The sequence below is a fragment of the Cryptomeria japonica genome, chromosome 6, assembly GCF_030272615.1.
Source record: "Cryptomeria japonica chromosome 6, Sugi_1.0, whole genome shotgun sequence".
NCBI lineage: Eukaryota > Viridiplantae > Streptophyta > Pinopsida > Cupressales > Cupressaceae > Cryptomeria > Cryptomeria japonica.
In genome coordinates, this window is record NC_081410.1 from 484,726,303 (window position 1) to 485,014,660 (window position 288,358).

Here is a 288,358-nt window from a genome sequence, read left to right on the forward strand (position 1 = left end):
CACATCGTCGTAGGATCTGGTCATGTCCCATTTTGTAGAGAAGGCCATTTATAAGTTGGAATGTTCGGCTTCTTAATACAAGTTTCCGTCTTTTGCCTACTGACATTTCCTTAGGAAATTTTGATGTTGACAGGTATTCACCCACACTAGTGTACCAATGAGGAAGGATGGCAATGCGAAAAAGATGGGCGTCTGGAAAATCCTCGCTAACGCCTTCGGCCGGCTCTCCAGACTTGATCCGTGATAGCTGGTCGGCTATGACATGGCTCCTGCCAGGTCTGACAATGATGTTGAACGTAAATTCTTGTAACAGTAACAGCCATCGACTAATCCGCCCCTAGATGATTGGCTTGTTCACCAAATACATCAACGCCTGGTGATCCACATAAAATGTGAATGGTGTCGCCAATAGGTAATGTCAGAATTTTTGGACGGAGTATACCATGCCGAGGGCTTCTCTCTCCGTCGTGCTGTAGTTCCTCTCTGTGTTTGACAAGAGTCGACTTGCAAAATACACTGGGTGGTCCAGCCCGTGGCTGCCAACCTGTGCCAGGGTGGCCCCTATGGCGAAGTTGGATGCGTCGACATGTACATGGAACTCCTTGTCCCAGTCCGGGTATGTCAAGATTGGCGCACCCACCAACCGTGACTTTAACTCTTGAAAAGCCTCTTCTTGGGCCGTCCCCCAGACATACGGCTCCCCCCTTCGTGTCAGCCTATCAAGTGGGTATGATACTTGGGCAAAGTTCTTAATAAACCGCCTATAATACCCGATGTGTCCAAGAAATGACTTGACGCCAGTGACATTGTCGGGCGCCTCCATCTCCACAATGACCCGTATTTTGTCAGGGTCCGTCTTCAGTCCAGCCTTGCAGACGATGTGCCCTAGTAACTTGCCCTGAGGCACCATGAATCTGCATTTCTTGGGATTTAGGGCGAGGCGGGCTCGTCGGCATCTCTCCATGCATTCGCCAAGTGCGGCCAGATGTGCCTCCTCCGTGCTGTAAATGGACCAATCATCCAAGAATGCTTTGAAGTTTCCCACGGACATTTTATCGAAGATATGGAGGATTATCCATTGAAAGGTAGCTGGCGCGTTGCACAACCCGAATGGCATCCGGTTGTATGCATAGACGCCATCTTCTACGATAAAGGTGGTCTTCAATTTGTCCTCCTCTGCAATGGAAATTTGATTATATCCGGAGAATCCATCCATAAATGAATAAATTTCGTGACCCGCGACTTCCTCGAGGATGGTGTCTGTGAATGGTATGGGAAATGGATCTTTAACTGTGACAGCATTCAAACACCTAAAGTCTACATAGATTCTTATCTGATCGGCCTCCTTTTTCAAGGATATCACAATGGGTGATACCCATTCACTCGTCTGGACCTTGAAGATAATCCCTGCTTCAAGCATGCGGTCAATTTCGTTATTTACCCTGGCCGCATAATTTTTGTTCATCCTGTATGGCCTCTTCCGTACGGGCATGGCTCCGGGAACCAGAGGGATCCGATGTACACAAAGTTCTTGTGGTACCCCCTTGAGGTCCTTATACGTCCAAGCGAACACATCTTTGTATTCTGTGAAGATTTTGAACGCCACCGTCTTTAAGACCGGATTCCAGTCGTCGCCGACCAGAATATTTTTTTGTTCTGAAGTTTCTCCAAGGTTTGTAACTTGAAGTGCAGATTCCTGGTACCTTATGGGCTTACTTTTGTCAAACTGGTGTGCTGGTGCATCATCCATAGGGGCATCCCCTTCCTTGTATTGTCCGTATTTTGGCGGAAACTCGTTCATGTCAGGTCCTTCAATCCCCAACATATTGTACCCGTACAATAATTCATAGTCTTCCATTTGCCAATGGAAGAGCCCTCTCAAAGAATCCGTCTCATCCTCAGAACAAGCTTGAATTCCTAAGATGCCTTCATCATCTGGTTCCCTGCCATCTTTTCCTTCGTCGGTATCGTTGTCTCCGTCGGACTCTGACTCTGACGCCAACTCTTCACTAACCAGTTGAGTTTTGAGGTCAATGGTATACCTTCTGCCAGCCTTTTCCATGGACAAGGTGTTCTTCTTCCAATTGTGGTTTGCTTTGGCCGCCACCAACCAGCCTCTGCCGAGGATGGCATCATACCCCTTCTTCTTCAATGGGATGACCACAAAATTCAAGACGAACGGCTGTGTTCCGATCGTCACTGGTTGCACCATGAGTGTGCCAAGCGGCTTGATGCCGTGTTGGTCTGCTCCCAATAAATTAAAGGTGGACGGCCAGAGAGTAGGTTTACCCAATTTTTTCCATGTTTCCTCTGGCAAGACATTTACTCCCGACCCGCCGTCGACAATTGTGTCGGTCAAGACGGTGCCCAATATACCCATTTCCACCACTGCTGGGTGTCTACCATTATTGATCGTCAGGGTTAATGGGTCTGCCGCTGTCTCGCCAAGGTTGTCCTTGCCATGTATTGGTTGGCCTACTGGGGTTATTATTGCGGATTGCAACAATGTCGCTCACAAGTGCGGCATACTTTCCAGGAGGTCCTTCATTTTGACGGGTATTTCGACCTGTAACAGTTGGTTTATAATGTTTGTTTCTCCTTTAGAGTGAGAAGTACCCGCAAGCCCCTGTGCATCCTTGCTCGTTGACATCTCCTTCTCCAATTCCGCTCGTGCCTCCAGTGCCTTTCGTTTTTCCGTGCGGGGATCTGGATAAGTGGCTGCTTTCGTCTTGGACCTTGTTATGGCGAGTGCATCTTCCGTTTCCACATTCAACAGGTTCACGCCAGATTTGGGACAATTGCCATCATCATGGTCCCCCGGACCGCACCACTTGCAAAGTTTTTGTGGTGCTTCCTCCACTGTACAGTCTCTGGCGAAATGCCCCCAGTGATTGCAAGCTCGGCATTATATCATCGGCCGCCCTTTAGCGTCGTATTGGATTCGGCTTCTATTATTTGTATTGTTATTATTACCTCTTCCTCGCCTATTGTTTCGATAGCCTCCAGATGAGGCGTTGTTGCTCGCAGGTTGGGACATGCCGGCTGACGCAGATGGTTCTGTAAAGAGAACCTGTTGGTTACGTGTCCTCATATTGTACGGACACTCCTTGGTAAGGTGCCCGGCAATCTGGCAAATATCGCAAAATGCTTTTTTCAGACAAGACCCCTTGGTGTGTCCGTCGGTACGGCAGTCCGTGCACCATAACTCCCCTTCGTCGCCCTTGCTTGTGCTTCCTTTGGTTGCCTTTATCTCTCTCATCATTCGCTCCATATCTTTCTGGAGAGCTCGTACCTTCCGATTAGAGTCGTCATCACTGCTATCACTTTTGTCAGAAGAGGAATCATCCTCCGACGAGGATTTATTTTTCTTCTTCTTGGACGTCTTCTGTTCACTTTCTAAATCCATTGCCCTGTTATAGGCGTCGGAATATGAAGAGGGAGGTACTATCTTCATTTTTCGTGTAAGGGATTTCTTGAGACCTTCCACGAACCACCGTTTTTTCAGTCCATCTGCTGGCTAGTTCTCCATCTTTCCTAGCAGCTCTTTGAGCCGCCGACTGTAGGTTCGAACAGTCTCATCCTTTCTCTGTTTTGTGTCGTAGATTTCGGCTACGATCTCATTATCGTCTCTTAGGAGACGAAACTCTGCTTGAAATTCCTTCTTCAAGTCTGCCCATGTGCCAATTTTAGCCTTATCCGTATCCGAAAACCAGTCGATGGCTACGCCCCTCAGGGTTGCAGGAAACTGTGTTACCCACTCGTCCTCATCGGTAACACCATTCGCTCCCCAAATTGTTTCACAAGTGCGACAGTGGCGGACAGGGTCTTCTTTCCCATCCCCATGGAACTTTGGAAGTTTTTGTTTTTGTGCCATACCTTGCCTTTTTACTACTGGTGGCTGTTGTCCTACTCCGGATGGGTCAGATCCTATAAGGGGTGCTTGACCGCCGTGCCCTGGTGTCCCTCCGACACTCCTGGCAGCCCCGGTGTCTTCTCCCTCTTCTGCCTCCTCCCCACTCCTTGGAGTTTTCCTAGCCTCTGGTGTGTGTGGCAAGTCCCTCAAATCCTTCAACTGAGTTTTGGTACACTCTATCCTACGGCGGGTTTCCGCAAGTAACTCCTCCCGACTCCGTGGGTGGCCGCTGGCCTCACCGTCCCCTTCAGAGCGTTCCTCCTCTCTTCGCTTATACCTCTGTCGCCTTTCCGCTTGCTGTTCAAGGATCAAGGCACGTTGGGCTACTGCACGTTCATCTATATATTGTTGCTTATTTTTGTCTTTATTCAGTGTATTGGGCATTAATTCCCAGACCGCTTTCTATATACTTAATGACATAAAAAATAGAACACTTTTATTCACTCATAATGTGGAAGACAAGTTTATGCCAACAATATGACATAATTATTACAATAAGTGTTCTTTATTCCGCCCCGTATGGCTCACGGTTCAAATGCCCCTGACCTGGCGCCATCTCATTCTACTTCCCGTTCCTCGTACTGCTGCAAAATTTGTTGGCGTCGCTCTTCCCGGGCAATCTCCTCCAGGCGAGCTTGTTGTGCCAACGATGCTTGTGCTAGCAGTCGGGGGAGATGGTTCATCAACCGATTTACCTCCGGACTCACTTCCAACGCTGTCCACACGGCACTTAGTGGGACTTCTGCCTCCGCCGCCTCTCGTCGCACGTAGGTCTGAATGGCTACTTGGAGTAGAATTGAAAATTCTCTCGTCGCGGTGTCTTCTCCTACGTAAAGTTCTGTTTGGGCATCGTCGATCTCCGGGTTCACCTCACCAACGGGTAGGCCCATTGTGTCTGTGCGCCATCCGTGTCTTCCGTTCCCGAGTTCGTGTCGGCAGCGGCGCCAAATGTTTACCTCACTGGGTAAACAGGAAGAATACAGAAACTGAACAGTAATGCACAATGCAAATACAAGAGAAGTACCAGAATAAGCTTGCCATTAATGTCAAAGGATGTTCATATTATAATCTGTCGTCCATATTACATGTCCCAACACCCGGAGGTGGTACAATATATGACAGCCGAAGGGGTACGACACAACCGTCGCGACTCCAACTACCTACCCGTCGGCTAACTAACTATTGATAATTAACATTACTAACTATACACTTTTTCCCGATAACAGTAAAGACTTCACTCTTCAAAGTCTCCTCCAAGGGCAACAATGTTTGCTTCATCCCATTGGCCACAATAGTGTATGTATACTTTCTCCCATCATGTATTTCCTGTCTATCAAACTGCCAAGGTCTACCCAACAAAATGTGACAAATATCCATAGGCATAATATCACACAAGACTTCATCATGATAATTTCCAATTTTCAATTTCACCAAACACACTTACCAACAACTTATGTTCATCCTGAATCTGATAAGGCTTAGGGTGTTCGATCTTTCCAAATTCAACTTATTCAGCATCTCTTCTGAAACAAGATTATTTGAACTACCACTATCAATAACAACTTTACAACACTTACCGAATACCTTACATCTGGCCTTGAACAAATTCTTCCTCTACAAGGGCTCTTCATCTCCTCTGAATTGACACAAAGCTCTCCTCATCATCAACAGTTCTCCATCTTCTGGTTTATTAGCTGATCCGGTGGGCTTTTCTTCCACCACTGTTCTTCTTCCGGTATTATGTCTTCATACATTCGAAAGCACGATGTCCTTCTCCTCCACATTTATAGAAAGTTCCTTTAAACACTCTCTTTTCTTGTCTTTTGTCATCTTTTCCAAAATTCTCATTTCGGTAGCCATCCGGTTCTCTCCTCCGATAGAAATTTCTATCATCCTTCCGGTATGAATTACCTTCTTTGCTCACTTCCTTGTCCTTGTTCTGATCCGTACATGTTCCTCTACCTCTGGTTTATCCTCTTCCTCCTTGAAATCTTCCTCTGCAAACCTTCCACCTCCACCTCTCTGTCTCTACTCATGTCTTTTGTTCAACTTCTCTTATGCTTTCAGGGCATACTGGTAAGCTTCTTCAACACTCTACAATTTGATCAAACTGAGTTCATCTTGTATAGACATTTGCAATCCATTCAAATATCTTGCAACGTGTTCAACTTCATCATCAACATGTCCAGATCTAACATTCAACTTGTAAAATGCTTCGGTGTACTCCTTCACACTAGATTCCTTCTACCTCAAATTCTGCAACTTTTGGAACAAATTCACTTGATAATCAGCTGACATAAATTTTGATTTCAATTTAGCAACCATTTGATCCCATGTCTTGATTTTCTCTTTACCTATTCTCTGTCTATCAACCTGCAAATGCTCCCACTAAAGAGATGCATGACCTTTCAACCAGGTACATGCATATTTAACCTTTCTTTCCTCTGCAGTGTTCTCACAATCAAAATATTTCTCCATCTCTGAGATCCAATCCATCAATTCATCTGAATCCAACTTTCCATCATATTCTAGTGGGGTAAAATTAGGTTTAGTATTTTCCCTACTCAAAACCCTCAAAAACCTCTCTTCATTCGGATCAATTGCCGATGGGTTTACTTGTTCTACCAGGGCTTCTTCTCCTTCATCTTCACTCACATCTTCAATGTGTCGACCTCTCTGGGCTATCTCAATGGCTTCAAACCGAGTTGTAATTCCTCGCAACATTTCCATCACTACAGGGTCTGCATTCCCACATGCTCCATCATTCCTATTTCCTCTTCACGCCATCTTCACGCCAATCCTCTGCAACTACAGGTCGGATCCACAGTCTGCCACACTACAACAAAATTCCTCAGGACAATGCAATATCTGGAACAAAAGCTCACTCTAATACCACTTGGTGCAGTCACCAGTTGGGAGGGACCTCAAAGTGATCAATCCAGACTGGCCAACAAAAGTAAACACATATGATGGAGGTAATGCAAAACCAAATTAATTATATCATGAAAACTATTTACAATCAACCGATAAGAACCAGGTTATAGAAACCAATTCATTGGCCTACTAAAACATGCTTAATTACAGAATAGGTCACAACCATGACCTCAAATCTTAAGATCTATCTTCTATGTTCTATATCTTAACTTATCTCTACTTATTTGCATTCTAATGCTTAATTACAATGATTTATACGATCCAAGGGGATCCATTCGGTCCAAAAAGGGATCAAATACCAAAGAACAAGACCTAACGTGTAAAAACAACAAGGTCAACCTCCACCAAATAAATTCCTCCAGAAAATCCAAAAGATGAAGTGTAGATCAAAGGGAAGGTCGGCCACACGCCAAAGAACATCGAAATCAATGCTCGGGGCTCCACAAGCTATGGAAGGGATCTGGTAGATCCCGATAGATTACACCAGGCAACCGGTACTAGAAAACTATCTTGGAAACCGATAGCAATAACTTGTCGAAAAATGATCCAAAAGCTCCATGGTTTAGGAATAAGGTAGATGATCAAGTCCTCAAGAAACTTTCAACTCCTCAAGATCTGGTGAGCCAATGCCAGAAAATGCATAATGAAATGTTGAAACTAAAAAACAAAAAGCAAAGCAAAAGGGAAATATTTTTGGTTGATGCATGATTGTCAAGAACTGGGGATGCTCCTGCATCACCAACCTATAGAGGTTGTGCTCTATAGGGCTTATGGGGATACATGGTGTTGGTATGAACTAATTAGCACTCGTTGTTTGTAACTTTCGTTACAAACATGATTTATTTATAGTGGATCGGAAGAGCTTGGCGTTATCCCGTTTCCACTTGGATCATCCCCTCTCACCGAGCCTTAAGGGGTACTCGGGAGGTAGACCCTCTAAAGATTAAACATTCTAGAAAGTGGGTTTGGTTTTCTAATCACCTAATTAAGGTGAGAGCATAGTAACCTACCACTTTGTTCAAATACAGTAAACAAAGGATTGATTTTCCTCTTGATTAAATCTATGTGTGACTATTTTAAAGAAGACACAAAGATGCAAGTTGCATGTTGTTAATTGACATTGTTAGTTAAACTAGGTGAAGCAAATGATGGTAAATTATAAAACCCCTAGTTAAAATAAATGTGATAAATGCATGAAAAATAACCTGCACAAGCACAAGTTAGTAGTTTTGAAAATTTTGGTCTTCAATGGTCGAATCTGCAAAAAGTGTTAGTCAAAAAACTTGTTTTTAATTTTTTTGCAAACTGTCAGAACAAAAGCACTAAAACTACAAATGTGCTATCTAAATTAACAAATGTGCTACCCTAGGATGCAAATATGCTAGAGTGCATTACATATGTGCTAAAATGTAATAGATGCATTATTAAATCTAGCAAATGCGCTATTAAACTTGACAAATGCGCTACCAGATATTTTAAATGCACTACAAAAAGCAACAAATGCTCTAAAAGGTGTTACAAATGAGTTAAAAAGTTAGACAAATGCACGACTCTGCTATTTACTCCTACGAGAATGAAAGAAAGAAGATAGAAAATGAGGCCTCGGGCCCCACGATGGGTGCCAAAAATGTATCAACTTGGAATTTCACTTGAGAATAAGCCTGCAACTAGTTAGTTTTTCAACAAATATTGATAATGGAAGCTATAGGAAAACTCCAAATATCAACCAATGACAACCATCCTATATTATCTCAAGTCTTCATCCTCAATCAAGGTGAGCCTTCTAACACTTGGCTTTTCTTTCCAACTTCTCCTCCATCCTACAGGTGTAGGAGGAACATCTTCCTCTTTTATCTCTCACATCTCAACCAATATTCTCATAGCCATCCAATCTACATGATTCAATATCAATCTTTCACATGGGATTTTGCACATAAAAAATCTATAAAAAGAGAGTTTCTCCATCATTTTGGGACTAATAGCCATTTAATAGTTATCTTGTAGTAGTCATTTTACGTCCACGAGTTTTATCATTTTGAGTATCTAAGCATTTTAGGGGTCTTTTTATTATCTTTCATCATAGCATAAATCATTTTAGCTTGCATAATCCAACTATCAGTTATTTGTCCATTCCACATTTGCCCTCTTGGAGGCCACACAGTGCATGTCTGAGAGCAATCATTTGCAACCAAGAACAATGGGGATAGGACACAATGAGATAGGAGGGTAAAGGTATAATATTTATATTTTCATGTTTTATTCCTTTACGTTGTTCCATTGGTTGATATTTGAAGTTTTCTTGTAGCTTTCATTATCAATATTTGTTGAAAAACTAACAAGTTGCGGGCTTATTCTCAAGTGAAATTCCAAGTTGATATAGAAACTGAGGTGGAGACCTCTAGAACCACTTACCGTGTAGACTCACATTCTAATGTGATCAATGGCTCCAAAGCATCTTCCTCTTGATATTCTTCTTCTTGTTAACCTTGTTCTTCTATTTGTTCTTCAACTTGCTTATAAGGCTCCTCTTGTCTTTTTCCTTTGTCCTTACCCAAAGTGAATTTGTACTTTGGAGATTTCTTTGGGGTAGGAGCATCCTCTAAATATTCTTGATTCTCAATTCTGATCTTTTACCAATAGGTCTTGTGATGTCCTCCTCTAAACCTATTTTAAAAGGTTTCAATTAGATTCATTTCTTCTATAGCCAAACAATGGTACTAGAAAGGATTGGCTAGAATATTTCTCTTAAGGATTTTGACTCCTTCATAGACCATTAAATAGGTGGAAGAGAAGTGTTGATGATTTTCCTTTGTTCATATACTGGATCCAAGATGTATCCATCATCCTCCATGTCATCAGGGAGGTCTAAAAGATTGAGATTTTCAATTTGCTCCAAGTTGAGCAACCTATAGTCCAAATTCCTTACATCCTCCTCTATCCTATAGTTAGCTCAAATATCCTCAACCCGATGCACATGTGTGTAGCTCTTCTTAAGCTTGTCTTTCATCCCTCTGTAATCAAAGTATTCTCTTCTTTTGAACCTTTTCATTGTAACCCATTTCATTTTTATCTCCATGGACTTAGCTTTATATGATGTGGTTACTGTGTATTGACCAATTGACAGGAGAAATTTGAAACCAACCTTGTGTGACTTAGATTGTTGAGTATGAACAATCATAATTTGCCGACACAGCTCCATAAGCATGATCTTGTCACTTTGATATCTTGGGAGCAAAAAAGGAGTACCCTCATAGAAACCTATTCTAATATATGTAAATGTAAGAAATTGAAGGAACACGCAACCTCACTTTTTGACAATTTCTCAGGCTTCCTCTCATACTTTTCTCTTACTCAACTTCTTATCAAACATGCACATTTATCGAGAAAAGAAAGCAACATTAACTCTTTTGAAGTGATAATTTTTTTTTTTAGAGTTAATTAAGAATAATGTACAAGAACCTGCGTCCTATTACCCTCTATAGTCAAACTTGAAAATTGCCTCATTGAAGCCACAACATAGACAAGGTAGGAGGTCATGCAAACTTGTGGGATGTTGTGACCTTTGAAAGATAATTACATATAGCATGGTTGATCTACTTCTCCAAAAATATCTTCAGTTTACCCTGCCTGATAATATGGATGTATTGGTATATCCATTCTTGAAAGGCATTTGATATAGGAAACCCCTTAACCCTATTGAGAAGTGTTATTAGATCACTAACATCCTCCTTGAAATCACTGTGATAGAGTGCTTTTGGCAATCTCGTGATAGTTGGCAAAGATGTTTAAAGTCGATTTTTACTTATGTTCCTCTTACATTTATTATAAGCTTGATCATATTAAATTTGAGTTGACTCCTTTTTGAGATCTACATATTTACCTACATCAGGACACTTGAAAATATTGTCAACGAATTCCTCATCAAGCTTGACGACTATGTTTCCATTTGCATCTTTCATGCTTTTTCTCTACTTGTCGAAGTGAGAGACTATCACTAAGGGAATTTAGGATCATGGGTCACCACAAGGAATGAGGCCACAAGATGAATATCATTGGTATCAACTACATATCTAGTGACACTAGGTACTTTTTCAATCTATTAAGGAACTCTATCATATTAACATGCCCAATTTCTATATCTTTGATGTCATTGATATTGGATGACACCAAGACTTATAGGAACACACTCTGATATCTGTACTTCATTTTCTTGCTCGCTGAGGGCTCTAACATTTCTAAAGAATCAAATAGCCCATTTTGAAAATCTCCTAGAGTTAGAAAAATCATACTTTTGATGAAAGTTGCAAATCGGGTTTCAAAATCCAATTTGCACATACGATAGATCAAATGTGTAAAACATGCAAATCAAGTTTCAAAACTCCATTTGCAACTAATATTGGCTTATACATGCAAATTAGGCTTCAAAACTCGATTTGCAACTAAATTTGGCTTATACATGCTAATAGGGTTTTGAAACCTGATATGCATATTTGGGAGAGTCAAAGAGCAAGACATGTTCACCAAGTTTAAAAACTAGATGAACAATTAGGAGAACCTTGATATATTCACCAGGTTTTGAAACCTAATGACAATGCGTTCAGAGGAAAAATGATTAAGTGTTGGTCGAAGCTTCAAACCTAACCAACACAAGATATGTGTTGGTTGGGTTTCAAACCCCAATCAACACATAAATATGTTTTTTCAAGTAAATGAGGGTGTTGACTGGTATTTAGAATTCGACCAACACAAAATTCGTGTTGGTTGGCTTCTAAATAACAACCAATATGGTTTGGTATTGAAAATGATAACATGGGCATGTTGGTCAGGACTTGACTCTCGACGAACACACAACTATGTTGGTCGAGTTCCAAGGCTCAAACAACACGAGTTCGTGTTGTGCAGTGAAGTTAGCGATTGGGTGAAGTTTGGGTTTTGAAATAGGGTGTAGTTTGGATTTCTCAACCTAGACTTCACCCCCATAAGGTTTTAGCATTGATAAAAAGGTAGGGCTGGAGAAGAACTCTGCCCTCCCCAAAGAAAGTAAAATGAGAAATAAACCTATATATATCAAATTTGAACTCTCAATATTGTATATTCTAACAAGATTCAACTATATAAACCCTAGATCTACAATGAAATCCAACAAAACATCAATGAAGAACCATAATAAATGAAAAATCATGAAAAAAATTAAAATATACCATTCATACATTCAATGGGTTTGGTCTTCATTGTTCTCCTAGCTCCATTGATCTTGCTTTTGATATGTTGCTCCTAGATTTGTATGCTTGCACAAGAGCTCAATTAAAGAAAGGATAGTGGTTGTGATGATGTATGCTTGATGTGGGATAAAGTCAATTCGGTATAATCTCCAAGTATTTTATATGAAAAATGGGAGGAGGAAGCCTCTTATAAAGAGAAAATCCTAAAAACGAAGGGCTAAGATTAAGAGGTGGGATAAAAGATGGCTGGCTAAGATTGAAGGGTAGATAGAGGAAATAATAAAATAAAGGGAGTGGTTAAGATAAATGAAGGGAAAAAGCTAAATGGATTGATTAAATAAAATTTAAAAACTTAATTAATTAACAAAGAAAGGGGCCATATAAATAAAATATTCATTTAATTTGAGAAAAGGGAATTAAATAAATAAAAATATTTATTTCAATTAGAATAGAAAAAAGGCTAGAAAAGGATAAGTGAATTAATTAAATAAATAAATAATTATATAATTAATTGAAGAAAAGGGGATAATTAAATAATTAAAAAAATTATTTAATTAGGCTAGGACAATTTTAGGTGTCTACATTTTGCCCTTCTTTGAGACAATATAGTTTATCAAATTGTTTCAAAAAATATAGAGTAACTAATACATGCCCTAGTTTGGAAAGTGGTATGCCCCCTCGAGAGATTGGATGAAAAAATGGTGACAAGGTTTAGGCAATATCTCAACAAAAAGAAAGGATAGGGTAGACAAAACATTAAAAGATGCAGGGTGAAGCGAAAAAGAACAAACCAAGATTAGGTCACTAGGGCATGAAAGGGTACCACAAATAATTGGGCTTTTAGCACCTATAAATAGGAGCTTGGGGGAAGGATCTCCTTATAAAATGTGTGTTGGATTGCTAAAAATGTGTGCTAGTAAAGCTAATAAAGAAAGGGATAAGTCTGCAAATGTGGCTGAAAAAATTAAAGCGATAAATGTGATAGACAAATGCGACTGATAAAGCTGATAGAGCTAATAAATTTGATGTAGTGATTACTATGATTGTAGGTTAATTTGGCGCCAAGTATTTTGAGATGACTTAGAGATCCATGAAGGATACATCAACTCAGATGAGATGGTCTAGTCAAGAGAGGCACTACAAGATGACGCATGGGTTGTTGTATGGTTGGGGGAGAGTGATGGATGAAATAGAGGCAAAGGGGCATGGTCATCAGGAGCAATAGGATCGATAGGGGTAGATGGAGGGAAACCACAACCATCACTAGGAACAAGGATAATAGGGTTGGACAATAATTAGGGGCCTAGAAACCTTCGAGACTAGCTAGTTCCAAGGGTGGGAGTTCATCATAACCCTTGTTTAGTCATAATTTTGTATCATGATGTGTAGAAACCTTGATTGATTTTGGGACCAACAATAGCCATACATGCATACATGCATACATACATGTGTGTGTATGTATATATACATACATATACATACACACACATGTATGTATCCATATATACATATACATACATATATGTATATACACGTACATATATATACATATACTTATACATATATACATATACATACATACATATATGTATGCATATGTATGTATGTGTATATATGTATAACACACACACATATATATACAATATATAGATACATACATATATGTATATGTACATATATGTATGTATCTATATATTGTATATATATGTATATGTATATGTATATGTATATACATATTTATGTATATGTATATACATATTTATATATATGTATATGTACATATACATATATATACATGTGTGTGTGTGTATATACATACATACATAGATACATACGTATCTACATATATATATATATATGTATGTATGTATGTATGTATATATATATATATATATATATATGTATGTATGTATGTATGTATGTATGTATGTATGTATGTATGTATGTATGTATATGCACACACACATACATATTTATATATGTATGTATGTATATATATACATATGTACATATACATATATATACAATATATAGATACATACATATATGCATATGTATATATATGTATATGTATATGTATATGTACATATATGTACATAAATGTACATATACATATGTACATGTTGTACATATATGTACACACACACACACACACACATGTATACACATGTATATATACACACATGTATATATATACACACATACACACACACATATATATATACACATCATGTATATATGTATACGTGTGTGTATATACATATACATATACATATACATATACATGTATATAAATTGTTGAATTGGTTGAATGGACCAAAATACTGGGGGGTTGAATCAACACTCCCACAATTATTTAAACTTTCCACAATTTCTAAACCTTTTACTGATATATCAATTTCATTACTTAAGCTCATCAACATGAAATAGCAAATGCAAAATAAACAAATAACACAACCATAAATGGAACACCCAGTTATATATGTGGAAACCCAAATGGAAAAAATCATGGAGAGTGTTAGCTCTCAAGATAATATAACTAGTTATATGGTGTTTACAAAATGGGGTGGCTCACTACCAGATTACAAAAGCGGCTCACTGTTGGAATGGTCACTGCAATATAAAGAAATTGAACTAAGTAAAAACTACATCTCCTAATGCACGAGCTCAGTTCTAGATTAAGATAGATAACAACTCACAAAACTCACAAAAAATCCGGTAAGGAATCATTATTCCACTATCCACAATCGCCTGCAGCAAATTCGGTAAGGGATTACTGCACTAATCTGCTGAACCAATCACTTGCAGCAGATCCAGTAAAGGATTACTGCAACGCTATTTGCACTGTGACTATTCTATATGTATTCTTTCTTTGTTTCACTGTCCGCAACTCACACTTCTCTAACTCTGCTAAATCATACACGTGTTGCCCTCACATCCACCATACCACACCTTACATCTACTAAATGCATATATATATATATACCAGAAAGTTCATACACCGAGATAATATGTCAGACAAGCACAAATGAATTACACAATAATATGTTGCTCAGATCAAGATGTTATTGAATAAAACCTTAACCAAGAAAGAACATGATAACAAAGTTGGCCTTCACTTGATCTTCTACATGCTTCCTTCAATTATTTCATTTACTGATGCATACGACTTAATTACCAGAATAGAACAAGGGTCTACCAGACCCATAGAAACGAACCCATAAGCACAAAACTTCAACTCCTAACTCCAAGATACAGATACCACAAATGCCAAAACATGAATTATGATAGATACAATTGGATACAACGAATATAACTAATACCAAAACACACACAACTAATACTAGAATAGGATACAAACCAAAGTAAGCAAAACTCGAGATTTTAAAGATGAGGATCTTCTGGAAATAACTCCAGTAGATCAACTATGCCTTATTGCTACATATCACATTGATGATCAACCAACAATACCAATAATACAAAACCGAAATTGCTTCAACAACATACACCATACGGTCCTAACTAGATAACCAAGTTTGACATCAATGACAACAATGAAAATTTTCACACGTATAACAATCTCCTCCTTTGTCATTGATGGCAAAACATCTCAAGAAAATAATAATGCATGAAAACTCCAACTCCCCCTTACTCATATGATTGATATCTCTGATACTCTATTTATCTCTCCATCTCTATTCCTCTTCCCCTTTGACAACAATGACAAAGGGTACCAACAAAAAGAAAAAGTAAAAAATGTAAGCAAAAAAAAAAAGTTACTTAACTGCTCTTCTTTTGAAATATCTGCTTGTACTTTTCCTTCAGTTCCAAAAAAAGAACCTCCCAAGAATGCATAGCCAATTTAATACTAACAGATAAACTCCTACACTCCACCAATAAGTCAACAACATGAGAAAAGTTGTTAGGAGTAGATGGATTCTTCTCATACTCAACCACACTATTAAGCAATGCTGAGAAATATTCCAATTTTGCTTCAACAATCTCCTTCGGCTTCCATAAAATACTCGCATAATCTTCTCGCTACCTTTGCAACAATAACAATTCAGCCTGAAGAGAATTTACCTTTTTCCTTAACTCTCCATCCTTGTCACTCAGAAAATCAAATGACTTATCCAAGGAACATATTTCTTCTTCAACAACATCAATCTTAGCTTTATGCTTCACTGCAACAGTAAGCCATGAAAGACAATACCTGTAAACTCTGCTAGCATTGCCGATACAATTTCATTTCATTTATGCATATAGATAAAGCCCTCTGTGCATCATTTCACTTCTCCATAATACTCTGCATATCATCATCATCTTCTAAATCTTCTATATTAATAGGTTACTCAATCAATTTCTCATTAACTATCTCAAATAGGGATTCTGGAAGCACACCACTAACATCTTCAATCTTGATATTATTCTAGAGCAAATGAATTATCAGAACATTCTCAATTTTGTCCACCTCAACAGAAGTAAGCCACAAATTTACTATCCTCCTTATTCCATCTACACTACCAATGATTTATAGCAAATTAGACTCATCATCAAATTTGGATACCTTTGCTTTTTGTTTTGCAACAACCACTTCTCCCATAACCACGGGAGATTCCAAATCCTCATTTACAACAATGTATTTCTCCTTTTGATCCTTCTTTCGCTTCTTAGATTTTAGGGCATTTGTAGGCACAAACTTTTTCCTTTTCTTCTTATTGGAGAAAGAACCTTCTCTAGCTGAACCGATAACAGGGGATAATAGACCGATGCTCCACATATCTAGGAATGATTTGAAATAAGCATTGCATGCATCCTCTCTCTTATCCAATTCATTCAAATATTGAAAAATTTGCCTAGCAACTACGACTAGTCAAGATTCCCATATCACGTTCTCCTTAGCCGGAAGGGATCCCAAACAATACATAGCCAAATAAACAATCAATGATCCAAACCGAAAGGGGTAACCTTTCTCTTTTGTCATCTTGATTTGTGTGTGTGTGTGTGTGTATACATACACGCGCATGTGTGTGTGTGTATAAATACACACACACACACACATATATACATGTATATATGTATATATACATATATATGCACACACACACATAGACACACATATATGAGATGAGAATTATTTCCAATGGTGACTATATGCATTTGTTTATGATTCTATTATGGTCTTGCCCATAATTTGGAGGTTCATCCTCACAATGAGCAACCCACAGGCTCAAAGATGTTCCCATGTCTCACAGGATTGTTGAGCATCACACATAGCTCTCGGGTGTAAATCCTTGTGACAACAATCATAGCACATAATTTTTATCTAGATATAACTTAAGACTTTGGATATTACAATCCCCCTCTTTATTTCATGATTATTCATAACCACTTCAAAAGCTAACAAATCTTTATAATGCCACAAAATGATTATATTGTGAGAAAATTTATTATCTTAATCTTTTCAAGAACATGAGGTTGAAGATTATGAATTTGTTCATTGTGATATGACTAAGTCTGCAATACATATTACCTAAACATGAAAATTATATGTCAATCATTTCACTATTTGTCAATTTAATTTGAAAAAAAAACAAAACAACATCCACCCTTATAGGGAAAAAGCCAAAATTTCAATGCAAGTGAAATTAACTTGTGCAAAGACAAAACAATTAGCTAAATTGATTCGACTTCGATGTTTTGAGAATAATCAACTAAATCGATTCAACTCACAGATAGAACGCACATAGGGTTTTCGCGGACAAAGACAGAGGGTGAATGCACAAAGGCAGAGGGTGATCCATAGGCAACACAAACACAGAGGAATGATTTTTGTCCGCTACAGTCATCAAGGGTTTTGTTAACTAGGAAAGTGGACATTCTTTTTTTCAAAGTGGTGTGAGAGGGCCCTACATTTCAATGTAGGAAAACATAGTGGCTCCCACAAAGGTCTATCTGGTGCCTTTTATTTGTCTTTATCTATTTTCTTTATTTACATTCCTTGCATCCCTTTTGTCTGCTTTTGCAAATGGGAACAAAAACAATTGATACAGCATAAACTATAAAACCATACATTTATTAACTCATGGAAGTTAAATAAGGTTTAATGAAAGTAAAATCAGACTTAACAGATTAGGGTTTCAAGGCAGAATGGTCACAAATGGTAGATACGATGGTCAGAGTTTCATTATACAAGGATTACAAATGTCAAAAATAGACATACCTCCAAAAAATTTGGGAGTAATGGATTACATATCAAACAACAAAATAACAAATGAACCCCACATACAATTGAAAGACCTGATAAAATTTCTAAGTCAATAGGGTTTAGCAGGATTTTGGGACTCTTTGTTAAAAAGATTCATTCAAGCAAATGCACTGAGGCACACAAACACAGAGGAAATGTTGATTTTTCATAAATGCAAAACAATACAAGGGGATTTTAAGGCACAAACAATCCTGAAAACTGAGGCGAAATCGAAAGAAAATATTTACTATGATTTTGCCAAAGTTAAACATTAGTAATACATAGATATCTAATAAGGTATTGCAAAAAGGTGAACAAACTAATCGAGTTGAGTATAAAGGAAAGGGAAAACTTATAGGAGAATTAGATGATCTCGAGTCAAATATGGGCAAGATGGAAGGGATTGTGGGCAAAATAGAAGAGCTTATAGCAAGCAAGAAGGACACCAAAAAAGTGCATCAGAAAATTTATAGCCCTACATCCACACCACTTATATGGTCATTTGAGTTGTATGTAGAAAAGCTCATAAGATTGAAAAACACACTTCAAGTTCTAGAAGTAAAGGGGTTGTATGAATACAACATGATAAAAATAGTTATAGAGACCAACAATAATATTGAAAAAGAAAAGAAAATACTGAAAGAACATATTTTAAATCTTCAAACTAACATGGCAAGAGGTCAACAAGATTCAATTACTATAAATCAAGAGATAGATCGACTAAACTTGACTTGAAACAAGGAGCCAACAATGGAGGAAGGAGAAAACTTAATGCAAATAAAGGAGATTCAATCAACATTATCAGATATGGAGTCAAAAGAAAATCAGTTAAGAGAATGGATATAAGAGGCCAAATCATGGACACAAGTGTTAAGTGGACCATCTAGTGAGCATAAAGGAATTATTGAAAGACAAGTCAAAAGACACCCAAGTGAATAAAAAGATAAACAAAGCAAGGCTGCAAACATTATAATTAAAGGCTTAAGGGACTTCAATGAGAAGGAGAGAACTGGCGTCCTAACAAGGGATTTCCTTAAAGAAAAGTTGAAGTGGATAGGGTTTATCCAGCAAGCCAACAAGATTGGAAATAAGATAGATGGAAGAAGAGATAGGCATGTAAGAGTCACCTTGAGAAGCTTAGAGGATAAGAATATGATTCTAAAAAACAAAGGGTTACTTAGAGGCACACACATTTACTTAGATGAAGATTTGACCTTTGATCAACAAGAAGAACAAAGGAAAACCTTTGATCAACAAGAAGAACAAAGGAAAGAATGGGAGAAAGTGAAGACAACAAGAAATGAGGGAAAGTGGGCATGGTTAAAGAATGGGAAAGCCCAAATCAATGATCATTTTTCAAACAAGAAATAGGGAATAGGGCCCCCACATGAATACTTGCAAATCGTAAGTTGGAATTGTAGAGGATATCCTTGGAGGAGAGGGCCTGGTTTGGGGCCCATAGGAAATGGAAAAGACATTATCATTCTTACAGAAACGCACGAACATGATTGCTGTAAAGTTCCAGATTTAGAGGGATATAAGAAAGTTTTAGTTTGGAAAAAAGGGATTGAAACGGGCAAAGGTCATGGGGGAGTTACAATGCTAATAGATGAGAAATGGCAGGGAATTGTTAAAGTTGAAAAAGAAGACACTAATAAACAATACATATGGATGCAAATAACAGAGAATGGAGTAAGTTTTAGATTGGCCACTTGCTACTTTGCTCCAAAAAATTATAAGATAAGAAATTTAGACAACAAAGACCCTTATGCCTCGTTAAAAAAAGATATCTCTATTTTCAACATACTTGGAGACATAGTGCTAATAGGCGACTTTAATGCAAGGACAACTAATAATGAATCCCTTCAGTTGAGCAATGAGGAAAGAGGGGAAAACAATCCTTTATGGTTGGAGGAAGGTGGAAGTTAGTACTGGGAAATAACTTCTAAAGATGGTAATGATAACGTGACACGATTCGAGGCAAAACTACTTGGTCTTTGTAGTTTGTTTGGCATGATCATTTGCAATGGCATGAGAGATTGACCAAGATTGGGATGTATCACATGCAATACTTATAATGGTAAAAGTGTGGTGGACTACGTGATTTGTTTACAAAATTTTATTTCTAGATTGTTGGAGTTTGATATTGGGGAATGTTTTATAGAGATGAAATCAGATCACTCACCTCTCCTCATCAAGATAGGCATTTCTCCAAGCAGCCAATGCATTGGGCAAGTTCATCACATGCAAAAGAAAATTCCTCCTACGGGCAAAATCCTCATAAATCAAGAGAATAAAGAAATCTTTAGTGCTAAACTTAAGCAACACTTTCAAGATCTAAAGAAGAACAGAGAGGATAATGCATCCAGCAAGATAGGGGCCCACAGTCATTGACAGTTTGTTGATTCCACTTATTCACAAGGCTTTGAATGCATGCAAAAGGTCTCATCCCAAGTTGGGGGGCAACGAACACTTTTCCGACAAATCCATGTACGACAAGGAATGTAAGGCAACCAAGAGATCACTAAAAGAGAAAGGTATAGACAAAGAATATAAGAAACAATATGAAAAATTGGTGAAATAAATAAAAGCAAAATATGTAATAGAAAGAAGGAATGAATTAATCTCTCTTGGAAAGCATAATCCCAAAGGTTTTTTGAAGGAACTGGAACAAAATAAAAATAAGACCGAAAACTGTATTATAGATGCACAATGGTTGGAATATGCTAGGCTACTTTATGAGCGGATTCACGAGAAAGACTACCCACTTGTTGTTAACACATCACTAAAACTCTTCACAATGGATGATATTAAACAAAGAATAAAGAATTTAGCAAGTGGTAAAGCACATGACATAGATTGGTTATAGGCTAAATTCTTAAAATGGGGGGTTGAGACTCTTACCCCTCACATAATGTTTCAATAACGTCAATTGGAAAGGTTTTCTAGTGGAGTGGACAACTAGTGTGGTCATCCCTCTCTTTAAAAATGGAGATATCAATAATCCATCTAACTATCACATGATTATGGTGAATCCTCTCTTTGGGAAGCTCTTTGGGAGCATGGTAGAATGAAGGATCAATAGTTGGGTAGAAAAGGAAGGTAAGAGGGCAAAAGGGCAAGCAGACTTTAGATCAAAGCATTCTACCATTGATCATTGCATCATTCTTAGACACTTGATTGAAAAAAAATGGAATACTCAAGGTGAGGAAGCTTATTGCTGTTTTGTGGACTTCAAGAAGGTTTTTGACACAGTTCCTAGAGACAAACTATGGCACAAAATGGAGAAACTAGGCATACCAGATGTGTATAGAGCTGTTGTTCATAAACTGTATGAGAAGGTTAGAGATAAAATCAGAACAAGTGAAGGTATGTCAGAATGTTTTGGTAGCGATATTCGAGTTAAGAAGGGCTGCCCTCTATCTCCCACACTTTTTGGTCTATACATTGATAAATTAGAAGCATGGTTAAGCAAGATAGAGGGAGATGGTGTTCAATTGGTTGGGTATGTGGTGAAACTACTTTTATATACTGATGATCTTATCCTAATTTCAAAATCAGCCCATGGGTTAAGGGAACATCTCAAAGCCTTAGAAGATTTTTGTCAAGAGGTTGGGATGCAAGTGAACATTACAAAGACCAAAATAATGATTTTCTCATTAAAGAGAAAAGATAATCAAATCACCTTCCTTTTTGAAGGCAGTTTATTGGAAATAGTGAAAAATACAAATATCTTGGGATTGACTTTCACTGTAAGCTCAGTTGGGAGGCTTGCAGAACAAAACAAATGCATGGTGGTTGGAAAGCTTCATACTTACTTCAAAATATATGCAAAAAAACATAACTCTAGGATTGGAAAACTAGGAAAACCCTCTTTGGTTTATTGGTCACATTGGTTGTCCTTTATGGGTGTGAAGTGTGGGGAAACAACATGCCAAATTGCAGGTGGAGACAACTAGAAAGGATCCAAAAACATCTTATAACAGGCAACCTCAAAGTTAAAACCATAGTTCCATGTGAAATTCTGTTAGTTGAAACATGTACTTTCCCATTGGAAGCATCGACATTAATCCGATTGATATACTATTTAAAGAAGGTCGATAACATGGATAAATATCATTGGCCTAAAATGGTTGTGGGAGAGATGCTAGACAGGAGGAAGAAAACTTGGATCAAGTAGAATAACAATTGGATGAACAAGTGGGACATCAAGTTGCATGAGTGTCCTAGCACTGATAGTGAAATAAAAAGTTATGTTATTGAAAGATTTCAAAATGCCATGTGGTCAAAACAAATTGGGCCGAAAAAAGCTTACCACATCAAAGAGTTTAACTCAACAAAGGACCATGGTGAAAAAACGTATTTAGGGGCTATTAAAGAGAAAGTGAGGATGCTAGTTGCGCAATTGAAAACGGGATTGCATCACCTTAGATGTGAGACTGGTAGGTGGAAGATACCCAAGGAAACATGGGAAGAAAGAACTTGCATATGTTGTAACAAGGGGGCAGTGGAAACAAAATGACACTTATTACAAGCTAGGGTTGTTGTTGCACCAAAAGATCGACTTGTTAATGCCCGATACAACCACTAGACTTATAGAATCAAGGATGCTGACCCACTACCAACAATCCCCCTCCTAGTGTCACTTGCCGCGGCCTGCGTGATTCAAATCTGTGACCAAGCTCTGATACCACTTGTTACAAGCTAGGGTTGTCGTTGCACCAAAAGATCGACTTGTCAATGTCCGATATAACCACTAGACTTATAGAATCCACAGGAGGCTGGTAAACCATGTCGCGAATCCCCACGAAGGATGTTGGCCCACTGCCAACAACTTCATCATGGAGTTCACAACGTATGAGGTATCTGCAAACAATACAAAATGGTTTAAAGGTCGACAACAAGCACCACTTATTTGAGAAAAATAGAATTAACCAAACTGCCATCCTCTTGATCAAAATTCACAGTAGGAAATCCGCCATCGAAAAGATTTTGAAGTCAAATTAAGAATACTATCTTTGATCCTATAAAATGTTTAGTCTCATGGACATTATTAAAATCTTTCATTTCATAAATCTCAATGCAAAATGTCCAGTTGGGCAACAAAATGTGTTTTGAAGGTAGCGGGTTTATTGTTCTCGACGCAACTGTACTTTTGGGTTGCTTTTAAACCATCTGGAAAACATAAATCCGTGAATTCAAGAAAAGGGTCTCCTATATTTGGGCACGGAAGCTATGGAATATAAAGACACCGAAGAAGAGCCCATTGATGCTGCACAAATACAAGAAGTGCCCATGATCGTCAAGGAGGTAAATGAAGAAGAAGATGATGTCGACGACGATCGACCATGCCTGAGTTCGCATGCTCTTGCAGCTCTGCAGGAGTTTTTGCTTCAAAACAATCAGCCCCAACATGATGATGACAATAATGCAAATGAGAGCTTGCAAGTGCAATTGTTAACAGAGGATTGGAGGCTGAGTCAGTTTTGGTATGACTCTTCCACTGCCCAAACAGTTGCAGATGAGCTAAAGCACCTCAGTAGTGTAAGTGGGTCCCCTGTTGCCTGCATTGCTTGCCCAACTCTATATGTACAACTCAAGGTTAGTCCTTAACTCCTACATCAAAATTTCTCTTGTTTTTGGGTTTTTCTGTCTGAGAAAATGTCGCTAATACGAGGACATTCACGACATAATTCGTAAGGATTTAATTTACGTCAATCGAACAAAGCCATTAGAATTCATTCTAAAACTGGATACCGGTAGAAACATCAATTGCAAATAATAAATATACTTGATAGGCCAGAAAGGCAATTTTGGCTTAAACGATGTCAAAATTCATTTATCTTGGGTTTAAAGTTATCTTGGACTATATTCTTAAGATTTGCTAAAAATGGGTCAAGCTAAAATGTATCCTATTATCTTTACACCACAACCTGATAAACTTACCATTTGTGGACTATTATTGTTTGAAATTGGATTTGAAGTCAGCGTGGACTATATTTTCAAGATTTGTAAATACTAAATATAAGTCATGCTGAAATGTAACCAATTATCATTACACCACAATATCACGACCTTACCGCATTTCGGTAATTGTTGTTGGAGATTTGAACCTGGTTCATCCTCGTAGGGTAACTATGGTTCCCATTACACCATAACTCCTTGGACGAAGATGATATTTCGGTAAATTTTATTGCAGTATTCTTAATCTTGGGAAACATTTAAATACTCAAAGTAGAGTACAATAAAAATCTGCAGGGAATGATAGCAGAGTCCATACCTTAGGGTTTGCATCCGCATTCCCCTATTCATGTAACCAAGAGCATTAATGGCTCAAACATCAGAAGTGCCAAAGAATCTAATTAAAAAACACAAAGATGAAAATCAACAGAAACAAATGGCACAACTGCATTTGTATGTTTGTAGCTACAATAACTGCATCGAACATATTTTAATATTGATAATTGGTCTAGATCCTCTTGAGTGACAGCAGTGCCCCATTCCCTGAGATTACCACCTTATTTCATTAGTTTGAGATAACAATCTAAGACATTGCTTATAATATCTATGGTTCGTCTCCAAGCTTTATATATTGATGTTCATCATTTTTGCTGTCTTTCACAAGCGATGAGGGAGTTCATCAGTTCTAACTTAATATATGCCAACAATGGTTGTGAGAGCAACAAGTGATGGGAGAGTTTCAGTTACATCTGAACTTATAATGAATTATTAATTAATAGTTCTGCAATGAATTGTGTGATGTGTTAATGGCGGACCCTGAGGGGGGTGCAAAAATACTTGAAATAACATCTATTGGGCCTCAGCCCATTTCAGACATGATTTATCAGGATTTATGTTTTTTATAGCTTGCTATTGATATAAGTTCCATTTCTCATCTCTTGTATTTCCAATTTTGGAGGCCCTACTCTGTAGAATTCATACCGCACAAAAGTGTTGGACTACAAAACAAATCAGCCACAATAATGATGTAGGTGTGATATGAGAGCTTAAAAGAATACTCGAACACATTGCTCCAGGGTTTTGATGCAAGGAAGTATGTGCGGACAGGCTATCATCTGTTTCAGGAAAATTGAAGCAGTCCATTTCATCTCCCCACTGTATTACTTGGCGCTGCAATGGTCACCTGTATTTTTTCTTTGTGCTTATGTAATGTCCCCTTTTTGAAATAGGATTTAATGATAAATAAAAATACAGAAAATATTAATAAAAATAAAATGTAATATAATTATTAAATATTAAACTAAAATTTAATTAAGTTTAATGAATGGTCAAAGGACATGAAATAAAGAGTTATGACTCTTGGAGGTTTACAGGCATAAAAGGAATGAATCAATCCATCAATCAGCAATGTAAAATGAAGGAAACAATCAATCAATTTGGAAATAAACGATTATTCTCAAAAGGCAGCAACGGAGGGTGGTGACTCCTTCAAGAAATGGATATAAAGGGCAAATCATTTCATGGAGAGAATGATTGAATAGATCATCTATTCATAAAGGAATCAAGCATTCAATCAATCAATTAGGAATAGAACATTATGTGATTTTGCAAGTAGATTAATTTATGTTTTCAAGAGTAGTGATGGTGTGACTCTTCCATAAGGAAGATATATACATGTGGAGATCATTCCAAGCAAACATCAAATCATCATCACTCATCAATTTATCCATCGAGCAAATGAATTCAATAAACCAGTCATTCAAGCATTCACTCATCGACCATCAAGAAATCAAGCAATCCATCAAATCAACAAATCAATTCAAGAATCAATCATCCAAGAAACTCAATCTTTTCATTAAATCAATTCAAGTATTAATCATTTATAAAAGCATTCAAGCATTAATCATTTATAAAAGCATTCAAGCATTATTAAATGCTTGACTTGTCAATCCATTAAGAAATATTAATCAGTAAAGGCAATCAGAAATAATCTAACAAATACATCAAGCAATCAGTTTTGAATTTGAGGAAGTGTCTCGCAAAGAGGAAGGACAAAATCCCTTCCAAGCTCACGAGAATTGGAAGGACAGAAACCGTTTCACGCTCTGATTAAGTTTGGACTAAAACCCAAATCTTGGTCTAGGAGGACGAAATCCCTCCAAGGTGGGCTAAGAGTTGGAAGGACGAAAACCCTTTCATGCTCTTTGGAAAACTAAGGACAAAAACCCTTGGTATTGTCACTGTTGGGTTATGGACAAAAACATCTAATTCAGCAGATTTGTAAGTATTTCTGAAGAATTCATGATAAGATTGATTTTGAGTATTGTGCTCTGATTTGTTGATCTGAATATAATCAAATCTTTGATAAACTATTGTCAATTTTGAGTAAATATTATTGTTTTAAGGCAAAAATCAGGAATCTCCCAAAAAGGGAAATTACAGCTTGTCTGGGGTGCAAAATTTTCTCCGCCAGTCTTGGTTCAAGTGTGCTAGATTTCAATCTTTCAGCCATTCTTGCGTATATGATGTAGTGCATCTAATAGGTTGGGAAGTCAGAGTTTAGACTGTTGTCTCTGATGACAAGATAGGTAAGCAGGACCTTGCTGCATGGTTGGGGCCCTCAGTATGAAACTGGAACAATAAATGCTATCAGACACATTCTTTTATTATTGGATTGTTGTTTTTTTGTCTTTACTAAAAGAAATGCACGATTGTCTAAACCCTGCAACTTGGTGCTTTGCTTAAGCTTTTCACACAGCAACTACCATACAATCTATAAGGTGTGGTGGACTCTTTAATTTTTTTTGTGTATAAGTGCCTGTATATGTGTTATTGTATTTGTTAGACCAGCCACTTTGCATTATTTAATCCAGAAATGTATGGCTGTTAAAACAAGAAAACATTGGAAAAAGACAATATAGCATTTATTTTCTCCTTGTTTTACTTCTACTGTACAAATATGCCATTTTTTGTTTCTGTTGATGGTCAGAGTTAAAATATTGTACAATTTGCAGATGCTTAGTATGCTCTCACAATGGCAAACAGCACTGCCCCTTCAGTAGGATAAAACTCTGAAGATATGGATCTCTTGCCACCAACTAGTCGATGTTATCTAAGTTAGGCTTATCATTATGCATCATGGGCTTAATCCTCTAGTTTTAGCATCTCTTCTTAGTATCGGTTTGAAATTTTAGTACAATTCCTATGCTCCTCTTTGACCTATTGAAGGTTTATATACATCCCAATCCGATAAATCATAAATGTGACCAGCTTTGGGAAAATTTCACTCACTGATTTTATATATGTAATTGTTTTTCAGTTTTAAAAAAAAAATATACAGATGCTTAAAGGCATTGTTTAAAAAACATGAAGATAGTTTGAGTTAGGACTAATTTAATTTTTAATCAACTTTCAAGTCATCAAACTAGAGTACTTTATGTTGAAATAGTAGCTAGCTCAGATACCTATCTATTGTATTTTAATGTTGTCAATGACAATTAAAATACACATATATTATCTATTATGTAAATCGAATTTTGGGCTGGATCCAATCATGTAGCGTGGAGAAAATTAATTGTAACTTGTAATGTGGTGACACTAAATTGTTGCTTTGGGCTGGACCCAAACTTGTAACATTAAAGGCAATAAATAAAATAAATCAATGCAAGCCGACTTGAGGGTGCAATAAATCAATGTAAGCCGACTTGAGGATTGGCGCTAAGATGGATATAAATATAAGAACAAATGAAGCCATTAGTCAATCATCATGTCACCAAATGTTATCTGCTCTCCTAGCAGCGATCCTTCCTCATGCGAACTTGTATAAGGCGATTGTGCAAACTCTTCAAGGTTGATTGTGTGTGGCGAAGTTGTAAAAGATCTTCATGTGAATTCAATAAGGTCTCTTGTGTGAATCTGATCTAGACATCTGCTGCTCCTCCTAACCATCTGCTGTTAATGAAGGGCTGCATTCTTCACTGATATCTTGAATAGCAATCTGAGATAAGTCATTGCCTTGTAAATTGTCTATATTTGAGATAATACATATTGCATTTGAGGCTGGGTTTTTAACCTCCAAGAGGGAGGTTTTCTCAAGGTATTTGTGTCTTTTGTGTTGTGCTTTATTGCTGTTACTGGTTATTCATTGTCTAACTATAATCTAATTGCTTAAATTAACATCTGATTGCCTAAAATTAACATGGTATCGGAGCTTTAGGTTCATTCAAAATAATCAGATTATTAGTTGTCCTTCACTTTCAGTTTGCTATTTTAGTTTTGCAAGATGGTTACACGTCTGAAAGTAGAGGATAGACTTGAAGGTGCCCTCAATTTTACATCATGGAAGGTTCGTGTCCTCCTTGCTCTTGAAGAATTAGAGCTGTTACAGTTTGTGGAAGACATGGATCTGACTGAACCTTCAGATTCGGAAGAGCTAAAGCAATTCAAGAAGAATGCTCTCAAAGCAAAGAAGTTCCTTATTGATTCCGTGAAGGATCATCTTGTTCCAGTCATCTCCAATTGAAGACAGCCTGAGAGATGTTTAAACATCTAGAAGGCATATATGAGATCAACAACATCGGCCAGACACTTATATTGAGGCAGCAACTTCTTCAAGTCAAAATGTGCAAAGGAGATTCAGTCATGTCCTTCTTCATGAAGATTTCAGAATTGAAGGACCAACTCAGTGCCATTGGAAGCGAGGTCGTGGACAAGGATATTGTCATGATTGCTTTGAATGGTCTTCCTGACTCTTGGGATCCTTTCATTCAAAGCATAAGTGGAAGAGCTGAATTCCCTTCCTTCGATCGCCTCCGGTCAGATTGCATTCAAGAGGAGTCACGCCTTGCTGGCAGAGAAATGCATAAAGACTCTCATGGTGGAGATCAACATGTGCTTGCATCTCAACATGTTAGAAGAAAGGGAGGCCATTGGAAGAAGAACAACTTCAAAAGAGATAGAGACTTCAGACCTCTTGCTTTTGATTCAAGGAAGAATCCAAGGGATCTTTCACGTGTCCGTTGCTTCAGATGTGACAAGTTTAGACATTATGCCAAAGAATGTTAGAATCCACCTATGCAAGGAGAGGCCAACCTGAATGAAGTTGCAAACTCAGAGGATAATGAAGACTATCTCTTCATTTCTGCTTTGTCCAGCAATGTGCCAACCGATAGTAACACCTGGTTGATAGACAGTGGTGCATCTAGACACATCACGGGATATCGAGAGCATATCTCAGACTTGATGGAGAAAGATTCCAACCTTCATGTGGTAATTGGTGATGATGCTCAGTATTCGGTAAGACGTTTTGGTAGCACTTCTTTAAATTTAGAATCTGGCATGTCCTTGCATCTTAGTGGTATTTAATTTGTCCCTGGAATTAAGAGGAATTTAATTTCTATTTCTGCCCTAGAAGATAAAGGTTATCAAATAGCATTTTCTGAGGGTAAAGTATTTGCATGGCCTAAGAAATCTAGTATTAAATCTGCTTGTGTTATTGGAAATAGATATGATAGTTTGTATAAGCTTTCAGCTAACCCCATTCGAGCACTCATTCATGAAGCCTCTGAATCTTGCGAACTATGGCATAGAAGGCTCGACCATCTTCACTATCAGACACTTCCTTCACTTGAAAAGATGGTTAAAGGTATGCCTAAACTTAATCAATCTCATGATGATACTTGTAAAGGTTGTGCATTCGGTAAGAACACTAAAAGTCCATTTCATAAAAGTGAAAGTAGAGCTAAGGAAAAATTAGCACTTGTTCATTCCGATCTATGTGGACCCATGTCTGTTCCTTCACCTAGCGGATTTCTATACTATGTTGTAATGTCCCCTTCTCCACAGTGATTAGTTCTGTTGGCCGTTAGCCTAGTTCGGAGGCCTGTAGGCTAGTCGGGGGCAAAAATTAGGGTTTCCTATTTTCTAGGAGGATTCTTTGGTGTTTTCAGGGGCTATATGTGGGAGTTTGACAGTTTGGATTCTGGATTCCTTCTGGGTTTTTAGAGAGCTTCAAGATGGTTCGACATGCATTTGCATCGGGTGACTTTTTCTGGACTTACTATTTTTAGTAAGTGCGACAACTACTTAGAATGTGGTTAAAATCACTTACTATTTTTAGCAGTATGCTATTCATAGTAAGTACTATTTTTAGCAGTTCTATTTTTAGCAGGATGTTAGCAGGCTTGTTCAGATGGCTATTTCCGGCAGGTTAGTTTGAGTAGTTGGTCTTCCCTCATTTTTTTGGTGCTATTCTTGGAAAGGGTTCCTTAGCTCAGTTCAGTGACTATTTCTGGCAGGACAATTATCTCAGCTTGTTTCCCCATATCCTTGGAGCTTGTTTTGGCAGGTTCAGTATTTGATGAAAAATGGTGTTTAAAATTAAATTATAACTTGAGGCAAAGGTTGGATGATTTATTTAAAAGGGATTGCTTAAGTTATATTCATATATAAGTCATTTCCTTAATTATATATTGGGTGATTTATTGTTGAGGAAAAATACTTTATAAAGTGAAATATTAATAAGGCAAGATGGACGCCTTATGGAGAAATAAGTTAATTTTATAATATATTTCACTTATCTATCTTGGATGTCACATTATGATTTTATTGTCATTTTTATAAAGAATATTTGCTCCTATGAGAAGGTCGATTTGGAGAAAGGAGAAATGAAATGTAATTTCAAAATAATGTGAAGTGAATGTGCATTTGAGTTTGGCGTTCATTTGGAGGGAATGTGAATTTGAATTTGAATTTGAGCCCTCGAAATCTATAAATGAGAGTGTTGGGCTTCTCATTTGGCATCTCAGACAATTTACACCGTTATGCTGTCGGATTAACTCCAGACAATCTTCGAGGGTGAATACCTCCTAGGGCTCTTGACAGACTTCGAGTGTGAGACATCACTCCTAGCTGTGATTGGATTTTTGAATGTGTGGTTCGATTTTAGTGTGCATTTTCAGATTCTCAGTGTGGTGTGGATTTTAGTGTTGCTGGTTTTTGGTGTGGCTGAAGCGAAGATTCGATCGTATCTCCTTGCTTGTGCAATCGATTATTCTGGGTAATAGCTCGTTGGAAGCGTATTTGGAGGGCGATCATTCTTCTACCTTGGCATTTCATTTGGTGTTCTTTTTATTTTTGGCAGCAAATCGAACTTTCCAGCTGGGTCGTACCATCTCTTGGCTGCCTTGGGTTGCGTGTTGGTTGTTTTTGGTGTTTGCGGTGCAGGTTTGAGTCTCTAGTTGCATCGCCTTAGTCATAACTTTCATTTGCTTCTGTTTTTGTGTCATTCGGAGTTGATTTGAAGAAGTTATGAGCATTTTGGGGTGTCCGTAGCTTGCTGGTCTGCGTGTTTTCTGTGCGTGTTATTGATTTTCAGAATTTCATAGTTGTGTGTTAGAAGAGCTTTTTGGTGTGAGTAGTCTAAATTGGTTTGGGAGTGATTATCTATTATTGTTGCAGTTGTTGGACTTGTTATCAACACTTGATTCTTCATTCTATATGATTGTAATGCTGGTTAGTAGTACTAACAGCAAAGTTATGTTATTTCTTGGTCCCACTACATAAGTGGAAGAGGATGGCTATGCCGCCTATCTTTGGGATAGTGATATTTCATGTATTGATAATCTATAATGTGCATTGTAAAGCTAGTTAGTAGTACTAACAGCTATCTTTTGGATTATTGCTTGTAGTCCCACTGCGTAAGTGGAAGAGGCTGGCTTAACGGCCTATTTTGAATATTTTGTAATAGTGTCCTCTCGCTGCATAAGCGGTTGAGTTGATTGTAATGTTGTCCTCCCGCTGAATAAGTGGTGGAGTTGATAGTAAATTTCATTTCTAGTCCTCCCGCTGCATAAGCGGTAGAGTGATTGTTCTTTAGTTTCTTGTATTATCCTTGGCTGGTTTACCGCCAATTGATCTTCAATATTCTCCATATCCCGTTGAAAAGTGGAAGGGGTCGGCTTGCCGCCCGCGCATTGTATTATTTCCATTTATTTGAAGCTAACGATCCCCTCAACACCGTATGCTCTCACCTTCCCATATTGGGCACTTGGTGATCAGAAAGTGGAAGGGTTACAACTTCAGCATTATTGTATCTTGATTTCCTAACCTTAACGGGTTCTTGTTGTGATTGTAACTGGAAACAAATTGAAAAAAATGTTGGGGATATTACATATGTTACATTTATAGATGATTTCTTTAGAAAGACTTGGATTTAATTTCTAAAATCTAAAGAATTCGATGAAGTGTTAAGTAGGTTCAAAAAATTTAAAGCTCTACCTGAAAATATGTCTGGTAAAAGGATTAAAGTGTTAGGATCTGACGATGGAGGTGAATACACCTCAAGTGGCTTCAATGACTTTTGTGTAGAAATAGGAATTAAGAGGGAGTTCTGCATTCCCTACAATCCTCAGCAAAATGGTGTAGCTGAATGAAAGAATAGAGCCATTGTTGAAGCTACCAAAGCTATGATTCATGATTGGGACTTGCAGACCTCCTTATGGGTTGAAGCATCCAAGACTGCAGTGTACATTCATAATAGATGCCCTCATCGTGTCCTGAAGAACATAACTCCCGAGGAAGCTTTCACTGGAGTCAAACCAGATATCAACCACCTAAGGATCTTTGGAAGTCCTGTCTATGTTCATGTGCCAAAGGAAAAGAGGACTAAGTTAGAGCCTTCCGGGAAGAAGGGTATCCTTGTTGGATATAGTGAATCTTCCAAGGCATTTCGCATCTACATTCCGGGTCAAAGGTATATTGAGGTAAGTAGGGATGTCACCTTTGAAGAAAATATTGCTTTCAAGAAATCTAAAGGTTCTCTTATTGATAATGATAAAGAAGTTAATGATAATCAAGATATGGATATTGATACTAACCCTGAGATTCAGAGGGAGCCTATTGAGCCTCCTGAACCTATTGAGCATGATGATCCTCCTGAGCCTCTGGTTCCAACTGATGGACCTAGAGATATTGCAGTTAGCAAGAAAAGACCACTTTGGGTTAGAAGCACAATTCAAGATGCAGAAAAGTTTGCAGCTCCTAGTGGCACTTTCAGAGAAAGCAAGAGACCTCAGAAGCTCTCCAACTATGTTGCAATGATGTGCAACATCATTGAGGCTGAACCATCCAGCATAGAAGAAGCTATGAACTAGCAAACATGGAAGTTAGCTATGGACGAAGAGTATCAATCCGTCATCAAGAATGATGTCTGGGATGTTGTGCCTAGACCTAAAGGTAAGTCTGTTGTTTCTTCCAAATGGTTGTTTAAAATTAAACATGCTGCTGATGGTAGTATAGAGAAATATAAAGCTAGATTTGTAGCTCGTGGTTTTTCTCAAAAAGAAGGCATAGGTTATGAAGAAACATTTGCTCCTGTTGCTAGATATACTTCCATTAGAACTATTATAGCTATTGTTGCAGCCAAAGGTTAGAAATTACATCAGATGGATGTAAAGACTGCCTTTCTTAATGGTGTTATTGAGGAAGAAGTCTATATTGAACAACCTGAAGGTTATGAAATTCATAATAAAGAAACTCATGTGTGCAGATTGAAGAAAGTTCTCTACGGCCTAAAGCAAGCTCGTAGAGCTTGGTATGAAAGAATTGATAAGTACTTAGTTAGTTTAGGATTTTATAAGAATGATGTTGATCTTAACATTTACTTTAAAGTATTTAATGGTGAAATGCTAATTTTGGTTCTCTATGTGGATGATTTATTTCTAACTGGTGAAGATAGTCTCATCATTAGGTGTAAGAAAGAATTAGCTACTGAATTTGAAATGAAGGATCTAGGTCTAATGCATTACTTTCTAGGGTTAGAAGTGTGGCAAAGACCTAATGAAATTATTATAAGATTTGGTATGATGGATTGTAAACCTATGTCTACTTCTATGGAAACTAACTTGAAGAAGGTGAGTATTTCTGTAGCTAACTTTGATTTTGTAGATCCTTTAGAGTACAGGCAGTTGATTGGATCCTTGATGTATCTAGTCAACACTAGACCAGATATTTGCTATGCAGTTTGTGCACTTAGCCAATTCATGAACCAGCCAAAGCATGTTCACTTGGTGATAGCCAAGCACATCTCGAGATACTTGCGTGGAACAATTGGCTATGGGCTGAAGTATCCAATCAACACAGTAATCAATTTGGAAGGTTACTCTGATTCTGATTGGGCTGGAAGTGTTACTGATAGGAAAAGCACTTCAGGAATCTGTATTAGCTTGGGTTCCACTATGATTTCTTGGGCCAGTAGGAAATAGTCCTGTTGATGTGTTTTTTATGCACATGCGAACACAGAATAAAATACCAAGGTATCTTATCCTCTCTTGAACAAAGTCTCTCATATGCTATGCTTTGCGATCAAATGAGACAACTCCAAGGTTACGAAATGTCAGGTCTCGACGTGTGGATAAGTTCAATGGTTTGATGTGATAATGCTGGAATCACAAGGGGACTTACGTTGTACATGAATGCTCAATCTTATCATGGATCAGGATAAGGATGCCGATAACTTAGGATTTATCAATATGGCTCTGGATTTACTTCTTACTAAAAAAGGGGGAAAAAGAATAGGGTTCAGGAAATCTATTCTAAACCTAGGAATGTAGGAAATGATGAATGGATTTAATGGAGTCAAACCAGGCAAGGTCTCACGATCAGGTATTGACACAAGCTTAGTGCAATCATCTAAGGTATACTTAATGATTTTCAGACTATTACCATCAAACGTAGACACCATCCAAGTTGATGCTTGTCAACGGACGAGTAATAGTTGAAGTTATGTTTACTCAAATTCCAGTTGACCACACAAGGCGCACTTACTAGCGGCAAGAGGCTAGTGGTATGGATTAAGGATTCCACACAAATAAATTCAACAAATCTTCCACTCAATCTAACATACATGAAAATAAATTCTAATCTAAATTCTAATCTAACTTGGAGGAATTGAGAACCATGAATGCAAATACAACATTTGAAGAGCAAAATCACGAACAATTGAACAATGATTAGGATTCAAATAGCTGTAGCATATACCAACAATTCTACAAAAACTCTCTCTTACAAATGAGAGACAAAGGGGCATATATAGAGTCTCTTACAAAAATGGATGGCCTAGATTGATCTAAGATCAACGGTTGAGATCATGCCAACAAAACCCTAGAATTGCCCTAATTAGGGTTGCATCAAAAATGGCGCCACCAACATATGGCCCAATAGAAAAGATACCTAGTCATCATATAGGGAATCTTCTAGAAGATTCCTCCCTGCATCTCTCTCTCTCCTAGCATACTCCAATAATCTAACCAATACTGAATCTAACTCCTCCATGGAAATGCTAGGCAAGGTATCCTGTTGTAAATCAATCACATCCAGTGAATCCGAGCAAGCATTCAAAGTGTTATCCCATTCTGGCATAAGCTTCTGCGAATTATGAACATGAATCAACAAAGAGACCAAGTCATCTATTTGACTCTTCTTCAAAGAGTCTAGCTGACAAAAATACATGAATTTCATCTTGTCTCTTAATTCGGCTAAGTGTAAACCACTAGCATCACTAACATCAACACCCAATAATTCCTCAATCGAGGCAAGGATTTTCATCTGAATGTCTTGAATTAATCCTTCCATCTCCATACAACTTGATTGGGCGTTCTCATAAGCTGATTTTTTCAAGGCTAATGCACAATACCAGCCATGGAAATTATATATGTCTCCACTGTGCACAATGTTCTTGCTGACCAAGGTGGAATTAGGAGCCTTCTTCAATGCCAGGAGGCGTGGAATAGTCTTCTCTTGGATAGGCTGGAATTCTTCCCAAACTCCCTCCAAATACTGGATTCTGAATACAAGCGTTGTTGTCTTATCATATGCTTGGACAAACTGAGTAAGGAAATCATCTGCCTGCTTTCTTGTGCTTTCAATCCACTTTTCCACTTCTGAGTGTGTACCTCTCGCTACCTCGCAGTGTGAATGTATTCCATGGTCAACTGCAATAGGGGAAATAAGGGTGGGATCTCCACGCCTAGTCCTTGCAATATACTCTTTGAGTCTAATATTTTCTTCTTTGTACCTTTCATTCTCTGCAATCGCTGTGTCCAACTTTGCATTGATTGCTTGGAGGTTGTCACCAATCTCCTGGAATTCCTGCCCTGCGGATGGACGACCAAGGGCGACTGAAGTGATCTGGAAATCCATGGGAGTAGCAGTGTCCACTGTCACGCCGGCTCTAGGAACAACAATCTACGCAATCCGCATTCCTGTCTCATCTCTAGCTATGTGCGACAAAATCTCCGCTCTTCTGGGCTCTTTCTTCTTAGCACTCCTAGCTAGGTAGTCATCAATATCATCAATACGCTGTACTTCTATCATTTGTTTACTTTTTTCCATACTCTTCTTCAACCATTCAGGAATAGCGGTCATCTCCATACCATCATCGAGACATATTTCTCGATCAAGGTCCTTCAGTGCCGAGATAACTTCATCATTATCATCAGGATTATTCCTGGTCCAATCATATACATCATTTCCCAAACTAACTTCCAAAAGGACAGTAGGGGATCTCGGCTGGTCATCATTCTCATCAGGAGGTGCAGATGTTGCTGTGGCATGAAATTCCTGAGTATTCTCTGGTAGTATCACTGTGTTGGAACACTGTTGAGTCTCCTTATTCTGTTCTGTTACTTCAATCACTTCGATTGATGAGACACTGGGAGGGGGTGAAGGAATGATAAGTGGAGGAATTATAGTCTTCTGTTTCTTCTTCACATCCTCAATCTTCTTCCCTCTAGCCTTGACTTCTCCAGGCATGTTCTTCCTTCTCTTGGGAGCTTGATTCTCTTCGTTTGCATGAATCCTGACATCACTGATAGTCCTTTGATCATCCTCGGAAGTAGACTCTTCCGGCTTCATCCTTTCATAAGTGAAGGGAACACCCATGTCAACTAATCTGTTCATCTGCATATCTACCCATGTGCGGGAGAAATTCAAGACTTCTCTCATCAATACATTCAGGTCAATCTCTTCTGACTCTGACCAATTTGGCAATAGGATTGCCTTCTTCATTTCATTCTCATAATGTGGGTGTGTATGATCTCTATCATCTAATACCTGATTGGGGATGAGGAAAAGTCCACACCTCCTCATGAAATCCACTGACATTCTGGACCACATTCTTCTCTTCACTGTTTGTTCGTCCATTAAGTTAGCCCAATAATCCTCTATGTCAACCTTATGAGTGAACTTCTCTCCTCTAATCCTTCCGACCTTCTTGTCTGGATCGAACCTTTCTCTTTTCTTGTAGGTAGCAAACTTGTAGAATGCAATCTCCTCACTTGCAGTGCTGGCAGCTATGGCGGATTGGCAGACCTCTGACGTCTTCCCAACTAAAATAGGGAATGTCATTCCTGTCCTGTGCTTCTTTCTAGATAACATCAAACTCTAAAAGCTGTCTTACCACTTCCAATAATATCATTCTGTCGGTTGGATACCTAGGAAGTCTGTAGGGTTCAGATTGAAACCCATGAATCTTGAGGTATGTGAAAGTGGGAAATTGTATATACCACAATCCATATTTTTCTATTAACTTTGTTGCCTCTTTGGACAATCTTCTGTGGATTCCGCCTTGCAGCATCCGTGTGATGTACATAGTGAATGCATCATTCACTCTTTTGTAGTCTTCAATTCTGTGCATACTCAACTGGGGGTAGCATTCATAACTCTTAAATTGTCCTTGCCCATTCCCGACTTCACCTTTGCATATTAATCCTCTGTATGAAACAAATCGTGCAAGCAGGTACACCAGGTAGGAAGTCATGGCGAATGACTTGGACCGCTCTACATTCTTCAACTGGAAATCCAGGTTGTCACTTATGATCTTGGACCAATTCACCAGTGTTCCTCTAAGACAATCCTGGATGAAGTAGAACATCCATCCATGAAATATTGCTCCGTGCGGCATTCCCATCACTCTATTGAGTAGGAATATCAAATCACTGTATTCCTCCTTAAAATCTACGCACATAAGTGTCTTGGGAGCCTTGGAATGATGATTCCTAGGTTCAATCATCCACTCTTTATTAATTAAATTCTTGCATACACCCATCTTCTTCGTGTATCTGTCTGCATAATCTTCCTTAGTCACATCCTTCATGTCTGTACTGCGTGGAATTCCGAATACCTCAGCAATGGCATCCTCAGCAAGGTAGGCGATGACAACACCCTTGGGACTCTTGATCATTCTTGTGAGCGGATCGTAACATTGTGCACATTCCAGGATCAACTCTCTGCACTGTATGGATTGTGGGAACCCAGCGGCATGGAAAATGCCACTCTTCATAATATTCGCATATGCTGGAGAAGGAACCTGATCTCTGGATCCGAACATTCGACGCTGCATCTGGTCGAAGTCCAGGAAATGCATGTTGGTATCAGTGATCTCCTTCCATCTGGATGAAATCTTAAACTCTGGATAAAATCCAATCTCCAACGTCTTCAGCAGCTCTTTCCTTTCCTTGTATCCTGATTTTGACATCGCACCTGTATGAAGCTGGAAGTTAGTCCTAGGATAAAAATAAATACTTGTAATAAAATTCCTGACTTTCTAAAGATTTAGTTGATTTAAAGCATGGAGTCAGGAAAATAATCCATACACTGGGTAAATTTTAACAATTACGTTCAAAGTGTGACAACACTAAGGCACGGAAGCCTTCCATAAAATTCATTTATACCTCCTTATGCTTAGAAAATATGCAAGCAAAAATGCAAAGGAGTATACGGGATAAGTGATGACTAAGGAGAGGTGTGAAAGGTTGTGTTTTCACACAATAAATGTCTGAAGACACCTTCCGCAGTCAACAATGGAGGTCAAAATTCTGAAGACAACCTGAAAATTCAGACTTTCAAAACATGTTGTAATCTTCAAAATGTGCATAAAATCAATAAAAATCAGTTTTATTGATGAAAACAATCATTTTTTGGAATGTAAGTATGGCTGGTAAAAATTTAGTTTTCTGAGGACAAGTCTGAAAATCGAACACTTCAGACTTACCAGCACCTTGCAAAGTGGTTTAAATCCCTGAAAATGATGAAAAAATTGCTAAAGAAACAGCTTTAAGCAAATTCGCCAAAATTGGTTAGGTGGCTGGAAATGAAAATTTCTGAGGACAACCGCCTAACAATGGAGTTTCAGACCTGCAACAGCGATAAAATGGTCTAAAAAATGCACAGAAAACTCCATAAAATGCCTCCAAATGTTTAATGTTTAAGTTGAAATTGGCTGGGTAATAAAAACTTAAGTCTGAAAATTAATGGCAGCCATTAATGGAGGTCAAAATTTGAAGCGAACCTCAGATTTGAAGCGAATCAGTAGGCTGGAAGTGATGGCAGCCAACAAACATGCATGAAAATCATCAAAATATGGCACCAAAACACCTTCCAAGCAAAATCGAATTTTCCCAAGTTTAGCGCCAAAAATGGAAATCTGAAAATTTGATGTCAATGGCAGCCTTGATTTGCAACAATGAACGATGGCAGCAATATGGAAAAATCGACCAAGTTGGGGTTGGATACCCCAAACACAAAAAAATTTGCCTTCCTTAGCAAAAATCGAAATTTTCAAAATTCTGAAAATTGTTGTTAATGGCAGCAATCTGCAGCAATGAAGGTCTGAACAACAGCAAAAATGGTGGAGGAAAAATTGCCCAAGTCTTCAATCATGAATTTGCAAAAATTGCTAAATTTGGAAAAAATCGCCAAACTTAGCAAAATCGAAAATCTGAAAACTGGTGTTTAATGGCAGCCAAGGAGGATAGATCAGCAAGCTGGAAAAAATGGAGGAAAATAAATCCTCAATCCCACGCCTCACAAAATGCCTTGCTAAAAAAATCGCCCAACTTGGAGAAAAATCGCTTTCATGGAGACACTTGGCATAAATAATAATAAAATAATGCTGAAGTTCTTCTCATATACTTGCTTTCACCTCCAACTTTCACCACACAAGCAATGTGGGATAAAAAACACTTGTATAAATACTTGCTTGGTGAAACCCTAACTTGCTTCTAGAAGGTTCAAACATTTAATAATTTTTGCAAGTTATTAAATTTGTTTTTAAATTTTAAATAATCATTTAATAATTATTTAAAAGCAATCAAAATGGGGCTTTTTATTAAAATATTGCAATTTAAATTCAAAATAAAGCCTCCAGGGGAAAATAGCTATAGGTTGGGATTAAAAAAATCCCTTCAAAAATCACTTAAGTGTCAAAATTTGCCCCATAGGGGAAATTCGATCCATGCTTGGACAAAAATCCATACTCAAAATCACCAAAATGCACATAAAACCATCCTAGGGGAAAATCGATATGAGTTTGGACAAAAATCCAGACAAAATGCACTCATTTTGCAAAAATCACCCCCCAGGGGAAATTCGATGGGTGCCTAGACAGAAATCCACACTCAAAACTCACTTAACTTGGAAAAAATACCTCCCTGGTGGAAATTCGACCTCAGTCTGGATAAAAATCCGGACTCAAAACTCTTCATAATGTTCCCAGTGGAAAATCAATCCCCGTCTAGATAAAAATCGGGACAAAAAATCCTTACAAAATGCTCAGGGGAAAATCGATCCCTGTCTGGATAAAAATCCGGACAAAAATCCTCACTTAGTTGTCACAAAAATCCTGGTGGAAAATCGACCTCAGTCTGGAATTATCTTTGCACTCCAGTCCGCACTCCCAGGGGAAATTCGATGGCAGTCTAGATAAATCCTGACACTTAGCCAAATTTTAGCATTTCCAAGGGAAAATCGCTCCAGGTGTGGATAAACAGTGGGGGAAATTAGTGGCCAGTATGGATTCCAGGGGAAACCCATGTGTAGTATGGATTTTGAGTGGGGGAATGGGTTGGGTAGTCTGGAATGTGAGGGGAAAAACACCTCTAGCATGGATTTTGACCCTTTAACTCTTGGAATATGAATTTCCCTTAGGATTTTATCATTTTAACCACTCGAAATCACTCAGCGACTTTAAATTTAACTGGACTTATACTAATTTTCCAAAAATATGAGCGAAATGCTAGGAAAATATTGGAATAAAGTGCGAAACCAACTCAAATATTACCTTAGGAGCGAGAAAACAACTCCAAAAGGTCTGTGAATATCTTGACACTTTAAAATCACTTGATGCGCATGTTTAAAAACACGTTAACGTTCAATAGGTCTAACACTTAGCAAAACTTAGGATCATTAAAATATCATCTTTTGCAACTTGATCCTAACACTTCAAAAACCCTAGACGGCACTAGGCATGATCAAAACTCCGAGACTCGGGTACGGGAAACGCAAGAATTGCCCACTAAGTAGCCAAAACCCTAACCTAACAATGTAGGAAGCTGGGAAAGAGGGGGTCCCCGTTAGCAATGGGGCGATGTGTGAAAAGGTCACAACAAGTCCTCAGTTGCATTAAGTACTGCAAAAGCTGAATACATTGCTTCAAGTGTGGCAACTAGAGAAGCAGGTTGGCTTTGCAAGCTTCTTGCTAGGTTGTTTGGACAACCTTGGGAATCCACTGTTATTTATTGTGATAATCAGAGTTTTATTAAAATGTCTAATAATCCCGTGTTTCATGATAGGTCAAAACACATGGAATCTCAGTATCACTATATTCGTGATATGGCACAAGGAGGTGCCATCCAGCTGAAATATATCAGCACTGATGAACAGGTTTCTGATGTTCTCACCAAGCCTCTAGCTCGGGTGAAGTTTGAGTACTTCAGAGAGAAGCTTGGAATGGTAGAGAACACAACATTGATTGAGAGGGAGTCTCAATCTTAGTGATGCAATTCAGTTTGCATCTTCCACCCTTTGCGGGCAATGCAAGGTGGAGTCACCCTCTGCGGGCAATGCGAGGTGGATCCATCCTCTGAGGGCAATGCAAGATGGACATCATGAAATGAGTTCATGATATTTATGTATTTTATTGCAGGTATACTCTATGAAGCTTATACATTCATTCTTGCGGGCAATGCAAGATGAAATTCATGAATGGATCATGACAAGTGGCAGATATCCTCCCTAGCTAAGAGGGAGTGTTGAAATAGTAGCTAGCTCGGATACCTATCTATTGTATTTTAATGTTGTCAATGACAATTAAAATACACATGTATTATCTATTATGTAAATGGAATTTTGGGCTGGACCCAATCATGTAGCGTGGAGAAAATTAATTGTAACTTGTAACATGGTGACACTAAATTGTTGCTTTGCGCTGGACCCAAACTTGTAACGTTAAAGGCAATAAATAAAATAAATCAATGCAAGCCGACTTGAGGGTGCAATAAATCAATGTAGGATTGGCGCTAAGATGGATATAAATATAACAACAAATGAAGCTATTAGTCAATCATCATATCACCAAATGCTATCTGCTCTCCTAGCAGCGATCCTTCCTCATGCGAACTTGTATAAGGCAATTGTGCAAACTCTTCAAGGTTGATTGTGTGTGGCGAAGTTGTAAAAGCTCTTCGTGTGAATTCAATAAGGTCTCTTGTGCGAATCTGATCTAGACATCTGCTGCTCCTCCTAACCATCTGCTGTTAATGAAGGGCTGCATTCTTCACTGATATCTTGAACAACAATCTGAGATAAGTGATTGCCTTGTAAATTGTCTACATTTGAGATAATACATTTGAGGCTGGGTTTTTCACCTCCAAGAGGGAGGTTTTCTCAGGGTATTGGTGTCTTTTGTGCTGTGCTTTATTGCTGTTACTGGTTATTCTTTGTCTAACTATAATCTAATTGCTTAAATTAACATCTGATTGCCTAAAATTAACACTTTATTCACAAAAGTATGCAATGGTGATTTGACTGCAAAAACTTACATCCAAGTGATTTTTTAGTGAAAATTCAGATCAAGCACAAGAATAGTATCATTTTTGAGTTTTTCAGGTATCAGTTTAATGAATTGTGATTGCAGTGCATGCATGTTATCATAGTTTGTATTTATTTGCATTTGATGATAAGTACATGAAATAGGGGAACACAAACCTGTATTTAACTGATCTGACAGACATTGATCCGTAAACTATGATGGTTATACTTAACAATAGTCACCAACATAGAGGTCTAAGTGAAGGAAATGAGTACCATACACTTCAGGTAAACATATAAATCTGAACATGAAAAGAAAACGAGAACAACCAACGAGACAATTGAAGACACAAGGATTTTTTACTGTAAGGCACCTGCATTTTATGAGATGGCTCCAGCAAAACTGAGGCAACTGGTCTCCTTATCCACTATCTACAATGCTAAATAAAAATGTAGGTCTCTTCAGCACACAACCAGCCTAAAACAACAATGTTCATTCCCTAAGATCTTTCACAAGCTCTCCACTTTCAGTTTTGTTCATCTATTATAATCTACTTGTTCACTTCAAACACATGAATCCTCATGGAATTTACTTCAGTTCCTTCCATAGGTCTATAAAAATGTATATACAATGCCTATTTATGCTTTCACAAGTATTGAAATGGTAGAGCATATAAAATGCTATTATAACTAAATCATGGTAACACCTAAAAACTCAAAATAATTGTTTGATTGAATTCATTGGAATAATATCTCATTCCATTCTATATAGGCTTATATAGCCATTGATTTTCCTATGCAAACTATCGAAACAACCTACGGGAATGATTTTTCAAAAACTAACTATTGATTTATTTATTTACTAATCTAAAACTAAGCTTTATTTATTTGTTATCTATTAACATTCTAATTTATTTATTATTTATCTATTCTTTAATCTAACTATGGATATAATATTCCAGCATTCCCCCCTTATTAAATCAATTTGAACAAAGGATAGAACACTGCAAGGATTGAACACAAAAGCCCTTCTAGAGATTTTGATGAAGTGCCTTCACCAATTCTCCTTTCTCACCTAGGAAACACCAAAATGACTCCATTAATGTATCTCCTAATTGTCAAACTTGTAAAACCTCTGTATAACATGAGAGAACATAAGCTATTCCCATCCATGCACAATGAGGGAATAGCTCTCTTCCAAGAGTTCACTTCTCCTTCGAGTGTGCTAGAATCCCTCCTCTAGTGCTGCACAATGAAAGAATAACTATCCTATGGGAGTTCACATCTCCTCTTCTCTGTTAATATCTCTCCTATAGCGCTGTTGGAACCAATCCCTCCTTTGCTGTACAAAAGAATTTGGACCAATGTAGATACATTAATTGCACCCATGAGAAAGAAATGTCAAGAAAAGCTAATCTCCTCTTGCTTCATGAAGGGAAACATATTGAAATGGTGTGTCTCATGCAATATATCATCTCTAAGTGAGAAGCTAGCTTGAGATGATACACAAATCTTCGACCTTTGATGCTTGTTAGAATTGGCAGTTGTGTGACCACTTGTTGTTGGAATTGGCGGTTTCATACTGTTACCCAAAATTTTCAAAATTTTGATCCCCTAGTTGGAACAAGTTCTGGTCCAAACCCTGTCCTTAGTATTTACCCAATTTCTTTTTGTCACTAAGTCATGTTTCCTAGTTGCCCCTTTGTCCAAGTTCCTAGTCAGCAAACTTTTAAGTTTCTAAACCCAATGTTCATGGTGCAAAAGTTTATAGAATCGTTGACCGCCCGACCATTCTATACATTTAAGTCCTTATTGTTGGTCATGTGTGCTGAAGAAGTCTTTATGTCTGTCAATCGGGTGAGTTTTGAACCTTCGTACCCCCTTTGTTTGTTTGGTTCATGAGTTCCTAAATTTGTCGATTATCCGACTACTCTTTGGTGTGTCTAGTCATCGGTCGCTCGTGTTGGTGTTGTCTTTGTAGTCGACCAGTCAGGATATTTCCAAACCTCGATACCCCTTGATCGTTATGGTTCAAGAGTTCAAAAAGTTACTAATGTCCCAACTTAAGAAATTTCTCATTCTTTTAGGAGAGGTCATTCCAAGGTACTATCAAGTATGATGCATTAGTGATTGGTAAGTAGTGAAAGATATGCAAGTATGTTGGCATGGTTTATGAAAGAGAATTAGGGTACTCATGCTGTCAAAATTAAATGAAATTTAATGCTCCTTAAAACGGGTGATATCACTTCGAAAAACTCATTCGTCTTGAGGAGCTAACAAAGAGTAGTTTCAAGTTTTCGTGGCGAAGGAAAATTAGCAGGCATGCACATGGACAAGTTAGGCTAAAGATTTCTTTCCTTTTCCTCTCTCCTTTAATTTATAAGTGAAGCTTTTTCAGAATGCTAGCCAGTGTGGTTAATTGGTAGTTTCCTCATGAGTCTGCTTGGTTCTAGCATATAGCTATCCCTTGCCAACCAGAATTACAGAGTCCTTAATAAATTGCTTTTTTTACCACCAATTTCAAACCTTAGCTTCCTCAATGTCACCTATTATAGAGAATGGTCTAGACGATGTGTCGGACATAGAATTAGGTGATGCGAGTCTTCATGGTATTCTTAGAAGAATGAGGGAAGAATCTACCTCTCCCATTGCAAAGAAAGCTGTAGAGAGTGGCCTTCTTGAAGTCAATGGTTTTCCACATGCCGTTCCCTGTCTTGAATTAATTGTTTCTTGTGCCAACCATTATCACCCTAAGTCCCATGAAATTCGAACTTCCAGTGGTTCAGTATTTGCCAAAATTGATCTTGAAGTTGTGTCCCAAGTGCTCAAGCTTCTTGAATGAGAGCAATTCGTGAATATATTTGTAAAGTCTAGGTGGGATTATTTTTCTGACAAAAGAGAATGGTGTTTGAGTCAAATTGCAACTAGTTGGCTGAAAGTTAAGAGGAAGGGCAAGTCTAGACTCCCTTCACTTCTCAAAAGGGGCCATTTCAAAGATGAAATTTCTGATGCAATTGCTCTTTTGCACCGTGTTGTGGGAAGTGTCGAATCAAAAGAGTTTCCTTTTTGGATGTGCCAATTTATGATAGTTGTCTGTAGTGATAATCGGTACATTGACTGGGCGAGGTTGATAAGCCATCATTTGCACGAACAACTAGCTAGTTACAGCCGGAGGGAGTCTTTCCATATGTGCTTGTTATTGATATATATCCTTACTAGTAGAGAAATGGCTTGGCCTGGCTTACAAACCCTAGAGTCGCCAATGGTAGATAGGCCAGTGTATGAGTATTTCCCCCAATTATAGAAGAGGGCAAGGATGAAGAATTATCTTTGTGTCAATGACACCTTTTTGTGGGTAGTAATTGAGAGGATCGAAGGGTCGTTGGAAAAGAGGTTTTCTTCAGAAGCTGCAGCCCTGGTGACTTAGTATGGCAGCTATTTCATTCAGTTTGACAGTTTCTCCTACTTGAGAATTGGGGTTTTTGAAAATGCCCCGTGCAAATTGCCTAAATATGTTTCTAATTGTTTTGTGTTCCTGTAAGTGTGCCGCCAGATGGCGAGGGTAGATGTCAAATATGTAGATCACATGAAGAAAAAGGGATACTCATTTCCGATTTCCTCGACAGATTTTGCTTGCAAGAGCAATGAGGCTGCCAAAACAACGGAGAATTTTTTATTGAAATTCAATTTTTAGTTTCAATCACAAAGTCCTTACTATGGCATCAAGGGCTATATACAAGCTCATTTTCATGGAGGGAAGACATACCTGCATCATCCACGTTTGGAAGACTGTTGGGAAGATTGCCTAGATGCTAGGGAATTATAGAAAAGAGATTACATGAGGTTGACCCTAGGTCAAGTTAGGGCCTTTAAGTTACCTCTTTCTATTCCTAAAAATCTGGTTGATGATGGTTTGAAAATGGTTGATGAAACCTATCAGAAAATTGCTCTTGGACCCCTCCCACAACTCTCTTGGTTAGATAAGGAGACAATGGATATGGAGAACAGAACCTCACATGAGGTGGAAAGAACAAGGAGGTAGTTTGAGAAGAAAACAAAGGAAGGCGCTGGTTCCTTTGCATTAAAGGGGACACCAAGCTCAGAATAGAGTGCATCTCAGAATCCTACCGCCTCTAAGGCTCCAACCGTCTCAACTCCCACTCCCCAAAGAAGTAATTCCTAGTCTGGAGGAGATGAAGAGCAACTAGGGGATAGTGTGAAGCTGAAATTTATATTTGAGGAAGATGTACCAACATCCTCCAAAGGAAAAGTTGACAAGGAAGCTTTTGTTCCTGTTTTTCCTACACCTGACAATTTGTCAACTATTGTGGGCACTACCCAAGAGAATGATTCTTTTATCTTCCACCAAATTGGTGGAGATACTATTTCCAACATATTCTTTGATAGCTTAGATTTCTCCATGCTTGGTGATTCTGCTCCTACTAATTCTACACCTCCACCACCCACTAATGCAATAGCCAATGTTCCCAGTTCATCCGTTGTTACCTCTCTCCCATGGCTAAAGAACGTTGTATAGAAGAAGAAGAGGTATACTTCCATGCTAGATACATAAGTGGACACAATGGCTAAGCTGTTATAGGATAGTCCCAAGCCTAAGAAGGCCAGAGGAATGTCTAGAATGATTGCTGACCCTATCTTTGGTCACAGATTCTTGGAAATCACAGACTCTATTGGAGATACGAATGAATGTGAAGTTACATAGCTGGACTTTAGCTTAAGTAGAGTGGATATGGGTCTGGCTACTGTTGAAGGGGACATCTATCACACGTAATTCTCTGTGGGTGCATTGCAAAAAGAGTCAAACTCGAGGTGCAAAAGAACTTAGTGCTACAAAAATAGGTGAGCCTTTAACTTCCTTTATTTAGTCCATTTTGCAAATGAATGGCCACTTAATGGATCAAACTGTAAGTATTCCCATTGAGGGGGTGGACCCCAATAAACCGAAACAAATCAAAAGGAGTCAATCTGTTACCTTGGCAGTGGATAACTGGGTCAGTAAGATTAGGTTTGATGGAATAGTATGTATTGAGGAATCTATGAGAGTATAAGCTCTAATTGTTGTCACAAAACTTTGCACCCTTGCTGAGCTATCAACTCAACAACCTTGTGAAACATGGAAACAACCCCGAAGTGTGGGAACTTGAATCTCCGGAGAAGGCCTACTTCCTTCTTAATCCAAGTGCAAGTGTTGAACCAACTCAACACTCTAAATTCTACTTCTAGGCCTATCCTAGTAGCTTGTAGAGGAAAGGGGAATAAGGAAATGCGAAAATGAAAGGAGGTGACGCACCAAGATAAGAGATGTTTCTCTCCCCACCTAGAAATGACACAAAGAATCAATCAAAATACCCAAGAGATGCACAAACATCAGTTGCATGAATGATCCCGAATACATGTATGGAGGTTAGAATTTGCTAAATGTCAAAAGGGGAGGAGGTTTCCCACAAGTCACACCCAAAAACAAGTTAACATAGCATATACGTGAGAGAAATCCACAAAACATACACTTACAATGAAGATAAGAACTCATACACAACATGCATAAGTTGAAGGAAGGCAAGAATGATAATTTCAATTCATTATAAGGCCAATGGCCACATTTACAGTTGCAGAAATGCAAGAAATATACAAGTCTTTAAAAGAAGTGAAAGAGTAGAGAGTAGCTCAAGCCAGCAGGGACAAAACTCTTTACAATGAGGCTTAACAACCTTTATATAGCAAATTGGTTGCAGAGGAGAGACCAATGGTCAAGGAGAGGAAACCTTGACCTTGGCGTGCACAGAGGAATGTCAGTTAGGGAAGGCAGGGAAGTGCACAAACCTACCATAGTGTACATGCAAGCAACTCAGCTATACCTTGACAAGGCAATCCCAAGAAGAAAAGTACTTCTAGAAGGTGAATTGCGTCACATTCCAAAGTTAGAGCATGCAGGCCGAACATGAGGGCCATCAAGTAACCATAAATAAGCATGGCTCTGTACTCCACTTGATGGCCATCCTGCAAAACATTAAATGCGCCTCTATAGCTCTATGAATGAAAATCTACAAGTCGCAAGAGTTGGCGGAGCATTAAGAGCTTTGAGTGTTGATCACGACATCTGGAAGTGTTGCAAGTCGTCGGAAGTCAAAAACCTGGGATATCGGGTTTCTGGGTTCAGGAAGGGAAGAATTGGGGTTCATGAAGAGAAGAATTGGGAAACCTGGGATTCCAAGTTGCCGGGTTCATGAAGGGAAGAATTGGGAAACTTGGGATTCCAGGTTTCCGGGTTTGCCTCCCGACAAGACAACACTTAACACTTCATGGCCATTGGCCTTGTCCTTGATCAATTGGGTCAGTGCTGGTCCATGGAACATTTCTCTGATTGGTTCTCACTGATGGACCAAGGATTTCATAAAAATGACAACACTAATATCAGAGAAGATGAAAACCTAGAACAATGATTTGCAAAATGTGGAAAGGGAGAAAAGTAATTAGTCAACGATCCTTCATGAATTACAAGAAGTTTCGAAGTTACCCCCAGGCCTTTTAATTAATGAAGGAATAATCAGCGATCAGAATGAGAATGAATCTTCCATGTGGGTAGATATGCTGGAGTGGAAACTCTCCATAATCGATGAGCTGGACCTTCAAATAAGGTCAACCGTGGCATAGTCTTGGGAGGACATCAAGGATTTAAAGCATCACTTGTCTACTCTGGAGATAAACATATTTGAAGAAGATGGAGATAAGCTACGTAAGAGCACCAATGTAGCCCAAAGTTTCAAGACAAGGATGGATGGGGAACTGTCTGTTGAAAGGGTGAATGAAAAGACAATAGAAGACCCTAAAGAACCTGGCATCTTATCTCCCAACCTTTAAAAATGAAGAAGATGATATATGCCCGAAAATAATAGAAGTGGATATGAAGTTTAAGTAAATACAAGTTGAGGGTTAATATCATAGGAAATTCCAATTCTAAATCAGTAACACCAATCGTCTCCAAGTATACTGCATATAGAGCAAAGATACTTGCACGAGTAGCACAAGAAGCACTTGTGAATGATGTTGCGGAGGAGGCACCATGTGGAGAAGGAGTTGGAGATGGAGGGGCCATCATCATTAATTAAATCTTGTTTTATTGATGTTTTTTATATTTTTTTCCTAATTGGGCACCAAAAACTATTGGCTCTGGAGGGCTGTTATCTTATTTTATATTATATTAGGACTTTTAAATTGCTTTAGAAATGGTCATCTTTAAGAGGCCATTAGTTTCAAGACAATTACTATGATGGATATCTATATATTTTAGATGGATGACAATGAATAGGATCTTTTTTTGGCTGATCTCCGAATACTTGGCTGTTTTAAATAGATATTAACGAAAGAAATCTGAATGCAGTTTCATGGATCGTACACTTTTAGTTATGGTTGATGGATTGTTTATTCTTCCTATGCTGAATACTCTGCTATTTGGATTATCTTTTCTTGGTATCTGTTATTAGAATATTTAATTCTATGTTAGTCACCTATTTTTAGTTCCTTGGTTAATGGTCATTTACATTTTTTATGTAATTAGCTTTTAAGCTTAATATAGCTTTCACACTTAATTTAGCGTTTAGCTCTTTAGTCTTTTACTTTAACGTTATGTTCTAATTATAGAACATCGTCTTGTAACCTCTATATATACGTGTGTATATCGTTAAATGTAATTATCCGATTATTGAATCATTCATTCAATTTATTTTTCATAGTATCAGAGCGGGTCGATGGGATTCTTCAAAGTTTGGTGAATTGTTTAATAAAAATTCATGGCCTTCTTTCTGGAATATTTTCCAGATTTTTTTATTTTTCTTTTTTGAAGGCTTTTTGAGGGTTTCTGCTTCGTGGGCAAATTTCTTTGTGCTTGGGCTGTAGTTCATGTTTTTTTTGAGGGTTTTGGAGATTTTCAAGCTTGCAACCTAGAGGTTGTTTTTGCAAATTGAAAATTTTCCTAGGGTTTTAACCCTTTAGTTCAAGTCAAAATTTCATTCTGGTTGCAGATTCTTGGTGGGTTTTTCGAGACCTAAATTGGGTCGTCGTCAGATTTTTCTGGGTGCATCGTTTTTTGTGCCTTGATTTTTGAGCCGTCGGATTTGCTTTTTGATTTTAGATTCTTGGTGGGTTTTTCGAGAGCTTTTCTGGGTCCTACAGAAGATCAGACTGTAGATATCCTCACCAAGTCCTTGAGCCCAGCAAAGTTTCTCAAATTTAGAGGGCAGCTTGGTGTGATAGATAATATGACCATTAAGGGAGGGTATTAGAATATTTAATTCTATGTTAGTCACCTATTTTTAGTTCCTTGGTTAATGGTCATTTACTTTTTTTATGTAATTAGCTTTTAAGCTTAATTTAGCGTTTAGCTCTTTAGTCTTTTACTTTAACGTTATGTTCTAATTATAGAACATCGTCTTGTAACCTCTATATATACGTGTGTATATCGTTCAATGTAATTATCCGATTATTGAATCATTCATTCAATCTGTTTTTCATTTGTTGGATGGTTTATGAAAATTGTATATGCACATTGCTGTGAATGTTTTGTCTTTGGACAAATGGAACAGTGATGTTTTGAATGTTATAAATCTTAGTTTTTGGGGTAGAGTCTTTGTATTCTATTCAATTATAATTCTGTTGTGATTTTTTTTTTAACCTTTTAAAGCTTTCTGGTTTAAAACATACATGGAGTTTATTATTTGTATATTATTAGAAGGTAGTTGCGCCTTGTAAAATAAGCAAAGAGTAGGTGTAAAATATCATTACACCTGGCTCAATTGTTAGTTTCAGTTGTCTCCTTTGTAGGCCTGAGAATATAGAGTTAGGTGACAAATCTGTTAACCAACACATACACCAAAAAATTCTTTATTATTTTCCCAAAACACCAACTCGCTTGATCAAAAGAGTTCTTCAAGTTGTGTTTTGCTTTATCATGGATACATAGTTCGATTAACTCATTTTAAATCCATTTTCAGATCACAACACCCTAGTACGAAGGCTTTTGGTCCCTAAATTCTATGAACTTAGATGTAGAAGAATTACAATTTTGAATTTTCAAATGAAAATTTGGCAAATTAGTAAAATAGTAAATACTAAAATACTTGAATGCTATTAAAATTTGACGTGAACATTCAACATTAGCAATTTTTAACATTGAAGTTTTAACAATGAAAATGTCAAATTCAAAATTTATATCATATTCAAGATTCAATAAAGATGATTACAATGAGTATGATATCAAAATAACAAAATGTCGTGAAGTGAGGCCTCTAATCATCCCCAAACTCCTCAGCACTAGAACTATTGGACTCCAAATGGTCAAGCTCCACCAAACAAATACTAACCAACCTTTGCAAACCACCTCCCTTGCCCACGAACTGATTCACACGTCCATGGGACCATCTTGAAACCCTAGCCGACCTCTCATTCTCAGTCCTCGGATTCTTGAGATTATTAAAGAATGAGAAAACCACATGTATGGCCAGAAATTATTAACATATCACAATATACAATAGTAGGCCAGCATGAAAATATTGACCATCATTCACATAACTAAGGTTTTTTTTAAGTTGCCGATTCAGGTATAGGAACTGGAACCTGGTACAGCAGTATGACAATTTTTATTTCCATACAGTATGGGCATGGGAATATATATATTATGTTCAAAAATATAAATTATAAGAACAATGATACTTATAATTGCCAAAAAGTAGAATATTTAAAAATCTGATATTCATTGCAAAATGAAAATACTCAAGTCTCAAAATGTCATTAAACAATGAAACTTCATATTACAATTGATATTTAATATTCACATTCTTCTTCATCAGAAGAACCAAGGTCAACATTGACATTTGGTTTAATTTCATTTGAACCACAATCAATTGGATTGCCACTCCCACTAGCTGTTCAGAAGCTGGTTTGATTTCATTTTGCAAACATTTGATAAAATGCTAAATCATTAACAATACAAGGAAAGTGATTTCACAAAACATAATCAAACAGCTGCTACACATGCATAATGTAATCAACTGAAATCAATGTCATTAATGCTAATATAAAGTTTACTAACCCCGTGTTCAGCTTACAAATGCAACTGAAATATTATTTAATTGTTTGCTTGCTGGCATATTCTGATATAAAATGCTTTTACAAAGTTATGAATCTATGATACAATTGGGAATGGATGGATAAAGGAAATAGCATACCCAAAATGATGGAGAGTGAAATTGAGGTTATAATGTAACAAACTACACTTGGGTATGGCACTGTGTACCGCCTGGATGCCTGGTTTATCCAGGTAGTACCTATTGATGTGTTTTTTATGCACATGCGAACATAGAATAAAATACCAAGGTATCGTATCCTCTCTTGAACAAAGTTTCCCTGAATGCTGAAGATTTCGCCTAAGGATCAATCGAGGCAACTCCAATGTTCTGGTATGTAGGTTCTCTACGTGTGGATAAGCTCTGTTGGTGTGATGTGATTTTGCTGGAATCACAATGGAACTTACATTCAAATGCCTGAGCGTCTGATTTGCTGGAACTCAAGTCCTATTTACTAGTTTGTAATGTCCCTACTAGTTAGAGATCACTATCCTGTTCGTAGTCCACAACCCGTAGTTGCAGTGTGTAGTCCGCAGTTGCAGTTTGCAGTCCGCAGTTGCAGTTTGCAGTTCGCAGTCCTCCTGCCTTCGTCCCTTCCCTCCCATTCCCTTGCCGTGGTCGCCTACCTTATACCCCGTGGAGGGGAAGGGTTGCGTCCCTCCATGGGTCCCTTCCGCGGGAAGGGGTGTGACGGTGGTCGCAACCCAAGCTGCGACTACCGTCCCACCACTTCCCGCAAGGGGGTGTAACCGGGATGTATCCGCAGTCCCTTATAACATCTTAATTGCATTTACTTAACAATACATTTCTTCATTATTAAATATATTAAATACATTAACATGGTTTAATCAATTATTTATAATCTTATTTAATATATTAACAATATTTAATGATTTATTTCTTTTTGCAATATATTAACATTATTTTAATAATTGCTCCTTCATATTATATATTTCTACTGGACCCCATAATATATGCTATTATTATTATTGGTGTGTTTAATAAAATGTACATTAGGTGATACAGTAGGGGTTATCACAGTCCCTCTGTCTCAATTTTGCTTGTCCTCAAGCATATTTAGATCTTCCGCTTTCTCCCAAGTAGCATCCTCATTTGGGAGATACCTCCATTTAATCAGGTATTCGGTAACGGTTCGGTTCCTAAGCTCCTTTTTCCGCGTATCCAGAATGATCTCAGGGTACAAAGCGAGTTTCCCTTCATCATCTAGGGAAGGTAGTTTACTGCATGGAACCAAGTGTTGCCCGAGAACCTTTTTAAGTCGGGAGACATGGAACACATTATGTATTTTACTATCTTTGGGGAGTTCTATTTCATAAGCTACTTCCCCAATCCTTCGAATTACCTTGTAGGATCCATAGAACTGGGGTTTCAACTTTTCAGCCCCATTCTTCTTGAGGGAAGATTGTTTATATGGTTGTAGCCTTAAAAACACCAGATCTCCGGCCTCGAACGACCTTTCCGTACGCTTCTTGTCTGCATAGATCTTTTGTTGATTTTGGGCTTGTTGTAAATTCTCTTTCAAGGTCTTCATGATGTCCCTACTCTGTTGAACAAAATCTTGTGCTCTTGGTACTTTGCTTTCTTGGGTTATTAACTCCCCAAAGCTTGTGGCCTCATAGCCATACAAGGCTTGGAAAGGACTCATCCCTATTGACATGTGGTGTGTCGTGTTGTAACAATGTTCTTCTAGGTGTAGCCACTTAACCCAAGTAGTTTGTTGCCCTTTAACATAATTTCTTAGGTAGCCCTCTATCCATTTGTTCACTATTTCAGTTTGCCCATCGGTTTGAGGATGGTAACTGGTACTAGGGGTCAAGTCTGTTCCTGCCAGAATTGGCTAATAAACTTGCTATCTCTGTCACTGACAATATTCTGAGGGAGTCCGTGGAGTCTGAAAATTTCCCTGAAGAATAGATCGGCTATTTGGTAGGCTTTGTATTCTGTGGAGACTGCCAAGAAATGGGCATACTTCATGAGTCTGTCTACCACCACAAAAATGCTATCCTTTCCTTGTGTCCTTGGCAAACCTGTTATGAAATCCATAGAAATGCTCTCCCATTTTTGATTGGGAATAGATAATGGTTGAAGCAAACCAGCTGGGTGGATGAGTTCAGTTTTATTGCGTTGACAGGTTAGGCACTCTTGTACATTTCTTTGGACATCTCCTTTTTGGTCTTTCCATGCATACTTTTCCCTAATGTGTTTATAAGTTTTATAGTATCCTTGATGTCCTGCTAGGGGGTTATCATGGAATTCTTGTAGGATCTTGCTTTTGAATCTGGTTTGAGGGGTCAAGTATACCCTTCCCTTGTACAAGATGAGATCGTCCCTAACTTTAAAATCTTCATTGGGAGGGTTTCCCTTCAAAATTTCCTTTGCTTGTGGATCTAGGTCATATTCATTACGGATTTCTTCCTTCCAGTCCTTTGAAATGCTAGTAAGGGTATTGAGGTGGGCTCTTCGGGATAACGCATCTGCTGCCCCATTATTTACCCCTTTTACATATTCTATATCAAAGTCGTAGGCTTGTATTTTACTCACCCATTTTTGTTGCTTATCATTAAGATCCTTTTGGCTCAAGAAGAAGCGTAGGCTGTTATGGTCGGTTTTCACACTAAACTTCCCACATACAAGGTATTGGCGAAATTTGGCCAAGGCGTGCATTATGGCTAGCATTTCTTTGTCATAAATAGAGTAGTGTCTTTCTGCTTCGGTAAGTTTACGGCTCTCAAAGGCTAGGGGGTGTTTCTTTTGCATGAGGACTGCCCCAATTCCCTCCTCGGATGCATCACATTGTAGTTCAAAAGGTACAGAGAAGTCGGGAATGGTCAATACTGGACATGAGCTCATGGTTATTTTAAGTTGTTCAAAAGCCTTTTGGGCTTGGTCATTCCATGTGAAAGCCCCTTTCTTAGTTAGGTCAGTAAGGGGTGTTGCAATCTTGGAGAACCCTTTTACAAAACGTCTATAGTAGTTGCATAGTCCCACAAATCCCCTTAATTGTGTTAAGGTTCTAGGGGTGGGCCATTCCTTGATGGCCTTGATCTTTTCTTCATCAACACTTACTCCGGCCTCACTAATTTTGTGTCCTAGGTAGATGATTTCTTTCATCCCAAATTCACACTTGGAGACTTTGGCATAGAATGATTCAGACTCAAGGATATTTAATACCTCCTCAATGTGCCGGAGATGTTCCTCCCATGTCTTGCTCTAAATAAGTATATCATTAAAGAATATTAGAAGAAATTTCCTCAATTGTTGCTTGAACGTATGATTCATGCATGATTGGCAAGTGGCCGGGGCGTTCGTGAGACCAAATGGTAGGACCAAAAACTCGAAATGCTCATAGTGACATCTGAATGCTGTTTTGGGAATATCCTCTTCCCTCATTCTAATCTGATGGTATCTTGACCTTGTTGGTGTCTGTTTTATCATCTACCAAACATTAGAATAGGATACCCGAAGGTATTCTATCCTCTCCTGAAAAATCACTATTGATTCCAAGGTCTATATGTGCGAACAAGCGACTTTAGTGAAATAGCTTCTTGGGTAGTGTATGCTGAAAATCTCAAGGGGGACTTACGTTTAACAAATGTCTTTTGAACTGCTGGACTTAGATGGATTTAGCAATTTTAGGCTCTTCTGTTTTTTTTTTGATTTTCGGGGTTTAGACTTTCAAAAAGGAGAAAAGAGATAGGGTTCAGGAAGGCTAATCTAATCCTACAAACTCTGGAGACGGTATCGATTGGGTGCTCTCGAGAAACCAAACCTTGCTTCGCCACACTAGGGACAACTACACAAAGCCGGTGCAATCTTCGATGGATTGTGCTTATGATTAAGATGTTGGGATGCACAAAGGATGGGCTCAAGCTAACTTTGCATAGTAAAATGGAAATCATCCATTTACCAAAATAATGAGCGAAGATACACCATCAATTGACACTTATCAAATCCTTCATTCAAATTAACAACAATGAAAGCAATCTAAATTAATTTTAACTAAGTGTTGAGGAAATTGAAACCATGCAAATCATTCAAACAATAGGGATTACAAAGCCTTAAGAGAAAGCACACATGCAATATATTATCTGGAAATGACCTTACGCAACAATACATCAAAAACCTCACACTCTCCAAATGAGAGGAGGTAACCTTATATAGTTTTTCAGAAATAAATGAACGACCGAGATCAAATAGTGATCAAGGGCCTAGATTGAAAGTTATAAACCCTAATTAGGGTTTCCCAAAACATTATCAGCATGCATGAATAAGAAAGTGACATGTGGCATAGCTGCTAATCTCACTGAGGTGAGCGTCCACTTTCCTCCTTCGCAGATTCGATGTACCTGGACACAATAAGCTTGACCTCCTCCATGGTGACACTTGGCAAACTGCTAATTTGGAAGTCAACGATGTCCACCTCATCGGTACATGTGGCGAGGATGCTTTCCCACTCAACAGCTTGGGCAAGAAAATTTTCATCGATGAAAAGAAAGTTTGCAATCGTCGAGAGATCGCCTTTGTCAATCATCCCTGAATCCTTGAAGAAGCTTGACCGAATCCTGGCTCTCAGGTTTTCTGCCTGCAAATGCTTCTCCCTTATACTTTCTCTCTTCCAGATCTCAGATGCTACATGAAATACCTTGCTCAGGATCTCCCTGACACTTTCCTCTGTCTCAAAGCACTTGGTCTCGGATTTCTTCAAAACTTCAATCTGGGTGACCAAGGTATAATACCATTTGCTGAAGTCGTACCTATCTCTGGCCTGTATGATACTTGCATCCACTAGGCTTCTTTTCGACAAGCCTCAGATAACCTTCAAATGTGGAAGTATCTCATCCTGAATTTCCTCCACATCCTCCCAATTGGTAGCTAGATCCTGGATACGATTGATCAGCGAAGAGGCTGACTCATGTGTTGATACTAAATTTTCTACCAGTATATCAGCCCATGCTGAAGCGTCTGAAATCCACTCCTTGGCCTGTGTGGACGAGCCCTTCATATCCTCATAATCCTTCATTGATTCCTGCTGAAGAGGCTGTGGAGGGGTAACCGGGATCTCATGGTTAACTGGTCTGGTAAGATGGAGAACATACTTTCTCCACTGCTGATTTTCTTCTTCAACCTTATTTCTCTTTTCTTTCTCCTAAGCTAAACTTGTCTTCAGAGCGTTACAAGAGTCATCGAAATATTGGACCTCTTGGTCTTGGGTGGGCTTACCCAGCTCTATGGTGGTGATCTTGTAATCATCTGCGGCGACATTGTCCCTGGTTTTTCCTTCTTTAGGCACCGCTATCTGGACTGTCCTGAATACTGCACTCTCTCTGAATCAGAGAAAACTTTCTGGCGGGCTTGGGTGGTTTAGCTATAACTGGCTCATTCACCTTCTCCAGAAATGCTGCTGTGATTTCTTCAAAACATGCCTCCTTGGGTACCTTAGCCTTTATTCTTTCCCTTAGCCAATCCGGGATAGTTGATTGCTCTATAGTATTCAGGTCAAATCCATCATCTGTCCCTCCTGGGTTTGCAGCTATGCCATCTAAGAAGACTATGGGAGATGTAGGCATCTTAGTTTGCTCTCGGTCCGGACTTTGGACAACTTCCTTCATTATTTCCCCAACCAAAGGAGAAGGCACTCTTACTTCATCATTAACCATGCATATGTTCATCTCCTGTTCCTCAAATGCATTCTGATCAGGCACGATAGAAGCGACACTTAGGATGGACTGGCCTTCGCTGGACTCCCTTCTTTCTTTTACAATCTTCTTTCCTGTGACCTTTACGGAGCTTCCAACTAACTCCTTCCTTTTCCGAGACCCAACACTTTCTAGATTCCGGGCATTACCTGCAGAGATACAAGGATTGGAGGACAAAGAGTCATCCACTCCCATCAATTCGTAGGTCAAGGTCATACGTTTGGACTTTAATTGCCTTGTCCTTTCAGATGTCCACCACCTATAATACTCAACCACCGTCCTCGTGAGGTCGGCTAGATCTGACTTTTCTCCCTCTGCCCAATCTATCAAAACTAGTGGTTCATTCTTCATTTTTTCGAAGCCCGACTGTTGAAGCTCAAGGCTATCCTCTACTTGGTCAGCAACTCTGAATACCTCTGTTGCTCTTACCATGCTCAAAGGAATTCTTGACCAAAATCTCTTCCTGATCTCGAAACTATCGGTTGCGTTAGCCCAATAATCTTCTAGATTAGGCCTGTGCTCAAATGTCATTCCTTCGACCTTCTTTATTTTGTGGAATGGATCGAAATTCCTTTTTGCCTTGTACTGATAAAAGGGATACCAGGCCAGCTCCTTCTCAGCAGTCGCAGCAACTTGTGACGATAGACATGTCTCTAGCCCATTACCAATTGTAAGAGAGGAAGTTCCTGGCTTCTTTTGTTTATCCCTCTGAATCGCCATATACCCCTCCAATTGCCTCACAACCTCGAGCAACACAACTCGGTTGGTAGGGTAAGCTGGAAGCTTGTAGGGAGGCTTAGAGAATCCTTGAATTCTAAGGTAAGTGAACTTTGGATATTGGATATACCAATATCCGAATTGACTGATGAAGTCCATAGACTCTTGAGAGAGCCTCTAGTGCAATCCACTTTGTAACGTCCGCGTGATGTGCATGAGGAAGGTATCATTTACCCTTTTAAAATGGAACCTTTCTTCCATGTGGAGCTGGGGATAGCAATCATAGACTGGAAACTGGTTCTCTTTGTTCCCTACTTCTCCTCTGCAAGTGAGGCCTCTGTATCTGTAGGTTCTGGCCAAAGAATAAAACAGGTACGAACTCATGAAGAAGGTCCTATTCGCTTCTAGGTTCCTTAGCTGGCTGTCTAGGTTGTCGCTAATCATCCGGGCCCAGTCGATCATCTTTACTCCATTCATTATTTCATTAATGAAATAATACATCCAAGGTTCGAATGGAGCACCTTGAGGATTTCCCATTATTTTGTTGAGCAGGACGATCATGTCTCCAATGTCTTCCTTGAAATATGCTCTTACCAGGCTCTTCCTTTGAAGTTTGGAGGCACCCTTCCTTGGCTTGTCCAGCTAGGAATGGTTGACTATGGCGTCACACTCCTCTAAGTGGTCCTGATACATGCTATCAGCTTCATCCTTTGTCACATACATCGTGTTGTGGTACTCTGGGATCCGGAAGGCCTCTCTGATGGCCTCATCACTGATGTTCGCCAACACCCTTCCATCAGGTGCAACAATGTCTTTACTGGTGGGGTTGTAATGTTTAGCGCATTCAACTACTAATTCATTGCATTGCATGGTGGGGAGGAAGCCAACAGCATGCACGATGCCACTCTTCATCATCTTTCGTGCGGTTGTGGTAGGCACAAGGTTGTCCAGACTGAACATCCGCTTCTTAAATTCGCTCAGATTGATGTGTTCGAGGTTGGTGTTGCTAACGTTTTTTCACTTCAAAGTCATCCTTGATTTTGGAGGAGCGTCTTTGTCCACTTGAAATTTCATCATGCCTAGGATCTGCAAACAGACAATGAAACTTAAAGTTATAAATTAATTCGTAAATTGACAAAGGGGGCTGCGAAATGGCTAAGTGTTTGAAAATTCCATTTAATTCTCATACTTAGCCATAAAAACTGAGTTTTCATCTGTAAACCCTTCAATCTCAAGGATGTTTGTGATTGTAAATCAACACCAAGTGTTATAACTTGAAAAAATTTCTTATACTTAGTCAAAAAATGATTTTCCTCCACTAGAAATTCGAATAAATCCACTAAAAATCATTTTTCATAACTCTGAAAAAAACTCAGAAAATACACAAATCTGCATCATGAAATCAATTTCACCTTCGAATAGATGGAAGTAAGGCTGGAAATTTCTCAAAAATATTCAGAAAATTCTGGAAGGATTCAACAATTCTTCGTTATACTGGCTGGCTTTTCCTAAAAATATGTGAAACTTTTGCCAAAAAAAGCTTGCCCAACTGTAAGCAATGTCGAAATTTCTTTAGATGAACTCCAATCTGAAAATACTTTACTATGCTCTCCTTAATAACTTCGAACTTCTTAGTGTAGAAATGAAGTTACAACGAAGTATTTGTAAACAAAGTTGAATCTTCAATTAGAAACACTAAAATAATCGTCCAACTCATGTTTTCAATTTTAACTCCACTCTTTAGGAAAGTGTTGTCATTTCTCCAAGTTCGAAAAAAATCTTCCAAAAGTTTCTAATTTGGCTATAAGTTTGAAATCTTTGGCAATCTTCCAATATTCCCTTTCTGAAAACTTTCTATTTTGGTTTTTAAGTTCGAATTGCTTCATGGATTTTGATGACATCACTCCAAACTTGTTTACTTTGTTTGACTCCAAGGCATAGGGCGGAGTTTTGATGGCTCTCTTCATAGGCGGACTTCCTTCATGCTTGGCGGACTTCTTTCCTCTCCAAGGCATATGGCGGGGTTTGAAGGCTTCATGGAGGGCAGACTTTGGAGCTCCTTTAAGACATGGCGGACTTTTGAAGGCTCTCCCTTGGGCGGACTTTGGTGCCCCTTCCATCTTGGGCGGACTTTTGGTCTACCTCCTCAAGCATGGCGGACTTTTGGGCATTCCTCATGATAGGGCGGACTTTTGGACTTACTATCCAAGGCGGAGTTTAGGAATTGCCCCTACATGGCGGAGTTTTAGAGGTTTCCATCATAGGGCGGAGTTTGAAGGCATCAAGGAGGCTTATACACCATCATGAGCGGACTTTGGAAGCATGACTACCAAGGCGGTGTTTGGAGATAGCTCAACCAAGGCGGAGTTTTAACTATCTTCTCCAAGGGCGGAGCTTTAGAGGTGGCACCAAGGAGGGCAGAGTTTTGAGCTCCCTCTTCTTGGTCTCTTTAACATATGGCGGACTTTAGGAGGGCGGAGTTTAGTGTTACCTCAAGCAAGGCCTAGGGCGGAGTTTTATGCTCCCTTCATAGCCTCTTTAACACATATGGTGGACTTTGACCTCTTGTTACCATGGGCGGAGTTTGAAGGTATCTCCTTCAACATGGAGGGCGGACTTTAGAAGGCCTCCTCCATCCCTCTTCAAGGCGGACTTTCATGAGACATCAAGGCGGACTTTAGGCCTCTCTCAACATAGGGTGGAGGTTAGATTCATCTCCTATGGCGGACTTCAAACATCTCTCTATATGGTGGACTTTGGACATTCCATAGGGTGGACCTTTTGAAGGTCTTCAACGTCAAGGCGAACCTCTCCATTGCTAGCATCTTGATCATCTTCCAACATGGCGGACTTTTGAACACCTGCCATAACACTCAACATCATCCATTATCCAAACTTGGAAAAATTTTGGAAAATTTCAAAATTTCACATTTTAACCAAATTTAACCAGATTAACCTGAAATTTGAAATCCATACTCAGGGAAACCATCTGAAGCAACACAACCCCTAAAATGTAGGGAACCGACTTTTTAGGTCAAAACTTGGAAATTTTGGGTCCCGGTCGAAGTAGGTCGGTGGTATCAGTGCAAACCCTAGATTCCCATTCTGAAAAAGCAAAAAGCAGACATCCCTAAAAAATAGGAAAAACTTTCTAAAAATAGCCATATTGGGGATCGGGCTAAAAACACCAAAAACGAAACTTCCTAAAAAATAGGAAAAAGCAAAAAAGCAAACTTTCTAAAAATAGAAAGTTGTCCAAATTTGTCCAAATCAATTGCGATCTTCGTCCTTTGGCCTTTCTAAGCACTTTGGCAGTGTTCATACGCTGGAATCACATGGTTTGCAAAAACTAACTTTCAATCCTTAGGACTTGAGTTGCTCAAAACTAGGCAAGGCTTGGCAAAACTGAAGCGGAAGGCCATAGGACACTAACAAAAACCCTAGAAAGCAGGAAAACAGAGGGCCCCCATTTGCAATGGGGCGATGTGTGAAAAAGGTCACAACAGACCTTAGATCAATTTTTGAGAAATATCTTGCTCCGTGTAGTTCATCCATTAATTCGTCAATTCTCGGAATGGGGTATCGGTTTTTTATAGTCTTTTTATTAAGGACCTTGTAATCTATGCACATTCTCATCGTCCCGTCTTTCTTCTTGATCAATACCACTGATGAAGCAAAGGGGCTGCTGCTTGGTTGGATGTGCCCCATTTCTAATAATTCTTTTATGGTTTTTTCAATCTCTTTGAATTTGTGGGGGTGGCGGTAAGGAGTGGTAATGACGGGTTTTGCTCCTTCTTCTAATTCAATGGAGTGTTCAAATCCCCTTTTTGGGGGTAAGCCCGGGGGAATGTCTTCGAAGACTTTTTTGTGTCTCCTAAGGATGGGTTGTATATCACTATGAACGGTTTGACCTTCGGTCGGAGATTTATTCAAGACCATACATTGGGTGACCCACTCTCCTTGATCGTGCCTAAGGATTTTCTCCATTTTGTTACATGATACTATCTTTGGAGAGCCATTGGGAATTCCTTTTAATGTTATCTCTTTCCCTTCATGTTGGAAGCATATCTCCCGATTTGGACTGTCCATGGTGAACTGGCCCAATGAGTTTATCCATGGCATCCCCAAAATGATGTCGTTCTCTAAGTTCACCACAAAGAAGTTCCTCTTAATTGTATGTTCCCCCAGGGCGACTTCCAATTGAGGTATAATTTTAGTGCACCTGTCTGTGACTCTGTTGCCTATGATCACTTCAAATCCTCCAAACTCTTGAGTTTTTAACCTTCTCTTTGCTGCTAAGTGTTTGCTAATGAAATCATGTGAGGCTCCTGTGTCTACCAAGGCGATTACTTTCTGTCCTTTGATTATCCCTTTCAGTTTGAACCATCTATTCTCACTTCCTTGAGTGATGACTGCCAAGGTACCCGACTCATTGCTTTCAAACCTGGCCCTTTTATAGGGTCTTTCCTCATCCCGTATTTCTTCTGTGTTATTTAACTGTCCTCTTTTACATTCATGGCCTTTCCCCCATGGGGCCTTGCATTTGAAACATAACCCTTTCTCCATGAGTTCCTCTCTCTCTCCTTACATCGGTGATTCAAACTCCAAGGTTTTTTGCAAAAGCGGCAGGGCCTCTCCCGGTGGTCTCTCTGGGGTCCCTCATTCCTATGCGGTGTTTTGGCTGAGATGTTCTTGGGGGCACTAAATTGGACCATCCTAGTTTTCTTAATGGCCTCTACTAAATTCTGTGGTTCCAAGGGTTTTACAAATTTTTTAATAGTCTTTCAAGCCTTCTAAAAAGATGTAAGTAAGCCTTCTCTGGGATAGGTCGGGGACCATTATTGATAGGTTTTGGAATTGGTCGATATAGTCTTCAATGGTTCCTGATTGTTTAAGGTGGGTTAACTCTTGGAAGTACCATTCTGAGTCTTTCTGGTCAAACTGGTTGATGAGTTTTTGGGTAAACTCATTATAGGTGGAGATATTTTTGTGGCCTAGGGTAATGAGACCGTTATGCCACCAATTATGGGCTGCTTCGGTTAAATGGAGTATGGCAAATTTTATAGCATCTCCTTCTGTCATGGGGCTGTATGAAAGGTATGTATCTAGCTTTTGGACCCAAGCTTGGGCGATATCCTTTCCTGACCCATCAAAGCAGGGTAGGGACATTTTGTTAACTTTAGCTTTGAGGTCTTTACCCATAGGCTTCCTCCTTCTACCTTCATTAGTCTTGGACTCACAGAAGTCTCTGAAGGAAACCACCCTCTGAAATTCGGGCTCTAATCTAGCATAAATTTGGGTGATTTCTTCCACCCCAAGTGTGGCTTGCTCCTCTTCATCTCCCACATGTTCTTCTCCAAGAAGAAATTTGGGAATTGTTTGTCTAGAACTTTGAGGAGATTGTTCGTTATCGGCGTGATTAGAGTGTGTCTCTCTTCTAGGGTTTGGAATATCTCTATTATTGCTGTTTGTACTTTGGCGGATTAATTGGCTCATTCTTTCGAATTTCTCATTGGTTTGCTCCATGAAAGTCTGAAGTTGTTTGGCTAATTGATTGGCCATTGCTTTCGTGCCTTTCTTTCTCTGATATGTTATCATAAACTAAGACTCCTTTCCACAGGTTGGCAGGATTATGCTTTGATACCATTGTAATGTCCCTACTAGTTAGAGATCACTGTCCTGTTCGCAGTCCGCAGCCCGCGGTTGCAATTCGCAGTCCACAGTTGCAATTCGCAGTTCGCAGTCCTCCTGTCTTCGTCCCTTCCCTCCCACTCTCTTGCCGTGGTCGCCTACCTTATACCCCGTGGAGGGGAAGGGTTGCGTCCCTTTACAGGTCCCTTCCGCGGGAAGGGGTGTGATGGTGATCGCAGCCCAGGGTTGCGTCCCTTTACAGGTCCCTTCCGCGGGAAGGGGTGTGACGGTGATCGCAGCCCAGGCTGCGACTACCGTCCCACCACTTCCCGCGGGGGGGGTGTAACCGGGATGTATTCGCAGTCCCTTATAACATCTTAATTGGCTGGGACTACCGTCCCACCACTTCCCGTGAGGGGGTGTAACCGGGATGTATTCGTAGTCCCTTATAACATCTTAATTGCTTTTACTTAACATTATTTACTTAACAATACATTTCTTCATTATTAAATATATTAAATACATTAACATGGTTTAATCAATTATTTATAATAACCTTCTTTAATATATCAACAATATTTAATGATTTATTTCTTTTTGCAATATATTAACATTATTTAATCTATTAACATTATTTTAATAATTGCTCCTTCATATTATATATTTCTACTGGACCCCATAATATATGCTATTATTATTATTGGTGTGTTTAATAAAATGTACATTAGGTGATACAGTAGGGGTTATCACATAGTTGGAAGATAAAGAAATATCAAAAGATACAGGGCTCAGAAAGTCTACTCTAAGACCTAGAATGCGAGAAGATGGATGAATGACTAGTTGGAGTCCTACTGGGATAGGTCTTACCATCAAACTGAACAATTCGACACCAGCTCAGTGCGATCTTCTAGGGTAGTTTTGAAGATGTTCAAATCATCACTGTCAAACACTGATCACCATTCAAGTTAATGCATAAACAATAGATGCGTAACGACGGGAAATTAAGCTCATTCGATGCCAGTTGACCACGCAGGGCGCACTTACAATCAGCAAGAGGCTAGTGGTTTGGATTAGGCGGATTTCATGCAAGTGCATTCAGTAACTTCTTTCATTCAATCTAATTATTTACCATCTAAGAATGAAGATGCAACAAGAGACCATGCATATTGCAAAGAAACAACACACTTCACCATAACTTAAATGAAAAATGGAGTTCATTTACAATCAAGGCAACAATTTCTTGCCCTCTCTTCCCAATCTACTCTATTGCTATTCTATTTGCTATTCTATTTTACTAACTATTCACTAACTCTTATTAGCTAACTCTTAACTATTAACCCTTACAAATGAAGAGCCAGAGCTTTATATAGGGAGCTCTTTACAATTCAATGGCTCTGATTGATTTACAATCAATGGCTAGGATTACAAGATGAAAACCCTAATTAGGGTTTGTTACAACAAACTCTCTTAGCCAATGAGAAAATTACATTCAATACTTGAGAACCAATAGGAAGCAGGGGTAGGTGCCTCGAAGTTTGTGCCATCACTGGTGAGTTAGGTACATTGAATCTGGACATGCTGACGTGGACCTATCTGACTGGAGGAATAGTGATTGGGATGCCACCTTGTCTGGCGTTTGTCCTTGGTTGATCCTCCTCTGTCTTTGATGTGATGAATGATGTACCTCCTTGACTCCCATGTGTTTGATGAGGCCTCCTCACTGTCAAGTTACTCCTCCTTGGGTAGCATACTTCGCCTTGAAGTGCTTGTAAGATCCTTCATCTCTGTCATCCTGTGATTTTTCCATGTGGTAAAATGAAGATCTTGAGGATAGCTTGCAACTCCTTGAACACTTGAAGTCTTCCAATGCTTTAGAAGCACCTTGAGTCCTGTTGGTGTCTGTTTTATCATCTACCAAACATTAGGATAGGTTACCCGAAGGTATTCTATCCTCTCTTGAAAAATCACTACTGATTCCAAGGTCTATATGTGCGAACAAGCGACTTTAGTGGAATAGCTTCTTGGGCAGTGTATGCTGAAATTTTCAAGGGGGACTTACGTTTGACAAGTATCTTGAACTGCTGGACTTAGATGGATTTCGCAATTTTAGGCTCTTCTTTTTTTTTTGGGGAATTTTTTGGGATTTAGACTTTCAAAAGAAAGGGAAAAAGAGATAGGGTTTAGGAAGGCTAATCTAATCCTACGAATTCTGGAGACGGTATCAACTGGGTGCTCTCGAGAAACCAAACCTTGCTTCGCCACACTAGGGACAACTACAGAAGGCCGGTGCAATCTTCAGTGGGTTGTGCTTATGATCGAGATGTTGGGATGCACAGGGGATGGGCTCAGACTAACTTTGCATGGTAGAATGGAAATCATCCATTTACCAAAAGTATGAGCGGAAATACACCATCAATTGATACTTATCAAATCCTTCATTCAAATTAACAACAATGAAAGCAAATCTAAATTATTTCTAAGTGTTGAGGCAATTGAAACCATGCAAATCATTCAAATAATAGAGATTACAAAGCAGCGCACATGCAATATATTATCTGGAAATGACCTTAAGCAACAATACATCAAAAACCTCACCCTTTTCAAATGAGAGGAGGCAACCTTATATAGTTTCTCAAAAATAAATGAATGGCCGAGATCAAACAGTGATCAAGGGCCAAGATTGAAAGTCCTAAACCCTAATTAGGGTTTCCCGAAATACTATCAGTTCAAGCAAACGAAAGAGTGACAAGTGGCACAGCTGCTAATTTTACTGAGGTGAGTGGCTACTTTCCTCTTTCAGAGATTCAACGTATCTGGACACTACGAGCTTGACCTCCTCCATGGTGACACTTGGCAAACCGCCAATCTGGAAGTCGATGAGATCCACATCGTTGGCGCATGTGGCAAGGATGCCTTCCCACTCCACTGCTTGGGTGAGGAAGTTGTCATCGATGGAGAGGAAGTTTGCAATCTTCGAAAGATCACCTTTGTTAATCATCCCTGAATCTCGGAAGAAGCTTGCCTGAATCCTGGCTCTCAGGTTCTCTACTTGTAAATGCTTCTCTCTTAGGCTTTCCTTCTACCAGATCTCTGACACCACACGGAATACCTTGCCCAGGATTTCTCTAACCCTTGCCTCTGTCTCAAAACACTTGGTCTCGGATTTCTTCAGAACCTCAATCCGAGTGACCAGAGCATAGTACCACGTGCCGAAGTCGTACCTGTCTCCTGTTTGTATGATGCCTGCATCCACTAAGCTCTTCTTTGACATGCCTCGGATAACCTTCAGGTGAGGGAGTATTTCATTCTGAATTTCATCCACTTCTTCCCAATTGGATGCTAGATCCTGGATATGATCAACCAACAAAGAAGTTGCCTCATGTGCTGATACTAAGTTTTCTACCAGGGTGTCAGCACGTATCACAGCGTCTGAAATCCACTCCTTTTCTTGAGTGTATGATCCCTTCATATCATCATAGTCCTTCATTGATCCCTGCTGAAGAGGCTGTGGTGGAGTAGTCGGGACTTCATGGTTGAGCGGGCTGGTAAGATGGAGAACATACTTCCATTGTTGGTTCTCTTCTTCCACTTTCTTCCTCTTTTCTTTTTCATGAGCCAGCCTCGTCTTTAGAACGTTGTAGGAGTCATCAAAATATTGGATCTCCTGGTCCTGGGTAGGCTTATCCATCTCTATGGTGGTAATCTTGTAGTCATCTGCGGTGACATTGTCCCTAGTCTTCCCTTCTTTGGGCACTGCTATCTGGACTGTTCTGAATCCGGCACTGTCTCTCTGAATCAGGGAAAACTTCCTGGCCGGTTTGGGCGGTTTAGCTATAGCGGGTTCATTCATCTTCTCCAGGAATGCTGCGGGAACCTCCTCGGTTGAGTGGGCATCCTTGGGAACCTTGGCCTTTATCCTTGCTCTTAGCCAATCAGGAATGGTTGATTGTTCTACAGTGTTCCGATCAAACTCATCGTTTGCTTCTCTTGGGTTCGCTGGTATGCCATCCAAGAAGATTGTAGGGGCTTCAATCTGCCCCCTGTCTGGAGTTCGGAAGACCTTCTCCACCACTTCCTCAACTGGCTGGGAAAGCACTCTTACTTCATCATCAATCACATAGATGTTCATCTCTTGCTCCCCAATTGTACTCTGATCAGGCACAATGGAAGCAACACTTAGGATGGAGTGACTTTCGTTGGATTCTCTTCTGTCACCTACAACCCTTTTCCCCGTGCACTTTGTGGAGCTTCCACCCAACTCCTTTCTCTTTCGAGATCCAACACTTTCTAGATTCCGAGCATCACCGACAGAGGTACAAGGATGGACGGACAAAGTATCATCTACTCCCATTAATTCATAAGTTAGAACCACACCTTTGACCTTCAACTGTTTTGTCTTTTCAGACGCCCACCACCTTGAGTACTCAACCACCGACCTCATGAGGTCTACTAGATCTGAGTTTTCTCCCTCTGTCCAATCTATCAAGACTAAAGGTTTATTCTTCATCTTCTCAAAACCCGGCTGCTGAAGTTCTAGGCTTTCTTCTACCTGATCGACAACTTTGAATACTTTCGTTGCTCTCACCATACTTAAAGGAATTCTTGACCAGAACCTCTTCCGAATCTCGAAACTATCGGCTGCATTAGCCCAGTAGTCTTCCAGATCCAGTCTGTGCTCAAACGTTGTCCCTTCGATCTTCTTTATCCTATGGAATGGATCGAAATCTTTTCTTGCCTTGTATTGGTAGAAGGGATACCAGGCTAGTTCTTTCTCAGCGGTAGCTGCAGCCTGTGATGATGGACATGTTTCCAGCGCATTACCAATTGTAAGTGAGGATGTCCCTGCCTTCTTCTGCTTATCCCTTTGAATCACTATATACTCCTCCAATTGTCTCACAACCTCGAGCAACACCACTCGGTTGGTAGGGTAAGCTGGAAGCTTGTATGGGGGCCCAGAGAATCCCTGAATTCGGAGGTAAGTGAAGTTCGGATATTGGATGTACCAACACCTGAACCGACTGATGAAGTCCATAGACTCTTGAGAGAGCCTCTGGTGCAGGCCACCTTGAAGGGTCCGGGTAATGTGCATCAGAAAGGTATCATTCACCCTTTTGAAATGGAACTTCTCCTCCATATGGAGCTGGGGATAGCAATCATATACCGGAAATTGGTTCTCCTTGTTCCCAACTTCTCCTCTACAAGTGAGACCTCTGTACCTGTAGGTCGTGGCTAAAGAATAGAACAAGTAAGAACTCATGAAGAAAGTCCTATTCGCCTCCAGATTCCTTAGCTGGCTGTCTAGGTTGTCGTTGATCATACGGGCCCAGCCTATCATTTTTACTCCATTGATTATTTCATTAATGAAATAATACATCTAGGGTTCGAATGGAGCTCCCTGAGGATTTCCTATTATTCTATTGAGCAAGACAATCATGTCCCCAATGTCCTCCTTGAAGTATGCTCGCACGAGGCTCTTTCTCTGGAGTTTGGAGACGCCCTTCCTTGGCTTGTCTAGCTAGGAATGATTAACTATGGCATCATATTCTTCCAGGTGATTGTGGTACAGACTGTCAGCTTCGTCCTTGGTCATATATACTGCGTTGTGGTACTCAGGGATCCTGAAGGCCTCTCTGATGGCCTCATCGCTGAAATTCGCCAACACTCTTCCATTAGGTGCAACAATATCCTTATTGATGGGGTTGTAGTGTTTGGCACATTCAACTACTAGTTCATTGCATTGCATGGTGGGGAGGAAGCCGACAGCGTGCACGATACCACTCTTCATCATTTTTCGCGCAATGGTGGTAGGCACAAGGTTGTCCAGACCAAACATTCACTTCTTAAATTCCCTCAGATTGATGTGTCCGAGGTTGGTGTCGTTGATGTTCTTCCACTTGAAAGTCATCCTCGACTCTGGAGGAGCATCTTTGTCTACCTGGAATTTCATAATGCATGGGGCTTGCAGGCAAACGATGGAAATTTTAAAGTTAGAAAATGATTTGCAAAGTTTTGAAAATAACGGGGCTGCGAAATGGCTAAGTGTTGGAAAATTTTCCATTTTATTTTTTTTATTTTTTATTTTTTATATTCTCATACTTAGCCATAAAAATCGAATTTTCACCTTAAAACCCTCAGTCTTAAAGTTGGTTGTGGTTACCACCAAGTGTCAAAACTTCCAAAAAAATTTCATACTTAGCTAAAAAAAAAAATGATTTTCTTTCTCCAAAATTTTCGAAAAAATCATTCATTAAATTCTGGAAAATATTCAGAAAATTCACAATTTTAATTTCACCTCTGACTTGGATAGGAGTAAGGCTAGACTTTTCTCCAAAATATTGAGAAAATTCAGAAAAGATGCCTTTCTCCAGAAATCTGTAAGCCTTCTGCCAAAAATATTATCCCACTTCCAGCAATATCTAGAATTTTCTCCAGATGATCTTCAAACTGACATACTTTACTAAGCTCTCCTTAGTAATTTTGAACTTCTTGGTGTAATAATGAATTTGATAATGAAGTATTTGTAGACAAGGTTTTAGCAAAACCCCAAAAATCATCCAACTCATACTTCTAATTCTAAAAAAAACTTTCCATTTTAATTTAAGTTTGAAGATATTCATCAATCCTCCAATATTCCCTTTCAAAAAAACTTTCCATTTTGAATCAATATCTCAATAATTTTTTAATATTCTCTCAATATTCTCAAAAAAAACTTTCCATTTTGGATTTATTTTGAGGATTTTTTTTTATTTAGATATTTCTTCATTTTGGATTTAATTTTAAAATCTCAGTGGATTTAATGACATCACTGGCATCTTTGTTTGATTTTTCAATGAGTAGGTTGATTTTTTCGAATTTTATCTCCATCTTCAAATTTTGGCGGACTTTGGATACCTCTCCAAGGTATGGCGAACTTTGGTCACCTCTCTCCCACCTTGGGCGGACTTTGGTGACCTCTCCTCAGGACTCTCCCAAGGCATGGCGGACTTTGGGCATCTCTCCTAGGTATGGCGGACTTTGGTCACCTCTCTCCCACCTTGGGCGGACTTTGGTGACCTCTCCTCAGGACTCTCCCAAGGCATGGCGGACTTTGGGCATCTCTCCTAGCCTATGGCGGACTTTGGAGGTTGCTCCCAACACTTGGCAAGCTTGGGCGGACTTTGTGGTTAGCTCCCACATGACCTCTCTAGGGTGTGGCGGACTTTGGAGTAGGCACCTTCAAGGTCTCCATCATCCTGGCAGACTTTGGCTATGACACCCATGGTTGGGCGGACTTTGGGCATCCCTCTTCTTGCTTGGGTGGACTTTGGAAGGCTCTCCATATTGGGCGGACTTTGGAAGGCTCCCCTCATAGCTCTCTTCAAGGCAAAATTTTGGCTAAGGCATGGGGCGGACTTTGAAGGTCCCCTCTCATGACTCTCCCAAGGCATGGCGGACTTTGGCCTTAGCTCCTCTTGCTTGGGCGGACTTTGGTGACCTCTCCTCAGGACTCTCCCAAGGCATGGTGGACTTTGGGCATCTCTCCTAGCCTATGGCGGACTTTGGAGGTTGCTCCCAACACTTGGCAAGCTTGGGCGGACTTTGTCGTTAGCTCTCACATGACCTCTCTAGGGTGTGGCGGACTTTGGAGTTGGCTCCTTCATGGTCTCCGTCATCCTGGCAGACTTTGGCTATGACACCCATGGTTGGGCGGACTTTGGGCATCCCTCTTCTTGCTTGGGTGGACTTTGGAAGGCTGTCCACATTGGGCGGACTTTGGAAGGCTCCCCTCATGACTCCCTAACCTATGGCAAACTTTGGTGGAGGCTCCTTCACCTTGACCCTCTTAACCTTGGCGGACTTGGCTCTTCTATCTCTCCACATGCTTTGGTGGACTTTGAAGGTGTCTCCCACATGACCTACAAGACAGTGGCGGACTTTGGAGAGGACTCCTACATGGTTGGGCGGACTTTGGTGGTGCCTCCTACATGACCTCCAATGCATATATGGCGGACTTTGATGGTTGCTCCATGCAAGGCGGTCTTCAACACATCCCCTCATGGGCGGACTTTAGCGTGCTGGCCATCATGGCCTCTTCAACACATGGCGGACTTCTAGATAGCCTCATTTGTACCTGCAAAACCTTTCGTTAGCCAGACTTAGAAGATTTTCAGAGGAACTTCAAAATTTCACAGCTTAATCTAATTTAACCGGATTAACTTGAAATTTGAAATCCATGCTCAGGTGGATCATCTGAAGCAGCAAAAAGCCTAAAATCTAGGGATTCAACTTTTTAGGTCAAAACTTGGAATTTTCGAGTTCCGGTCGAAGCTGGTCAGTGGTACAAGTGTAAACCCTAGGTTTGTATCCCGAAAAAGCAAAAAGCCTAAAATCTAGGGATTTAGCTTTTTTAGGTCAAAACTTGGAATTTTCGAGTTCCGGTCGAAGCTGGTCAGTAGTACAAGTGTAAACCCTAGGTTTGCATCCCGAAAAAGCAAAAAGCAGACATCCCTAAAAAAATAGGAAAAACTTTCTAAAAATAGCCATATCGGGGATTGGGCTAAAAAGGCCAAAAACGAAACTTCCTAAAAAATAGGAAAAAGCAAAAAAGCAAACTTTCTAAAAATAGAAAGTTGTCCAAATTCGTCCAAATCAATTGCGATCTTCGTCCTTTGGTCTCTCTAAGCACTCTGGTGGTGTTCATACTTCGGAATCACATAACTTGCAAAAACTAACTTTCAATCGTCAAGGCCTGGAATGCTCTAAACTGGACAAGGCTTGGTGAAACTGCAGCAAAAGGTCACAGGATGCTAGCAAAACCCTAGAAAGTAGGAAAATCAGAGGGTCCCCAGTAGCAATGGGGCGATGTGTGAAAAAAGGTCACAACAAGTCCTCCTCCATGCATTTGAAGTGTCCTTGATGATGATGGAACTTGAATAGGTCCTCCTTGTCCTGGCCTGATCCTCCTCCATCTTGATTTTATTAATCTGCAAAACAAACAAAGGATGATTAAGTATACATGATATATTTGTTCTAACATGATATTTCTCACCTTAATTCATCAACAAGAAGGCATTAGAATGAAATTCGCTCAAGATCCCCTCCAGGGATAGGCCCTATAGTGAAATTCGCTCTAGACCCTTTGGAAGGGTCAGGAGCAAAATTTGCCATTTAGTATTAATTTCATCATTTCCTTTGCTCCAATCCACCTTGCAAGGCAAATATGCATCAATCTTCCCTCAACTATGTCGTAGGGATAAGGTTCTTGGTCTCAAACAAGGAGCAAATAGAGCTTTTAGGAAATTTCGCTCTGGACCCTTTGGAAGGGTCAGGAGCGAAATTCTTCCTTAGGCTCAATTCACACTTCTTTTCTCCTTTCTTTGCCTTGTATTTAACTTGTCAAACCTCCTTCTATCATCATCAAGTCAACTTGCCATCAATTTAGCTTAAAATAAGGTTCTTTTAGTGCATTAGGCGAAATTGGGGAGGCCTTCTAGGAATTTCGCTCTGGACCCTTTGGAAGGGTCAGGAGCGAAAATTGCATTTTTAGGCTTAATTCTCATTCAAGTTGCCTAGGACTTGTTCATTTCCCCCTTTATCTTGTCATATTTAAGCCAACTTGCTATCAAAGTGGTGAGGAAAAAAGGTTTTCTAAGAATTTCGCTCTGGACCCTTTGGAAGGGTTAGGAGCGAAACTCATGTTTTACTTGATTTTTCTTCACAAAACTCCATTTCTCATCCCTTAATCATCAACAACATGTCTTTTGCCTTCAAGAAATTCCTGAGAATGAGTTAGTTTGTAGGTTGGAGCAAGGTATAATGCTTCATGGAGAAATTCGCTCTGGACCCTTTGGAAGGGTCAAAAGCTTGAAAACATTTCACTCTGGACCCCTTTGGAAGGGTCAGGAGCGAAATTTGCATTTTTGCACAAATTCCTCACTTTTCCTCATTTCACTCTGTTTCACACATCAATTCTCTCTTCACTACGCCATAAGGACAAGGTTTATAAGGCAAATTAGGACCTAGAAGAGAGATCCAAGGAAATTCGCTCTGGACCCTTGGAAGGGTCAAGAGCGAAATTCATGTTTTAGCCTTAAATATCACTCAAACACCCAAACTTTACCCTTACTCACATTGTTCTCACCTCAAGACATGCTAACAAACCACTTTAAGGAAGTTCCCGACTCAAAAAATTGGATTACAAGGACATCTTAGCCATTTCACCTAGGTACCTTTGGAAGGACAGGACCTATCCAAGAATTTTGTTGTGGGCCCTTTGGAAGGGTCACGAGTGAAATTCATGTTTTAGACTAAATTTCTTCATTTTTCCCTCAACTTTGTTCTTAGACTTGGTTTTTAGATCCTTCCTTCATCTTAATCAAGTCCATTTGCCTTCAAGGTGATGTCAATTCAATGCTTTTGATGACAAATTAGGTCTTTCTAAGGATTTCGCTCTGGACCCTTTGGAAGGGTCAGGAGCGAAATTTGTCTTTTAGGCTCAAATCTTGACCTTTTCATCAAATTTCCATATCCAAGTTTATCCAAGGCGTCTCCAAAGGTGAACTCAAGCTTATTTTTCCCAAATCCATGCCTTAAAGTCAAAGAAACGAGACTCGGACTCGGCTCGGACTCGGCAAGGCCGACTTGGACTCGGACTTGGGACTCGGACTTGGGACTCGGACTTGGGACTCGGCGTCAGACTCGGTTCCAGACTCGGCTGGACTCGGGAAAGTGAAAAACTCAAGAAATTTAGAGATTTTTAAAGATTTAAAACTTGTTTCAGACACCCTTTATTGAATACACCTTAAAGACACAAAAACATCATTAAACTTGGCTCATTTGATTACATACACAAGTATACATCAATCACATAAGCATAAACGCAAATTGTAGTTGAAGAAAATAAGAAACATAGATATATAAATATTGTCAAATGTATACAATATTACAAAACTCATGGAATAAAAAATCCATGTCATCATATGATCATCATCAAATGTTTCATACAAATACCAAAGGTAAATAGTAAATACTAAATACAACTACAAGTGTACAAGCCTATGGCTGAGAGGGCCGTGCACCCTCTCGCCCTGGCCCCCTGCGAAGGCGTTTAAAGTAGGTCCTAGATGATTCAGCAGCCATAGTCGCTCCCCGTGACACCATGCCATGCTCACCAACATCAGGAACGGCTGTGTCATGCTCACCAACATCAGGAACAGGTGTGTCACTCTGAGTCTCAGTATTTCCTGTCTCTGTTCGTGCTCTCTGCTCCTCCTCTGCCATGGCTACAGCCTCAGCCTCTATATCTACCTGGTCGATCCAATCAATGTCATCATCACTAAATATAGCTGTAGGAGTCCCAGGAGCTGTCTGATTCTCATTGGCCCACTCTGCTTCAAGATCAGCCTCATCTAGAATGATAGGAGACATGTCAACTGTTGCATTCTTTCTCATTCTCAGGTGGAGGTTGTAGTGAACAAAGACGAGATCATTCATCTTCTCCACAGATAATCTATTGCGCCTCTTGGGGTGTATGTGCTCAAACATACTCCAATTGCACTCACAACTTGATGCGCTGCATGGTTGGCTCAAGATACGAATGGCCAACTTTTGAACATTTGGTGTCTCTGGGCCAAAAAAGTTCCACCAATGATCTGAGTTTGAAATGAGAAAAATAAATAAAATCAGTCTCACTCATGAACTCATTTAACAAGTTACAATATAGTATTGAATAAAACTAAAATTAAGCCTAACAATTTATTTTTACCTGGCATCATAGTTGTCCTACCATCTTTGGCGACAGGACGAGAGAAGGTCTCCCCTTGTGCATCTGAGAACATCTGTAGCTCTCGAAAAAGGTCTATCTGAGAAGTACCAGCAGGTCCCATCTTCTCCATGATTGCATATAGCCCATTAAGGACCTCCGCATCAGCCTTGAAAGAAGGGATAAAACGGAATGCCGGATTCAGATAATAGGCTGCCGCATGGATGGGCCTATGTAGCTGATGATGCCATCTCCTATCAATGATCTCCCAAATGGGACCATACTTGCTCTCATCTGCTCCATAGACGAATTTGATGGCCTCCTTCGCCCTATCCATGCCCTCATATATATAGCCCATTGCAGGGTTATCTCCATCCGCAACTCGCAACAAAACCACCAAGGGCTTAACAAACGGCAAAATTGAAAATATTGTATAATTTAGAAAAATGAGCAAATAAGAGAATACATATAATAAGTTATAAAACATGAAGCTAAATTGTAGAATTTATAAAAAAATTACCTTCACTATCTCATCACAAGGGACCCAAAAGCCTTGCTCATCAAAAATGCAGTCTGCCATCTCTATCCCTGTAGGGGTGGTAGCATAGGATGAGGAAGACCACTCCTCACCAACAATCATACGTCTCAAGGCAGGCTTAGACCTAAGCATGGACTGCAATGTGAGGAAGTTTGTGGCAAATCTTGTGATTCCTGGACGATGCAACTCCTTCTGCTCTGTGTATTGTCTCATAAGAGTGAACACCCATGAATGATTATATACAAATTTGCAGACATTTCTTGCCCTTTCTACACATCTCTTGACCCATGGGATTTTTCCAATATCCTCCAACATGAGGTCAATGCAATGAGCAGCACATGGAGTCCAAACTATAGATGGGTGCCTCTCCATCAATAGTCTACCTGCAGCAACATAATTTGTTGCATTGTAAATTGTAATTAATGGAGGTACAAACTACAAGATAGTAATTAATTTGCAAACAAAATTAGTTTGTAATCAAAAGTTTACCCGCAACAACATAATTTGCTGCATTGTCGGTCACCACCTGTACCACGTTCTCCTCACCCACATCTTCAATCACCTCCTCTATCTGCTCACATAGGTAGGTGGCATTCTTGCAATGGGCGGAGGCATCAATGGACTTGATGAAAACGGTGCCCCCTGAAATAAAAAAATAAAGCTAGGTCAATGATCATTCAATAAACCATTAGATAAAAAATAAAAAATTAAAGACTATATGAAACTAAAATTAATCAATCACCTGCGGAAGAAACAAGAAAATTAAGGAGAGTTCTATTTCTCCTATCCGTCCAACCATCAGTCATGATGGTGCAACCTTTAGTGCTCCATATGTGGCGTTGTTCATCTAAATCCTTTTTCACATCATCCACCATTTGAGACAAAATGGGTCCCCTCAAATCACCCTCACTAGGGGCTTTGAACCCCGCCCCGCATATGGTAATGGCATCAACCATTTGTTGCCAATAAGGAGACCTGTCGCAAAGAAACTCAATGAGATAAGTTAAGTATAAAAATTCAATGAGATAAGTTAAGTATAAAAATTAAAACAATCAAAGTTATCAAACATAAAAGTTAGTAAAACATTCACCTGGCTACAAAGAATGGAATACAGCTGTAGCTCCAAAACCTACCAATTGCCATTTTAGCAGCATCATGGACCTCCTTGTTCCAACCCATGCCCTCAAGCGACGGTTGGGACCTAGGAATAGTGCGAGGCACAAAGAAGGAATCCAACCTAGATTTATGAATCCTAGGTCCAATGGTAACATTCCCACTACAACTACTAGTGGTAGGAGCATGAGAAGTGGCGGTGGCACTGCCACTTATAGAAGCAGAAGCAGAAACGGAAGCACCAGCAGTAGCAAACTGAGTGGGACGATATGGAGGTAAGGAAGAAGGGCCTCCAACACAACCTAACTGTGTCCCTCTTCCTAAAACTGTCTCTCTCCCAATGGCCGCTCGATCCTCCTTTTGTTTCTTTTTTCTTTCAATCTCCTCAACCATTACATAACAATCACATATGGCCTCAGAGACTGCTTTTAGGCATGGTTCGGCATCATGTCCACGCACACCAGCAATATTGTATTTCAGCCTATTATACCTCCATGGAATATTGTTTTGCAAAACATACATTTTGTTTGCCCTCTTCCTTGCCCTGGAAAATCCTCATGATATTTCCAAGCAGGGTCCTTTCTCATGGGGGGTCTAGAAGCTGAAGTAGACATTTTAGGATAGTTTTGTGAAAGTTGAAGTTGAGGCAAATAATAAAGTGAAGTTTGCTGCAATAAAACATTACAAATACAAAATAAAATTAATACATACATTCAAAAAAACTAAAGTAGGGTCTGTAAATTTTTTTTAAAAAAAATTGTAGGGTTTGTCAAACCCTACAATTTAAAAAAAATAAAATTTACAAACCCTACATACAACCCTACATAGTACAACTACATACTACATGCTACATACAAATTACAAACATACAAAAGATCTTGCATACAAGAAAATGTAAAACTTTCAAAATAAATGAATAGAAAATGGAATTTTTGCATATAAGAAACAAAATAATGTTAAAAAAACCAATCTTACCTCTTACAACAAGCTTGAAATGAGCTGCAAACTCTTCCTATCCAACTCTTGATGCACCAAATCGAAACACAATGCAGTTCCAATGTGACAAATTGAAGAAAACTTGAGCTTCCTCCTTGCTGGTTAGGGAGACCTTGGATTCACAGTATGCAAGCTGTCCCCTCTACATTGCATAGACAAGTTAAATTCATTTACAACAATAAGACATATACCTTGATAGGTGACACTAATCTCCAAGCTTGTTTGCAAACATCTAAGCCTTCCTCTTCTAGTAATGACTCTTTGAACAAGATACCTATGGATGAATCCTTACCCTCTGATAATCAAAATTCTTTGGATGAGTCTGAAGCTCCTGAAGAAGATCCTTCTCGACTTGAATCTACACATGAAAAGGCTTTTGATGCTGAGAAGGTTCTCGCAGAAGACGATTGGGGATCCCTTGATTTCAATCCCACCTTTGTAGGTGAGTATAGGGTTCCTTCTAGAGAGTTTAAAGTTAAAAAGAAGGAAGAAACTAAAAATCAATCAATCTTACCTGAACCTATGAGCAATAATTTTGTGGCCGCTTCTCAAACTTCTTCTCCTCACACCTCTAATTATGAAGAGTTTGATTCTTTGTCTTATGAAAAACCACCTTCTCTTCCTGAAATGGCTGATCGTTATGGTCGTGGTTTTCGCCATTTTTGCTAAGCATGGGTATCATGGAAATGGTTTGTGGCGCTCATGAACAAGGGATAAAAGTTCCTCTAGAGACTAATTTTCACAATTATGCCTTTGGGACTTGGCTATAATCCCTGCAAATGTACCAAAGCATCTAAAAGACCATCTCTCAATGTGAATGCTATATTTAGTAGTGATGATGATTTCACTTCAACTAAATCATCTTCTACTTCTATCAACTCTCATTCCCCTCATAAGGAAATCTTGGCAATGAACAAATCTCTTTATGACTCCCCTCAAATTTCTAAATCCACTTATGAATCTTTATCTCCTATTCATCATAAAGTCCTTTCCTCTAGGGATAAGGCTCTAACAAAATACATTCATCCCTCTTCTAAGATTTCTTGTGATTTTTCTTCTTCAATTTTTATCATTTTATCCATGTTTTTGATCTCACTTATAGTTGAGCATTTAGCATGTCATAATAAATTCACTGAAGTCTGAAAATTACCAAATTGGAACAGAAGACAAATGCAAATAGAAATCTTCAAGATCTGCAAATAAACTGAAATTGAATATAAGCTGTGAACTTCAACACAATTGTGATTCCTAAGTGGAATCACCAAGAACGGACAAAGGTTTCCATCCTCTGATCAGAAGAGGAAACTGAGAGGGTTTTCATCCTCCAAATTTCTGCACCAAAGAGTATTTTGTTTCAGGAGTGGAGATGAACAAAATGCTCAAGCTCTAAAATAGAATTTGATTTTAGAAAATGGTTACTTTCTCCTATACTCATAATTTAAATATTCATTTTTCCTTTGCACCTCAAATAACTAATTTTAAATTTCTTCTAGAAAGTCCATTTAATTAAACATTACTTTTGGAACTTAGTTCTAGTGACACTTTAATAACCCTTTTTTACAAACAACTTTTTAATAATAAAACATAAGTTTCCTTCTAATGAAAATAATGTAAAATTATTTGGGCAACTTTCAATTATTAATTATTTTCTTTGCTCAAAAAGGGGACATAACACACAACATGACTGTTCTCTCTTATTGGCTCGGAGAAGGTACAACACATGATTGTCCTCTCTCTGGCTTCACCTTTAAAACCCAAGCTTACATTCCATGTATCTGTATATTTCTCAAAGAAGAAATGAAGAGACATGACCTTTCATTTCCCCATCCTTATGAATTCTCATGTGCAACAAAATCTTCAAAATCCTCCAAGAAGTCGTGCAGTCATAGGAAACTTAAAACAACATCACTTCACTTCATGTTCCATAGCTAGAAACTGTACTTGTCATGGATTAAAATACAATTGCATGGATTGCATGGATGCCCATGCAATTGTGTTAGTGTCGAGTGTACTTTTCCTTGCTCTTTTCCTTCACAACTTGATTCCTCAACTGTCCCTACATCTCAATCTAATTTTTTGTTCACATTTTCTACTTTGTTCATGACTATATGAATTGATTAGTCATTTTGGAATCCATTTGGAGCGCTTTGTCTAAAAGATAGGTTGTCGCTGTTTTATCTTTCACAACTTTGTTACTCTTGTTCTTTGGGATATCGAGATAAGAAGCATCTACGGAGGTCTACTGTTTCGTGCAAAGAAGTTGCTCCTGACTGACAAGCAATTAGTGTAAAGCAATGAACTTTTTTTAAAGTAATATGCTTAAAGTGTGCTTGGTCACAATATATCTCTAAAATTGAGGAGAAAATGCTGTTGCAAAAACAGAACTGGATTGTCATACATCTCAAAAGTTGGAGCAGAGAATGTTTCATTGTTAGATTGGAAATGTCTGTAAAGAAGAATGGCGAAAGAGGAAGTGTTGTTTCTAAAGGCTGATGGAATTCCCTCTATATATGCTTAGTTGTTCTCCAACATCACACCTTGATATCTTCATTGTTGGAGCCCCTAATAATAAATGTGCAATCAGCTATCACTGGTTGTTATACAGGTTGATGACATTTATGATTTAAGATGTCAATGTTACCCCACTATATGCACTTTGTTGTCTCCTTTTGTTTATTTGTTGACATGGTATATGGTTGTTGCAGTTAACATAATTAGCTCATTTATTTTTGAATTTATTGTCAACAATTAATACTGTCATTAGCTTTGTATTGCAGTTTTTCCCACATGCAATATGAACTAGTTTGAAGTTTAGAAGATAGAAATTATAGTAATGGCAGTAAATGATAAAAGTACATTAATGGGACTTAGAAAGTACATTCAGCTACAATAGAAAAAAATAAATAAATTATATTAGTGTCCACTAATGACCGAACTAGATCAATTGAACTAGCCAGTACAACCAATCACATTAGAGAAGTGCTAGGGTAAAAGACCTTTTATGTTATGAAAAGCAACTCAATAACATAAAAGGTCTTTTACATTACTAATTTAAGAACTAAGTACAATAAGCTGTGAAGGAAGGACCCCTCAGTGAAGCATGGAGATGATGAAGATGAGAGCTGGAGACTAGAAAGAGGTTACTTTCATATGTTTGTGGTAAAGATCAGATGAGTAAAGACAGCATCATGATCATCTATCATTGTAAATGGAAGTTATATGAGGCAAAAGTTATTTGGCATTAATAGTTCCTTTTTCCCATTGAGCTTTGTATCCATCCAAGATCATGATGTAGAAGAGTATCATATATCTTATACTAGAATGGATAGTTTATTGTCAATAGTTTTACTGCTTTGCAATCTATTGCGTGGATACTGGATACAAAGCATAGGATAATGCTTTTTGCCATTCTAAATGATCAGGAACCAATACTTTTGCGGGCTAATTTTTATTCCGAAAGTCTTAAAACTTATTTAGTCTTTTACAAAAATATTTTGACCTTGTGTTCCTCATTTTTTTACTTTGATTTGTGATGAAATTATGTTTCTTATCTCTAGCCTTTTGTCCAACTCTTTCATCCTTTTTGATAGATTTTTCTGGAGTTTGATATGCTCTTCTCATGTACTGCAGAGGACAAATCTAGATTTTGAGGCACACATATTTGAATTTGACAAAAGATTTGAAAGATATGGTACAGATTTCATATTTTATGACTACAACCAACCTGAAGACTTCCCTTCAACTTACCAGCATAAGTATCAAGTTGTGGTGGCAGATCCACCTTATTTGGTAAAATGCAATTCTTCAAATTTTTTTTTTCTGTCTTTCTTTCTTTTATGTCTGTATATTGTCGAGTTAAAGCAAGTGTTAATATAGTTAATACTGAAAAATCTAGTAACATCTTTATATGTATTTATTTATTGAAATTTTGCAAATATTGGAAAACATGGTTGGGATGAAGGTTAAAAATAAAAAATAAGGGGCAATTTTTTTATTATTTTGCATTATTTATACATTTATTCTCATGGTGAGTGGTTAGATCTACCTTCTAAGCTGACCACCCCATAGGCCCAAAGTCAAACAATTAGACACAAATTAATCTAAATATTTACTCTAATACATTTTGCTTTCCAACACTTTTTTTTTCTTTCTTAGTGAATTGGGGAAATTTATAGGGGCCCTTTCCCATTAAAGACAGAGAATATCTAAGACAATCTAGAAATAGACGAAAAAGCCCATCTACCAAAAGCCCAAGAATGCTAATAAACTAAGCTAGAAACAGCAATCTTAAAATCTTCCATCTTAAAACATCTTGACAGATCCATGCATTTAAAAGCTAAGGGAGATAGGAAATCTATCAACAGGCTGCAGTCTTGCTTTGTCTCATGTTGGAGAGATAGGCTTCTGTCATTCGCTATGAGCCATTCCCCACTAAATCTTGAGCTTCCACTCTTGAATCTTTCTACTTTTGATTGCTTGCCTCCATTTAGTATTCAAGTAATATTGTAATATTAGTTTATAATGGTCAATTAAGTCATTAGGATAGACTTTAGGAATATTCTTTATTCTTTTTGTTGTCATCTGCTTTCATAGTTGTCAATTTTATCCTTATCGTATAAATTATTTGTAACTCTTATTTAAGGAGACTTTCACTCCTTTGTTACTATTGAATATCTCGGTAATCATTCTGTTTTATTAATTTCCGTAAAATGGTATCAGAGCTCAGGTTTTGAAAAATCTTGAGATCAGCAAAGGTGTGAGATCTACAAACTATTGCAGCGACAAGTCACACACACACAGGATTGTGCCAAAGGACACTGTGGCCAAGGAAGAAAAATCACCAATTTTTTCCCTTGAATTTTTTGGTGAAATTTTTCAAACAAATTCATGGGTCTATTTTCTACAACTTTTTTCAGATATTTTTCTTAAAAAAATTGTGGGTTTGATTATTGAAAACCACAACATTTTTGGTTATTGCAAATCACGTTTTTTTTCTTTTTACTGGAAAATTCGTGACCTGTTTTTGCAGATTTGTGTGGATTTTTATCAGAAAAATCGTGACAAGAAGGGCACAAAGTCATTTTTTCTCCTGAAGTTTTTTTTGAACAATATTTTTTTAAATTGTGGGATTTTCCTCTAAAAACAGCACTATGATTTTTTTTTTCAAATGAGAAATTTTGTTGCAGGTGATAGATTTTTGCAATCATTTTTACGATTTTTTGTGGGTTTTCTGCCACAACAGGTTTGTCTGGCCAGGCACCAGCCAAGGCATAGACAAATGCGTGCATTTTTCTGCTCACAATTGGAAGAAACCTTGACCAGTGTATTTTTCTGCATGAATTTTGAAACATTTTTCACAATTTTTTAACGTCCCCATTTGTGGCCACTCCAACAAACTAGTTAGCTCTAGCTTTCTTAGAGAGTCCAAGCCTTTTTGGAGTTGAATTTAGTTGTTTGCATTATGTTCAAGGGATCAAGTTGAGTTCATTGATGCTTTCTTGATGCAATTTGGAGGAATATTCTAATTTTGGAAAGTGTCAAATTTTATTAAGTTAGATCTCCAATGAGCTGTTGAGTAGGTTGGCATGTTTGGATTCATCTTTGGGTGACTTTTGTATTTTTCACAATTTGGTTGGATGTGCTGAAAATAATTTAATAATTAAATAATTAAACTTTAAGTTGTCAAAAAAAAAAAAGACAACTTATTTTAATTATTTAATAAGGTGAATTATAATGGACTAAAGAGCCGGAAAAGTTTAAAAATTAAATAAAGTCACTTTATGGAGCAAAAAGGGATTTTAATTATAAAGTGATTTTTAAGGATTTAAAACCTGTTTCATGCATCCTTTAATAAATAAACCTTAAAGACGCAACAATCTCATCAAATAGAAGCTACTTTGAACACATACACAAGTTTACATTGATCACATAAGTTTAAATGCAAATTTTAGGCTTGAGCTGAAGGAAATAAGCTAAACTAAATAACACATTAGAAATATAAATAGTGTCAAATGTCTACAAAATTCATTGAATATGAAATCCATGGCATCAAAAGTTCAAAACATATATCAACATAAATCTACTTTTCTTGACTTCATATGCTCGGGGCATTTCCCAATCTAGAGCTTGTGCTATTTATTTGATGCACCATCTATAGTGAGGGTTTGGGAGGTCATGCACTATACCATCCTGACCCATCTATACCATCCCCAAAATCTCTGTGGGAGGAGATAGATTTAGTGGGGGATAGGCACAATTTTTATTGACTTTTTGAGAATCATGATTTGAATTAATTGGCTTCTCTCCCATCCAATCTCTCAATTTAATATTTTAAAATATTTAAATTAGATTTCTTAATATAATATATATATATTTAATATATAAAAATTAATATATTTATTTTTTATATTGTAATGTTCTTAAATTTATTATAATGTACTCAAATTTAACATGATAGTGTTTTATATTTAAGGATTTATTTTTAATATTTAAAAAAAATCAATTTTATACAAGGTGAAATTAATTATGATTTTTTTTCGATTTTTTTCTCTTGTCAAATTTCTTCCGAATTTTATTGTTGCCAAACACACTAACTCGAACTGACATTGGATGGAAGTGTAGAGTTGGGCATGATTTTCATTCATAATCTTGAGACTTGCTTGAATAATCATAAAACTGCCAAGTCCAAGTTGCAGGTGATCTAAAGCAAGGTGAAATGGATCAAATCTCCTAGTTTGGCATGTCTGGTTGAGTTTGAGCAAGACTGTGTTGTGACAAGATTCTCCAAGTCCGAGCATGAGATTTGGCCACTGAAAACCAGAAAAATGGAGCCTTGTTTGCAGGTCAAAAATCATGTTTGTTTTAGCCAAGTCTTTTGCTGAGTTGGAGTTGGCTTGAGATAGCAGTATTGCTGAGTCTGAGTCCTGTAAATCTTTCAGCAAGTTTGTATTGTTGCTGCAGTTTTATTTTGAGTTTATACAGTAAAATTAAATGTGTGGTTATTTACTTTTACTGTAATACTTTTTATTTGAAGAGATCTGTAAGGAATAGCAGAGTATATACAATTACATCTTCATTTTCTATAATATCGGCAATTATTCAGACCTTAATAAACACGGATGTCAATATTAATACTCCATAGAGCAAATATCATATTCTGAATATAATAACCTTATTATCTGATAGCAAATGCTGTAATACATGACTCGGTGGCACTCCCTGTGTTACTGGACCGATCATCTGTCTTTCTTATGATAATTATTTATTATCATGGGTTTATAATCGATTGGGATGGTGATAATATGATTGTTGGGATAGTATAGCACCATGAGACTTTAACCGTTGCCGTTAATGATGATAATTAATCTTAATCGCTGCTATTAACCTTAATTGTTGACTTAGTTGAATCGATGCTCTTCTATTAATTAACAAGCAAATATTATCGCTGAAGTTTATAGTATTGTATGATCTCCAATATCACCAATTAATTCTAACTCTTGTATTACCACCATTGCGTTATTTCCTTCTGAAATATATAGTAGGAATTAATATCGCTGTATTATGTCATTTTGACTTTATTGAATTCCTCAAATAATTCTTCATATAGCGTGTTTCCATATTCATCTATATGAGGCTTCTTGTTATTGGTTTGCTGCTTTGTCCATTACCCTCATTGCTGTCTTTGATATGGATGCATGCCTGTAGCCGATAGTACCAAAGGAAAATGCTTGATAGAGCAGATCTGAATCGTAATCAGTTGTAAGAGTATAGAAGCTCATGTCATTGCCTTTTCCAAAGTTATATGTCCTGTGCGATATAAACATTATAATCCATTGATATTATGGTGAATTTATTAATAATTGCAACACCCAAGGTGTCATGAATCTGTCATTTCCACCAAATGCATCTTCTTTGAATGTGTCCCTCATTAGTGGAATTGGTTCCTGATGGCCACTCGATATTTATGATGGTATGAACAGAGTATTTCATATTCTTACTGTTGAATTGACTCCAAACCAATTTCCATCCCTTTCCACCAGCCATGAAATATTTCTAAAACCTCACAGGCTTGGTAGAGAACCCGCTTTGATACCATGTTGAATTTTTAATGCTTGTTTAACCATGGACAATGATTTGCCCTCCCAGCCATAGACTATACACGATTGTCTCCCTCGAGCACTGCTTATTCTCCATAAGGCAGATTATGTGTGTTCTGTATATTATCTTTTCAAGAGTGGAAGATTAATCTTCCTTTATATCTTTTGTGATGCCCCTTCACCAAGGGACGCCACTCTTCCAAATTATTATATTATTAATATAATATAATAATAATTATATATATAATATAATTATATTATCACATACTAATATAATTATATTATCTCACAATAATAATATAATAATTATATCATAATAATTATATTATCGCAACCTTTATGTTATATATGTCGGCCTAAAGGAATTTGACCATAGCTACAATAACATTAACACAAAATTTATAAGATAGCTTAGATTTGCATTACATTAGATTTTGTCCATCATTAAACTGCTAGGGAATGTATCATCATGCATTTTACCCAGCATGTATTTTTGTAAAACAATTCTTGTAACCTGTGAATTACTGTAGGCTTCTCCTCTTGCACATAGAGTCTAGATACAGGCTTATTCCTTGCCAATCCTTAATTGGAAGTTTAAAAAATTTCAAACTCTTTGGAAGAGATTGTTTTATTCAACAATTACTAGAAAATATTTATGTGCATATTGAAGACTGTTGATGTAAGTTAAATTCTTGCAGGTGGATGCAGATTGATAAAAGCTGTTAACACATTTCTTGCTATAAATTTATGTTTAATTGGAAGACTAATCGTAGAGGGAATATTTTTTTTTTGCTTTTTTAATGTTGCTGGTATGGCAGAGTCTTGGGCTCGACGAGTCTGCCGAGTTTGACATACTCGGCCGAGTCTGAGTCCAGGGTCCTTTGGACTCGGCCGAGGTGACTCGCCTTGGGACTCACCGAGTCTGAGCCAGACTTTGCAAGTCTTGTAACTTTGATATTTACCATTATATTTGAAATAGCATTGTCTTAAACTAAGACTACATGCAAACTGTTTGACGAAATGCTTGTGTTTCATAACTAGTGAAAGTGCAAAGACGTTTGGTTTAAATTTCTAGGGTGGTGATTACAGATTTTTTGAACAAATTTGTGGGTTTTTTGAATGACTAGGATTTCTAGCAAATTTAAGACTTAGTGTTTTGGCCTTTTTTCATCAAAACATGGATTTTTCTAAGCAATTTAGTTTTGCAACACCTAGGGTTTGGAATTTTTTTCATAAATTTTTTTGTGATCCTCATTCAAGGTAGTGAGTTTCTTCGCTTTCTTATGATTTCGAATTGTGGGAGGGATGGCTTCATTGCCCAACATCTTGTTGGAAGGCAGCCAAAGGTTTACTGGTAAGAATTATAACACTTGGAAACAATTGATGCTCAAAATTTCCAAGTATAGGTGCATTGATTAGATTGTCCTCGGTATTGGCACCCAACCAACAATTGTGGGTAAAGACAAGGACAACTTCAATGAGCGTGATTGTGAAACCGTTTTAAGTTATTGTTGTCATTTTTTGACACCCTTGGTCCATCAGTGAGAACCGACTAGAGATTTGTTCTGTGGACCAACGCTACCCCAGTTGATCAAGGAGAAAAGCAATGGAATTATGAAGTGTGAAGTGTTGTCTTTTCAGAAGAAAGTTCCTAAGTCTTCAACCCCGGAACTCCGGAATCCCCAGGTTCCCAAGTTCCAAAGTCTTCAACCCCGGAACTCCGGAACCCCAGGTTCCCAAGTTCCTATTTCTTCTACCCTGAAACTCCGGAACCCCCAGGTTCCCAAGTTCCTAAGTTCTTCAACCCCGGAACTCCGAAACCCCTAGGTTCCCAAGTTCCTAAGTTCTTCTACCCAAAACTCCGAAACCCCCAGGTTTCCAAGTTCCTAAGTTCTTCAACCCCAGAACTCTGGAACCCCCAGGTTCCCAAGTTACTAGTTCTTCTACCTTGGAACTCCGTAACCCCGAAGTTCCCAAGTTGCTAAGTCTTCCCAACTTCGGTGACCCAGGTCTCCGAAGTTCTCCCAACTTCGGCGACCCAGGTCTCCGAAGTCTTCCAAACTACTTCTAGCTTGCAACACTTCCGGATGGCGTGATCGACACTCTAAGTTTTAAATGCTCCGACAACTTTGGTGACTTATGCACCTTGTTTTGTGGAGCCACAGGGGCACATTTAATGTTTCTGGCAGGATTTCTATCAAGGGAGGTACAAGGCCATGCTTGTTGTGGTGACTTATGTCATGTCTGCATACTCTGACTTTGGAAGGTCAGTCAATCCACCCTTCTCAGAATTGCCTTTTGTGGGTATGGCTAGGTTGTTTGCATGTACAAGTCAAGTGCATGCACTTCCCTAGACTCCTAGACTGACATAAAAGGGTCATGATCACTCTTGTAACCAATTTTCTATATAAAGCCTGTTAAGCCTCATTTTAAAGGGTTCTCTCCCTGCTGGCTTGAGCTATTCCATGCTCTCCGACTTCTCTTGTATTTATCTTGCATTTGTGCAACTCTAAGTTTGGCCATTGGCCTTATAATTAATTGAAATCACCATTCTCGCCTACTTTCAACTTAATCTATGCTGTGTATGTTTCCTTACCTTCATCATAGGTGTATGTTTTGTGGTTCTTCTCTTATATATGCTGTGTTAAATTTATTTATGAGTGTGACTTGTGGGAAACCTTCTCCCCTCTTGGCATTCAGTGAATTCTAACCTTCATACATGCTTTGGGGTCACTCATACAATTGAAGTTTGTGCATCTCTTGGGTGTTTCAGTTCATTTTTTGTGTCATTTCGGGTAGGGAGAGGAACAATCTCTTCTCGGTGCATCACCTCCTTTTATTTCAAGCATTTCTCTCTTCCCTTTACCTCTGCAATTTCTTAGGATAGTTCTAGGAGTTAGTTTTGAAGTGTTGATTTGGTTCAACACCTACACCTGGATTGAGAAGGAAGCCGGCTTGCTCCGGAGATTCAACCCCCTTGCGTATGGTTCCACACTTCGGGGTTGTTTCCATGTTTCACAAGGTTGCTGAGTTGATATCTCAACAAGGGTGCAAGCTTTTGTGATAACAGTTATCAATCACAAATGAAAAGATTTTGGAGGTTCCTTTAGGAAAAACCTTCGCGGAAATTTGGAAATAGCTGTGAGATTTGCATGAAACATCAGATAAAGTTAGGGCCTTCTTCTTGAAGAATATGTTATTCTCGATCATGATTGATGACTAGATGTCTTTGAAGGATCATTTGATGAAGATCAAAGACATTCATGATTAGTTAGGTGCTATTGCTCACACGATGGAATAAGACATTGTGTTTATAATGCTCAAAAACATACCATAGTCATATGAGCATTTCATAGAAACACTGAACTTCACATCTACTAGTCTTGACTTGATGTTCAATTATTTGTGCAACAAACTCTTGCAATAAGACCGATGGAAGTAGATTGGTAGCAATAGTGTTTCATTGAGTGTAGAATAGGCCTTTGCACCCAAGGACAGGGATAAGGGCAAATGGCATTAGAAGAAAGGTCAAGGAAATTCTGATGATACTTTGAATAATTTGAAGACTATCACATGTCACTATTGTGGTAAACTCTCAGTTACCGGTTCTTGCCAAAAATGGCCGGGTCCTGGTCCTGGTTCATGCCCGGTCCTGGTCCGAGCCTGGTTCGATGTGGGTCCCACCCGGGTCTTGCCCAGGCGGCTGGGTTCCCTGTGGGTCCAACCGCCTAGGTAGGACCCGGGTGGGACCCAGGTCGAACCAGGCTCGGACCCTGGTGAACCCAAGCTCGTGGGTTCCCAAAAACGGGGCCCACAGGTTAGAAAACAAAGAAAAATAGTTAAAAAACAAATTTTTTAATCTTATTTTAACATTTTGAAACTTGAATCAGTTGAAACTTGAAACTTGAATATTATCTTTTTTGGAAATTATGAATATGATATTACATTTATGATTTACGATATATCAATATCAGAATATTTATTGTCATTGGCAATTATGGATTTATCATTTATGTATCATTGTATGGGAAAGTTACATTGTATGTTTCATATTTGTATGTTTGAACTGTGAACATATATAATTTTGATGTTTGAAGTTTGAACACACACACACACACACACACACACACACACACACACACATATATATATATATGTACGGATGTACCCGTACCTGTACCCCCAAAAAATAAAAATTTGCCGAATCCGCGAATCCGAACCTGAATCCGAACTTGAATCCGAACCGGAATCAGTAACTTAGGGTAAACTTAGTCATAGATAATAACTAGAAAGGTGGTACAAAAAACCAGGGCCACTAGGTGTCAAATAAATTAACCAGGGCCTCAGGATGCGACGACAAACATATTCCTATAGCTTTCATATGGCTCAAATGACAGCAAATTATGAAAATTCTTATGCATGGAATATTGGTTTTGGAGTGTGGCTGACATTTTACTCACAAGAATGATTAGTTCATGGAGTACACGATTTGCTCAAATTTAGTGATCTTCGCTGGTGGTGAGTATATAGTTGTTGGCAAAGACAATGTTTGGATAACCTCTAGAGGGAAAATTCTCATTTTTCTCAACGTATACTATGTTCTGAGCATGAAGCTCAATTTGCTCTCAGTGAGTCAAATTGTGTTTCATTGTCCCAAGTTGGATGTCATTTTCAGCACACACAAGTGCCATATTGTTTAAAAGGAGTTCAAGAAAACCATTGTAGATGATATAGAAGATCATGGTCTGTATTGACTTGTTGATACTGGAGAGGTTTTGAAGCATTCATTGGTAGCCAAGATTTCATTCACTATATGTAGTGTTTGGCATCAATGTTATGGGCATCTCAACCTTTCTTATCTCTCTCAGTTGGCTTGGGAGAATATGGTTGAAGATTTACTTGAAATCCAACAACAAATATAGGGTGTTTGCAGAGCTTGCCAAGTAGGGTAGCGTTGATGTGTTTTTTATGCACATGCAAACACAGAATAAAATACCGAAGTATCTTATCCTCTCTTGAACAAAGTTCCTGACTGCTGAAGATCTCGCCAAAGGATCAGTCAGAGTAACTCCAAGGTTCTGTTATGTAGGATCTCTACGTGTGGATAAGCTCTTTGTGGTATGATGTGATTTTGCTGGAATCACAAGGGGACTTACACTTGACGACCTAAACATCTGATTTGCTGGAATCATAGGTCCTATTAACTAACTGGAAGACAAACAAATGACAAAAGATGCAGGGTTCAAGAAGTCTACTCTACTACCTACAATGCGAGAAGATGGATGAACGACTCGGTGGAGTCCTACTGGGCTAGGTCTCACCATCAAGTTGAACAATTCAACACCAACTTAGTGCGATCTTCTGGGGGATGCTTCAAATATATACAAATCGGACACCATCAGATATTGATCATCATTCAAGTTAATGCATGAACAATAGACGTGTAACGACTTGAGATTATGCTCATTTTATGCCAGTTGACCACGTAGGGCACACTTACAATTAGTAAGAGGCTAGTGGTATGGATTAGACGGATTCCACACAGGTGCATTCAACAACTTCTTTCATTCAATTCAATTATCTATCAACTAAAATGAAGATTCAACAAGAAACCATGCATATTGCAACGAAATAACATATTTCACCATATCTTCAATGAAAAAGAAGTCTTTACAATTGAGGCAACAATGTCTTTTCTCCTCTTCCTAGTCTACTCTAATTGCTATTCTATTATCTATTCACCGACTATCAACTATTGACTAACTATTGTCTATTACAAATGAGGAGCTAGGGCTTATATGGCGCCCTCAATACAATTCGATGGCCCAGATCAATTTGAGATCAATGGCCAAGATTTTATAATGAAAACCCTAATTAGGGTTTGTTACAACCAACTCAATTTTGGCCAATGAAATAATTGCATTGTTTGGACACGTCTTCTCTAGAATATTCAACCAATGGATAATCGAGGTAGGTACATCGAAGTTTGTGTCATTTTTTTATGAGTTAGGTACATTGAATCTGGACACGCTGAGGCAGACCAATCCAACTGGAGGAATGATGACTGGGACGCCACCTTGTCTGACACTTGGTTGATGTTCAATTTGGTGATGCTGAGAAGCTAACTTTAATTAATTCTTCTGAAACTATCTGCTTCTTCAATGGACCCTTGTTTTAACCTCCTTTGTCTTTGATGTGCAGGATGGATGATGTACCTTTCCTTCAAATGCTGGACTGGAAGAGGTCGTTCTTGATGATGCTGGACTGGAGGAGGTCGTCCTTGTCTTGGCTTGGTCCTGTGGAGGTCGTCCTTGATCTAGCTTGGTCTTCTTTCATCTGCAAGACAAACCATAAGATGATTAAGGACACAAAATATATTTATTCTAACATAGCATTTTATACCTTAAACCATCAACAAGAAGACATCAAAATGAAGTTTGCTCAAGGTTCTCCCCAGGGACAGGACCTATCTAGAATTTCGCTCTGGACCCTCTGGAAGGGTCAGGAGCGAAATTTGCATTCCTGGCTCAAATTGTTCTCACTTTGCAACCGTACTTGCTTAGATACATGCCCAAGGACGCCCTCATTCTCAACCAACACCAATCTTGATGCAAATTTGGGGCAAAAGAGAGGTTTTTAAGAATTTCGCTTTGGACCCTTTGGAAGGGTCTGGAGCGAAATTCACTTTTTAGGACAAAATCTATCATGTTTCCTCTCCAAAATACCTTCCAAGGCGAGCACACACTAGTTTTCCTTCCTCCAGAGCCGAGGGATCCACGCTTTGACCTCTATCATGAGCAATTTGAGTGAAATTGGGAATTTCGCTCTGGACCCTCTTGAAGGGTCAGGAGTGAAATTCACCTTTTAGGTCACAACTCTTCATTTTCTTCACCTCAATTCATCTTGCAGGGCAAAGTTACATCATTTCAACCTCAACTATGCCTTAGGACTCCTAGTCTTGACTTGACACAAGGAGGAAATAGGCAGATGAAGAATTTTGCTCTGGACCCTTTGGAAGGGTCAGGAGCGAAATTCACCTTTTAGCTCAAAATTCACACTTTTGAAGGTCAAACATCTTTCCAAGGCATTCCAAATAGCTTTTCTCACCCTAGTCTAGGCCTGACTTAGCACAAAATTTGGAGGATAAGATGGTTTTTAGGATTTTTGCTCTGGACCCTTTGGAAGGGTTAGGAGTGAAAATCTTATTTTAGGCTTATTTCCTCATCTTTTCAACTCCAATCCACCTCCAAGATCAAGGACACATCGCCTCACTCCTATCTAGGCCATAAAAACCAAAAACTTGACTTGATTTGCAAGGAAAAAAGGGTGATCCTAGGAATTTCGCTCTGGACCCTTTGGAAGGGTCAGGAGCAAAATCCTTGGTTTGGGCTAATTTCCATCATTTTTCAACACCAATTAACTTCAAAGGCAAGAACATGTCTCCTCGCACCCATCCAAGCCATGAAAACCTAAAGTTTGACTAGACTTGCAAGGAAAATAGGTGGTTTTAAGATTTTCGCTCTGGACCCTTTGGAAGGGTCAAGAGTGAAAATCACTTTTTGGCTCAATTCCTTCAAGCTTGATAGTTATTGCTTAGTCAAAGTCATTTCTAAGGACCTCTCCCATCAAAACTCACCTTAGTCAGCACTAGGCTTGGCACAAAATTGGGAAAAAGGTGGTTTTGAGAAAATTCGCTCTGGACCCTTTGGAAGGGTCAGGAGCAAAATTCTCATTTTGAGCTCATTTCTTCATATTTGACGACTCTTGACAATTCAAGGACATGCCTAAGGACACCTCTAATCTTGACCCACACTAGACTTGGCATAAATCTAAGGGAAAAGATAGGTTTTGCACAATTTCGCCTTGGGCCCTTTGGAAGGGTCAAGAGCGATTTTCAAGTTTTCTAGCATGTTCATCCATCATTTCATCTTGAATTCACCTCACAAGGCAAGGAAACACCTCTCTTCTCTCATCCAACCCAAGTTTGACTTGATTTTGCAAGGAGAAAAGGTGATTAAAGAATTTTCACCCTGGACCCTTTGGAAGGGTCAGGAGCGAATTTCTTCCTCTAGCCCAAAATCATCATTTTTGGAGACAACAATCAACTCAAGGGCAATCTCAAGGGCATTTTTCACCTTGGTCTAGGCATGGTTTGGCACAAATTTGAAAGGAATATGTAGATTTAGGATTTTCGCTCTAGACCCTTTGGAAGGGTCAGGAGTGAAAATCTTGTTTTAGGGTTATTTCTCCATCCTTTCAACTTCAAATCACCTCCAAGACTTAGGACACCTCGCCTCACTCCTCTCTAGGCCATAAAAATCAAAATTTTAATCTTGCCTTGCAAAGAAAGTAGGTGAACTTGGGATTTTCGCTCTGGACCCTTTGGAAGGGTCAGGAGCGAAAATCTTAACTTGGCTCAATTCCTTCAACTTCGATGATTTCTAGCAACTTGAAGTCACTCTCAGGGGCATCTCCTTCTTAATTTTACCTTAGCCCTCACTCATCTAGCACAAAATTGATAGCAAAGAGAGGTTTTGAGAAAATTCGCTCTGGACCCTTTGGAAGGGTCAGGAGCGAAAATCTCATTCTTGACCAAAAATCATCATTCTTTCAATCCCAATCTTCTTTGCAAGGTAAAATTTCATCTCTTTTCACCTAAGGAACAAGGTTTTAAGCCCTAGAAAGGTTGAAAATATAGGTTTGGAAGGAATTTCGCCCTGGACCCTTTGGAAGGGTCAGGAGCGTAATTTCCTTTCTTGGCCAAAACCCTCATTCTCCAACGCTTTCAAACATCCCCAAGGATTTCAATATGCCCATTCTCTCTTTCAACATGCCTTGGACATCAAAATTGGGTCAAACAAGGAAGGAAATGCATTTTAGGTAGATTTTCGCTCTGGACCCTTTGGAAGGGTCAGGAGCGAAAATCTCATTCTAGGCTTGATATTTCATCTTTTATTGCTTTCCATCATTTCTCAAGGCAAGAATATGTCTATCCCTCCTCCATCATGCCTTGGACACGAAGAACTTGGCCTAACAAGGAAGAGAATGAGGTCCATGAAGATTTTTCGCTTTGGATCCTTTGGAAGGGTCGGGAGCGAAAATCATGTTTTGAGCTTGATTTTTTCATTTCTCCAACTCACTTCAAGAAGGTAACTAAACATCATTCTCATGCAAGGAACAAAGTCTTAAGCCTATGCAAGGTCAAAAAGGTAGGCTTGCAAGGAATTTCGCTCTGGACCCTTTGGAAGGGTTAGGAGCGAACTTCACCTTCTTGGCTAGAATCCTTCATTTTTTCAAAGCTTTCAAACATTTCCAACGTCCAAACATGTCCACTCTTCCCTTCAAGTTGCCTTACAAATCAAAATTTGGTCAAATAAGGCAAGAAATGAGTCTTAGGTTGATTTTCGCTCTGGACCCTTTGGAAGGGTCAGGAGCGAAAATCACCACTTGGGCTTGATTGTTCATTTTTCAAACTTCAATTTTCTCCTGGAGGCAAATATAGATCGTTTTCCATCTAAGGAGCAAGGTTTCAAGCTAAAACAAGGGAGCAAATGAAGTTTATAGGGAATTTTGCTCTGGATCCTTTGGAAGGGTCAGGAGCGAAATTCTCCTTTTGAGCTAAAATCTTGATTCTTCAAAGCTTCTAAGGCAAAAACATACCCATTCAACCTCCATCAAGCCAACGCCTAGCCAAAATAAGAAAAAAAAAAACAAGGGTTATAAGGATTTTCGCTCTGGACCCTTTGGAAGGGTCAGGAGCGAAATTTGACATTTTGTCTCTCCGCCAGGATCATTTTATGGAATATAACATTTAAGTATAAGAAAGAAGAAATTCTTATACTTTAAGTTATATTCCATATAGACTGTCAGGATGTTTGAGAGTGGTTTCGGACCTCCGGGAATTATATTGCAAAATCTAGTTTTTGGAGGATTCTTCAGTTTTCTAGACAGTCAAATTTCAAGATCAGGACATTCCAAACTTAGCCAAATTTCAGGATCAGGGCATTCCAGACTTAGCCAAATTTCAGGGCATTTGAAGATCAAGATGACATTCCAGACTTCATCACTCACCAACTTGACCTAGCTTGGACCTTCAAGAATGATACTCACTCACCAAGCAAGACACAATTAGCAACAAGAGCAAAACCAGGCCCTAAGGAAGACTCTCAAAGAAACCCTAATTCTGGGGCCCCAAAGACTCACCTCGGCTCAAGTAGAGCCTGCCATCCTAGTGATCCCCCTGGCGACACTCGAAAAGCAAAGGCTAAAAGACCTAGAAAACACACCCCAGAAGGCAAAAAGCAGGGGTCTCCATTTGCAATGGGGCGATGTGTGAATACGTCACAACAGGTAGCAAAACAAAACTCTGTTTTTCAGAAGGATAGGCTTGGAGAGAACAAAGGGTCCTTCAGCTAGTTAATGCAAATGTATGTGGACCAATGAATACAACATTGATTAATGTGCCAAATATTTTCTCTTGTTCATAGATGATTTTAGTAGGAAGATGTGGGTGTTTTTCCTAAAAAACAAAATTAGATGTGTTTAAGAAATTTCAAAAGTTCAAAGCATTAGTAGAAAAGGAGTCAAGTTGTTCAATAATGAGTATGACTCTTAGATTTGATAACGAAGGTGAATTCTATTTAAATGAATTTAAAGACTTTTGTGCTAGACACAATGTCAAACATCAATTCACAACACCCTATACAATAAAATGGAGTACTTGAGAGAAGGAACCTTACTATTACAGAGATGGCCTAATGTATATTGGAGAATTGGAGTGTTCCAAAGAATTTTTGGGTTGAGGCAGTATACATTGCAGTCCATCTTCTCAATAAGTCTTCGACATAGGTAGTGAAGGAGAAGACCCCAGAGGAAGCGTGGTTTGGGAGGAAACCAAAGGTGAGTCATCTGAAGGTTTTTGGTTCGACATTCCAAATGCAAAGAGAACCAAGTTGGATTCAAAGAGTCAAAAGTTGATGCTACTAGGGTACAGTGAGAATCATAAAGCCTATAGGTTGATTGATGTTGACATTGACCGCTTGACATTCAACAGGGATGTTGTGATTGATGAAGTTGGGCATTTTCAGCTCTATTTCATGATTATAGATTTAGGTGTTCATCTTCCATTGGCTCCACCAAAAGGGGGGTGATTCTAGCCATGAAACTCATTCTAATCATGTGGAATCTTCCAGGTAGGTACTAACACCAAAGGATTTTCTTCATGAATACTTGGGTCAGCATTCATATGACATAGCACTAGACAAGTCATGATGCCCACGTTGTTTTGAATGAAGAGGTTTCTACAAAGAGACATAAGTGGTGGGAAAATCTCATTGGTGATGTTTGAGATGATGAAATGATTGAAGGCAAAGAGCGAGTAGAACATGGTTAACTTTGCACATATGGATACCATTTAGGGTATTTATGAGCCCCAAAATTTTGTAGAGGGGAAAGGTAAACTAGAATGGGAAAAGGACATGGAACCAAACATCAAAGTCTTATGAAGAATAAGACTTGGGTTCTTTCAGATCTTCCACTAGGGAGGAAACCCATTGGCTACAAATGGGTGTACAAAGTCAAGTACAACATTGATGGTACACTAGACAAGTACAAATCACAATTGGTGGCTAAATGATTTTCACAGAGAGAAGATATTGATTATGAAGAGACCTTTGCTCGTACAACAAAGATGAGCACCATTTGTCTCATTCTCGCCATGGTAACACAATTTAGTTGGAAAATCCATCAAATAAATGTGAAGAGTGCCTTTCTCGATGGAGACTTGGAGGAAGAAGTGTACATGACTCAGCCTTAGGGTTTTCAGGCTGCAAGAAAGGAGCATCATGTATGTAGATTGATGAAGGCTCTTTATGGTCTCAAGAAAGCTCCCGAGCATGGTACATAAAGATTGATAGGTATTTGGTTCGATAGGGACTCCAGAGAAGTCCTTTAGATCCAAATTTGTATGTCAAAAGCATAGGTAATTAAATCATCCTTCTGGTCATTTATGTGGATGATATCATCATTGTAGGTAGTGAAGCATGTTAGATTGAACAAATTGAATGTAATTTTGGTACAACTTTTGACACGATAGACTTAGGCCTCCTACATTATTGCCTAGGTGTAGAGGTTTGGTAGATAGGTGGTGGTATTTTTATTTCTCAGTCTAAATATGCCAAGAGTTTGCTATACAAGTTCAAAATGGCAGATTGCAAAATCTCATGTACGCCTATGGAGAAAGGGTCAAAGCTTTCAACCAAAATAGAACCAAAGGTAATCAATGAGTTAGCTTTGAGGCAACTTGTGGGCAGCCTTAATACATGTATGCATTAGCTGGGCAGTTGTTTAAGGTGGCAATTTCTTTGTTGAAGCCACAAGGCTAGAAGGTAAAATGTGAGGAGTTGTTGGATAGTGAAACGATTAGGGTCAACTTTGGCCTTTTTTGAACCTTTTGTTGTTCTATCTAGTAATGGTAGGAGCAATGATTGAGGAAAGGAAAACCTGGTAGGGGTAGAGAATTAGAGCAATCGTGCTTGACTTTTGTGATTACTCCATCTTCCAATGCGGTTGCATTGGAGAATACAGGAAAGAATTATTTGTATGACTTGTTGGAAAGCAATTGCCCATCTTCGCTTTAGAGCATTGAGTTTCTTATTGCAATTGCAAAAAGGCAAAATGGAGAATGATGAGGTTGACCAAAGGGGACTGGTGAAGAGCCTATGTATGTGGTTTGAGGAAGCAATAGTCCTTAAATGTCATTGGTAGTTCCTTGAATTGGGGAGTCCCTTGATGTTTCCTATTCATTAGTTGAGTGTAGAGATGGACCATGCCACTATTAGATGCAACAAGAAAGTTGATCAATGTACAATTCCTTCTATCAGTCCATGCATCAAATATAATGCTTTAACCTATGATCTCTCTTTTCTTGTGATGCTCAACAACTAACTCATTGACATCTAGGATCAGCTCTCTTAACAAGTCAACTCCACGGGTCTCATATGATGGGGATTTGAAACTAGAAGATACAAAAACAATGGCATCAACCATGGCCTACCAAAGATTAAGCAACATTGAATGAGATGCTTGAGTAATACCAAAAAATTGCTGTTGCCTTCATCACATGCTCTCTATTGATGGTTGAGAGTTAGGTGGTTGTGTAGGTTGCATAAAAACATTCAAATTTCCACCACCAGTATTAGGCAGCTAAATCAACCAAAAACCTACATATACTTGGGTATGATTTGTTTTTGAAATTAGAATTGAGTTCGGTTCACTTGTGGAATCATCTAGACTCTAGAGTATGGTTTTGCGCATGGATTTGTTTGGAATCGTTCACGAGTGTATGATAATTCTAGTTATCTTGAGGCAATTCTAGGGTGCACTTTTTTTGTCTTGTGACCATGTTGCATCCTTATGAAATGTTGTTTCTAGGCCTGTTTTTGTAAGATAATTGTTAGGTAGTCCTCATTGTTACTTCAGGTATAAGGCATGTTTGTTCTTCTAGCCAAATTTGTTGATGTGGTGGCTTTTCAAGACAACAATTCTGTAGGAATATTGAAACTCAACTATGAATATAATGGAGGACAGAAGGATGGATGTTGAGATGAATTCATTTAGCTCCTTCAGCTATGCTTGACTGAAATGATAAGAGAGGTCTTAGCCAACAGATTGTGAAGTCAATTAGAGGAACCTAACATTTGATGAATGAAGACATGTTAAGAGGAAGGACTAGAACATGTTTTGCAATTGGTGCACAATTTTAATGGCCAAGCCATGGAGAAAGTGTGCAAAAGTAGTGGCAAATTGGCAAAGATGACACACGACTCCTCCAACCACATATCAGGCCCACTTTTACAGTGGCCAAAGCCATGTGAAAACCACTCTTAAGTGAGGGCAAGTTGGCACATGCAAGCAAAACTTCTCTGGAGGACTAGTTTGGCTCACTTTTAGATGGGCTAAACCATTGGAAATCCACACCACAACATGGCTAATGAACGCAAAATCCATGCTTTTTCATTTAAGTCTAAGTATTGCAGATTTGACTTGGCTAGACCAATGTGAAACTTTTCCAAACCTTGTCTCCAACATTTGAGCCAAATTGCCCGATGTTAAGTCCATTTTTTGGGTAGTTGGGCCAACATAAACCTCTGTCCAAAACGTGGATAATCAGGTAAAATAGCCTGTGAAGTGATAGAAATGACTAGAAGATACATAAGTGCACCAAGGGAAAGTCATAACAAAGTTTTTGTGTTAGGTACACTTCTACTTTGGTTTAACTCATGAAAATCTCTGCCAAAGTATGGCTTATATAGCATCAATGTGTGCCTAAGGAGAAAACATAAGTTGCCAAGAATTAAGTGCATAGTTTGGAAAATTTGTGCCCAAGTGTGGTGATTGTAAGACAAATTTTTGCTTGAGAGGAAAGTTGGCTGATTGGGCATTGAAATAAGGTGGATTGATTATGGAGTTGGGTAGATAACAATCTAAAGCATGTAGAAGTAGGCATGGATGAGGATTTTGAGGTTTTGACATTCATAGAAAAAGCAATGCCCATTCCCCTTTGCCAAATCAATTAGATCAATAAGATTTTCAAACACTTAACGAGATATGACAATTTTAGCACATGTTGAATCATTATAAATGAAGCATTTTTCACCATATTAGACTGGTCAACTGGTTCAAGATTGAGTTGACAGAAACTTTGTTTAGTTCTTGAAGAATTCTATTTTTTAGCAAGTATGCTGTTTGAGGAATGGTTGGAGGAGCTCATAAATTTAACTTTCTATTTTTGGGAGTCATTTTCACAAAAAAGTTATTTTTTTGGAAAATTGTTTTTGAGTGGTAGTCATTAGTTCCACATCCATGGTGCTCACCTCGGAGGAGTTGGTAAGGTTGAACATTCAATTTTAGAGCATTGAAATTAGAGTGTTCATCTTCATCACTTCATCATGTCAAGGAGCGTTTGACAATTTTTATTGGCTTCAAAAAACAGTTTGCCAGGTTTGTACGATTCAGCTACATTTGCAGGTCAAAGTTATTTTAGATTTTTGAAAACTACTTAAGTGATAAAAGTTTCCCTTTTATCAAAAGGGATGGATGAGGACTTATGTTGAGGATTTTATTTAATTATTTATTTTAGAATTATTGTCTTGTCTTATTATTTTCGTAATTAAGGATAGGATTGCTTTAAAGTGCAGTTTTAATGAGATTATTTGATTACTATTTTTCTTTCAAAGTTGCCTATTGAGAGTGTAATGTCCCCATTTTAAGATAGGATTTAATAATAAATAATAATAAATTAAAATATAAAATAATAAAAATATAATATAATATAATTAAAATGTAATTAATGAATGGTCAAAAGGCATGGAATGAAGAGTTGTGACTCTCTCAAAAATGAGATATAAGAGAGTGAAGAGATCATTTGAAAGAATATAAGGAGGGAAGAAAGGGATGAAGCATGGGAATCAAGGAAGGATTAATGGAGGAAGAAAGGAATGGGAAGTAGATAAGGTTCTGTCTCTTTTGAAGGGAAATAATTATGAAGGGTTGTACTATTTCAAAGGGTGGAAATTGTTTAATTAGTTGTTATTGATGTAGTGCTGGTGGTCTTTGTTTTTGCTAATAGTCAACATCTGCTTGTGTTTTTCTTTCAAACCTTGTTCACAGATGAATATTGTTCTCGATTTTAACTAGTAGGAAGTAGTCTTTATTCATGTTTGATTTAGTTTACCTTCTCTAAATCTAAAAATCTCACTTTAAGTATTGATTGTTGATAGTTAGGTGCTTGTATCTAGGTAAAAAAGATACTCATGTTAGCAATTTACATTTAATGCAAAACCACCTTCTAAATATTGCATAGTGTTTATAGTTGTAGGTTTTAGGTTTAGAAAGTGATAGGGAGCCTCCCTTTATAATTTGAAGAATGGTTTAGCCCATAGAAGCAAACATTGAGAAAAAATCACGACCAGCGCGATTAATTGGCTATCGGGAAGGTTCACAATTTTTACCGCAAAAAATCGCATAAAATCTGTCAACAATTTTTTTCACATTTTTCAATGTTTTTTTCTTTTGATAAGTCGCGAAAAAATCGCAAGAATAATTTGGAAAAAATTACAGATAAAGAAACCCATCGCGAAACCCTAAAATGCGTTAAAAGGGTGCGAGAATGTGTAAAAAAATCGGTCGGCGTGGGGTTGAAGGTCAACATTTTTATTTGGTGTCTAGGTGTCTGTAGAATACGCCACGTTGGTCACTCAATCCGTCATGTTGGTCACTCAAAATCTACTCAGGAATGCACCAAGGAAGCGGGGAATGTGTACCAGTGAAGCGGCAAAAAAAAAATTTCAATTATTTCCAATTTCAATTTTAGTTTCTGGTGAATATCACCAAAAAAGTCCATTTCAGATTTTAATTAAATTGGTGATAATTATAGTTTAGATTTATAAGTGATTAAATTAAATTGGTGAAAATTATAGTTTCCGGTTACTATCTAAACTGGACTAATTTTTCGGTTAATATTTATAATTTTATTATGTAATATACTAAGCACAATTTTGATATTAAAATGAATATAAATTTCAATATTTTTAAAATAGTTAAATAAAATCACTCAAATTATAAATTAAAATAAAAAAATATAATATAATTTTTTGTCGAAGGAATGGATTAGGCAAACTACAAGCGCAAAAAAGAATTGATGGCTGGACTTTCAAAGACTTTATGCAGAGAGGAGATTTATTGGAAAGACAAAGCCAAAGAACAGTGGATTAAGGAGGGTGATAAGAACACTAAGTTCTTCCATGCATCGGTCAAAGCAAGAAGAGCTCAAAATCAAATCAATGAAATTCTCTCGGAAGATGGAACTTGTCATAAGGATAGAGATAGTATCGGCCAGGCAGTAGAGGCCTACTTCAAGAAAATTCTAAACTCCGATGGTTTTTGGGAGGAGGCGTGTGCTATCAAGTTGCTGGACGCAATCTCTAAGTTGGTAATTGACATGGACAACTGAATGCTGCTAGAACCTTTTACCGAAACAAAAATCCGGTGTGCGGTGTTTGGTCTCCACCCAGAGAAAGCCCCAGGTCTGGATGGCATGCCTGCAAGCTTTTACTAGAATTGTTGGGAGTTCGTGAAATCCGATCTACTGGAAGTGGTGGAATAGGTTAGACTGAAAGGAAGATTTGTCAGAGAGATAAACAATACTGTGTTGGTGGTCATCCCTAAGAAAGCCAATCCCTCCTCCTTCGATGATTTTTGTCCAATAGCTCTTTGCAACACTGTATACAAGATTATCACTAAGGCATTTGCCAACAAACTAAACAAAGTTTTACCAAATATCATCTCCAAGGAACAGAACGGATTCACGCCAGGGCGGGAGATCATTGATAGTATCATCCTCACTGCTGAAACCATACACTCAATTGTCGTGGAAAGACAGAAAGCTATGGCCATCAAGCTTGATATTTCGAAAGCTTACGACAAGGTGAGGTGGGAATTCTTGCTGGATGTGATGAGGAAATTTGGGTTTGCGCAAGACTGGATCAGAATTATCAAGGTTTGCATTGGCTCCCCTCAATACTCCGTGGCAATCAATGGCTCTCTTTTTGGATTTTTTGAAAGTAAAAATGGTATAAGATAGGGCGATCCGATCTCCCCATTCTTATTTGTGATTATGGCGGAGGCGCTTAGTCGGTACATATCTAAACTACGGGAGGAAGCAGTGTGGAAAGGGGTCAATGTTCACCGCGATCTAAAGTCGATCACACACTCACAATTCGCAAACGATACTACCCTCTTTGGCAAAGCAACTATACGGGAGGCGAGGGTCATCAAAGATTCTTTGGAAATGTATGCCAATGCTGCTGGACAGTGAATAAACGACAAGAAATCTGAGATTTTCTTCTTTAACACCAAAAAGGATATTCAAGCAAAAATCTCGAGGCTGCTTGGATGGCCGGTTGGTTCCCTACCGGCAAAATACCTAGGTGTACCGTTTTTTTCCGGTTTTGCCAAGACTGCATTGTGGGAAGATCTGATTTCCAAATGTAGTCAAAAGGTCGATGCCTGGAAGCATAAATGGCTGGCTCTTCCGGGGAGAATACAATTGATTAAAGTTGTGTTGTCTGCAATGCCTATTTACACAATGTCTGTGTTTAAATTATCCTCCAAAGCTATACAGGCTTTGGAAAGCTTTCTTAGAAAATTCCTTTGGGAGGGAGCTAAACAGATCAAGAGAATTCCACTCATCGGTTGGGATATAGCTTGCAACTCGGAAGAGGAGGGTGGTGCAGGGCTCAGAAGGGTAGAACAACAAAATCTTGCATTGGGTGCAAAATTGATATGGAAAATATACCGATGTCTAGAGAAACTATGGTGCTCAATCATGCGTGAGAAGTACCTGGACAGTGATGATCCCAACAGGATACTTACGGCCATCGGAGGGCATGGAGGATCCGCTGTTTGGAGGTTCATAAGGAGTGCAGGTTTCTGATTACCGACCATCTCTCTTGGAAGATTGGAGACGGGAAGAAAGCTAGATTTTGGGATGACTCTTGGGATGGACACGCAAACTTGAGTAAGATGTTTGAAGGCCGGAACTGGATAAATGAGGCTAAGAATAAATATGGGGTTCATGAAGCGGACTATGTGAAGGAATCTTCTCCGGGAAGTGGACTATATGAATGGATTCCCATTCAAGTTGATCGTTTGGAGGCAAGTGATCGACAAACTCTTAATGAATTACTAAAAGGTAGGAGGATTGTAACGAGGAATATGGATGACGAAATCATTTGGTGTGCTGCACAATTTGGCGAATATTCCATCAAACTTGGATGTCGGGTACAGAGACTGATCCAGGAAAAGAGTGATTGGCCCACGATCCTATGCTGGGATAAGTTGGTAGCCCCTAGGGCCGGAGCCTTTTTATGGACGGCCTTTCATGAAAGAATCCTCACTGGTGAACGTTTGAAACTTTATGGTATTTACGGTCCAAGTATATGTGTCCTATGCAAAAAAAATGAGGAAACAATCAACCATTTATTGCTTGACTGCCCCTTTACTAGACACTGTTGGGATTAGTTATGCCAAAGTTTGGGTTGGGTTTATGCTTCAGAAATTAATCTAAAAAATTGGATTAGAAGCTGGCCAATTCTGACCCTGAAATCGTTATGGGGTTAATTGTGGATAATCTCTCCATCAATGCTGATATGGCAGATCTGGAAAGAGCGAAATAGTAGAATCTTCGAAGGAAGAGAAACCATTATGGAAAAAGTCATTGAGAAAATTAAAACAAGCATCGGTGAAATAGCTAACACAAAAGCTTATTGCAGGAGGATAGAATATATTCTGGATTGGGACAAAAAAATTCAGCCGAAGTACTTTGATTCCCCCAAATATCAACGTAGTGTCCAAATGTGTCAAACGTGCAAGTGCTAGCTGGGAACCCCCAATGGCTGGGTGGATTAAACTCAATTTCGATGGGGCTGCTAAAGGAAACCCAGGGGTTGCGGGATATGGCTGTATTGTTAGGAAAGACACTGAAGACATTATGGGCAGTGTATTGAGAAACATGGGCATTGCTTCCAATAATGAAGCGGAAGTGATGGCTCTGGCCAGAGGTCTTAGATTCTGTGTTGATAATGGATTTGCATTAGTGGAAGTAGAGGGGGATTCACAAATTATAATCAACACCATCAAGAACAATTCGACACTCAATTGGAAGCTCCGTTGCTACTTGGCTGATATTATAACGCACCTTAACCGATTTCAAAATTATAGAATTTCCCATGCTTTCCGTGAGGCAAACAAAGCAACTGATTATTTAGCTAATGTTGGTGTTTCAATGGAAAAAGGTATCAAGAAAATCTCGATTGATGACTGGCAGAATGAGCTAAAGCAGATTGCAAAGGATGATTTTGCTAAATCTGTCTGCCAAGTCAAGTCAGGGATCGGATAAGAACATAGGAATGGTACCTGGGCCATCATGGAGTCTTTCTGAACAATGGGTAATTTGACTGTCTAGGGTGCAGACATAACCAATGCAGATCCCGAGCTCTCTGAAGTTGTGTATTGGAAGACGGAGTATGTGTGTCGTCAAAGGGATCTTTGATTTAGCTAGAGGTAAGCCATGCTTTCGTGGAAGGACAAACTGGATACTTCTGTTTTATCATGTGCTATGGCAGAGTTCCTATGGTTATCCGGCCGACTACAAAAAAATATGACATGCGACTTGACATGTTCCCAGTATAGTAAAGATTTGAGAATCATTCTTTCTCGGGCGAAGCTAGTTTGGAAGTCGAGCCTGTTCTGGCCTCTAGACTTCTCTAGAAAGATCGCAACTCTATATAAGGAATGGTTGAAGAATGCAGTTTTAAGCTTGGAATTGTCGATCTGGTTCGATGGTGCATCATTTTGGTCTCAGTTACTTGTGTAGAGAGGAATCGATCCAGGATTAATGCCGTTGGTTATTTCAATCAAATGATGTGGTTTGGAATGCTGTTTGGCGGGTGGCTAATGGTATCTTGGGTGGCGATTGACATTGGTGTGATGGGTTTGTGTATGAGGCCATTATTTGCCTTATGATTGATATATTTGACTCAAAGGAAGTGAGCATACAGAGGATCGATGGCTTTGTCCGCGCGTTTGATGGACAAGCCTTAGCAAATGCCATGCTGGTTTTGGACTCTGATTGTTGGGTAAGCACCCTCGGCATTTACTTCAACTACACCAACTACATCTCCTCTGAATCGGAGGAGTCAGATAGTGAAGATGAGGAAACTGCCCAAAAAAGGGCAGCACGACAAAGGAGAAAGAACTTCATTCAAGAGGCATGAGAGGTGTTTAGGGTGGGGGTCAGGAATGGGAACCTGGATCCCTTCCGCAGACTGCTCAATTCTGATGATAATTGGCTCTCGGCATCTGTCGCTGTCAAAATAATGGAGATTGGAGAGAACATGGCTGTGATACTCCAACACATTGGAAATTAGGCAACATGTATAAGGCACTGTCTTAATGTCTGTTTTAGCGTAGTTTGGTTAGTTTTAAAATTATGAATTCTGGAAGTATGAGAAATGTACGAGAGTTATCCCCCTTGGATAACACTTATCTATAAAAAATAAATATAGTTAAATATTTCTATATTTAAATCTGAATATAAAATTAAAATATCATAGATTTAAATATGAGAACAGGCTCGACTTCCAAACTAGCTTCGCCCGAGAAAGGAGTTATCATATTTAACTTATCTATAAAAAAAAACAAAAAAAACTATTAAAAATAAAGATAGTTAAATATTTCTATATTTAAATCTGAATATAAAATTAAAATAAAATATATTATAATTTAGCATGATTTTAATATTAAATTGAATATAAATTTCAATATTTTTAATGTAGTTAAATAAAATCACCCTTACATTTAAATTAAAAATTAAAATAAATAAAATATAATATAATTAACTATTAATAATAAATAATAGTTAAATATTTCAATATTTAAATCTTAATATAAAATTAAAAAATATATTAAATATAATTAAAAAAAATTCATATATATAAAATATAACTCTTAACTATTAATCATTGTTAATATATTTTTTTAACTAGAATTAATATATTAACAACAATTAATAGTTAAGAATATATATTAAATTTAATTAAAAAATAGTAATAAATAATATTTAAATATTTCAATATTGAAATCTGAATATAAAATTATAATATAATATATTAAATATAATTAAAAAATATACATATATATAAAAATATAACTGTTTACTATTAATCATTGCTAGTATATTTCTTTTATATATATATATTGGAGTCTTGAAAAATAGCCATATCTGTATCAGATATTGCTGTACCCGTATCCATGTCCATGCAACTTTGCAATTTATGTGTTGAAGTCTATTTTTTGTTTGCTTACAATATCTCTATGCTATGGAAATGTCCTTAAATATTAAAAAAAGTAGTTTTTGATTGTTTGTAATGTCCCCATTCGGGATTTGCCTTTATTTAGTCCTGAGACAACAGTTTAAATTTAATGTGAGAGTTGAATACATTTATGAATATAATTTTATCAATTATGAGGACATTTCATTATTATATTTGATTTAAAATTCTAAGAATTAGTTCGAGAGATAAGACTTATCTTGATAACTTTTTCTGATCTGTATAATTGAGTAAAAATGCCTCAATGTTATACACTGCTGCTGCTTAGATGAATCTTCAGATTAAAGTCATAATAATATAGATTCTTCACGTCTTAGACCATAATTCTCCGTTTCATGTATCTTCTATTTCTTAGAGACATGCCCTTTAGAGTAGATACTCTTTTAAGAGAAATTTCTGTCTATTAATTGTTTGTGAGTTCTAATGATAATTATAACCTTAACACTTCATAACAATTACCATTCCCTTAACCATAGATTACACTTGTACTTGGATCATGAATCGCTGCTTGTAAGAGAATCGCCCCAGCCTTGTTGATCAGAATTCGCTGCTTATTATGTTCACTTAGTTCGGTCATCTTATTTGCTTATATCATTGAAGCTTGTTCCTTTAATGGGATTGCTTCCTTTCAAAGTGGATTACTTGAGTCTTAACCAAATTCTTCTTCTTTCCTGATCGCTACATTTGATTTAATCAAACCTTTTATATTACTGCCTTTAGTTATGTATTGATTAATGTCTCAGATTGCCAAATTGACTTCATCACTGATACCCTTCAATTCTATTTACCACTTCCACATATTGAATCGCTGCTCCTTAAAGAAGTCAATAGTATTATTAAGGGAGTCGCTTCACAATGCCAACTTCTATCATCGAATAACAAACCGCTTCTATTATTTAAACCAATCGATTGCATATTTCAAAGTTGCAAGCTTCGATCCTTTTAGTATCTTTTCAAAGGTCAAACACTTATCGTTTTGATTTGTAAGAAGCATTCGATCTGATCTGATAAATTTGTAGTCCTATATGACTCCTAGGAATTATAATTAATACAGTAGTCTGCAATTTGAATATCATTGCCTCTGATATGATTGTATAAGTTTGCCAATGTGGTTCTCTGCTTCGTAATCTCCGTCTATTCCTTCGATGTCCTTTTTTAAGTGGATCCAATTGCCATAATATATCATGAATGGATCACACCTCTTAATGAACGATGAGACACATTCTTTCTTTATCCCTCTCTTCATAAAATACGAATTAGTTTATAATTGTTTTTTTTTTTTTAAATGACTAATCAATGTTGGCATTAAGTTGAGTGATAGCTACCTGACATTGGGAAAGATGGTTATCATTTCATTGGAGATTACCACCATTAGCAATAGTAGTATTCTGATCTTCGTTGCATCTCAGGAGGCTCAAAGCTTCTACTTGTGTCCAAATCCTCAATAAGAAATATTCACACCACAATGGAAGATCAAGTTGCCGCGAAGTCTAACATTTTAATCTTAATACCGCGGTGCTTGTATTTCCTTCTAGCGGAAGATATCAACATCGTCTACATTATTAGTTTGACTCGTCACAAAGTAATCGTTGTCTTCCTTGATAGACTGCAAGACTATCATGTATAATCTTGTTTATTCTTTACAATATAGTTAGGAGGTGTCAAATAATTTTAACACATGCTGTTATGATTGGTGATCATGACTTAATCAATTGATATCGTTTGGTAGCGATACTTGATGGAATCAGGTATTTTTTCTAAATATAGTCATCTTTTATGTTATTCCTCTTCACACATCAATGACGGGTCTTAGCCTTCATTCTTCCACTATTTCTCTCCAATGTCTAATGCTTCATACTTGTGGCTTTGACGTTTGTCGGAGAAACCATATAATTTCTTCTTCTTACATATTCTTTGACTGGTCCTTATTCATTAAATCAGATTCATGAAGTACCCGATATGTCTTTGATCATGATTGTTGGCTTGATGATGTAATTCAACTCCTTGGCAATCGGTCTTTTGGCTTCAATATTGCTAACTTGTATCATCGACTCTGTGTTTTTTCCTTGAAGTCGTTGTGGTCCTCATATAGCTTAATTGTTACTCTTAACGATGTATCCATGCTTCCTTTCAAAGTATATTTGTGATTCAGTCATAGAATATATATATGTTCATTTTATTGAATTATAATCGTTGCTTAGCAATTTTGTCTCTCCAGAGAATTCACATAATTGAAGAACTTGGTGGTCAAGATGTGTAAAGGATGGGGATATCACATTGTTTTTCTTCAATTTTTTACGTTTTTTTGTAAATCTGATTTTTCATTGATTTTTTCTTGATTTTTTCAAAAAAGCTTATACTCTTGGTTTGCCGATTAATTCCCCAAACAATTAATTCTGCTATGGTTTAACCATACACACTAGTTGACTTAACTTGTTTTGAAGAGAACGACTTAGAACATCAATAAGATCATCGAAATCACACTCTAAACCCTTTTGTTTGATGAATGATAAGGAAAAGAAACACTAGATTTTTGCCACAATAGTTGCTAGGGTAAGCAACATCACAATTTTCCTTTGTGGTACATGTGGTCTACTTTTGATGGTTGGTGCAACTTTGGATTTGGATGGTTCTTTGCATATGTTGAAGGAATCTTGTGTAACAATCCTTGGTTGATCCAAATTTAACTTTCCTTGTAGTCGTGTCATTCTCTTTGCTGGATTTAGAAGTTTGACTACTAGATTCTTGCTTGGCTGGGAATTTCGGGAGCAGGCAACCATTGTTAGCTGAATTTGACATTTGGGTCGGAGTAGGTTGTCACTATTTGAGGAGTCAGATAAACAACCTACTTTTATTGTGAGTGGTAGTGGGGCTGCTTGTGGTTCTTCTAACCTACCTAAATCATTTAATGTCAATGATGATGATGGTCTTGATAAGGACCTATTGATGTGTGTTTTATGCACATACAAACATAGAATAAAATACCAAAGTGTTTTACCCTCTCTTGAACATGATCACCTCAGATGCTAAATATCTAATCAACTAAGACGATTCCAAGGTTTCTACGATCAGTTCTTGACATGTGGGTAACTCAATGGCTTGATGTGATACGTTGTTTTCACTTGGGGACTTACACAATTATTCGAATTTGCTGAACATATCATGGATTTGGAAAAGGTTATGCCAATAACTTAGATTTCGTAATGTAGCTCCCGATCTTAATCGAAGAAGGATTCTAGAAAAAGGACAAAAGGAATAGGGTTTAGGAATTCTAATCTAACCTAGAATGCAAGAAATAGTGAACAAATTCAATGGAATCCTACTAGGCAAGGTCTCACCATCTAATGAACAATTTGACACAAGCTTAATGCAATCATCTAAGGTAGATTTCATAGATGTTCAAATCATTACCATCAAGACAATGCATAACAATGGACGTGCAACAATTGAATTTAAGTTCAATAAAATTCTAGTTGACCACACAAGGCAATTTTACAATCAAACAAGAAGCTAGTGGTATGGATTAAATGGATTCCACACAAATGCATTCAACAACTCTTTCATTCAATCTAAAATGCTTGAAACAAGTTCTAATCTAAAATTCTAATCTAACTTGGAGGCAATGAGAACCACAAATGCATACAACACTTAAACAAAATCACCAAACTTCAATGATTATTTTCAAATCTGCAGCATGTAGACGACAATTCTCAAAAATCTCTCTTACAAATGAGAGGCAATGGGGTATGTATAGGGTCTCAAAAGAAATGAATGGCCAAGATTCGTTTAGAATAAAGGGCCAAGATCATGCCAACACAACCCTAAGTTTGCCCTAATTAGGGTTTACATAAAAAAAAGAATCACCGACATGTGATCCAATAGAATAATGCCCAGTCATCAAATCGGGAATCTTCTAGAAGATTCCAACCTGCATTAGTCTCTCTAGCAGCATATTCCAAGAATCTAGCCAAAACTGAATCTAGCTCCTCCATGGTAATGTTGGGCAAAGCCTCCTGCTGTGCATCAATCACATCCAACTCATTAGAACAAGCATCCAATACATTCTCCCAATCTGGCATAAGTTTTTGCGAACTATGGACATGGATCAACAAGGAAACCAAATCATCAATTTGATTCTTCTTCAAAGAATCCAACTGGCTAAAGTACATGAACTTCATCTTATGTTTCAATTCTTCTAAGTGTAGACCGTTGGCAGCATTGACATCTACCCCTAACAATCCTTCAATGGATGTGAGGATCTTTGATTGAATCTCCTGAATCGATCCTTCCATATCTGCACAATCCCTCTGTGCGTGCTCATAAGTAGATTTCCGCATGGCCAATGAACAATACCAACCCTGGAAATCATACATATCTCCCTCATGCACAACTCCCTCATGGATCAATGTGGATATAGGAATTCTCTTCAACACTCTGAGACGGGGAATGGTCTTCTCTTGTATAGGCTGGAAATCGTCCCAAACTCCTTCCAAATATTGTATCCTGAATGCGAGCATTGACGTCCTATCAAATGCCTGGACAAACTGAGTTAGGAAATCATTCGCTTGTTTTTTTACATCTTCAATCCACTTACCAAACTTTGCATGTGTGTTCGTCGCTGCCTCATGATCAAAGTGAAATCCACTATCAACCGCAATAGACGAGACAAAGGTGGGATCTTCACGCCTCATCCCTGCAATATATTCCTTAAGCTTCGTGTTCTCTTCCTGATACACATTTTTCTTCTCTATCTCCCTATCCAACCTTGCATTTGCTCGGATTGTATCATCAAGTTCCTAGAACTCCCGCATTTTTGTAGTCCGTCCTGTTGTGACCATTTCACACATCGCCCCATTAGAATGGGGACCCCCTCTTTTTCTTAGGGTTCTGTTTTCCTTAGTTAGGTTTTCTCTCTCTGCTTGCTGGGTTTGGAGTGAGTGAGTGGTCGCCTGGGCCGGGTAGATTAGGGTTTCTCTCCGAGGGCTCGTCTTTGAGAAGGAGTGGAATTGAGTGTGAAATCAACCAAGAATAGAGATTTTGCTCCTGACCCTTCCAAAGGGTCTAGAGCGAAATCTACCCTTTTTCCACTTTGCTCAAGGATTTGACCAGAATTGTAGACTTTTGGGGCATAGATGAGAGAGTTGGGTGCATGTTTGCCTTAGGGAGGAGGTTTTAGACCTTGTGATGATGAAAGCTAGTCTGAGAGGAGAATTTCGCTCCTGACCCTTCCAAAGGGTCCAGAGCGAATTCTTCCCTTTTTACCTTCCTTTGACCTTAAAACCTAGTTTGACCTTGCCTAGACCCAGTTGGATGGAGGTTTGTCTTGATTGCGATGAAAGGAAGTTGATTTGACCAAGTTTGTGTGAGAATGAGTTGAAAGGAAGATGAAAATCAACTTGGGAAATGATTTTCGCTCCTGACCCTTCCAAAGGGTCCAGAGCGAAAATCCTTGAAGACCTCAAATTCTCACTTATCAAGGCCAAATTTCTAGTTCCTAAGGCATGTTTGAAGGTATTTTTGAATGTTCTAGCCTTAGGGAGTGAGTGAAGATGAAGGATTCCAGCCCAAAAGATGAATTTCGCTCCTGACCCTTCCAGAGGGTCCAGAGCGAAATTCTTGAAAACACTCATTTTTCCCTTGGCTAAAGTTAGGATCTTGGCAGAGATGCAAGAGGAAGGATCTATGTTTTCCCCCCAAAGAGGATTGGAAGTGAAAAAGTCAAGAATCAAGCTCAAAACATGGTTTTCGCTCCTGACCCTTCCAAAGGGTCCAGAGCGAAAATCCTTAGAGCTCCTGATTTCTTCCTTGTTTGGGTTAGGTGTTGACATGATGGAGGATGAATGGGTATGTTCTTGTCCTAAGGAGGTGAGTAAAGGTGGATGAGGTGAAGATTTTAGCCAAGAATGTAAATTTCGCTTCTGACCCTTCCAAAGGGTCTAGAGCGAAATTCATTAGATGCTTGATTTGCTCCCTTGTTTTAGCTTGAAACCTTGATCCTTAGATGGAAAACGATCTATATTTGCCTCCAGGAGAAAATTGAAGTTTAAAAAATGAACAATCAAGCCCAAATTGTGATTTTCGCTACTGACCCTTCCAAAGGGTCCAGAGCGAAAATCCTTCTAAGGCTCATTTCCTCGCTAGTTTGACCAAATTTTGAGTTGCAAGGCATCTTGAAGGGAAGTGTGGACATGTTTGGACTTTGGAAATGTTTGAAAGCCTTGAAAAAATGAAGGATTCTAGCCAAGAAGGTGAATTTCGCTCCTGACCCTTCCAAAGGGTCCAGAGCGAAATTCCTTGCAAACCTATTCTTTTTACCTTGTTTTGGCTTTAGACCTCATCCCTTGGGTGAAGAATGATGTTTAGTTGCCTTCTAGAGTGGATTGGAGTTGAAGAGATGAAATATCAAGTCAAGAATGAGATTTTCGCTCCTGACCCTTCCAAAGGGTCCAGAGTGAATTTTCTCAAAACCTCTCTTTGCTCTCAACTTTGTGCTAGATCAAGTATGGGCTAAGGTAAAATCAAGAAGGAGATGTCCCTAAGAGTGACTTCAAGTTGTTTGAAAACATTGAAAAGTGAAGGATTTTGAGCCAAATAGTGGAATTCGCTGCTGACCCTTCCAAAGGATCCAGAGCAAAATTCCTAGAAACACCTATTTTTCCATTAGAGGTCTAGTCCTTGGATTTTGTATGGCGTGGATGGAAGTGGGATATCATGACTTTGCCTCTTGAGGTGGTTTGGAGTTGGAGAAATAGAGAATCAAGCCTAAGAATGAGATTTTTGCTCCTGACCCTTCCAAAGGGTCTAGAGCGAAAATCTTAAAATCACCTTGTTTTCCTTACAAAATCAAGTCAAATTTGACTCTTTATAGTTTGGATGAGTGTGAGGAGAGGTGTTCTTGCCCTGTTGAAGTTGATTGAGGTCGAATGATGGAGGAGTAAGCTCAAACCAAGGATTTCGCTCCTGACCCTTCCAAAGGGTCCAGAGCGAAAAACCTAGGATCACCTACTTCCTTTGCAAGACAAGTTCAAATTTTGATTTTTTTATGGCCTAGATGGGAGTGAGGTGATGTGTCCTTGGTCTTGGAGGTGAATTGAAGTTAAATGATGGAGGAACATGCTAAAAACTTGAAAATCGCTCCTGACCCTTCCAAAGGGTCCAGGGCGAAAATTCTACAATCACCTATTTTTTCTTACAAAATCAAGTCAAAATTGGGTTGGATGAGAGAAGAGAAGTGTTTCCTTGCCTTGTGAAGGGGATTCAAGACGTAATGATGAAGGAATGAGCTCAAAACAAGATTTTCGCTCCTGACCCTTCCAAAGGGTCCAGAGCAAAAATCCTCAAACACATCCTATCTTCAAAGAGTTTGTGCCAAGTCAAGCCTAGATCAAGTCAGGGATGCTCCTAGGATTGCCCTTGAATAGTTTGTTGCCTTCAAATATGCTAATTTCAAGCTAAAAAGTGGATTTCGCTCCTGACCCTTCCAAAGGGTCCAGGGTGAAATTCTCCAAATCAACTATTTTTCCCCTTGAATGGAGCTAAAACATTGATACCTATGGCATGGTTGAGGCTGGAGTGAGATATTCTTGCCTTGAAGGGTGAATTGAGGTAAAGGAAGACTAAAATGAAGCCTAAGGAAGGAATTTCGCTCATGACCCTTCCAAAGGGTCCAGAGCGAAATTCCCATTATCACCTAATTTACCCATGTGAGAGGCTAAATGGATAGATCCCTGGACTTTGTTAGGCCAAAACAAGCATATGCACACCTTTAAGATGATTTTTGGAGTAAGAAATGAGGCAATTAAGGCCAAATCAAGGAAATTGCTCCTGGCCCTTCCAAAGGGTCCAGGGCGAAATCCTTGAAAAAGCCTATCCTTTGCCTTGTTCGGGCTAGACAAAGAACATAAGGATATGACAAGCCTAGGTGGTGAGGATTTTGACTGATGGAGTGAATAAGCCTAGATGAAAAGTTCAAATAAGCCTTGAAATAATTTAAGCCTCCATCATACTTTGAACATTCTAGTGCCTATGGAGAATGAGCCTTCATCAAACCTTGGTCAAACTTTAGCATCCACTAAGCTTACTTATATCTTTTCACTAAATTTGCTAATTAAATCTCATTTGGGGGACTAAGACAAATTCGCATGAATTAAGGCACTTATAAATTGATTAATTAATTTTTCTAACCCTTAAAATAAATAAAAAATCAACCTTTGGGCGTTGAAATTATCTTAAATTTAAAAAATCCCCACTTGAACGCTCAAAATTTATTATTTTCACCTATTTATCAGGTCGGCCATGCTTGTGGAGGGTTTTTTTTAATTTATTTATGCCTTTACCAAGTCGGCCTAGGGGTAAAGTGAGGTGAGCGCCCTATATAAGGGAGGTGTGTTTTTGAAATTTTAAATCATTTATTCATTTTCCCTTGTGCGAATTTAAAGAGCAGATTTGGAGGTGCGAAATTGAGCAGATTGAAGGTTAATTTCCAGATTTTGAAGAATACTTGAAGGCTGGTTGAAGGCGAACTCCTTGCTGGAAGCTGATTGAAGGTTAATTCATCCAAGGGGAAAGTCTAAAATTCAGAATAAAGACCTCTTATCCAGCAAATTCCCATTTTCCTTATCCATTCTTTTCAAGGTTGATAGTTAGAATCAAGGAAAAGGTAATGTACAATCAGATTTTTGAAAGCTTATTCAAGATTTAATTTAATTTTTCATAGCATGGTTAAGTCTTTCACAATCTGATTTAATTCATAATTAGTATCAATTTGAAAATTCAAAAATTCATAATTCAAAAGGTTTATCATATTATTTTCAAATTGTAATCTTCTTATTTCCTTGAAAGGTATCTTAAATTCCATACCTTAAGGTACTATGCTCAAACCTAACTTTAAGCCTTTCTTTTAGGTATCAAATGACGACCCCCAAGGCTAGTGGATCCACTACCTGGCAGACCCTCATCAACGAGGATCAAAAGAACGATGAATTGGAGACTAGGATCGTGTCCAAGTGGAGCAATATCAGAGACATCAATCTAGGAAACTTCAATGTGAAGAAGTTTCGGGAAGCGCCCTACACCGGCAAGCCGTCACCTGTTGCGAAGAGGATAATTGAGAGTGGCATCATCAAGGCCGCGGGTTTCCCTCCTGCAGTCAAGTGTCACTAGTTGATGATCGAATGTGCCCGGCACTATGATTCACATTCGAGGACGATCGTAGCTGAGGATGGAACTGTCTTAGCCTACCTTTCGGAGGAAGCTATAAGTGAAGCTTTTCATCTCCCAGAGCAGAGAGACATGATCTACAAAAGTCTGGAAGGAGCTAGGTCTGTATACGAGGATGATCCTGATTCCTGTTTGAACTTCATCAACAAGAATTGGTTGCTCAAAAGTCGACCTCGCCTGAACAAGATTCCTAATACACCGCACAGAATTGATTTCTAGGAAGAGCTCAAGGACTTGATAACCATGCTCAATCGGATTATTGGTGCCTCTCAAGCCTTCTTCTTCGACAAATGGATGTTTTTCTTCATACAAGTGATTGTGCAAGGAAAAGGAAAGCTCAACTGGGCTAGAATCATTAGTAATAACCTGGACGTGCAGTTGAGGAGGTTAGCCCCTACCAAGTCTTTTCACATGAGTTCATATGTTATATATTCCTTAGTCAGAAGTTTTGAGTACGCAGGGCTACCACACAGAGGAGTTGTTGGGAGAGGACCTGGAGAAATAAGGGCTTGTGATTCTTATATTCAACTGCATCATCCACCAAAGAATGATTACAAGCTAATCGATGATACCTTCATGATGTATATCACCAGGACATTGCAAGGAGGGATTCACAATCGATTGTCTCTGGAAGCACAAGAGCTCGTGAAGAAGCATGGTGCATGGTTCATTCGGTTTCCGAAATTCACATACATTAGAGTTCATGGATGTCCTTCACCTCCCTACATGTTGCCGAGATATCCTACAAACAGAATAATACTACTTGAAGTGACTAGACAATTGGCAGCTTATGCTAGAGCATCAAGGCACAAGCATGGAAATGGAATTCCCGTGCCCATCCTGCTAGGAAATTCAGTTGAAGCATGTCCTAATTCTCAAGCCGCGGAAGATGCAGAGAAGGAATTATCTCTATATTCATTCACATCCTTTGCATCAAGGGAGAATTTCTATCCTCATGGTCATATAGAAGAGACAGTCGGGAAGAAGTACAAGCATGAGTTTCAAGTCGACGACTTCTGGATGAATATTCAGGATGATATAGAAGTGAAAAGAAAGATGCATTCCAGGTTACCCTTGGATCTCATCAGGAAGTGTAAAGTTTATAGAGTAGCTGATCAAGCCCAGGACAGTGGTAGATGCCTCCAATCATCCTATGAGAAGGAAGATAAAGAAGTGAAGATAGATTGGAATGAGCCAGAGGTTTCGGACCTAAGAGCATTGATGGCTCCTGTGTTAGCTTGTACTCGTAGATGGGTAGATGTACAACATCAGAAGTTGAAGGAGCAGAATGTATCCGTGACATTCACCCTGGAGACAAGAACAGAAGAAGGAGAGGCAAGTGTGAGTGAAAATACTTCTCATTCCAAGGGTTCAAAGAGAAAAGAAGGACCTGAGAAGAGAGAGCCTTCCAAGAAGAAACAAAAGGTGAATCTTGATCGTCCACCAAGTACATCTTCTAGGCCTGAAAAAGAAGTCAGTCAAGGACAAGATCAAAGGCAGATAGTGTATGAAATTGATGAGTCTATGGAATCCATGGTGTAGAATGATAATCGAGGTAAAGGACAGGCACCTCAGCATTCATCTAGTCAATCTCTTCAGGTTGGTGCTAACGAACAACAAGAAGAAAAGAATGATGATGAAGCAACATCTCCTTTCAGAGAAGATAGACCTCTGCCTAAAGAAATACAAGTGAGGGAAAGGAAGTCTTCCATTCCAGATTGGCTAAAAGAAAGGCTAACAAAGGTAGTTGTGGTCGAAGAGGAGGAACAAGTGTTCAACTTGGAAAGTCTTATAGGAAGTTCTCATGAAGAGGTCGAAAAGAAGAAGGCCACCAAGATGTCAAAAGTAATTAGAGATGAAGCAGGATCCCGAAAGGTGCAGATAGCTACACCATTGGTAGACAAGTATGAGGATGAGATTCTAGCAGAAGAATATGATCTAGATACAATTGATCTTGGCCCACCTACCTCCAAGCAGGCTATGGAAGAAGCAACTGATTCAGTGAGAGCACTTAACAACAAACTCAAAGAAGAAATGACAAAGAATAAGAAACCAGAAAAGGAGGTCAGTGCTTGGAGGAATTATTTTAGCCATCTTAATCAACCTTTGAGACGACAAGATCCAGCAATATCTCCTTTGCATGCACTTCCTCTTGAGTCAGTAAATGAGGCAGAAAGAATGAAGAGCTTAGCTCAAATCATGAGTTCTTGGATTGATGAATCTTACAAGGTTGCCATTGAATTTGCAACAAGGATGATGAAGACGGTCCATCGGGCTATCCAGGTTCTTGAGATCATCCATAATCTATTGGTAACTGTGGATGCATTTGCTCACACTAGAGATGTTGTCATCCCGGTCTTGCAAGTGATAAGAAGGACACCAAGACAAATTCTAGCACAAGAGAAGATAATGAATGGAGAAGCCCATAGTCTTCTGCACTGGTCAACCTTGCTCCAGATAAAGTAAGTTCTTTTTGAAGATATCAGTTCTAGGTGCAACCAAGTTGAGGGAACCATCCACCTTATTCAAGACAATGTATTTGAGGTATTGTGTATGATCCTTGGCAGAAGAATTGAGATCGAGACGGATGTAGACATCCAGGAATTGGAAGACAAGATCAAGGTCATCTTTTGCAAAGAGGAGAACATAGTCACCGAAGAGCAGCGAAATCAGATGTATGCTACTATGTTCCTGATTGAGAAAACAAAAGAGATAGAGCTTGGATGGGAGACGACTCTTCTCACTGCCTTTGATCAAGTCCTTCACTTGGAAGAAGGGATGAAGAATCTTCCTGAGATTCCCATTGCTGAGATTGAGGCGATCACAACCAGATTCATTGAATATGCTAGAAAAGAGCATAGAAAGGGGAACAAAGTTCTAGATGAGAAGTTGTTATAAAATGATGTGGCAACTTAATTCCTATTGGTCTGTCTCCTCGTTATTTGTGCCAATTCCTATTGGCTATGGATTGATAATGCTTATCTAAATGGGGACTTTTTTGTAACAAACCCTAATTAGGGTTTAGGTGTCAAAATTTCAGCCATTAATCTTCTTTTGATCCAGGCCGTTCATTGTATTTGAGAGTGCTATATAAGCCCTCACTCATTTCATTTTAAAGAGTTAGAAAAAAAGAAAAAAAGTAAGAGAGAGAGAGTTAGAATTTTTTAGAGTTCAATATTGTCAGCAGCATAGAAATAAGTAGTGAAGAGAGTGTTGTGACGTTTTCACACATCGCCCCATTGCAAATGGGGACCCATGTTTTTTTGCTTTTTAGGGTTTGTTTTTGGTCTTCTAGGGTTTTGTTAGTTGGCCTTTGCATTTTGAGTGTCGCCCAGGTGATCACATAGGGTAGCAAGTCCGGCTTGAGTGATGTCCTGATCCTGAAAATTTGGCTGAGTCTGGAATGTCCTGATCCTGAAATTTGACTAAGTCTGGAAACTGAAAAAACCTCCAAAAACTAGATTTTGCAATATAACTCCTGGAGGTCTGAAACCACTCTCAAACATCCTGAAAGTATATATGGAATATAACTTAAAGTATAAGAAAGAAGAAACATAGAAGGAAATGTCACTTATACATAAATGTTATATTCCATTAAAATTTATCCTGATAGAGAGTTCGAAAAGTCAAATTTCGCTCCTGTCCTTCACTGAGGATCCAGAGCGAATTTCGCTCTTGTCCCTCCCAGGAGGACCAAGGCGAAGCGCTCCTGTCCCTCACCAGGGGCCCAAAGCGAAAATGCTTAGTTGAGTCATTCTTGACCTTGTTTGGACGAATTGAGACATCAAAGGCATGGTGAAGGACGAAATGAGCATGATAGAGCATCCAGACTTGATCAAAAACAATGAAATGATGAAGTTTTTGCCTAGAAGGTCAAATTCGCTCCTGTCCCTCACTGAAGGACCAGAGCGATTTTATTCATATGCACATTTTTAGACTTTGTTTGGACATTAACTTTTATTCATAGCATTAAGTAAGATGATATCTTCCTTAGCCAAGATTTTTTTTGATGAAAATTGTAACGATTTGGCCTAGAGAGCAAATTTCGCTCCTGTCCATCAGTGAAGGACCGGAGCTCAAAATCAAATATTACTTTGTCCTTGCAGGATTTTAACAACTTGATGATTTGAAGAGGTCCAAGGAGATGTGTTTTATCAAATGAATATAACTTGAAGTGCCGTCGTGAAGGAGAATGACCCAAAGAAGCAAAATCGCTCCTGTCCCTCAGCCAGGGACCAGGGCGAAATTCAGTGATAGCTCCCGTCCCTCTCCCAGGGACCAGAGCGAAATTCTTCATAAGGCACGTTCTGGGCAAAGATCAAGCAAGTCTTAAGTTCGAAGGCAAGAAAAGATATGAGTTAAATACGTTGAGATAATTTTTGAAGTTAACAAGGTGAGATGAAGCCCACAAGGCCAGGATCGCTCCTGTCCCTCTCCAAGGGACCAGGGCGATATAATGATTATACTATCGTTCCTCCAAATTCAAGACACTCCAAGACAAAGAACAAGGTGGCAAGGACGTTTCGAGGTGTTTCAATCAAGCACAAAGCATCAAAGGTCGCCAACATTGAAAGATTTGCACTATAATATCCCAGTTCGCTCCTGTCCCTCTCCAAGGGACCAGAGCGAAATTTGCATAAAGGCATAAATTTTGAAAATTTATCAAGCATCAAGCAACTAAGAAGGATCGAGGGACTTTATTTTACACGATAAAAGTAATTGCAAGTTGGTCGAAACAAGGACAAGCTCAAAATGTTGAAGTTCGCTCTTGTCCCTCAGGAAGGGACCAGAGCGATATTGATTATATTGGCCAGTTCATGCAAAAATCATGTTAAGTCAATGTTTTGCAAGGTCATACAAGGTCTAAGGTGTCTTTTGAAGATGATATACAAGGGTTTTGAACGTCAAAATGCTATCAATTGAGCTAAGGGACTTATATCGCTCCTGTCCTTTGGACAAGGACCAAGGCGATTTTCATTAAAACACTCATGCTCCTTCAAAATCAAGACAATGCAAGGATAGGCAAGGTAAAGAACACCATTTGGAAAGCAATGAACGAAGAACAAAGATCAAAGGTTTGCCAATTTGAGCCAGGACATAAGGATCGCTCCTGTCCCTCTCCAAGGGACCAGGGCGATATTTGCTAAGTTACTAGTTATCCTTCGAAGATCACGTTAAAGCAAAGTTGCAAAGGGTTTGAGACGTCTTTTGAAAGGTGATGGACGTTAAAATGTTACCAATTTAAGCTTGAAATGGAGAAAACACATGGATCGTTCCTGTCCCTCTCCAAGGGACAAGGGCGATGATCCTTCCAAATTCCTAAATGCCTTATAGAATTCAAGAGAAACAAGCGTGGGGTAAAGAAACAATGTTGTTTTTCGCCTTACAATGAAGATTTGAGATCAAAGATGCAAGGTCAAGGAGAAAATACCAGGATCGCTCCTGTCCCTCTCCAAGGGACCAGGGCGATATTGGTCATGAGATGCATTCATTCACACAAGCAAGACACTCAAGCTCGAAGATCCCTAGCGAAAATGACAAAATCAACGTGGAGATCAAGACTTTGAACGTTAAAAGTGCAAGGATCAAGACCAAGTTGATGGATCGCTCCTGTCCCTCAGTCAGGGACCAGGGCGATGAGGTTTGTACTCTTCCCAATTCTCCAATTTTGGCGCTCAAACACATTTTTGAATTTATTTAAATGCTAGAAAATTCGATAAGTTTGAAAATCCAATTAAAATGGCATTTAAAATTTGCGCTTGGTATTAATTAATTATTTTGTCTTGTAAGAAAATCGAGTTTATTAATTTATAAACGAAGGCATTTAATAATTAATTATTAATTTAATAAAAAATCAAAAGTAGCGCTTGGTATTTATTTGTTTTATGGAGGTCGGCCTTTTATTTCTATTTAAAAAAATCGTTTTAATTGCCTTATTTTTACAAAGTCGGCCTAAGTGAATTGGTGATATGAGCGCTTATAAAGGGTGGTGAAGATTGTTATTTTCACATTACCATTTTATCATCTTTTCATATGCGATTTGGAGTATACAAAGGAAGTGCGAAATTATCATTCAAGAGGAGGTGCGAATTGTGTTCAAGGTGCGAGTCTTATCAATAAGAAGGCACAAGCATTATCAAAGGAGTTCGAGTTTCAAGTTAGGCGAACTTGCCAAGGACATTGAAGAACACATCAAGAACATATCAAAGGTGGCGAAGTTGCTATTTTGAAGGAGAGATCACGTTGAAGACTATATAACTTTAATTTTGCCTAAGCAAATTCCTTGTTTTGCATTCTCGAGTTAGCTCTCAAGTGAGGTATGGCGATATGAATTTATTGTTTTGATTTTGAACATTGATCGTCATACCTTAAATTTTGAATTTTGAAATTTTGAATTCCAGTAGCCCAATCGTTTTTTAGGAAATAATAACTCAAGGATTTATTATGAGGTTTCCTAAAATTAATTTAATCTATGTTATATATTGCAAAATCATGTTTCTAATTTTGAAATGTTGTGTAGGCATCAAATGGAGATCTCATCAAGGAAAATCAAGCCGAATCAAGGACGATCTTCGCCGGGATGGTCAAGCTAGGACAAGGGTAACCTCTTCCAATCCAGCGTTCCAAGGCGAGGTACATCATCATCCTGCACATCAAGGACAAAAGGAGTTAGAACAAGGGCTCGTTGAAGAAGTAAATAGTTCCAGATGAATTAATTAAAGCAAGCTTCTCAACAACATCAAGTTGAATATCTACCAAGTTACAAGTGTCAAATGAGGTGGCGTCCTAGTCATCCTTTCTCCAATCAGTGAGGTCCACCTCAGCATGTCCAGATTCAATGTACTTAACTCATGGAAGGTGGCCCAAACTCCGATGTACCTACCCCGGCTATCCATTGGTCGATTTTTCTAGAGAGGACATGTGTCCAAGCAATACAATTTTATCATTGGTCAAGCATTAAATGTTATGTAATGGTTGTAACAAACCCTAATTAGGGTTTTCATTGTTGAATCTTGGCCATTGATCTCGAATTGATCTAAGCCATCAAATTGTATTGTGGGCACTATATAAGCCCAGGCATTTCATTTGTAAAGGCTAATTAGCAATAGCTAGAGAGTTAGGAGATAGTTGGAATAGTTAGAAGATAGAAATAGAATAGCAATTAGAGTAGAATAGGACAAGGCAAGAAATTGTTGCCATTGATTGTAAACAAACTCCATTTTCATTGAAGTAATGGTGAAGTGTGTCGTTTCTTGCAATTTGCATGGTTTCTTGTTGAGTCTTCAAATCTAGATGGTAGATGATTAAATGAATGGAGGAAATGTGATTGATTGATGGTGGAATTCGTATATCCATACTACTAGCAGTTTGTTGATTGCAGACTTGCCTTGTGTAGTCAACTGGAATCATTCAGCCTAAGCTCAATTTCAATTTGTCGCTTCTTCATTGATATGCATCAACTTGATGGTGTCTATGCCTGTGGTGATGATTTGAACATCATAAAGCTTCCCTTAGAAGATCGCACTAGCCTTATGGAGATGGTCCATTGATGTCAAAACAAGACCTAGTTAGAGTCTCATCAAAGATCAATCATTGCTCTTACATTCTTAGTATTAGGATTAGATCCTCTCTTCGCCCCATCCTTTTTTATTTTTTTAAATCTAAGTTAGTCAGAGCCTGTGTTCCAGCAAAGCATATCGGAAGTTCAATCATCAAATGTAAGTCCCCTTGTGATTCCAGCAAATCACATCACACCACGAAGAGCTTATCCACACGTAGAGACCCTACCAAAAGAACATTGGAGTCATCCTAACTGATCCTTCATGCGAATCTTCAGCAGTTAGAGACTTTATTCAAGAGAGGATAAGATGCCTTTAGGTATTTTATTCTGTGTATGATGGTGTACAAAATACACGTCAACAGAGAGAAAGTTGAACAATTGTTGTTTATTTGGCTATGAGATCAATGAAATATTGAAGTTATGGTGTTTTATTGCAATCCTTGTGGCTATTTTCATGGTTGTTTATCTTCTTGAATCACTCCTAGTAGAGATAGCATTTAAGTTTTATGTTTGAAGGACGAATGTTGTGCTTGATCTTTGATAAGACTCATATTCCAAACCACTAGCTCCTTACTGATTGTAAGAATGCCCTGTGTGGTCAACTGGAAACATCGAGATTGTTTAAGAGTTCAGTCATAGTTGGAGGCATTGATATGTATCTTAATGATAGTATCTATCCCCTTAGTGATTTGAAAATCATTAAATCCCCTTAGAAGATCGCACCAATTCCAATGGAGTTGTAACCTCTTGGCAATACTGAAATTGGTAGAGTCCTATCAAGACCAATCATCACTAAGTCATTCTTAGGATTAATTTAGTCTCACCTCCTCAAAACCTTTATCTTTTGATCTTTTTGAAACATCAGTTAGCATTAGGAAAATCTTGTTCCCTCATTTGAAAAGTAGTCACACGAACAAGCTTTCTCTGAAAGTACGTAAGGCCCCTTGAAAAACAGTAAACACAACGACCACTGGTGCTTATCCACGAGTAGAGAACCTACATAAAAGAACCTTGAAGTTTCACTGATTGATCCTTTTTTGCGATATCTTCAGCATTCGGAAACTTTACTCAAGAGAGGATAAGATACCTCTGGGTATTTTATTCTGTGTTTGGTCGTGTACAAAATACACATCAACACATCCAAGGGCAACCAAAGTGATCTGGTAATCCATGGGAGTAGGCGCATCTTTGGTCACATCGCCCATTGGGATAGCCACTTGTGCAATCCGCATCCCTGTTTCATCTCTAGCTATATTTGAAAATATCTTAGCCTTCTTTGGTTCTTTCTCCTTGTCATTCCTGGCTAAATAATCATCAATGTCATCAATAGGTTGTGTATCTATTATCTTCTTCCTTTTCTCCATGCTCCGCAACAACCAATCGAGAATGGTGGAAATTTCCATCACATTATCAAGATACATCTCCCGATCAAGTCCCCTCGATGCTAAGATAACATCATCATCTTCCTCCTTGTCCTTGGTCAAATCATAAATATTATTGCCCAAACTAACTTCCAACTGGATAGTGGGAGATCCTGGCTGCTCTTCATCCTCATGCTGCGGTGCTGATGTTTCTGTAGCATGTAACTACTGAATATTCTCTGACAAAATCACTGTATTGAGGCATTGCTCAAATTCTTTGCTCTTCTCTGGCACATCTATAACCTTCACTGATGAAGCATTAGGGTTGGACAAAGGAGTGTTAGATTTATGCTTCTTCTTCTTTGGCTGTTGACTAACTATCTCCTTCCCCTTCGTCTTGGGTTCTCCAGGCATACTCTTCCTTCGTTTAGGAGCATGACTCTCCTCATCTGCATGAATCCTCACATCACTGATTGTTCTTTGATCATTTTCAAGAGAGGACTCCTCTTGTTTCATTTTCTCATAAGTGAAGGCAACACCCATATCTATCAACTTGTTCATATACTTGTCTACCCATTCTTTGGAGAAATCAATAACTTCTCTCATAGGCACATTCAAATCTACTACTTCTGGTTGTGACCAATTAGGCAAAAGGATAGGTTTATTCACTTCATTCTCATATTGCTGATGAGTATGATCACTATCATCAACTATTTGATCTGGAATGAGAAAAAGTTCACATTTCCTCATGAAATCAACTAAAATTCTAGACCACATCTTCTTTTTTATTGCTTGCTCATCCATGAGATTAGCCCATTAATCCTCAATGGCCACCTTGTGTATGAGTCTTTCTCCCTTGATCCTTTCAACATTCTTATGCGGATCAAATCTATCTCCGCTCTTGTAAATTCCAATGCGGCATAATGCAATCTCATCAACCACTGAACTGGCTGCAGTGGTAGTGTGGCACACCTCCAAAGTCTTTCCTATTGCAATAGGGAAAGTCATCCCTGTTCTGTGCTTCTCCTTCTGGATGAAATCATATTCTAGAAGTTGTCTCACCACCTCAAGGAAGATCATTTTGTCTGTAGGATACCTGGGAAGTTATTAAGGTGTGGATCTGAATCCTTGAATCCGTAGGTATGTGAAGGTGGGAAATTGTATTTACCACAATCCATATTTCTCTATCAACTTTGTTGCTGCCTTGGACAACCTTTTGTGGATCTGCCTTGCAACATTCTTGTAATATACATGGTGAAAGCATCGTTCACCCTCTTGTAGTCTTCAATTCTATGCATATCAAGTTGTGGATAACATTCATAACTTCTATATTGTCCTGGTCCGTTCTCGACTTCGCCTTTGCATATCAATCCCTTGTATGTAACAAATCTTGCATGTATACAAGATAGGAAGTCATGCCGAACGACTTAGTCTTCTCCATGTTCCTCAATTGAAAATGTAGGTTGTCGTTGATAGTCTTAGCCCAATTAATCATTGTTCCTCTTATACAATCTTGGATAAAATAAAACATCCATCATTCGAACAAGGCACCCTATGGCATCCCCATCATTTGATTGAGCAAGAATTTCAGGTCATTGTATGCATCCTTAAAATCTGTACACATAAGTCTCTTAGGTGCCTGTTGTGACCTATTTCACACATTGCCCCATCGCAGATGGGAACCCCCTGTTTTTGCTTTTTAGGGTTTTGTCCTAGCTTTGCAGTTTCATAAGTCCATTTTCTTTGAGAGTTTTAAGTTAGAGTTCTGAAGTCATTCCGAGCCAAATAGAGAAATAATTCTCAGAATCATGTTTGAACATTGTCAAAGTGCTTAGAAGGTTCTAAGGATGACGATTGCAATTGCTTTGAGTCATTTTTGACAACTTTCTAGTTTTAGAATTTTTGCTTTTTTTTTTTTTCTAAAAATAGAAAGTTTTGTTTCGGGCACTTTGGGCACATTCTGGGAAGCATCTTTTTTGGCTTGCTTTTTGCTTATTTCTGCTCTTTTGAAAGTAGAACCTGGGTTTTGTTCCTTATGTCATTTGGTCACTGCCCATGTTGTCGGATTCGAGAAATTTTGCCTCTAAGTAGAAAAAGCAGGGTTATCTTTTTTCTGCTTTTTCCTGAGATTAGGGTTTTGATCCTCAAGCCATATCATTATTGCCCATGTTGTCAGAATTAAAAAAATTGGTCTCAGCAAGATGGAAACCCTAATTAGGGTTTTGTTCTAGAAGATTAGCCATATGATCAATGCCATGTCCTCATATTTGAAAAATTATATCTTTAAGTGCAAAAAGCAAGGTGGTAACCCTAATTAGGGTTTCGTTCCAGATGAATCAACATGACATGGCTGATCGAGTATAAAGTCAAGCATGGAGATGGCACATAGCTGTCCAAGCTAAAATGTGCTCATGATAAGGGAAGAAGGTTTGATCAGCTTCAAATCATGTCTAGGCCTAAGCACATTCAAGAATGGCACATAGACTTCCAAGTCTGCCAAGGTCAAGAAGGATGGCAAAGGCAGCATGAAGTGGAAGCATGTCCAAGGCACATCAAGGTCCGCCTTGTCTAAGATGGCTAAGACTCTTCAAAGTCTGCCTTGGCATGGAGTCTTCCAAGTTGGCATGACAAAGAGAATATGAATTCCTTCCAAGCATACATGTCCAAGCATCTTCAAAGTCCGCCTCATGCACAAGTGAAGTTGTCCGACATATGTTAAATTCCTACCATCAGTCAACTAACTCATGGCAATGGTAAATCAAACTCCTACTTGAGGTTAAGGCAAATTTGAAGGGAAGAAATAAATCTAAGGCAAGGAATCATCAAAGTCCGCCTAGACACAAAGCAAACTTGGAAAGCACATGTTAAACTCCTACCATCAGTCAACTAACTCATGGAAAGAGGTAGTCAAACTCCTACTCAAGGTTAAGCTACCAAGTTGAAAGGAGAGAAATAAAACTAATAAGCTACCAAGTTGAAAGGAGAGAAATAAAACTAAGGCATGGAAAGTAAAGGAGGAGCAAAGCCAAATTTCAAAATTGGCAAGCCAACTTCTAAATCCGCCTAGCATATGTCAAGGTTGGCAAAGCCTTTGCCAAGTTCGCCTTGTCTTAGACATGACAAAGTCCGCCTTAAGCATGAGAAGGGAATGTCCAAAGACATGTAAAGTCTACCTAGGGTGGATGATAAAAAGTATGTGCCAAGAAGTATCAAAGTCCGACATTAAAAGATGTCTAAAGCATGATACAAGATGAACTAAAGTTCGCCAAGACAAGGAGAGGAATAAAGGCAATAAAGCATGGCATAAAAGAATTTGTGTAAGACACCTTGAACTCCGCCCAGCCTAAGGAGAAAAGCAAACTTTGAAAAGTCAAACAAAGGAAAATTTGCAAGGGCAAAGAAGACTCCAAGTTTGTCGAAGGAATAAAGCAAAACAAAGATGCCTAAGCATACATGTCCAATAACCTTCCAAGTCCGCCCTGCCTAGGGAAAGTTTGGCATGCCAAAGAAAGCAGAAAGTTTGCCTAGGCACATAAGAAGATGGGCAAACAAAGTCTAAACTCCGCCCATGAGATGAAAAGCAAATATTAAAGCAAATATTAAAGCAAGGATGGCATGATAACTTCAAAGTCTGCCCATGTCTAAAGGCTCTCCAAGTTCGCCTAGATGATGAATTAAAGCACAAATTGGCATAAAGCTTGCCAAGTCCGCCAAAGACACATGTGAAGATGGACAAGCTAAAGAGGCATAGAAACATGGCAAAGACCAAGGAGAAGATTGTCCAAATTCCTTCCAAGTCCACCATGAGAAAGTATGTTCCAGGAAATATCAAAGTCTGACATGAAAGGATGTCTTAAGCATGCCAAAAATAAAGTGAAGTTCGCCTTCCCTAGACATGATAGGATGAAAACATGAAGAATTTGTCCAAAGAAAAATTAAAATTTCCCAAAGAAGATTGTCCAAACATCTTGAAAATTTGATCAAGTAAGACTAAGACCTTCAACATTCGACCTAGGCATAAATGGAATATGTGAAGATGCCTGAGCTAGATGAAAATTCGCCTATTACCTGTGTGTAAAACATGAAGACAATCAACTTGCCATGATGAAAGACAAAAATTGGCTAGAAGAAAAATAATGCTGACAAAATAAGCACATGAAATCAAGGGTCAATCAACGAACGGGTTGGAAAATAAAATTTGACACATGAATATTTTTTTTAATATTTTCCAACACTTAAAATTATTTTCGAAAGGAAAATAATTTCAACACTTTTAGAAATATTTTCAAAAATTCAAGAAAATTCAATTTAAAAAGAAAGTTCTAGAAGATTCCTTAGTTAAGGATGAATTTGAGAGAGAAATAAAACTTTACATTTTGGAAAGATTTAAAACATTAAAACACAAAAAAATAATAAAAAATTAAAGAAACAAAACAAAAAAGACGCGTCTAAGTCTAAAAACCTTAAACTTTATATATTTTCAACCGGTCACTTTCAAATTCATTATTTGGGTTGAGAATTTGGAGAGCAATTGAGAAGAAGTTTTCTCTCAAGTTTTGTGAAAATTGATTTCTTCTGAGTGTTGGAAGTCAAGAAATTAAGTGTTTTTTTCTGATTTTAAGATAGATTTTCAGAATTGAAGGTGAATTTCAGTCACAAAGATCAATTTCTAAGACACAAAATTTGAAAATTATCCCGTTTTATTTTTCTCAAATTTTATCAATTATTTGACTAAATTCTTCACTTTCAGTCTGCTTTTTCGTAGAAATTTAACCTTTTAACAGGCTGAAAGTGAAAATTCCAAGAAAAAGGATCAAAAATCAGAATTAAAACCTTAGAAATAATATTGAATTTTTACGTGTTTTGCAGGTTGATGACCACCAAAGAAACACCTTTTAGAAAAGTACCAATGAAGTTTGCCAGTAAGGGAGTGCAGCCAAAATCCAAGATCGAATCTAAATGGAAGAACGTTATAGACACTGACCTTGGACATGTAGATATGGAAGAATTCAAAAAGAGAACGTATGGGCACGATGGACACCTCCCGATGCCAATTGCTTGCCGGATGATGGGAAATGGCATCGTCCAGGCAGTTGGATTTCCTCCGGCTAAGGAGTGTGCTGAGCTGATAGTCGAATGTGCTATTCACTACAATGCACCATCAAGAGAGATCATTGCGCCTGATGGAAGGGTTTTAGCTAATCTTTTAGAGTTAGCCATTCAAGAGATGTTTGGAATTCCAAACTACAATAAAACCTCCTATAAGACCAAAGAAGATACCTAGAGGATCTATTATAACCAGTCTGAAATTTGTGGGGCAAATATTAACAAGTCTTGGTTGGAAAAGAAAAGATCCCAGGGAAAAGTGCCAAAATATCTGTTGCGTCCATACTTCAAAGAAGAATATGGTGATATCATCCTACTGCTGAATAGAGTAATGGGCAGCCCTTAGGGTGCACCATTTGAGACATGGATGTACTATTTTATAGATGAAATTACCTCAGGAGTCAAAATTTTCCATTGGTCCCGCATAATCAGCAATAGCCTTCATGAATAGTTGATAAATTTGGAGAAGACAAAGTCATTCTACATGAGCTCCTTCATTATCTACTCACTGGCCAAAATTTTTAGATATTTCGGACTGATCTGTAGAGATCTAGTCGGCAATGGAGAAAATGAATTCAAGTCTTATGACTGTTATCCTCAGCTGTAGCTTAAGGAGAAAACCCACTTCAAGCGAGTGAATGATGCATTCTCGATGTGCATCACAAGGACATGACAAGGAGGAACTCACCAAAGGTTATCTCCTGAAGCCAAAAGTTTAATCAACAAGTATGGATCCTGGTTTATCCAGTTTCCAAAATTTCATACATAAGAGTTCAAGGTTTTGACTGTCGTCCTTACCGACTTCCAATCTATCCAACCAACAGGATGGTCCTTCTTGAAGTTCTCAGACAACTTGAAACATATCAAAGGTTCGAAAGAATAAGGCAGAAGGTAGCAAATACCTTTCCATTCTTTATTGGAAATATGGAGGAGTCTTGTTCGACAACACAGGCAGCTGAAAGTGTCAGGCTAGAGATGCAATGGTATCCCTTTACATTCTACCGGTCCAAAGTTAACTATGATCCTTACAACAATATTGGATCAGTGAATGGAGAAAGATTCAAACATAGAGTGGACATAGAGGATTTTTGGGCAAATGTTGCAGATGAATTTGACATCAGGAAAAGACTATGTTCCAGACTGCCAGTAAGCTTGATCAGAACAATTGAACCTTTCCTTGTACCAGATCAGCTGGAAGATAATGTAGAATATACTCAGCTTGGCTTTGATGAGCATGCACCGCTTTCTCCTATCAAATGGTCAGAACTAGAACATGTAGACTTGACCACCTTGATGCTCCTAGTTATGAAATATTCTAGGTGGTGGGTTGATCAGCAGTGTCATAGATTAAGACGAAGAAATATAATCTTGACTTATGACCTGATGGGTGAAGCAGAAGGATATTCTTCAAATGAGGAAGCATCTCAAAGTGCCAGACCAATTAAGAGTGCTAAAATGAAAGGGAAGGCAGTTGTGAATGAAGGGTCTGCTCAGAAGAAACAAAGGCTAGAACCATCTCGTTCTGCCGCATCAGCAAACATAAATGATATATTGGCCTTTCATAAGTCTTTGGCAGAGATGGAAATTCCTTCCCCAGTTCATGAAGAAAACGTAAAGTCAATCCATCAAGAAGATGAACAACCTCCATCTTCTACTGGCACAAAAGTATTGGAATTAGACAATGAAATGGATGTTGAGGAAGCTGAATTCCAAGAAGGAATGATTTCCGCCCTTCAGGATATCATGTGTGAAAAAGGCAATCAAGAAATGGAAGGCATTGAGCAGCCCACTGTTCCTGATTGGTTGAAGGAGAGATTGAAAATAAAGACACAAGAAATAGAAGTTCAAGAAGAGGATGATATGGCAGATTTCTTAGCTAGATTAGAACAAGCTGCCACAAAGAAGCCAACCAGAAGGTTTTCCAGCATCCAGAGAGATGAAGCCGGCTGCAAGACAGTGCAAATTGCCATGCCAAAAGTAGACAAGGCAAAGGGAGATATTGGTCCCCATGAATATGAAGTTACTGCAATCAATTTAGGACCGACTACCAAGAAGCAAGAAGCTGAAGACTTGGATAATTCAGTTGCTTCCATGATCCATGAAGGCAAGAGTGGACAAGGAAGTAGAAAAGAAGAAAGAATATATAAGAGAGAAGTTGAGTGCCTGAGAGAATACATTCAACACTTGACTAGGCCACTTAACCAAGCCAATCCAAAAGCTCCTTTGCTCTTGAATCGACAAGAAACAGTCAGAAGTTTTGAGGAAGAAGCGGTAACAACCAGAGAGACCAAGGCATGGATGGAAAGCACAAGTAAAGAGGCAGCCACATTTGTGGAAAGGTTAGCATTGACATATGAACAAACCTCTTCTTTACTCTCCATGATTACAAATATGGCAGAAGCATGGGCTGATCTCCAGGATATCCAAGACAAAATTGTCCGATGCCTTAGATAATTGAAAGGAGTTTCGAAGCAAGAACTGATTGATGGAAATGTAATTGAAGCAGGAGCTGCATATGACTTCAACAGTTGGCACTGGACATTGGTTGCACGCAGTGAAGTCTTGGAGAAGTGAAGGCAGATGCTAACAGAGTTGAGGAGCAGATAAAAGAAATTCAAGACAAGGTTTACCTTGTAGCTGCAGAGATACTTGAAAAGGAAACTCTCCGAGAGAAGGATATGCGGTTGGAAAACCTGAAGGACAAGACACAGGAAATCTTCTCTACAGGACCAGTCCTGAAGCAGAATCTGGCTAAGGCATCGGACCTCCTGTCCATCAGAGATGCTTTCCAAAAATAGGAATTAGATTGGGAAATCACTTTTGCTGTAAGTGCAGATGATTTGGAAGGATTAGAATTAGAGGCAGTGTGTTGCCACATGTCACGATGGAAGAGGTTGATCAGATTGTGTCCAAATTCATTGAACTTTTTGCCTCTCAACAGGAGAAGGGGGTGCAATCCTAAAAAATAGCACCTTGTGCCATTTGTCTTGCATGCACTGGATATTGATTTTATTTTGGAAACTCCAATTAGGGTTAGGCTATTTTAATCTCAACCGTTGATCTTAGATTGATCTCAGCTGTTCATTTTGCTTTCAAAAACTCTATATAAACTCATTTTTTTCATTTCATTTCATTTCAGTATGGAGAGATTTATAAAATTGTTGCGTAGAGCTACTTGAATAATAAAAAGTTCTATATCAATATTGCTTTGAAGTCTTATTTGTTATCAAGTGGTTGCATGGTTGCATATTTTTTTCAACACTTAGAATAGATTTGCTTTAAGTAATTTGCTTTGAAGTTGTTAGATGAATGAAGGATAGATAGTTTAGATTGGTGAAATTTTGCTCATGCTTTTGTTGGATGGATGATTTTCATTCAATGTGTAAAGTTAGCCTGAGCTTTTGATGTGAATGCTTAACTTCTACTTTGAGTAATATTGTTCAATTGTTGGTATTATTCATAAGTGTGAAAATCTTAAGCACAACCCTAGAAGATTGCACCTACTTTGCGTAGTTGACCAAGTGTGGCGAAACAAAGTGTCGTTACCAGTTTCACCCAGTCTTTACCGTCTCTTGAGTTCATAGGAATAGCTTAGAAGTAGCATAGAAGTCCTAAACCCTTATCCTTTTTATCCTTTTTTTTTTAAGTCCTAAATTAGAAAATCCAAAAACAAAGAGCAGTTATTGATAAATTTGCCTAAGTCTAGCTTGTGGATGATATCAGTTGTTAAGCGTAAGTCCCCTTTGTATTTCAGCACACACCACCCAAGAAGCTATCCACATAAAGTCACTCGTTCACACATATAGACCTTGGAGTTGCCTTGTGGTCTTTCTCGCAATCTTGGCACAAGTAGTGATTTTGTTCAGGAGAGGATAGAGTATCCTTGGATATTTTATTCTAATGTTTGGTATATGATAAAATGTACACCAACAGTGCCTTGGAATGATGACGCCTTGGTTCAATCATCCATTCCTTGTTCATAATTGTCTTACACACATCCACCTTTATTTTCTATTTTGCTTCATACTCATCCTTTGTTCTTTCTTTCGCATTTGCACTTTGGGGAATTCCAAATGCTTCCACAATTGCATCTTCAGCGAGGTAGGCAAGAGTTACCCTTATGGGAGATCTGATCATCCTGGAAATTGGATCACAATGCCTTGTACACTCCAAAACAAGCTCACTGCACTGTATGGATTGAGGAAACCCAACTGCGTCATATATGCCATTCTTCATGATATTGGCGTATGTAGAAGAAGGAAGCTGGTTCTTCATTCCAAACATTCTTTGCCGCATCCGCTCCATATTCAAGAACTCTATGTTTGTGTCTGTGATTCCCTTCCATCGAGAGGACAATTGGGAATCCAGATAGAATTCCTTTTGAACTATCTTCAACTGCTCTTTCCTCACGTCGATTCTGGATTTAGACATGGTACCTGTATGAAACCCGAAGTCAATATCATAGAAAATTGTCCGAATAAACTATTTTCAGAATTGTATAAGTTCTGATTTTTTATGATTTAAACAAATTTAGGAACTAAAATCAAGAATTTTATCCATATTCATCATGAATTCTGAAAATAGAATGGAAATTCGACAAGAATGGGGTCTAAAACCTTCATAAAATCCTAAGTTTCAGACTTGTATAAGGTCTGATTTCAAAACAAAGTCTGAAGACAATTGTAGTATACTCAGAAAAATGTCAATTTAAGTGTCCGGAAGTATACCGCAAATCTGGAAATGCTTGGAAAAGGGTGTAAAAAGTTCTGATTTTCAATGTCAAATGTCTGATGACACCCTTCCAAAGTCAGCAATGGCTGCCCAAAGTCTGAAGATGTAAAAATCAGTCATTTGGAGAGGTTGCACGTTGCAGCCATGCAAAACACTCACATTCGATAAAATTTACCTTCCCAAAGTCAAAATGGCTAAGTCTGGGCACAAGTAAGGGGCTGGGTTTGAAGATCTAAGTCTGAAGACAAGCTGCAAATGGTGTCTCAGACTTAGACCAGCAATGGTCTACTCAGAAAATGCCTCCAAATTGCTCCCAAAATGACTTTCCAATAAAATCACCTGAGTATGGAATGGCTGGAGATGAAAAGTCAAGTCTGAAAATGTAGCTTCCAGCCAACCATGGAGTCAAAACCACTTCCAGCCAAGGCAAAAAAATCTAATCAAAATGTAGTTGCAGCCTTCAATCAACAATGGCGCCCAACAATATCAAGGAAAATCGCCCAAAGCATGGAGGAATCAATCTCCCAAACAAAATCGTAGCTTCCATTAATGGCGCCACCTCCCAAAAATTGCCAAATGTGGCAAAATGTGCCACCAAAGCTTGCTGCAGCTTCCTCTAATGGCAGCGTCCAGGTCTGATTGGGCAAGCAAACTCTTCAAATTTGCAACTTTAGCTCACAAAATGGTGTCCAATGGACACTTACACAAAATTACCTTGTTGGGAAACCACTAACTTGCCTCCAATCTGCCACTTGACTGTCACAATCAGCACTTATAATATTATTTTAATGCTGGGCAGGCTCTTTTAAACTAGTTTTTGCCTTGTCAATTCACCACACAAGCAATGTGGGATAAAATTTTGCCTTTATATTTGTTTGGGAAAATCGATTTGCCTTAGGAAAATGTTATAATCATTAAATTATCATTGCAAATCATTATATAATTGTTTTTTATTATTAAATAATCATTGCAAATACAAAAACAATTAAATTTGACCCCAATTGCTTTGAACTTTATTCAAACTTCATCAAATTTGGCTAATTGGGGAAAATTGCCCCATGTCTAGATAAAAATCCAGATCAAAATTCATCAACAATCACCTCATTTGCCCGATTTGGGGAAAATCGACCCCCTTAAGAATAAATTCCAGATTAAAAATTATCATAACTTATCAAAAAATGCCATTGGGGGAGAATCGATTCCCATCTGGACACCAAAAATCAAGTCATTTTTCTCACTAAGTCCAAAAATCCACTTTTGGGGAAAATAGATCCCCATCAGATTATCCAGATCAAAATCATCATTAATCACACTTGGGGGAAATTCGCCACCTGTCAGGACAATTGTGCGCATCAAATTCATCAAACTTGCTCAAAAACTAACCGGAGGGAAAATCAACCTTCATCTAGATAGGCAATTTCATCCACATTAAAGTTCATTCTTTAGTCTAGGGAAAAAATGTGGGTCATCAGGATAATTTACAACACTTGGACAAAATTTGGGTTCCCTAGTGGAAAAACGTGGTCCATCAGGACAAAAGTCAAGACAGCTGGGGGAAAATTGCCCTCCATTAGGATTTTGAGTGGGGGAAAATCATGGGTCATCGGAATTTTGCTCAAAATTGGGGGGGAAAAATGCCCCTCATTAGGATTTTTGACCCTTGGACTTCAATTTAATGGATTTCCATCAGGACTTTGATGATTTTCACACTCAAAAACACCTAGACATGTTAAATTTCATCATTACACATTGAGACTTGGCTTAATTTCCAACACTTGGACAAAATTTGGGTTCCCTAGTGGAAAAACGTGGTCCATCAAGACAAAAGTCAAGACAGCTGGGGGAAAATTGCCCTCCATTAGGATTTTGAGTGGGGGAAAATCATGGGTCATCGGAATTTTGCTCAAAATTGGGGGGGGAAAATGCCCCTCATTAGGATTTTTGACCCTTGGACTTCAATTTAATGGATTTCCATCAGGACTTCGATGATTTTCACACTCAAAAACACCTAGACATGTTAAATTTCATCATTACGCATTGAGACTTGGCTAAATTTTATCAAAATTTGAGCGAGAAAATAAGAATTTCATTGGGATAAAGTGCAATTTTTTACTTGAATTATCTCTTAGGAGCAAGAAAATAATCCCTAAAGGACCTCTTGACGCTTGGGCACAAAAATATCATTGACTTGAATACATTTAAAACTCAATCACGCTCAAAAATCCAGACTTAGACAAAATTAGGATCACCTAAACATTTTAACATTTTACTCGCACTTGATCCTATTCAAAACTCAAAAACCCTAATAGCACTTAGGCATGATCATATCAAAACTCAAGACTCGAGCAACTAGAAGCTCAAAATTGCCTCCTAATGCAAAAACCCTAAAGTAACACAACACAGAAAGCAGGAAAGAGAGGGTCCCCGTTTGCAATGAGGCGATGTGTGAAAAGGTCACAACAGGACCCATATAACACTAATTGCTGATTGTTTATTTAAATATTACAATGAATACTATCATGACATTCAAGTTTACCATGGATATCAAAATAATATTATTGTATTTCAAATTTATAATATTTATTGTATCTTTCTCCAACATAAGAACTTAATGGTTGTTTTTAGGCTTCAAATATTTATATATTTATGATTTTTTATACGGTTTTTGTAAAGATGTACCTAGACCATAGCTAGGCCCTCAATTTCACTGTATCAATGTAGTATACCCACATAGTCATGCTTGATTCTGAATCGGCAATTTAGATAATAGGTTGTTTGAAAGTGGTAGCTAGTGTAAAAGATGGTATGTGAATAGAAAAATTGTGCCTTGATGCTAGAAGTTCCTCCTCATCCAAACTAATGGTTGTATCACTAGATGCCTATGTGTTGACGTGTCTAAAGTCGCATCGCTGCAAACTCCATCCGGCCAACGTTGAATAGAATGATCTCGCCGAGTATCCTATCCTCTCTTGAGATAAGGAAATCCCTAATGCTGTTTCTTTGATCAATGGGGACAACCTCAAGGTTTTGATTGTCAGGTCTTGACTGCGAGATAACTCTGTGGTTTGATGTGTTTTGTTGAAAACACAAAGGGGACTTATAGTGAGATGAATAACTTTTGGGTGAGTTCCCTAAAATTTAACAGTCTCGTTATCGGTTGATTTCAGTTGGATTGATACTAATTCAGCTGGACTATGGGTTTTTCTTGGTAAAAAAAGGGGGAAAAAGAGGGATAGGGAAAAGAGAGATATAGAAAATCTGACTAATTAACTAAGATAGCATGTTCAAGAAAAACAGACAGAAACCTCCAAATAACCAGATTTAACACTATCAGCTATTTAAGCACAATGTTTGTAAGAATCTGGTGCGATCTTCAAGGAAAACTAGATTTTCATGCCATTAAACATAAATTCAGAATTTTAACATTCATTCACTAACTGTTTAATAACCGAACTAAGCATATGAGAGGGTTCAGATTAACCATGCAAAGGGAATGACAATCAGTCAGTCCTTAATGGTATGAACAACGAGGATTCTATCAGATGTTTATCCTAAAAATGCTATTGAAAAATAAAAGACATAACAAAATAATTTAAATGGTGAAGAAGGAGACCATGCACTCACAAAGAAATGAAAACAGCCTTAATTTTCCATTAATCTTGTGTAAATTTCGCCAGAGCTTCAGAAACAATCCTTGAACTTCTTACAAAAATAAGGGAAAAGCAGTCCCTTTAAATACATTTCCAAAAATAGATGAATGGCCAAGATCTAAACTAAACAAGTGGCCCAGATTCATCTATACAAAAAGGTACTCATACCCATAAATGGAAGGTAAATATCAACAACCCCTCAAAGGGGAGCAATAACTACCTAAAAAGGGTGATTAAAAACTATCCATAACAACTCAAAAAGTGCACATGCACAGAGTTTAAAGTTTACAGCTGACTTGGCAGTCAAATATGAACTTTTGGCCAAAAAGTGTTTTTTCAAATTTGAAAGAAAAATGCATTTTAAGAAAGCACTTTTTCCTTTCTAGCTGCATATTCCTTTACTAAAAATTCATCTTCGCCATGCAAATACTCTTTCCAAAGGTCTCGACCTGCTGCACGTTCCTCACGAACATACTCTTGAAACCTGATGCAAAGTTGGAATAGCACCGTGAACTGAGGCGTAGGGGGGTGACGTATCTTATATTGCATGCCTTCCAGATGACAATCTACGTGTTTTAAACCATCTTGCCAACTAGACCGATTAACCTCAAAATGCAAAATGTCTGAATGTAATTTACCGGCAAAATTCAGGGCCTCAGTGGAGTAGGCGATCTTATCTGTTCTCAATCTTTCCTCCCAGTCCGGTTGCACTACGTCATCGGACAGATCATTCTTCCAACCGAAAACCATTGATCGGAGGATTATCTTGCCGAGTTCCTCCATGTTCTTCAAAATTTGGTCGCATTTGGCTTGCTCTTTGTCAATGGTTTCTCTTGTCTCCCTCTTCATAGTGATGGTCCAGTACCATTCTTTAAAAATGTTGATGTCATGGGGGTCCAGGATAGCGGGCAATGTAGGAATTTGTGCTTGGGTCCAGAAAAGAGCCCTTACGAGAGGAAGAGTTGTAGCAACCACCTCATGGACATTGAGGCATTCCCGCTTTACCTCGATCAACTTGACCAAAATGGTCTCTCGGTAGTGGGCCATTTCCTTTACCTCTCCAATGATTTGTTCTCCCCTTTCTTTAATGCTTTGCATCCATTCCTTGACGGCCTTGGCGATATCTCATACTCCTTCAAATTCTGTGGTGGTCCTTTGCTGTAGGGGGAATATGGGACTCGGGGGCATTATGCAATGGTCTCAGAAGTTGATCAATGTACCCCACGGCTTGCTCAGCACGAACTCGATACATGTCCTTCTCAGCAGTTATCTCTTCGAGTTGCCTGAGCATGTTTTGCACGGAGTCCTTGAACTCCTCCCTTTCTTGTTCCTTGGTGGCTCGTCCGATTGGGACGGTTGTGATGCTATAATCAGCCAGTATAACTTGATCTGCTGGCTTATCGGCAGGCGGGGTGGCGATATGGAGGGTATGGTTCCTTTGTTCATCTTTGGTCATTCGGGAATAAGCTTTAGGCTTTTTCTTCCCTTTGGACTTGGCTTCGCCTATGCGCGAGAAAATGTCCTCCAAGTCGATGGGTGGCTTGGTGGCTGCCTTTCGCTGAGCTCGAGCAACTAACCAATCTTGAGGTATGGTCTGGGCTGATGCTATGGTTAAGTTCCCACTCTGCTCTTTAATGTTTTCAGCTGGCTCATTACATATTTGTAGCTGCTCTATTACAGGAGTGGAGGAAGTGTCAAGTCCCTTGCTTGCAGCTGAATTCTCTCCTACTTCGGTGAACAACTGTCTGGTATCTTCATGTGATGGTTGTTCTTCAGTTCTTCTAGGCTCGTGGGTCTCATCTGTCCTTTGCTCTCCTTCAATAGTGGAGTCATCCTTGGCAGTACTATGCAGTTGTAATTCATGGTGGCTCCCTTGGGTGGGTTCATGCACCTCAAGCCCTTGAATGGATGGAATTTCTCCTTCCTCCACTTGATTCTCAGGTTCGGCAGACTCAATGACCTTCACCTCTGCATTTAGCATGTCTTGTGCAGGAGGATCATCAGTTCCGAATGCATCAATATCGCTCTGGGAAGGCGGAGCAGGTATATAATCTAGTTCTATTACATCATCAGATGAACTGGGGTCTTTTGATGATGAAGTGACCTCCGGTCTCCTAATAGGGATCTTCTCCCTTCTTTTCCTTTTAGATGTCTGAATCCCTCTGTTGGCTTTAACTTTCTTCCTTTTTTTCAGGCTTTTCAACCTCTTCCTTTGGTGCACTTGAGGTTCCCTCATCTTCAGAGGACTGAGAATCAAGGCTACCCATCATATGATAGGTGAACTGGACTCCCTCATGAATCGGCCGCTCAATCTGCTGGTGCAACCACTGATTAGTGTACCTCCCTGGGGCTGCCATGACTGCCTCAAAATCAGTGATTGGATCTTGTGACCAATCGATGCCTGACAAGAGATGTCTTACTGTCTCAAATTCTCGGACCTGTAAGCAATTTCTAGGATCCGTTAGCTGATCCGGGACCCTACGGTATTCATAGAGTCACATTTGCTGCACACTCAGCCTTGAATATTCGCGCCGTCAGACTTCGTAGTCATCAGAGCAATTCTTCCAATAATCTTCAACTGACTTCTTTGCTCTGTAGTGCCTGCCGTAGGCTCTCTTCGCCAGATTGTCATGATCGAAACATTTCCTTGGGAAATGTTCCTGTAGGCCATAGGAGGCTAGCTCAGCAAAGGATTCTTTGGCATGAGCAGGATTCTTCAGATGGACATCAAGGTTACCTATAATCATAGGGAAGGCGAATCCGGACTGCTTCTTGTCTTTGAGTAAACTGTTCACCGAGTGTGCTTGCCTTGCAACTTCCAGAAGAACTATTTTGTCGGTTGGATATCGTGGAAGTCAGAAAAGAGTGCCCTCAAAGCCAGCTATTCGGATGTAGGAGAATCTTGGGAACTGAATGAACTAGGTGCCATACCTTTGTACCAAAATGGTAGCTTGCTCTGAGAGCCTTATGTGTAGTCCTCCTTGCATCAGCCTGACCAAGCGCATTGTGAAGGCGTCATTGACATGTTCATACTGACCAACTGCATAGGCAGGGCTGATCTTTTCCCTTTGAGCTATGTCCTGATAATGTAATTGTGGATAGCAATCATACACCTTCACCTGATTGGGCCCATTCCCAATTTCACCCTTCATGATTAAACCTGGCAGTGGCTGGTTTCTGGCGAACATATAGACTAGATAGGATGCCATGGTAAAGTACTTTTTCTCCTCAAATTCGACCAACTGGGTATGGATGTTGTCACTTATGATCTGGGCCCATTCGAACTTGGATTTCTCGGCGAAGACCTGCTCTGTAAAGTAAAACATCCACTCTTCAAAGTAGTTAGATTGGGGGAGTCCCATAACCCTGCTGAGCAATGTGACCATATCTCCATGCTCATTGTGAAAGTCACTTCTGGGGGTCTTTTTCCCAATTCTGATGCTTGGAGGTCTTCTCTCCTTGTACCACTCCTCATTTATCAATGTTCTGCATTTGGCAGGGTTCATATCATACGCCACTTGTGCTTCATCGATAGTTGTTGCTATGTGGTTGTTCGGGAAGGGGATGTCAAACACGTCGCCAATGGTTTCAGGAGTGAAGTCAGCGAGGACCATATTCTCAAGGAGCACCAATTTGGTGTTTGGTTGGTAATATCGGGCAACCTCTACTACCAACTCATAATTTTGCACTGACGGGGGAAATCCTGTTGCCTGGGCGATGCCACTTTCCATCATCCGCCTAGGCCTGCCATAGGCGTTTGGGGAGAAAACTCTGTCTCTAAAATCCTGAATATCAATGTGGCCTAGGTCAGTATCACCTACATTTTCCCATATGCTTTGAACTTTTGATTCCCTCAATCCTCCTCTCTGATACTGATATTTCATCTTTTCGACTCTGCGAGGGATGTCTGACTTGGAAGCTCGGGACGTTTCGGCTGCACCAGGTGTCTTTGAGGACTCTACCGCAGATTTAGACATCTATCCTGCACAGTCGGATGCAGCTTACGAGACGAGATAAAGGAAACAAAACGGGATAGATAAAAGGGATACATTAGCACACAAGGATTAATTGAAAACCTAATTTTGAAGAAAGCACGATACTTCAACTAAAGAGCTTGATTAATTTGAACATGAACATTATGAAGCTCTTTGATTAAAAATTTACTTATTCGGCTGCGGTTCAAAGACTTAGGCGATTTCGACTGCTAAATTTACACTTAGACATTTTAAGATCAATTTTCAATATGGATGAGGTTTAAATATTCCCTAAGTCTGAAAATGCATATCTGGTTAACTCCTAGGAACAGACTCTAATTTCAATTGCTTTGCCTAATGCCTTTCAAATGGGAAAAGATGCGGTTTAAGGATTTAATTATTTGATCAATTTTGCACAAACTCATCTATCCAATTTTGCATATATTTTAAACGATTCTAAGAGAGACAAAGCAAACTTATTTGGCGAAATAAATGGTGTCAATCTGGTGTAGGAGCACCTAACCCAAACATACACCAGGAGGTTAAATATCATGCCATGAATCATTTCACTAATATTTGAGTTTATATGATCATTTTAATGTATTTTGAGTCATTTTGTGAAGCATTGTAAGACATTTGCTCAAGATGTGTATTTGAGTCCTAATGTGGTCTAGGAGGTCACATTGTGCAAATATGCCCATGGAAGGGTAAATAGGATGTAAAAGTTTGTTTTGAGTCCATCTAAATGTATTTAAAGTGCACACGCAAAGATTAGGGGTCATATTTATCAAAATGTCAAAATTGTCAATTGTGTCAAAAATGTTGTCAAGCACAAATTGCTTATAAAGTTGCAAACCAAGGATGTAATTGGTCTTGGGTAGCTGTAACTACCATATGGATGTGTGGAGGTTATAAAAACCATCATTTGGTCAAATCCAATGGGTGTGTGTAAGATTGGAGGAAGGAAATGAATAACATTTGAAGTTTTTACACACTCCACATTGTTTTATGAGTATATCAGTCTGATCATTCACGTTTTTCTTTATGAAAAATCATTTGTATCCATTGGAAATTTATTGGATATGATAATGGAATGAGTTAACTTTGTTTTCCCTTTGGTTTCATTTAATTTCAATCAGTTTGAAGCAAGTTGTGCAAGATTTGGTGAAAACTGTCAAAAAACCCTCCAAATTGGGGTTTGTGGAGAGTTTCACTAAAATCTTTTGATTGCACCATTGGAAATTGTTGTAAATTTGGTGTTTGATATAGGGTTGAATTATCTTTCAAATGAATTCAGTTTCAATGTGATTGGTTAAGTATTTCATGAGATATTTGATGCCCTAGGCGGATTGGGAATGCAAATTTCTTGTCTTTTTTGTAACAGTCAAAATGGTCTCGGTGCAGAGACCATAACTCGTAACTCCACCGTTGGATTGTTCTCAATTTTGGATATGGTTTTAGAAACCTAGTTTTCTACAGCCTCACCGAAGCGATCTTTGAAATATGCTCGGGTTTGAAAGTTATTAATAACTGAGTACGGGTATATCAAACTGTCATTAACTGGGACAGCATAATGCATTGTTTTGGTCTTGATTAATGTTCAAAGGGTTATAAAATGATATGATGGATTTGATATTGGATTGGTTGGTTGATATTAATATTGTTTTGGACTGTAGAATGATGATTATGATCAGATTATGCCTCTAATACAAGTGAAGATGTTGTGTTGAGATTGGAACTCCATGTTGATTTGGGGTTCTTGAAGGGTTTTTCATGATGCTCTGCATCACAATCCGCACAATCTGGCCTGCAGGAATGATTTCCTTTGAAATTTGAAAATGCCCCTCTTATGCTCTATGCTTTTGAAAAGACAAATGCACAACTTGCAAATTTGGAATGGGAGGGTTTCTGCAATTTCAAATTTTAACGATTAACTCTATGCCTCTTATTTCGCGCCGAAGTTTGGAGAAGAATGCAGTTTTTTAAGACTTAGACTTAGCAATTTACCTTGGTTGGAATTCGGCGATTTTGACTCCTGTTGCAAGCTCTTACTTTGCAATTTTAGTGGTAAACTTCGGGGTTATTGCAATGCATTCAAACTTTAACTTTTGCGTTTTTCCTCCTCTATGGCGTCTTGGGCGTTTTTTCCTCTCAGCAAACTTCAAACTCCTCCGTTTTACCTATAGCGTTGAAAAAATGTGTTTATGGGGTTTTGAAAACCCTCAAACTTTGCAATTTTGCCAAACTTCGGGATTCTAAACAGGTTTGCAAACTTTAAAAGTTCAACACTCACACCCTTTATGGCGAATTTCGAAGAACGGGGGAGGTTTGCAAATTATGAACTTCGCGATTTTGCCCTATGGCGTGAAACTTGGGCGAAGACCTGCTCCTCTTTCAAACTCTAACCTTGCGATTTACCTTTGGATCGTGATTTTGGAGGTTTGAAGAGCTTTTGCAAGCTTTATACTTTAACATTTACGCCTTTTCTGGCGATTTTCGGAGAATGGGGGGAGTGTTTCATGCAAACTTTAAAATCGCGATCTCCTTTTTGCGTGATGAGAATGGGTTTGTGGTGTTGCAAGGATTATAAACTTTGCGTGAACTTAACCCTACGCGAACTTCGGCGTTTTTGGAGAGTTTGAAAACCTTTTAACTTTTAACACTTACCAAAAGAAAATCGCAATTTTACTTCTAGGCGCGATTTTGGGGTTCGAGGGGTTTATGCAAACTTTGGCGATTTAGATCTTGCAAACTCTTCTCCTTTCCGCGGTTTACCTTATAGCGCGAACTTCGGCATTTGGAGTTTCTTTTTTAACTTTGTCAAAAATCGCGATTTCCTCTTGGAATGTAAATTTCGGAGTTTCTATTGCTTTTTTAAACTTTAACAAAAATAGCGATTTTACCTTTAGGCGCCGAATTTCGGCGATCTTAGCCACTTTGCAAACTTTAAAACTTTTAACACTTCACTCTCTGTTAGCGAAAATCGGGACTTTGGGTGGTTTTGAAAACTTTGAAATTTTCTCTTGCAATTACCCTCCATAGTGCGATTTTCGGCGATTGGGTTGCTTTTGAAAACTTTTCATTTTCTTTCACTTACCCTCCATAATGCGACTTTCGGCGATTGGAGGCTCTTTTTTAACTTTGGCGAAATAGACCATTTTGTAAACTTCTAAAACATTTTGGACTTTTACCTTAGTTGCCGAACTTTGGCATTTCTGGAGGGTTTTGCCAATTTCTAGAAACCTTTGCAATTTACCCTTGATTGGCGAGAATCGGGATTTTCACCCATTTTGCAAACTTTTTTTAAAAACTCTTGTAATTTTCCCCCTTAGTGCGAATTTCGGGATTTTGGGAGGTTTTGTCAACTTTTGACACTTTAACAATTTTTCTCCCCTCTATATCCTTTGGCGAAAATCGGCACTTTGGGTCCTTTTGCGACCTTTAGACGTTTCATCTTTTGGGGGATTTTGCAAGCTTCTGCCATTCCTTACCTAACTTAGGCGATCTTACAAGTTTAAACGATCTCTTGGAATTTTAATGCCCGAGCGTTAAAACTCATCTTGCGAATTCCCCAGGCTTCTGCTCATGACATCATCATTTCCTGGACTGATTACGAGCACGCTCAAAAAAGGACGCAAGACCCCTTGCGCAAAATTCAACAGGGCGAAGGCGAAAAGACCAAAAAGAAAGGGGGACCCTGTCAGCGACAGGGAGCGTGTGCAACGCACAACACTATGTCAATGAACCAATAGTAGATTTTGCATGCTCCATCTTGCTTTTTGGAAAGACCTCAAGAAACAACAATACTTGGTGGATCACATCAACATGAAGACTCTTGCAACTTGTCACATCATGTCCTAACAACTTTGTAAGATGCCATTTGAAAGGATTGGTCTACCCACTACTTTCACTCCCACATAAGTGGAACTTCAGCCAATTTGGATTGGGATTTGGTGTGCAATAAGTCCATACGAAACTCTTGTGGCATGATGAAACATGTGCTGAAATAAAAAATTCCAACCCTAGAAGATTTTATATATAGTAAAAATCAGAAAAACCCCCCTAAACTTAATCCTCAACTTAAAGAGTTAGTTACAAGTGAGGGTTAGGGTCTAGCAAAGTTGACAACATTTTCATAATTTAAATTATTTTTTTTAACCCCAACTTGAGCCCTAAACTTAAAAAAAACAGTTTACGGATTAGGTTTAGTGTCCACCAAAACAATGTAGCATCTTTTAAAAATCTCAACACACCAACCTCTAATTTAGGGTTAGGGTTTATGGGATTATGCATAAGATTTAGGCTTTAATAATTTTAGTAAAAGGTTAAAAAACCCTTTATTTGGCACATTTCAGCTGAAAAATAAGTGAAATGAAGGTTTGAAGGAGAATGTTGAATGCAACTTGTCAAGCCTTAGTTTGATAATCATAGATTGTCTAGTATGTTGTTGGTGTTTGCTTGGTGTTTTTTTTAACAACATTATGTATGCAAAAAATGGTCAAAAATTGAAATTTGAGGGCTATGTAACACAATTCTTGCTGACTTTTTGAAAAACTCACCAAAGATGCATTTTTCAATTACATGCATTCAGAAAGCATATTTCATCAAATCACATTTTTTGTTGGGTAATTCCAAGTTTGATTGGGGGTTGATTGGATTGTGAAAATTTTGTTATGCCTTTCTGACTTGGCATGGTTTGGGGTCTAGGCAAGATGTATATGTGAGAACTCACTTTGTTCACCAATTTTTGCTACTTTGCATAGCACCATACCTTATTTGCATAACCTCTAGTGTAGAATGTAATCTTACACTATTAGATCATAGTGATCTTTTTTTCCTTTCTCAATCAATTGCATAACCTCTAGTGTAGAATGTATTCTTACACTATTAGATCATAGTGATCATATGTTCTTTTCTCAATCAACAAACTCTATATGATGTAGGGTGGGTGACAACTTTTAACCACAATTTCTTAACCATCTTTTAAGACACCCAATTATTTTGTTGCCTCCATCAATAATCAGCCTACAAGCTTATTAGTTGATTTGTACTTGGTGCAAAAGATTCTATTCATTAGTCATTGTTTGTTCTCCTCTTTGGCCAACTTGATCAACACTTTGCACATTGAAATTTCTCCATGCTTTAGAGTTGAGTTTTGTGCTGCGCTTTTTTCTTCGACCTGTGCAACATGTACTCACATCTCCAAATGACCTTTTGGAGACTCATATCTTTGATGACCTACTTGTTCACATTTGCAATTGGTCACTTTGAAGCCAACTCCTTTGTGGTCTTTGTTTCCTTTGCGGCTTGAATACTTCTCTCCATTTGAGCTCCATGTGTGTTAGCATTTTAATTTGTCCTTTTCAAGACAACTCAAATTGCAACAATATGTGTGATAAGACCTTTCAAATTATGAGGGAAAGCTCCTTGAAACCTACCTAAATGTAAACTTAAAGCTATTGACAAAATTTACAAGTATGCACACTATACAAGATTTTAAAATGTTGTTTTTTGCATAAATGTAAATATCTAATTGACTATGTATTTGCCTCAGATGCAAGCACAAAACTATCAACAATCAAGACATGTGAGATTTCATATTCAAGGAGGGTAAACTATCAATCATGAATGATAAACTCAATTGCCTACTTACTAAAGCAAAGACCAATATTTAGTTGCAACATAAATTTGAAAGAAAAACATAGATGAGTGTTGCAACCTAATGAAGGACCTGATGCTGATTTGCACAAGCCAGACGCGAGCGAGATGCTACACCACCAATTGCGACCTCCTGAGGCTACTAAAGATCTCCCGCCGCACAACACCCCACACGACTCAGAAACACACCAGGTTGTTTCTTTCCTTTATGCTGTTTTTTTTTGAAAATTTTCAGTTTGATTTTGAATATTCTTGGAAAGCAACCTATAAATGGATTAACCATGAACTTAATGAACTTCCTCAATTGATAATACTGCCCGATGTCCTGGTTAAACCCGAGAGTGGCCAACTGAAAATTTTCTTTTCAGAATTAAAAAATAAGTCAGCCAAACTTAGAACTATCCTCGCTGCCCTGTTATTGCTGCATGTATTAAGAAATTATCCTAGGGCGGGAACGGATGCATATAGTCCACATTTTGTATAGTCGGTCTCTTCTTGTATATAGTCAGTTTACTATTTTATTTTCTGTTTTAGAGTGGTTTGCTTTTTGTTTCTGGCTTAGATTTCCTGTTTTCTGTTTTAGTTTAGTTTGCTTTCTGTAGTGTAGGTGTCCTTTCGGAAGGGGTTGTCTCCCTATCGTTTTTGGAGGGTTATGTTTGCTTTTCCCAGCATTGGTGTGCGAAGTCAAGAAGTTTTTTCCAGCTCATTTCTTGGATGCTGAATTTGGTAGAGCGCCTAATTGACGGTTGCCCCCGTAGTCTACTCATTTGGTTTAAGGCCTAGTCATTTAAAAAATTTAGTTGCTTACTACGTCTTGTTGCCAACATTGCGATCACTGCACATTTAAACACTTAATATCGCTTAGGTCTGTTGTTTTATCAAAGGGAAGTCTTTGCAAGTGAAAATCTGAAGCTCTGTTTCAGCGACTACTATAACGCTCAATCCCACGTAAGCTTCACTGCTTACCAGCCAAAGTGAAAAATAAAAAAGAAAAGAAATTGAAAAGCAAAAGAAAACCAAATTGAATGGCTTCGGGAGTGCAGACACCTCTGTTGGTATTCAAAAAGAAAAATCTACCGGAAACAGAGCAATCTCTGCAAGCTTACAGGCGGTAACCTCGTCAGGGCTATAGACGCTCGCTGGCAGCGAGGCAATATCCAGGTTGCTTTTGAAGTTAGATTCGCCCTACATAGCTTGCCATAACTGAACAATGATATTTTAGCTTTCTTCAAGCTAGAATGAACTTCACTGCACACACTTGATTTTCAAGGTTGGTGACTCTATTTGCAACCTCATTTTTATTTTGAATCTATCTTTTGTCATTTGGGTTGTTTTGTGGGGTACATACTTGAGATTCTGGGGTTCGATCCAGATAGTCATCCTTGAAATGTTCAAGAACATTTCCTAGCCGAGTCGCCATTTGTTGTGCTGTGCACAACACACCCCTCTTTGCAGGGGACCCCCAATTTTGTCTATCTTCTTGCAAGAGAGAAAGAGACATTCAAAAGAACATAATGCGCTGAGTTTCAGGTTAAAGAAAACGTGTTTAATAACAAAGTCGGTCATTTAAAGAAAAACCTAATGAAAGTTCGCTCAAAACACATGAATTGCCCGAAAAATCAAGGGGCGTTTTAATGTCTCCCCATGCCAAGCAAGTTAAAATCGCACCTTTGGGCTATATGGCCCGAATTTCATTTTTTGTGAAATGGTAGTTGAAGAACAAATCGTGCACGAGCCCTCATTTGGCCGAGTTTAGGAAGGATGTGTTAAATCGCGAGGTACAATCAAAATCGCCCATTTGGAGGAAAACATCCGAAGTTTCATAAGGTAAAACAAAAATCGCGCTGGTAAGGTCAAACTCTCGAAATCGCTTTCACATTGTTTTAAAACTTGAAAAAATCCAATGCTAGAAAGAAATCGTGCAAATCATTCGAGACTGTCGAATTGCATAGAAAGCCCAGAATTGTGCGAGTAGGATAAAATGTGCGAAGTTTAAAACAAATCACATCCCGTGTGAAAATCGCACAAAAAGACCAGAAAGCCCAAGTTTAACATCAGGGTGAAAGGCGATTAGAAAGAAGTCGCACATTTTGGCCAAAGTGGCCGATGTTTTTTTACAAAAAGGTTTGAAATTAGATGCCAAAAAGTATAAATCGCTCATCTTAATTAAGAGGCCCAAAAATTTAGAGTTTGGCAAAAGATCTATTTTTTTTGTGAGAGGCCAAAGTCTCACATTTAGTTGAAAATGGCCGAATTTTAACCAAGGGGTATCTTAGGCATTAAATGTTGAGACATGGACCAGCTAGGACTCGAACCTAGGACCTTCCATACGCTGCTGGAGTGCTCTACCACTGAGCTACTGGCCCCTCTTGAACCAGTCTATCGTCGGTCCAGGTGGCTTATTTCCAACACCGACACCCCCCCTTAAGCCACACCTCTCGTGTGCTTGGGGCTCCTAGCCTCGACCTGGCTCTGATACCATGTTAGACATTGACCAGCTAGGACTCGAACCTAGGACCTTCCATACGCTATTGGAGTGCTCTACCACTGAGCTACTGGCCCCTCTTGGACGAGTCCATCGTCGGTCCGGGTGTTGCTTATTTCCAACACCAACATTAAAGAGTAAGGCGTTTAAGCTTAGTGAGAAGGCTTTGAGTGTAAGATAAAGTTCGCTCATTTAATTTGAAATGGGCGATTTTTATTACAATGGGAGAGATCTAAAACTTGAAATAGAAAATTCGCACAGAAGGACTAAATTGCTAGACCAAAATCGCACAAAACCTTTAAAATCTCCGAAATTCATAAAAGCAAAATTATTAAAACAAAATCGCTCTCTCTAAGACAAGTCTCACAAAGTGCAAATTCGCCCGAAGTTGGGGGGGAGGGATTATATCTTTTTAAAGAGAAAATTAAAGTCGCCATTCAAACCTTCAAACCCTAATTTCTCAATGGACGTTTGAAAGTTAAACATTTTTGTTAAATTAATTTATTTAATTTTTCAAAAATGGTTAGTTCAAAGTGAAATTGATTGTTTGCAGATTGATGACAACCTAAAGCGAAAATTAAAGACTTGATCGTGATTAAAGCTAGAAGCGAAGAACGCAGTGCAGAGGATAAAATGGAACACGGGGAAGCGCGCCACCGCTTAATCGGAGTTGGAGTCCACCCTCAAGACCGAAGACGAAGAAACAAGTGTATGCATTCTCTGAAATGCACAGCTAGAAGAAATTCCAGAAAATCAGTTTTTAAAACTGAAATACTTTATTGTACATGACTGCTTGTGTGCCTGTTAAGGTGTATTTTGTACACGACCAAACACAGAATAAAATACTTAAAGGTACCTTATCCTCTCTTGAATAAAGCTTCTGAATGCTGAAGATATTGCAGAAGGATCAATCGGAGAAGCTTCAAGGTTCTTGTTATGTAGGATCTCTACTCGCGGATAAGCTCTTTGTGGTATGATGTGATTTGCTGGAATCACAAGGGGACTTACACTTGATGACTAAACGTCTGATTTGCTTTGAATATTGCTGGAACACGAAATTTCACTAGCCTAGATTTTTTGAAAAAAAAGAAAAAAAGGATGAGGGCGAGGAAAGGATCTAATTCTGACACTAAGAATGTAGGAGCAATGAATGATCTTTGATGAAATTCTAACTAAGTCTTGTTTTGACATCCCAGGACCATCTCCACAAGATTAGTGCAATCTTCGGAGGAAAGCTTTATGATGTTCAGATCATCGCTACATGCATAGACACCATCAGGCTGATGCATATCAATGAAGAAGCGACAATTGAAGTTAAGCTTAAGCTGAATGATTCTAGTTGACTACACAAGGCAAGTCTGCAATCAACAAACTGCTAGTAGTATGGATAAACAAATTTCACCATCAATCAAACACATTTCTTCCATTCATCTAATAACATGAAATCAAATCTAAGAAGTATAAAGACCATGCAAATTGTTGAATCGACCCATAGATTTCACCATTTCTTCAATGAAGTTTACAAGTTTTTTATAACAACATCCTGGCAACAATCCTTGCCTTCTCTTTCTATTCTACTCTAATTGCTATTCTATCAACTGACTATTCACTATTAGCTAACTATTCACCTTCTAACTACTAACTAACTATTAGCCCTTACAAATGAGGAGCCAGGGCTTATATAGTGCCCTCAATACAATTCAATGGCTCAGATCAACTTAAGATCAATGGCCGAGATTTTACAATGAAAACCCTAATTAGGGTTTGTTACAACAACTCAATTCTGGCCAATGAAATAATTGCATTATTTGGACACATGTCTTCTCTGGAATATTCGACCAATGGATAATCGGGGTAGGTACATCGAAGTTTGTGCCATCTTTGATGAGTCAGGTACATTGAATCTGGACACGCTGAGGTGGACCAACCCGATTAGAGGAGTGATGACTGAGGCGCCACCTTGTCTGACACTTGCAACTTGGTTGATGTTCAATTTGATGATGCTGAGAAGATAATTTTAATTAACTCTTCTGAAACTATTTGCTTCTTCAGCGGACCCTTTCTTTTATCCTCTTTTGTCTTTGATGTGCAGGATGGATGGTGTACCTTCCCTTAAAATGCTAGGCTGGAAGAGGTCGTCCCTATCGATGCCGGACCGGAGAAGGCCATCCTTGATGATGCTGGGTTGGAGAAGGACGTCCTTGTTGATGCTGGATTGGAGAAGGTCGTCCTTGTTGATGCTGGACTAGAGAAGGTCGCCTTTTAACTGCAAGACAAACAAAAAGATGATTAAGGACACATAATAAATTCATTTCAACATAGCATTTTATACCTTAAATCATCAACAAGAAGACATCAAAATTAAGTTTGTTCAAGAGTCTTTCCAGGGACAGGCCCTATAAGAATTTCGCCCTGGACCCTCTAGAAGGGTCAGGAGTGAATTTTGCACTTTTGGACAAATTCCATCATGTCTTTATTCCAAAATACCCTCCAAGGCAAGCATACACTAGTCTTTTCTCCACCAAGGCCTGGGAATCCATTTCTTGATTGTCATTGTGAGCAATTTAGATGATACTGGGAATTTTGCTCTAGACCCTTTGGAAGGGTCAGGAGCGAAATCCAAGCTTTAGGTCTCGATTCCTCATCTCCTTCACTTCAATTCATCTTGCAGGGCAAAGAAACACTTTTCTTCTATCATCCAACCCAAGTTTATCTTGATTTTGCAAGGCAAAATAGGTGATTGAAGGATTTTCGCCCTGGACCCTTTGGAAGGGTCGGGAGCGAATTTCCTCTTTTGGCCTAAAATCATCACTTCTGGAGACAACCATCAACTCAAGGGCAATCACAAGGGCATCTTTTACCTTGTTCTAGGCTTGGCTTGGCACAAATTTTGGAGAAAATGATGGTTTTAGTGTTTTTTCACTTTGGACCCTTTGGAAGGGTCAGGAGCGATTTTCAAGTTTTGAGCATGTTCCTCCATCCTTTCAACTTCAATTCTTCTCCAAGACTAAGGACACATTGCCTCACTCCTATCTAGGCCATAAAAATCAAAATTTTAACTTGTATTGCAAAGAAAGTAGGTGATCCTAGGATTTTCGCTCTGGACCCTTTGGAAGGGTCAGGAGCGAAATCCTTGGTTTGGGCTAATTTCCATCATTTTTCAACACCATCTAACTTCAAAAGGCAAGAACATGTCTCCTCGCACCCATCCAAGCCATGAAAACCTAACGTTTGACTAGACTTGCAAGGAAAACAGGTGGTTTTAAGATTTTCGCTCTGGACCCTTTGGAAGGGTCAGGAGCGAAAATCTCATTTGGCTTCAAAATTTGCATTCTTGGTGACCAAAATCCACTCCAAAGCAATCCAAATGACCTCTCTCATGCTTGTCCAAGCTTGGCTTTGCTCAAAATTTGGAAGAAAAGATGATTTTAAGGATTTTCGCTCTGGACCCTTTGGAAGGGTCAGGAGCGAAAATCACTTTTAGGCTCAATTCCTTCATCTTTCATGGTTTCTAGCAACTTAAAGTCACTCTTATGGGCAACTTCCTCTTGATTTTACCTTATCCCACACTTGATCTAGCAAAACTTGATAGCAAAAAGAGGTTTTGAGAAAATTCACTCTGGACCCTTTGGAAGGGTTAGGAGCGAAATTCTCATTCTTGACCAAAAATCATCATTTTTTCAACTTGAAACTTCTTTGCAAGGTAGGATTTCATCTTTCATTGCCCTAGAAACAAGGTTTCATGTCCAAGAAAGGTCAAAAAGTAGGTTTATAAGGAATTTCGCTCTGGACCCTTTGGAAGGGTCAGGAGCGAAATTTCCTTTCCTGGCTAGAATCCTTCATTTTCATAACTTCCAAACATTCTCAAAGGCTAAATCATGCTCATTCTTCTTCTCATCATGTCTTGGTCATCAAGATTTGGCTAAACAAGGAAAGAAATGCCTCTTAGAGAGATTTTCGCTCTGGACCCTTTGGAAGGGTCAGGAGTGAAAATCTTGACTTGGGCTAGATTCTTCATTTCTCCCTTTCAAAACGACCTCAAGAGGCAAAGACAAGTTATTTCTCTTCCATCCACGTCATAACAAATCAAAACTTGATCTTCTTCATTGCAAAAATAAGAGCTTTAAGGAATTTCGCTCTGGACCCTTTTGGTCTAAAATCCTTCATTTCTCAACACTTTCAAACACTTCAAAGGCAACAAGAATGTCCATCCTTCCTTCCAAGATAACCTGCAAATCAAAAATTAGTCAAACTTAAGAGGAAATGAGCTTTAAGAAGATTTTCGCTCTGGACCCTTTGGAAGGGCCAGGAGCGAAAATCTCATTCTAGGCTAGATTACTCACTTTTCAAACTTCAAACCACTTCAAGAAGCAAACTTAGATCATTTTCCACCTGAGGAAGAAGGTTTCAAGGTCAAACAAGGTAGCAAATGAAGTTTATGATGAATTTCGCTCTGGACCCTTTGGAAGGGTCAGGAGCGAAATTCTCCTTTAGGCCAAAATCTTGTTTTTCAAAATCAATCAAACTCCAAAAACATACCCATTCATCTCCCATCAAGCCAATGCCTAGCCAAAATAAGGAGGAAAACAAGAGTTATAAAGATTTTCACTCTGGACCCTTTGGAAGGGTCAGGAGCGAAATTCCTAATCTTGGCCAAGATCCTGACTTCATTTTCACATTTCTTCATTCAAACAAGCATTTTTTCCATCATTCAAGCCTGGGAATGCGTTAGTTCTAGGTTTTGGTCAAAGTAGAATGTCCTATGGAGAATTTCGCTCTGGACCCTTTGGAAGGGTCAGGAGCGAAATTTGACATTTTGGACTCTCCGTCAGGATCATTTTATGGAATATAACATTTAAGTATAAGTGACTTATACTTTAAGTTATATTCCATATATACTTTCAGGATGTTTGAGAGTGGTTTCGGACCTCCAAGAGTTATATTGCAAAATCTAGTTTTTGGAGGATTCTTCAGTTTTCCAGACAGCCAAATTTCAGGATCAGGGCATTCCAGACAGCCAAATTTCAGGATTAGGACATTCCAGACTTAGCCAAATTTCAGGGCATTTGAAGATCAGAATGACATTCCAGACTTCATCACTCACCATCTTGACCTAGCTCGGACCTTCAAGAATGATACCCACTCACAAAGCAAGACACAATTAGCAACAAGAGCAAAACTAGGCCCTAAGGAAGACTCTCAAAGAAACCCTAATTCTGGGGCCCTGTGGACTTACCCTAGCTCAAGCAAAGCCTACCATCCTATTGATCCCCTGGCGACACTCAAAATGCAAAGGCTAATAGACAAGCCCTAAACACCTAGAAAGCAAACCCCAGAAAGCAAAAAAAAAGTAGGGGTCCCCATTTGCAATGGGGCGATGTGTGAATACGTCACAACAGTGCCCCACCTAATGAATTTAAAGTAAAGGGACATAGGTCAGTTATCTCCAGCTACCAAATTGACCAAATTGATGTCAAATAGCGGTCGGTAGTTGAGATAGTGGTTGGGGGGATAACTGAGGATTGAATGGGCATGGGTTAAAGCTGCCAAGTTCTAGAAGGCAGATCAGGATTGTTGGATGTAGTCAATCCTGGCCTCTGATTCAATATGTAAAAGCTATAAAAGGCAGGATGCCTCTCATTGTAAAGGGTTGGACAGTCAGATTCTAGTTAGAGTTTTTGTAGAGAGTTAGATTCTAGTTAGATTGTTAGAAGGTTAGAATTTAATAGTCAAGAATAGAGTAGAACTGCTGCAGAAATTGTTGTAATGACAACGAAAATCAATATATGAACATTAAAGTATGGTGTTTGTTATCTTGGTTTTCTTTTGTTTGCATGGTTTCTGTTATCACAAAAGCTCGCACCCTTGCTGAGCTATCAACTCAGCAACCTCGTGAAACATGGAAACAACCCTGAAGTGTGGGACCTTGCGCAAGGGGGTTGAATCTCCGGAGAAGGCCGACTTCCTTCTCACTCTAGGTGCAGGTGTTAAACCAACTCAACACTTCAAAACTAACTCCTAAGCCTATCCTAACAATTTGCAAAGGTAAAGGGAAGAGAGAATTGCTTGAAATAAAAGGAGGTGATGCACCAAGAAGAGATTGATCCTCTCCCCACCTGAAATGGCACAAGGAATCAACTGAAAAGCCCAAGAGATGCAAAAACTTCAATTGCATGAGTAACCCAAACGCATGTGTGAAGATTAGAATTTTCTAAGTGTCAAGAGGGGAGAAGGATTCCCACAAAGTCACACTCAGAAAACAAGTTAACACGGCATACATGTGAAAGGAAACCACAAACATACACTTATAATGGAGGTAAGAACACATACACATCACACATAAGTTGAAGGAAGGTAAGAATGGAGATTTTCAATTAATCATAAGGCCAAAAGCCAATCTTACAGTTGCAAAAATGCAAAAAAAAAATTACAAGTCTTCAAGAGAAGAGAAGAACATAAGAAAGCTCAAGCCAGCAAGGAGAAAACCTTTTACAATGAGGCTTAACAGCCTTATATAGAAAAATGGGTTACAATGGTGATCATGACCCCTGCATGTCAGTTTGGAAGTGTATGCACTTGACTTGTACATGCAAGCAACCTAGTCATACCCATAAAGAGCAATTCTGAGAAGGTGGATTGACTAACCTTCCAAAGTCAATCATGATGTAAGTCACCAAGCATGGCCCCGTACCTCCCTTGATGGAAATCCTGCCAAAAACACTTAATGCACCGTTGTGGCTCCACAAAAGAAAGTGCACAAGTTACCAAAATTGTCGGAGCATTTAAAGCCTTGACTGTCGATCACGCCATCTGGAAGTGTCACCAGTTGGAAGGAAGCTTGGAGACTTCGGAAACTCAGACTCCAGAAGTGAGCAAGACAGGGGAAGGAGCAAGGAACTTCGGAACATCAGGGTTCCGGAGTTCCAGGATAGAGAGAGGAAGGGAAGGAAAGGAACTTTGGAACCTTAGGGTTCTGGAGTTCCAGAGGAACTAGGGAGAGAAGGCAAAAGGGGAAGGAACTTCGGAACCCCGAGGTTCCGGAGTTCCTGGGAACTGCTCAAAGGAACTTCGGAACCTCGGGGTTTCGGAGTTCCAGGATAGAGAGGGAAAGGGCTAAAGAGAGAAGGGGAACTTCGGAACCTCGGGGTTCGGGAGTTCCGAGCAAAGGAGAAGCTTAAGAGAAGAGGCGAAGGAAAGGAAGGCTAGGAACTTCGAAACCTTGAGGTTCCGGAGTTCCAAAGAGGGAAGGAGAAAAGGGACAAGGAACGTCAGAGCCTCGGGGTTGCAAAGTTCCGAGGGAAAAGAGAAAAAGGCTAAGGAGAGGAGGGGCTAAGCTAGGGAAAGAACTTCGGAACCTCGGGGTTCCGGAGTTCCGGAGAAGGAAAGAAAGCGACTAAGGCAAAGAACTTCGGAACCTCGAGGTTCCAGAGTTTCGGGGAAGGAAAAAAAAGGCTAAGAGAGGAACTTCCTCCGGACAAGGCAACACTTCACACTTCATTATTCTTCTCTCCCTGATCAATTGGGGCCGCGCTGGTCCATGGAATATATCTCTGATTGGTTCTCACTGATGGACCAAGGGTGTCATAAAATGACAACAGTTTCCTTCAGCAGGTTTAGATAGATCCTTTCTGGTGTGCAGGTATTTGATGGATTTGGGTTCATACCATTGGGGATATGTTGATTGTGCATCCCTTTGTATGGTTAGTCTGAGCCTTTAAAATCGTGCTTAGTTCAATTGCAGGTATCCGTTTGAGCTGCACCAGAATTGGGTGCTTAGGCATGCACCTGCAATCTGAAAATCTTCTAAGTCTCCCTTGAAGATTGCACTGTTCTTGTGAGGTTGTGAGTTATTCTGGCCAAGCAAGGATTGGTTATGTCGAATCGGTCTACTCGCACATCAGTCTTGTTAATTTTAGGTCTCTTAACCCTATCCTTTTGCATTTAATTTTTCCTGCAACATCTTAGGATGCAGACCAACTTGTTGCAAATGTAAGGCCCCTTGTGTTACCAGCAAAACACATCAATCACCGAGTTATCTTGCAGTCATGAACTGACATTTGGAACCTTGAGGTTGTCCCCATTGATCATATAAAATAGCATTAGGGCTTCCTTACGCAAGAGAGGATAGGATACTCAGCAAGAATCATTCTATTCTTCGTTGGCCGGAAGGAGTCGGTTATCCGAGTTTAGCCACGTCAACAACACCCTTGGCTTTTCGGGGGATGAATAAAGGGAAATTATCCCATATTGATAAGAGTACCCTTTGTAATGGTATGACACCTGATTTGCCTGACGCCACCACATCAAAACAATGCATTTGTGGTATAGAATCATGTGATGTGGTCAGCCTAGCAAGATATGGATATTTCGATTCTCGGTATCTAGCCTACAAATTTAAAACACCTGACAAGCATTCAACTCATATCACGCTACATTGCATTTATGACCATTCACCACGCTGGACAACTTAAATAGCCACCTCAACCATCTCAACCATTTGACCAAAGCTAACAGCTAGGAAAATTTCAAACTTTCATCATCTATGGATGAATCAATGATGCATGTTCAAATTTATGTCACCTTTAATAAGCTCAGAGGCATGATTTGCACACTTATATGCCTCTTGGTTACCTTCTCTTTGAACATGAGATACTTTGAATCTCCGAAAGGTGGCTAGAAGGTTTTTAATACATTGAATATCCCAGTCGAGTTTCCAATTGTCTACCTTACCCCTAAGGATAGCATGTACATTTATTTGCAAGTCTCCCTCAAGATGGAACCTCCCTACCCGCAACCTCTTTGCCATTTGCACTGCTAGAAGTGCAGCTTTCACTTCCACCTCATTGTTGGACCCCCACACCTAGCCGTTGACTAGCACTAGCAGTAACTCTACCATGTCAATCTCTCACTATACACCCAACACTGAGGGTCCGGGATTACCTCTAGCTGCACCATCAAAATTGATCTTTATCCAACCCTCATCTGGAGGTATCCATATAACTTGGCTTGTCATTTGTTGAGGAGGATTAACCCTTGGAAGCCCTTTAATGGGCCAAAAAGACATTAATTTTATTTTCAAACACAAGGAAGAGTAAAAAACTAGTTTTTGAGCAAAAAATATATGGATCTAACCCTAAAGATAGTATAAGATTTAATTACCTCTATCATTTCAACTCAATGTATGGAAATAACAGCATAAATCTTTAGTTGTCATGAAAATCATCTTTATATGTGTAATGAGCACCCTAGATGATCATTTATTTCTTAACTAGCATAAGAACTATGCAAATTGAAACAACACTATCTCTGCCATTTAAGTACTGATAACAATTACAAGCTGATACAAATGTTGGTACAGGGCGGCACATTGGAAAGACACTCTCTAGATTGCCCAAATTGCTTGAAACTAGCACCCAATAGAAAACAATTAAAGAAACCTTGAAAAGACAGCTGAAATGATCACTGTAGGTAGGGAACACACATTTTGATTTAAATTACTGTATACGACAATGCAGGTCTGATACAATCGGAAAATATGTTGCAGGTCTGAAACATCAACATTGTAGGTCCAAACAACCCCTTAAAGCCTCCTAAAACTCGCTCTCTGCAACCATGTTTTCCCTCAAACAATGCCAAACAGTCTTAAAATTTGCAAGTTAGTTTGTAAGTCTCCTCCACTGTTGAGGGACGTCTGGGAGTCTTGGGGATGTCACAATGTCCCCTTTGGTGTTTCTGACACGATAAACTTTTGAGAAATGTCCCCCTGGTGAGGAATCGTCTTGGAGACGGTAGAGGAAACTTGGTGGTGGTGGAGGGGCAGTGGAGGGACGTTCCCTAGGTTTCCCTGCATCTCGGGGATGGCCCCATCTCAAAAACACGTGCATATTCAGGGGGGACATGTCCCTGTGGAACACTGATTTTTTCCTTAATTTTTTAGCTGCAAATCCTAGTTGTTTTTAGTCTTTTTTCAATAATTTAACTAGAAAGTGTAAATATTATTTCTCTTTCCATTTTTATCTTATTGCAACATCTTCAACATCCCGTGAGAGTATCAGTTGGAACAAGGACAAGCATAAGGCTGTAAAATGTGCAATTGGATGCTTCTTGTTCTATTTCACCATCCCATATCACGCAACCAAGTAATTATTAATATATTTGTTTTAAAATACATGGTTTGATTTTTGTGTCCATTGGTTTTTTTTCATTTAGGAGTATGTAGCATTGAAGATTTTAAAGTTAAATCTCAATATAGAATACTCATTTTATTTTTTTTATTTTTTTAAGGTCTCCTTATTGGAAAAATATGATAGATGCCATTACTATTTGTGGGGTGAGGTTCAAAGCCCCTAATGATGATGAGCTAAAGGGCTCCATTTTTGAGTCAAAAGGTGCCTGATGTGAAAGTTAGAATTGATGATATAATAACCACCCTATTTTATTTTTTGTTGAAATTTTTGCCAAATTAACATCATGCACTTCCAAATTAAAGTTTAACTGCTGTTACAGGTCTGTTTTAACATATTCAACATTCTTTTAACTGCTGGTACAAAAATCATGCTGGATAAGTTTTCATAAGATATAACTACATATAACAGAGGTACATATGAGACTTCACATGAGAAATATCTTATGATTATAAATTCACATGCTGCAGGTCTGAAATTGAATGTAGAATGCTGTAGCAGAGATGTAGCTTGCTTCTCATAGGTCTAGGCAGTTCAAAACCATCAGATCCAACTTTCAAACAAGTGAAACACTTTCTCAAATGATTCAGACCAGTAAGGCAATGATCTAGCAGTCTTCAAACAGCCTTTAATTGTCAAGGTATGGACAGGGACAGGTCTGTCAATGATTTTCAGTTATACTTGGGACTGATTTGGCACCTTTTCTTGACATCAAACAATCAAATACAATATCAAACTTGTTGTCCGGAAATATGTATATCTTATGTTTTGGTAGTAATGTTGTTTGTTAGTAGTTAGTTAGCCGACGGGTAGGTAGTTGGAGTCGCGACGGTTGTGTCGCACCCTTTCGGCTGTTATATATTGTACTACCTACGGGTATTGAAGGGTGTGTAGTTTACCATAGATAATGCTGTGAACATTGTATACTCTGAGTTATTAATGGAAAGCTTATTCTTGTATTCATGCTGTTATTGCATTGTTTATTTCTGCATTACTTCTGCATTCCTTTTGTTTACCCGGTGAGGCAAACAAAACTGTCACCAAGGTTACCCAACACACCAAACACTGTCACAATGGCCTCCAAACACACCCAACACTGTTGCAAAGGCTACCAAACATGAAGAACCAGATTTGATATATAAATCTAAGTGTTATCAGGTCTGAAAATGGACTGTTACAGTCCCAAATGATAATGGTAAGCTCTGATAATCACCTTCAAACATGCATAAAACACCTCCAAATGGTGACCACACACCAAATACCAACCCAACACTGTGAGGTACTGTGGGGGTACTGTAGTGGATTCTATGGCTGCACTGTAGCTTGCAACCCTTGAGCCTTTTTTCTCCAAATACCGTCTATAATTTGCTAAACCAATATTATCCAGAAAATCTTGAATCTGGAAACAAAATGCAAACTTGGAAATATTATTTAAACACAAATCTCCACAAAACAACATACGGCACAAATCTTCCAACTTGAACATTCAACTCTAATGTGAACCCTGTGTTAATCCACCATAAACCAGCTAGGAGGATCTTTCACCACCGAAACTAGCATTGCCCTCAAGGGTTTTTGAGAAGAACACGAGGTCTCTCCAAATTGTAAAAGAAAAATCATATTCATCCACACCCCAAACAATGAACCCTCAACCTCCTTTTATAGTTTTTTGAAGCAACAAAATATTAGCTTTTTCCTTGCTCCAAAATTCTTTTAATAAAATAAATAATTAATTTTATGGAGCTCTCTTCGCCTCTTTGATGAATAATAATGTTTTCTCATGAATAATGTCCCTTTTCCAAGCTGTCCATTACAATTAACTTTCAACACCTTTAAAACGAGTTATTACACTTAGTTGCCCCTTTTAATATTACCAACATTAGACAACTCAAGTGAAATATTAATTGAATAACTCAATAATATATCGAATTTGTGGAAAGCACCCAACTGATATAATTTTGCTATTTTGATCATATCAAAGTGATATTATGTAAGCATGCCATTTTAACAAACAGTTTGCTTAATGGTTTTAATGTTTGTTTCAGACTTGCAAGGATAGTAATATGAGTTTGATTTAAGTGCAAGCAGATTTCTTAACTCAGAAAAGAAGAGAAACATATATTGACTAAAAACATATGATTAGCATTTGCACATAAACAGAAATAACAATGTTTCTACTTAATAAGCAATAGATTTCATCAATTTACAAGTACAGCTATATAAATTCTGACCTCAAGTTGTCAAACCAGACTGATTGATTTTGTAGAGATCAGAAATACAAACAGATTCTTTCATTATAGATATAAGTCTGCAATCTGTATTGTAGCACTCAGAATTGCACAGAAGAACCCTTCTTGCCACCCTTGAATGGTATTTTAGTCAACAAATATTCTTGAACTGTTAATGAAGGAACATACTCAGGTCTGATGTAAATTGCAGCAGATTCAACCTTTATTTTCTTCCACACTATTCATGCCCAGCACAAAGATAACTTTCCTTACGCCCAACAGGAATTAATACACCAGTTCACTGCTAAAATCCACGCCTAGGGCATCACAATGTTGATTCATTGCCTTAAACAACTTGCTTCAGAAATAGCTGCCCAGATTGATCAAGAAAGACCCACACAAACTGCAAGGAAGGACTAACCTCAACGTCCAACAAATAATCTTTCCAAATGCTCATGAACAGAAAATGACTCCAAGGTTTCATGCCAATACATATGGTTTACAATGTCCACAACCTCCATAGGGTAGAGATACACAATACAATCTTAGTTCAGCACCAGAGAAGATGACTTAATCTCATGCCTAGTATAATCTTACAAACCAACAGAACTATGAATATCCAAAGATCACACTACTTTGGCTCTTGCCTAAGACTGCACGCCTAGCAAGAAGATAATAATATCAAATTAAATCACAAACCTTCTGAAATTTGTCTTCAAAGAAGTTCCCACAAAGTTTTGCAAATCCAAACATTGAATCCAGTTGCAAAATCTGAATGACTTTGCCAAATATTAGCCAAGGTAGATCTTTCACCATCGAAGCCAATCTTCTCCAAGAGGGTTTTCATCAAAGAAACGGGACTCGGACTCGGCTCGGACTCGGCAAGTCCGACTCGGACTCGGACTCGGGACTCGGCTGGACTCGGGAAAGTGAAAAACTCAAGAAATTTAGAGATTTTTAAAGATTTAAAACTTATTTCAGACACCCTTTATTGAATACACCTTAAAGACACAAAAACATCATTAAAATCGGCTCATTTGATTACATACACAAGTATACATCAATCACATAAGCATAAACACAAATTGTAGCTGAAGAAAATAACAAACATAGATATATAAATATTGTCAAATATATACAATATTACAAAACTCATGGAATAAAAAATCCATGTCATCATATGATCATCATCAAATGTTTCATATAATTACCAAAGGTAAATTACTAAATAGTAAATACTAAATACAACTACAAGTGTACAAGCCTATGGCTCAGAGGGTCGTGCACCCTCTCGCCCTGGCACCCTGCGAAGGCGTTTAAAGTAGGTCCTGGATGATTCAGCAGCCATAGTCGCTCCCCGTGACACCATGCCATGCTCAGCGACATCAGGAACAACTGTGTCATGCTCACCAACATCAGGAACAACTGTGTCACTTTGAGTCTCAGTATTTCCTGTCTCTGCTCGTGCTCTCTGCTCCTCCTCTGCCATGGCTACAGCCTCAGCCTCTATATCTACTTGGTCGATCCAATCAATGTCATCATCACTAAATATAGTTGTAGGAGTCCCAGGAGCTGTCTGATTCTCATTGGCCCACTTTGCTTCAAGATCAACCTCATCTAGAATGATAGGAGACATGTCAACTATTGCATTATTTCTCATTCTCAGGCGGAGGTTGTAGTGAACAAAGACGAGATCATTCATCTTCTCCACAGATAATCTATTGCACCTCTTGGAGTGTATGTGCTCAAACATACTCCAATTGCGCTCACAACCTGATGCGTTGCATGGTTGGCTCAAGATGCGAATGGCCAACTTCTAAATATTTGGTGTCTCTGGGCCAAAAAAGTTCCACCAATGATCTGAGTTTGAAATGAGAAAAATAAATAAAATCAGTCTCACTCATGAACTCATTTAACAAGTTACAATATAGTATTGAATAAAACAATAAATAAGCCTTACAATTCATTTTTACCTGGCATCATAATTGTCCTACCGTCTTTGGCGACAGGACGAGAGAAGGTCTCCCCTTGTGCATCTGAGAACAATTGTAGCTCTCGAAAAAGGCCTATCTGAGAAGTACCAAAAGGTCCCATCTTCTCCATGATTGCATATAGCCCATTAAAGACCTCCACATCAGCCTTGAAAGAAGGGATAAAAGAGAATGTCGGATTCAGATAATAGGCTGCCGCATGGATGGGCCTATGAAGCTGATGATGCCATCTCCTATCAATGATCTCCCAAATGGGACCATACTTTCTCTCATCTCCTCCGTAGACGAATCAGATGGCCTCCTTCGCCCTATCCATGCCCTCATATATATAGCCCATTGTGGGCTTATCTCCATCCGCAACTCGCAACAAAACCACCAAGGGCTTAACAAACTGCAAAATTGAAAATATTGTGTAATTCAGAAAAATGAGCAAATAAGAGAATACATATAATAAGTTATAAAACATGAAGTTAAAATGTAGAATTTATAAAAAAATTACCTTCACTATCTCATCACAAGGGACCCAAAAGCCTTGCTCATCAAAAATGCAGTCTGCCATATCTTTCCCTGTAGGGGTGATAGCATAGGATGAGGAAGACCACTCCTCACCAACAATCATACGTCTCAAGGCAGACTTAGACCTAAGCATGGACTGCAATGTGAGGAAGTTTGTGGCAAATCTTGTGATTCCTGGACGAGCTAACTGTTGACGTGTATTTTGTACACTGTCAAACACAGAATAAAATACCTAAGGGTACCCTATCCTCTCTTGAGTAAAGCCTCTGAATGTTGAAGATATCGCGAAAAGGATCAATCAGGATGACTTAAAGGTTCTTCGTTGTAGGATCTCTACGTGTGGATAAGCTCTTTGTGGTATGATGTGATTTGCTGGAATCACAAGGGGACTTACATTTGATGATTGAACTTCTGATCTGCTTTGAATATTGCTGGAACACAAGCTCTTACTAGCTTTGATTTAAAAAAAAAGAAAAAAGATGAGGGCGAGGAAAGGATCTAATCCTAACACTAAGAATGTAAGAGCAATGAATGATCTTTGATGAAATTCTAACTAAGTCTTGTTTTGACATCGCTAGACCATCTCCACAAGGTTAGTGCGATCTTCGAAGGAAAGCTTTATGATGTTCAAATCATCACTGCAGGCATAGACACCATCAGGTTGATGCATATCAATGAAGAAGCGACAACTGAAGTTAAGCTTAAGCTGAATGATTCCAGTTGACTACACAAGGCAAGTCTACAATCAACAAACTGCTAGTAGTATGGATATACAAATTCCACCATCAATCAAGCACATTTCTTCCATTCATCTAATAACATGAAATCAAATACGAGAAGTATAGAGACCATGCAAATTGTCGAATTGACCCATAAATTTCACCATTTCTTCAATGAAGTTACAAGTCTTTACAACAACATCTTGGCAACAATCTTTGCCTTCTCTCTCTACTCTACTCTAATTGCTATTCTATCAACTAGCTAATCACCTTCTAACTACTCTCTATCTATCTTCTATTAACTGCTTCTAACTAATGCCTTTACAAATGAAATGTCAGGGCTTATATAGTGCCCTCAATACAATTTGATGGCTTAGATCAATTCGAGATCAATGGCCAAGATTTTACAATGAAAACCCTAATTAGGGTTTGTTACAACCATTACATAACATTTAATGCTTGACCAATGAAATAATTGTATTGCTTGGACACATGTCCTCTCTGGAAAATCCACCAATGGATAGCCAGGGTAGGTACATCGAAGTTTGTGCCACCTTCCATGAGTTAGGTACATTGAATCTAGACATTGTTGAGGTGGACCACACTGACTGGAGAAGTGATGACTAGGATGCCACCTTGTCTGACACTTGTAACTTGGTAGATATTCAACTTGATGTTGTTGAGAAGCTAGCTTTAATTAATTCATCTGGAACTATCTGCTTCTTCAACGAACCCTTGCTCTAACTCCTTGTGTCCTTGATTGGCAGGATGATTGATGTACCTCGCCTTGGAATGCTAGATTGGAAGAGGTCGCCCTTATCCTGATGATGCTGGATCGAAGAAGGTCATCCTTGTCGATGTTAGGCTGGAGGAGGTCTCCCTTGTCCTTGCTTGATCTTCTTGGAGGAGACCGTCCTTGATCTGGCTTGATTTTCCAACTCCGGGATCCCCATTTGATGCCTACACAAAATATTAAAGTTAGTCTTTTGAGCATCAAACCTCAAAGCATGAAATTTAAGACCTTTCAAAGGTAAAACTTAAGATATTAATTTGAAAAAGTCATGATAAATCAAGAACTACACATTTTCAAATTAATAATGAATGGAATTTGGATCTTCAAGACTTAGACTTTACAAAATTGCAACGGGATCATAATAAGTCTTGAATAAGAACTTCAAAAAATGATTCTTCATACCTTCCCTTTGAGTATTTAAGTACAAAACCTTGAAAAATGAAGGAAGAGGACCGGATTTTGTTGGGCAAGATTTATAGTCCTTCCTTGGATGAAGTTCGCCTCCTCTAGTTTGAAAAAGAATAAACTCCACTAGCCTCTTCAAAAATCTGGAAATTCGCCTTCAAATGTCTTCAAAAAAATCTGGAAATTATCCTCCAATCTAGCAAGAAATTCGCCTCTCCAATAGCCTGATGAATTTCGCCCTCCTTAGTCTCCACACTTTCGCACTTTAGAAGGGATGAATGAATGATTTGAACTTGAAACAATGCCCCCCCTATTATATAGAGCGCTCACCTTCTTTCCTCCAAGAGGCCGACCTAGCAAATAAGCCTTAAAATAAAATATAAAAAAACACTAAGAAGGAGGCCGACTTGATAAATAAAGACAAAATAATGCCTTGTGCGCTCAACTTTTAATTTTTTATTTCACAAAAATTAATTTTAAATGCCTTTATAATAGAAATTCAATTTTTTGAGGCCCAAAATTAATTTATTAAATATCAATTTAATTAATTTTTTCAAATATTCCAAAGTTAGCAATTTGGCATCTAATGCGATTTGGAGGATATTAACGCCCAAATATGGTAAAAAATAATGAATGCCATTAACTTCGCTCTAGTCCCTTGGAGAGGGACAGGAGCACTTTTTCATTTTTAGGCTAGGATTCTCAATTTTTTGAAGTCAAACCTTTGTTCACCATGCTTTAGAAGATCTTTCCCATCTCACACAACTTTGCCTTAGCATAATCTCCGAGGGAATTTGTTGTTTCATAAAAAGCGCCCTGGTCCTTCAGTGAGGGACAGGAGCACTTTTGAGTCCATTGCACAAATTCTTGATCACATCAACTTCAAATCACTCTCAAGGCGTAGAACATCATTCCCCACTCCTTCTTGAGTCCTGGAAACAAAAATAGCATTTCAAAATGTAAGGTAAAGGGGCATATTTGGAGATTTCGCCCTGGTCCCTTGGAGAGGGACAGGAGCACTTTTGCCAATTGTCGTCAAAATTTGCAACTCTTGCATCTCAATTCCACCTCGAAGCATTTTAAACACTTTTTCAAACTTGCGCCTTGGCCTCAATTTGTCCAAAATTGGCGAGAAAGGCGAGATAACATGTTAAGTGCTCTGGTCCTTCAGTGAGGGACAGGAGCACTTTTTCAACTTCAAGCTTATCCGTCCTTTGCTAGCTTCCCAAATTATCTTCAATGGGCTAATCATGTCCTCTTTCATTCATTTCAATCACAAACTTGCCTTGGCCTTGCAGGAAATTCACACTTTTTGGAAAATCGCTCTGGTCCCTTGGAGAGGGACGGGAGCACTTTTTACATCTTGGCATACTTCTTTGTTCTTTAAACCTCTCAATTGCGTCTAAGGCATAAAACATCATTAGTCCTTCCCATCCAAGTCAAGTTTTGCCATAAAATATCAAACAAAGAAGAGAAACTTGAAAAAGTGGCATGGTCCTTCAGTGAGGGACGGGAGCACTTTTTGTCATTTGGGTTGATTTACTCCTTTGTGAACCGCTTAAATTATATTCAATGGACAAAACATGCTTCCCTTAACTTCTTCAAACCATAAAATCACTTTAATCTTGCAAAGATAGTGCGAATTTGAAATTCAGTGCTCCGGTCCTTCAGTGAGGGACGGGAGCACTTTTTGCCTTCTAAGCCAAAATGTCTCACTTTTCATCTCGAAATTCCTTTGGTAGGGAAGATTTCATCTTACTTCACGCTATGAATAAAAGTTAATGTCCAAAAGAGATCTAAAATTGTGCATATAAAGAAAAGTGCTCTGGTCCTTCAGTGAGGGACATGAGCACTTTTGACCTTCTAAGCGAAAACTTCATCATTTCTTTGTTTTTAATCAAGTCAAGATGTTCTATCATGTTCATTTTGCCATCCACCATGCCTTTGATGGTTCAATTTGACCAAACAAGGCCAGGAATGACTTAAATAAGCTTTTTCGCCCTGGACCCTTGGTGAGGGACAGGAGCGCTTCGCCTTGGTCCCTTGGAGAGGGACGGGAGCGCTTTTCGCTCTGGATCCTCAGTGAAGGACAGGAGCGTTTTTTGACTTTTTGAACTCTCTATCAGGATAATTTTTATGGAATATAGCATTTAAGTATAAGTGACTTATACTTTAAGTTATATTCCATATATACTTTTAGGATGTTTGAGAGTGGTTTCAGACCTCCAGGAGTTATATTGCAAAATCTAGTTTTTGGAGGTTTTTTCAGTTTCCAGACTTAGTCAAATTTCAGGATCAGGACATTCCAGACTTAGCCAAATTTCAGGATCAGGACATTCCAGACTTAGCCAAATTTCAGGATCAGGACATTCCAGACTTAGCCAATTTTCAGGATTAGGACTTCACTCAAGCAGGACCTGCTATCCATGATCTCCCCGACAGCACTCAAAAATGCAAAGGCCAACTGACAAAACCCTAAAAGACCTAGAAAACAAACCCTAAAAAGCAAAAAACATGGGTCCCCATTTGCAATGGGGCGATGTGTGAAAACGTCACAACACTAACTCCTTTTGCTCTGTGTATTGTCTCATAAGAGCCAACACCCATGAATGATTATATACAAATTTGCAGACATTTCTTGCCCTTTCTACACATCTCTTGACCCATGGGATTTTTCCAATATCCTCCAACATGAGGTCAATGCAATGAGCAGCACATGGAGTCCAAACTATAGATGGGTGCCTCTCCATCAATAGTCTACCTGCAGCAACATAATTTGTTGCATTGTAAATTGCAATTAATGGAGGTACAAACTACAATATAGTAATTAATTTGCAAACAAAATTAGTTTGTAATCAAAAGTTTACCCGCAACAACATAATTTGCTACATTGTCGGTCACCACCTGTACCATGTTCTCCGCACCCACATCTTCAATCACCTCCTCTATTTGCTCACATAGGTAGGTGGCATTCTTGCAATGGGCGGAGGCATCAATGGACTTGATGAAAACGGTGCCCCCTGAAATAAAAAAATAAAGCTAGGTCAATGATCATTCAATAAACCATTAGATAAAAAATAAAAAATTAAAGACTATATGAAACTAAAATTAATCAATCACCTGCGGAAGAAACAAGAAAATTAAGGAGAGTTCTATTTCTCCTATCCGTCCAACCATCAGTCATGATGGTGCAACCTTTAGTGCTCCATATCTGGCGTTGTTCATCTAAATCCTTCTTCACATCATCCACCATTTGAGACAAAATGGGTCCCCTCAAATCACTCTCACTAGGGGCTTTGAACCCCGCCACGCATATGGTAATGGCATCAACCATTTGTTGCCAATAAGGAGACCTATCGCAAAGAAACTCAATGAGATAAGTTAAGTGTAAAAATTAAAACAATCAAAGTTATCAAACATAAAAGTTAGTAAAACATTCACCTGGCTACAAAGAATGGAATACAACTGTAGCTCCAAAACCTGCCAACTGCCATTTTAGCAGCATCATGGACCTCCTTGTTCCAACCCATGCCCTCAAGCGACGGTTGGGACCTAGGAGTAGTGCGAGGCACAAAGAAGGAATCCAACCTAGATTTACGAATCCTAGGTCCAATGGTAGCACTCCCACTACAACTACTAGTGCTAGGAGCATGAGAAGTGGCAGTGGCACTGCCACTTATAGAAGCAGAAGCAGAAACGGAAGCACCAGCAGTAGCAAACTGAGTGGGACGATATGGAGGTAAGGAAGAAGGGCCTCCAACACAACCTAACTGTGTCCCTCTTCCTAAAACTATCTCTCTCCCAATGGCCGTTCGATCCTCCTTTTGTTTCTTTTTCCTTTCAATCTCCTCAACCATTACATAACATTCACGTGCGGCCTTAGGGACTGCTTTTAGGCATGGTTCGGCATCATGTCCACGCACACCAGCAATATGGTATTTCAGCATATATATACCTCCATGGAATATTGTTTTGCAAAACATACATTTTGTTTGCCCCTTTCTTTGCCCTGGAAAATCCTCATGATATTTCCAAGCAGGGTCTTTTCTAATGGGGGGTCTAGAAGCTAAAGTAGACATTTTAGGATAGTTTTGTGAAACTTGAAGTTGAGGCAAATAATAAAGTGAAGTTTGCTGCAATAAAACATTACAAATACAAAATAAAATTAATACATATTACATACATTCAAAAAAACTAAAGTAGGGTTTGTCAAACCCTACTTTAAAAAAAAAGAAATTTACAAACCCTACATAGTACAACACTACAACTACATACTACATGCTACATACAAACATACAAAAGATTTTGAAAGGAAATGTAAAACTTTCAAAAAAAAAGAATAGAAAATGCAATTTTTGCATACAAGAAACAAACTAATCTTCAAAAAAACAATCGTGTCTCTTACAACAAGCTTCAAACGAGCTGCAAAGTCTTCCTATCCAACTCTTGATGCACAAAATCGAAACACAATGCAGCTCCAATGTGACAAATTGAAGAAAACTTGAGCTTCCTCCTTGCTGGTTTTTCTTCTATGCACCCTTGTTTTTCTTCCCAACTCACTTTACTCCTCCTTTTTTTTGCAAGTGAATGAAATGAAAGTCACTTTTAGGGATAGAAGATAATTATAAAAAAAAAACGGACTTAAAAAACATTGCAAAATATTTTTTTTTTGTGTTTCTTGTTTGGCTTGACGTCGGCCAAGTCTGAGGCTCGGGACTTGCCGAGTTTGGGCTAAACTTGCCAACTTGGCAAGTCCGAGTCCGAACCCCTGGGACTCGCCAGGCCTGACTCGTACTCGGACTCGCCGAGTCTGGGCGAATCTGGGCGAGTCCCATTTCTATGGTTTTCATCCTTGGGAAGGCTGAGATGAACCAAGTCCAATCTCCAGAACAACAAGGGTTTTCAGACAGAGAAATAATAATCTTCAACATACCAAATGAGCTCTCAATCCCCCTCTTTATAAGCTTTTTAGGGAACTTTACAAAATCTTTTTTTTAAATCACTTTATTAATTTATTAAGCCTTTAACTCCAAAAGTGATTTGTTTTACTTTTAAAACATTTTTCGGCACTGAAAATCACTTTTTAGTGTCTCATCTTTAAAATATTTTTTGTTCGCTTTCCAATGAGGTATAATATTGAGGTGCTTGATAAATTATTCTAATTAAAATGGCAACCTTAGTAAACTTAATTAAATATAACTCAATAATACACCCCATTAGCGACAATGGTCGAAAAGCTTCGGAATCGAAAATTGATTGTGTAGGAGTGATCTTGATGATGAAAGGTGATAAATAGACTTGACTGGGTGACTTACTAAAAATAGATGCTCCCTCCAAGAATCTTGGAGTTCAAACTAAAAGCGAGAAATAATTATTAATATGACTCCTCTAAACCATCTGAGTTCACTAGTAACATCTAATTACCCCTCTAAACGTATTGCACAGCAACAACTGCACTATGAAATGTCCTTACTGATTTCCACCAGACTTCTGCTATGTATTTCCAAAAAATTTCATAACAGTTTGCATAAATGATAATGTCTTATTTCATTTATTTAATAATGAAACAAACAGTGAATCCATAGACAGATAAAATAGTCTGAGAATAGAATCTGTAGCTGTAGAAAATATTACTGGAAATGACAACTAGAATTTAATGAGATATCTGACCTTCAGCAACATAGATTTTCCCCAATCTTGTAATCCGATATGAAACTATGCCTACAGCTGGAGTATAGAGAGCGAATATCTGCTTCGGTGTTGTAAAGCGCTTAAGCAGTATTGATAACTAAGAAGACTGGACTCGACTTCAAGCTCCAGTCCTTCTAATAGCAGACTGAGATTCTTACAAGTTACAACTCCTTGGGAAATGATGATCACAACCAATCCACCTTGTTCAATCTAACTCAAGAAATCTGCCACCTTTCTCCTACACAAGAACAATCTTCTAAGCCGACATAACAACTGAGTCCTTTATATTTCCCAGGCACTTTCCCAGGCTTCCCTATGGAGACCAAATCATGCCAACTAATTGCCTTGAACACATAGCTCCTTTGTCAGATGGGGACTTCGCTGGACAGCTCACAACCTCTTAATTGAATCAAGTCAATGATATATGAATCGATGATATTCCTTAATACCTTGTGTCAAGCCATCCTTTTGAATGAACGGTAGAAATAATTAAATCGCATTTTGGGAATGCTTTGCCAGTGACTATTATTCTTAATGATTTCCTCTTATCGGACTTGGAAGCCAACGCAGGAATTAATATTATATTTCCAACTCCTTGCATTGCTCAGTAAATATTGATCCTCTGGCTTACAAAATAAGGTTCATAGCAAATATTATTATCAACACTACCAATATTTAGAGCCACAACTTACTAAAATAAACACCGCCCTTAGAAAAGTCTTCTCAAATATGAATCAGGCCCCACTCTTGTAATTTAGTTAATCCTCAAGCAAGCAGCTCATATGCAATACAAGACGGAATATAAAAAGAACTTCGCCCAATGGAAAAATATCGAACACCCCTTATTTCATCCGCAGATAATGAATATAATAATCTTCAGAATTAAATATTCTTATTCTCCCAGATTACCTCAAAATTACCAATGACATTATTTTTCTGCAACTTTGTCTCCAAAGGAAACTTCACAAATTTGGCACAGATGTAGACTTTGTCACGAACCCACCCCTTTTGAAGAACCAGGGTTTTGTCTAGTTCTCCTCTCAGCTCCTGAAGATTTTTGTCTCAAAAAATCACAAACCATTTATCAAATTCAGCATGTCCTTGCCACAACCCCTGGACCTCCTTATAAAGCCCTCCAGGAAGTATCTAGAAGATAGGCCAACTTGGAGAAATATATTTAATAAAGTGACATAATAATATTTATTTTATTATTTTATTCTTATTAATTTAATTAATATTAAGTTGTCATTTAGATATTTTATTTATTTTTGACAACTTAATAAAAATCAAATTAATTAATTGTCTCTTTAAAAATCAGGAACATTACACACTATTAGAGAACTTGAAAATGGGGACATTACACATTGAAGACTAGGGACAATGATTGGAGGCAATTGGGTGATTTTATAAAAATAGGCTTCTCCAAGAAGTTTGGAGAGCACCCAAAAGGTTGGAAATTGATTCCAAAAGCATCGAAGGGGTCCTTCTAACCAGCTGAACTCAAATGCAAGAACAATCACTTTGCAAGATTGATCAAAAGCTTCTCCAAGAATGTTAGAGTTCTCCTAAACTAACCATCTAGCTTCTGGAAGATTTGGAAATCGGCTAAATGTGCACAAATTGGCTAAGTGCCAAAAGGGGACATTACAAACGAGCAATGTGACATATGGAAGAAGGATTGCACCATCATGACTGATGGTTGGACATATAGAAGAAATAGATGATTGTTGAATTTTTGTGTTTCTTCCTCAGGCAATTTTATTTTGTGAAATCCATTGATTTAGTGGTTAAGAATTTTAATTTCTAATTTACTAAATTGTTTATTTAGTTTCTTTCTAATATAGCATAGTGTTCTTAAAGTCAATTGATATTTTAGGAAACAAAAAAATGTTGAATTTCTTTGTGAATCTTTGGAGGGAGTTTTGGCTAAGGTTGGTGATGAAAATGTAGTACAAACAGCTACAGATAATGTAGCAAGTTACATTGTTGTAGGTAGACTTATCATGGATAGGCACCCCTCCTTGTTTTGGACTCCTTGTTTTGCTCATTGCCTTGACCTCATGTTGGAGGATCCTGACAAACTTCCACGGATCAAGACATATATATAAATATATAATCATATTTGGGCTCTCAATCTAATGAGGAAATTCACAAATAAGAAAGAGTTGGCTTGTCTTGGAATAATACGCTTTGCAACCAATTTTATCGCACTGTGATCCTTGCTTCAGTCAAAGGCTGCTTTGAGGTGCACGTTTGTTAGTGAGCAATGGTTTACATCATCATATGCAAAGAACAATACAAGGGTTGATGTGGTTGAATGGATCTTTGATGAGCATAGTTTTTGGCAACTAGCTAAAGAGATTATAGAGGTAAATTTTCATTATATTTTATTCATGTTTCCATTTCATTTGCTTATTTTTGTTCACGCATATTAATGTTTAATAATGATTGCAGTTTACAAATCTTTTAGTCGTTCTCCTACTAGTTGTTGATGGAGAGAAGCTCACAATGGGCTACATATACGAGGGCATGGATAAGGCGAAGGAGGCCATTAGATCTATATTTTAGGGGTTGAGCATAAGTACCATCCCATATGGGAGATCATTGATTGATGGTGGCACATTCAACTTCACAAACCTCTACATGTAGTTGCCTATTTCCCCAATCTGACATTCCGATTCTGCTCAAATTTCAATGCTAATGAGGAGGTTTTGAGTGGGCTTTACACAATTGTAGAGTGAATGACATTTGATTTTGTGGTTTGGGTGAAGATAATCACTAAGATAGAGACCTTTAGACTTGCACAAGGAGACCTTTTTGCATGAGATATATGCAAGGCAACTTAGACGACATTACAGCTAGGTAAAAATCTATTAGAGCATAATTTAAGCTTAAAAATCAAAACCTTTCTTTCTTTTACACTAATAACTTAATGTTAGAAGTGAAACTCAAAGTTACATAATGGGATTGATTGTTATTTCTTCTCATTTCAGGTGCATGGTGTGAAAGGTTTGGTGCTAAGGTGTCAAATCTTCAAAGGATTGTAGTTTGTGTCCTAAGCCAATCACATAGTGCTTCAAGATGTGAGCACAATTGGAGTATGTTTGAGCACATACACTCCAAGAAGCACAATAAGTTGTTAGTGCAAAGGTTGAATGATCTTGTGCATGTTAATGGCAATCTTCGCTTCCATTACAAACAATTCTTGGGCATTGGCTTATCTCCCATAAATCTAAAGGAGGTTGATCCACAATTAGATTGGATCACTGAAGTTGACAGTCTTGTCTTTAGTGACAAGGATCTTGCATGGGTTGATTAGGTGGATCAAGAGGCAAAGGCAATAACCATGGTAGAGGATGAGAACAGAGGATGAGGAGACCCCATGGATGTTGGTGTCACTGAGGCACAAACATAAATCATGGTTGCATCATCATCTGGGACCTATCCTAGACATTAGCACAAGACTTGCCATAATGTTGGGACGAGTGATGTAGGCTCCTCTAAGACATAGACATATTTTCAGTTTTGATGTTTGTTTGTTGCCATGGATTTCATAATTCATGAGATTTTTATTTGTGTGTACATTTGACAATATTTATAGTTTTAAATTTTTATATCTAACAATCTAGTTTCCTTCAGCTAAAAATTAAATTCATTTTTATACTGTCTTCGAAGTTTTTAAAGGAGTGCATAAAACAAGTTCAAAATCCTTGAAAATCTGTATATTTCATGGTTTTTTCAATTTGCTGAGTTTGGGTGTTGAGTCTAAGTCTGAGTCAAAAATCAGCTTGCCAAGTCTAAGTCTTGTAACATTGGTAAATCTACACAACAGGAAAGAATTAAACAAAGTGAACACCACATGATTTATTGAAGGAGACAGTTAAACTACATTCGAAACTACAATTTGAATAGATAGATTTTGCCAATACAAAGTTTGATTCAAAACAATCTACTTTTGATTTACTCTAGGAAATAAAAAACATAGATTTAACAATTACCTAATCATGTTTCTTGAACAATAGCTTTTGTAGCATAAGTGTGGCTTTCCACCAATATTTATTCACTTTCGAGAAAACACAATAACTTTATTGTTAATTTGTACAACGTAAGTTTGGCATTCATGATCATTGCAAGTTTTGTGCTCAAGGCAATTTTTAGGAATAAAATAATCCTCATAAAGCTTCGCTTTAAAGCGACCCTCTCTTTAGTTGTGGAAAAGAGGAAATAAAACACTTTAGAAACAACTAATTGTAAAACAAATAATTGAATAAAATCCTAATAATGGACTCTAATCCACATCCCTCAAAAATAGAAAAGTTTGTCAGTTAATTCATTATCTAAAATCTGAAATGATTTTAACTTGACTTGTCAAACATTCTCGAGGCTTTGAAATATGGCAAACTTTTTTTGGTGTTTGTGAAATTTTTTGAAAAATCATAACTTGATGAACATTCCTGCCTATGCCACTCCTAACATTTTGAAAATGAAATCATTCATCCTCAGCGATTTCTCCAAGCTGAATGCCATGATAAATACCTTGACAACTTCAGACAACAATAGCAGAAGATTGTGCCTTGGGGTTTGAGGGGAAATTGTGGACAAATGTCATTTGCTATTGTGAATCTTCTAATCCTAAACTTGTTGGTTTATTTGATGCGATGGAACCCTTAACCATCATGATTTTGGAACTTATGAAATGGTCATGAAATTGTCCTATGTGCTGTTTGGAGAGGCCAAAATCCTTGTCACAAAGAAGCAAGCTTTGACTGAGACACAGGCAACAACAAAGAAAATGGGTCTTTATTTCAGTTCTGATTGTTTTTTCCTAAATAATATTCCTTCATAGGTGCTGCTACATTCTTTCTTCTAGATTGTTTTTTGCATTAAAACAGTTGACTTAGGTTAAATGGCACACATCTCTAAGGTCTTTACCTTTTTTTCTCACAGCTAGGTGGAGTTTTATGTGGCAATTACCACTTCAAAGAGCACTTTATTGCCTTGCGTTGTCTCTTTTCCTTAGCTGGGCACACATCATTAACATCCTAGCCATTTTTCATGATGTCTGGCGGAAATTCTAAGTGGCATTGCCATCCCTAAAGTATGCTTAGGGATGGATATTCATTTGCTGATTCTAATATGGGCACACTTGACCACTGGTTTTGCCACCTAACTAAGCTGAGGGCACTGATCTCTTAAGGTTCTGCCATGTTTCATATCTTGAGTGCTGATTTTCTGTGGCATAACTACTTAAAAACTGTGCCACAATCTGATTTCACTTCTTTTCTAGGACTGGACAAATATCACTTAAAGGTTTGCCACTTTTTTCTGATATTGGTAAAACATTTAGATGGCTTTGCCAGTCTAAAATAGCGCTACTTTCTGACTTATCCTTCTCCCTTATACGTTAGGTGCTAATCAGTTACCTTTTTGCCACCCTTTCTGCCTTAGGTGTGCTGTGCTTTGTTCCTGGCATTGCTTTGTGACTTAGGTGTGCTTTGCTTCGTTCCTTGCATTGCTTTATGAATTAGGTGTGCTTTTCTGTGGTTTGTGCCAACCAAAAGTGTGCAGGAGGAGTTTATGGGTGGCTTTACAATTTGAAATATGTGCCTGACCTATCTTAGGTCCTTCTCTATGCTAGGCATGGATTTGTAATGCATTTGCCATGTTTTAACTACTGTGGTGGAAAAGGTTGATGGCAAAACCATGGAAAAAATGAACCCTATCTTGTTGATTTCATTTCCCCCTGAATGATACTGAAATACTCCAACTTCTGCTGTTGAAGCTGCTGCCAATTCTTGTTTCTGCTGTCTTAATCCTTTGATAGAAGACTGTTGCAGATGATTTCTGAGAAGAAACAGAAGTCTTAGTGCCTAATACATGAATATTATGGTGTTTTAAATCAAATCAAGTTGGCTCTGTTTAGGCCTACAAAACAAGTTGGCCCAAATTTTGGATTTTACATGTTTTTCCTAAAAATTCCTATAGGGGGACAATAAGTAACATAACAAGAATGCCGTGATTAATAACTACAAAACTGACTGAAGGCAGAGTTTCATAGGGGTACCGCCAATGCAGAACTCGATTCAGTCTTTTTCTTTTGCATGTAGGTCTATCTTCTTGTGCCTTGTTGGCTCTTTCCACCTCTACCCTTTCCTCTTGCACTCTATTGCTTGCAGAACAATTTTTCCTTTGCCTTGAGCACTATTTAGTTGGCCTCTTCTATGGAATGTATATTAAGCAAACATATTTCATCTTGAATTGAAATGCCCAACTGATTGGCATACCTAGAGACTTTCTCCTCGTCATCTATGAGACCAAACCCAAATGCTTGTTTGATAAAATTCCTTTGTATATTTGTTTATAGATGTCTCTTGCATAGATTTTGGAGCTTCTTGAACAGTTCCACTGTGTAACTTTGGGCAACTTTGAATTAGTTGTTCATGTGACTTGCTTGCTGTTTGCAACTTTGCATCAAGTGATTTGTGTAGTTTGTAGCATGAACTTTCCCTCGAGTTTCTGGCCATGCAATCCTAGCCTCCAATCTTCTTCTTGTCTTTCTTAATGCATTCACTTTGTGCAAAGTTTCACCATAATGCACACGTCCCTTCAACTTTGTGCTTGTTTACTTGACGTTTGCATTCCTTGATTGATTCAAAATCAAAATATTTCTCAACTTAATTATTCTCTCTATCAATTCTTCTGGATTTAGGCTGCTTCAGTAGGTTGGGAGATCAAATTTTGGTTTGTTTGTAGCATTCATGGTTCTTCTAGCAAATCTATCTTTTTTCATGGCATCCTCTTCAAAGTCAAGGTCTATTTGTCTAAGGTGGCATTATCTTCTCCCCATCCTTACTAATGTCCTTCGTTATGATTGCTCCTCTACTTTGTGTAGTCACTATGATGTCGAGCTTTGCCTAAAGGGCTCTCAACACATCAGCTAGGTTTGGGACATGTGGTGCTTAGCCACCTTGGTTGTTTCCTACATCGCTTCTTCCTTTGAGGACCATAGCTCCTCTAGTCCACCTGCAATGCAACACACACAAATGCACTCCATTGTTGACCTCACACAGCTCTCACTTGTAGGACTTAGCTCCTGCTATGATATCACTTGACACAAATTACAAGTTGGTTGAATGCACGATCAGGTAATAGTTGCACAACAAAAGCACAAGAATAAGGAAGAACAATGAAGAATGAGGAAAAACATGCATTCTATATATTATTTGTAGAAGATTTCTACCTCCTATGGGCCACTCCAAAATTGTTACGAATTAAATCAACTGATGCGACTGATCGCAATGAGAATAATTGGCTCAATTACATAGATTCTTTGCAGTACAATCTAACCCCTTTCACAAGCCCAGCTATTCCTCAGACTTGCACTTCCAAACATACATAACCAGAACCACACACCAAAACTCAGACCACTCACTTCAAACTAGAGCACAATAAAATAAAATTAACTTCTTTTTGGGTCATGCGGGATTGCTCAACCTCTGTTATGCTTCTTCATCAATATATCATCTCTGCTCTCTCAGGGATGGGGTCGTCGTAATTACTGGACTTTTCTGATCTCTGAAGCTTCTCAAACTTATAATTAGATCTCATGTGAACAATTATTGCTTCATTGGTCATTCAACCATGTCAATCATCTGACATGATACTTCTTGATGCCCAACGTTTTATTTGAAAGAACTAGACTATAATTCATGGTTTATATCTACTTCCCATAATATAATTTGGGAAAATAGAATATTCTGAGACAGAAAATGTAATCAGTAAATTTTGTTCATACTTGAGGAATCTTTCAATTGATTGGGTATATTTTATCTAGAAAAGAAGTCTCTATTAAAAAAATACCTCATTGATGCACGTGCATATTCTGGAATACCATTTTGCACCTTAGGCTCTCAGGGCTCTGATGTGACTAAAAATTATGATAGAGTTGTGCTAATAATAAGAAAACATTATTAAATGTTTTACATTTTTTACACTTATCTAATTCTGGTGAGTGAATATGCCTGCCTCAACTGATTCCACAACATAAATGTACAACTGGTCACTCATTTTTTTAAATATTTATCCTAAGCTGACTGTCCAACTTAAATTTGTTTTGTCTGGTGAAAACATTGATTAGCACTTGCCAATGGGTCACAAGGTTAATTTCTTTTAGTCCTAGTATTTTCCTTCATGATATAGATAGACCATAATAATATGGGGGATGCATTTTTTATAAAGAGCAAATGTCTCTCTTAATTTGCAGAGTTTTACTTATGTTGATCGTGTTTTCCTTTCCTTTGTGCATTTATATTTGATGTCCATAAAAGGCTGTAATTGAACTGCATATAATTATTTTGATTGACAATATCTTTCAAGGTTAAGATAAATTAAATTGTGACTAAACAAAGGTCATGATGATTCCGTTTTATTCAAGCAGTTGCAAGTCGTGATTTATTTCTGTTTCCCTGATGCTAAGTCCATTCTCTCTCTTCCCTAAACTTTAGGGCTTTTTTCTTGATGCTGAATTTTTCAAGTGCTTGAATTTTCATCTTGGTGTATTCAAGATTATTTAATTCATAGATTTCATAGAATTCATTTTGAATGTTTTTCCCTCATTGGAGTTACAGAGTGAAGAATGTCTCTTGAAGATCTTTAAGACAATGGAATTGCTTGCAAATCAGAAGAATTCTTATTTGCTTTTATTAACAGGTATTTATTTCAAGATCCATTAATTTATGATTTGTGAAGCTTTTCTAGTGCATGGTGTTTAATTAGTTGATTTATTAAGGGGCACACTTTCAGTCTCGCTTATGTTTCATATTGAAGTCTTTGTACTGTTTTTTCTACACAAGGACTTCGATACTTAATAATAATTTAATTAGCTATTAATCACAACAAGTGGCAAAGAATTGTTAGTGAATCTGACAAAAAGTACAAAGCTGAGATGACGATAAATGAAAGTTTTGGAGCATATCTAGAAAATTAAAAAGAATAGAAGAGAACTCAAAAAGAAAAGCACAAAGTATGAAGTGAAATAGTCAATCTCTTGATTTTCAGTGTAGCTGAGGTGCATTTTGTTCAGGTAAATTCATATGTAGGCTACTGAGTAGTACATTTGTAACATAACTCGTATGTGTAGTTTTCTTAGATGCACATTTGTTTAATTGATCTTGTACTTGTCATTTGGTTACTACATCTCTTGTGGCTTGGGCTACAACTAGCTTGAATACAGAAGATGATAAAGTCTGGAGCTAAGAATATAAAATGATCTCGAGTAGAGTGTTTTAATGTTTGTTAGTATTTAATTCACATGATTTTTAGTTGAAGAAAAATAAATTTAACAATTTATGAAGTTAAAAATATTACATCCTAAATTTAAAAAAAGAATGCCATTTTTTGTCAAAAGAAAATAGCAATCACTTGTAATTGATTGACAAACAATTTATTAATAACCAGTTAAGTTTCACTGATGCAATAGTATTGCCTAACAGCAAGTACTAATAAGAATCAAAGCCATATTGTTGCACTGACTTTTGTTGATTATTCTTTGATTCTATAATAAATTTTTTTGGTTGTCATGCATTTCTTTATAATTTTTTTTTTGGTCGGTTATATTGAGGTCGCTTTTGACTGGAGCTATGAACCAGTGGGGTCACAATGGGGGACCCCATCCCTGTGGTGGTGATGCTGAGGCATTAACACCTCCAAGATCTGTCTCTTGTAGATATAGACCAAATCGTGCTGGATCTTTCTTCCACTCATTCACCTCCTATCTCCGCTTCCTTATCTCTCCACACCTGCTTCGCCTCCTATCTCCTCCTTATCTCTCCACTCCTGCTCCGCCTGTCTCCTTATCTCTCCACACCGGCTCTGCCTTCGCCTCCTTACCTCTCCACACCGGCTCTGCCTCCAATCAATGTCTCCTTATCTCTCCACTCTTTCGCCTCTGCCTCCTTACCTCTCCACATTGGCTCCGCCTCCTTGTCTCTCCACTCCTCTGCCTCCATCTCCTTATCTCTTCACACCGGCTCCACCTCCTTTTCTCTCCATCTTGCTACCTCTCCGCTCTCCATCAACACCCTTCTCCTGTCTCCTACCTCTGCTCCTCTCTTTGTTCGTCCGACTATGTTGGTACAGTCGCAGGTCAAACTGCCGACACAACATCGATGCTAGACAGCAGTATCCTGTGTGGCAATTGGGGGCGTGTGGGGGCCTATTTCATTGAGCTTGCCGGGTATATGAGCCAGGAATCGAACCTCTGACCGCCCTATCAACATGGTGTCGCAACAACTGTTGCACTGCAGGGTGAACCCTGCATTTTTTTATAATTAACCGTGATACTTTTATTTACATATAATATTGTTTTTGAATCCGTTTCAACGTTGGAATTTAATGCTAGAACTACCATTATTTTTTATTCCAAGAATGAACCGGATGGTACTTTTAATCAAGGTAATTCTTCTCATTGAAACTGATTGCTTTGCATTTCAGGAAAAGTTCAAGAGCTACTTGCACTAAAACTTTTGAATCTCCAGCCATGTGGATTCCGACCCACACACCATAACAAGTTAGGCAATGAGTTTGTGCTTTTCACAAATTATGACCCAGAAGATCGGCTTGGTGGGTGGGAGAATTCTGGATAAAATTTATTTTCAAGTCAAACAATTTTATTTGGCTGCTTAGTATTTAACTGGTGGTTTTCATTTATAGTTTTGAAATTGTTAGCAAATGGTAAGCAATGATGTAACTTCTATATATGATGTTGTGCTCAAAAGTCCAAGAAGAACTTGAATCAGAACTTTCGAATCTACGATGGTGTAGGTTGCAGCCCAGACACCATAACAAAAGAGGTAATTAGTTTATGCTATTTTCAAATTATGATCCAGAAGAAATTCTTGGTGGGTGAGAGGATTCTGGTAAAAGTTGCTTTAAGGAGCTTTCTTTGGCTGTTCAATATATCATCTGGTGGTAGACTTCTTATTTGTAAAATGCAATGATGTAACTTCTATAATAGCTGTTGTTCTGAAGTTAATATCTTTTGTGGAGATGCTATGGTGCTGCATTGTGCATTGACAAACTCAGTTTTAGATGTCACTAATGAAGGCTGATATTTTGTTAAAAATATACAGTTTAGGCCTGGCCGTTTCAACTAAAGGAATAACTATAAAGCACCGACTAGCAAAGGAAATATATATGATCTACTGCCTTTTTGTAAAGAAAAATTGGCAAATTGTTTTTTTATTGTACAAAATGGCGAATCTAGCTAGTCAACTGCTATAATTTCTTTCTTGTGAGTTTAATTTTTTTCAAATTTGCATTGTGGGCTTATTTTCATTTGAAATCTCACCTGCAAAGCATGGGGAATTTCTTTTTTCAAAAATGCAAATCATATTGTCATTATATTCACGTAACTACATCATTATGAATTATAAACTCATAAAAAGCACCAAATATTAGTCTAGACATAACTGCCTTAATTACACCGAGAGGCAATTCTACAACCACAGCACGGTAGAATATTCCATGTAAACAATAACCTTTGAGTAATGAAATTGACGTCTTCAATGACAGCTAGAATAACGGTTGCAAAACCTTCCATCTTTGTTGTCACTATCAATTAAAATTGCATGCTTTTCATTTTGTAATGCCCATCATTACTTTAATGTAACAGCAATTCCATTACAGATTAATGGCTTTAAAGGTACCAATAAATGTCCAGCGCCCCCCATACATTTGCATATGGTCTGAAAGGAATGGTGAATCATTTTCTTTGCCTGTTTGAGGTGCACACCTCGGCCAAGAAGGTCTGTCACACAGACAAATGAGATACAGAGGCAAAGAAATTTACCAGGCTGCATCATGTCCAAAGATGGGTGGGAAAATAGGAGTATGGCCTTGCAATAGAAGAGAAGCAGCATTAAGATTTAGATTGAAGAAAATTTTAGCTTGTCATTCAAAAAGAATTGCATCCTTATCGAATCATTGAACAGAAATCATCTTTTCTATACTTCTGAAGCCAAAAAAACAAAATCATTCCAATCGAATTAGCAACGTTCTATTTTATTTGTGATACTTTTTGTTCAAGTATGCATGTAGGTGTAAAATATACGTGCTAATTGTGTGCTGATATTTACTCTGTTTAACATGCATTGATGGTTAGGTATCAGGGAGGCTTTGTCTCTATCCTATTACTGTGAAAGGACCACGTGGAGAAAAAGTCAAGTTGCAGGCAAACTATTTTAAGTCATTGTACTTTTCCAATGAAATAATCTTATCTGTAGTGCATTATTAATAAATGTCAGAAATGATGTCATAGTTCCAAGAGTGCTAATAAGCATATTAAATCTCATTTTTTGTTTTTTCATTCAAAACATTGAAAGCTAAGGGTATAATTTGTTTTTTATTTCAAAACCAGCAAAATAAGGGTGTTGACATTATACAAAGACAAGCCAAATAGGCTACAAACAACTGGTCAATAACAGTGACAACAAAGGCCAAAACAGTCTATTTACAACATGCTAGCAAAGCAGCTAGTAACCTACATCAAGGGTTGGTAGAAGTTTCACCCACAACTTGAGGAAGAGTTTGGGAAGAAGAGGAAGAACAATCTTTCTTCTGTCGATGAACAGCAGTCCATGCAACACTATCATTTGGAACACCAACACAAGGGGGGAGCAATCCCCTTAGTGGGACTGCCAGCTCCTGGAGTCGAATGTTGACCAAGTGACAAATCTTGCAGTGAAGGTTGGAATAGAACATGAGCAATAGGTGGAGAGGGGCCCACAGGTCTAGATGGGAACACACCAATAACACGAGGCGAAAGAGGATCCACAGGGCCTAAGGAGGCCACACAAGCAACAGGAGGATCATCCTATGAGGAATCATCACCATCTTGTGAAGAGTCACCATAGGAAGAATCAAAAGCCAGGACAGTTAAGTAATCACCATGAGCGTCCTTCCACCAAGTGGCAGCGCATTTATGGTAGAAAGAGAACAATCTGTGGCCAAGTGGCTAGTAGAGAAGCAATGACAATGAAAGGGGTGGCCCTCATAATCCAACGATTGAGTTCATGGCCTATAAGAACCACATCCCCAAGAAGAGGTATGGAGATGTCAATATCGATCAAAATGCGTGCGAATGTAGAAAGATCCATTGAGGAAATGGTATCATCAGCCCAAGAAGTGGTTGATAGTGTTTCCAATGGCTTCAAAACAAGAATTCTCCCAAAAATGAAGCCGAAGGTTGGGAAGATGAACCCACACTAGATGCCACACTAAGTGGTTCAGTAAGAGCATTGAAGGGTATAATTTGTTAAACCTGCAACTTATAGTTATTTTTTTTGTTCTTTGCTTTTGTCTCAGAAGTGCTTTAAGGCCGTAGAAATATACTCGAGGAGTTTGATGATGATGACATACATAGAATTCAAGCATATTTCTTTGGCAACAAACATCCTTTTTTTCATGATGGAAGGTCCACATTTCTATATGAGTTGATTTATGCCAAATGCTCGAAGTAGTTTTTTATATTAAAAATTAGTAATAAATAGTAAAATTTATCTAACAAATGGTAATAAATGATAAATCTATTAAAACTTAGTTTGTCATAAGGTATTAATCTAAAGGGAAATTTCACAAAGCATTGTAACTGAATGTCAATCTTTTAAAAAATTAAATAAAAGGTTAGGAGCTATCATTTCTTTAAGATCATTTTTTTTAGATTTCTTTTTTCAAGTCAACAAACACCTCAAAAATGATCTCTCTGCGTCTTTTACATATATTATGCTAGTAGTCATTCGAACAAAGCATGAATATCCAAGATACATGCATATTGAAGGAAGTTTCACACATGAAACATTGAGGGTATATCAAAGGCAGTGGCTCATTGGTTGTACGATACACATCTTTCGGGATCATCTTTTTAAGCACTATTTATTAGGTTGTATTCTTATTAAATGATTTGCAACATGGACAATGGTTGTGGTTGATTAACAAGCCAACTGCATATGTATTTTAAATGATAATTGCACAAAATTTACATTTTGTAGGAATACACACATAGTGGATCAAAATGTGGAAAACTAAGTGGCTAATTTTTATAGCACTGGTAGTTGGATGCATAATTCTTTTTTCGCATCATTCTCAATGTAGTAGAACTTACAGAAATTGATTTACCTATCTACACATTCTCTTTTGAATTATGTGGTGTTTTAACTATAGTTAAAAAAACTCACTCAACAATAATTCGGCAAGCTCAATTGTTTTTTAAAACTCAACAATTTTATCAAACATTTTTAAACGCAATTTTTCAAAAGCACTTATTGCTAAATTTGTTAAGTATTTTATTGATTTCCATCATATATAAATCAAAATTAGAGTTTACATAGACCAAAAAATGTGTTCAAGCTCTAAATGAGTCACAATGCCACTTTCACTAGCCATCTCATGTGTATAAGTTGTCTTATCTAAAGAGATCTTTGACAAGTTGTGTGATAATAACATTTAAGTTAGCATACTCTAAGAGTTATGTTCTAATTCCTCATCATCACCTCATTGTAATCAAGTTTATTATATGACAAGAACCCAATAACTAATGGGGATTTTAGAGTGGAGGTCAAAGGGCAATGCCTTCAACAAGGTTGAGGGGGAAGTACCCCTCAGGTGTGGGGGTAATGCCCCAAGTGTGCTCCCTATCGTGATATAAGGTGGGTTGAGGGGCAAAGCCACATCCCCAAGCCCAAGTTAAGGCCTTTGAAACAACACAAACCCTTATTCCCAGTTGTGTTGTTGTGTGCCCTAGGTCACCAAACACATGCGAAAATGAATTGAAAATTGCATTTTTTTAATAAGCAGGAAAATTGTTCTTCTATTGATTTGAACAAGTTATTGACTCCAAGTATTACAAGAAATATTCATGTAAATTTTATAAAAACTCATTGGCAAGTTATTGGGCGAGTAATTTGCCTAGCAATTTAACTTGTGAGTACTTGGTGAGTTCCACAAATATGGTGTTTACCATTTTTGTTGATGTTGGTTGCCCTTACCTTGGCTTCCCTCCTACAATTGAAGTTGGCCCTAGTATTGAGTACAAAAATGGTGCCCCTGCTATCTTAGTGGATGTTTTGCCCCTTGGTGCTACAAAGTCTACATTTATGGACTCAAGTCATCAATGGTCGTTTGTGAACAGTTTGAGCACTTGGGGTGTCACTCATCCTCTTCTAAGTGCATTGTGCTTTCCATTAAGCCTCTAGAACTTGGGTAGTTAGTTATCTCAATAGCCAAATCTTATGGGATCAAGTCCATGTCCTTGGCAATGATCTTGTTGGTGTTTTTTCCTGCAACCCTTAGTCCTAAGGATTTCATCACATTCCAAGGCAGGGATAAAACCTTCAATGTGGTCTCTAAACTATCAACAGACTAAGGACAGGGAATTCCAACAGCACAAGGCTTTCATAGCCTTCTTCACTTCGAGCTCCATCGTACTCAGGAGGGCATTCCTATTTTGGGCTTGCATAGATAATAACCTTGCAACATATCAATCTACAGGCCTACTAAAGATGGAATGTTCTCAAACACATAAGGACATTACATATATTTCATTACACTTGAGCCAAATCCCTCTTGCTCTACCTCTGAGAATATCTGAGAACACACAAACTGTAAAAACTAAAAGGGGAAAACGAGCAGGAAGAAAATTAGTTATAGAAATGTTTCTGAAACAAATTCTGGACTACAACAGACCAATGTCTATCCCAAGGCATAGAGTCAATTCTTTAGTCGCAAATGCAAACCTAAATAGTAATTGACTTTGAACTAGTGAGGTTTTCAGACATTAATGTAGCTCCTTATGCTGTTACATAAACCATTCTTGTTAATCCATAAACTATTTCCCAAGTCCATAACTATTTGCATATAGAATTTAATTCCTTTCTTGAAGGAAACCCATAAACACAATCACACATTAACATGGAAAATGTCAAGACAAATCAAAACATCCTTAACATTTTGATTCATATGAAAATAGAAAATACAAATGGAGACAGCTTTGCAACAATATAGCCAGTCTGCTCATTTACTAATTGAAATTACTGCAAGATTTGTACATTCATTCCCTTAGGAATTTTCCTCCAACAAAGAGCTACACAAAGTCCTATTCTACTCACCCAGAAAATGGAAAAATTTAGAACCTCTACAATAGAGAAAGAAGAAGAATAAATAAGAAGAGAAGAAATTCCAGATTTGCTCCAAATATGCCACATGCCCCTCTTCCAAACTGATTTGTTGCTGACACTTGTCCTCCTTCTCTCTTCTCTCTGCAACTCCCTGCACTTTGCCTTGATCTGCACTTTTCAAATTGACCAACAGAAAATATTCCTCTATTTATTATTTTTCAATTGAAAAACCTTTCCCCTGAAGACATTCTTTTACTTGATAGAGATAATTGCTTTGCTAGAGAATATCCCATGTGATATTAAAGATTTCTCACCCCCCTCTTAACTTTTTATTCTCGTGAAAATATTTCCACATGAGTATAAAAATTATGTTCCTCAATTGTTTTAACCCATAAAACTGCATTTCCACCTTTTCTGGGAACATTTATCTGTTGTATAAGTTTGTTTGCCTCACCACTCATTATATCTTTCCTAGCAAAATAAATCACCAAGGGGCAACATTATCAACCCTCCATACTAATATCCTAATTTCACTTATTCCTGAGGTGATTCCCTATATTCACCTTTTACCCGAAACATTTTCACATTGCCCTTAGCCTCCAAATGCAAACTCGGTATTGCATTATCACATTTCATCTCTTTGATTATCATTTTCTGTGTAATGTTTTTACTCAAGTGAAAAAAGACATCTACACACACATCTTCATTTCCAGATATATTTTTCTCTTTCACCCTCGAGCACATATATGAGAATGAACTCATTGTGTAGATGACATCTCTACAGGCCGAAACACAGCTCATTTGCCATGCCTGTATTTACACATTGTCTGTCTCAGAGCTTACAATTTTGTATAAGTGTGAAGGGCACTGACAGAAGAGCCATGTAATTTGGCTACACGCCTGCCAAATATACTTGTTTTCAAACCTCTAAAAGCCACTCAAAGAATTCCATATCATGTGAATTCTGCAAGCATTGCTTATTTGAGAACACGGCTCTTCAAGGCACTAAAATTGTGCAAGGCTATGTTCATGCTTTCATTTCACCTGCGCTCCCGCTAGAGCATTTGCAACCATGCCTTTTTACAAAAACCCTCTTTCGATCTGCTTTAGATGGCTGCCTACATCGTGCTCCAAGGTTCTCATTCAAACGTTGGCAAGGGGTGTTGGATTTGGCGTGGAGCCTTAATGTACATCTGCAATTGCTTTTGCTGAAAGCCTTAACAAAAATTGCAACGAATTCATTCTTTGAAGTGCTTCCCAAATGTCCGTGCCTACCTCCAAATTTTGCATTCATATCTTGCAATTGATACCGTTGGTTGTATTATTTGAAAGTTTCTAAATCCTTTTCACAAATGTGTTTGATGCATGTAAGAACCTATCAAGGGGTCTCAACTCTGACAACGGAGGTTTAGTTGAACCTGTTGCATTTTATGTTTTGTACTTTGCAATTTCTAACAACAAGGGGCTAGTTTTGAACAAATAGTATGCAAAAAGCAATATTGGAAAGAGCTGGAAATTAATTGAACTTTAGAAAATAGGATTATCAAACTGTAATATCCCCACTTTGAAATAGAATTTAATAATAAATGATAATAATATCCCTTTGAAATAGAATTTAATAATAAATGATAATAATAAAATTAAAATATTAAATGATATAATTAAATATGATTAATAAAAAATTAATTAAGTTAATGAAAAGTCAAAAAACATGAAAGGAAAAGTTGTGACTCCCTCAACAATGATATATAAAAGGGAAAAGAAAACCTCATTTGAGAGGGAGGGGATAATTTGGTGATGAGAAGTGCATATTTGATTTAAATAATAAGTGTAGATCTGATTATGAAAGGTTGTGTCCCTTTCAAATGGTAGAAATAATGAAGAGTTACACTCTTTCAAAGGGTGCTAATGGTGAAAGGGTATGTCTCTTGCCAAAGGGCATACATGATGAAGAGGTGTGACCTCTCCCTCAAATTGAGAGATATAAAGGGAAGGAATCAAAAGCATCTAGTGACATCACCATTGATAAGATCATATCAGAATTGTTATCAAGTTACAGGAAGTAACATTTGTGTACTTTATGGTATGCCTCCCAATCTACAGTGTGAACTCCAACCACAGGCTACAATCTGCGTACAGGTAAGAGGGGTTAAGAAGTCTTAAGGTATATATGTGTGTGGACGTGTGTGCCACACACACACATGCATTTTTATGAATACATATATCTCTAATGATTATCTATATGAATGTAGCAATAAAGATAGGAATCTATGTAGAATATGTATGTATATTTAGGATCATTAGAAAGATTAAAGAATATGTAAATGAAGATGTAAATTATGGAATGGAAAACAGTAATGAATTATAAAATGTAATATTAATGTGATTATATGATGAAGGTTATAGGGAAGAAATTCCCTTAGCCTAATGGAGGGATTATGATAATCCCTGGAGGGCAGTATATATTGAATATCTATATGCATATATATGGCTTGGTTGACTAAGTTCATCCAAGAAGAGACGGATCTGGCTGGTCCCTTCTGAGGACTTGGATGATGGGATGCATCATCCAAGGCAAGGAATTGACATAGAGTCTTCCTTGGATGGCTTGGGTGTAAGAGGTTACACCCAAGACAAGAATCGAATTAACATTCGATTTCTTGGAGGGCTTGGATGTAAGAAATTGCATTCAAGACAAGAGTCGAATTAACCTTCGATTTCCTGGAGCGCTTGGATGTAAGAAATTACATTCAAGATAGGAGTTGAATTCACCTTCGACTTCCTGGAGGGATTGGAACCAAGATGGGTTCCAAGAAGGCGAGCTTCACGGCCGCCTAAGGACATACTTTTGTATGGCAATCATATCCTTTTTATTAGATAAAAGTTGTGATTATGTTAAGTAAGTATTTTAAAGTTAGATTGCAATTTAGATTACTTCTATATATATATATATGTTTGTTGTATTCTAACAATCTATTTTGCAGGTTAATGATCTCTAACTAGTAGGGACATTACACAAACCCTTATTGCATCCAATTTGCATAAACACCTTCAATCAAGAAATCAGACAAGACCGGGAAGTTTTATTGTCAAATACCTCAAATTTATGAAACCCCTTATTTGTCCTTGCTACCGTACAACAGTAAATAATGACAGCAAAATTATTTATCAGTCCAAACTACCCGGAATGGTGAGTTTAGCAGCTCAAACTAAAGCTACCAGCTAGGCGTTTCCTTTAGGATTTATTTCAGAATTTTTGGACTCCTTCAACAAAATCGTACCCTCTCAAGGAAGAAAGGCACGACAGATCTGCACGCCGTACATGCACAAAAAACCCCAGTTGTAAACACACTTATTTCTGTCTCTGCTCTGACTCTGTGGCTGCAATCAATCCTTTGCATAAAATGAATAAAACCCTGTCTAGTCCAATCTTGGTTCCTGGATAAAACCAACTAAAAAGCAAAATCAACTGATATTTCATAGCCTCTAATGCTGATGCACATAAATCCACCGTTTTCCTGTACCGATACTCTCAGATCATCCCCAGTAAGAAACCCCTGTTGAAACCCTCAAGTCAAAATCTCCTAAGAGCAAACTCAATATCAAATCATCACATAATGAAAAGAAGACCTAAAAACTTCTTTTATCTCCTCCTTTAGGGTTTGGCACAATTCCCAAGAAAAGTATGATTTGGCATTTAAATGATGTTTTAACTTTTAATATGTATTTTTGACTATTGAGGCTTTAAAAATAAATCATTTCCAGTTTAATATTAAAGTGGCCCCATTCGATGAGAAATAGACCCTCACTTAAGTTATAACTTAAAGTGACTTTAAAATATTAAAACATTAAAGTTTGCCACAAATATTTAATTAAAGTAATTAAATATTGATCTCTCCAAGTACTCATCAGAAATGCCTGCCGTCAGAACTGGAGATTGCCAAACAATACTCTGTCACTGCTCATACTGTTCACTCTGAAGATGGAGAATCAGTCTCCAGGAGACCCTCTAACCAACCTCATCAGCCTATGAGGGTCAGTGATAGGCTAATCTACCAAGCCGACAGATGTCAACTAGAAGGGGACATCACAGTCCGCCCCTCCTAAAATTGCTTGTCCTCAAGCAATCTCAACTCAGGATGTTGTAAAATCTCCTCGCTCTCCCAGGTAGCATCCTCTATCGACAAATCCTTCCATTTCACCAAGTACTTTGTGATGGTACACCTCCTGAAATTCCTTTCCCTGAACTCAATGATAGCCTCAGGTACAAGTATTAACTTCCTCTCATCATCGGGGGGTGGCAAAACTTTAGAAGGAACGATACGGTGTCCTAACGCCTTTTTGAGACGTGACACATGAAACACATTGTGTACTATGTTGTCTGTCGGTAAATCCAACTCATAAGCCACCTCCCCTACATGCCCGCTCACTCTGAAAGGACCATAATATCGTGGCTTGAGTTTTTCTACTCCACTCTTCCTAAGAGTAGACTACCGATATGGCTGCAACATCAAATACACCATCTCTCCTACCTCAAATGACCTCTTTGTCCTCTTCTGATCAACATATTGCTTTTGTTGATTTTGTGCCTTTTCTATATTCTCCTTAAGAGCCTTTCCAATGTCTTGGCTCTCCTTTAGCAAGTCTCCCGCACTAGGCACCCTACTGTCACTCAGCAATAAGTCAATGAAACTTGGAGGCTCATACCCATACAATGTTGCAAATGGTGTCATCTGAATGGACATCTGGTGAGTGGTATTGTAACAATACTCACAGAGATAAATCCACTTCACCCACGCCTTCTGTTGTCCTGAAATGTAGTTCCTGAGGTATCCCTCCACTCATTTATTAACTATCTCAGTCTGACCATCAGTTTGAGGGTGGTAACTGGTGCTCGGTGTAAGCTCGGTCCCACAAAGTCTGAAAAGCTCCTGCCAAAAGTGGCTCATAAATCAAGTATCCCTATCATTGACAATTGTCCGAGGCAAGCCATGTAATCTGAATACCTCTCTGAAGAACAACTCTACTACTGGAATAGTTGAATAAGAGGTGGTGATCGGATAGAAGTGGGCATACTTCGTCAAACGATCCACAACCACAAATATGCAATCACATCCCTGTGCTCTCAGCAACCCTGTGATGAAAACCATAGATAGGCATTCCCACTTCTTGTCAGGAATTGGAAGTGGCTAAAGTAAACCAGCAGGGTACGTATGCTCCTATTTATTTTGTTGACAAACAGGGCACTCTCTAACATATTGTAGAACATCTGCCTTGAGCCCTTTCCAAGTGAAGCGCTCACGAACCTGTCTGTAGGTTTTGAAAAACCCGGGATGTCCTGCCATCGGTTCATCATGAAAGAACCGCAGTACCCTACTCCTCAACTCTAATCCTAGGATCAAGTACACTCTACCCTTGTAAATGATCAAGTTATTTACAACTGTATACCTGTTGTCCACTATTGATCCCTCTATCAAACCTGCAGCCCGGCTATCTTTGGCATACTATGTCAATCCTCTGCTATCTGGACCATAGAACTCAGGTGGCGACGATGTGACAAGGCATCTACAACTACATTTTGTGTGCCTTTGATATAGGAAATATCAAAGTTATAATCATGAAGTTTGTTGACCCACTTTTGTTGCCTATCATTTAAGTCACGCTACCCAAGGAAATGTCTCAAGCTATTGTGGTCAGTCTTAATGCATAACTTGTTGCCCACTAAGTATTGTCTAAACTTGGCCAGTGCATGCATTATGGCCAACATTTCCTTATCATAAATGTTGCAACTCCTTTCAAGTCCATGGAGTTTCCTACTCTCATATGCAATAGGGTGTTGATCCTGCATAAGCACCGCACCAATGCCCTCACCGGAGTCATCACACTATAACTCAAATAACTTTGAAAAGTCAGGTGTAGCAAGTACTGGACATGAAGTCATGAGCTCCTTGAACCTATCAAAACACCCCTGGGCCTCAGGAGTCCATAAGAAGGCACCCTTCTTCATCAAGTCTATCAAAGGTGTTGCGTGACGTGAATAATCGTTAACAAAATGGTGATAGAAACCACATAGGCCCAAGAAATCATGCAACTGAGTAAGTTTCACAGGAGTAGGCCAATCTACAATAGCACGGATCTTCTTTGGATCCATTTGCATTCCCTCTGCACTGATAATATGGCCTAAGTACAATAACTCAGTCATTCCAAGGTCACATTTGGATTCCTTGGCATACAAGGAATCCCTATCCAGAATGTTCAAAACTATATCTAAGTGACTGAGGTGCTCCTCCCAAATGCGACTGTAAACTAGTATATCATCAAAGAACACCAATACTGATTTTCTCAACTGATGTCGGAAGATTTTGTTCATTGTGGACTGGAAAGTAGCAGGTGCATTGGTTAGCCCAAATGACATAACCACAAACTCAAAATTTCCATAATGACAACGAAAAGCAGTCTTCTCAATATCCTGCTCACAGACACTAATCTGGTGATAGTCTGACCTCGAATTAATATTTGAGAAATAACAAGCACCATGTAACTCATCTATGAGCTCATCAATACGCGGAATGAGATATTTGTTTTTTATCGTCCTCTTATTAAGGACCTTGCAATCAATACATATCCGCAATGTGCCATCCTTCTTCTTCACCAAAACAACTGAAGAAGCAAGGGGGACTTACTAGGCCGAATATGTCCCATAGCCAGAAGCTCCTGAATGGTCTTCTCTATTTCATCTTTCAGGCGCTTTGGATGTTTGTATGGAGTAATCATCACTGGCTTCGCACCCTCCTCTAGCTCAATGAAGTGCTCAAAACCCCTATCTGGTGGCTTCCCTGGTGGTATGTCACTGAAAGATTTATTGTGTTTAGTTCTCAGTATCTGGATGTCAGGATGATATTCAACTTTCTGAGCATCCTACTGCATAGGCAAAACATACACTCTGCTGCCCACTCAATCTGATCGTGGCATGCAAGCCTCTCCATCCACCTGAGTGTAATCATCCTAAAGTTGATGTCCTTAATAGCTTTCAGCACATGTGTCCTTCCATCAACAGTGAAAGACATCTCCATCTCCTGCAAGTTGAGTGTAAACTTGCCTAGCTCATGTAACCACCTCATACCAAGGACCAAATCTGTATCTCCCATCTGAACCACATAGAAATCAATTTTGAACTCATAATTGTTTACATGCAATGGGAGTTGTGTAATCATCCTGTTACACTTTAAAGTGTAACCATCTGCCACCCTCACACGGGTGCCCTCAAACTCCTTTGTTTGGATTCCTCTCTTCTCAACTAACCTGGCATTAATAAAGTTATGTGTTGCTCCAGTATCTAGTAGGGTAATAACTTTCTGACCAGCAAGTACTCATCTCATTCTGAATGACCCTTCCTGCTGAATACTAGTGAGAAGTGCCTCCTTAAGGTGTTCATCACCTTCTGCATCCATCTTGTCAAGTCTCTGTGGACCCTGTGTGTCATTTGCAGCCTCTAAATCATCATAACCAGTAGAATAACCTTCTTGATCAGATTCTGAATCTTCATAGTATGCCCACATTACTCTGTTTGCCTTGCCCTTAGGCCTCAAAGGACAGTCATGGTTGGCATCATATGGACCTTTGCAATAAAAGCATAGTTTTTTCTGCCTCAAATTGTTAAGTGTCTCACGATCTAAGGGGGGAGTTGTTGTCTTCCCTTTGTAATCATTTCTAAAGTCTGATTTTTCTTTCCCTTTGCTATAATTCTTATTATCTTTGAAAGACGTTGATCATTTTGACCCAAATTTATTCTATGTGGTTGTCACATCCATACTTCGTGCTTTTTTAATGGCAAGTAGAAGTGTTGGGGGATCAAATGTTTTGACCCAACCTCTCAAAGGCTCCATGAGTCCCTTTATAAACAAGACTATTAACCGCTGATTTGACATGTTATTTACCATGCATGACAATTTCAAAAAACTTTAAAACATACACCTCCAAGTTCCCTGTTTGTTTCAGCTATGCTAACTCACGGAAGTAAGACTCTGGATCTCTCTTATCAAACCTCTCTACTAACAAATTAGCAAACTCCTGATAGGTGGTAATCTCATCATGTTGGAGTGTGATGAGTCCATTATGCCACCACTCATGTGAAGTACCGTCCAAATGTAAGGTTGCAAACTTAATTGCATCCCTTTTAGTCATGGATCTCAGTGTGAAGTATGTATCCAATTTATGGATCCAGGACCTAGTTGTAACTGCACCGCTGCCATCATAATAAGGTAGAGTGAGCTTGCTTGTGGCAAACTCAAGATCTCTATGTTGGAAACGAGACCTCCTCTCCTACCTGTTTCTCTCTACCTCACATTTTTGTCTCATAAACTGATCAAAATTCAGATTTTGCCTAACATCAGGTGGAAGAAGACTCCACTCATCATGCACAGTCATGACATTATCCACAAAAACAAGCTCTGCCTCAACTCTAGCAACATCCTCAGGTTCTTCTGCCAAGAAATTAGGTCTTGAAAACCTGTCAATTGTGCATGTAGCTGCCCTGTGAGGTCTAGGAATACTGGCTACACTCTTATTATCCTCTGGTTCCTGATTGTGTCGGTTTGGAGGATTCATACGCTCCATCATGGTGGTGAGTGCCTGTAAAGCCTGAGCAACCTACTGTTGCCCCGTAGCCATAGTCCTAAAAATTCTCTTGTCTCCTCATCCTCAGCTCTGTGGCCTCTGGGTGGGCTGCCTGAATGCCTATCACCCATAGTGTCTGACTGCCTGTTAAGACCCTGTTCTCCTTCAAGGAGGGCTCTGCTACGTGTGTAATACCTGTGTGAACCCACTTCCTATGACTGCATATAACTTCTAAACCCTTAGGATGGCAGGATTTAGCTCTGATACCACTGTAAGAACCTACCAAGGGGTCTCAACTTTGACAATGGAGGTTTAGTTGAACCTGTTGCGTTTTATGTTTTGTACTTTAAAATTTCTAACAACAAGGGGCTAGTTTTGAACAAATAGTATGCAAAAAGCAATATTGGAAAGAGCTGGAAATCAATTGAACTTCAGAAAATAGGATTATCAAACCCTTATTACATCCAATTTGCATAAACACCTTCAATCAAGAAATCAGACAAGACCAGGAAGTTTTATTGTCAAATACCTCAAATTTATGAAACCCCTTATTTGTCCTTGTTGCCATACAGCAATAAATAATGACAGCAAAATTATTTATCAGTCCAAACTACCCGGAATGGTGAGTTTAGCAGCTCAAACTGAAGCTACCAGCTAGGCATCTCCTTTAGGATTTATTTCAGAATTTTTGGACTCCTGTTTCAACAAAATCATACCCTTTCAAGGAAGAAAGGTACAACAGATGTGCAGGTCTTCCATGCATAAAAAAACCCAGCTGTAAACACACTTATTTCTGCCTCTGCTCTGACTTTGTGGCTACAATTAATCCTTTGCATAAAATGAATAAAACCCTGTCTAGTCTGCCCAATCTTGGTTCCTCATAAAACCAACTGAAAAGCAATATCAACTGATATTTCACAACCTCTAATGCCGATGTACAGAAATCCACCGACCTAAAAACTTCTTTTATCTTCTCCTTTAAGGTTTGGCACAATTCCCAAAAAAAGTATGATTTGGCATTTAAATGATGTTTTAACTTTTAATATTTATTTTTGATTATTGAGACTTCAAAAATAAATCATTTCCAGTTTAATATTAAAGTGGCCACATCCGATGAGAAATAGACGCTCACTTAAGTTATAACTTAAAGTAACTTAAAAATATTAAAACATTAAAGTTTGCCACATAATATTTAATTAAAGTAATTAAATATTGATATCTCTCCAAATACTCATCATCATACTACTATGCATAGAATCAGTGATAGGCTAATCTACGAAACTTACATAGGCTAATCTACCAAGCTGATTGACATTACAATGAATATGCCTCCAATCATAGCACATCAAGGGGCCACGCCCTACCGAGGCATTTCAAACAATTCGCTTGCTCTGTCTGTGCTTACACATTATGCATACGGGCTGCTGGGAAGGGTTGTGGTGTTTGGATAAACATCCTCGATTGCATTACTTTAGAGCATCCATGATACCACCTTTCCTTGAAGCATTATGCCGAAATCGCTTCCTTTGTCAGTGCTACAATATTCCTCTGCGCTTCCACTTATCGGCTTCCAAAACGACACATGCATAGGGACACTGGGAAATGCGGTAGTATCTGGCGAACCTGCTAAATGCATTTGTTTGAACCTTCTAATGCCTTCTTAACATATTCGCTATATGCAAATCTGTAATTATTACAGTCATGAGATGACATCACTCTGAGACCAAAAGACCATTGGCCTTGCCTCTGGTTCCACATTGTACATTTGTATTAACTCCATGCAACTACAGCATTAGACAAAGCTCCTTCTGCGCTTTTGCTGGATATCCATGGCCTGCTTTTCATTTGAGAACCTCCAACGCCAAATCAACACACATATTGTATGCACAAGCTGCATATAAAAACTTGTCATGAGACCATGATTGCATTGGGGCACAAACCAAACTATCCACGCCTCCCGTTTATGCTTCCATTTTGCAAATATCTCTGTGCATAACTTATTTCGAAGCGCTCATATTAGCACAGATGAGGAGAAGTATCAGGCAGGTCATGGCATATGACTCCATGCCATTGCATCTGCTTTGAAATTTCAATGTTTTCTTAACAAAACCACACGTTGCATACCCTGGACTTATCGCTACAATCATGGCGATTCCATGAGGCGACAAAAAACCCTAACCTTCTCCTACCAAACAAACTAGGGCAAAGACATTATTTGCTCGGGACTCGCCACAGTAAATTTGTTATCCTCACTGAGTGCCGAGAAACATACTTTTTATTTATTATTTATATAGCTTGGGCTTTTCATCTCGCTAATGTGGCTTTTCCCTTTATACTCGGGGCTCGGTGATATTCAATTCTCCACTCTGCCGAGCTCCGAGTTCCATTTGCTGCTTGTATATGAAACTCTTAAGGGCCCCACACTTTTTACATTACCTTCCATTCGGAATATATATTTAATAATGTTAAAGGAAACAATATTAAATAATAATAATAGCTCTTGAAAATAAATTAAAACTGCTATTTGCTAGCCCGTGCATCTAGGTATATAAAATGAAAATACATCCCCCACATATTTGAAACAATACACAACTCTTATGCATGTTGTTATTTAAATCATGAATTTGATTTAAATAATATTAATATCAAACCTAAGACTCTAGTGAAAAATACGCAAGCTACAACCATTAAAATTTGATTTTCAATCATTTGCAAAAATGGCCAAAACAAGCTCGAAGGCTCTGGAAACCATTTGTAAAAACTGGTCTAATGACCTCGTGAGGCCATGGCACTTGAGCAGCATGTAGACTGTTATATCGTGAATCACTTTGCAAAACGGATTTGCTTGACGTAGACTGTTATATTGTGAATCACTTTGCAAAACGGATTTGCTTCACGATTTCTGAGGTGCAATATTTTAATCACCAAATTTGAGTACTTAGCTATTTTTGCACATTAATTTGTCAAAAGCCTCTTCAAACCTTGTTTCAAAACTGTTTTGAAAAAATAGCAAATAACATCATGAGGATCTAGAACCCGACATACAAGCTCATTTAGCTACAAGGAATCACAGGAACGACTTCGTTTGATGAAATAATCAACTGTGTGCAAGATACAAATGCACAAAGTGAGCCCTCTCGAAACACTTTTATGTACAAAACTTAACAAATTGCAAATGGTTTGACCTTGGAAAATAGGTCAAACAAAGTCCTGGGAATCTACAAATGGACAAAGGGGCACACAAAATTGTAGGGTTTACAGAGGAACAATAATTTTCTCATGACAATCAACCAGGTGCGAGATGCAAGCCTCCAAAGTAGGCTACTCAATCTTTTCTAAAAAAATGCATATATTGAACCCTTGTTGACCCCGCAAATCAAGTGCCTCAAAAACTCATCCAATATGATTATGGGATGTTGCAACTTAATCAATATTATCTCTGATAAGTGTTGAACACTTCCCCCAAGGCATTTCGCATAGCAATCAATGGGATTCAAAATATACCTCTCCAAAGCGAGCTACTTGGGCAGGATCATGCAGTTGCTTTTCTGAGTGTTGTAAGGCAAAATTTTATGTGGGTTCTCAAAATTTAGCCAAATTTTGGAGGTCCCAACAAATCTTATTCAACACATGATAGTCGATGTTGAGTTCGCATGCCACATCCATGTTTATGGCTAGTACAATTGGATACCACAAGGTGAAGAAGCATGTGGTCAAACGTGGCACTTCAAAATTAACTATTTAAACTAATTTGTGTTGTAGGCTTAAGTTTACTTAGGTAAAGGACATTTTACATTATCAGTTATTAGTCGCTAGTATTTAGTAATGTTTAGTGCATTTAATTTTTTGGTTGAGATAGTTGGTGGTTGCTCATACCTCATCTCACCTTTGTTATATATTCTGGGTGCTTGTACATTTTGTACCATCTCAATACATTTTCTCACATTGGTGAAATAGTATCTTGAAGGTTGCTTCTCTCTTGTTGTGAAGGATATTTGGTTGCAAGTTTTCCCTAGGTGACAACAACATGGTTTCAGAGCAAAAAACTTTGCAATCCCTTCCTAGTTGAGAGTTTTCATCAATGTTTTTGTTTGAGGCCTCAGGAGTGTGATTGGCTATATTTTTGCCATTGCATTTGGCACAGCAATTTTCAGATCATTGTGCTCATTTTTTTCGTTGTGGTTTCTAGTTCGAGGGTTCCTTTCTACTCAACCTTTTCTAGTAATTTGCCGACACATTTGAATGGTTGCAGTTTATTCATTTTACCTAATATTTTTTAATGAGGAGATCATTGGGCATTTCATTTGCTTGACCAACGATTCAATATATTGGTTGGTTTTGCCTAAATTTGCACCTATCATGCCTTTACAATTCCAGAGCTTGTACCCATTATCCTAGGTGCATTGCTTTTGATTAGGCATTTTTATTAGTTGGCCAAATTTGATGATATGTAGATATTTTTGTTGCTAGTGATCGAGCTTTGATCTCTAGACGTTCTTATACATGATCAACTTAATATTTTTACTGGCCAGTATTGTGTATTTCTAGTGGTTTTGGCATCCTTTTTGGCTGGCACAGTTGCTTTGAGGTTCCTTGGGCTGGCTAAAGATTTTGTGAGACGATATTTTTTTTGCTTGATTGGCACCATGCTTTAAACAGCATATGTTAACTTGATCGTTCGTGCATGATCTCTATTACAAGGTTCATTTTTGCTTGGTCGGAGGTATACAGCTAAACACCTCTAGTAAAGCCTTCAATGGTCATGGTTTTTCATTTTGACTGGCAGAGATCGCAAGTTGTTCTTTTGTGGGCCAAAGTTTTTGTACATCCATGGAGGTTCCTTGATTGGGTTGCATTATTATTGGCAGACAGTGTTGCTCTTTGGTATTGGTTTTCCGTGACTGTTGTGGATTGCTTTTAATGATCATTTACCATCAATCGCTTGGTTGGCTCACTTGGATATGGATGCATTCAGTCAGATTGGCTTGCTTCATTATTAATGGTGAGGAGGTCTGCATAGCATTCCTCCTTCGTTCAATCTCTGACAGTTTTATTTGTTGATGCCCATGTCCCAGATTGGGTGGTTTCTTTTTATTGACTGGTGGTTTTTTGTATGCAAAGTTTCATTATTCTAGCACAATACTTTTTTTGGTCTCACTTAATTGGATCATGTGGCATATTTTTATGAGACAAATTCATTTGGCAGACCTGGTAGATGCAGAGTTTGGGGGACTTGTTAATGTATAATATCTATGAGCATACCAACTTTCTTTGTTTTCCACCAGCAACTTTAAATCATCCAATGTACAGGTTTCACAATGCATCCATTGGTGTAGTTTCCCATTGGTTTCCCACCATGGCTCTATATTATTGGTCAATCTCACGTCATTGATGCAAAGATATGAAAGCCCCCCCCTTAGAATGGTAAATGTGGAACGCATGTCATTCGAAGGAGAAGAGATGCTATGTCACGTCAATATAACAAGATGTTTATGTGGAATGTCATCTTCAACGGATGACACAGAAGACCCACAACATCAACAAAAACACAAAGGCACATGGAGATCTATTGATTTAGCATTAGAACCCATAGCAGTGAGATGAGACAATGTATATAGTTGTATATGAATTTCATCATGGTGTTGAACTTTATCGATCATATGGAGAAGGCACATGAAGACAAAGATAAAAGAAAAACCGGATCAACATAAAATAGAGCGTAAATGCCCCCAATACTTTGCATCGTCCTTGATATCAAAAATCAAGATACGACAAATAGAAGAAGGGTTATTAACAAATAGAAGAAGGGCATGACATATAATCCCATGTTTCCGAGCACCAACAGAGCAACTCAAGTCCTCCAAGAGAACATAAACACTTAGACAGTCAACCTCACGTTTTCAAGCACCAACAGAGTAACTTGGGTCCTTTAAAAATGAACAAACATATAAAGAAAGGACGAGGGAACATAAATAGGCACACTCTAATCTAGAAGATAAAGAAAAGGAAGTATTGTCCTACAAGTTTTCTACCAATAGGTGATCATCGTCCTCCTAATCTTGATCATATGGGGAGGGGGGACAAGCCTGAAGAGGGACAACGACAAGGATAGCACTTGGCGCTTCACCAACAACAAGAGCCAAGGATGATGCAACTTCCATATTCTCATCCAAAATTTCTTGAGAAGCGAGAGTCAATGACCATGTAAAGATCATAGACAGTGCCAGCATATCCTCTAAAGAGTCAAACAAATGCCCATCAACAAAAGAGACAGGTTACTTGGCCTAAGGTCGCATAATAGAAGTTGTATTGTCGACCTCTAAAAGAGGGACGAAGACAAATTCTGGAGAAGGTGGAGCCTCAACAAAACAAATCGAAGCAGATAAAGAAACAAACACTGAAACATGCAAAGAAACAAAAACGAAAGGCTGACTTTCGACGATGATACTCGGGCACAGGGTCTTGCTCAAACTTCCGCTTAGGTTTCTGCAGAGGTGGAGGCTTTCAATCAACTATAGTAGGCTCAAGTACCCTAGGAAAATTTTGATCCAGAGGTAGTTGTGAAATAGATAAAGTAGACAAAGTTGTACTGGACACAACTTGTGTATGCAACATGTCAATGGGCCGGGAAAATGGAGGAAAATCAAGCAAGGAAGTGATGAGGGGAGGCTCAAAGGAGATAGCAATGAAAACCTATACACTTTTGGGGCAACACTCGTCAATAGTCCCCAGAGCGGGTGGTAGCAGCACAAAAGATGAAACAGGCACAGGGGTAGCAGGAGCAAAGTGAATAGGAGCAGGCATGGAAACAAGAGAGGTAGGAGCATACACCAATGATTCACTCCCAACCTTCAAATCAGCCTCATGCTCTCGGGCCATCACCTATCAATGACGCTTACTATCACGTGCACATTGGTTTCGACGTAGATGGGGACCAGGAATGGAATTTGAGAAGGCTCGATGACATTATGCTCCATGGGAGAGACCTCCTGAGTCATAACTGGTGAAGGAGAAGGCCCAACTGATTAAACAAGAGGCACAACCAAAATGGGTCCCATAGACACAGTTACATGTGCTCTTCCTCATTTTTCTCTAGGAGTAGTAGGAGGAACAAGAGGTGGCCTAGGGGGTTGTGATGTAGGAGACAAGGGTGACGAGCGGGCTCGAGGTGAATGCCCACGCTTACCATTCCAAACAAGATGAGGGATATCCACAAGGATTGGAGGCTCAAAGGGAGGATGGGATGCAGAGCGTAGCAATGCAGGTGTCTTTCCCTTGTCTATACTAAGAGCAAATATAAGAACAGAAGACATCGCTAGAGGCTATGTGGTCCTAGGAAAGTGAGGAGGTCCATCCTTAGCCCTCGATGGAGCAAAAGATGCAACCCACTACAGAATAGGAGCAGACAAAGGAGGAGCTAAAACCAATGTAGGAGGTACAAAAATCATAGGCTAAGCCGATTTAGAGGCCAAATCCACCATTATATATTTATAATAAGCATTATACAACAAATCTCCATGGGGAAGCATAGGTCCAAACAAAGTAGGCCAAAAGTGATCCAATGAAAAACCCCTATGGGCAATCAATGGTTGAAATCTAGTATCCTGGATAGCATGCATTGTATCCTCGTGAGGAAATTTTAAATACTTATGAATAATCAAAGGGATTGCTCTCATGGTGATCAGCCAAGGGATACCCATCGTAACCCAAAATAGGTCTGATTCAGGGATAACAATGAAAGTAGTTGACACCGCCTTGGGTCCCACAAGGACCGTCAAAGTGGTGTTACCCAGAGGAGGAATAGAAATCCCATTGTATTGCGAACAAAGGTATGACACTCGTCATGCCTTTCTCTATGTAAATCATTTATAAACATAGCCTCCTTTGTCATGACAGACTCGACATGCAAGACCGACCATCACACCTGTAACAATATGATTATTTATATTAGCTAGGATGTATAATGTGGTAGGTTCCTCACTATAAGGAACATCCAAAAGTGTGAAAGATATACCGGTGCTTTGCATCCTCTGGTTGGGGGGACAAGATTGGAGTGATAGTGACCATGTTAACAAATGGGCCACCACTTGGCTCAGGGTTTTATGATACAGAGATAAAATTTGATGAGTAATAACAATTAAAGAAGGTACTAAAGAATTTTCAACCCAATATGAAAGTGTAAGATAAGATTTCACGTCAAATTTACTAAAATGTAGAGGGAAAAAAGCAAACCACACCAATAGGTAGATAACAACCTCTTGGGAACTCACTAGTCTACCTCTTCACTCAGGATGAGTACAAATCCTAAGACTATCAAGTACCTCGTAGATGACATTGAACACATCATAGAGATCTTTTTGGGACTTCCGATAGCTCTATGTCCAAGGACGCACACGTGGGTCGTAGACAACAACATAGCACGTTGGCATCCTATATGGACAGAGTGCATAGTTCATACAGAAAATGTAGAGCGACAAATATGTGCCCTAGACAGGTTTTGGATGAACAAGATGTGTAACATAAAGTGAAAATGACTATAAAGACTGAATAATAGAAGGAATGGAAAAGAAAGAAAGATCTCACAATTGGCCCACAATTGAAGCCTCCAACAATAAACTCTTTGCCAACAAAATTTGCACACAAGCAAGAGAGGAAAAATGTTGAGGTTGTGTTTAGAGATCTACCACAGTTAGACCCATGTTTGTGTTTTCACCTCCATGAACAACTAGATAGATTGATTGATAAATCGATAATGAAATAGACAGTAAAGTACAATATAAATACGCTAATGGAGATAACAAAGAAGAGGAAAGAACTCCCCTTCCACACCCAAAGCTAAGAGCTCGCCAATTGAAAAAGATGAAGCACCAAATCCTTCTCAAAGCACAATAATAATGAGTCTCACACCTAAATGATAGAATGTGAGAGATAAAAATGCATACAAGAGAGCTAAGAGTGTTGGAAATTGTGAATAGAGACTTAAAGAGAGTTGCTAAAGAGTCCCAAAGTTTTTGATAAATCAAATAGAGTTCCTAGAGATATAATCCATACCAAAAATGAAGCTTAAAAAGGAAGGTATGCATGTTGGAAATGAAACCGACATTGGTGGGCGTGAGAAGAGGTGTTATGAACTCTACTAATTGCAAGCATGATGCTCAAACAACCACCTTTAGTTTGAAAATTTGTGGGACACTAGCATGGCCCATGGACGTCTCCATGGCACACTAGTGTCCACAAGTCAGACAATCCACAAATTCTAGGAAAAGGTCAAAGCCAAGGTTGACAAGGCAAGCCAAGAGGACAAAAAGACAAAGACATAAAGGAGTTCTCCAATCAACGTAAGGTGAAGGTGCTAATGTAGCATGGAATCACATGCAATTTAAGACACTACATGCACAAATAGAGAAATCTACAATAATATGGCTCAAATGAATGAATGATGATATCCATGTAATCAACCTCATAGATAGTCCACTTGCATGGTAGAAGTGCAAAAATAGGCTTTGATGCTGCAAAATTTTCTGTCAAAAAGAAACTTTATCGAAGGTTGTGAACCCCAATAGTGGGCTAGCTCAAGAGGTTGTCCCTGGATCAAATATCATGTTCTAGATATTGGAAGACCATTGTGCAACAATTAACTAGACTATAGGCAATTCACTTTCACCTTCAAGCAATGTTGTAGACAACACAAGGTCAAAGAAAAGGGATAATATCTTGATACCAACTTTAACACAAAAGTAGCCTCTTTCTAATGAAAGAGAACCTGTGGTGAATCCTACAAATATAAATCAGACCAATGGACTCACTACTGCAATGGAAGTCCCATCTTCTTCACAAGTTCCTTAGCAAGCTATGGAACAATCGGAGAAATGAGCTTGGGTGTCTTTCATGCATAAGCTAGTAGCTAGTTCTATAAATATTTTAGATCAAATGAAGAAAATAAACTTGAATGTATCCATTTAGGATGCTTTATCCATTCCATCTCACAAAGAATCCAACTAGACCAACAAACCAAGAGAAAAATAATCCAATCAATCTCAACCAACCTAACGAGGAACCTAAAGGCAAGGTGCAAAAGTCACCCACTTTTTACTTGTCTCTAATTATTGGTAATTTTTAAGTTCTTAACTGCATCATTTTTTGAGGAGCTAGTGTTTTAGTGATGCCCAAGAAGATAGAAAACACACTCTAGTTTCCAAAGGTGTGTTGCATCTTGATAATATCCAGCCAAAACAAACCATCCAAAATAACGCACGACACAATAACCCAACAACAAAACATCCCAGGGTAATAATATCCCATCTTCACAATAACCCTATGTTAAATTACCCTGGATCCAAAACAACCCATGGTGGAAAGGAGAATTGACACGTGATAATTGTTCGCATTTAGTAAGTGCATGTTATTAATCAGTGTTGATGAAGTATTTAATCAGTGAGTGTGTGTTACTTTTTATTGGAATATGAGTGATGGTGCCTCTTCAATTTTTAATAAGCCAAAAAGACAAAAAAATTACTTGTTATAAACGGTTACACATTTTTGCTTCATTGACAAAGCACAAATAAAATGACCTAGTGTTGTACAGATTATTTTACAAACAAATGTTCAAGTTGGTGCCATACTACGACAGAAATAGAATTTGGTGCTAGATTTGGGATGATATTACCAAAATCAATAATGATATTGAGGGATGGCACATAGGATTTAGTGAATTGCTTCGAGCATCACACAACTCATCTAGAAATTCATCAAAGCTGAAGAAGTTGAGAAAATACAACTTCAGAGATCCCAAGAACACCTGCAAGCAAAATACTTGTCACAAGAGAAGAATGGAGGCAAAAACAATAATGGCTATGAAGAAGAAGATTATCACTCAGAGAGGGAATCAATTAAATTGAAAAAATACAATACAATCCTTATAAAAGGATATTAGCAACTCTAAAGGGATAATGTGTATTTAATAATTAGAAATACCTACAATATTATTAAATGCCTAAGTTTAGCTTAAGCGTAGAGTATACTAGACTAATAATTAAATAAATAATTATTAGATAATAGAAGATAACTCTAACACCCCCCTTTAAGATGAACTTAGGGAGTAGCTAAAAAACTAAATGCATGAAAGCAAAATGCAGCTACATGAAGAAGGCAACTTTGGGTCCCGACAACAAGGATTGATGAGGTACCCAATCACAACTGAATCTCTATGAACTGGAGAAATAGAGAAAACCACATGGGAAAAAAATCTACTCCAAAAAGAGATGGAATAAGCAAGTGAAGGACTAAAGAAGCCTCCAAACAAGAATGTTCCAAAAAGATAGGAACAAGATAAGAGCAGAAGAATCACTGAAGCATGAAGAACCTGCAAACACTGTCGAAGAATAACTGTCGATCTGAAGAACCTCCACTGAAATAGAAGATGATCAGGTAGAGAAAACTATAATCTGTATGAGTGCCCTCAAATAACACTACTCGAATCAGATGGCAAACAAAGGCAAACAACTGAACTCGAAGATACAGATGGCATAAAACACCAAAGTCTAAAGAGTTGATCCAATGAACCAAGGAAGCATTAGAACAACAGGAGAAACCCCTCCATAATGTTAACAAAGGAGAGGGACAGGTACACTGAAAAGAACGGCCAACAAGAACTGCATGACGAAGAACCAGGAACATCGAAGGTGCAGAGAAAAGTACAGTGTCATGGAAGGAATACTCACTTGACACACATCATGAGGCTAATGTCGTGGAAGGAACACTCACGTGACAAAGGTAGATGGCAAACAAAACAAACATCAACCCCCCCATGGCATCTTATAATATAGTGCATGTACAATAAGGCACAAGATGTGCAAGATCCCAAGTATACAATGCATAGTGGCACTTTATCTCAGTGCGTTTGCAAAAAAAGAATTGCTTACAAAATGATATATACAAATATCAGAAGAGACATAAGGCTGAAAATACAGAAAGAATAGCCAAAGACGAGACATCCTACTCAAAGAAAGAGATCCCAAGACCTGAAACATCCAAGATATTCACCAGAATGCTGAAAAGCAAAAAACTAAATAAAATGTACCTGGAGAAGAATCTGGAAAGAAAAATCATATGACTAGAAAGTGCACAGAACAAGATTTCCAACGATATAAAGTTTTCAAAAAACAGAGTTCGGATGCTGAAGTTATGTCTCCCAGAGTGCAAAAAAGAACTTTTGGCTTTGATAGCAAAAAAAAACCATCAAAAAAGAAAAATCAGAAGATCAAACCTTCAAATCTGAAGAGAGCTCGAAAAGAGTTTTCCGACGATATAAAGTTTTCGAAAAAGCACTTCTGTATGACCAAGTTACGGCCAAAAGAAAAAAAAACCCCTCTTTTAGGGCATTAAGAGGGTTTTTTTTTTTGACGAAAATTTTCTGACGCATTTACAGGGACAACCGTACATATTTTTGTGCATCATAAAGCATGCCAATGAAAAAATCATGGCCTCGATGCCCTTGTCACCGAAATAGGTTGAATTATATATCAAAATGACTGGAAATGCCTTTCGGAAGCCAATGGTGAGGTCTTTTTTTTTTTGGCCCAAACTGCTCTAAATTTTTTTTTAAATGATTCTTCTGATGAATTTCTTTAAATTTGTGGCAAAAAATGGCAGATCCAAAAAAAATGTTCATAACCCAAATTTGATAAATTTAATATCGAAATGGGAGGTTTTGGGGCGTTTTAAGCTCAATGGTGAGGTTTGTTTTAGCCCAAAATGATCAAAAACAAAACAACTACCCCAAATCCAATAAAAAAGCTTTGAAAAAGCTTGAAACCCTCCAAAAAATCTTTTGAAAAATTAGGAACAAGCAGCAGCAGATGTAAGCTCTCATACCATGAAAAGTTGAGAAAATACAACTTCAGAGATCCCAAGAACACCTGCAAGCAAAATACTTGTCACAAGAGAAGAATAGAGGCAAAAACAATAATGGCTCTGAAGAAGAAGATTATCACTCAGAGAGGGAATCAATTAAATTGAAAAAACACAATACAATCCTTATAAAAAGATATTAGCAACCCTAAAGGTGTGCAACCCTAAAGAAACCCTAAAGGGTTAATGTGTATTTAAAAATTAGAATAATTATTAAATACCTACAATATTAAATGCCTAAGTTTAGCTTAAGTGTAGAGTATAATAGACTAATAATTAAATAAATAATTATTAGTTGATAGAAGAGAACTCTAACAAAAGCAATGAAAAATGAGCATGGCCTCCAAGAGAATAAAATAGAGAAATATATGGCCGGATGCACTAGGCAAGTGAGCAAGGAAAAATACCATGATCTCAAAGCAAGACTAAAAAGACTGGTTGATGGTTATGACAACCGTAACATTTTAGACTATTCAAGAGGTTTTGCTCATAATTTGGCATTGTAATTGAAATTTTGAATAATAGAGTTATTTCGGCAACGTACATGTAATTTGTAAATTTTGTTTTCCTTCCTCCATAATCTTATGGGGATATCATGTCAATGGGTTATCTTTACTGGGGTGTTAAATAACATATTTTGTTCTCTCTAAATTTTTGCAATATTGACTCCTAGCCTAGACTTGAGAACAAAACATTAACAAATAGTTGGAGAAGTTGTGAATGTTTCTACAACTTTCCTCTGAATTTGAGAGGTACAACTCCCTCTTATGATGTAATTTTGAGTTTTTCAGGGTATGCGTTTACCAGAAAGAAGGAAAGGCAAGCTTTACAAACTTTATAAACAAAAGAAAGATGACATTAATCCCACATGATCTTCACAACAAACTATGAAGAAGAACTCTCACGAAATTTAAATATAAATCATATACCAACATCCATATAAAGATTGCTACCAGTATATGACCTTTACATAGAAAATAATTCACTAACAACAACATGCATAATATCCATCTCGAATTGAACACAACACAGGAAACCACTCTCCATCATAACACAAAGTTTACGATCAAAGAACATATATTCTAGCATTCAATGAATCATTTGGATCTAGATATAAGATAATAGAATCAGATATAAATTGAAATTCTTGTTGAAATAGCACAAAGTTCATTCCAAAGATAATTCAATTAAACGTTTCCAAGTCTGCAATGCTACTGCTAAATGAAAAAAACCAGATATATACCAAAAATCGAAACCCATTCAATTGGTTCCTCATCCCTTAAATAGTTCAACATCTAACTAATTAAAAATAACGGCTTCTTGAGGACAACTGACTAAAGAGAGTTTTAAAACATAACTTAAAAATAGAAAAGGGTTCACCAAGACCAATAGTTTTTGAGCAAGGAACTTGAAAATTAAACAAATTAACTAAAGAACAACTAGAGAATCGTCGCATCCTCATTTGCTTCTTCATCTTCCAGCTCTATGACATCATTTGTGGTCTCTTGGTCTTCTTTTGCTACGTCTGTTACACTACCCTATTTTTCGTGCATTCGCTTGAGTGCTCCTTTGAATTCACCAGAAGTTTCGAATACAAATGATTAGAGCAAAGGTGGCATACATATATGTGCCAATTGGTATTGTGTTGACGTCACCACACAAGTTGTCGATCATGGGGTTGTTGTCGTAGGAGCATCGGGCTATCGCATCCTTTAAGAACCTTGGAACAATAGATCTTAAAAAGTGTGATTGGTCAATATAAGACTTGTGAAGGGCCCATTAACACAACACTATCAGGAGTCAGAGATCAAATGGAATGAGACTTGATGACAATAAGGACCAAATGAGTTACACTTCCATCAAAAAGTGATAGACCAATAAAGCAAAGGGTTGGGCCCCTTTTGATGTAAGTGAGATTTGATGCCTAAAGTAAGGTTGATCGGTTGATCATGCGTTTTAGGAAGTAATGAATTTAAAGTGTGAAAGGAATAAAGAGAGGCTTAATGACCCAAAGGAATTATTCTAACTTAGTGAAAATGATGGGTAACATAGGAGTTATTTTTGCCTTGGGGCATAATAGCATGGGGTTGTTTTTACATGGGTTATTTTGAATGGGCTATTGTGTCATGGGATATTTTGACTGGGTTATTTTGTTATGTAATCAAATTTAACAATTAATGCTTGTCCAAACTTGATCTTTAGCCAAGACATATTAGTTATTGACTTTCCTCCATTCTTTGATATATGATTGTCAAGAAATTTCATAGCTAAGATTAGTAGGTGGATATCTTCTAATTGTCTCACATGCTTTTGAGAACTAAGGTATGGAACAAGGTTCACCATTAGGGTTGAACATGTGTCAAATTATCATGTGGAGAGATATGATTCTAAGCCTAGTAGTACAAACTACATGATACAAGAGGAAGAAGAGGACGATTTGGGACTACAGAGATAACAACATCGCCTCTTTTTGTCTCTAATCTCTTGCTTGATGAATGGGCTAGAGAAAATTATAATGTTGATCTATTTGAGGTTATTGAAGTGACTGGAATAGGTACATATATGATACAATAAGAGAACTCAATTATACCTTTTACACTTAGTAAGAGGATGATCCAAATGGTTTATGGAGAATATTTTTTACTATTGCAAAAAGATGAACTGGAGTTTGAGTAGGTGTATTGTTGATCTCTCTTAATAGTAAACATTTGCATCTCTATCATAGGTTATAGTTTCTTGTACTAACAATCTAGCAAGGTATGAGGCATTAATTCATGGTTTGTAACTAGTTGAAAAGATGGAGATCAAACAAATCTGAGTGTTTAGAGACACTAAATTGGTTGTCAAGTAGGTAAGGAAGAGGTGTTACCAAGAAAGCTCTCCTTAGGGCCTATAGATAGAGTTTGGGACCTGAATGAGCATTTTAATGTTATAAATCTGCAAGTGGTCCCAAGAAAGTTAAATCTTGAAGCTAAATAGATAGCAACAGTCGGCTCTCAATTTTCCCTAGTCAATATCAAAATGTTAAGGCAGTAGTCAAGCCCTCTATTCTAGACAATGATGTAAGTTGGAATTATTTTTTACAATGATAATTAGATATTCGACTTCATCCAGAATGAGGTTGAGTTTTCATTAGTCTTTCCATCAAGGTTGCAAGATACTTATGATGACTAGATAATACAGTTAAAAATTAATAGGCTACTAAAAGGTTTAATTACCCTTGAGAATGTGTCCAGACAAAATGATGAATTCAGGAGAAAATAAGAGCATGACAACAAGAACGATGAATACCAGGAGATCGTGGTCACTCAAGATAAATAAATGTTTCTAGAAAATGTATGTACATGCACGGAAAGGAAAAATTTTATTTATTTGTCACAAAAAAATGGTAATATTTTTGCTTAAAGCTATGAAGACCTTAAAGGATTTGATCCCAATGTTTTTTATTAAGGGAAAAACAGGTTTTGAAGGGGACCATGAAACGATTTACAAAGGAGATTCTAAAAGAATTAGAATCAACAAAACTCAAAAGAGAAGTTGTCTTAAAGATAAAGCAATAGATAAATAGACAACCAAAAGACAAGAGGCTCCCAAAGCCAGAGACAAGAACTAGCAGCCAGCCAAAAGCCAGCCCATCAAGAAATACCTTTAACTTTTCTCTTGTGGGAACGAAGAGTCATATCAAAAGAGGGCGAATAATGCTTAGCTTTCTTTCCTTGAACAATGACCCATCCCTCCTCCACTTGTGCGGCCTTACTATGCCAATCAACAAAACCACCCCCAATTTGAGAGGAAAAACCAGCAGGAGAAACACCCACCAACACATTGACAGAATCTCTCCCAGCAGACGAGCCAATATCACCCAAGACAATGACACAGGGAGTGGACATCTGGGGCCCATTCCCCCAATCAATAGGGGACTCAGACAAAGTCTTCGCCTGAAGTTCGCAAAGCCCATTAGCACTAGCAGCCCTCGCATAAAGCTCCTACACAACCGAAGAATCACACTGGAAATCCTGCACAACCGGAGAATCACGCTGGGAATCCAGCGCAAGCTCCTGAGAAACCAAATGATGCTCATACTTTTTGTGAACAATGAAGTGTTGAACTGACGCCCATTTCCACCACGAAGCCGCCAAAGATTTCTTCTCAGAACCACAGAGAGAAGCCGCGTGACTAGTTTTGAAGCATCTCCTACATCTAAAGGGTATCCCCTCATAGTCTAAGGGTTGAACCTAACAACCCTTAGAAGTATTGAGCGAAATCTCAACAGGCAACCCGTTAGAAGTATTTATCTCAACCAAGATACAGGCAAAAGTGGAAAGATAGATCTCATTAGAATCATTATCAACCATCAAAAAATCCCCAATGTTACCCAACATGTCATAGACTTATATTTTGATGTCAAGCTTATTAGGAAAAATAAAAGGCCAATAAATCTCAAGATCGATCCCTTGATGAGGAAAGAACTCACCAAACTCATAAAGTCCAAAGTTATTTTTCCCATTCTGGTATTTGTAAGAAGAAAAATGGGGAGATAATGCTTTGTCTTAATTTCAAAGACTTAGCCTCTTTTAAAAATCACTACCCTTTTCACTCCATGGAGCAAATGTTCCAAACTATGACAGGTGTTGAAAGATTCTCTCCTAGATGGTATTCAAGTTATAACCTTTTTTTTTGTAAAAGAAGATGATAGATATAAAACAACCTTCACCACTAAGTGAAGAACTTTTACTTATGAAAAATTCCTTTTGGTATCTCAAATGTCGGTGCTACCTTTTACAAATCTATAGATGTTGCTTTTAAAGGCTTCATAAACAAGTTTATCTTGGTATATTTAGATGACAAAACTTTCTTTTCAAAACCTAGTGAAAATCACATGGAGCATCTTGAGAAGGCGTTTTAAAGATGTAGAGAGTTGGGGTGTCACTGAACCCAAGGAAATGTATATTTGTTGTCTCTCGAGTTAAGTTGTAAGCCCACGTAATGTCTAAAGAAGGCATATCTATAGATCCTAAGAGGGTATTAACTATTTTATCTCTTTCCTTGTCAATGCATAAAAAGGCATTGTAATCCTTCCTTGGCAAGACAAATTTTGTTAGGAAATTTATTCCTAAATGTGTAGGGTTATTCAAGCATCTCACATTAATGCTAAAGAGGGATGTTGTTTTCAAGTGGACTAGGGAGGGTAAGGAATGTTTTAAAAAGGTCGAAGAAGTAATTGCTCAAGACCCTACTCTTATGAACCCAAACTTTGAGAAGGATGTCATCCTCTATGCTCATGGAGTAGGAAGTAGCATTGCAATTGTCCTAACCCAACAAAGTAATGAAGGTTTGGAACAATCCTTGGCATTTTTCAGTTAAACATTGAAAGAATATGAGGAGCAGTATAGCCCCATGGGAAATAGAGTGTTTTCCATTTTGTTAGTAATCATATCAGGTTGTTAGTTTCTCATTCTAGGGTGAAGGATTTTATAATTGGTGCTAAGATAGGTGAAAAGAGGTTTGGTTGGGTGGCTAAGATCTTGGAATATAGTGTCATTATCAAGGCTACAAATCTAATTAGGGGTAGAGGCCTTTGTGAGAAGCTTGTTAATGATTCAACCGATAAGGACTCATATTTTGTTGTGCAAGAAGGGACAATGGTCAAGAACTCTTGGATAGAAGAAATTGTAAGTTTTTTATCAACTTGTTAATATATTTTTGGATTCGATAGGACCAAACAAAGGCATTTCATGTTCCAGTCTATCCCATATGTTTTGGTTGGTGGCATCCTTTATAAAAGAAATCTAGATGGAGTTATACTGAGATGTGTAGAAGATCAAGTTGATAGAATTCTTAGTGAATTCCATGAGAAATCAATTGGAGGTCATTTTTTTGCACATATTATCACCTTGAAAATAAGGTGGGCTGGTAACTTTTGGCCCACCTTATTCAAAGATGCCCATACATGGGTTAGAAGATGCAAAGATTGTGTTATTTTCACTACTAAAAAGAGGATGGTTGACCTTCCACTCCAGCCCATTCAAGAAGACCTACCCTTCTCGTGATGGGGCCTAAACTTCATTAGCATGATTAACCATGTGTCTAGTGTTGACCATAAATGGGTTTTGACCACTATTGATTACTTTACCAATTGGATTGAGGACATCCCATTTAAAGAGGCCACTAAATTGATCATCATTGATTTCATAGAGAAGATTTAAAATAGGTTTGGAGCCCCAATACTTTATCTTAGCTAATTCTTTTAAAGCCTTTATTGGTTTTAAGATTGTTGATTGGGCCCTAAAAAATCTTGTATATCTCAAGACTTCCTCCAACTATTGCCCATAGGTATGGTTTAGCAAAATTAACCAATAAGAAACTAATTAGAATCATGAAAAAAACTACGGAGACAAACCAAGGACAATGGCATACAAAGATCAGATTTTCCCTTTGGGTTGATAGTGTTGCAACGCGTTTAACATCTCCCCTCTAGATTCTTGACATGGTTTAGCAACCTGTTGTCATATCCTTCACGGGGATGGTAGTGATTTCTTAAATAGATGCACCTTTTGGGGACAATGGAAAATTCCTAATAAGTGGTATCAGAGTGGGGTCACAAGTTTGAATCCCCTTGGGTAACGTTGAGGGGGAGATTGTTGGAACATGTCTAGTTTCTCCCTTGGGACTTGTGAGATTGTTTAATAACCTTATGTGAGATCCTTAATTGGGATAGTAGCAGTTTCTTGAATAGGTGTAACTTTTGGGGAAAATGGCCAACTCAACTCCCAATATATAAAATCATGCCTAAGAGGGCAATTGATAATTATCCCTCATTTTAGTCAATAGAAGGGAGGCTAGACTTCTTCTATCCTTAGAGCTGACTTCACTAGAACTTATTCAACAATTACAGTTAGAGAAGAATGCGAGAACCATTATAGTGGTTGAATTGACAGAGTTAGAAGAATTGAGATCATCAACTATGATCTCATTGGAGGATCGTCAAAAGAAATCCAAGCAACATTTTGACAAGAAGGCTAGAGATCATGTGTCTAAAGAGGGAAAGTCGGTATTGAAGTGGGATGTGGCTAAATACAAACTAGGACATGCCAAGTTTGATGTGATTTGGAGTGGTTTATATGTCATCACCAACTACAGTAGGCCAATGCATTCAATCTTTCCAAGTCGGATGATGTTCCAACCCTAGTCAGTGGGATTTACCTCAAGCTTTGTTTCTAGGGTGGATTGTAAGAAATCATGTACATATTAGTTTAGTTGTTGTTTTCCAAGAAGTGTTGTTGCACACTCTACATTCTCATTAGGGTAATGCATGATCTAGGTTTTGTTGTTTTCCTCCAAGTGCATTTTGCACATGTTATCCATTTTTATGGTGTTTCAAGCCAATCTAGTTTCAATTGCTAATATGGCCCTAAGACTTTGTACCTAATGGATGCTTAAGATTTCTAGTCCCCCATGTTTAGTAGGAAAAAAACCTATAGAATTTTCTAAAATGTTGACACTTTGTGCCCTCCTTTGTTTTCCCATTGATGATAACTGATATGATAAATCTATGTGGGTAATTACGCTAGTTTTATTTTTGTGTTGTGGTTTTCCCTTTTCCTACCTTAGTTATCCAAATGAAAAGTTCTAAAAATTAGCTAAGAGGGGATTTTTTCAATCTTCCACCTTATAGAGGGCTCAAATGGGTACTTTGAGTTCAAGTTTGTGAAAAATTAGATAAACATTCACTAAACTATAACCAATCAGAGGTTTTGTAGGTTCCAAGAACCTTGTTGTGCTCCAACCAAGTACCTAGAACCACATGAACCTCTAATGTTTCCTCATAGCTAGTTAACCTTCGATGATGGGTGACTAAGAAGCCAAGTGATGCTTGTCAATAGTTTTGGTGGTTCTTGGAACTGCTAGAACCTCTGATGGGTTCTTGTTTCTTTATGGGGTCTTAAATCCTAATAGCAACAAAGGGAAAAGTTAAAGAAAAAGAAATAAGCTAAGTGATGGTTGTTTATAGTTGGAACCTTCAATAGGTTCTAGTTTCCCCTTCTCCATCTGGCCAAGGTAAGATCTCATAAGGAACATGGCAAAGGCAATCAAGGTCAAAGCTTCTTATGATTCTTGGAACCATGGGAACCTCTTACAAGGTTTCAAGTTCCCAGTCTAGGTCAAGCACCAACAACTAGGTAAGGTAAGGAGCTCCAAAAGGGCTAAGACAAGGGAACCAAGGAAATAAAATGACTGAGGTTGGCAAAGCTAAGTGGAATGTAGAGATAAATAAAATGTGTTAGAAGTTCCAATGGTTCTTGGAACCATGGGAACTTTCAATTAGTTCCTACTTCCCATGGAATCCCCGCACCCCAATGGAGGAAGGATAAAGATAATGGGAGTTCAATAGGGGGAACAAAGTTAAGAAAGAAGACGTTGCAAAGAAGACAAGAAAGAAGGAAGCCAAAGAGGTCAAAAGTTCTTGTGGTTCCTAGAACCATGGGAACCTCTGATGAGGTTCTTGGTTCCCAATGAATCCATGACTCCCAACATAAGGAAATTGCATGAACCCAAAAGGAGAACCAAAAAAAAGAGGGAGCCAAAAAAGAGAAGGATAAAGATAGTAAGAGTTCCTCAACTCCTAGCCCCCAAAGTATGTGACATGATGGAGTCCCAATCCTCAACTCTCAATGAGTGAGGCTCATTTGAATCATAGGTGTTTTTATTATATTTTATCTTGGTATGATGGTAAGCCCAAGCTTGATATCCAATTGATACTTTGTTGATGAGCTACAAGAGGGCCCAAAACGTGTGAATTCCTCCACTCACCTCCCTACAATGCCAGTAATGTTGCGATGATCCTCCCAATTGCTAGATCTTGACTCTAGGCACTCCAAATGAGCATTAAATATTTTTTGACATGGATCCAAATGAGAAAAGCGATGCCTATTCGACTATCAATAGTGTCAAACTCCTTTTTGACACGCAATCATGCTTGAGTTGTTTTTCAACATTTTTTGCATTAGTTTTTTGTTGATCACCCTCATTCTCATCATTGCAAACACTAGCAAGGGAATTAGGAATGTTTTCTACCATTTGTAGATCAAATTTTCTTCTGCAAGCATGTAAGAAGTTGGAGGACATTGGCTAGGGTTTTTTTCTTGTCGTGTCCTCTCTTTCCTTCTCACTTGCTAATCATTAAAATACAACTCACTATTCATTATAAGGGGTTATTCCTTTGATTTTATTAGTAAATACTTGTAATTTCACACTTTTACATTATAAATTGGCTCTATGCCTTTGTATCAGTGAGAAATTTCTCATTTTTCACCCTTTTTCTATCTCTTGCATCTTGTGTGAGATCTCATTACCTCTGTATGAGTGAATCTTATTATCTTCTATGTATGTATCTTATGTTATGATAATTTTCAAAGCTAATTGTGGATGCTTCTTCTCTCTTGGCACACTATCAAACTTCAACCTCTATGCATACTTATAGGAAAAGATACTATAAAGAATTATGCGGATGTTGTTGACAATTTCCTATTGACTCCCTATGCAACCTTGAGTAGGAAGAATAACACTCTAATCTTAGTGCATCACCCATTTTATTTCTATATTTCCCTCTCCCCTTTTCCCGTGGCAAGCTATTAGAATAAGGTTAGCTATAGAATTACTCGGTATTGGGTTGGACCAACACTATTGCATCTTAGTTTACAAAGGGAACCAACCCTTTATTTGGAGGTTTAGCTTTCTTTAGGAAGGTCCCACACCTTGAAGTCATTCCCATGTTTTATTGAGTAGTTGAGTTTGTAATTCAACAAAGGGCGTAGTTCAAATTGACAACACTTACAATTTGCTAACATCTATGAATGGAATATGTATTCTCATACTTTGTGCAGTTGCAATATTGTCATGTGGGTTTGTATTAATGATATGATCTCTACACTTAATTCAAATAGATGTGTGTGTAGTGATATTGACTTTGTCTCTAACTTGTGTGACTACCAAAAGAACCTTGTTGACATGACAATTTGTTTGGTGATACCATGGTTGTGTGAGTTTCACATTACATGTCAATATCCTCTAATGTCTATTGTGTGGTGAAGTATCATTATTTTGTTTCTTCCCTATGTATTTGCTTTTGTCGTCACCATTTAGGTTGATGCTTGCAAAAGATTTTCTCTTTCCTTTAGACTTTGTATTCTCTTTAATTTTCACCACATACTATTAAACAATCCCCTAAGGTTTCAACATTTAAAAATTCCATCTTTATTTGAATGTATAAGTGTAAACTATTATCGTACTTGAGGATTTTACGCTTCATAGTCGTTCTTGTTGAGCTTTGCAAACAATGCATGAAAATTGTTTTTATATATTCTTGTATCAGTTGAACCTTTTGATGCAATGGTTGGATACACCTTTTTATGTGTATCCTTGAGAAATATTCTTCCTTAATCCTCGAAATCTCTTAAATGGGATTGACCTCCGCCACCTATTTATAGTGGAACTCCTTCAATTCCTCAACAAGCAAGCTAACCTCCCAACATTGTTAAACTTAGAGGTTCAATATTCAAAAGGATGAATGCATTTTTTTTCTTCTAAAACCAAGTAATTGTTTGTGTTTGTGTACAATACCAATTTGGAAATTCAAGCTTAGGGTGTCTACCACTTAACATGTCTAGTAGAGCTTACAACGCTTAGGGTGTCTACCACTTAACATGTTTGGTAGAGCTTACAACACATTTAAGCTTACAACACATTTAGTGCATTTAAAGTGTTGAACTTAAGGTTTCAATTTTTAGATAGGTGATTGTGGTGTTTTTTTTTTTGGTGCATTTAAAGTGTTGAACTTAAGGGTTCAATTTTTAGATAGGTGATTGTGGTGTTATCATTTATATTTATGTTTGCTTGTAATATCAATTTGAAAATCTGATCTTGAATAATATCAACATCAAATTTTTCATTACAAGGTGGGGATATTATTGATGACCTAGATCGTGAAGGAAGTCTAACCACCAAACAACTTATTTAGTGGAGCTCACAACATATTTGAGGCATTTGGAGCATAATTTAAAAATCCAATCTTCAATACTTATATTGATTTTCCCATAAAAAAAAGTGGAGCAATCTTCCTTCAAAGTGGAGCAATCAACCTTGAAGGAAGATCGCATCATCTTGAGAGCATTTGCAGCATCTACATGAATTAGCCCATCATCTCTAATCTTAAGAGCTGCATCTATCAAACCTTGAATGGATCCAAGGAATTAACAGCTCGTTTGTGATTATTTGTAGATATCAAGTGGATAATTTGATGTATCACGTCTTCAACCCATGATTCTACCTAACCATATATTTAAAGGTGTGCTTACAAGAGGGAATATGTAATTAAGTCAATAATTCAAAGATGATACACTAGTTTGAAAAAGTTAATGTATTACAAGCAATGATTGAACAAAACTCAAACAACAGAAGATTCGAAGATTCGAAATTATTGAATCACTAAACAAAGTATATTTTTATTTTGATTATAAACTTCCATGCAATGACAAACTTTCTTAAGAAAAATATAGCCTTCTACTTTAATTAAGAAAAATATAGCCTTCTACTTTAATTAATTGCTTGCTTCAAATTAAGCCTTTATATGATTTTCAATGTAGGAAATTAATAACTCATTAAAAATGGTGATTAGGTTTTTTGGTGAGAACCGAAAAGTATCACTAGTCAACGACCTATGCATTTAAAAGATTGAAATGAAAAATAAAATAAACACAAATTTATTAAATAACTAGAAAATATTGTTGGAATTAATCAATTTGTTGTCCCTATTTATGGAGGTCGAAGCTCCTATCCCCTTACACATGGACGTTCATATATGTGAAAAAGCTTAGTTTATGTAACTAATCAAACTGAGATAGACCAAAGCAAAAACAAGCTTCAACAGTGGCAATGCCAAATTCCATTTTAAAAAGCCTAAAAAATGTTTAGTCAAAAGAAATAGTAGAGATAAATTTTCAGTAGTCTTCATAAATCTGTCCAAACTGTTATCTGGATGTTTTGGGAATATTTATGAATCACTATGGGTGTCTTTAACTTACTAAATAAGCTAGAGATTAATACACGCTCTACAAACTCCACTACACTAGCTTTTTTGGCTAGCACCATTGGCAATACATTAAAGTGAAAAAAACAATCCCCTTACAAAATGATTGCATAATGGGGGTCATACCAGATTGGTCTCTTGCTCGACCATAAGCTAGACAAGAAGCTTTACATTTAGGTTTGCTTCAAGTTTTCTCCTTATCCCAACGGCAACTTATTTAATGAGTTTGTTTTGATTCAAAATAGTATTTGTAAATATTTTGTTCCTGTCTAAAGTAGTGATGCATTTGCTCGGTCATTGTGTTATTTAAGCAACAAAACAAAATGTATGCCTCTCAACACATGATTTGTAGACCTTTTAAAAGTAAATTTCGTCTAGAATCATATATTGGTTAAAGTTGTCATTCTCTCATGGCTAACAATGTTTGAAAAGCTTTCTACATGTTAATGCTACACTGTCGGTTTCAGTCCTCTTTGATATTCATTCTTTCTAATTGGGATTCATTCATATTCATTCATCAACTTGCACTATCAAGATCTCACCGCCTGAGTTGAAGTTCAATTTCTCATCCAGCTGACATACAAACTCCAGTGACACGAATTCGATTTGCACCAAGTCTATTGAAAATCTCTATCACTCACTCCAAATAAACCCCACACTAACCATTTTCCCTACAAGAAGAAACGTCAGTCTTTATTACAGACACCTATAAGGAATAACTGAATCATTAACGGTGACTGAATTATTACCACTGACTTGTGGAGTAAATTACTAAATTAGCATTAGTTATGGACTGAATTATTACCACCGACTTATGAAGTAAATTACTAAATTACTAAATTATCCTTTTCCTACAACAAGAAACAGTTGTCTTCATTAGAGAGACCTATAAGGAGTAACTGAACCATTGTCACATGACTGATCATTACCACATAATTATGGAGCAAACAACTAAAGTATCTTTGAATTGAAGAATGTGAACTGTAGATAAGTTGACAACCATAATCTAGATTAGTCCTTTGATCTCCAGGCTAGTGATAGGAAGGCAACTTACCATGCAAACGACAAGTTTCAACACCAAGAAACTGGACCGATGAAATAGAATATGTAAGAGTTCCCTGAGCGTCTATGAGCCTTCAAGAGTCAATTAATTATAACTACTAAAAACACATTTCTAGATTCACCAATTGATACATGGTAGAAGAATAACACAACATATCTTCCAAGATTTTAAGTGTCCCAACTAAATTTTAAAAATAATCTACTTCCGCTGTCATCCTATAGACAAATATTGTCAGAAGTAATAGAAGTAACAGCATGCCTAAAAGCAAAATTCAGACTAATCAGATTGGCATAGAAAAAGTGGAATCATGAAAATCTTTGCACCAATAAGGTGTCTAATAAAGCTTCCAAATACATTCAATTACAGAGTTGATGCATATCTTTTGTTAGTAATAGAAATGAAACTTTTAGTTATGAGAAAATGCTCCAACTCCAGACAACATTATTTCCTTACCAAAGCAGATTTTCAAAGTTACTTTTTGCTACTTTCATATAAACACAGCCGTAGCAGCTTGTCTAACATTACCCCCTGCTTTGATCTGTCGGTTGGACTTGCAATGTCATACAATGTCAGAGCATTTAGCATTAATTTTTCAGACGTGCTGAACTTACTCTACAAGGACGTCCAGAAATGGCCTCTTAAGTTCAAGCCATACAAAGATAACACACCCACACTTAAGTTCACACTGCTTTCCCTTTGGTAGGTTGCGAAGGTCTGAAACTCGTCAACTTTAGTTAAATTGTACAAATTTAAGAAGGAAGGAATGATGAAAGAGAAATACGATCACCTATGAGTTTTTACCATTTAACTTGGGAGATTGGCGATATGGTGATGCTTGTGGACCATTAACAATGACTCGCAGATGTCCATTCTTGGATGCTAAATGCCCATTTCCATTTACCACATTCTTCAACTGACCATTTCCATTTGCCCCATTCTTCAACTGACCATTTCCATTTGCCAATTGCTGTTGACGACCTGAACGTTCTGCTTGTAAAGCTTGATAATGAAAGGATGAGCTAGCCATGTCCTTTAAATTCAACAATGGTCTGAGAAGCTCAACAACCTCACTCATTAAAGGCCTGGCTTTAGGATCTCGACTAAGGCAGTGGTGAGCCAACTGGGCAGCTTTTTGAGCCCCCTTTATGGAAAACTGTCCCTCCAAACGAGGATCTATAAGACGATACAACCTTCTTTTCTCTCCAAGATAAGGACGAGCCCATTCCACCAGATTGTGCTCTCCACTAGGCCTGTTCTTGTCCATAGATCTTCGGCCAGTTAACATTTCAAGAAGAACAACACCAAAGCTATAGACATCACTCCTTGATGTCAAATGCCCTGAAGCCAGAGATCACAATGGTAAACATTGTTTGGTAACTTGGAATTACTATCTATGAAAGGTAAATATCATAAAGCCTAGCATTTTGTAAAAAGCTAGCTTTAAATTAAAGAGAACCTCAAATAAACAAATGCAAAAAGAAATAATCAATGCAACTTCAGCATGTATTGCCAGTTCGTCACACTATGCATTATGTGCATCTATGAGGCTAAGCCTTCCAATTGAAGAAAAGACCTTTCAAACAACTACATAATAACAGGATATAGTATAGATACATTGGTAGTTTACTGGTCTCCATATTGGAGGTGCATCACCATCTCAGAGACACATATGGGGATGTCTCCAGATGTCAGGGGATTTCAGATGAAGTTTCTTCACATCTCTAAATGTTTCCTAGGAATTTCCCTTGGAAATTGGCAAACATCCTATTAAAGTTGATTATACATCGTATAAAGCACATTGGTTATTTTCAAGTCCTGCTATTTGGTTCACAAAAGCTAAAGAAATTGGAGAAATAAACTATAACTTATAATTTTCTATCTTTTGCATGAGAAACTACATATTTTTTCTAGCAGAAATTTCTCTTACCAAAGCCCAGTGAGGTACCACTCAGAAGAGAAAATAAAAAAGATTATGATGTGTTTGTGCACCAAAAATTTGTAGCCATCTCTGAGTACACCAATCTCATGTTTTAAAATAACAGTATTCCCATCCCAGTTCTCATCTGCTCTCTAAGTGATTGAAGTTTGAAATTTAACTATTTATGTCATGATATTGATTAAAAAAATAACCTTTGTTTTGATTGACATTTATCTCACTACTTTAAAATATTAGTTTTTTAAATTTATTTTTAAGCATTTCACATTTTTTCAAGTTATATAGCCAGTGTATTTTTTCTAAATTTAAACATGTAAATATTTTTTATACTTGCTGTCTCCAACTACCTGTCCCCCATTCTCCCACAAAATGGCATACTCGGACCAGTGCCAATCCCCTGTAACCATAGCAGTAACATTCTCCTGGTGACTATGTATTTAAGAAGGCACATTCATGCTACAGCATTTTTAAGGCAAATGAAAATAAGTTACTTTCAGCAATCAAAACATACATGCGACCTAACTATGAAATACTACTGGCACTTGAAATGGTCAGAATTAACAGTGTCAACAGATATATTTGACTGGAATTTAAGATGATTTAAACTGATTGATTGGTGAAATCGATGCTTTAACCTTAACTAGTTTGTCCATAACATTGAAAGTATCCACCTCTCACCCTCAACAGAATGCATCCACAGAACTCCCCAAAGTGAGAAATCAATCAATTACAAGGATATAATATTCTATGACTGTCATCTGAGCTGATCAATTGTCAAAGACTATAAAAAATGTAAAAATCATTTTGAATGCTCACCAGTCATCACATACTCTGGGGCAGCATAGCCATAAGTTCCCATGACTCGAGTGGATACATGAGTTTTGTCTCCTTCAGGTCCATCTTTTGCTAGTCCGAAGTCAGAAAGCTTTGCATTGTATTCCTAAGAAAAATGCATTACCTCTCAGTTAAGCAGGCATATATTATAAAAATTCAATTATCAAAATTTTCCAGTTTCTAGTGATTTAGGTGCCTACCGAATCCAACAGAATGTTAGATGTCTTAAAATCTCGATAAATCACAGGCCTTTCAGCTCCTTCATGAAGAAATCCAAGGCCCTTAGCTGCACCCAATGCAATTTTCATCCTGATAGACCACGGAAGAGGCAGGGACCCTTCTGCATGCACAATGGTAAGACCAAACTACAATAAACATCTACAAAAGTTTTCATATATTTTCAAAATACATAACAACCTATTTCTCCGGATATAAAAATCCCACACAGATGTGATTATTTGAATTCCTGAAAGATGTGATGACATTTGAATGTACAAAATGTAGTTAATAAATGTACAAAATTTGTTTTATCTGCAAAAGTTGTTCCATATATTTTCAAAATACATAACAACCTATTTTTCTGGATATAAATATCCCACATAGATGTGATTATTTGAATTCCTGAAAGATGTGATGACATTTGAATGTACAAAATGTAGTCAATAAATGTGTTGCTTGGAAGTTACTGTCTAAGAAAGTATGATAGGAGAGTGTTTAAAAAAAGGTGACAATGCTAATTAAAATTCAAATACAACGAGAACGTAAGGCTGGTAAAAATTGCCACTAATGTACAAATACAGTCTACAGAAAGAATGAGCAATGTCAAGAATCAAGCTTGTCTTATAACAGAATTTACTTGCACATATTTACCAGAAAGTCAAAGGTGCCAAGACTAGAGATTGGAAAAAACAAACCTTCTATCACTTTTTCAAATTTCTTACTGTAACTTAAGCTTTTCATTTTACTAAATTTATGTCTTGTAACATATCAAATAACAACGGATGTATTCACATCCCCTAATCGGTGGTGTTTTTAGAGGCATCATTGCTTACAGCTATCATGCTTAATTTTGAAGTTTAGATCATTTAAATTTGAAAAAACAGAAATCAGTAACATAACTTACTAAATTATTGAAGCAATCATATTGAAGCCTCTTATTAAACTTTACTGTCATCAATTCAGTTCTCAAAGCTACAATGAGCATAGTATTATTTATAACCAATCAATTGCTGATAAGCCAGTTTGACAATTCTTTTACAGGGATTGACCATGATTTTTCAGATAAACAGTGTGTCAGTTTTTTCAGCAAGTAAATTGGATTTTTTTGCAATTAAATAGCCCATAAATAGCAGGGTTTAGATTTTACTTGCAATTTCATCTGGTTTTTTGACAATTTTTTTACTTTGACATTTTTTTCTTTTTTTCAATCCTAGCGCTACTTATTTGTCGTTTCTTTCAAAAGCCCTAACACTATTCTGTTTTTTTCCAAATAAATCAAAATTCTTGAAAAATATTCATTCCCAAGAATTTGTTTTGCTCCTATGATAGAGTCCACTTGGCAATGTCAAAAGGAGCCTTACCTGATAGAATTGTATGACCTAAGCTATGCATTGCAACAGGAGACATTAGAAGGAAACATCATCAAGCATCATTCAACCCCGTGGGCATATTTATATTATAATGGATACTCCAAGCTAAAAAGTCGAATCAGATATTAAAATATGCGATGTCATCTCCAACAATTCTTACAACATACAAGAGTATAATGTTTTTTCTTGTGCTTGATCACATGTATCCAGTGTTCTGTCCCCTACCCTTTTACCCATGTCCCCTATAGGGGGCATTTCAGGGATGTGGGGATGAAGGAAACATCCCCTCATCCCCTTTTTTGTCAAAATCTAGGACAACAGAGAGACATTCAAATGTCCCCTATCTGTCTCAAGGATGGTTAGGGACATTTTAGTTACTTTTGAAAAAAATGTACAACCTTTCAATACTTGTTTGATTTATGACATGCCCATCGAGGATATACAAAAAAATATGAAAATGGTGTTCACCATGAAGGTCTGTGTGGTTTTGACAGTGTTAATATGAGCTTGGTGGCGGGGGCTTCCACCTTTAACGCCACCCTACATCATGATAGGGAACGTGCCACAGGCGCTTCCCTTGAACCCCACAAGGGGTGCTGCCCAACCCTGCTGCCTGCTAATTCCCACAAGGGGCACTGCACCTTGACCCTATTGGGGGCATTGCCCCCAAACCCCTATCAAACTATAAGTCTAACCAGGTAATAGACCAATGATGAATCATGATCACAAAAATCTACAAACTATATATCCCCTGTTGCAAATCTCTACATCTTCACAATCAAAGCAAAAAGCAAGGATTATCTTGTTTCATACATCAGACTACTTGTTTAGTACACAAGGAGTGTCATAGACAAAGTCTGCATGCTACAGTCACTAAACCATTGAATACGAGATAAGTCAAAGTTGGTAGGAGATGTCATTTTCATAATGCAAAAATGTATTTGCATAGTCAACTCATACAACAATCCCATCTAAAGTCGAATTGGAACATAACCAGTTATCTTTTGACTTAGTTGTTCCTCTTTGTTAATGAGTTTGACAACAAAACATGCAGTCTTAAGGCTTCAAGAAAACTTTTACAATAAATCCCTAGCTTGAATATACACACAAGTCAAGGTCATATCTTTATAAACTCATGCTCATATGTATGTATAAAGAACATCATAATTCCTATTCAATTACCCATGCTAACAAAGGTTCTATAATGTATATGATGAATGTTTCATCAAAGTTATGATATGAGTATTTGAAATTTCCTTATATTTTTAAAATTTCCTTTTTCTTTAATTGCCATCCCCTAAAAAATGGCCAAAAAACCCCTATACCAGAAACACATCTCATCATCCCCGTCCCGAAAACTTGGAGGAGCATAGCATGTATGAGATCGATTCATTGAAATGTACAACACAATATATACCTTCTAATATAATGCCAAGTGGAAATTATTGTTGTATGCATAACATCCCAGCAAGTATGGCGTTTGTTGCATAAATTGTATTCCATAAATCAACAAATCAAAAGAAATTAGAGCATGAAAAGATTACTAGAGTTGAATTCTTTTGTTATGAAGATGGATTAACTTTTAAGTTGAAGAAAGTGTTCTTCACAACTAAATATAGCAAAACGTAAAAGAGATTGACAAGTATCTAACTTTGTCTCATAAACTCCTAAATAATGAGGTGAAATCTTGGTTAAACATCCAAAGATTGGTTGTAAGTGAAATCTTCAATTGCAGTACCAATTCTACTACCTGGCACCAGTCAAACCTACCAAGTCACAGGGCTTTTCTGTTGCAAATGCTTTTTTCTTGGATATCATATTTTGCTCATCTCTTTAGCATGTCTTCTGCAATCATACATTTTTGGAAAATGTAGCATTTAATACATTATACATTTCACTAGTGTACTATAAATGACCAGTTACTTGTAATGAGGGATATTGAATCAAGGAGTCAGTAGCAAGCAAAATGGATAACGAATATGTGGACACAAATCACTGGGGGCATACTCACACACTTAACAGTATTTTAGGAGGAAGCAATACAAGGTACCTAATCATGATTTTAAAAACAAACAAGTCTCACAATATGATAGAAAGAGGCATGGGTGATGAAGATCCTGGATTTAAATAACCTAAAACAATAAAGTTATAGACATTCTCAGCCTCAGACTGAAAGGAATTTTTCTTTCAAAATTTTCTTCATTGAAAAAAGATGGGGCATGTGATGCCCTTGACCCAGCAATTTTTAACAGGCATAACTGTTCATTGTAGAGAAGCAAATAAAATAGAATTGCCAGGCGATTTACCTTGTCTACCAAGTTTATTGGATATGAGAGAGAAGATTGACTGCAAATGCATTTTTGGTGAATGAATTATTTTATCAATAATCAAAAAATGTAGGATTAACAATTTAATGCCCATTTATAAACATCTTAGTTGAATTTTATCTGCTTGCCCATGCATCATTCTTCCCAGAAACAACCTGCACTTTGATCCTTTGAATTTTATGACATTGTTTAATTTTCAGGGTCCCCGAATTCCTTTTTTTCCTTGATTACCGATTTTGAATTCAAATTGTAGCCTTGCTGAAACTTAGCAAAAACTGATAATATTGATAAGTCTTGGCCCCTTGCAATGTAAATCAGAAGTCAAACAAACTTGGTTCAACTCAAATTTTATTCTCAAGTCTAAGTACCATGTTTTTAACTTTGAACTGTCTACCAAGCAGAACACAAAGGCAGTGACTACCAAACCAAATAAGTATATATATTCTTCATACATATGCCAGGTACAAAGAGGGATCCATAATCCTCAAAATAGACTTCCTAAAACACTTGGGTGGAAACAGAAATAAAGGATGCTATAACCAAACTGTATCCTCGATAAGAAACCAAAACAACTTATTTTCTGAAGCATAAGTATCCCCATGCATACAAGTTCCTTTCTCCCATCACAAATTTTCATTAGCGACCAAGGCCATGTTTCCCAGACCCCAAGTTTCCAGGATCCAGAGATACAGGTGCAGAAGAATGTGTAGAGAGAGAAATACCCAAATTTTGGGAATGGCAGAAGATGCTGGCAGCCTTGACAGACAGTCTCTTGCTTCATATAATGTTTTACAAAAATAAATATAAATATCATTAAATTCAAAAAGTCAGAAAAATCATTTGGTTACTTGATGATAACCATAAACAAATACAGTTAATGTTTAAAATTTAGTAATTTATTTTTTTCTTTTGTGCTAGTAAAATAATGGCATCCCAAAAATTTCCCCCAGATCCTGAGGATGAAGGGGGCACAGAATGCATGCTTGGTTAACATGGGCATACGAGCCCAAATTATAACTTCAAATTATCAGGAACCACCTTTCAGATAAAACCAAAATAGATGAATATGATGATTCTGCCAATGCTGATATTGTGACCATTTTTTAATATCCGAGAGTGTCACCATATAAGTTGTTACATAATATTTAATTTCATCAAGGTTGTTGTACATAGGGGCTGATAGTGTATATATTAAATGAAGATGGTAGTATGGAAGATTATACAAAGAGTGATCTATGCATTAGAAGAATATTTTCCATTTATACAAAAAGCTATAAGATTAATTTGGATATTTAATGATAATAATTTAAAAGAAACACAGTGAATGCAAATATTTTAGAGCCTAGAAAATTGACTTTTTTACTCGTGTCCTTAAAACCAACCAAGAATTTGACTTCATGAGAATGCAGACAAGAAGCCACAATATGACAGTAGAGCCTACATGCTTTCATATTAGGGGAAAAGGCCAATCCTAGTCACACACTTTCTTAGAATATCTGGTCCAAACATCATGACAGGTATAGATCTTCTAACAATCATGTATTGCTCAGTTGACTTTCATTACAGTCTTGATAGAAGAAAACGAAAAAGTTAAGAATTTTTAGATAATATGTTAGTGCTCTAATTTATAGTTATACAACCAAGTACACCTATAAAACAAGTAAAAGCCAACATTAAAAGCTGAAAGCAGTATCAAAGGCATACTAACTATTTATAGAAAATAGAATCATATCATTTTTAATAATTTGATAAAGAGTGTAAATATATGTTCAACATACACCTTTGGAACTTCTTCTTTCCTGAACTCATTTTATCAGACATTCTAAGTGTATTAGGTACTAGCACAGACCCATATAACTCCAATTTTAACTTTTGATGCTAACTCATTTTAAATATTCATCAAAGAATTTCTACTTCTGATATATGTGTTTTTCTCAAGTATGTAATGAATTGATGATGTGGATGAAAAAACCTTCCGACTGGCATTTTCAACAAATATCAGATCTGAGTGTTAGGTGAACTTGGTTAGTAATATAGTTTGATGACATGGACCAAAAAACATTCAGGGTGGCATTTTCAGCAAATTCCAGACCTAAGTGAATATGAATATTGCTTCAACCACCCCACGGTTGAATTGTCTACGAGCAACGTCAACAATGTAAGACAAATATCTAGACATTGTTATTAAACAAAAATATTTTCGTTTGTATATCTAGGTAAACATTCATTTAGTGAAGATGAGGGCACAAGGATGTGAATCGTGTAACCCCGGTTTTATTCTTCGTACACAAAATAATCAAAATGAACTCTCATCTTGCAGATTTGATGCTCCATAATTTCAAACAAAAAAATCCAAATTAGGAGGGTGCCAACAATTCAATTATAAGGTACATAATTTCACCTAAACCCAACATGTTAACATTGAAATTACGGAAAACTATATTACTTACTTCTAAAGAGATGATTTTCCAAACTGCCTCGGGGCATAAATTCATACACAAGCAACCTCTGATCATCTTCTATGCAATACCCAATAAGTTTGACCAGATTGGGATGGACAAGGTCACCAAGAAAGTTAACTTCTGCCTGTACATTAAATTAAGAAAATCAGATTTTCCATTCGTATGAAGCTACAAGCCTACAAGTATAAGACTGAAAATTTATGTGCTTAATCAACTTCAATGAATGCATTCTGAACCATTTCATCCTCGAACAAAGCTCATACCAGCCATTCTTTGTGACCCTGTAGCCCATCATGGTTAAGCGTTTTTACTGCCACTGTGAGACCTGTTCCAGGCTTGACAGGAGCAGTACCATTCTCTTCTATCCAGCCTTTGAAAACACAGCCAAATCCACCTTCACCAAGAAGACTTTCTGGTCTAAAGTTTCTAGTAGCAGATTTTAATTCATTGAACGTGAATTTCCGCAACTGGGATGAAATTTTCAGATCATCACCTACTTTAGGAGTAGATGGATTGCTTTCTGTATTACTCGTGCTTGTGGAAGACACTATCTGAGCAGCAGGTGGCTCTTTGCTACTGTCATTTGGAGATTTAGTCTCAGCTGCAATACCAGTTATACCATCTGTCAGTAAACAATCCTAAAAAATCAGCAATAAGATAGTTCCCATAAGAATTGCTATACTTTAATAGATTATTTGTGAAGCCATATAAATTAAAAAGAGACAGTCACTTTTCATTGTTTGTTGTAATTTAATCCTGCATTAGAAAACTCCATTTCAAATGTGATCACAGCAATAACATATAAAAACTGCTTATGCACAAAACAAAATTAACAAGACAACAAGGAATGCAAAAGAATACATGTCACATGGCCGTAGTACCTAATTTACACAAACATCAGACTGTATAACCATATAGAAGAAACAGGACAGCTACATGTTTCATCAAAACAGTATAAATGAAAAAGTTACAAAGAATAAGTATCTGCATAGATCTTTACGGAACTTGTGAACAATGATTACTCAAAGCAGTTAAGTACAGATTTCAGGCTCAAAGCGAGACCGCGCATAAAAGCAGCCAAGGATATAATGAAGTTTGAATTGAATTCAAACAAAATAGAAGGCGTTTATATATATTCAAAATACTATAACTCATGATGCAGATTTCCTTTAAAGTTTCATTAGGTATGAGACACCATATATGGATAAGCAGAAATAAAAGGTTAGTATATCCCCATAACAAGCTACAGAAACATGAGAATCCTGAACTTCTAAGCAATATGAAAACCATGAGAGTCAGTTTAACAAGAACACAGAAGGATTCAAAAGTTCAGAGATGCCGGTCAAGAATACATCTAGAATACCTCATGAACTGAGATCTCGTATCAGACAAACTATGCTCAATAAAGTTTTATACATAAATAAATGAAATCTACAAAATATATTTGCTTGAAACAACTCGAAGGGTTTCAACTGTAGACATAAGAACCAGAAGGAACATATGTATTGCGAACCACCTATGCTTAACTCAACTTTAATTGGTGAGACTCGGGATTCAAACATCAAGTTCAAATTTAAACCTTAGCTACAGAAAAATTCTCCGAAGACTGGGTTAGACGGGGATTTCATCTAATCACTGCAGAAGATCGCCAGAGTAATGGAGACAGTTAAAATCCAAAAGTCTCAACCACGCATACCAGGCCAGAGAATTCGCCCCACCTAATTGTACATCTGCCTGAACATAAAGCAACCAAAAAAAACATAATAGAGCAAAGCTATAAAGCCTGATTTCTTTGTTTATCAAGCTTCAAAACCTATAACCTCGTTTAGGCAAAACAGGAGAGCACACGAGAACTTTCCAGCGTCTTTCCTTATGTGATGAACTTGCTAATACAGATTCTCCCATATCTTTTAAAGAGCGTTATACAAATAATCATACAACCAAAGGCAGCATAAGTTACTTGATTTCTCTGAATACCAACCGTATGGCTACAAAAGATAGTATTGCAAAATATAATACCAAAACAGAAGATGCTAGGACTTGCCTGAAAATGACCCAATTTCCAATATTTGAGAACATGTTTTTAAGGAGGCGCTTACCAGAGTGAATGACAGTGCTGCTGATTGAGTTGTCTACTTTGGATCTAGACGAGATACAGCTGCCCATGAGTCCAAAATTCAGACCATGCCAGCAGCCTCTAGCCTCTGATTCATCCTTCTTTCTCCTGCTTCCAACTCTCTTGGACTCTCCCACCTGCTCCCATGCCTCCACCTGTGCGACACCCGGTCCCAGTCCCATCAACCCCTACCACTAATGCACCTACACACCCATAGGGCTCTCAAAATTTCGACGTCTCAAAATCGCCACAACTTCAATTTTTTCCCTTCCAAACTCAGCCCTCGAAGGTCCTAGATGAAGAATCTAGCAACCCAAACGGTTTTCCTGAAACCAAAACACACAAACCGAAAAAACCCAAATACTCTCTCCGAAGCATAAGCCCGCTGTACTTTATACTCAAACGGGTTTCTGATCGAAGAACCCCCTGTGTTTTATACCCAAATGGATATTTTGATCTGCAAACCCCCTGTCCCCTGTCCAGCACCTTGAAGTGCTCCAAAAACAGAGACCAGGAGGGTTTTGTTCCTTGAAACAAACACCACTGTCGATATTCTGCAATAAAAATCCCTTCACAGGCTTCCCACCAATCTTTATCAGCTGCTCCCACAAAAATCACGGCACAATTGTTTGATTCTGTTGTAAGAGTCCCATTCACAGCTCCTGACAGTGGAACTGTATGCAGCCTGACAGAAACCCAGGTGGATTTTTCCACTATTAATAAGCCATCCCTGGCATCAAATATAAGGGTACCCAAATGTGCATATGCAGCACAATCCCCAAAATACTCTTCTATTGCTCCAAAAAAATGGCCCACATCAATTTTCAAACAACTCTTCCGACCACCTTTGGCTCGCCCAAAACCAAATGAATTAAGCACCCAAAAGGCCAATCTTGATGATCCCCAGACACAGACAACAGTATAAAATAACAAGTGCCTACATAAATAGAAAATTCTTGTTGCAGAGCCTCACGAATGCACATGAAGGACGCAAGCTATCTACCTCTATCTCTATATTGTTATAGTGTTAGACTTCCCAGACATTCAAAACATGTGAACAAATAAAGTTGCCTGGGAAAAAACAGAGACGATAGAGGGGCCCAATGTAAAACACCCAAACCCCGAACACCAGTGTTAAAAAGCAGGGGAAAAAAATTTATCAACAGCCCAAATGGTTTGAAAAAGAAGGGCGAGTGAAGGACAAACAACCCACAAGTTTATTGTTAAGGAAAGCAGGATCTTGTCATGGAAGGAGAGCACGAACAAGGGTAATGGAGGACACCATCATACTAGCGAGAATTTTTTTTGACTCCTAGGTTTGAAGCATAGGGAGCCATGTATTATCCCTATTAAGCATTTGATTACACGATTGTGATTCTGTGCGTGCCAGCATGAAAAGGTCTAATGTCCGGATTGAGCCTTCTTTGTTGAAGATGCCGCTTAGGATATGATGACTAGTTTTTAATTTTTAACTGAGCTTATTTTCGATGGAGAGACATATTCTACCGTTTTTAAGGATGCTCTCCATAGTGCTTATTCAATTTACAGTGGTGTACATTCTTTTAATACGAGTTAAACTGATTGGTCTTATGATGTCATTAAAAATCTTAATAAATTAAAAAAATCAATTAAACATAATTTCTTTTATTTTTAAGCATGATTTCCATACGGGTGCACATTCTTTTAATACCATTTAGACTCTTTATTCTTATGAACATCAATAATTTCTTTCATTTCATAGAATTCTTTAAATTGCAAATGTCATATGTTGTAATTATAAGTATAAATATATCAGATTTAATAAATAAAAAGTTAATTAAACATAATTATAAGAAAAATAACATTACACATAAAATATTTTAAGATAAATTAATTGTAATATGAAGTATTTTTAAATCTCTGTGTATAATTTTTTTTATTTAGACTTGACTCTTAATAAATTATTATTTAATAATAAAAAATATCAGTTAAAAAATATATGGATATATAAATTATTCTAATTTAAAATAAATAAATAAATAATGAAAGGTAGCTTTTCAAAAACAAATAAGCTTTACAATTGTAAGATTCCAAGATGGGAAATGAGAAGGTGAGAGTAGTGCTCTAAGGAAGTCAAAGGCTTTTCTACCATTGATGCCCTTGGAGTGTTGCTTTTGCATTTATGTCTCGGGTTTGTGCTCTTTGATGTGATTAGGATCCTTCTTCCTCCTTTTTCGTATCTGGTTATGGTTCTTTTGTGTTATCTTTCGCTTTAGGTGTTATTTGTTTTATTTTAATATTATGTGTGTGTGCATGCACTTCATTGATTTTATTTTTATTTTGTTGTAAACCCTTTCTCGCCTGTAGCGTCCTAAATTGTACTCGCCTACAATTTTGTCCTCACTTGGACCTCACTTTGGCACTTTGGCTTATGAGGTCGGATTAAAGTACTGATACTACTCACATAACCTATCAAACATGTTTTTTCACCACCTTCACAGTCTCCCCCCAAACTTAAAGCCCTCATTTCCAGGACCATGGCGCCCAGCACCATGGTCCTCTCAAAAAGGGCCCAAATTGGGGCCTCATAATGGTCACATTATTTTAGTGGGGACCTAGATCCTGTGCCAGCTTGTGTCGGAAATTCAATTTGTTTTTTGACAAGCGAGTATAAAAGGAGGTCTATCCCTCTCAGTTTAAACATAACCTCATTCAAGATCTCAATTACACTTTAGCAAACTCAAGTGAGCAAGCAATCAGCCTTTCATCAAGCATTGGAGCAAAAGTGAAGTCAAGTTTCAGACATTGAAGATGACATTCGTGATCTATGTTTTATGAAGACAACATACATGAAACCCTAATTCCTTTGTGAAGGTCAAACAAAACTTCATTTAGGTATATCATTAGTGTTTCAATCATTTTTAGCCTTTCTCTCAAAAGGAAAGTATTTTACTGTAGTCTTCCATTACATTTATCAATTCAATTTCATGGTTAATTCCAAAACCGGGGTTTGACCTAAGGCAAACCCCTCTTCCCAATAATTTTCCCTTTCTCTTTGTGTGCAGAGTTGTACTTAGGAGGATTGACAAAGCTCACAAAAATGAACATGTTCAACTTTTGATGGTAGAAAATTCGAAGGACCGTGGTGAATTGATACTACCTGGTCTCAAAAAAATGGCCTGATTTTCTGAGAGCAGATTCCAGACAGCTTATTTTGCCTGGATTCAAGTCAGTGGCTCCGTATGACATCTGTAGCTTATTGTTTCTGTCAAAATACTTTAATTTTCACCTATTTTGCCCTAATCATCAACAATCAAATCAATTCATTCTAAGAAGGAGAAAGCCCCTACCAAAAGAAGCTAGAATATGATCAGAATCTCAATCTTTTGAGGCTAGATCTATTAGATTCTCTCTCCTCAATGTAATGGTTAATTAGGTCATTTAGTGGTTTTATTATCTTAATTTAACCCTAACCCTAATTTCACACCATTACATTTTGGTGAACCTGACTTCTTGCACCTTAGTTTTTTATTTGTGATCTCAAATATGATTTACATGCATTTTCAAATTCAAACTTGCACTCATAAGTATTGCTTTCAATTGAATTACTTAAATTTAAAGGTTAAATTGACACTAATTTATAATTCTAAAATTAAACTTGTGGGTTGCACAATTTTGATTTATCGTCTCAAATCTAATTGTTTATGCATTTTAAAATTTAAATTTGCACTCATGGATCTCATTTTCAATTGAATTGCATCAATTTAGAGGTTAAATTCACAAAAACCCTAATTTATTATTCTAAAATTAACTTGTGGATTGTATAATTTTTCAAGTCTATTTTCATATCTGATCTTTGTGACATATTATGATATGATTTAGAGGCATATGTGATGTGTTAAATGTGAACTATGATAGAAACCACTAAATAGCTACAAATCTATTCTAAAATGATATCTAATCTAAAACACACTAAAATGAAACAAAGAAGAACTATTAAACACAAAGATTATATTTGCATATATCAGCTGCTCCCATGGATTTCCATTATGTTCTATCTCATGTGATCTTGTTGTTGTTGCTCTCAAAATGTTGCACTTATGGTTTCAAGAGGACTAAACAAGAATGAACTACGTGGAATATGAAACGCAAAATGGATTCTAATCCTATGATTGCAAATTATTGAAAATACTAAGATGGATATGCTATGATTTTTGATTGCTTGAATGCTTAAATGTTTGAATGCTTACTAGTAACTAGCTTCAAATGTTTGATGAAGGCTTCCTTTTATAGATTTTCCATGGCTAAAATCTAAGGTGGCAAAGATCATTGGTTGAGAGTGAATCTTGAGATCATAATAATGGTTGAGATGAATTTGGTTGAGATGTGAGAGATAAAGGGGGAAGATGTTCCTCTTGCGATGACAATATAGATGACAAAGTGGAAATAGAAGCCACATGGCAACATGTTCACCTTGACCAAGGATGAAGATTCCAAAGATGTAGGATAGTTGGAGAAAATATAAGTTTCCCAGACATGAAGGAGTTAACAATCTAGGGAGGTTGGAGAAGATTTAGGCTTCCTAGGACAAGTGGACAATGAGTCACTTTGACCAGGTTGATATGGACAAAACCACCCTCTAAGATGTAGGGATGTGAGAGAGAATATAGGGGTTAGGAGGACACATAAGTCTCCTCATCCTTTTGACTAGGAATGGTGTTGAAGATAATTGAAGAATTAAATATTAAAAATATTTAATCTATTTAGCCACATGGGGATGAGATGGCATGATGATGTAGGAGGTGAGATGGAGGACAATGTGGAAATTAGAATTGAAGACTTAGGTTAGGTGATTAATTAAATAATTTAGGATTAATTTAGAAGAATTATGATGAATTGAAATTTTAAATAATTAATATTTAATTAGTAAATTGGTTTAGAGGAATAATATAAATGAAAGATAAATAAATTATTTAATTTATTTATTAATAAAAGAATTAAGCCATTAAATAAATAATTAATATTCATTTAATTATCTCTAGTCATTTTTAGATGTATACATTTTGCCCCTCTTTGATACAATGTGTTTTATCAAGTTGTTTCTATGTAGGGTATTAGGCATAAGGAAATCATAACAATCAATTAGCCAACCACAAAGCTAAATGCTATGAAATTAACCCCTAACACATTCAATAGAGGCATGAAAATGAAATACTTAAATAGAAATGCAAACCAACGCATGTATCTCCTTCATTGTTCCTCCATTGATCTTCTTTCTCCTTCAAATGTGATGTATGTGGATCTCACCTAAAAAATGCAAGTGTGATTAAAATCAAATGATAGCAAAATGGATTGAGAATGACAGCATAAGGATACTCTAAGTGCGGTTAAAATTGAATGAAAAAAGTGCTCAATTTATAGGAGAATCAATCACCAAATTGGCATGAATATTTGATAGCAGCAATTGGATTCAAAATTGGCATGACTAAATGATAAATTATAAAAAATTCATGACAACATATGACAAATTGCTATGTCAAGATAATGATAAATTTAGAGCAATTTGTGCCTCTCAATTATGACATGTTATCCCCAATAATAGCTTCATAGTTTATGACAAATTGGAGCAAAAATAGCTCATCGATTTATGACAAAATTGAGCACAAAAAGAGAAGCCAAATTAGTGGAGAAATTGGGGGGAGGGGGGGAATTAGGAGAGAAAAAGGTGGGAGAATTTAATAATTCTTCATTTATTAATTTCTCTCACAAAAGGACAATTAGCCAATTAAATAAATAATTTAATTGTTACCCAATAAATAGGGTAAATGAATAAATCCATTTAACCTAAGGAGGATGTTAGTAGGATTTAATAATTAAAGAATTATAAAACCCTAGTAGATAGAAAAGAGATGAATTAGGTCATAATTATGTCAAGTTGCGATTTACAAATGATGACGACCATGATCAAAGAGATAATTGACAAGAATCCAATATTGATTAAAAGAGATTGATGACTAATCGATCAAAAATGACAAAGAGATTGATTATTGATAAATGATGCCTAATAAGGGATTGATGACGAATCGATCAAATTCCACAAAGATTGATGACTGATTGAGACCGATGACAAATTGATCAAAGATTGACGAAAGGTTGATTTGATAAAGATTGATAAAGACCGATGACAGATCAATAAAAAATGATAACTGATTGATGATTGAAGATTGGAAATGACGCAAATTGATCCAAATTGATTGACGATTGACAAAAGGATGATTGATACTGCAGATGACAAAAATTTAGGACAAACCCTAATTGACATTGATTAGGGTTAAAATGATGTCCAATTGATATGACAAGTTGATCACGATCACTGGTTAAGAGTCAAGATTGATATTTAAAGACCTAATTCAAATTCAAGAAAATGGAATCAGATAGGAAAAGAATGCAGAAGAATGACATGGTGTCGAAAAATGATAAAGATTGAATGTGTGACATAAAAGAAATGTTAATAAGTGTGAAAACCCTAAAAGAAGGTAACGCAAAAATGTTAAAGTATGACACCACAAGTGTTGACCATTTTTAGATGCCTACATTTTGCCCCTCTTTGAGACAATACGATTTTGAGCATTGTTTCAAAGAACAATCAAGAAATAATGCCCCAGACAATGACAAGGTACATGCATGCCCCCTCAAGGAATTGGGCGAAAAATTTAGAAAATAGGCCGATTTGTCAAAAATAATACCAAGATTAGACCAAGATGACTTCAAGGACTGACAGAAGAAATGTTAATAAGAAGATGAAATTAGATGATGAAAAACTAGTGGTCAAGAACTTGCTTTCACTAATGCTAATAGTAGGTGAGAACCTTTGCAATGTGGGGCACCATGACAATGAAGGCCAGGGTGATAATGCAATCCCTTTGCATAAAACAGACACATCTCAAACAAGGAATTGTTCAACCACTGTCAAATTTTGGTGTTTCAAAATGTGGTAGGAAATGCGACATGTATAATGTGTGATCAAAAGGATAAGGACGTAAGTCCTGCGTTGTGTAGCTTTTTTTATCATTACCAGTTTGCATAGTTACCATCTGTTGTTATAGATTCTGTACTTGTTAGGACAAAATATCTATTTGAGTCAGGGGTATACTTTGTGCATGTATATTTCCCACAAAAGGATTCATGGTAGTATAACTAGGAGGTTGTTGAAAGGTACTATAATTATAATTTTGTGTTATGGGTTTCGCTAGGTGTTGGCATTCTACACTCTAATGAGAATAGTTGATGTTGTCATTGATGGAAATCAACTGGCAACCAACTAGCAACCAACTGGCAACCAACTCGCAGCCAACCGGCAACAGGTTTCTACACATGCACTGGCATCATAGATATCATACAGGCATCGACACCGGCAAACACTTTCACCGGCATCCAGATTACACCGGAAATGAAGTATACCGACACTCAGGCCGACATGGGATAAATTTTTATTTATGTGAGTTGTTTTGTAAATGTAATTAACTATTTGTAAGCCAACTTGGTATATTTTATAGACTCATATGTGTATGGGATTTCATAGGTCATTTTGAAGGAGGAAATAATGAAAGAATGTAATGAATAGGAAATTATTGTATGAGGTGATATAGTGGACAACGAAGGTTTTGGTTAAGGTATCAAACTGAGCTTAAACCGGTACTAAACCAGACATTTGAGATGTTATTTTGAGCAGTACATTGTATTGGATTTAATTATCCATATTGTAGTCAGTGAGACTCTTTTGAGCAGTGCGCTCCAGGCAATTGGCCTTCCTGCATGTGGAGGCCCTTATTGTAAGTAGTATAAATATTCATTGGCCAGTGAGTAAATATTGTGGGTCACAAATCCCACCGATTTTTTTCCCACACCGAGTTTCCTCGTTAAAATATCTTGTGTTATGGTGTGTTTCTATGTTGTCTCTGTTATTTGTGTTTACTACATTAATTCTTGTTTACTGATACACTGTTTTGGGTTTCAAAGTTATAAATAAGTTTAAATATTCAATTAACCGGTTAGACACTGATTCACCCCCCCTCTCAGTGTCTTTGGGACTGTCATTGAATCTAACAATTGGTATCAGAGTCTCGTCCTCTATTTGCAAAATCCTAACAGCTTGAGGAAGATTATGAAACCGATACAAATGGAGAACTTAAGAAAATAGTTGGAAGGAGCTCTTGAAGATTTTGATGTAGAAAAATTGAAGAATATCAAACTTGAAGATGATCTGAGGACTGCTAAGGAATTCATTAAAGGACTTCAGGAGAACTTGGTTATAGCACAAAATAAGAGAAAAGAACTTCATGAGCAAATGCATAAACATGACGATGAAAAGGAAACTCTTAGTGATATTACAGACAAGTTGAGGCAAGAGAAAACTAACATGAGAAATTAAATGCAAGACTTAACCATGAGGCTATGTAAGGATCTTGAAGACGGAAAGAAGAACGAAGAGACTTGACTAGGAGACTTAATGATGGAGGTAATGAAAATCTAAGACTCTGTAATGAAATTGATATGCTAAAGACAAATGTGATTCACATGCAACATGATAAAGTTGGAATTCTTGAAAATGAGTTGATCACTGCAAATGAACGCAAAGAGAAATTCAAGAAAAGTTCAGAAAGACTTGATGACATGCTGAAAAGACAAAAACCTGATGGAGATACAATTGGACTTGGATTTGAACATGGAGAAATTTTTGGGACTGCAAACAATCAAAATCACAGTAAACCGGTAAGACAACCTAATGCTTATAAATTCAATGGGAAATGTTTCAATTACAATAAATTTGGTCATAGAGCAAATCAGTGCAGATTTAGAAATAATTAGAATACAAACTTACCCACTGGTCAATATTCCAAATGCAATAAAGTTGGTCACTATTCAGAAAATTGCAAAATGAATGTGAAATGCTATGTTTGTGGTAGATTTGGCCATTTATCTAATCAATGCAGAACACAAGCTGGTCAAGGATATGGAAAAGCTATTCAGAGGACTAATGTAACTTGTTATGCATGTAACAAGACTGGGCATATTGCAAAATTTTGTAGAAGCAAGACTATACTAGCGAACAATAAAGGATCTAGTGTGAAGGAAAAAGAAAAGGTAAATGAAATAAAGCAAGAATTTTCAAAACAATGGATTAAGAAGGGAGATCAAAAAGTTGATGAATCTATCTTTGCACCGGTAGAACAGAGTAACCCTCCATCGGTAGGAGATTCTTCATCTAACTAAGGAATAATCCTTAAGGGGTATTGCAACAAATTGAAAATCATGCATTTTACCCTCGGTTGATGGGAAGAAGACACATTTCTTCTTTACCGGCAGATATGTTAAGTTTTCACTTAACCAGCGAGCATTTAATGAAGTTTTAAAGAACCTTTTTGGCTATAAAGCACCGAAAAACCCTCATTTTGACTCACCAAGCATTCAGAGAGCGCGAAATTGAGCAAGGGCATTCTAAGGTGAAACAGTGAAGTGATTTTTAGACATTCAAATAATTTCAAGTTAAGAGGTATTTATCAAAATGGCAACTTCATCTTCCTTTCCTAAGTTTATTGCAAACCCTACCATTGTTGAAAACATCAAACGCCCTAGACCCGTGTTCAAGATTATTCCTGAGATTGCAAAGCAGGATGATTCTGTCGGAGCTTTTTCAAAAAGTCCGAAGGGTGTCGCATTTGCTGAAGACCCTAGAATCTACATCCATTGCAACATAGAAGACCTAGGGACTGAGAATTTGAAGAAAATGTTCAATGAGGTTATTACCGATGAACAAGGTGTGATTAAACCTAAACATAAGATTGTGGAAGACTTAGGTTTTGTAGAAATACTGAACATTCCCGAATTTCCAAAGGAAGGTGTACGACTTGTATTGAGCAGAGTCCATGGAGAGTTCATGTGGTTAGAGTCTGTTTGCAAGATAACCAAGGAAGCAATTAAGGTAGTTACTGGTTTACCCTCAACTGGTAGTAGACCTGATAAAACCAATAAAATACCTAATAAGAGTGTGACAAGATTAACCGGAGCCACATCTGATAGCAGATCACTTAGAGTCAATGTTAAGGATATAAATGTGAGATATGTAAGTATGATACTTGGATATAAAGCAACACATGCAAATAGACTGAATTCAGTTTCTAGCCTTTGTATTCACAGTGCATATGAGATGGTGAACAATAATGCTAAGATTGATGTTTGTGAATGGCTTAAAGATGAACTGATTGACAATTTGAAGAAGATTAAGGGAGATAAGAAAGGTGCTTTCCATTTTGGGAACCTACTAGTATGCTTAATGTTATAATTTACCAAAGAGATACCCAACATAGGTCACAAATATTTTGGTTATGACATCCCAGTAGGCAAACAAATGCGGGAAGCTTTCACCGGTATGGGAACTGATTGTGACAAGATCATAACAGATTACTTTAAAACATTTCAAACCAAAATGAAGGCAAGAGAGAGGTTACCATAGAGCATAGTTGATAAGTATGACAAGCAAATCTGCTTTGTTATTAAAAGAGATGGGACTTGGATGGAAGCGGTAAGCCCTAGAACTATTTGGGTTACTGAGATGGGTTATGAGGTAGACCTACTTGTTCTGTAAACATATGCAAAAGCCCTACTTGATGCACCTAGGGAGCCATCTGAAGAAATATTTGGTAATGCTGAAACTATTGCAAGTAATGTGTCTATGCAAAAAGAAAGGAATAAAAGAGACAAGTTTATCATAGATGCCTCTAAGAAGGCCAGTGAAATTAAGGAAAATGTCATGAATATCAATGGTATATCAACTAGTGAGCTTAAAGGACTGCAACCAGAAGCACATGTTTCACCGGTTGTGACATCTTCTAATACTGACAGTGGCAAGGCTGCTGAGTTTAAGAGAGTGGAAAGGAAAAGGAAAACCCCATCAGTACCTTCTCCTTCTCCTAAGAAAACCAAAACACAGAAAGAAACAACAGGCAGTTAGGGAACTGCAGAAGAAGCTTACACCAAAGAAGAAACAGACACCGGTTACCCCTACACTAGATGATCTACTAAATGAAATAACACAGGAAGGTAATCTGGTAAATGTAAATAAATGGTATCATTCTTTTAAAGATTCCGTCAAAGAAACTATTGAAGAAAGCATTGTTCTACATTTGGATATTTACAAGAAAGTTTTGATAGAAGTAATTGATGGTTTACCCAATGATTTATACATGAAATTGGAAGCAAAAAGGATACCAATAATGGAACTTGACAAGAAATTGAAAGTTGAAGCACTTTTGGTTGTACATCTAGTAAACTCTAAGGAAGAGATAGGTAAGCTTATATCTAAAGCTAACCAATTAGCATTTATCAATGGACATCGACAAGTAAGCCTGATCGCTGGGAGAGTTAAGGAAATTGCATATGAGACTGCTGACAACTAGGATATATTCTTTGTTGAGAAGGAAAAGAAAGAGGAAATAAACAAACCAAAAATGGACAAGACATTCAAGGTATATCAGAAAGATAAGAGAAAAGGTAAAGTTGGTTATGTTCCTACTATAAGGATTATAGATAATCTTCCACCACCACCTCAGGATACCCCTCTGGTACACACAACTAATCCACTAGATATGGCTACTGAAGGTATAACTCATGATGATACTAACCCGGAGTCTGAAATACTTTTCACAATGAATGTAGATACACAAGATATAAACATTGTTGTAGATAAGGAACAGACAACTAATAGTAAAATTATAAAGATCTCTGAGAAACCAGAACAAACTGTTGACTCTCAGAACACTGAGATACCGACTCAAGAAGAGAAATCAGAGACTGAGAAACCTACAAAGGATAAGACAACTAACACAGAGCAACATGAATCAGGGAAACCGACAGTTGAAGAGGTACTTGTACAGACTAAGAAACCATCAAAGGCAGAGCTACATACACAAACAGATCCACCAGAAGAAAATGTAAGTAAAGAGCAACAAAATTTTGGCAATAAAGAACAAATAATAAAGGTAGTTGGAGAATCTAGCACATCAGTAGGAGAATTCAGACCGACTAACATCACAAATGTTCTTTTGGATTCTATCAAGAGGATAACAAATTGCAATGCCTTAGCATTTAAGGCTATTGATAACACATTAGGTATCTTGAAAATGATTGCACCTACCTGTAAGATAGATCACATTAATGATTCTTTAGGTAAATTGGACACATTGTCCAAATTTATTGTTGAAAATGTTCTAACTCTAGAAAAGGTGAATGAGGATAACATTAAGGAAAGAGTTGACAAAGAGAAAAATAAATTCTTTAAGAACACTATAAAGAATTGTATCGATCACTTGGACACACTTTTATCGGTACTTAATTCTACAATTTTGGAGTATAAGGAGCTATATAGAGAAGCATGTAAACCTCACTGTTTGATAGGGGATATAGATGAGGAAATCAAGAAGACACAGAAAGAAATCGATGATATTGCAGATAATTTGATAGGTTCTTCAAGACTTATCTCAGTTTTTGAGCAGGAAATGCCAGTTTTTGAAGAGAAGTTAGAGCAAGTTGAGAAAGAGAAAGAAAGGATAAGATCAAAAGCCTGGAAACTCAAAACTAAACTTGGTCTGAAATTGGACAGTCTCATTACTCAATGGGTTGAATTATCAAAGGCAACAGTTCAAGGAGAATGATCACTGGAGCAGAAAATGCACTATCTAACCGACATGATCCAGCAGATTGAGACCATTCTCTTCAACAACAACAAATTCATGCAGAGCCTAAATCTAGTTTTGGCAGGCATTTTTTAGATTGTAACCAACCGGTTACAGGTGATGAGGTAGCATATTTGTATTCTTTGATTCTTTTTGACATCCTTTGTCATTGATGTCAAAGGGGGAGAAGTAGTATAGAGAAAAATAAGGAGTAGTATGGAGAAAATAAATGTATAGAGGAGATCACTTGCTCAAGGGGAGCACGCTTCTTTTTGGATTTCTTTTTTGGATAGAAGTTTTGGATTTTTCTCATGAGTGTTGCCATCAATGCCAAAGGGGGAGATTGTTGTCATTCTACACTCTAATGAGAATAGTTGATGGTCTCATTGATGGCAACCAATTGGCAACCAATTGGCAACCAATCGGCAACAGGTTTCTACACATGCACCAGCATCACAGATATCATACATGCATCAGCACCGGTAGACACTTTCACCGGCATCCAGATTACACCGGAAATGAAGTATACTGGCACTCAGGCCGACATGGGATAAAGTTTTGTTTATGTGAATTGTTTCGTAAATGTAATTAACTATTTGTAAGCCGACTTGGTATATTGTATAGATTCATATATGTATGAGATCTCATAGGTCATTTTGAAAGAGGAAATAGTGAAAGAATGTAATGAATAGGAAATTATTCTACGAGGTGATATAGTGGACAACGAAGGTTTTGGTTAAGGTATCTAACTAAGCTTAAACCGGCACTGAACCAGGCATTTGAGATGCTATTTTGAGCAGTACATTTTATTAGATTTAATTATCCATATTGTAGTCAGTGGGACTCTTTTGAGCCATGCACTCCAGGCAGTTGGCCTTCTTGCATGTGCATGCCCTTATTGTAAGTAGTATTTATTCATTGGCCAATGAGTAAATATTGTGGGTCACAAATCCCACTGAGGTTTTTCCCACACCGGGTTTCCTCATTAAAATATCTTGTGTTATGATGTGTTTCTATGTCGTCTCTGTTATTTCTGTTTACTGCATTAATTCTTGTTTAGTGGTACACTATTTTGGGTTGCAAATTTATAAATAAGTTTAAATATTCAATTAACCGGTTAGACACCGATTCACCCCCCACCCCCCTCTCAATGTCTTTGGGACTGTCATTGAATCTAACACTAGGTACTGTGAAATAAGCGACATGTGAAGCCATGTTTGACTGGGTTGTACTCATTGTATTAGCGAAACCTAGGTTTGTATTCTGATGACTGTATGTAGATCCTATAGAATAGGAAACCGGAGGTTGAGTTGCACTTGTTGTATGAGGAACTTGTGTTTGAATAGGTATTGAGACACTTGACATTATCGGTATAGCCTGTGTTGGTGTGCTAACGTTTACTGTTGAGGATGATACACTTGATTGAGAATTTGTGTTTGAAATGACATTTGTTTGTATAGATGATGTTGGTGCATTCTGAGGAAAACTTGAGGTTATCGCTTGCGTTTGTGTCATATGTGGTACTTGACTGATTTGGACCTAAAGTATTTCCTAGTGGTAAGATTGTTGTGATATCAAAATCTTTATGTAATTTGGCCTTTGTAATAACAACGAGAGATATTTGTCCCTATCATTATGTATAAGAGCGTCTAAGATCATAAGGACATGTGGGTCCTGTTGAGATGACTCAATCTCTTCGCGTGTTAAATTTTGTTGTAGTTCATGTACTGTGGGCATTGCCTGAGGATTTGACTGTTGACTACTTGATATGTCCATGTTCCAAGTTGGATTTACTGACAAGTCGTTGTTTTGGTCCATCTTACTTTTTGCCTTTTGTGACCTTGTGATGGGCATTTAAGACTTCTATATGAGGATGGTTTGGAATCTAATGCAAGACAACAATAATGTAAGACTCTAGACCTAAATATAGAATATGCAACACTAGACCATACTCTCTATTGAGGATATTGACGTGAGACTTGTTGAGTATTTCAAGATTTTTGCAACGCAAGTTTTTCAAGCTCTTCTCTTATAAGTTCTGCAACAATTTCTCTATCAATTCTATGGGCAAGATATACTCTCTATTTAGCTTGTACTCAACTCCTATATAATGAGGTGCATTTCTCTTTAATTGCCAAGCCAAGTTACCTAAACCGTCAATGATTTCTCATTGACCGCCATTTGGCACTAGATTAGGTTGCTCGAAGGGGAGCAAACCATCACCTGGGAGACCCATTAAGACGCATGCTATGACTTTCTAGGATGATTATGTAAATGATGACAGACTAAGATAGATGTATATGAAATCTAATAAGGACCAAATTTAATGACGTATATGAGGACAATAATAAGGATGTAAATGAGGACTATGCAACTTCTAAAGATGATAATAAGGATGTAAATGAGGACTTATGCAACTTCTAAGGATGATAGTAAGGACGTAAATGAGGACTATGCAACTTCTAAGAACGATAATAAGGACGTAAATGAGGACTTATGCAACTTCTAAGGACGATAATAAGGACGTGAATAGGGACGTAAATGAGGACTTATGAGGACTATGCAAGGACTTCTTATGGTCACAAGTACATAAAATTTTGAGTTTGCAGGACTATCTGATGTTTCAAGATGAACTTTTTTTCCAATAATTCTATGTGTAGGAAAAGTTTGTTGTTTTCCAAGTCTGAGAATAATTGTTTGAAGATAGTTATAGTTGACTGAACCGTGTTCTGACCAACTCTGAGAATTCAGAGATACACAAGATAGGGCCTAAAATAGCCCAAATACTGACTCAATACTGGTCTAGTACAATGATACATACAAAAGCATAGAATACAGTCTTAGGATGGAAAGTGGACACCATTCAATGAGGCCCCCGCAACAAAATACCAAAACAAGACGAACAGATAGAGAGTCTGGCAGCACTGGCTCCACTCCATGACACACACTTCTTGGACATGCTAGTCTCTCTTACCTCGAAGATCCGAAGATCTTATCACCGAGGGATTTCTATCTCATAATGCAAGGTACATGAGGGGTATCTATGGGGTACGATCTGCACTCCCGGAATCACTGAATGTAGGATTTGGGCTACTAAGTTGGTTCTTATTGTAAAATTTTGAGGGGTCCCGATTAAACGACAGATTCTTAGAGCAAGCCACTTAAGACTTTAGTTGAGCTTATCGGTGCATCCCAATTCGAAGTACCTCTGTGGGGTGATGAAATCCATAGTCAAAGATACCCCTCACTACTAAAATGAAAAATCTGGGTGTTGTTATCACCTTCTCCCTTTCTCCCAAGACCCCGAAGGCAGGTGGAAAGGTAGTTGATGCAACAATAGGTCCACCCTAAACATGATAAAAAGTTCTTTCCCTTAAGAAAAAATGAAATGTGAGTTATTCTATTGAGAAGCCTGATTCATGTTCGTTTTAAAACACAAATTTAGGCATGATATACGCATGTGCATGATAATTTTAAAACACCAAACTGAAATGTGAAAGCATGCATGTCAATTTTAACCAGGTTTATTTTAAGCCCAAAACTGAAGTGTGATAACATGCATGTCCATTTTAACTAGGTTTATTTTAAGCCCAAAACTGAAGTGTGATAGCATGAGTGTTCATGATTCAGTGATAATTCGATCCTCTGTAAATTCACCACATGCTGCAAATAGATAATTAGTAACCCAAGAAAATACATGAAAAATAGAAGATTAACAATTAAAAAAATGAATGCGTAATGATACCTGAGAGATTGTGTGATTTTGTATGATCGATTACATAATTCTGACAGAGCGATTGCGTAACTTTGACAGAGCGATTGCGTGATTTTGATAGAACGATTGTGTGATCCTATCTAGGTGAATGTGTGATACACAGACATACCAAACAAAAAATAACAATAAAAAAGCTAATTCTGATTTGGAACCTGCAAAATAGATTATGATGCCTTAGCAAGATCTCTCATCATCCACTCTATGTTAAGAAAATCATATTTTACTCTATATGGGAGAACTAGGTTGTTGTATCTGTCAATGGTTGGTTGGTCTTCTAGATCTCGTATCTTCTTTTCTGCCTTTAGGATTTGTTGATAGCATCTAGCTTGTCTTCTTTGTTCCTTTGTCCTCCTGGCACCTGAAATCCTGAATTGTACCTTATGTTCCATAAGATGTCATAATTAAAGCATGTAATAAATGTAAATCGTATTCAAATTTACCCAATTTCATATAGAATTTAACAGAACAGAGAGCAGGAAACAAGAAATAGCAGATAAATAGACACCAAAATAACCCTGACGAATGCATGACAGTATATGAGCAAATGCGTGACAGAGTAAAGGCTTTTGCGTGATGGGGTCTGCACGAATGTGTGACCCTGTGTGATCGATTGTGTGTTCCTGTCTCTGCGATTGTGTGATTGTATAAACGCGATTTCATGATTCAGAATTTGTTATGCAATCTATACAAACCTGCAAAAAATGAAAAAAAAATCCATACGATCTACAAAATTACATAGAAAATAGAGAAGGTTAAATTGTTGTTAGTTCACATCGGGTTCACCAAAATGTCGTATGTAAAATTCATTATGTAATCAACTAGAAATCAAAGGGAAATCATGAATCCCTATCCTAATAAAATTCAAACAAAAACATAATGAAATAATGCAAAAGCAAGAAACAAGAATGTAAAATCTGTCAATCAATTCTCCCTATTCCATGTCTTCATATAGCTTCCATTGCTCTTCTCTTCTTTGTGGTATGGTGGCTCTCAAATATTGCGCTAGCAACCTGCAAATGACACAAAGATTGAAAGTTCATGATTGTTGAAAATGGAGATTGAATGCTCAATTTATAGATTATTGGAGAGGATTGAATGAGAGGTGGAACTGATTGATTGAGATGTGGAACTCAGGTGAGCTCACATGCTGATTGATAGTTGAACTGCTAATTTGGAGGTGGAACTCAATTGATTGAATAGATAAATGAGTTAACTGATTGAGAAAAAAGTTGATTGAAAGATGAAAAAGGGTGATTGGAGGAAATAAAGAGGATGACAAAGAAAGCTTTATTTAGAAAAATCTAACTAAAAGATAGAAAAAGAATGATTGGAGAGAAATAAAGAAATGTGCAATTAATCAATTAATTGAAATAATCACTTAAAATAGATTGAAAAAGTTAATTGATTGAGATCTTTTTGGGAAAAAACAAAGTGGAAGATAGAAATAGAGATTGAAAAGATAGTAATTTAATTAATTAATTGATTGAATTAATTAATTTAGCATGTGCTTGCACTTTAACTTTGATTTTCAATTTAATCTTTGCTTGAGAATTTAATTCAAATATTGAATTTATTTTAGATTCAATTTGTTATTTGAATATGTTTAGAACTTGACTTTGATTTTCAATATGATTTTTGAAATCATGCACATGTATTTGAAATTAGAAGAAATTAGAAATTAAATTAAATTAGAAGAATTTGGAGAATTAATGAAATTAGAATTTAGAATTAGAAGAAATTAGAAGAAATATGTTAGTTAATTAAATAATTTAAAGAAACTATTTAATTATTTAGAAATTGAATTTAATTAAATAATAAAGATTATTTAAATTAAAGGATTAAAATCACAATTAATTAAATAATTATTATTTAATTAATATTTAGAAAAGGGTTAATGATTAGACGATGATAGAATTAAAAATAGAATAATTAGTAAGATGATGAGGAAATATGAAATTAGAAGAATACGATTAATTAACTTAATTAAAGAATTAAAGAATTATTTAATCAATTAGAGGAATAATTAGTACATGATTAATGAGACATTTTTAGGTGTCTACAGCTTGTACTGCTCTAGCTATGATTTGAGCTCTGAATGCTAGGTGTATTCTTTCTCCATTCACCCCCTGATGACACTAGTAGCCAATTCCAAGGTATCTAATTCCCCCCACTTAGTCTGCTTACCTAGTTTCACCTATGACACTTGGTACTTTGGAGAGCTCTGACCTTCTGCCTGCACAGAAATTGCTATATCTGCAATCACCTCACCAGAACCTGTTCTTGACAAATGATGTACAGTCTTGGCCTTCTTAGCTTTCCTTGGTTCTTCAATGATTGCCTACTGTAGTGTAACTTTTGGTAGGACTAATTTCCTTTTCTTTTTCTCGAAGGTGAATTCTAACCATTGCGGCACATCCTTATATTTATCACCTTTGTGAGGCACGATGTCAGCGGTCACTATGTGCACATATGACTGCTCTTCTGCTTCATCTTTCTCCTCTTCTTCTGTATGCTTAGGGCCTTGAGGTGAAGCAATTTGACGGGCCATAATAGCTTGGAGAGAAGTATCAACATTCAATTGTTTCTACTTATGTAACTCTCCTAACTTATCACTGACCTCTTCTTCAAATGTCTTGCCATCTTAATCCATTTCATCCATACCTTGCTCGGTGGCTATCTCTTTCAACAAATCTTCTTGGTCCTGTGGAGTTAAGATTAACCTTTCATCCTGCGAATCTTCAACCTCATTTTGTTCCTTCTCTCCTTCAAGTGGATGTTGTTCCATTAGTTGTTCATCCTATTGGTCCGAGTCTGATTCGATGTTATGGACACTTACTATTTTCGTGGAAGGTCTTAAGATCTGTGTTTGTTTGCATTCTACACTCTTATGAGAATAGTTGATGTTGTCATTGATGGTAACCAATTGGCAATCATCTGGCAACCCACTAGCAGTTACTGGCACCGACAATAGACTTCTACATACACCGACATGCACTTCACTGGCAACGGCAACAATGCATATCGACATGGAATAAACTTTTGTTTACTATTTTATAATGTAATTATCTCTTGTAAAAGCCGACATGGCATATTGTAAAAGACTCATATATGTATGAGATCTTATAGGTCATTTTGATATGAAAGAAGTGAGATAGAGGATAGATGATATTTTTGTATAAGGTGATATAGTTGACAGCAAAGGTTTTGGTTATAGACTGAGCTTAAACCAATACTAAACTTGGCATAGTGGATGTTGATCTGAAGTAGTACATTGTATTGGATTTTGATAATCCATTTTGTAAGTCAGTGAGACTTCCATTTTGTAGTTGAGCAGTGAGCTCTAGGCTACTAGCCTTCCTGCATGTGTAGGCCCCTCATTGTAAGTCATATTTATTCATTGGCCAGTGAGTGAATATTGTGGGTCACAAATCCCACTGAGGTTTTTCCCACACTGGGTTTCCTCATTAAATATCTTGTGTTATGGTGTGTTCTCTATGTTGTCTCTGTTATTCTTAATTGTTGCATTAATTCTTAATTGCTGCATTAATTCTTATTTACCGGTACATGGTTTTCGGATACAAAGTTCTTAATAAGTTCAAATATCCTGCTAACAGGTTAGACACTGATTCACCCCCCCTCTCAGTGTCTTTGGGACTGTCATTGATTCTAACAATTGGTATCAGAGCCTGGTCCTCTATTTTCAGAAGCCTAACAGCTTGGGGAAGATTTTGACATCGATACAGATGGAGAACTTAAGAAAACAATTGGAAGGAGCTCTTGTAGATTATGATGCAGAGAAATTGAAGAATATCAAACTTGAAGATGATCTAAGGACTGCATAGGAATTCATTAAAGGACTTCAGGAGAACTTTGCTATAGCACAAAATAAAAGAAAAGAACTTCATGAGAAGATGCATAAAGATGATGATGAAAAAGAAACTCTTAGAGAAATTGCAAACAAGTTGAGACAAGAAAATAGTAATATGAAGAATGAAATGCAAGATATGACTATGAGGTTATGTAAAGATATTGAAGACACGAAGAAGAATGAAGAAGACTTGACTAGGAGACTCAATGATGTTGGAAATGAAAATCTAAGACTTAGTCATGAAAATGATATGCTGAAGATAGATCTGATTCATATGCAACATGATAAAACTGAGCTTTTGAGACAAATGGGAATTTTGGAAAATGAGTTGGCTACTACAAATAAACACAAAGAAAAATTCAAGAAAAGTTCAGAGGAGCTTGATGACATGCTGAAAAGTCAAAAACCTAATGGAGATACTAATGGACTTGGATTTGAAGTTGGAGAGAGTTCTGGTACTGCAAACAATCTAGATTAGAACAAACCAGTAAGACAACCTAATGCTTATAAGTTTAATGGCAAATGTTTCAATTGCAACAAATATGGACATAGAGCAAATCAGTGTAGATTTAGAAATAATCAGAATATAATGCACCCACCAATCAATGTTCCAAATGCAACAAAGTTGGTCATAATTCAGAAAATTGCAAAATGAATGTGAAATGCTATGTTTGTGGAAGATATGGACATTTATCTAATCAATGCAGAACACAAACCGATGTAGGATATGGAAAGGCTATTTAGAGGAATAATGTGACTTGTTATGCTTGTAACAAAATTGGACATATTGCTAAATTTTGTAGAAGCAAGACTTCACCGGCAAACAATAAAGGATCCAATTTGAAAGGCAAAGAAAAGGTAGATGAGGTAAAGCAAGAATTCTCAAAACAATGGATTAAGAAGAGAGATCAGATAGTTGATGAAACTATCTCTATACCAGTAGAATAGAGTAATCCTCCACTGGTAGGAGATTCTTCATCCAACTGAGAAGTAACCCTTTGGGGGTATTGCAGCAAGTTGAAAATCATGCAGATTACCCTCCGTTGATGGTGAGAAGATAGATTTCTTCCTTACTAGCAGATGTGTTAAGTTTTGACTTAACCGACGAGCATTTAATATGGTTTGTGGAAGAAATATCATTATAAATCTGCTGATTTCCCTCATTTTCAACTCATCGAACATTCAAATTAGCAAAGAGCGCGAAAACTGAGCGAAGGCATTCAAGGCGAAGGTGCAGAGTGATTTCTCTAGGCACTCAAAATATTATCAAGCAGTAAAAGGTATTTTTCAATGGCCTCTTCTTCTGCTCTCGAATTTATTTCGAACCCTACCATTGTGGAAAATGTGAAGCATCCTAGGCCCGTGTTTAAGATAATTCCCGAAATTGTGAAGCAAGATGATTCTGTAGGGGCATTTTCAAAAATTCCTAAAGGTGTAGCATTTGTAGAAGACCCTAGGATTTATATACATTGCAATATAGATGAAATAGGTTATGAGGAACTAATGAAAATGTTTACAAAGGTAATTTGTGATGAACATGGTGTTGTTAAACCCAAACATAAAATTGTGGAAACTCTAAGTTTTGTGGAAATTCTGAATATCCCTCAATTTCCAGAGGAAGTAGTAAGGATTGTATTGAGTAGAGCACATGGAGAATTCTTATGGTTGGATTCTGTCTGCAAAATAACCCGACAAGCAATTAGGGTAGTAACTGGTTTACCCTCAACCGACAACAGATCTGATAAAACAAAGAAGATTCCCAACCACAAAGTGATAAGCCTAACTGGAGCAACATCTGACAATAGATCGCTAAGAGTAAATGATATTAAGGACATCAATGTGAGATTTGTAAGTATGGTGCTAGGTTACAAGGCCACACATACCAACAGACTCAACTCTGTTTCTAGTCTCTGTATACATAGTGCTTATGAGATGATAAACAACAATGCAGTGATAGATGTGTGTGAATGGCTAAAAGATGAGCTTATTGACAATTTTAAAAAGATTAAAGGAGATAAGAAAGGCACATTCCGCTTTGGAAATCTTTTGGTATGTTTAATGTTGTATTTCACTAAAGAGATCCTCGGTACAGGACCTAAAGACTTTGGTTATGATATATCGGTAGGAAAGCAACTACAGGAAGCTTTTACCAGCATGGGAACTGCTAGAGACAAAAACATAACATACTACTTTAAAACTTTCCAAGCTAAGATGAGAACTAGAGAAAGGTTACCACAGAGTGTAGTAGACAAATATAACAAAGAGATCTATTTTGTTATCAAAAGAGATGAGACATGGATGGAGGCAGTACTCCCTAAGACTATCTGGGTCACCGAAATGGGATATGAAGTAGATCTTACTATTTTGGAGACATATGCTAAAGCTTTACTGGAAGCACCGAGAGAACCATCAGAAAAAGTCTTTGGTAGTGCTAAGACTATTGAGAGTGATGTAAATTTGTTAAAGAAAAGAGATAAATTCATTAGAGATGCTTCTAAGAAAGTGAAGGAAATCAAAGAAAATGTCATGAACCTTAGTGGCATATCAACTAGTGAGCTTGAAGGACTTCAACTGGAGGTACATATTTCACCAGTTGACACATCTTCTGAAACTAACAGTGAGAAGGCAGTAGAGTTTAAAAGATTTGAAAGGAGGAAGAGAAAACCTTCATTGGTACCCTCTCCTTCACCTAAGAGAACAAGGACCTTGAGAAAGAAACAACAGGCAGTAAAGGGACTGCCCAAGAAATTGACACCAAAGAAGAAACAACAATCGGTTACCCCTTCCTTGAATGATTTGTTGAATGAGATAACTAATGATGGAAATTTGGCTAATATGCATAAACTGTATAATACATTTAATGATTCTGACAGGGAAAGCATTGAGAACAAAATTATTTTACACTTGGACATATGTAAGAAGGTTCTAATTGAAGTTGTGGATGATTTACCTAATGAACTCTATAGAAGATTGGAAGCAAAAAGGATAGCAGTGATGGAATTAGACAAGAAACTGAAAGTTGAAAAACTTCTAGCTGTACATCCTGTTAATTCAAAAGAAGAAATTGATGAATTGATTTATGAGACTAACTGATTTGTTTTTTCCAGTGGGCACCAACAAGTAAGCTTAATGGTAGGAAGAGTAAAAGAGATTGTAGATGAGACTGCAAATAATTGGGATATATTTTTTGTGGAGAAGGAAAAACAAGAGGAAATGAACCGACCGAAAAAGACATTTAAAGTGTATTAGAAGGACAAGGACAAGGGCAAAGGAAAAATTGGTGAAATTCCAAACATCAAGATTACTGACAGTCTACCGCCACCACCTTTGGATACTACACTGGTACACATAGATGATCCACCGGTTATTGACACTGAAGGTATTACACATGATGACACAAATCTTGAATCTGAGATACTCTTTACCATGAATGTGGATACTTAGGAAGTAAATATTGTTGTGGATAAGGATAGTTTAGAGGTTAAGGAAGACAATGTTGACAGTGGCAACATGGCAGAGAATCTGGTAGAAACTATTGAAGTTGAGATCCCAACCCAAACAGAGCAACCGTCAGAAACTGAAAAACCTACTGAAGGTAAAGATGCTGGCACAAGGCCACCAGAGATAGAGATACCAACAGTTGAATAATCTGAGGCAGAGGTATACACTGAAATAGAGAAATCGACAATCACTGAGACATTAAAATAGTCTGAGAAACCTTTGCAGGTTGAGATGCAAACCCAAACTGATACACCAGAGGAAAATGCAAGTAAAATGGTTACAACTAATGTAAGCACATAGGTAATAAAGTTAATTGGTCAGACATCCGACACATCTACAAATGAATTCAGACCTACCAATGTTACAGAGGTACGTTTGGATTCAATCAAGAAGATAACGGATTGCAATGCATTGGCCTACAAGGCAATTGATAACACTGTATCTATTCTTAAATTGATTGCACCAAATTGTAACATAGATCATATTAAGGATTCTTTAGGTAAATTGGGCACATTGTCCAAATTTATTGCTGACAATGTAATAAACATTGATAAAGTGAATGAGGACATAATCAAGGAGAGAGTTGAAAAAGAGAAAGACAAATTCTTTGAAGACACCATAAAGAAATGTATAGACCACTTGAATACATTATTACCGGTACTTAAATCTACAATTTTGGAGTACAAAGAGCTATATAAGGGAACATGCAAACCTCACCTTTTAACAACAAACATAGATAAAGAGATCAATAGAACACAAAAAGAAATAGATGACATAGCTGATAACATAATTGGTTCATTCAGACATATATCAGTTTTTGAGTAGGAAATGGTAGGTTTTGAAGAGAAATTAGAGAAAATTGAGAAAGAAAAGGCAAGGATAAGGTCTAATGCCCGAGAACTTAAAAATAAACTTGTTCCCAAGTTGGACAATCTTATTTCTCAGAGAGTAGAAATATCTAAGGCATTACTTCAGGGAGAGTGATGACCGAAAGATCACATGCACTATCTCACTGGCACGATCCAAAAGACTGAGGAAACCTTGAATGATAGAAAAAGGTTTATGCAGAGTCTAAATCTAGTTTTGGCAAATATTTTTCAAATTGTAACCAACCGGTTACAGACTTTGAGGTGAAATTTTTTTTTGCACTCGTTTGACTATTTTTGACAACCTTTGTCATTGATGTCAAAGGGGGAGTAGTGGAGAGAAAAATGCTTATTCAAAGGAGATCATTTGCTCAGGGGGAGCACATCTTTGTGGAAACTTTTTGGACTTCAGTTTTTGGAACAGTTTTTGGATTTTTCTCATGAGTGTTGCCATCAATGCCAAAGGGGGAAATTGTTGGCATTCTACACTCTTATGAGAATAGTTGATGTTGTCATTGATGGCAACCAACTAGAAATCATCTGGCAACCCACCGACAATTACCGACATTGGCAATAGACTTCTATATACACCGATAGGCACTTCATCGGTAGTGGCAATAATGCATACGGACACTCAAGCCGACATGGAATAAACTTTTGTTTATTGTTTTAGAATGTAATTATCTCTTGTAAAAGCCGACATGGCATATTGTAAAAGACTCATATATGTATGAGATCTTACAGGTCATTTTGATATGAAGGAAGTGAGAGAGAGGATAGATTGTATTTTTGTATAAGGTGAGATAGTTGACAACAAAGGTTTTGGTTATAGATTGAGCTTAAATCGGTACTGAACCTGACATAGTTGATGATGACCTGAAGCAGTACATTGTATTGGATTTTAATAATCCATTTTGTAAGTCAGTGAGACTTCCATTTTGTAGTTGAGCAGTGAGCTCTAGGTTGCTAGCCTTCCTGCATGTGTAGGCCCCTCATTGTAAGTAATATTTATTCATTGGCCAGTGAGTGAATATTGTGGGTCACAAATCCCACCAAGGTTTTTCCCACACCAGGTTTCCTCATCAAATATCTTGTGTTATGATGTGTTCTCTATGTTGTCTCTGTTATTCTTAATTGCTGCATTAATTCTTATTTACCGGTACACTGTTTTGGGATACAAAGTTCTTAATAAGTTTAAATATTTTGCTAACTGATTAGACACTGATTCACCCCCCCTCTAAGTGTCTTTGGAACTATCATTAATTCTAACAGTGTCATGGGAGGCACTGTTGTTGTATTCGTTGGTGGTGGCATAGGGGTAGTAGCAGCTGATTTCAAAATTGGAGCTTGTGTTGTGGTAGTAGACGGAGGTTGAGTGGGTGCACTTGTCGTATCAGGAGGATGAGGTTGTGCACTTTCATCTACTTTCCCTTGCTCATCTTCCTCCTGATTTCCCTCTCCTGGTGTTTGTCCAATTGTCGTCTTCACAGGAAGTACCTTTGCTAGTGGGACGACTCCCAACCCTTCTCTTACTCCAAAATCTATAGCCTTTTTCAAAAGTTCAAATTTCCTTATTTTTTCTTTAACTTTCTTCAACAATTCCTTAGTACTCTCCTCAGGTTCAACATCTTCATTTGAGTTAGTTGATGTGTTCTTTCAAGAGCTAGACCTCATCTTACGGGAGTATTCCTTATAGCCCCTTGATTGGGGAACACCTGAAGTAGATTCCTTTTGCTTCCCTTTTGAAGTGCTTGGCCTAACCCTCAAGCTTAGCCATTGTCTATTTCTATCTACAACAATCTGAGTTATTTTGTCTATATTTGTATCTTCTTGTGTCGACCGCCTTATGGGAGAGAGAGGCTTCTTGTCAATTTTTTGCTCTTTATATATAAAATCTAATAATTCACCATCATCCCTTAGTTCTTTAGGGAGATTGGTCTCTATTTCAAAACTCCTAGTCTGAGGTACTGACAACCTACAATAAATATTTTCTCTAACTTCAAAACTGTCCTGGAGATTTGCCCAAAAATAATCCAATCTAGCCTTATGCCCCTCATATGCTTTTGGCATGATTTGTTTTATCTTGCCATAGGGATCTTAGTACTCCCTTGCATAATTAAATTCTGCAAGATTCAGATCCTGAAGCTCATGCTATGTTTTCTTTGCTACTTGAATCTTTGAACAAGAGAAATAACCAATAGAAACTGAGAAATCTATACCCACCTTATGTTTTGAAGACAAAAGGGATTGAAGGTCGAGCATTTGCCTGACATATTCTAACAGAATAATGCGATCATTGCATTATCGCGACAACAATATAGGGTTCCCTGTGAACCCACTAACCCCGATATATGTAGAACATTGGTTCTAAATGCACCAACATTCCCATTCTTCGATGATTGCCATTGCTTCTGGGATTATCCTGTAACTTGTATCACCTATGAGTTTAATGATAATAGGGAAAAGGAAGGCATCGTTTAATATTTTAAAATGTTCTTTTGCATTGTTTAGAGGAAGTTGTGAGTAATACTCCCACACCTTTTTCTGCCCTTCCTCATCGCCTAGTTGGCCCTCTATCTGCAATCCTGGGAACTTACCTACTCAGGCAACCATCTAGATAACATAGGAGGTAAAGAAGAATTTCTACGTTTGATGCACCCCCTTCATCTGCTTATCTATGTTGTCAGAAAGAATTTGCGCCCAGTCAAAGTATTGCTTCTCTATTAGTATGGTTGTCATAAAATAGAACATCCAAGGGTGGAAGTGCCAACAATCTGGCTTGCCAAAGACCTTTCTCAGCATGATGATTAAGTCTCATTGAGGCTCCTTGAAATATGACCTCAAAATGTCTGTGGCCTTTAGCCCTATCTTCCTCTCTTCTTCCAACTAGTTCTCATTCATATGCCTCTTGTTTGAAGCAATATTGTTACTCCATACTCTAGTGGCTTCTTCCTCTATTATCAGGAGTACTTCATCCCTCGTAGGGATGCCAAACACAAATCCCAGCATATCCACTGATAAATCAATTAGTTTTGCCCTAATCATCTGTGCACTTTCTTGTATCTGCATTGTAGAACTGTCCAACAGTCATAATGAATTCAGGGGCTTGGACTGATTGTGGGTAAGTGGTTGCCTCCACAAAACCTGATCTCTTAATTCTCCTTAGAGGGGCCTCTGGCCTTCGTCAGTCCAATTGTGTTTTGATATCTTCTAACTTTATATGCCTCACCCATTTAATTTGGTTATCCAGCTTCAAAACATAGACCTGCCCTTGATATTGATATTTCATGGTTATAGGGAGCTTGTCCAACTCCTTGCCTCTCTTGTTGGAGGTTGATTCCATCTAAATTCTCTAATCTACAAGAAAGAATCATAAATTAGTCCATTGCATACTTAAAAATATCAATAATATCATCCACCTTGGGACTCCAGGGTTCTAGGGTGAACAACTTCCTTTTAAAACAACTAACTTCAGAACTCCAGGGTTCCGAGGTTCTGAGTTTAGCATAGGCTTGAAAAAAATAAGTTTGAAACTCTGGGGCTCCGAGGTTTTGGGGTAGATAAAACAAATGGAGTCCCAGGGTAGTTCAATAGGGCACCAAGAAGATGCTTCAGAACTCCGGGGCTTCAGTGTTCCGAGGTTAAAACATTGGGCAAATAGGAAAGGAACTCGGGACTCTAGGGTTCCGGGTTTTTGAGGTTAGGAGTAGTTCACTAATAGGTTTTGAGATGATCCGGAACTCTGGGGTGAACACACAACCCAAAAGGAATCAACCTCAGGACTCTGGGGTTCCGAGGTGAAGAAACTAGGGCACGCGGGAATAAAAAGACATGCAAAATGAGGAACGCAAAAAAAAAAATCTAAACTAAAAACTAAAAGAAACTAAAACATACAAACATGAAAACACAAGGAAGGAGAAAAAATTCCACCAACCTGGTGGGAGAAAACACGAGAAATCCCAGCAATGCAAAGTCGGGAGGTCACAACTGGAAGGTTTGAAAAAATTGAGTGCACAAATGAACCTATTAAAGTTCATTCCTCCTATTTATACATCTCGAACTTCATCCGTACGATTTCCTTAAACAAGCCCTCGGGAGTCTAAGGTTCCAAACAGGTTCCAAACTTTTGAGGTGGCAAACAAAAAAGCAGATAAGACACCTCAAGACTCCAGGGTTCCGAGGTCAAAAGACAAAAAGAATGGAAAACTCACCTCAGGACTCCGGGCTTCTGGGGTGAAAGCTAAAAACACCAACAAACCTCAGGACTCCGGGGTTCCAAGGTAAAAAAGGAAAGCAAGCAAAACAACCTCAGGACTCTAGGGTTCTAGGGTTGCCAAGATAAGACAACTTCGGGACTCCGGGGGTCTGGGGTTCCGAAGTTGCTAACAACAAAACATGAAGAACTTGGGATTTTGGGACTCTGAAGTCCGGAGGCTTCAACGACACAAAAGACAAAAGGCACGACTTCAGGACTCTCGGGATCCGAGGTTTTGAGGTCAAAACATAACTAAAATAAATGCCTACTTTGGGACTCTGGGGTTTTGGGGTAGGACTTCAAAAACAAACAAAGGACTCCTCGGGACTCCAGGGTTCCGAGGTGTCTAGGCAAAACTAAAAAAAAAAAAAAAGCTACAGAAAGCAAAAAGAGGGGCCCATATTTTCAACACGAGGAAATTAGTGGGGTTAGGTATGCAGGGCATAATAGGTCATTGTACAAACTTGGACCTTTATTTGGGGGTAAATCCCTTGTCATGATTAATTGATAAAGTTATCTAATGAATAGCTTAGAAGCTACAACATGTACATAAATTTTAAAGTCTTGAAAAAAAATGAAACAAGAAAATAAAGTCCTAAAAAACAACTAGAAAGCAAATAAAGTCTTGAAAAACAACTAAAAAGAAAATAAAGTTATGAAAAAAACCTAAAAAGAAAATAATGTCTTGAAAAAACAACTAAAAAATAAACAAAATCCTGAAAAAACAATTAAAAATCAAATAAAGTCCTAAAATAATCACAAAAAATTGAAAAATGTCTTGAAATAGTTCAAAAACATTGAAAAATGTCTCGAGGAAAACAAAAAAAATTGAAAAATGTCCTGAAATAACATAAAACATTGTAAAAAGTCATGAGAAAAGCACTTTTTTTTTGTTTTATTTTGAAAACATTAAAATCCAAAAACAATGCTTTTGTTTTATTTCGCCAATAAACTGTCCTTTTTGTACATAGACAAACATCTATGTGGACAACATACATAACACATTATAACACTACGCTTAACAAAATCACATATCGACAAATAAACTATTCAACCAACCAAGTATTCAAACTGATCCAATTGTCGTATCAACCACCGTCAGCAACAACATTATCATGGGTCTTATGGGGTGTGATATACTCAAAACCAGAATGTGTCGTATCTTAGACAGGGTACTGCATTCTCTGAAACTAGACAACATGATCGTCCTATCATCACAACATTGTCACTTTTGACAACAAGATCAGATTGGCTATTTGACTTGTTTATATTTGCGAGTCTTATCTTTCTTTGATTTATCTTGGATCATGTTCCTATGTTGCTCGATGATGTCACTGAGTGATTTAGAGTGGTCAGGATGGTTCATGATCATTTTCGGTTTTTTTTTTCTGTTTGTAGAGTGTTTCGTAGCGTTTTGGGGTGAAGTATGTCTTGGCTGTCTATGTTGGCACATCCACAGTGTGGCTGTCTCACATACCTTGATCCTTGACAAACATCACGTCTTAGGATGGTTTGAATCATTCCTTATCTATGAAATGTCTATTTACGCAAAGGGATTGCATTATCGCCTTGGATTTCATTGCCATGATGCACCACATCCGTTTTTCCATATCAAATAAAGGTTCTCACCTACTCTTCTACATTTGTGAAAGAAAGTTTTCTTCCCCACTAATTCTTCTTCGTCTAATTTCCTCTTACTAACACTTCTGTCATCAGTCCTCTCAGTTAGTTTGATTTAGTGCTTTTGTGCACCAAAAGAAATATGTTGCATCCTCCATTCATTGGTTAGTACATTTGCAAATCATACTTAGTTATTGCATTGGATAAAAAACCAAAAATAAATCATTTACATAACATTATTATTCATTCATCCCATAGCACATAAAAAAAACATAAATTCATATTTCACTCATTGTGAAACATGATATCATGTAGCAAGAAATCATAGTGAGTTGAATTATTTGTAGTTTGGAATTTCTTCACCCCAATATAGGCACTAGTTTCTCTTCTCAAGTTGTTTCAAAATCACTTCTATTCAATATAATTTTTTATTTTTGTTTTTAGGAGTAGGAGTAGAGTTAGTGTATAACTAGTCTCAATAGCTAAGTGAGAGTGAGAAAAACCAAGATTGAAGCCAAAGTTTGGAGTGTTGAATCTTTCCTTGGTATATTTTCATTGAGACATCTACTTAATATAACAATGTCAACATGTATGTCTGGTTATCTTGTAAAGTCATTGTTAAGGTTTAACCACCTTGGTTTTTTAGAGCCAAAAGTGCAGAAGTGTTTAGTCCCGAGGCTAAACCTTGTTCATTGGCCAAATCCTATTATAAGTCTATTGATAAGTTAGTGGCTATTTATTTAGGATTTAGAATCTATTGATTTGGGAACCAACAAATTGGCCACTCTGCTAGGGAATACTTAGTTTAAACTTTTGTCAAAGTCCTTTAGCCTAGTAGTCTATCCAAAGAATCAAAGTCATATATGTAGAGTTAACACAGATTTGAAGTAAAGTGTATCAAGAAAGTGATCCCCATATTTGGGTGTCGACTCTGAAAAATAAGTAACCTCATTTAGACCTTGAGAAGTTCATATGAGTAGCAAGAAGGCTACAAGCACTGCAACATGAAGGAGTGAGTTCATAGCAAGACAAAAAGTGCCATAGGTCAAGCAAAACTCTGATAAAGAAGCTTGACACAAGGGATAAGGAAGTCATCATTTAAGCAGGGGTGCAATTAATAAAAGGTGGATTGTAAAATAAAAAGGTATTCCTAAAACCTTTTCTATTCAAGAGTTAGTAAACAGTAGTTCTGCAGGTCCCATAGATAGTTTAGAGGGTCAATACAAATTGCATAGTCATTGGAAGGGAAAGGGTGTCTCAATTTTTTTTTATAGTGGCCCATATAGATTTGCACAAGAAGTATAATATACTAGCAGTGATGATTCCTCTTCTAGAGAGAATCCATTTATCAATCATACTTTCCTAGCCATGGATAGGAATCCTCCCAACTTTCCCCCCAACTTCATTTTTGATGACCCTACTACAACTAAGGCTACCTAGGATAAGATCTATGTAAAATTTGAAAAGGCTAGGTTGCAAGAAGAATATGAATCTAGGCATGCTAAACAGTTAGCTAATGACCAAAATAGGTCTAATCTAGAGGTGATTATGGCTACTCCAATATCTATGAGTTACCCTCCTATACAGATCCCATGCCAAGCCCAGTTCACTGATTCTAATGTGTGCTCTACTTCTGGTAATACATCTGGAGAATCACTAGAAGATTTACAATGACAGTTGAACCAAATGAAAGCTGATAGGTTACGACTCATGAGAGAGAGGGAAATGATGGCTCAGGAAATACTGAACTTGGCCTCTCAGTCAATCGTGTCAATGCCACTTCATTCCAGTGGGTATAGTGTTGGTTAAGTGAGCCAGATGCCTAATATGCCAGTTAATAATAGTTGTCCATTAGTGTCCATTGCCTAGTTATCATCTGTTGGCATATGTGCAGAGTTTGATGACATGATGGGATTGTATATTGTCATTGATGTCAATATGCTGAAGTATGAACCAGTATATTGAAGTAAGCAAACTAGCAAGTGAACCGGTATGATGGTATGAACCGGTATATGCAAAAAGTGAACTGATATGTTGGAGAGTGAACCGATATATGGAAAGTTTGTATCGGGGTTTCATTTGATATGACTACCGGTTGGTAGTCTTAGCTTCAGGGTTTCTGGTTGATGCATTCCAAGTCTGTGTGATTTGACCGACGACATCCTGTAATGAGTTAGCATTGAAATGAAGATTAGATCACGTTGCCATGTCAGCCTTGTGTGCGTGAAGAATCTCCTTGAGGATCTTGCATGAAGAAGATTGATTCTATCTACCTCGGGAATGTGAAAAATCTTAGTAAACGGTGGAGAGCGCGTGATGGGTTATCAGCTTCCAGAAGTGGTGAAGAATGGATGATGGTGAACGTCTTGAGATTTGTTCAAGATTGTTTTACCCTATGTAATGTGTTTAAATGGCCAGGATTGGACCAACTGTATTGTTAACCTAGATGCTTAGGGTTTTAGGTTTTGGCTACCAACCTAATTGTTGTCTATAAGGTCGATGATGATTTTTATTTGAAGTTGTTGGCAAATGTATGTATGTGAAGTGATTCTTGCCAGACTGGAGAAGTGATTAGAGATCTACAGAGTGTGATTGCAGATGTAAAGGAATTGAAGTGGATCTTCCTTGGCATTAAGTGTTGTTATCATATCAGTGTATTACCTGTTGACTTCTAACCATTTCAGCAGATGGAAAATCCCTTTACCAGGTAGCTTTAACAGACTTTTGTAAATCCTTTAACAGGGTGACTCAAAATCATTGAGTTCTTAAAATCCTCTCACAAGGTAACCTTTAACAGGGTTTTAACCTCTAACCGGGTATTTAGCCATCCCTTAACCAGGTGATCCCTAGCAGGATCAGTTCCTAGCAGAACTTGTTGTAAAGTCTTTAACTGGACTAGGCTCCTAACAGAGAAAACTTTAGAAGAGTTCAAGAACAACTTGTGGGTATTCATCCCCATCGTGGTTTTTCCCAGTTGGGTTTCCACGTGAAAAATCAGTGTGTTATGTGTGATGCTTTTTCATGTGATGTTTTAGTGTTTTCTGTTAAGCGGTAATGCAAGCTGATCCAATGGTCATTGTATTTTTGATGTATTACTTGCTTAAGCATATGGGTGAAGTTGAGATGAGATAATAGGTTTTGAGAAGATCTAGATGTTACCGGTTTATGTCTTTTATAGTCATACTATGTTTTACTGGTAGTGCCTTGATTTAGATTGGTGATATTGTTTACCAGCTAGTGCAGTCTTTGCAGTGTAAGTTGTTGAAGAAGTTTTTGTCCATACTGATTCACCCCCCTCTTAGTATCTGTTGGGTATTTATTGTTCATCATTATTCATTAATTGGTATCAGAGCGTCCTCCAGGTCCTCTGTGTTATAAGCTTAACCGCTTGAGGAAAAGATCCTATTCTAATGATGAAGAGGGAAGGTCCTAAGTTCAACAAAGATAACTTTAAGATATGGAAAGACATAATGAAGATCTACATTAAAAGCATGGGTGCTCAACACTGGAACTATATTGAGAATACTTATGTTGTCCCTACTGGTACTCTCATCGATGATCAAAGAAGAGAAATTCATGAGAATGGGCAAGTCATGGAAGCTCTTATCAGTAGTCTATCTGATATTGAGTTTATAGATGTTCAAGACAAAGACAATCCCAAAGATGTATGGGATACTCTGGAGTCTATCTATTGCGGTGATGAGCATGTGAAGCAAGCTAAGGAAGAGAGCCTTAGGGGAAAATTTGAAGACATGCAGATGGTTGAAGGATAGACCATTCAACAATATGGGATAAGAATTAAAACTGTTGTTGGAGACATCAAGAGTGCAAGAGGTACAATGGATGATTCCACCATTGTTAGCAAAGTTTTGAGAACCTTATTACCGGTCTATGCAATAAGGGTTGTTGCTATTCAAGAGTTGAGATCTATTGACAAGACAAAGGTATCCCTTGACTCCATCATTTCTAAGTTGACCGCATATGAGCTAAACAATTATGATGGCAGTGTTCAGAAGACTGAATTAGCCTTTAGAGCATCTACTGCACTATCTAGAAAGGGAAAAGAGGTTGGTACCAACTGTGAACCCAGACAAAGCAGGGATATGGATGATGAGGAGATCTTGATGGAGTTTGAAGCTCTTCTTGCCAAGAGACTTCCTAAGGGAACTGGAAAATATAGACGTAAGCTCCCTTTGAAATGTTTTTCTTGCAATAGGATAGGACACATTGCTGTCAACTGTCCCAACAGTGATAATAAGGACAAACCAAAGATGTTTAAAAAGTTCAAAGGAGGAAATAGGAGAAACTGTCTTGTTGCAGTCAATGAAGGTGTCACTGATGATGAATCAGAAGTTGAAGAAAGCGAAGACATAGTGTTTGTAGTCATTAAGGAAGATGTGTCAGATAAGAAGGCTCTTGTCTCCTGATTTGATAATTCTAATGAGTGGATTATTGATAGTGGATGTTCTCACCACATGACTGGTGATCGAAGGAAGTTTCTATCTCTGGAAGAGTATGATGGAGGTGTAGTCTGATTTGGTAATGATGCACCGTGTATGGTAAAAGGCAAAGGGTCAATCTCTCTAAATGGAAAAAGCAGTGCTGATAATGTTTATTGGGTAGAAGGTCTCAGGCATAACCTTTTGAGTGTTGCCCAACTAAATGATAAAGGACTCACTCTAGAATTCAAAGATGGAGTGTGCAAAATAAAAGGAAAGAGTGGTGAATTGATGGCCACCGGTATGCAGACCAAAGGTAACTTATTTCAGTTAAATACAAATATCAGTCAATGTCTAATGGCTAAGTTTGATGACAGTTGGATATGGCATAGGAGACTCTGCCATGTAAATTTTGATAATATTGTGAAGGCTAGTAAGATCAAGGTAGTTAGAGGATTGCCTCTGCTAAACAAACCAGAGAATCTTTTGTGTAGAGAATGTCAACTGGGGAAAATCTCTTCCTTAACCTTCAAAGGTAAATCTTTCACAATAGATAATTTACTTGATCTTGTGCGTACTGATTTGTGTGGTCCTATGAAAACTAGGACTGTTCAGGGAGATAGGTACTTTATGATTCTCACTGATGATTGCTCAAGAATGATGTGGGTCACATTCTTGAAAGACAAGTCTAAAGCTTTTGAAAAGTTTAAAGCCTTCAGAGCACTTGTTGAAAAGGAAAGCGGTAAGAGGATTAAATGCCTTACAACCGACCAAGGAGGTGAGTTCACTTCTGGTGAATTCAATAAGTACTGTGAAGAGAACGACATCAAGAGGCAACTATATGCCCCCCAGACTCCACAACAGAATGGCCTAGCAGAAAGGAACAACCAGACTGTAGTTGAAGCTGCTAGAATGATGTTGATTCAAGGGAAGGCTGCTCACACTTTTTGGAGAGAAGTGGTGAGCACTGTAGTCTACACTATGAACTGAGTACTCATCAAGAAAGGTAATGATAAAACTCCTTATGAGTATTGGACTAGTAAGACTCTAGTAGTAAGCTACTTTAGAGTGTTTGGTACCAAGTGTTATATCAAGAGAAGTGAATACCAGAGCAAGTTTGATGCAAAATGTGATGAGGGAATATTCCTAGGGTATTCCACCAAGAGCAAAGCTCTCAAGTGTTTTAACAATAAGACTTAGAGAATTGTTGAAAGTATCAATGTTAGAGTTGATGAAACCACTGAGAAACTTAAGGAAACCAGCAGCGAGCGAGCGGTAGATGAACTAGATGTAACCTTCTGGGAATTGGTTGCAAAACAACCAAGTACAAGTAACAGTGCTCCTACACCAGTAGATGCTGATGAAGATGAGGATGAAAAGGAAAAGCAAGAGGAATCAGTTAAGATCATTCCTAGGTATGTAAAGCTGCATCATGATCCAAAGCAGATCATAGGGGATAAGGATGCAGGAATACTTACAAGAAGAAAGGTTAGAGAGAATTCTTGCATGATTTCTGAATTTGAGCCCAAAACATTTAAAGAGGCACACAAATATGAAGACTGGATTAAGGCTATGGAAGAGGAACTTGACTAGATAGAAAAGAATGGTACATGGTATTTGGTACCCAGACCTGAGCACAAAAATGTTATTGGCACCAAATGGGTTTTTAGAAACAAGCTGAATGAAGATGGCACAATGGTAAGAAACAAAGCAAGATTGGTATGTAAGGGATATGCTCAAGAAGAAGGAGAAGACTATGGAGAAACCTTTGCTCCAGTAGATATATTGGAAGGAGTTCAAATGCTACTTGCATATGTAGCCTTCAAGGGATTCAAAGTGTATCAGATGGATGTGAAATCTGCATTCCTAAATGAAATACTTGAAGAGGAAGTGTATATAGAGCAACCAGATGGGTTTGTCCTATCAGAAGATAGTGATATGGTGTGTAGGCTACATAAAGCCTTGTATGGATTGAAGCAAGCACCTAGAGCATGGTATGAACGTTACACTCCCATCTTGTGAAGATTGGATTTGAAAGAACAAGTGAAGATAACAATATTTATCTGAAGACAGAAGGAGATCAGATTCTGATCTATGAAGTGTTTGTTGATGACATAATTTTTTGGTGGAGATGACAAGATGAGCCATGCGTTTGCAAATGAAATGAAGAAGGAATTTGAGATGTCACTAATCGAAGAGATTAAGTTCTTCATTGGATTACAGATTCAACAAATGAAAGATGGTATCTTTATCACTCAATCCAAGTATGTCAAAGAGGTGTTGAAGACCTTTGGCATGGAAGACAACAAACCGGTTGGTACATCGATGATGACCGGTTGTAAATTATCAAAAGAAGATGACTCAGCATTGGTGAATGAGAAGGAATACTGGTCAATGATTGGTAAGTTGCACTATGTAGTACACAACATACTAGACATTGCACATGCAATGGGCATTGCTGCACATTTCCAGAAAACCCCAAGAGAATCCCACTTGGTAGCAGTTAAGTGGATTCTTAGATATCTGGAGGGAACTATAGATTATGGATTGTGGTATCCATACAATAATGATTTCAATCTCAAAGTGTTTACTGATGCCGATTGGGCTGGTAATGTGGACAATCGGAAGAGCACAACTGGTGGTGCATTCTTTCTCGGTGGTAGACTAGTCTCATGGATGAGCAAGAAGCAGAATATGTAGCAGCATTTATGAATTTCACTCAAACAATTTGGATGAAGCATGTATTAAGTGGTTTCAAAGTTCCTGTATCTAAAACGATGAGTATATTTTGTGATAACACAAGTGCAATTAATATTTCCAAGAATCTGGTATTGCATGCTAGAACCAAGCACTTCAAGATCAAGTATCATTTCTTGAGGGAGAAACTTCAGAACAAAGAGGTTGTATTGGAACATGTTTCCAGTAAAGAGCACTTAGCAAATATATTCACCAAGCCTTTACTGAAGGCTACATTTACCTATTTAAGAGGTAAATTAGGGGTGCTGCCCCTTCAAGAGGTGAACTAAAGGTATGCGCTCCATATCAGGCAGGTATTTCATTGTCAAATATTTTCAAGATTGATGTGTTGAAGGATGCTACTCCTCAGGGGGAGCAACATAGTAGATCATGGATGTTTGTGCCTCCACTTTGGCATCGTTGTCAAAGGGGGAGAAGATGTGAAGCAAAGAAGACATCTGCAGTATTGAAGATACATTATATGGAAGAAGATGTAGAGATATCTTTGTGTATTTCCATCAATGCCAAAGGGGGAGATTGTTGGCATATGTGCAGAGTTTGATGACATGAAGGAATTGTATGTTGTCATTGATGTCAATATGCTGAAGTATGAACCGATATATTGAAGTAAGCAAATTGGCAAGTGAACCAGTATGATGGTATGAACCGGTATATGTAAAAAGTGAACCGGTATGTTGGAGTGTGAACTAGTATATGGAAAGTTTGTATTGGGGTTTCATTTGATATGACTACCGATTGGTAGTCTTAGCTTCAGGGTTTCTGGTTGATGCATTCCAAGTCTGTGTGATTCGACTGACGACATCCCGTGATGAGTTAGCATTGAAATGAAGATTAGATCAAGTTGCCATGTTAGCCTTGTGCGTGTGAAGAATCTCCTTGAGGATCTTGCATGAAGAAGATTGATTCTATCTACCTCGGGAATGTGCAAAATCTTAGTAAATGGTGGAGAGCGCGTGATGGGTTATCAGCTTCTAGAAGTGGTGAAGAACGAACGATGGAGAACATCTTGAGATTTGTTCAAGATTGTTTTACCCTATGTAATGTGTTTAAATGACCAGGATTGGACCAACTGTATTGTTAACCTAGATGCTTAGGGTTTTAGGTTTTGGCTACCAACCTAATTGTTGTCTATAAGGTCAATGATGATTTTTATTTGAAGTTGTTGGCAAATGTATGTATGTGAAGTGATTCTTGCTAGACCAGAGAAGTGAGTAGAGATCTGCAGAGTGTGATTGCAGATGCAAAGGAACTGAAGTGGATTTGCCTTGTCATTAAGTGCTATTATCAGATCAGTGTATTACCTGTTGACTTCTAACCATTTCAACAGATGGAAAATCCCTTTACCGGGTAGCTTTAACAAGCTTTTTGTAAATCCTTTAACAGGGTGACTCAAAATCATTGAGTTCTTAAAATCCTCTCACAAGGTAACCTTTAACAGGGTTTTAACCTCTAACCGGGTATTTAGCCATCCCTTAACCGGGTGATCCCTAGCAGGATCGGTTCCTAGCAGAACCTGTTGTAAAGTCTTTAATCGGACTAGGCTCCTAACAGAGTGAACTTTAGAAGAGTTCAAGAACAACTTTTGGGTATTCATCCCCACCGTGGTTTTTATCAGTTGGGTTTCCACGTGAAAAATCAGTGTGTTATGTGTGATGCTTTTTCATGTGATGTTTTAGTGTTTTCTGTTAAGCGGTAATGCAAGCTGATCCAATGGTCATTGTATTTCTGATGTATTACTTTCTTAAGCATATGGGTGAAGTTGAGATGAGATAATAGGTTTTGAGAAGATCTAGATGTTACCGATTTATGTCTTTTACAGTCATACTGTGTTTTACTGGTAGTGCCTTGATTTAGATTGGTGATATTATTTACTAGTTAGTGCAGTCTTTGCAGTGTAAGTTGTTGAAGAAGTTTTTGTCCATACTGATTCACCCCCCCTCTCAATATCTGTTGGGTATTTACTGTTCATCATTATTCATCATCATCTTCTTCAAATGTTACTAGTACCTCAACACCTACTGTCACAAGTACTAATGTGCAAGCTTTTGTAGTAAGTATTGCCCTAGTGTAGTCAAAAAGTACTATCCAAACTAGTACCCAAAAAAATGTTTCCAATGCTACAATAAGTAACTGATCAGAAGAAAATTTGAAATAGTTGAAAAAATATTTTCATATATATATATTTTTTCTAGACATTAGTAAATGACATTTTTGAAGGCCTTCAGGGTATTTTTAGCCCTTGAAAGTTAAACGGCTTGTAATTTCGAGTCCTGTGCAAAAAGTTATGCCTAGTTAAAGTTAGGACAAATTTTATATAGTTTTTTGAAAAATTACATAGTTTTAGAATTTATTATGTAAATAAACCTGATATGACTGTTGGTTTTTCGATTCTCAAGGATTTTTTGGTGACCCTTGGAATCCCTTGGACTACTATATGTTGGATTTTCAAATTGAATACAATACTTTTTTTTGGCTTGCTTCAATTCTAAGCTCTCCTGTTCATGTAACAAAATTTACAATACCATGGGTTCTCACCCAGGTGTTGTCATCTGAATCCATAATTTGGATCAGTAACATACTTATGTCATTTTCATGAACCACTGGGATGCCAAGTATGTCTTATGCTTGTGCAAGTGTTGTTTGCTTCTTATGAGTACCCAACACACTGTTACTAGTTATGTTGGGACTAGTAAGCAACACAAGGCCCAACCACCAGTTATAATATAACTTGCAAATTCAATTTAATAGACTTAGTTTTGAGTATATTCCCCCTCCTCCACAAATTTTTTCAAACAATCACATGAGGGGAACTAATGCATATCAACAGTACTTGTAATATCTACAATATCAACAACAACTAGCAAACCAATATCCACAGTATAACCAAATGCCTCAGTACTTGTTTAACGATGGGAATGTACAACAACGCCAATAATTTAATCAAGGAAAGATGCAAGGAAATGTGCAACAACAATAGATTCCCAATCAAGGAAATATACAAGAACAATAGATCCCAAATCCTCTCCATAATCTGTTTGCTAGGAGACCTATGCAATTAGATAGGTATATACAAATTGACTTCATAGGGATCCAAGGTTACCCCAATGAAATTAACAATGAGTTAAGGAATGCAGTGCCTAAATTCTAAGGTAATAATGTAGTCACTAGTGAAGATCACATTAAGGCATTTCATAATGTAACAAACAAATTTGAGGTAGAACATAAGGAGGTCTTTATGAAAATGTTTATGAAATCACTGATTGAAGATGCTCGAGAATGGTATAGAACTTTACTTGACTTGTAAATAGTATCCTTTCAGGATATCAAGATAATATTCAAGGATCGGTATGGTGATCATTTTGACCCAAAGTTTTCCCCCCATGAATTGACTACCATAAAGAAGGGGCATAATGAAGAGGTATCAAGTTTTAACAATAGATTCATCAAGCTATTCAACAAGATACCTCCTCTCTTGAAACCAATAGACCATATGTGCTTGGTTTTCTACTATGACGCATTTGATCCTAAAGCTAGTAATGAGCTAAGATCTAAAAACCCTCTGACCCTCGGTGAAGCATTCAAAGAAGCTTTGACCATAAAAAATAACAGAAAAGCATCAAGAAAATCTACTATAAGAGATGATGTTAAGGTCATGCAAAATCCTAAGGGGTTCCATAATAAACAACCTAAAGAGGAAGACAAGATAGATAAGGTCATGAATGCCATAAAGGACCTAAATTATAAGATTGCAAGAAATGAGAAGGGCTTGTCTTAGGATAGACCTAATTATCATAGGCATGATAGGACAAGATTGCATGACATGCCCTATAATACTAATTGGAAAGATGGAGAGCCTGTGAATGACAAACACAAGCCTTCGAGCAGTAAGGAAACACTTGATCCCCTCAAGAAGCCAGGAATACATTTTGTGGATGAAAACCCATGATGTGTTATATGTAACTTGAAACATGGACAAAGTCAATGTGCTATTGTCAAGGCTATGGAAGAATCATATGATATTTATGCTACCTATATGGAGGATGATTATCAGAAAGATCATATAGTTAATATGCTATCACTTGGGATGCATGATGCTAATACATGGTATGCTCTTCTGAGGAAGATGGACCAGAATTAGATGTTGATGCTCAAAGAAAGTGGAATACTAGATGGAACCAATAGATTTTTTCAGATGAAGAGGATATGGATGAATTTAGGGTGAATGGAACCAATGACCAGTCTGAGAACGATTTCAGAGGAAGAGATCAAATAGTTAACTGTTTCTGAAATTGCTAAGGTCAAAAGTGATTACAATTTGAGAGCAAGGGGTGATTTACCTAATCAAGGAAGGCCTGTAGGTTTGTTTATGAAAAATAAACAATCAGATTCTAAAGTGTAGTAGACATCTTAGAATAGTGAAGACAAAAACTAGATAGCCAAGACCAATCAAACCCAACAATATGTTCCTAAAGTGAATCAAAAGTACAAGAAACCTGAAAAGGAAGCACCGGTTGAGGAATACACAAAGCTGGCAGTGGTGGAGAAGGACAAGCCACCAAATTCAACTGCACAAAGGGAGGCTAATCCAAGCATTCCTAATGCACCCCCATTTTATTTGGTTCAAACCTTGTCATAAATAAAGATATCAGTTTCCTTATTGGAAATGATGAAAATTCAAGAGCATAGGGATAGTGCATTGTCTTTAATATCTATTGTTCCAAATGTATTTCACAAGACATAGATTAAAATAAATGTCTCAGATAATGATAATGCATGCCATATTTTAGAAGGAAATGATACATCTACCCAAAAGGATAAATTAGAGATCATGCAAATCCTTGAGGTGTACCTAGGAACTACCATTACCAAAAACCCTTCCCAAGTAGACCCCTTTTATTTGAAATTATTGGTTAATAGTAAGTATATGAAAAATGGTATGATTGACTCTGGTGCTACCATAAACATAATGCCATTTGGTGTTCTAGCATCCTAAAATTGCAAAGTTTGCAATTTTGACCACGTTTGGGTCTTCACCTTAGTGTTTGTGCCCCTCAATTTGATTGAAGACCTGGTTATGCTCTTGCAAATCACAAATGGCATCTAAACTTAAATTTCCCTTCAGCTAGCACCTTATGCCTGCCCAAAAATAGGGCAAGACCATGACGCCACACCATGGTCCTCCCTAAATTGGACCCAGTTTGAGCCCTTGGTCCTATTTCAAAATTGAGCAGGATTTCCCTTTGTGTGTCGGCTCATGTTGAAAAATTAACCAATTTCACCAACGAGAAAGTATATGAAGAGGATTTATCCTCTCATTTAACATATATCAAAACAATATATCAAGCACATGAGCATTCAAGAGCAATTGAGTAGCAATCAGTCTTCTTTCAGCTTAGGAGCAATAGTAAAGTCAAGTTTCAAGCATTGAAGGAGACATTATTCATCCTATTGTGTTGAAGACTTCCAAAACCCTATTTCCATGTGGAGGCAAGAAAAACTTCACAAGGAGGTATCATAATTCAATTTTCAGTCATAACTCAGCATCTCCCTCAAAAGGAGATCCTTTCCTTTCAATCATTTCAATTACATTTATTTCAATTTATTGGTTAATTCCAAAACTGGGTTTGACCTAAGGAAAACCCCTATTCCCAACATATTTCCTTTTCTTTCTATGTGCAGGAAACAGGTACATAGTTGTACTCTTCAAACTAGGCTTCATTCACAATGATGAATCATCTCCCTTTGGTGTGCAAAAAGTTCGGAGGTCTATTGCGATGTGCCACGGTCCTGACAATTTTTGAACAGTTTTTGGGAGTAGGTCCGATTCAACTTACATTGCTTAATTCTAGGTGCTCGCGAAAATCCTGTGACTGTAGCTCACCATTTTCATGCTTTTACCTTCATTTTTCAACATTTTACCGAATTTCATCACTTCAACTAACAAAAGAGGAAAACCCCTTCAATCCAAATTCACTCAACATTTAGTCTTGGTCTGATTCATGACTAGATGTAGTGAATTCCCCATCCTCTTTTGAATGTAAAGGCCCTAAGCGAAAAATATCTCTAGTGGTCTTCATCCCTTGAAAGGAACCCTAGGGAATCATTTTTCCCCTTCACATTTTTTTCAGATCTGAGTGTTTATGCAATTTAGATTTCAAATTTTCATTTACAAGTTTGATTTCCATGCAAATTTTAAAAATTTAGATGTTAATTTCACTAAAACCCTAATTTTTAATTTCAAAGTTGAACTTGTGATTTGCATAATTTGGGTTAATTATTTAAGATCTAAGTGTTATTCAATTTCAAAATTTAAATTTCACTTGCAATTCAAATTTCACATTTAAAATTTAAACTTAAGTGGTTAATTGCAAAAACCGTAATTTTCATTTTTTTTTTTTAAATTGAGCTTGTGGGTAGTTTAAATTTTGAATTTATAATTTTAGTGTGGCTTCAAATTAAAAATTGCAATCTTGGATCTAATTTCAAATTTAAATTTTAAAATTAAGTGGTTAATTAAAATTACCCTAATTTATAAATTTAAATTGATCTTGTGCAAAATTTCAACATTACATCTAATTTTAAAATTAAGTGGTTCCTTTTACAAGACCCTAATTTTTAAAATTTGAATCCCTTGTGCATAATTTTAAATTTAAATTTTTAAAATTAAGAGGTTATTTTCACAAATCTCTAATTTTAAATTTAAATTTATTTGTGGGTTGCATGATTTTTCACAATTATTTCTATCTTCTCAATAAATTTGCTTATCTAGTTGAGTAATCATATTTTCTAAAATTTTGCATTATTCAATTATTGTTGCAAGTTTCAAGATTCGATTCAAATTTCAAATTTCAAATTCCAAACTTCCCTCCCCTGGTGCATTAGTTTTACTACTATTAGTCCAACTTATAATATCCCCATGAGAAGAAGTTGTAGAATTAAGGCTTCCCAAGGTTTATTTATCGAGGAGATGAAGCCTAATTTGGATAACTTATTCCATGAGGATGTTGGTGGTTCTAGAAATCCTACAAATGTCCCCATTTATCCTCATTCTTTAGATAATTCTCATGATGTGGATGAATCACTAACTAGGGTTTCCATTGCCCAATTGGAGAAGATTGACAATCAATTTGAAAATCTGCAACAATGGATGAGTCAATAATACCCTGAAAGTGAAGCTCTCCCATTGATTGAAGGATTAAAAGGAATGGTTCAAAGTGATAAACTTGGTGTTGATATCTTGTGTGGTATTTCACATATTGTTGATTCTAATATTATGCCTATGAAGAGTTGTGCTAAAGTCCTTGGTTATACACAACCTCCTAGTCAAGTTGATCACTTTATTCCCTTGACTACCCCCATGGCCAGTATTCCTCCATTTACATCCAACATCATGGCTACTTCTACTAAAAATGTCATACCTACAAGTTTTAGTCAAGAAGGAAACTCCTCTAGTCATAATTATTTCATCCCTCCTCAAGCAAGTCTTCCATTTGTTACCCAATCCTCTCCAATACCTACTTATCATAGTGTTGCACCTCCTTATTCTCAACTCCCGTCTTCCTATAACAATATCCCTCCTTATTATCAACCCCCAAATTCATAAAACAACATCACTCCTCCTTCATTCAATAATGTTACCCCTCCTCAATCTAACATATTCAATTTCAATCCTTATATTGAAGCTACAATCAATACTCTAGCCCAAACAGTGTTTTCCTTATAACAACAAATGGCTTCCATGAATTAATCTAAGTATAGTGTGCCCACATTTGATGTAACGAGCCCATTATCCAATGACATTCTTCGAGCTATCCATCCTAAACATGTGGAAGTCCCTCAATTAAAACTTTATAATGGAAAAGGTGATCCCTTGACTCATGTTAAAACATTTCAAACTTTGTGTAGTGACTTTGCTCATGACCAAAGATTGTTGGCTAAATTGTTTACTAGAACATTAAGGGACAAATCTTTGCAATGGTATTGTTCCTTGCCTCCCTATTCTATTACTTCTTTTCAACAATTGGCTAATGCTTTTATTCAACAATTTCACAATAATACTGGTCCTAAGATCACTTTGACTGATTTGATGCATTGTAAACAAGGTGTTAAAGAAAAAGCATGATTTTATTGATAGATATAAGCATTTTTATTCTCAATTTTCTTTTCCTGTGCTTGATCAAGATATTCAAAGAATTTTTATTTGTAATTTGCAAAAAGATATTAGGGATAAACTTCTCTTTTTTGAGTTTTCTTCCTTTACGGTGTTGTGCGTAGTACTTCACAACTATCATCTTACCATGAGTCAATTGGAACAATCATCTTCTTCAATGGCTCCGAGTGATAAAGGTGAAAGTGCTCAACAACATTTTTCAAAGTTTAAATTGAATAAGGGATTCATCAAATTCAATGACAACAAAAATACTCAAGTAGTAGTCGCAACGGGTATGCCTCCTTTATCCAAGTATTTTAGAAAAGAATTTACTCCTCTTAATGAGTCTTTGAATAGTATCATGACACAATTGTTACAAAATAATGTGTTGAAGCTTCCCCTATTAAACCGATTGACACAACTAAGCCTTTGCCACCTTCCTATGATGCCAAATCCTTTTGTCAATACCATCATCAACCTGGTCATGACACTAAAAAGTGTTATTCCTTGAGAAGTAAGATTCAAGACTTGATTGATAATAATACTATTTATGTGGCTAGTGTGAATGATAAAGGAAACAAATCTGTCGCTCCTCCTAACCAAAATATTCAAATCTTAACTGATCCTTTACCATCCCATTCTACTAATGTGATTAAAACTGAACAATGTGCCTATTCTCCTAATGATGTTGGTCTTGAATGTAACAATGTGGTGAACCTTATTGATAAAAATGAACCACCTAAGGACTTGTGCATTACGTTTGATCCTAATGAGCCCATTAAAGCACCTGATGGACCTTTATATATTGTTGCAAAGATCAAGGGCATGCTCTCAAGAGGGATTCTTATTGATCTTGCTTGTATTGTTAATGTTATAACCGAATAATTTCTCTATACTTTGCAATTGCATCAAGTGACATATGATAAATATGATATGATAGTTAAAGTCTTTGATGGTTTCTCTTTCCCCACTATTGGTTCTATTACACTTCTTATTAAGGTTAGAACTAAATTCTTAGATGTTGTCTTTCCTATCATTCCTACATCTGATCAATTTCATGTGAAGTTGGGATATCCTTGGCTCTCTTCCATGAAAGAACTCACTTCTACTATTCATAAGTGTTTGAAATTAAATCATAATTGTTAATCGTAGCATGTATTAACCTACAATGATGCATGGAGATGTTTTTCTTTATTATTTTTGGTCCAAACAATTCCAACCTCTTCAACCTAGAAGTGATGGTCTTTTTAAATCTTATCAAAATTGGAAAAATGAGATGGTTTTATCCTTGAGTAAACCTAGAAATCCAACACTTAGTCTTCCCTCAACTAATCACCATATACCTCTTTTTGAGGATAAGATTGTTCTTCCTCCTAAAGAATGAAATAATCTTCTTCCTAAAGAGAAATCAATCCCTTCTCATGAGACTATCTTTCCCCCTAAGGAAAGTGATATTATTTTCCCTAAGGAAGAATCCATTCCTTCTCCTAAGAATGAGTCTATTCTTCCTCCCAAAGGTAGAAAATATATTCCTCCTAAGCATCAACCTAAGGATAAATGCATAATTCCTCATAAAGATAGACCTATTCCTCCTTCTCATGATGGAACCGGTCTCCTTCCTACACCTCCTATTCCTCCTCTATATGGTGTAATTATGCCTCCTACAACTTATAAACATAAGCACCCACCACCTCATATTATTCAACCTAAAAGACCTCAACCAATTCATCCTTCCTTAAAAGAAGAAAAAGATCCTAGACCAGTTGAACCTACACCTTCACAACGTTCTGCTAAAACTAAACAAAATCATTGTGTGAGAGAATGATGCCAGAGACATTGTGCGAGAGCTTGTGAACCTACTCCCCAAACCATTTCTTCTCCCAAGACACCAACCCTTGATATAATTCCAATTGATCAAACTTCTCCTAAACAAGATACTCAACATAGCTCTCTAAGATTCAAAATGCTTAAGACAAATGATGGTTCAAGTTCTATTCCTATTAGAGTTCCTATTTTAATTAATATTGATGAAGAAATAGGTGAGTGTAGATAGGAAAATGGAATACATCAAAGCAATACTAAACTATCTCAACCACAAAAACTAGATTTTAATGAAATTGATCCTATTACACACAATGAAGCTATGAAGACAAAATTATAATCAAATTGCAAACCATAGAAGCAAAACATCTCCTTTATATCTCTCCATTGTCCTCCTTTCTCCTCCAAATAGCGGATTTGTGGATCTCACCTACAAGTGCAAGAGAAAATTATGAAAGCAATATTGATTTTGACAACACGAGGATACTAGAAGCATGGTTGATTCTGATGATAAATGCATCCAATTTATAGAAAAATTGGAGTGAGGACAACAATTAGCAAGAAATCAATATTAGATGCAATTGGATTAAAAAATGGGTAAAATTAGATTTAGAAAGAAATGTCATTGCACACTTTCCAGGCAAGAGGATAAGACTAGCCATCAAATCTAATGTTAGGATAAGATACCATATCCAAACTCATGACGAATAAGGAAACATGCTTCCAAATTAAAGCACAAAAATAGGAGCCACTTGAGAGAGATAATGAGTAGTTGGAAATTATAATTTAGAAATTATGAAATTAAGTGGAAATGATGAATTAGAAATTAGGAAATTAGAAAGTGATGAAATTAGAAATTAGGAAATTAGTAAATTAGGTAAATTAATTAATAGGTTTTCATTCATTAATTAATTCACAAAAGAGGGGGAATTAATTAGCCAATTAAATAATATTTAATTATGACAAGAAGATTTGGGATAAATAAATAAATTATATAACCTAGAGGGAAAATGACAAATAGGATCACAGAACCCTAGGAGATGAATTAGAAATGCTAGGATGATAATTAGGTCATGACAAAAGAGAATTGATATAGGGTTGATTTGATCATGATTTAATGATGAAAATTGGATAATTGATAAAGTGTCGATGTTGATTGATAAAGATCAATGATAAATTGATCAAGATTAACAAGGATGAAATTGATAGATGCCAACTGATGAGGACCAATGACTAATCGATCCAAATTGATGAGAAATGATGAGTGATTGAGATTGATGACAAATCGATCAAATATTGATAAAAGGTTAACTTGATGAAGGTTGAATGATCAGAGACCAATGACAAATCGGTCACAAATTGACAAGAGATTGATAAACTGATGATTGATCAGGAGAAAACCCTAATTCAACATTGAGAAGGGTTGATGATGTCCAATTGACATGATAATATTGATAATGATCAAAGATCGCAATTGAGAATGATAATATTGACAAGACCTAATTGAAAATGTGACAAATGCAAGAAATGCAGAAGAATGACAAAATGTCGAAAAATAATAAAGATCAAGTGTGCAACATAGAAGAAATGTTAATAGGATGTGAAAACCCTAAAATAAAGTTACACGGACATGTTAAAGTATGACACTGCAAGCGTTGACCATTTTTAGATGCCTACATTTTGCCCCTCTTTGAGACAATGCGATTATGAGCGTTGTTTCAAAGAACAATCAAGAAATATGCCTTAAACAATGACAACATATATGGATTCCCCCTCAAGGAGTTGGCTAGAAAAATCCAGAAAAGAGGCAATTTATTGAAAATAATACCAGGACTGGACCAAGATGACTGCAATGACTGACATAAAAAATGCTAGAGGAAATTAGATGGAGAAGAGTTAGCGGTGAAGAAAAATATTGCTTTCACAAATGCACAAAGAGTAGGTGAGAACCTTTATTTAATATTGCAAAATGGATGCAACGCATCATGGCATTGAAGGCCAAAGTGATAATGCAATCCCCTTGTGTAAAACAGACACATTACAAACAAGGAATGAGTCAAAAACTACCTAAGATAATACATGTGTCAAAGGTAGAGGTATGTGTGACATTCACAAAGCAAATGTACTTGTCATAGATACCGAATACATACGTGCCCCATAAATTTATGAAACACTCCGCAAGAAGAAAAGACAAAAACAAAAATGATCATGAACCATCCCGACCACTCTAAATCACTCAGTAACATCATCGAGTGACATAGGAACATGATCAAAGATAAATCAATGAAAGATAAGACTCACAAATCCAAGCAAGTCAAACAAACTTTCTGATCTTCATTGCCAAAAGGTGATAATGTTGTAATGAAAGGACAATCATGATGTCTAGTTTCGAGGAATGCAGTACCCCATCTAAGATAGGACATAGTCTGGTTTTGAGTATA

General features: G+C 37.8%; 2 protein-coding genes across 6 annotated transcripts; one reads left to right on the top strand and one right to left on the bottom strand.

Moving 5' to 3' along the window:
• The first annotated feature begins 23,417 nt into the window (after positions 1 to 23,417).
• Positions 23,418 to 187,089, top strand: LOC131052775 (uncharacterized). 2 transcript variants are annotated; one of them, XM_059207449.1, is made up of 5 exons: positions 23,418 to 23,917; positions 83,363 to 83,521; positions 150,935 to 151,230; positions 184,678 to 184,759; positions 186,542 to 187,089. In XM_059207449.1, exons 1-3 carry the CDS (start codon positions 23,552 to 23,554, stop codon positions 150,992 to 150,994), a joined length of 585 nt encoding a protein of 194 aa, XP_059063432.1. In that variant the 5' UTR covers positions 23,418 to 23,551; the 3' UTR covers positions 150,995 to 151,230; positions 184,678 to 184,759; positions 186,542 to 187,089. The 2 variants fall into 2 exon arrangements, with proteins under 2 accessions (XP_059063432.1, XP_059063433.1); XM_059207450.1 differs by lacking the exon at positions 150,935 to 151,230 and adding an exon at positions 164,178 to 164,347 and having other exon boundaries at positions 23,420 to 23,917.
• A 40,062-nt stretch (positions 187,090 to 227,151) lies between these two features.
• Positions 227,152 to 238,343, bottom strand: LOC131052773 (serine/threonine-protein kinase PBL34). Of its 4 annotated transcripts, none has more exons than XM_057987383.2 (6): positions 238,140 to 238,343; positions 236,304 to 236,641; positions 236,029 to 236,164; positions 229,863 to 229,999; positions 229,645 to 229,768; positions 227,152 to 228,230 (listed from the first exon to the last, which is right to left on the bottom strand). In XM_057987383.2, exons 1-6 carry the CDS (start codon positions 238,336 to 238,338, stop codon positions 227,680 to 227,682), a joined length of 1,485 nt encoding a protein of 494 aa, XP_057843366.2. In that variant the 5' UTR covers positions 238,339 to 238,343; the 3' UTR covers positions 227,152 to 227,679. The 4 variants fall into 4 exon arrangements, with proteins under 4 accessions (XP_057843366.2, XP_057843365.2, XP_057843364.2 ...); XM_057987382.2 differs by having other exon boundaries at positions 229,863 to 230,002; XM_057987381.2 differs by having other exon boundaries at positions 236,304 to 236,662.
• Positions 238,344 to 288,358: the final 50,015 nt, after the last annotated feature.

Bases quoted from the DNA above. Each gene is read 5' to 3' on its own strand.
- LOC131052775 (XM_059207449.1), top strand. From the start codon at position 23,552: ATGGAATATAAAGACACCGAAGAAGAGCCCATTGATGCTGCACAAATA. The intron at 23,918-83,362 runs GTTAGTCCTTAA...CATGTACTGCAG, and splicing joins CTCTATATGTACAACTCAAG to AGGACAAATCTAGATTTTGA. The intron at 83,522-150,934 runs GTAAAATGCAAT...TATTTGCCTCAG, and splicing joins TGGCAGATCCACCTTATTTG to ATGCAAGCACAAAACTATCA.
- LOC131052773 (XM_057987380.2), bottom strand. From the start codon at position 238,338: ATGGGACTGGGACCGGGTGTCGCACAGGTGGAGGCATGGGAGCAGGTG. The intron at 236,663-238,139 runs GTAAGCGCCTCC...GTTTACTGACAG, and splicing joins CAGCACTGTCATTCACTCTG to ATGGTATAACTGGTATTGCA. The intron at 228,231-229,644 runs GTGAGCATTCAA...CTCTGGCTTCAG, and splicing joins CCCAGAGTATGTGATGACTG to GGCATTTGACATCAAGGAGT.